This window comes from Chiloscyllium punctatum, chromosome 40 (assembly GCF_047496795.1).
Source record: "Chiloscyllium punctatum isolate Juve2018m chromosome 40, sChiPun1.3, whole genome shotgun sequence".
Taxonomy (NCBI): Eukaryota; Metazoa; Chordata; class Chondrichthyes; order Orectolobiformes; family Hemiscylliidae; genus Chiloscyllium; species Chiloscyllium punctatum.
The window spans coordinates 48,862,671-49,129,781 of NC_092778.1; the positions used below are offsets into that span (position 1 = coordinate 48,862,671).

General features: G+C 40.6%; 1 protein-coding gene across 2 annotated transcripts; it reads right to left on the reverse strand.

Annotated features, from left to right (window-relative positions):
• Window positions 1-9,865: 9,865 nt before the first annotated feature.
• On the reverse strand, window positions 9,866-212,784 carry prkar1b (protein kinase, cAMP-dependent, regulatory, type I, beta). 2 transcript variants are annotated; one of them, XM_072559834.1, is made up of 11 exons: window positions 212,684-212,784; window positions 212,130-212,307; window positions 150,345-150,515; window positions 139,321-139,412; window positions 86,244-86,305; window positions 75,168-75,214; window positions 69,245-69,403; window positions 65,983-66,043; window positions 55,110-55,231; window positions 13,350-13,431; window positions 9,866-10,586 (listed from the first exon to the last, which is right to left on the reverse strand). In XM_072559834.1, exons 2-11 carry the CDS (start codon window positions 212,295-212,297, stop codon window positions 10,414-10,416), a joined length of 1,137 nt encoding a protein of 378 aa, XP_072415935.1. In that variant the 5' UTR covers window positions 212,298-212,307; window positions 212,684-212,784; the 3' UTR covers window positions 9,866-10,413. The 2 variants fall into 2 exon arrangements, with proteins under 2 accessions (XP_072415935.1, XP_072415936.1); XM_072559835.1 differs by lacking the exon at window positions 212,684-212,784 and adding an exon at window positions 212,561-212,677.
• Window positions 212,785-267,111: the final 54,327 nt, after the last annotated feature.

Sequence of the window (267,111 nt, forward strand, 5' to 3'; positions counted from 1 at the left end):
GTATAATATAGCCTGGAACAAAATCTGGTTATGTGTATTTGAATTACAACAGGATCCCGACTGAACATTTACATACAAAAGAATAGAATTAGGATCTTATTACTTCGCAGCCTCTGGAGAATAGTTTCAATGCAGAGTTGTCACCTAATCTGGGCCCAATTTGCTTTAAAAACCCAACAATTGCAACAGATTTGTGCCAGTCATTCGCAAATATCTCTGATAGAAAAATGTGACTCTTGAACATAATAAATCATCCGTATCATTGAGATGTCTTCACAGCATTGACAGGCTCGATCAACTGTAATAATTCCATGCTTTCTCCAATTACCTTTACATTGAGGTGGGGTTAGGGCGAGAATGAAGAGAAAAAGGAACATCTGACATACTCAGGTTACAGGACACAAATTAATCAAGCAAAAGAGCATTTGAAAAGAAAATATAAACACATTGCTCAGAGAATTTATTTACACACACCTTTTTTTCTCAACCATAGAATCACAAAGTAAGTTCCACTCAGCTCCATTTCACTTGATCTCAGGAAAAATGAATAACTCTCACAGAAAGGGATGAAGAAATGTCACCATGACCTTATTGCAACACAACAATAGGGGAGGCCAAGGGCTAACTCACCTACTTTTGGGTATGCCTTGGGGGCAGTTGGGGGAGAAGAAGGAATTTAGTTTGCTGGAAACCTTAAAAAAAGGTAAAACATGGTGATTTACTGGCTTCTTGGATTAAACAACAGATTTTGTAAATTACAATTTTGCTGAAGTCATACACAAATTCACTTAATTTGGTAGCATCTCCATCATTGTTTAAAAAGGCCAAACATTTTTATCTTTTCAAAAAAGTCAAGTAACTAAGTACACAGTATAATGGTAAGTTATGAAACTAAAATATATTTAGTACAAAGTACAATAATTTCTTTAATTCATTAAAGTTTTATTTGATTTTTATTACTTTAATTTTATTCTATACTCAAAAGTAACATGCAAAATAAATTGGAAAATATTCATAGGCCTCAACTACTAACAAATTTATACATATTCTAATGGAAGGGAACAATTAATTTGCAAACACAATACACTTGCATTTTACAGCTTTCAAGACCTTCGGACGTTCCAAAGTATTTTATAAGCAATGAAGTACATTTGATTGGAAGCACAGTAGCAATATGCAAAATGCTTTAGTGAATATTTCTAAGACACAACTACAAAGCAAGATGTGTACAGTCAAATGTAACATCGAAAATGAATCATTCAATACTTCCAAAATGTTTCTGTTACCTTCTTTTCAAAAGTAAATCCATTACTGTTCCTCTGTTCTGGTAACATTCCTTTCCCCATTAAAAAAAACCATTAACACTTTCCTCGGACCTGAAGCTATTGTTTCCAATCCTTGCACCTATCTTCATTCCCTAGCTACCATCTCCATCCTCTCCTTGAAAACAGCTGTTCATAACCTAGGTGTCACATTTGAACCCCAGGTGAGCTTCCACCCTCATAACTGCGTCACTGTTAAAAGCCTTTTATTTTCCCCAGCATAACCCTGCCTGACATCACCTGTTTTCAATTTATTTGCCACTAAAATTCTCATGGATGCCTTTGTTATCTTCAGACTTGACTATTCTAACCACTTCCAGCTAGACTCCCACGGTCTATCCTCTGTAAACATTGTTATAAGGTTTGGTTGTTGCTAGGAAACTACATGAATTCTTCTTGGTGGTCAAGAATCACTTGGATAAAAGGTTGTTGTGTTGGCATGTGCATAGACTTGTGCACTACATTATAAAATCTATCTGCAAAAAAAAGGGTATAAAAATAGATCAATATCAGAGGTCTTTACATTAGTTAGGAATAGCATTTTCCCAGATGACATTTGCATTGTTTTTGCCAGGACAGAAAGTTAGAAGTTAATGGCAGAACTCTTGCTCTTAAGTTAGTATTTGTATATAAATTGTGTACAAGATGTTGGTGACGGTCATCACCCATGGTAATATGACAGAATCCTTTCAGATAAAGACAGAAGTCAACCTTAACTGGTCGAAATCCAAGAAGAAAATGACACTGACCTCACTTGTGGAATTTCAGAATGGTTATGACAACATAATCTGTGCTCTTGGAAGAGAATCTTCAAGCCTCACTTAATGCCTTCATGGAAGCAAGCAAAAGAATTGGTCTCAGCCGCAACGTCAAGAAGACTCAAGACCCTTACCAACCAGTCTGGTTTCCCTGTCAATTAAGATCAATGAAGAAGTCCTCCCAAATGTGGAACATTTCCCTACCTGGGAAGCTACTTCTCATCTAAGGCTGACATTGATGCAGAGATTCAACACTGCATCCAATCCATGAATGTTGCCTTTGAAGACTGGAGGTTGGCAAACGTGGTGCCACTGTTTAAGAAGGGCAGTAAAGACAAGCCAGGGAACTATAGACCAGTGAGCCTGACCTCAATGTTGGGCAAGTTGTTGGAGGGAATCCTGAGGGACAGGATGTACAGGTATTTGGAAAGGCAAGGACTGATTAGGGATAGTCAACATGGCTCTGTGCGTGGGAAATCATGTCTCACAAACTTGACTGAGTTTTTTGAAGAAGTAACAAAGATGATTGATAAGGGCAGAGCAGTAGATGTGATCTATATGGACTTCAGTAAGGCGTTCGACATGGGAGACTGATTAGCAAGGTTAGATCTCATGGAATACAGGGAGAAATAGCCATTTGGATACAGAACTGGCTCAAAGGTAGAAGACAGAGGGTGGTGGTGGAGGGTTGTTTTTCAGACTGGAGGCCTACGACCAGTGGAGTGCCACAAGGATCGGTGCTGGGTCCTCTACTTTTTGTCATTTACATGGATGATTTGGATGCGAGCATAAGAGGTACAGTTAGTAAGTTTGCAGATGACACCAAAATTGGAGGTATCGTGGACAGCGAAGAGAGTTACCTCAGATTACAACAGGATCTGGACCAGATGGGACAACGGGCTGAGAAGTGACAGATGGAGTTTAATTCAGATAAATGCGAGGTGGCTGCATTTTGGGAAAGCAAATCTTAGCAGGACTTATACACTTAATTTAAGGTCCAAGGGAGTGTTGCTGAACAAAGAGATCTCGGAATGCAGGTTTATAGCTCCTTGAAAGTGGAGTCACAGGTAGATAAGATAGTGAAGAAGGCATTTGGTATGCTTTCCTTTGTTGGTCAGAGTATTGAGTACAGGAGTTGGGAGGTCATGTTGCGGCTGTACAGGGCATTGGTTAGGCCACTGTTGGAATATTGCATGCAATTCTGGTCTCCTTCCTATCAGAAAGATGTTGTGAAACTTGAAAGGGTTCAGAAAAGATTTACAAGGATGTTGCCAGGGTTAGAGGATTTGAGCTATAGATTGAGGCTGAACAGGCTGGGGCTGTTTTCCCTGGAGCGTCAGAGGCTGAGGGGTGACCTTATAGAGGTTTACAAAATTATCAGGGGCATGGATAGGCTAAATAGACAAAGTCTTTTTCCTGGGGTCGGGGAGTCCAGAACTAGAGGGCATAAGTTTAGGTGAGAGGGGAAAGATATAAAAGAGACCTAAGGGGCAACCTTTTTACGCAGAGGGTGGTACGTGTATGGAATGAGCTGCCAGAAGAAGTGGTGGAGGCTGGTACAATTGCAACATTTAAGAGGCATTTGGATGGGTATATGAATAGGAAGGGTTTGGAAGGGCCGGGTGCTGGCAGGTGGGACTGGATTGGGTTGGGATATCTGGTCATCATGGACAAGTTGGACCGAAGGTTCTGTTTCCATGCTGTACATCTATATGACTCTATGACCATGACATCTGTAGTAATACTTTGTCCTTCTGACTTTTTTTATTCTGTTCCAAAACCTGGACTACATTTAAATGTTTATTTCAAGGCCCTGGAGATGTACCAACAGAAAATTCTGTTGGTACATCTCTGCATTCATCGAGAAGAAGGGCATACTTGAAAGAACCAACAGCACCAGCATTGGAGCCATGATCACCCGAAATCAAGTCTGTTGAGCTGACCACATGCCTAGGATGCCAGTGTTTCGATTGCAAAAGCAAATCTTCTTTGCTCAGCTCAAGGAAGGCACTCGAGCTGGAGTACCACCAAGAAGGCTTACCTCCAAGAAATGCAGCATAGACATCACTGCCTGGGAGATCCTCACTCAACAAAAACCAACTTAGAAGAACCTCCTGTATAAAAGGTCATAATTCTTCAAGAACAGGATCCAGGATATTGCAGGAAGCAAGGGAGGATATTGCAGGGGCCTTTCCCTATAGCTAAAACCCTCCAGCCCTGGCAACATGCTTGTAAATCTTTTCCAAACCTTTTCAAGTTTCGCAACATCCTTCCTATAGCAGGGAGACCAGAACTGCACACAGTACTCCAAAGGTGGCCTAACCAATATCCTATACAGCCACAACATGACCTCCCAACTCCTATCCTCAAAACACTGACCAATAAAAGCAAACATATCAAAAGCTTTGTTCACTGTACTATGTGCCTGCGACTCCACTTTCAAGGAACTATGAACCTGCATTGCAATGTTTCTTTGTTCAGCAACACCCCCCGGAACCTTACTATTAAGTGCATAAGTCTTGCCCTAATTTGCTTTGCCAAAATGTAGCATTTCACATCTATCTAAACTCCATCTGCAATTCCTTGACCCACTGGCCCATTTGATCAAGACCCCATTATGCTCTAAGGTAACCTTCTTTGCTGTCCACTACATCTCCAGCTTTGCAGTCATCTGCAAGTTTACTAACCATACCACTTATGTTCATATCCAAATCATTTATATAAATGACAAAAACACTGGACCCAGCACCGATCCTTGTGGCACACCACTGGTCACAGGCCTCCAGTCCAAAAGGCAACCCTCCACCACCACCCTGTCTTCTCCCTTTCTTCGAGCCAGTTCAGAATCCAGCTAGTTCTCCCTCTATTCCATGTGATCTAATCTTGCTGACCAGTTTCCCATGAGGAACCTTGTCGAATGCCTTACTGATGTCCATATAGATCACATCCACACTCTGCCCTCATCAACCTTCTTCGTCAGATCTTCAAAAAGCTCAATCAATTTCGTGAGACACAATTTCCCGTACACAGAGCCATGCTGACTATCCCTTATCACTCCTGGCCTTTCCAAATAAATGTAAATCCTGTCCCTCAGCATTCCCTCCAACTAGCGCACCACTGATGTCAACCTTACCAGTCTACAGTTCCCTGACATTGCCTTACCACTTTTCTTAAATAATGGCACATGAGCCAACCTCCGGTCTTCAGGCACCTCACCTCTGGCTATGTTTCAAATATCTTAGCAGGGTTACCAGCAATCACTTCCCTAGCTTCCCACAGGGTTCTAGGATACACCTGATCAGGTCCTGGGGATTTATCTGCCTTTATGCATTTTAAGACACCCAACACCACCTCCTCTGTAATATGGACATTTTTCAAGATGTCGCTATTTACTTCCCCACATTCTTTAACTTGCATATCTTTCTCCACAGTAAACACTGATACAAAGCACTCATTTCATATCCCCGATTCTCTTCCTAGTTACCCTTTCACCCCTAATGTATTTTTAGAATCCCTTTAGATTCTCCTTAACCTTATTTGCCAAAGCTCTCTTTTTGCCCTCCGGATTTTCGTCTTAAGTATATGCCTACTGCTTTTATATTCTTCTAGGGAATCACTACTTCTGCTGTCTATACCTGACATCTGCTTCCTTCTTACTCTTGACTAATGTTTCAAGATTTCTGGTAGGGCTCACTCTTATGAGACACGTCCCAAAACATTTAGCATCCTCTGGTTTTCGAACCAAACATCTTTCTTTATCATCTTCTGACTCTAAATTTCTATGCTACAAGTGAAATTTCAGTGCATTACGAAAGATCACATGATTTATGATACAAACACTTAGCAAGGTGTCAAGTGTAAAGACATACATTATCCACAGAATTTAATCGCAGCATAGTCAAATCCTCATAAATGTAAAACTAAAATTCGCTAGTTGGATCTGATATCAATGAATACATTACAAATAAAGCTACTGCAAGATCTGCCACTCAGATGATTTATCTGATTATCTACAACTAAGCTTTACATCAAAATTATAGGAAGACATTTGTAGGAATTACATGTTTTATACACTCATGAGGAGTGAGCATTGTTAGCAAGGTCAGCATGATTTCATATGCTAAATAGCCCTTGAATAGGTGATGGGAGTCACCTCCTTGAATTGCTGTAGAGAACAAATACAATGTACATACATCTCCTGTTGCTGCTCATGAGGAAGTTGTAGGATTTTGACCAAGACACAAAAAACAAACAATACAACTGAGTTAGGAAACTGTGCGGTTTGAGGGAGAACTTGTGAAGTGTGCCCTTTCCGTGTGCTTGCTGGCCTTGTTCTTCTAGGAGGCTATAAGTCACATTTTAGAAGGTACCGATGAAGGAATCTTAGCAAGCTGCTGCAATGGATCTTGTAGATTGCACCCACTGCTGCCACTATGCACTGGGGGTAGAAGAAGTAACATTTAGTAGTAAATTGGTGCCAAATAAGTGGGCAGCTTTATTGTGGATGGTGTTAAGTTTCTTGTTGAAGCTGTACTCATCCAACTTAAGTGGACAGAATTCCATCAGATTCTTGACTTGTCCTCTTTAGATGCTGGATATGCTTTGGTAAATCGTGAGACAGATTATTACAAAATTCCAAACCTCTGATCTGCTTGCAGCCACAGTATTTATAACGCTAGTACAATTCAGTTTCTGGTCAGTGACAATCCTAAGATGTTGACGGAGGATAATGCTGCTGAAGATTAAGAAGAGAGTATGAGATTCTCATATGGTAGAGACATTCTTTCCTGGCATTTGCACTGTGCAAATCTCACTTGCCATTCATTGGATGAAGCTGGAATGTCTTCCAGGTCTTGCTACATTTGAAAACACACTGCTTCAATATCAGAGGAGTTGCTAAGTGTGGTGCAGTGTATAGTCAGTGAACATCACAATCTTTGACCTTACATTGAGCCGAGAACTATACTGTGGAATGCTTATAGAATGTCCGAGGGCTGAGATGATTGGTCTTCACAACAAATACATGATGGCTCAGTGGTTAGCACTGCTGCCTCACAGCACCATGGCCCCACGTTCGATTCCAGCCTTGGGTGACTGTCTGTGTGGAGTTTGCACATTCTTCTTGTGTCTGCTTGGGTTTTCTCCGGGTGCTCCGGTTTTCTCCCACAGTCCAAAGATATGCAGGTCAGTTGAATTGGCCATGCTAAATTGCCCATAGTGTTAGGTGCATTAGTGAGAGGGAAATGGGACTGGGTGGTTTACTCTTCAGAGAATCGATGTAGTCTTGTTGGGCCAAAGGGCCTGTTTCCACACTGTAGGGAATCTAATCTAAATAAAAATACAACCATCTTCTTTTGTGCTCAGTATGACTCCAACCAGGAGTGCTTTTTTCTCTTGATTCCACAACTTCAATTTTACAAGGGCTCCTTGATACTACCCTGTGCAAATGCTACCTTAATGTCAAGGATTGTCACACCCATGTCATCATGGAATTTAGCTCTTTTGTCAACACTTGGACCAAACAGGTAATAGAATAGGATTGAACACTCTGGCAGCAGGAAACATGTTTCCGCTGATGGGTGAGTGCCGAACCAGAGGACACAGCTTAAAAATACAGAGTAGACCATTTAGGACAGAGATGAGGAGAAACTTCTTCCCCCAGAGAGTGGTGGCTGTGTGGAATGCTCTGCCCCAGTGGGCAGTGGAGGCCCAGTCTCTGGATTCATTTAAGAAAGAGTTGGATAGAGCTCTCAAAGATAGTGGAGTCAAGGGTTATGGAGATAAGGCAGGAAGAGGATACTGATTAGGAATGATCAGCCATGATCATATTGAATGGCAGTGCAGGCTCGAAGGGCTGAATGGCCTACTCCTGCACCTATTGTCTATTGTCTAATCAGGAGTTGAGTAGTCCTTACACATAGAAACTGAGTATCGGTGAGCAAGTTGTCACTGACCAAGTTGCTTACTGGATTAGTGGTGCTGGAAGAGCACAGCAGTTCAGGCAGCATCCAACGAGCAGTGAAATCAACGTTTCGGGCAAAAGCTTACTGACCAAGTTGCTGCTGAGTAAGTGCCATATGATTGCACTGTTGACACCATACCTCACTTTGCTGACAATTGAGACTATGCTACAGGATGCGAACTGTCCAGATGGGATTTGTCTGGCTTCGTGCAGACAGGACATATTAGGTTGATTATCCACATTGTTGGGTAGATGACAGTGTTGAAGCTGGACTAGACCAGCTTGGCTAGGGATGTGGGTAAGTTAGGAGCAACATCTTCTGTATTCCAGCTGGGATGTTGTCAGAATCCTGGATGCAGTGCCTTTAACATTGTAGCTATAACAGATTAATAGTCAAATTATGGATATAAGCATAAAATACTGCTTAGTGTCTGAAAAAGGACAAGAACGAAACAGGAGGAAAAAGGGGAATGGTTCTAAGGCAAAGGAATTTTACACCTAAGAATCAGTTTTATCTGCATTCTATCGTGACAGAAAGCAGAAAAGGAATAATGGGTTTAAATTAACTATAAGTAACTATATACACTCACTTCTACATATTTTGGAAAATACTTCCTCCCTTAAAGATTTACGGATGTATATACAGAAAATTACCTTTGAACTGTATGCCTATTTGACAGACTTGGTACATGCTTCAGCTGTTAGATATGCTAGTAATCATAAACGTCATGTGGATATACAGTAACAATATCAAATGCAATTCAAGAATGCTTATGTGTTTAAACATATGCACACATATACTATTACAATTCACAGATTAACATAAAAGAAAAACAAATGCAAATTGGAGGATTTATTTTTATTGGACTTGTGAAAGCAAATGTATCACATAAAATGATAGAAAATATAATGGTTCTGGTGCTATTTTTCAAATATGAATGACGTTCCAAAATATCTGGGAAAGGCAATGCGGCACAAAAAGCGATATTATGGGATTACTTACTCCTTTGGAGAAACAGACTTTGGTTAAATAAGCTCCGAATAGCACAAGTTTAATAAGATAGCTAACTTTAAAAAGTATACTACACACGGATGAAAAAAACCATTTCGACTGGGACAACACATCTATCCTGGGATAGGCTAAGCAAAGACATGCCAGAGAATTCCTAGCGGCCTGGCACTCCAACCACAACGCCATAAACAAACACATAGATCTAGATACCATCTATCAACCCCTCAGAAAATGAACAGGAAATGACATCACCACAAACCCCAGGACCCCCATCCAGGACAAACATATAAATAAAAAGCAGGAGACAACAGCTTCACTTCACTTGGAGGTCGCCACTGATGATGTTACCTAGCCATGTAATGAAACGTCTGGATATCAAACCTACAGCTCAGTGAGCAAACCTACACCCCTAAAGTATACTTAAAATAGTGCAAAGTAAGACTATACAAAATATTAGAAACCTTAATTGTGAAGTTTGTTTTGGATTTCTTTTAATCACAAAAACTAAGTTTCTAAAACCTGTTCCTATATATTGGATAGTGTATGAGCCCCTGGGAACAGCTGCAACAGACTATAAACTCATCTAGACTGCACTGGTAAACTGAACTGATCGAGGACCCCCCACTTCATACATTAATGATTATACTTCAGTGCATACAATAAAAATGCCTGCCACACCTTACAACTCTTCATTAACAAGACTGAGATTTCTGGCAGAATATACTTGAAACAAAGGATTCATGTTCAAGTAATAAAAAAACGTGACCTCAAGTTTGAAAATATACTAGACAAATAAATAAAAGCCCACAAGTTTGAAGAATATTCCTTTAATTTGGCTTTTCATTTATCCTAGAATGTGCAGTTTTGTCACAATTTCACCTGTTCAGCATGATACACTCATTTTTTAACTTTATGGTCAGAGCATTAGGTACTCAAGGTGGTATGATCAAGTATAACACATTGCAATCCATGAATTACAAACTTGAGAACTTTAAATTATTCACTGTGTGGAAATCACAAGAAACATTGTTTAAAACAATATTGTAAACAAAGAAACAAATTACGTTTAACTAGCAAAATGTATGATCATTCTCAAGTAAATTTATTTCAATGCTGCAGTGACCTGAAGTAGTAGATAAAGCAGTAAACTGGAATCCATTATTAAGTTTCATTGACAAAAAAGCAGCAACGTTTAGAACTTTTGCTCAACAGATTACGAACTCTTCCTGTTGGATTACCTATTTCTGAGGGTCTTTTAAAAATCAGTTGGAAGTCTTACATAAAACGCATTAATACACAACAATACAGATCAAGTTAATTGCACAAAGTAACACAAAGGCAGCAATGGATCCAAAAGTTTTAAACAGTTAAAGAAATGAAACTATTGTATCGTTGAATGTTTCTCTTGAGAATTTCAGAGCATGGACCCAGAACTCGTTCAAAGCGTGGACGATCCAGCTTGACACATTTCAGTGGACCACGTGCAACTACAGTCGCTGCTCGCGGCCGATTCAAGAGAAGGGCAATTTCACCTGAACATGAACAAAATAGTAAGAATCAAAATTTAGACAGTTGTAAATTTTTATTTACTGCTTTTGCTTCCTGTTTTTAAATGAGAAAATCTGAAAAAGAATAACATTAGACAAACTAGTCCAGAAATTTGAAATTATTAAAAGTCTATTTAAGAAATTAGGTCAGACTGTATTGCCTGTAGCTGTGTTCGTGGAGGCACTGGATTTCTTTATGCAACGTTTACTTTAGGTTACTCATTAAACTCTGACAAGGTGATCAGAGATTCCTCCACCACCAACTGTAAATAATACAGACCAATTACTGTTGAGTTTCCTGATTTAGATCAACTATCTAATGTTGAATTGGCTGCACAGTAGGATAGATAATAAGAAAGGCCATTTAAGAATTGGAACACCTGGTTACTTGGTGACATTGAAATTACATTAGCTGCAAAGCTTACAAGCTACTTTAATTAATATCTTAGCAAAGACTGCTGACAAAAATTCACCAGATTGTTTAGCCTTCAACTTCAAAACAAGCAAACATTTGAAGCATATAGGAGTGCAAAAAAGTTGGCAAAGTTGAGAGAGATTAAAAAGATTATCCTTTAGTAAGTTTGACAAACCAGGAAGGGTCCAGGTTTATTTCCTCATCACTTCAAGTCAGCTAATATTATAGTAGAGTCAAGGATAAGTACTACAGTCGCCCTCAGCAATCAGCTCTGGGGGATAGAGAAGGGAGCATGCAAGTAGCCAAGGTCTCTGGCTCCAATTACTACTTAGCACCTCCTGGTGGAAACTGCTGCATTGTAGCCATCCTGGGCCTTTTAAGAAGTAGGAGGCATCACTAAAACTAATGTATTACAGTTTGTTTTGCTATGTATATCTTTTAAAGAACAACTATGTTTATTGCTGAAATATCAAACAGGAGTTCCATTATTACAGCACCGAGGGAATTTGATTTAAATCCTTATTTTGCAAATATAATCTGCAACTTATTTGAAGTTATCCAGTATTCCAGAATCATAGTGTAACATGATAGGAGAAAATGTTAATTCGCAAATATTTTTATGCAAATAAAGGCATTTAAGTTGCTGCCTAGTATTGAATCTAAAGACAGTGACTATCCTGCGACAGAGGCTGAACAAGCAGTCTCAAGAGCTGCCAGTAGGCGTCCCATTCTAAAAGGTAATTTGCATGTTTAAGTAAAATACATTTCCTGGTACGAAGTGGGGATCCTGGTAGGATGTTCAGAACAGTGTACTGCAGAATCAGGGAGTACTTCTGTTTACCCAAATAGAGGGTTTTTTTTTGTTTATTTAAAATGCTACTTGTGTTTGAGAATGCTTAAGTAGGTCATGCTGAGCAAGCCCAATTGGCATTACTTTGCCTCATGAAATATCAGAAAGGAAACCAAAACAGCCCTCTTGCATATACATCAAAGGGTTCTCATGCCTATTTCAGGCAACTGAAAGTCACCAAATTCAACTTTCGGGCAGACAACTCACAAGGATCCTTTGGATGCCTTGCTTCTTAGAACTGGTCCGCATTGTGCCTAGCTTACATCTAGTAAAGCAGAAGTCATAAGACCAATTTTGCCCCCAAGCCACTTTAATTATTAAGAACTTATTTTGTGCAGGGAATGCTAAATATCTTGAACTCATTGCCCACAGGGGTGATGAAGTGGAAACTATCAATGACTTCAAAAGAAAAGTGGTTAGATGCTTGGAAGATATAAACATGAAGAGCTCCAGGGATCAAGCAGAAACTGTCAATAAATGGGTTGCTCCATTGAAACCTAAGATGGACTCAACGAGCCAAGTACCCATTTTCTTTGCCATGAATGATTTGATAGCTGAAAATACATGATCGTCATCAACCAGTAATGGGCCTGAAACATTTAGTTTCAAATAAATAAATACATGTGCAATCCTAAAAAAAGTGACTTAAGAATGACTGATTATTACTTTGTCCATTTAAATTTTTATGTAGCTTTCTGGAAAGCAAATCCATTTCAACCGACTAGTTTAACAGTGAAATTCTGTTGAATTCTTGAATGTCTAATAATTTACTGATGAGTCAATTAATGAAACATGCAGGAGTACCTACCGTGAACTCAGTGTAAAGTATAATCGATTTAGATTAAATATTGTCACATATTTGATTGCAATGTATTCCATGGTTGAACTTCATTCAACAAACATATTTAGGAATTTTTAATAGTTTTCCAATATCCATCATTGGAAACAAATGGATTATTTCAAGGGGAACTGAGAGAATAATATATTTGAATTTAATCACTTAAGAAAGTACTTAATGATTCTGTGTTGGATGTCTTTAATTTCTAATTATGTCAGAAAATGCAACTATTTTCTCTCAGACTTTACATTTTTTGTTACAAATTATTACATCACTATGAGCTGTACAGTCCTCTACTGAGTGAAAATACATAAAATATTGCAGGCTAAAAATTAAAAAAAACTGGAATGTGCCTTTACTTGATAATATGTTACTCATTGTAACTGATTCTGCATTCTTTTCAGTATTTTTATCAAAACTATTTCTAAACTTATAAGAAACATTCAAAATTATGCAGGAGAAGAATAAGCAGTGCAATCAGGATTCATTAGGCATCACACCATTTATTCATTAGAGTTCATCCCTGGTAAATGTGTCGAACATAGTTAAACTGTTTCATAACAATGTTTACTGAAACATCCATGTTAAAGGATAAAGCATCAACACTAATGTTATTTTGAAACTAAATGTGAAATCCAAACTTACCAAAATAGTCTGAAGGTCCTAGTCTTCCAACCTCCACATATTCCTCATTATCTGATCTACGTTGAAGGACTGAAGCAGTGCCCTAATTAAAGAAAAATTACTTGTAAGTGAAAAGCAAGGGCATTTGTTTTATTTGATAAAAAAAAGACTCCAAGTATCAAAACTCGATGCTTTAGCAAGATTCATTTCTTGTATTCTGGATCCTCAAAACATATCCAACATACATACTTGAATATCCATTTCAATTTATTTTCAATTCAGTCATAAAATGTTACACAAAATGTAAAACATTGTTATTTGCTTCAGCAAGTGATTATGAAGACTAAAGACGTGTTGTCTTTATTTCAAGAGGATTTGAACATAAGAGCAACAATGTCTTGCTTCAGATGCGTACACAACCTTGGTGACACTGCACCTGAAATGCTGTATGAAGTTTCACTCTCCTGAACCAAGGAAGGATATATTTTCCATAGAGGCAATGTAACAGAGGTTCATTGAATTAATTTCTTGGATGGCAGGGATAGGCTATATTTCTTGAGAGTTTGTAAAAATGAGAACTGATCTCATTGAAACTTGAAAAATTATTCAAGGCAGATGCAGAAAATATGCTCCCCAGAAGATGTCTGGATTACAAAAAGAGAGGATACATCGGTCTCTAAGATCCAAATTTAATTTCACCTTAATTCTCTTATTATGCAGTCTTCGAACTTTGTAGACCTGTGACTTCCTTTCATTCATTGAAGAAGTGGAGCTTGGAAGTTTCTAGAAATGGGATCCAAAATGGTTTACTGCTTGCAGTAACAGGTTTCTGGTTTCATTCAAGTTGAGGTGCAGGGAAACCCCTGCAGCAAAAATCTCTTCTTGTTCTTCATATGGTAGATAAAGGTTTGCTCCAAGTTTACTGATGGGTCCCAGGCTGGATAATTTCCTTGCTTGTCTGAATCTGTTTGCTCTCTGCCTGTCTGTTCTCAAAATATTTTAGCTCACTACCTCATTGTTTCCAGCTTTGACAAGTGGTTTACACTTAATATATTTAATACAGCTTATTTCTTCAGATAATTGACAAGTTGAACATTTCTAGCATTCTCGACATTATTGCAGGTTTACGCCATGTACTTTTTATTTTGCTGTGTAACAGTTCATTCAGTACCATATCTAATTTAAAAATTCTTCCTGTTACTGTCTGTGGCTCATTAAGCCTCATTAAGTAGCTCAATCATACTTCACTTTCCAATTGTGACAATAGTTCTGCTGCATGCTTTCCTTTGTAAGTAATGGCAGGTCAGCTTTGTTCTTACAGTATTTGCATTTTTCCTTTTTAACTGACTGCTATAAGAATTATACAGAATGTACAACATCTGTTCCCATACTCTTTAACCTCTTGTCCAGGCCTCAAATTTGCTTTAAACTGGCATCACAGAATTTAGTTTGACTCAATGTTCTTGAAAGAAGGAAAAGATTGAGAAGCTAATTTATATCTGCAGCAATTGAAACCACCCATATAAATGTCGCCCTTCTGTGTCAAAAGGCAAGCCTCCCAGTCCATGGATGTAAAACTGATCATATGCTGAACTGGACAAGCAGTGTTTTTACGCACCAAGTACAATGTGGCTTTAGTTAAAAATCAAACAACACCAGGTTATAGTCCAACAGGTTTAGTTGCAAGCACTAGCTTTCAGAGTGCTGTTCCTCGATCAGGTGGTTGTGGAGTATAATATCCTTAGAACGTGGGATGCTGCAAGACATGTCTGACTGTCAACACAGATACCACCATTACACGTGGGGACACCTCTCACCATCTATGTGTCAGGTACTCATGTGACTCAGCCAACATTGCCTGCAGCGTATGAGATAGACAAAGATGCCCTAAGGCATAGTATGTTGGTGAGACAGAGCAGAGGCAACAGAAACGGATGAATGGACATCACATAACAATCAACAGACAGGAGTGTTCCCTCCCAGTCGGAGAACACTTCAGTGGTCCAGGACATTCAACCTCAGAGCTTCAGGTGACCATTCTCCAAGGTGGACTTCGGGACAGACAACAACACAAAGTGGCCGAGCAGAGGCTGTAACCAAGTTCAGTACCCATGGTGATGGCCTCAACACGTACCTTGGGTTCATGTCACACAACAAGTGACCCCACTGCACCACATACACACACACACACTCCTACAGACCCATACATTCATGCAGACCCTCTCTCATATGCTCACACATACACTCCCATACTCACATGCACCCTCTCACAGACGTACACCCCTTTACACTCAGACATACTCACACCCTCTTACAGACACTCACCAATGCCCCCCCGTCACAAACACTCACCAACCAACCACCCCACCCACACACTCACCAATGCCCCCCCCGACCCCCCCACCAAACCCTGCACGTGCGCACACATACATACATACACACACACACACACACACACACACACACACAAATATAAGTTTGTGGGGTGAATTTGTACTTGCAGAATTACATTTTAATTTGCTCAAAAACTGCATGAATCCATGTAAGATTCTGTAAATCCCTTTTTTTAGAAATAGAGTCAGTCTGAACATTGGAGCACAGACGGCCTCACACAGAACACCTCACACCTTCAATGCATTATCGAAGCTGACATGGCACTTGTTGTTAAGGTTCACTTGAGAATGTAACTTTTTAAAAAAACGTTCTGGGATTTATATATGAAAGAGCTGAAACCAATGTGGTCATTCCAAAAGATGAGAGGACTTAACAAACAATCCAGGTATTTTTCAATATATAATTTCAGTTACATTACACTGTAAACCTTTGCTATAAATTCTGCCTTATGATCTTATACTCCACAACCACCTGATGAAGGAGCAGCACTGAGAGCTAGTGTTTCCAAATATACCTGTTGGACTATAACCTGATATTGTGTGATTTTTAACGTTGTACACCCTAGTCCAAAAGCGGCACCTCCAAATGTGGCCTTAGATCTTGCTTACTGCTTCCTAGAACCTTCCTGAATGCCTTCAACTTTATCACCAAGATCTTTTCCAGAAAATCACTCCAAAAAGGTCAAATCAATTGCCAACTATGAAACTTTGAGTGATGTTTACTTGAACAACAGAATGTCTTGAATTGTTACTTTGGCTCCTGGGTTAACAGCATACATTATGGACTATTGAGCAGTTTGGATGATATTACCTAATCACTTTCTCAACACAATACTATAGTATTTTAGAATCAAGTATGATAATGGAACAAATGTAAATAATGAATATAACTGTATATTTATAAACTTCTTCATATACATCTAGAAGTATTCACGGTCTAAATCTAGGAAGGATGCTATTTAAACAAGAGAGAAAGAAAACAAGCTTCTATATCCTAAAATTTTGGATTGTACTAGAAGAAACTCCTGATAAAGCACTATAAAACCAAACTTTATTTTCCTCTGCACAAACGCTTTTTAGAAAAATTAATTGATGAACATGAGTAAAATCTATCTACATTTTAAATCTTCAGTAAACAAATTCACATGCTGCAAAGTTTTATTCCAGGTTCTAGCATTATTCCTGCTTCAGATTATGCCAGGAGGTCAACTCAAACATACTGGCAAAATTTCAAATACGAGAGAAGGGAAATTTCATCACTTAGAGCTACTTATATACTATGTTGAGCCATCGAGTATAACAAAACTAAATATAACCAATTCATTGTACATTATGAGTTTTCAGGTATCAGCAGCCTAATTTGAATCAACATTGTACAGTGTATATGCCCTAAAAATGGGGAGCTATATATAATAGCTATATATTTATAGTCATAATTTAGAACTACTGAGGCAATAATCATAGTTAACACTTTCAGGTGGAAAAGAGGAGGATTCATGATTTTCTGATTTGTTTTCCTGGTTCCTTCCAATTGAAAATGAAACTCAGGATGTTAAACCCCTGAGTCCTGACATTGTTCTATAACACAATAAGATGTAGGAGTTAAAGTCGGCCAATCAGCATATTAAGTCGATTTTGCCATTCAGAGAGATCATGGCTGATCTGATAATCCTCAACTCCACTTTCCTGTTTTTACCCCATAACCTTCGATTCTCCTACAAATTAACATCTGTCCATCTCAGTCCTGAATACACTCAACAACACAGCATGAACAGTCTTCTGTGGTAAAGAATTCAACTGATTCACTACCCTCAATAAAGAAATTCCTCTTTACCTCTGTCTTAAACATGTGATCCTTTATTCTGAAATTATATACTCTGGTATAGAGTCTCCCACAACAGAAGCAATTTCTGCAATGGCCCAGTCAAGTCCCCCAAGAATCCTAAATATTTTAATAAGGTCATCTCTCATTCTTCTAAATTCCAATAATTACAGGCCCTACCTGCGCAACCTCTCCTCATAATACAGTCCTCCATCCTTCTGTTCCAGGTAGGCCCAGTGAACTCTCTTTGGACTGCTTCCATTGCCAGTATTTCTTTCCTTAGGTAGGAGACCCAAAACTGTAGCAGTGATTTGACTAGTGCCTTGCACACTTTAGCAAAATCATCTACTTCTTTATTCCATTCCCTTTGAAATAAATGCCAACATTCCAATTGCCTCCCTAGTACCTGAACTTAGATGCTAACTGTTCGAGATTCATGGACAGGGACTCCCAAATTCCTCTGTTATTATTGTTTAAATATTAATCAATTTCCTCTATTCTTCCTGACAAAATGGATAACCTTACATATTCCATTCCAACTGATACATTTCTATTCCCTCTATATACATAGATCCCTCTGCAGATTATTTGCAACTATCCTGAGCACTTGCCCTCCCATATTTTTTTTGTGTCATCTGCAAACTTGGCTAGAGTACATTCACTTTCCTCATCCAAGTCATTAATGTATATTGCAAATAATTGTGGCCCCAGCACTGATCCCTGTAGCATACCACCTGTTACAAGTTGCCATCCGGAAAATGCCCCCTTTCTCCCAAATCTGCCTCATTTAATTAGCCAATTCTCTATCTATGCTAATATATCATCTCCAACATTATGGGCTCTTATTTTGCCAAATGCCATCTAAAAATCCAAATATGTTATATCCACTGCTTTTCTTTTATCTATCCTACTTGCTACCTCCTCAGGACTCTAGTAAATTTGTCAGGCATGATTTCCCCTTCATGAAGTCATGCTGACTCTGCTTGATTATTCTATGTACTTCTAAATACTCTAAAGAGGTTATCACTTCTTGTAATAAGCTGTAACATTTCCCAAAAGAATTAAGTTAACTGGTCTATAATTACCTGTTTTTTTTGTCTCCCCTTTTTAAATAAGTGTTACATTGACAGCTTTCCAATCCTCTGGGACCTTCCCAGATCTAAGGGTTCCTGAAAGATTGCTACCAGTGCATCCGCTATTTCTGTAGCTAATTCATTCTTACCTAGGATGCATGTCGGTAAAAACAATGACTGCAGATGCTGGAAACCAGATTCTGAATTAGTGGTGCTGGAAGAGCACAGCAGTTCAGGCAGCATCCAAGGAGCAGTAAAATTGACATTTCAGGCCGAGGATACTTATTGGACTTTAGCCCCTTTAGTTTCCCAAGCACTTTTTATCTGTAGATGGTTATGGTATACATTTACTCTCCTTGAATATTTAGTAATTTTGGCATGCTGTTAGTGTCTTCTACTGTGAAGACTGATGCAAAGTATTTATTCAACTTTTCTGCCATTTCCTGGTTCCCCATTATTATTTCCCCAGCCTCAATATCCAAGGACCTTAGGTTAATTTTGGCTTCCCTCTTCCTTTTCATATATTTAAAAGCTCTTGCTATCCGCCTTGACATCAACATGTTTATCCTCTAAGTCTTTCTCGCTATGTTACATTTTCAGTCCTCTTTTTTGGCCATTAAAACTTTCCCCATCCTCTAGCCTACAATTAATCTTTACTACATTTGTATTTTTTTTCACTCATTTCAATGCTGTTCTTCACTTTCTGGTGAACTATGTTAGCTTATTTCCCCTCATTGAATCTTCTTTCTTCACTATATTACATCTTTGCTATGAACCACAAACTATTTTCTTACACATAGGCCATTGTTCCTCAACCATTGCTGCTGCTAAATTCGTTTCCCAGTTCACTCCAATCAGCTCTGGCCTCATTCCTTTGTAATTGCTCTTATTTAATCTCAACACAGTTGTTTCCAACCCAAGCTCCTCAAATTGAATGCTAAATTCTTCCATGTTATGGTCAGTGTTTGAGGGAATCTTTCACACAGAGATCATTTCTTAAACCTGCCTCATTGCGCATCCAAAAAATCCTGATCTCTGGTTGAATGCGTAAGATATTGTTCCAGGAAACTGTTCTGAATATATTTTTATGACTTCCTCTGGCTAGCCCAATCTACATGAAAATAAATGTACTGCCTTTCTTACATGCCATTGTTATCTGCTGACTTATCCTCTGTCCCAACATATAGCTTTGTTAATGGGGCAGTGGTCCTACAAGTGTCTTCTTTCCCTCTTTTATTATTGACATTCATCAAAATGGATTCTGAGTACCAATTCATTTCTTGCTACAGTACTTGCTCCATACCATACACACAATGCTACATTACTGCCCCCACCCTTTCCTTCCTACTTGCCCTTTTGAAAAGTAACATTCCTCTGAATATTTCATTCTCCTTGTAGCCATGATTCCCTAATGGCTATAAGAGCATACTCATTAACCTGTATTTGTGCCGTTACTTCATCTATTTTGTTCTAAATACTATGCACATTCAAGTACAAAGCTATTAAGTCTGCCTTTTTAACCCTTTTTGCTACTGTTTTTCTATGTTTGTATACAATGTCGCTTCCTGCCCCACTCTTGGTATCGTTACACAAATAGCTGACTTCAAATTCTGCCATATCCTCTTGCCTTGTAAACCTGCATTTTCCCTCTCACGAGTCTCCTCCAAATTACTTTAAAACTCAATCTACAGTCCTAGTTATTTGATTTGCCAGGATACTGATCCCAGCACGGCTCAGGTGAACCCACCTGAACCCATCTCATCGAAATAGCTTCCTGCTATCCTATAACATTTCACTCCTTGATTTTATTTACTCTATGCCAACATGGAAAGTTACTACTGGATTCCACTCCAAGTTCTCCTCTATCCCCAGGGAGATGTCCTTAACGCTGGCACCAGGCAGGCAACACAGTCTTTGGATTCTTGCTCACAGCTGCAGACAGCATTATCAAGCCTCTAATTATACTGACATATAATATCATATAACTGCCATGTCAGTTTTCTCATCCTGCCTGCAGTTCAGACTCTTATCAACACAGCTTGCAAGAACCTCAGACCTGTTGCAGGGGCAGAGGCTCCTCAATTTTAATCTCTTGAGTCTGCATACCTGGCTCACCTGCAGTCACACACTCCTGCTGATCACAGACACATTGTGAATTACCTAATCAGAGGGGTTTGACCGCCTTCTGCAGCAAATGCGTCCAGGTAGCTTTCCCCTTCCCTATTATGATAACGTCTGCAGCTCAGAATCCAGCTCCTCAGTTAGGTCCAAAGTCCCTCAAGCTGCAAAGATTTACTAGATGCGTTCATTCTGTATCAAATTAGTGTCTAGCAGCTTCCATGTACAGCAACACATCACCAACCTGCCATCACTACTGTATTTGATTTAACTTGTACATTACTCAAATTCCCTGCTCTTTTACATTTCAGCGTAGTGATGTATTGTTTTTATAAACCAGAATATAGAAAATCACTGGTGTTGGGGCTGCATGGTGGCTTGGTGGTTAGCACTGCTGTCTCACAGCACTAGGTTCGATTCCAGCCTCGGGCTACTGTCTGTGTGGAGTTTGCACATTCTCCCCATGTCTGCGTGGGTTTCCTCCGGGTGCTCTGGTTTCCTCCCACAGTCCAAAGATATGCAGGTCAGGTGATTTGGCCATGACTAAATTGCCCATAGTGTTAGGTGCATTAGTCAGAGGGAAATGGGACTGGGTGGCTTATTCTTCGGAGGGTCAGTATGGACTTGTTGGGCCGAAGGGCCTGTTTCCACACTGTAGGAAATCGAATCGAATACTTAAGCAGTTATTTTAACAAAAAAAACCAAAAACACCGTGGACCAAAATACAAGCTGAACACCTTACTTTTACTTCAAAGACTAGAAATATTCACCAGTCCAACTCATCAATCTACACAAGATACACTACTCCTATTAATTCAATTCTCAGTTTAGCTGTGATTTTTCTTTATTTGCTCATGGGTTGAAGGTGGTGGTGGCCCAGCCAACATTCACTGCCCATCCCAAGCTGACATGGAAAAGGTAGTGGTTAAGCTGCTTTCTTCAACTTCTCCATTCCTTTGGGTGTAGGAATGCCCACAGTCCTATTGAAAAGAGAATTCCAAGATCTTGACCCAGCAACAGTGACGGAATAGAACTACAGTTCCACATCAGGATGGCTTGGAGGGTTATGTGCAGGTGATTGTGTTCACAAACATCCACTGCCTTTGTCCTTCAAGGCCGTGAAGGTTGGGGATTTATAAATCTACTTAAAGGAGGCTTGGTGAGTTACTGCAGTCCATCTTGCAGATGGTGTGTATACACACACACACACACACACACACACACACAGTCGTAAAGGAACTGAATGTTGAAAGTTGTGTCGGGGTACTAATTAAGCAGGCTACTTTGTCCTGGATGGATTCAAGCTTCCTGAGTGCTGCTAAAGTTACACATCTCCAGCAAGTAGGGAGGCATTCCGTTACACTCCTGGCCTGTGCCTTGAAAGCAGTAGCTGAAAATGTGTTGCTGGAAAAGCGCAGCAGGTCAGGCAGCATCCAAGAGCAGGAGAATCGACGTTTCGGGCATGAGCCCTTCTTCAGAAATGAGGAAAGTGTGTCCAGCAGGCTAAGATAAAAGGTAGGGAGAAGGGACTTGGGGGAGGGGCGTTGGAAATGTGATAGGTGGAAGGAGGTCAAGGTGAGGGTGATAGGCCAGAGTGGGGGTGGGGGCAGAGAGGTCAGGAAGAAGATTGCAGGTTAGGAAGGCGGTGCTGAGTTTGAGGGATTTGACTGAGACAAAGTGGGGGGAGGGGAAATGAGGAAACTGGAGAAATCAGAGTTCATCCCTTGTGGTTGGAGAGTTCCTAGGCGGAAGATGAGGTGCTCTTCCTCCAACCGTTGTGTTGCTATGGTCTGGCGATGGAGTAGTCCAAGGAACTGTATGTCCTTGGTGGAGTGGGAGGGGGAGTTGAAGTGTTGAGCCACGGGGTGGTTGGGTTGGTTGGGTGTCCCAGAGGTGTTCTCTGAAACGTTCTGCAAGTAGGCGGCCTGTCTCCCCGATATAGAGGCGGCCCCATCGGGTGCAGTGGATGCAGTAAATGATGTGTGTGGAGGTGCAGGTGAATTTGTGGTGGATATAGAAGGATCCCTTGGGGCCTTGGAGGGAAGTAAGGGGGGAGGTGTGGGCGCAAGTTTTGCATTTCTTGCGGTTGCGGACAGACAGGAAGCAAGGGCCACTCACCACTGTTTTATTAACCTTTGATTTGCTCCTGTACCCACTTGCAATCATATGGCTGGTCCATTCAGCTTCTAATCAATGGTAATCTACAGGATATTGATAGTGGACGAATTGAACAATGGTAGTGCCATTCGATGTCAAGGGATAATATTTCTTACTGGAGATGGTCAGTTTTTGTGCGAATGTTAGCTGCCAAGCCCAAATGTAGTCAAGGCCTTACCAGTTACTTCAATATGTAAAAAGTGGTGAATGGTGCTAAACGTTGTGTAATCACCAGTAAGCACTCCCCTCTCCCCTACCCAGTGGACTTACGATCAAGGAAAGATCATTGATAAGGCAGCTGAAGATGGTTCAGCATAGAACATTATGCTGAGGAACATGTGCAGTGATATCCAGAGGCTGAGATGAACTCTGACAACCACAACCAGCTTTCTTTGTAGTAGCTAAAGAATTTTCCCCTCAATTCCCATTGACTGCAATTTTGTTAAGCTCTTTAATGTGACAGTATTCAAATGTTGCCTTGATGTCAAGGGCTGTCACTGTCATCTCAACTCTGGAGTTCAGCCGTTTTGTCAGTGTTCAGACAAATTGTCATACAGCATGGAAATAGACCCTTCAGTCCAACTTGTCTATGCCGACCACTTATCCTGAACTGATTTAGTCCCATTTGTCAGCATTTGGCCCATATCCCTCTAAATCACTAAGTGTTGTAATCTAGGCAGGAGTTAAGTAATCCTAGTGGAACCCAAACTGATTGCCAATGAGTAGTTTTTTTTTGCAGCTGTAGCTTGACAATACTGTCAAAGACCTACTCCATCACTTTGTTGATGATCAAGAAGAGAACAATAGGTTGGATTTGTCCTGCCTTTTTGGGACATGGCTTACACTGGATAATTTTTCACATTGTCAATGAATGGTGCCCATGTACAACTCAAATTCTATTTAAAAGCCTAGCCATCAGCTTTAAAAAATGCGCACAAACTCTTATCAAAACAAAACTTGCATGGAAAAGCCAACTGATTTTGTCTAGGTTATATCTATTACGGTTTATACAATGACTGGAAGCAACAAGGTCTTACGCCACAGTCTTGTGCCCTACCTGTGTGCCAGAAGGCCTTGATTCAACTCCCAGCTGCTTCAGATATGTGTCACAACATGTCCCAATAGGTTGATTAAAAAATATCTGAGTCAAGATTCCTGCTAAGATCAAAGACAGTTGGCAGAAGGTTCCAACAATCCATATACCAAACTCAAAGTTACCAAATAATTTTGCATGCTTTTGTATCACCTGCATGTTTGTAACTGGTTCAATGAATGGCCTCACTCAGATTATTAATGGTGATGAAGTTCAATGGTCTCAACGTACAACTCTGCAGAATCTACTCATTGCCTTGCCCCATAATCATCTAATTAAACTGATTATAAACTTTGATTTAGAGAATTATATACAGCCAGCTTTTACAACAAAATATCTGAATGCGAGCCATAGACAATGTACTAATTTCAGTAAGAGTCCATGTGTCCTATTACTTATGGTCTTATGAAAATCAAGGCACATAACAATTACTGCAGTACCATCCTACCTGCACTTCTATGTCTTCAGTCTGTCCAAAATCAAAAAAAATACTATCTTCATAAAAACATACGCGTTTACTGCTTGCCCTAAATTTCACTCTTAGAAACAGTGATAACCATATGAAGACTTGACATTTTCCCTTATCCCAACATCAGATTCAAAATGTTTTGGTTATTAATAACCAGGTACTGTCACAGGAATGCATCTAAAAATTCTGACTCAAATTGCTGACTTTGATTATGATATAGTTTCAGATGCAATGAAAAAAATGTACTGTTAATTTAAATGAACAAGAAGCAGTAAACATTTATTTTCTAGGAACCTTAAAAAAGTATAATATTTATTTTTTATGGGCTCAATACAGTATTTCCTGTTTGGTCCTCAGGAGTACCTTTTTCATTCTCATTAATTTATTTATTGGGCGATACGGTCACTTAAAAACAATGCCTTCTATACTTGCATTGACCTATGGGATATTTGGACTCAATAGAATAATTAGAATTTATTAATATCCTCAATTATGACCATCTATTAAATCTGATGCCACAATACACAAGGGAAGCATTAATTTACTATATACCGCAACATTTAAACTGGCACAAAACAGCAGATTTAAGGTAATAAGTTTACACAAAAAAATGTGGACATACACTCTGCACAAAAAAAGCCATCTTAAATGCACCTAATGCATTCCCATCACACATAAAGCTAGATCACTTTAACCTGGTTGTTACTACACTTTTAAGTTTATCTCAGATATCTCACACTTTAACCATTGATATAATGCGTTCATTACAAAAGCATCTACTACCCACATAGCTCTTGAACTTGCATTGCCTCCAGGTTGAGATTTCACATTCATTTGCAAAGAATTGATTATCACCCTAATTTCAAGTTTTCTGTATTTCTTTGTTGTCAGGTTTAAAACTGTTCTTGTTCCTTGCAGTCACCCTTTCTCTCCCATCCCTTGTAGCCTCTTGCCTTCAGCACCGTCTTGCAATCTCATCCTCCTCAACACCTTTTATAGCTTTTCCATCCCTCGACCAACTACAGTTGCCTTCTCCCTCCCCACTACTTTCAACTTTATTCTCCACCGCAACACCCTTGTGCAACCTTCTCTTCAATCCCCAACCCCCCTCCCCACCTCAGAGACTCTCTTCCCAACATCCCCACTTGGTCAGGTCAGACAAAGTTTCACATTCTTCAGAACATATGTAAAATACAAAACCTAAATATGAAAGACAAGATCACATAATTGCAATCTGAAGCTGAGCAAATGGTGAAGCATGCACAGTCCGATGAGCAGCCTCACTAGCTGTCTCGGAAGATAAATATTCAGAACCTCTTGGAGTGAATTTTTGAAGGCCAAGGAGCAGCAGAAATAATCTTGATGTCCTCTCACTAGAGGTAGGCAACCCCTAACAAGGTTGTTTGGCATGCAAGCAGTTAACCCAAGTCAACACCCACTCAATGCGTATCACTCAGATGCGACGTGCATGCATGGCCCAGCACCAGCAGGCCTCGCTTCTGTTTCAAGGCCCATTTTACTCGGTGAATCTGCTCCTCCAGTCAGATTTTTAAAAATTTCACCAAACTGTCACTTATTCTGAAATTCGAAAAATTCTGAATTCCGAAAACCAGCTGGTTCCGAGCATTTCGGATAAAAGATTGTGCACCTGTACACTGAAGTTTGTTGACAGATTAATAGCTAACACACACAATTGCTTGCTTTTACTACTAATCTCCTTGGATGAATTAAGAAAGAGCAATCAGATTGCCACACCCTTGTGTGGTCAGTTACTTGCTACCACTTTTCATCCTTTAGCAACTTGCCAGAATTATACTTATGACCAACCCAAACATGTCTAAGATCACTGATATTATTTCAGACAGGTTTGTTGGTGTTCTGTCAACTTTATGCTCACTTTGGATAAGAGTTAAAACCATACCCTATTGCTCTCGGGAGATCAGTCTTTCAGAGCCTGAAAATAGCCCTGTCAAGAGCATTAGGTTGTGTGAGGCTACTGCTCTACTTACAATCCTACACTAACACCCTTCCAAGGTGGACAAATATGTTTGCTATTTATTTGACAAATAAATTTGCTCTTTAACGATTAAAATTATTGTTTAGGCTAACTTGCAGTTTAAGAAATCAAGATAAACAAATTAATTTAGCAGAAAACTGAAACAATTATGATTTATTTTTGCTGCCAAAAAGCTTTTCCCGTCACTATTTTCTAAGATGTCAAGGGATTTTTTTTAAAAAGGAAGCAATTTACAGTTACTAGCAGAGGCAACAAAAGATAATGAGGACATCAATGGGGCTGAGTCCAGGCAACAAAGAGCATTAGTGCCTAAATATCATCAGATAGTGAGAAGACTCTGGTATTCAAAGTTTGACTAAATATCACAGGTTTAATTTAAAAAAAAGAGTAATATTGCTCAATTAGTATTTACTTAGGCAAACAAGGCATTCTGAAAACATTTCCCAGAAGTTTCAGCTATTTACCATAACATTCTCCCTCCCCTCTCTGAAATGTGCCCATTATCAGAAAGTTGCTTTGGAAAATAGTTCCATGAGTATGGAACTTCACACCCATTGCATATTGAATACATAGAACCTTCTATCAAGTTCCAAAAGCAAGCACAGACTGGTGTGCCTACATACAAATCTTGCCTTGGGCAGATACTCAAACACATTATTTTTGACAACAAGTTTCAAACTAGTTACTGGTTGAAAGGATTATAGAGTTAACAGTATAAATACTATTTTGAAAAGTAAGAATTTGCTCAGCTTAGTTTACAGCTATGCTCATTTCAGATGTCAGAGCTATGTTAATTACTTTGCATACCCGGCCTTGTAGTACGAGCTAATCATCAGCTTCTATGGGAAAACAGTCAAATAAAAGTTCAATCAGAAGCCAAATTTGAAATCATGACAATGCTTGTGCCAAACCCTCTGGAACAATGTCAGCACTACTGTTTTATTCCTCTACAAACAGTCACAAAGAAAGAGTCAAAAACGTTGCACTTCAAAAATCCATTAAAATTTTAATGCTTTTAACCTCAGACAAATTCAACAGGCTGAATTCCAGAGGACATGGGTGACTGCACTTTTTTGTAAGCAGATCTAGTATTTGTTTGACAAACCTTTGGGTATCAGAAATAACCACATTTAGGCCTACCAATTAATTGAAAACCCAAAATTTTAGAATGATTTGGTGTGAAAGGAAAATATGGCTTTGTCAAAGTCTCTCACATGGCAGAGGAAATAAATAAAATATTTACAAGTTAATTCTTACCAAACAAACAAAAAAATCAAGAAACAACTTTGCAACACAAAAAGAACATAAAATAAGCTGTTCTTAATGCTTAATAAATTGGCTATTACATTGGTAAAGGGTCGAGAGTGGTAGTGCCGGAAAAGAAAGCAGGTCAGGCAACATCCGAGGAGCAGGAGAATCAATGTTTCGGGTACAAGCTCTTCATCAGGAAGGGCTTTTCTGACGAAGGGCTTATGCCCGAAACGTTGATTCTCCTGCTCCTCAGGTGCTGCCTGACCTGCTGTGTTTTCCAGCACTACTCTGAACTCCAGCGTTTGCAGTCATCACTTTCTCCGAGTTAATTACACTGGTAAAGCAATTACTGACCTTTTGAGCATAACTACAAAACAACAGGGAAAGTTTCAACCAAAAGCATCTCAGTCAGATATAAAAGCAGGCCAACCATTATGTGCAAAAGCTTACTTTAACGCACCAATACTGATGGTTGCTCCCTTCAGTTCCACCATCTAAATTGGAAGCTGACACTTGCTCACTCATTCTGAACCTTTTCATTGTTGCAACCTGTGGTACCTGATCAAATACTGCCACCATACTTATTGTGCTGCAATTGGCTGGCCATAGGATTGTTGGTGGTGATGCCAAGCTTCAGATTGACTACCTCTAGTGTCTAACTGCAGCAGCAGGTTTTTTAAAATAAGTTAAAACACCATTGAAGTAATGTTTCTTTTCAAATTTTAGTTCTTCAAAGGTGGTTATATAACTGCATTTGCAAATAGTGTACAAAACAAGGTGCCAATTGAACAGGTAATAATAGGAATAATAGGTTATTATGTAGGCAGATGGGTGGGATATACTTGTAGAAAGTATTTAGCATTCCTATCATTATTTCATTGATAGCTACGTCTATGCATTTCAAAAACCTTCTGCTGCTGTTGTACTTGTATGAAAATTAATTACTGGGGCCACTAGTAGTCTAGCAGCTAAAAGTGATTTACGATATCAGAATTAGCTGTTTTGAAATAGAAATATAAAAGAATGCTTCAAAGAATTCTTAATAAAAAGCTGACTTTTGTTGGCCAACACCAGTGATTCTGAAATAGTACAGGAACAGGGAGGTCGAATCAAGCAAATATGCAGGTTGAGACCATTCTGTGGCAGACAATAAGCTAATAACCAAAATCTCACACGAAAGGCCAAAAATTGCAATGATATGAAAGATCATGTTTGTGGCCAGATTAATTGGCCCAGAATTTGCTGAAATGTTATAACTTGAATCAAAACCATTCATTAGACCCCAGTAAAAGCAAAATACTGTCGATGCTGAAATCTAAAACAAATGCAAAAGACTGCTGGAGAACCTCAGCAAGTATGAGGAGAACTCTGAAGAGGAGTTATACTGGACTCAAAACATTAATTCTGTGTTTCTCCCTCTATAGATGCTGCCAGACCTACTGAGTTTCTTCAGCATTCTCTGTGTTTGATGCATTCATTATACTATTTGATACTTTGATCTTCCCACTGCAAAATTTACTCAAACATTCCTACTGTAGTAAACTCTGAACTGTTGGGCCCCGGAGAAGTCCAGAGAGCCAGCAGGTGCATGAAAGAGTTGGATTATGGATTAAGAAAAACCCTGGAGCCATGGGGTCTGGAAGAAGCCATTGATTGTTTAGTGTAGCTGAGAGTGAAGAAAGCCCACAAGTAATATTTGCTTTGTGTGGAGAGCAAAGTTACAGTTCAGAAAAACACAAGGGTCGTAACCAGCTTGGTGAAGCTAGCTGCCCAATAAAGGCTGAAATTGTGCCTGTGAGTAGGTGTCTGAAGAAGGGCTCATGCTCGAAACGTCGATTCTCCTGCTCCTTGGATGCTGCCTGACCTGCTGGGCTCTTCCAGCAATACATTTTCAGCAGTAGGTGCTATGATGCAGTTTACAAAATCTAGCAGAGTATAGTTCTGATAGGGAGAATGAATAATCAGAACACAAGTCATTATCAAGGCAGGCCACAATGGAGTGGTGTTTGAGAGAGTTCTGAAGCTAGATTTGCAACAGTGAAGAATGGGAAGTTCTTGTAAGGCTTAAATGAGATTAACACTGGTGACTGAGTATCAATAATGTCTGGGAAGTTGCTGAGGAAGTGTATTACTGTTCAAATTGCACACAATGACTGATATCTTTTGAAAACCATTTTATTCCCTCAGGAAGTATGAGGAATCTCACACTTTACATCCACTTTTAAAAATGAGTTACTGGTCCCAAGTGAGATCAGAACACAAATTTAGAGATCTGGTCTGGGATTATAACAGATCTTATTTCAACAGATCTTATTTTAACAGACAATCAATTTTTCAATGTATAATTTCAGTTACATCACACTGTAAATTTTTGCTATAAATTCTGTGTTACGATTGAGCCCTCCACTACCACCTGATGAAGGAGCGTTGCTCCGAAAGCTAGTGTGCTTCCAATTAAACCTGATGGACTATAACCTGGTGTTGTGTGATTTTTAACTTTGTACACCCCAGTCCAACACCGGCATCTCTAAATCATTTTTTCAACTGCTTCTTGTATATCAAAGAAATCCAAAAAGGCTAATTTCACAGAGCAATGCTCCATATCCCAAGGCACCTGAAATACACCACGTTACCTTGGTGATTCTCAGACATTGTGGCAGTTTCTTGTCCACCAACCTTTCCTGAGATTTCTAGGAATTTAAGCTTACTCTCCAGAAAACATTCCAGGGAAAAACAAAATTGAATAACAGGGATTCAAAAGGTTTTCCCACTCATTTTATTTGAACACTTTTTATCATCGAAATACTGAAGGTAGAAAAATTGGCTGTTTGTTTGGTTGAAAGAAAGTCACATGATGAAACCTTCCAAATAGAGTCGACAACCCTATCCTCAAGTCTGCATACGTTACTTGTTACGACACAGGTAAGCCCCCCTGCTTAACTTAAACCAGCAACACAGAAAAAAGATTTATCCCGTGCAGTAATCTGTGAAACTTTGAAGTGCCAAGAACTATCCCAAAGGTCACTAGTTAAAATAAAAATTAACAACTATTTATAACTCCTTTCTCGAACCTATCTTTCACCTTGCCCTTCTACAATACTAGTCCAATAAAATCCCTGATTAAGATTTACCAAAAATTCAAATTTCAAAATCAATCAGTTGTCGAATCTTCTCTCTATATCTTCCTCTGTTTTCTTTTCTTCTTCCTAGGGATTAAGTTTCACAGGTCACTGATAATAAAGGTATCTTTAAGAAAGCTATTCTGCAGGCAGTCTGAATGTGTTGGTGGCTTGGCAGTTCTCTCTCAACTGTTCAATTTTTCCTGGGCTTATACCCCCAAAGTATCAGATTGTGTCATTGGCTTTTAATATTGTCAATATACTAAATTCAAACTGGATTGGAATTTGGTATCTATTGGGGTATAATTTAAATTGATTGGCCACATTCAAATTTGTTTTTGTCTCCAGGCAACCAGCTACTCCAGGACTAAAAGGTTACATTGTATCTTGTGAAGAACAATTGGTGCGGTCAGGTAGTTGTGCTAGCTTTTAACTCTCGTGAAATGTACAGTAAACTTCTACACCTTCATAACATAGTGCAATTTTAAAAATCCCTTTTCAAAACTGATTACAAACTGAGCAAATTAAATTTCAGGCAAAGTCTGCTCAATGTTTTCTAGCTCTTTGTGTGGCTTAAACAGTGCTCTTTAGAGGGACCACTCGAAGAGGCTAGAAGATTTTAATTTTTAAATTTATGGACTCCCACAGCAATATGACAGGTCATTGTCCTCTGGTTGTCAGTCCACCCAACCACTTGTTTCCCAGTGCTTACTTGAAGACCAGTCCAAGCACGGCAGTCAGCCAACAAACACCAACAGTTCACCAAAGTTAATCAGATGAATCTGAGGTTAAACCTTCAAGCAGCTTTAGATTTCTGGCTTCTAGCACATATTGAGAGCATGCCAATCATTCAAATATAAAGCAAGACTGTGGGGTCACCCACAGAAGATGTGGCTACTGACTCCAGTGCATTCACCCCAGATTGACGTCAAACATACACGCAAATGTTACTTGTGCAGCCACAAGGGCTGTTGAACAGCCAATTTTTCTCCTGATGGTACATTTCCATTTCCTGGACCATCCAGGAACAGAACTCTTGTAGTGGTTGGATCATGCATATAAGATAGTGATTATATGCTGCACCCTGCAAAAGCTAGCTGAACAAGAAAGGGGGAGAGGATCTGCCATATGACTCCTCGGATGAGGAAGAAGGGGAGTCCGATGGAGACACAGAGAAGCAACATTGATGCTGAAGGGCAATACTAAGACATGGCAGACAGATCTGACAGAACATAACAATAGTGAGGTTTGAATCTGAACAACGTTTGACAAATATATAGCACACTCTGAACTAGGAGCTAACCATGGCTAAGCGGCATGCAGACTTCTTTTTTATTAGATTCCCGACAGTGTGGAAACAGGCCCTTCAGCCCAACAAGTCCACACCGACCTTCTGAAGAGAAGCCCATCCAGACCCAAGTCCCTCTGACTAATGCATGTAACACTATGGGCAATTTAGCATGACCAATTCACCAGACCTGCACATTATTTGGACTGTGGGAGGAAACCGGAGCACCCAGAGGAAACCCACACAGACACAGGGAGAATGTGTGGAGTTTGCATAGTCACCTCAGGCTGGAATTGAAGTCAGGTCCCTGGCACTGAGAGGCAGCAGAGCTAACCACTGAGCCACCATGCTGCCCATAAGGGACTTCATGTCCCTTTGTTTGGCAATACATTATTTCTGTGGCACTGCTTCAATGACCACCTGCATATTTTCTGGGCCAGAGAGGGAGTAGGAACTTATGCAGAAATACATAGAGGCTGAATATGCATTTCTCAAACAGGAGTGAGCAAGGTGCATTCATTAATTGCAAAGAATTAGAAGATTTAAATAATGCTCAATAGCTCAGCAAACTCACATAAGTGCAAGATTGTGTTTTCCAGAGATCATGTTGCTCCCAAAGGGCAGCAGAAACTGGCAACTCCAGTGCTCCAAGCACAGCTCCACCTAATGCACATCAGCATTGATGGTGGCAAGTGCTTTCAAGGTTGACTACAACATAAATAATCAGAAACCTTAACAAATAGAAACTGACCATTTTTAGAACAAAGGGATAAAATACCCATGGTGCTCGGGTTCACAAAACATTAACCTATCAACCCAAGATGATTTCAATTTTTTTTAGTCTTTCTTCTCCTGTCACTACATCTAGGTGCTGCCTCGGATGCTGAAGTTGTCCATGTCCAAATGCAGCAAGACCCAAATGATATCTACGCTTAGACTGACAAGTAGTAACAATTGCACCACACAAATGCCAGGTAATGACCACCTTCAATAAGAGAGAATTTAACTATTGCCCCTTGACATTCAATGGTATTACCATCACTGAATCCCCCACTTCCAACATCCTGAGGATTACCATTGAGCAGAAATTGGAACTGGACAAGCTGTGCAAGTGCTATGCCTACAGCAGCAGATCAGTGTCTAGGAATCATGCAGTGAGTAACTCATGGCTTGAGTACCCAAACTTGTCAACCATCTACAAGGCAGAAGTCAGAAGTGTGATGGAGTACTCTTTGGCCATTCACTGGAAAGAACATAATTTCTCTCTCAGATGTCTGACAGAAGAGCATCTAGTGAGGCGTTTCTGAAGCAGGAGGCTACTTTCTATCAGATCTCTAACATGTCCAGGGGTGAATGGGGGTGATGAAACAGATGTTAAGTGATAGACCTGGCTTGCAGAGTGTGTCGAGGTGCATTTTAAATATGGTGCACAGGAGTTTGAGCCTATAAGGTCCCAGCATGAGTGGGAACTCCCTGTCCACCAGCACCATAAGATTTGATGTGGGCGTTAGTGTTCTAAATTTATCTTTGTCTTTTTTAATTTATTCATCAAATGTGGGTGCCACTTGCTAGTTTAGCATTTATTGCCCATCCTGCAATACCCTTGAGGAGATGGCGAGAACGGTCTTTTGAAACAGTGCAGCCCTTGGAGTATAGGGACAACCACAGTGCTGAAATGAAGCGAGTTCCAGGATGTTCGTCCAGCAGTGAAGAAATGGTGATATAGTTCCAGTGTGATGTGGAAGGGAACTTCTAGGTAATATTCCAATGCATCCATTGGTCATTGGGATTACAGGTCTGGAAGATATTGTCAAAGGAGGCTAACGGAGTCATTGCAATGCATTTTACAAACAAGACATGTTGCAGCACTTTGCATTTTGGAGGTGAAGGGTATAAACATTGATGGTAGTGGATGGGGTGCCAATCAAAAAGGCATTTTTGTTTTTTATGTTATCAAGCTTCTTCAGTATTGTTGGAGCTGCACACTTCAAGGCAAGTGGGGAGTACAGTCAGTTTTGCTTTAACATGGTACATCTGTTCTCATTCTACCCCATGTTATATGAAAATAGCATAGAACATAGAACATTACAGCGCAGTACAGGCCCTTCGGCCCTCGATGTTGCGCCGATCAAAGCACCCCTAACCTACACGAAGCCACTATCCTGCATATACCTATCCAATGCCCACTTAAATACCCATAAAGAGGGAGAGTCCACTACTGCTACTGGCAGGGCATTCCATGAACTTACGACTCGCTGAGTGAAGAACCTACCCCTAACATCAGTCCTATATCTACCCCCCCTTAATTTAAAGCTATGCCCCCTTGTAATAGCTGACTCCATACGTGGAAAAAGGTTCTCACTGTCAATCCGATCTAACCCCCTAATCATCTTGTACACCTCTATCAAATCACCCCTAAACCTTCTTTTCTCCAATGAAAACAACCCCAAGTGCCTCAGCCTTTCCTCATAGGATTTTCCTACCATACCAGGCAACATCCTGGTAAACTTCCTCTGCACCCGTTCCAGTGCCTCCACATCCTTCCTATAGTATGGCGACCAAAACTGCACACAATATTCCAGATGCGGCCGCACCAGAGTCTTATACAACTGCAGCATGACCTCAGGACTCCGGAACTCAATTCCTCTACCAATAAAAGCCAGTACGCCATATGCCTTCTTCACTGCACTATTTACCTGGGTGGCAACTTTCAGAGATCTGTGTACATGGACACCAAGATCCCTCTGCTCTTCCACACTACCAAGTAGTCTACCATTAGCCCAGTAATCCATCTTTTTATTACTCTTACCAAAGTGAATCACTTCACACTTAGCTACATTGAACTCCATTTGCCACCTTTCTGCCCAGCTCTGCAGCTTCTCTATATCCCGCTGTAACCTGCCATATCCTTCCTCACTGTCTACAACTCCTCCGACTTTCGTATCATCCGCAAACTTGCTCACCCAACCTTCTAACCCTTCCTCCAGGTCATTTATAAAAATGACAAACAGCAATGGTCCCAAAACAGATCCTTGCGGAACACCGCTAGTGACGGCACTCCAAGATGAACCTTTGCCATCAACTACCACCCTCTGTCTTCTTCCAGAGAGCCAATTCCTAATCCAAACCTCCAACTCACCTTCAATGCCATATCTCTGTATTTTCTGCAGTAGCCTACCATGGGGGACCTTATCAAACGCCTTACTAAAATCCATATATACCACATCTACCGCTTTCCCCTCATCTACCTCCTTAGTCACCTTCTCAAAGAATTCAATAAGGTTTGTGAGGCACGACCTGCCCTTCACAAAACCATGCTGACTATCCTTGATCACATCACTCTTATCCAGATGTGCATAAATCCTATCCCTTACAATTCTCTCTAAGACTTTGCCCACAACAGAAGTGAGACTCACTGGCCTATAGTTACTAGGATTATCCCTACTCCCCTTCTTGAACAAGGGAACCACGTTTGCTAGCCTCCAGTCCTCTGGCACTACTCCTGTCGACAAAGAGGACACAAAAATCAAGGCCAATGGCTCTGCAATCTCCTCCCTTGCTTCCCAGAGAATCCTAGGATAAATACCATCAGGCCCAGGGGACTTATCTATTTTCACCCTTGCCAGAATTTCCAACACCTCTTCTCTACATATCTCAAAGCCATCCATTCTACTTATTCGTGCCTCAGTATTTATATCGACAACAATGTCCTGTTCCTGAGTGAATACTGACGAAAAGTATTCATTCAGCGCCTCCCCAATCTCTTCAGCCTCCACACGCAACTTCCCATTACTATCCTTGATTGGACCTATTCCTTCCCTAGTCATTCTTTTATTCCTAACATACCTATAGAAAGCCTTAGGGTTTTCCCTAATCCTACCAACTAAGGACCTTTCATGTCCCCTCCTTGTTGCTCTTAGCTCTCTCTTCAGGTCCTTCCGGGCTACCTTATAATAAAAGCTCCATTTAATCTAATGGGGCAGGAATCGTATTATAATCAATACATATTCTTAAAGTTTGCGCTGCAGAAACACAGTGTCCCCAATTTGTCAATCACGTTATAGGGAATTCAAATTAACGAAATGCGCATTATAGCAGAACGACCCTGTACTCAACCACATTCCTGACTTGAGCCTGCAGATTGTGGACAAAGTTTGGAGAGTCAGGAAATGAGATATTTTCAGCAGAGTTCCAAGCCTCTGTCCTGATCTTCCAGCGACAGTATGTATATGGCTGACTGTATCTGGCCTCCAGAATGTTGATCGGGGAGGCTTTGGCAATAGTAATGCCCTTGAACATCAAGCGGCAATGGTAAGATTCCCTCCTATTGGAGGAAAACTTTGAAATAGTTTTGAAAATATTCCTTCCATATGGCATAACACAGTCTTGATGAAAATTTGATTGCATCCTAGAGTCCCCTGATGGCCTCCAATTGAAGGACTTCTTAAGAGGCGACAAAGGGCAAAGAAACAATTTTCAATTTGTTAATTACCAAACCTGAACAGTCTGTAAACTGTTAGTGCACAACTAACAGGCTCAATGTGGGTATTTGCATTTGACAATCTTATCATGGGGTTGTTCTCATCTGGGAAGCTACCTAGGTGTTGACCCTGAATTAAAAACCAAGCCCTAAATACAAAGTGTCAATAGGTAAAAGGAAATACAGTTTGTTCATTCTGATTATTAGTTAACCATGTTAACCATGTCAACCACATGTACCTGTAGCTCATTAACAATGCAACAGAAATATAAACTTCATGGAGAGTTATATATTTTAATATTTTGATAATATAAAGTTTGTCGCTACTACAGAACTTAGACTGCACTTAAACAGCTGTGTATGGCTTTATATGTGAGAATAGAGTTTAAGAAAGCATTTTTCACACATAATGAAAAACTGCCAGTACAAAGGATAATCAAATAGTATTGCGTTGTTGGGAAAAAGATCATGAAATAATTTTAATTAGGTCAGCTGGATGAAATCAATGCAAGGCATTGGTGAACACTTGTATTTTTTTCAAGTGGCATTAAATCAAACATGATACATATCTAAAAGGAGATTTCCGTGATTGAACTGTACGGTTAGGGGATGGCAGCCTCGATCACACTCAAAATTTCACTTGCAATGCTTTCTATTTTGACAGAGTAGGGATGTGACAAGGGACCTGATTTACAGTTGCCTTTTACATATACCAATTCAATTTAGTACAGTATAAGAGTAGTCAATGAACACTGCAGAAAGCACTTCCAACAGTTCAGTTACTTAATTCATATAGGTAAGTCTGGTCTAAAACTAGGGTCATTTTGGTCACATTAACACATTATGGAAATTGGAAGACAATACAATTGGACTCAAATAATAACCAAATAAGCTGCCTTGACTCTTATGAGATTTGCCAAAACATATGGAACCATGAACAGTGAAAGAATTACAAAGCTCAAAACATGAGCAGAAAATTGGTGGTGGGGTAGGGTGATAGTTGAGAACAGAATCTTTAGTCCAACTCGGCCACGCCGACCAGATCTCTTAAATTAATCTGTCCCATTTCTCTCTAAATCCTTCCTATTCATATACACATCTAGATGCCTTTTAAATGCTGTAATTGTACCAGCCTCTACCACTTCCTCTGACAGTAAACAGGTGAGTAACGAGCACTAGCTTTTTGTTTTACACAACTATTGTAGCAAACATTAGGTACGGTTGTAGTAGATTAATTTTAGGTACAATTTACAGGACTTCTACAAATATGTTATGCAAATCATTTAGAATATCACAATGAACAATAAAATAAAGTTGCAATTTTCAAAATGAATCCTTTCAATACATAAATACAACATTTTTACCCATCATATAATCAATAAATTGTCATATCGTCTTCGTGATTATATGTTCTATAAGTCAACCTTGCTTCACAATTATAAATACCTTGTATTTAATCAGCAACTCCAACATAACAAAACACTCCAAAGGAGTAAAACAAAGCAATGTATGAAACCCCAAACAAAAAGGAGATATTACATTTGTTGACAAATATATATTTTGAAAGAAGAAAGGGAGACAGAAATGTGCAGGGAGGAATTTCCAAGGCCCCAGACAACTTGAGGCACAGTCAACTGTGATGAAGCTGGGGATTGGGAAAGCACATGAAGTCAGAATTAGAGGAACACAGATAACTTAGATGGTCAGGGGATTGGAGGAAATTAGAGAGATAGGGAGGAATGAGATCGAATCAGGAGGGTGGTGTGTTAGCTGAAGACAAGGGCCAACAGGGTGGCTCAATGGTTAGCTCTGCTGCCTCACAGTACCAGGACATAGTCACCCGAGGCCGGAATTGAACCTGTCCACGTGGATTTTGCACATTCTCCCCATGTCTGCATGGGTTTCCTCTGGGGGGTCCAGTTTCCTCCCATTGTCCAAAGAAGTGCAGGTTAGGTAGATTGGCCATGCTAAAATTGCCCATTGTGTCCAGGGATGTGCAGGATTGGCGATTTAACCATGGGAAATGCGGGGTTACAGAGATAGGGCAGGGGTTGGGACTGGGTTGAATGCCCTTCAGAGAGTTGGTGTGATTTTGATGGGCCGAATGGCCCAGCTTCCACACTGCAGAGATTCTATGATTCTACGACAAGAATGAGAATTCTGAAATCAGGTCATGGCTTGTCAGGGAACAAAAATAGATCAGCAAGCAGTGGGATGCAAGAGGAATGGGCACTTTAAATCAGCATTAAAGTTTCATTGACATCAAGCTCACAGAGTACAACATGGGAAACAAGTCAGGGGTGCATTGGAATTGTTAAGCCTATTGGTAAAGGGTTCTAGCAAATAAGCCAAGACAAGAATAAAGTTGAACAAAGTCATGGAAGTTGGAATAACCACAAGGTGATACTGTGGTTTGGAATAAAAAGCCTTATTCTCAGGCTGTTGCCAGAGAGAGAATTGTTTGGGAATCAAATTTGGAGCAGGATCCACAAACTGTGGCTTTAGTCTCAGACAATATTTAGTTGAGGAAATTTATGGCAATACAGCAGTGGATGTCAGATATGTAGTTTGACAGTCTAGCAAGTGAAGGTGTCGAGATTGGTGGCGAGGGTGAGTTGGATGTTATCAGACTATGTGTGAACTTATACCTTGCCTTTGGATGATTTTACCAAAGTGGTAGCATGTAAAGGAGAAACAAGAGATGGCCAAGGATCGATCAAGGGGAAAATGCAGGAAATGGTGCAGGAGCAGGAAGAGAAACCATTGCAAATGAGAAGAATAGGACCACGTGAGAGCAGCACCACCAAACTGGTCAACAAAGGAGAGGAGTTGGAGGAGAATGTGTGGTCAGCCATGCCAGAGGTGTAGATATGTTGAGAAGTACAAGAACAGAATGTTTACCTTAAATCACAATTGTGTAGGAATTTGGTTCTTCTTTTTAAAAAAAAGAAATTAATTTATTCGGAAAGCAATTGTACAATTTCTTCGAACTCTCATACAGTACAAGCACTTGAGTAAACATGTTTTGAATCATAAACTGATCAAAATATCTGGCTGGAATATTTCATAAGTAAGTCTAAAGTTCACTCCTAAGATACCAGGACCAGAATGTATCACTACTTTCCGAGTTATACTGTACTCCAGGACTGTAGAGTAGCTAAAAGTGAAACAGAGCACACTACAACAGCTGAAGCCAAATGCTCACTGCATTTAGAAAACAATAATACAATGCAACTTAAACAAAAAGTTTCAATGTCATCATCATTTTAACACTATGCTAACTAGTTTTAGTACGTAATTATCCCAATGTTAGGAAGAAATTTATGACGCTTAGAATAATGTCGTTGAATCATTAAAACCAAATTGAAAGTGATTTATCAATAGATGGAAGCAATGAATACCAAATTTCCGAAATGGATTTTCTATTGTTTCAACCCTAACCCCAATTATGAAAAAAAAATGTTTAAACCAATATACCACTTAATTGCTCTGAAAAACTATTTCTCAAATATTGATGCTTGTATGCAAATATTTTAAAATAAATTTTGCATCTGGTACTAATTAATCACAGACAGTAACTTAAGAGTGACACAAATTTTGACAGTTTCAAATTCTGTTTCAATAAAGAGAAACGAGAAAATCATACACTGACCTGAAACATTAAACTGACAAGCTGCTCCAGCTGTCCTCTGAATAATCTCAGCAGTTACTAAGAAATTAATAATCTTCGAATATCTTTCACCAAGTTCAATTAAGCTCATTGCTTCAGAGTTGACTTTGATTTAGGGCACATAGAGCACCTGAGCGGATCTTACACTAATCCAAAATGCAGCTAAACATCGCAAGGCATGCAGTTTGCCTTAGAGAACATAGCAGTTTGGGCAGCACTACAAAAGATATATGTTCTCTTGACTGTCTTCCTAAAAAAAAATCAAAATGCCTTGCACTCTGAATTAGAATATAAGATACATCTTCATCAAGCAGCATGTACATTTTATAAATTAAAATTTACACTACAAAATAGCTTCAATCTCAAAATTTGTTACGATTTCAACCGCAATATGGTCAAAAATGTGCAGATGTTAAATATTGGATACGGGATCTAATGATATAATCAACAATTCAGCTACATGAAACAATACATCTGTCAGGCTTTCTTATTTGCCATTACATCTTGGTACATAGCATTGATGTCTGAATGGCAATGACAATTCTTCACTCAGATTTCAAATATATCATGTGATATTTCCACAGGCTTGGAACTGAATAGATACATTCCACATCTGTTTGGCTTGGGAAGGTTTAAATTTGTGTTGATACAGTGTGAATAAATGGTGCAGTGAGAAACAAGCATTTTGAAACGTCTGATATTTTAATAACTCAATCTATTAGCTTCAGTAATTTAACTCCTGGCAAGCATATTTTATTGTTACAATGATGAAACCAAAAGAAAGATTTAATAGCAAAAGCATCACCATTTATTATCCCAAGTTACATCCTTAAATGATGAAAAGTAAAGTGTGACTTACATAATACAGCAATGATCTTTAAGCCAGTATGAAAGAAGCTAACAAAGATCCCTTTTTTCAGCAAAGTATATTGAATTGTCAATGTTGAAAACTGCAAGAGTCAAGGTTTCTCTTGTAAGAAGGGTTTTCTTAAGGTAAAGAACATAATTAGTTGGAAAAAAAGATTGTGATATTCACTTTGTGGTGTTATTAATATTAGAATTACTTATTTTGTAAATGTACTTTGTTGTGTTTGAATACATTTGCAAATTTCATTTTAAAAAGGTGTTGGAATTGTTTTTAACAGCAGTTAGTAAAATAAATCCCAAAATAACATCCTGTGCTAATTACAACATGAAGGCTGGCTTAATCATAGAGTCATATAGCACGGAAACAGACCCTTTGGTCTGACCAATCTATGCTGAACATAATCCCAAACTAAACTAGCCCCACCTGCCTGCTCCTGGCCCATAACGCTCAAAGGTCAGAACTAACTTGTTAGCATTGGCTCAGGAGTAGTATTCTCACCTCATAGTCAGAAGATTGTTATTCAAGCCCTATTTTTTTTGGATCTCAGCACAGAATTTAGTTTGATATTTCACTGTATTACTGAGGCTGGATGACATGGTTGGCAATGCCATTGTTGTGATAGGATGTTAAATACCCTGTTTGCCCTCAGGTGGGCTTAAAAGGTATCATGGCACTATGGTACAATTACAGCATTTAAAACACATCTGGACAGGCATTTAAATAGGAAGGGCTTACAGAGATAGAGGCCAAATGGGTCCAGATTTACACAGGATATCTGGTCGGCATGGATGAGTTGGACTGAAGGGTCTGTTTCCATTTTGTATATCTCTACGGCTCTATTCAAAGGAAAATAGATTTATCCTTGCTTTCTGGTCAAGAGTCATCTCTCAAGCAACAACTGAAATAAATAATCTTGCCATTTATTTAATTGGGGTCCTTGCTGCCCACAAATTGTCTGTCTGGTTTCCTAGAATGATTTTTAAGAAGTATTTTCTTAGCTATAAAAGGCTTCCAGACATCCTTATTCAATTGGCACAGCTGTAATTAGTTTCTTTTGGCAACATTCTGCATTCACTCAATGCTATTTCAAATAGCATACTCTTCTGGAGACCCTTGAACAAATGCTAACACAGCTTACTTACATCTGAAGACAAGTACCTTAAACTCCTCTTCCCCTAGCCTTCTGTTTATGGAGCTTTTATTTTACTGAATGAAGCCTCTCAGGACTTCTTTTCCTTTGCCCAGACATTTTGGAAACTGCTAAGCTGCACTATGTTACAAGCTTACCTGGCTGAAAATCAGCTTCTCTCTCTCAAAGAAACCTGTACATTCACCTGACCTTGTGGATGTTTCTATCTTCTGTACGATGCCAGACTCTTGTCAATAGGAAACAGCAGTTTTTCTTACTCATGCACTGAATGAATCACTCTAGGGTTTTAAAGACCCAATTTAAATGCATGTAAACAAAACTGTGTAAGACCACCATATATAAGAGGAAAATTAGGCCATTTGAATTTGGCTGACATATTTCTTAACCCCATTCTCCTGCTTTCTTACCATAACCCTTGATCCCCTTACCGAGGAAGAACCTATCATATCAGAAATATGCAAAATCATATAAAGGAGTCAAAGCTTTCCATCATTATTTATCAGGCATGGGGTGCAAGAAACAGACTAGAAAAAAGGGGTACCAATTTATAGAAGCATGTAAAGATAGCTATAAATTATGTCATCATTGACATGAGATAATCAGTACTCAGACCGGACAAATAGATCCTGAATGCTTGGACTGTTCCAAAGATAATACAGCACAATCTCCACAATCCCTCTTTTTACCATGAAGCAAATTATTTTGCCTATATAAAATAGAGCTTTCTATTAATATATGGAGCTTCTAGGATCATCATACTGTAAGGCGAAAGGGAGGACTGCAGACGCTAGAGATCAGAGTCAAGGTTAGAGTGGTGCTGGAAAAGCACAGCAGGTCAGGCAGCATCCAAGGAGCAGGAAAATCGATGTTTCAGGCAAAAGCCCTTCATCAGGATTCCTAATGAAGGGTTTTTGCCCGAAATGCCGATTTTCCTGCTCCTCAGGTGCTGCCTGACCTGCTGTGCTTTTCCAGCACCACTCTAATCTTGACTCATCATATGATAAGCCCAAATGATAATCTTAAATTGGTTTCAAGTGAACTTTTTCGCACCTTCTGAATAATACTGAATAATAACCAATAGCTGAATTATATCTAATGATGGATATTCTGTTCTGAGCCTTGCAAGTACTCCAACAGATTTACAGCCTGCATAGCTGGCATCACATTGGCACAAACTCATATCACATTAGCCACTTGGATTGTAGTCAAAACATCTTTTTAGCATGTCAGTGGAGCAAACACTCTGGGGTTTCATTGCAAAATAGTGGCAACATACAGCTATTGATCTATTTGAGGCACCTTCCCTTTCCAGGGTAATCTGAGAAAGACATGGCACCATACAGGACCGAAAATGGTGGCCAAAGACACTTTCATCAATTTTGCAAAATACAGCAAGTGATGATTTGATTACAATAACCATTATCATATGAGGGAGTGAGGGGAAGAATGACAAAGGTTACTCTTTTGATTTTACTAAGTTTTCTTTCTTCAATTCCTGGAATTGATTCTTCCTGTGCTACAAGAAGGTAGTCAATTGCTGAGTACCTGTTAAATGATGAAGGCATATTCTATTCTTATATAGTGCAACAAACCATGGCAAGATGAATAAAACATATATTCATATAATTTTTTAATAAGTGAATAAAGTAATTAAGCAGTTAATTTCAAAACATTAAGGGCGGCAGGATGGGTGATCTGAAGGGACTGCAGGATGGTTGAGCTGACAAATGCACCGTGATACAAGAAGCCATTCAAATGTGTGGATGTTGGTAACGGCAATTGACTTAGTGCAATGCCACTAAGGACAATGGATCTGCTCAGTGCTGGTGAGCAACCTGCAATAGGAGGGTAGAATCCTGGCACCATGGTCCATGTGGGTACCAATGACAAAGAATGAGGTTCTTCATGACTACTGTGAGTTGCGAAATTAAGAGACAGAAACTCAAAAATCATGAGAACTGGATTATTATATGAGCCACATGCAAATTGCCATAGGGCAAATCAGATTAGAAATATGAATGTGTGGCTCAAAAGCTAGTATGGAGGATGGCATCAAACAACATTCAGCTGTTTGTGACAGGGGAAAAAAAATACAGATCATTCTCAACCAGTTGCAAAACTCAAAACAGTGTCCAACATTAGATGGAATTCTGTGATGGAACAACATTTGCTGAATAATCCTGAGTAAATCTAACTTTGACGGTGGGGAAGTTGTTTGAAAGAATTCTAAGGGACAGAATATATCTATACTTGGACAGACAGGTATGAATTTGGTATAACCAGCATGGATTGATTAAATGAAGATTGTATTTGACAAGTTTGATTAAAGCTTTTGAACAGGTAACCAACAGCTTTGAAGAGGATAATGCATTTGACGTGCTCACCATGGATTTTAGCAGGGCTTTTGATAAGATTCCTTTTGACAGACTGGCCAAAAAAGTAACAGCCCATGGGATCCAAGTTGAAGTGACATAATTGAATACAAAATTGGCTGAAAGGCAGGATTGGGGTGGCGGGGGGGGGGGGTGGGGGGGTGGGGGGGGAGAAGAGTTCAGATCAGAGTGGCTGGAAAAGCACAACAGGTCAGGCAGCATCCGAGGAGCAGGAAAATCAATGATGTCGAAAGGCAGGATGCACAAGGTGATGGTAGAAGGACTATTGTGACTAGAATCAGTTTCCAGTGGCATTCTACAGGACTTGGTGCTGATGTCCTTGCTATTTGCAGTGTACATCATCAATTTTAATGTAAGGAGTATGATCAAGAAGTTTGTAAATGGCATGAAAATTAGTAGGGTGGTATAAGCTGTAGAGGACAGTCAGAAACTGCAGGAAGATATCAATGGACTGGTCAGTTGGGCACAGCAGGGGCAAATGGAATTCAACCCTGAAAAGTGAGGTAATGAACTTGCAGAGGGCTAACGAGGAAAGGGATTACATTAACAGTAGGACCCTGGAAAGATCATAGTGACCTTAGTGTGCACAGCCACAGGTTTCTGAAGCAGCAGGTCCGGTAGATATGATACTAAGGAGGCACATGGGATTTTTATCCTTATTAGCCAAGGTACAGAATACAAGAGTAGAGAGATTATGTTGGAAATGTATAAAACATTGGTTATGCAACAGCTGGAGTAATGCTTGCAGTTCAAGTCATCTCCTTATATAAAGGATGTTATTGCCACAGGAAACAGTGCAGAGGATAAGGTCTTGGCTGGAGAGTCTGAGATAGAATACAAGACAGATAGGCTGGGGTTATTTTCTATTGAGCAGTAAATTTTGACAGGAGTCCTGATAGAGGTGTATAAGACTGAGGGGCATGGATAGGGTCGATAGGAAAACACTTTTTTCCCCCCATTAAATGAGTCAATAAGCAGGAGGCAGAGATTTAAACTAGAAGATTAAGCGGAGAGTGGAGGAGGATATTTTTCACACAGTGGGAGCCTGGAAAGAGTGGTTGAGTCAGAAACTCTCTTAACATTTAAACAGTAGTTAGATATAAGTTATGGGTCAAGATCTGGACAACAAGATTAGTGCAGTCAGTGTAGTTTTTATTGACCAGCACAGACAAGGTTGGTTATCTTCCTGCTGTGCTGTAAACATCTACAGGTCTACAAGTGTGTTAAGAATTATAACAAGGTCTATGAATGTGCATCTGCAGTCCTCACTTTCTCCCTCTGTAAATGTTAAGAATTACTACACCAATTTAAGATTGCTAGTCAGGCATGCACTGTGACTTTTGCTGGAAGCTACATTTATAATACAATCCAATACAATACAGTACTGCACAGGAACAGGCCCTTCAGCCCACCAAGCCTGTGTCAATCCCTAATCCTTAGGTCAGCTACTTATTGTCCATATACCTTTTCTATTCCTCTGTTCACCTCCTATTCATGTGTCTGTCAAGATACCAGTCAAACACAGGTAACATGCCTGCTTCAACCAACTCCACTGGCAGCACTTTCCAGGCACCAACCATTTTCTGTGTGAACACTTTTCCCTGCACTTCTCCCTTAAACTTCCCCCCTCAACTTGAACTTCTTGTAGTTGACCTTTCCACCCTGGGAAAAAAGCTGATAATCCACCTTATGTTTACCTCGCATAGTTTTGTTGACCTTTATCAGGTCGCCCCTCAGCCTCCGTCATTCCAGTGAAAACAATCAGAGTTTATCTAACCTCTCCTTATAGCTAATTCCCTCCATACCACACAACATGCTGGTAAAACATCTACGTCCTTCTGGTAATGTCGTGACCAGAACTACACGTAATATTCCAAATGTGGCCTAAAGTTTTACACAACTATAACATTTAATATCTTAGCCAATGACAACAATCGTGCTGTATGCTTTCTTGACCACCTTATCCACTTGTGTTACTTTCAGGGCTCTGTGAACTTGCATGCCCAGATCCCTTTGTATGTCAATGCTCCTGAGGGTTCAGCCATTTATATAATAAATTCATACCTGAATTTGATCTTCCAAAATGCATCATCGCGTATTTGTCAGAATTAAACTCCGCCATCTCTCTGTCCAAATCTACAATCTGTCTCTACCCCACTGTACCTTTGACAATCCTCCTCACTATCTGCAATTCCACCAATTTTGGTGTCATCCATAAACTTATGAATCAAATCACCTACACTTTCTTCCAGATCATTTGTATCTATTACATACAAAAAGGATCTCGACACCAAAACCTGTGGAACACTAATAATTACTGATCTCCATTCTGAAAATCACCCTTCCATTGCTACTCTCTGCCTTCTACAATCAACCTGCTTTGTATTCATCTAGCCAGCTCAACCCGGAGCCCATGAGACTCTACCTTTTGAGCCAGTCTGCCATGAGGTACCTTATCAAATGCCTTACTAAAGTCCTTATAGACAACATCCATTGTCCTTCCCTCATCAATCATTCTTGTCACCTCAAATACTCAATCACTGGTGAGAAATGATCTTCCCTGTGCAAATCCATGCTGCTTACCACTAATAAGTCCATCCACTTCCAAATGTGAACAAATTCCTGTCTCTCAGTACCTTCTCCAACAGTTTCTCCACCACTGATGTCAGGCTCACCAGCCTGTTATTACCTGATTATCTCAGTTTCTTTTCTTAAACATAGGAACAACATTGGTCTCAGGAAATTTAAGATATCTACTGAGGCCTCAATAATTTCTTACCTGACCTCCCACAGTATCCTGACATGAATCCCATCTGGCCCTGGGGACTTGTCTACCTTAATGCATTTCAAGATACCCAAACACTTCCTCTTCCATTACACTGACCCACCCAAGAGCATTCACACACCTTTCCCTAACCCCAACATCCCTCATGTCTCTCTTTACTGATGTAAAGTACTCATTAAGGATCTCACCTATTTCCCCTTGTTCCACACATAACCTCCCTCCTTTATCGTTGAATGGGCCTAATCTTTCTCTAACTACTCTCTTGCTCCTAATATATGTATAAAATGCCTTGGGATTGTCCTTACGCTGCTTTCCAAGGGCACTTCATAGCCACTTTTAGCCCACCCTGTTTGAGCTCCTTCCTACTTGCTGTATATTCTTCAAGGACTTTGTTTGTTTATAGTTGCCTGGACCTTATGTATCCTTCCTTTTGTTTTGTGATAAGCTGATAATTTCCTGTCATCCAAGGATTCAGAGTCTTGCCATTCCTATCCTTCATTTTCAAAGAAGCATGTCTGTCCTGCACGCTAATCAACTGACCTTTAAAAGACTCCCACATGTCAAATATGGACTTACCCTCAAACAGCTGCTCCCAATCCATATTCTCCAATTCTTGTCCAAGCAGTTATAGTTGAGCTTCCCTCAATTTAACAACTTCATCCAAGGTTCACTCTTGGTCTTACCCATAAGTATCTGAAAATTAGTGAATTATGGTCACTATTCCCAAAATGCTCCCCCATGAAAACTTTGATCACCTGGTGGAGCTCATTTCCCAATACCAGGTCCAGTATGGCCCTCTCTCTGGTTGGACTATCTACATACTATTTCAAAAAACCCTCCTGGACACACTTAAATTGCTTGCCATCAAAACCTCAGGCACTAGGAGTCCCAGTGAATATGGCTTAAATTAAAATCACTCACCACCCTTCAGAATTTGGCTACATATCGCTTCCTCTGAAGTCCAGTGTGTCACAAAGTTAGTCTTTTTTTTTCCTAAAAGCTGTTCCTTGGCTCAAGGATGCTCTATCCTTGATTTTTCTCAGAGGGGTAATAAACCGGGCCGGGCTCCGATCAGCGTGGTTTGGTACTAAGATGAAAAGCATTTTGAGAGGCCTTTTGCTTATATGTAAACAGATGAGACTTCAGGCCAAAGTGGTCATGTTTTAGAAGTGACCTGTATAACAAAAAGGAGTGGTCAGCTCTCTAGCAGAGCAATTTAATTCTGTACTGAGTTGGTTGGAAGTTTAACAGGGAGCTGTATGGAAATACTCTCTCTCTTCTTTTTCTGTCCTTCAACTTCATCCTGTAAGCATATGTTGCATTTATACTGGTTTTTAAAGGGAGTTTGCTTATTGAGACCATTGTGTATAATCAGAACAGCATAATTAAGTCTAGTTGGATAGGTTGAGTTCTGTAGGGGTTGAGTTATGTAGGCGTTCTTTATTCTGTTCTTAGTGTTTCATTGTGTAATTTTTTGAATAATTTTTTGTTTGTTTTAAAACCGAGTACTCAACCTAGCTAACTTAATCTGGATAAGTTTCACTGTACACTTACTGAAACAAATTGCAAAGTTATGGTCTGAGCTGACTGCTTAAAATTGTTTTGAGTGGTCTGGCTTAGTCTATAACAACTGGCAACTGAGAGATCGATAGTACAATCCCAGCATTGTGACTGCATCCTTCCTATTCCTAAGCTCTACCCATAATGCCTTGCTGTAAGATCCCTCCAGAGTGTCCTACCTTAACACAACTGTGATATGCTCCCTAACCAGAAATACAACTCATCCACTTCTTTTGCTTCCTCCTCCGTCTCATCTAAAACACAGAAATCCTGGAACGCTAAGCTGCCAATCCTGCTCCTCTTTCAACTATTTCTCTGTGATAGCAATAATATCATAATTGCATGCATTAATTCAGACTCTAAAATCATCTGTTTTATCTGTTACATTTCCTGCATTGAAGCAAATATAGTCCAAGCCTTTAGTTTCACTGAGTTCAGCAACCTCTCCTTGACTAATTTTCCTCTTAGCTATGCTGTGTCAGTCTCAAGCTCTTCCCAATCTCTATACTTAGTGACTTACTGCTCTGGCTCCCATCTCCCTGCCACACTAGTTTAATACACAGGGCCCAATGTTTCTAGACAGAAAGACCATGTGCACACTGTGCCCATTTCAACTTAAAAGTAGACAGGTTCATCCCGCAGGCCATTGTCTTGACCAGAATCAACATGCCTAGTTTAAAAAGTTAAAAACATTTTGGCAGTTAACTGTCAGTCATCAATTAACTTGTGCATTCTCCATGGCAGCACCTCTACAAATCAGAATCCACTTGCCTACTAGGCTCTCTTCCACATACTGGCATTGTTGTAAATGTTTTGATGAGTACATGGTGAAAAACTACAATAAAATATTTCTTTCTTTAGCAATAGTTAGATTTATTCATAAAATCTGTCATTTATGTTATGCACTTAGTGAATGAATAAAGAAAACACAAAATAAAACACATACAGAAGAATGTAAGACACAAAGACTCCACTGTAATTAAAGTAAATTCAATTGTTCCATTGATCAATCATTTCTACTGGTCGAGAGGAAGTCTACCAGGATTCTCATTCCAACTGTCAGTTTGGTTCAAAGGATCTTTATTCCTGAATCAAAATTTGCGGATCTCAGTTCCAATCCATGTTTGAGCCTACTCTTTAGGCAGTGCTTAAGGAATTTTAGATTACCATAACGTGATGCTTTAGATGACACAAACTGCTAGTATCATTGGTTCACTTGGACAGAACTTATTACTGCACTCCACAGTAATCAGAAAAGGCAGTGAGTCATCACTATCAATTGAGGAGGTATGTTCAGAATTCACTCAAATCAGAAATCATTTCCATCTTAAATGTGAAGTCACAGCCTCATCAGCCGAGACATGAATAGTCAATGCTGGACTAAATTTGACTTGTAATTCTGATGCCAAAATATCCCAACCATCACATCACAATGGTTTCACAATGTATTCTGCAAAGATTCATGATTCTCTAAAAGCTGAGCCATAAGTTACCAAAATAAAATTTACATCTCAAAGAAGGGGGCATCTTGCCTTCAAATAGTGATGCTGCAAATTGAACTGAAGTAATTTCACACAGTACAAAGCAAGGCATTATTTAAATTGGTACTCAACCAGCTTACCTTTTGGCAGAGGACATATGTGTTATTATCATGATTATTCCCCCGAAGGGGTACATGCTCTGTCCTGAGATCCAAGATGAGACAAAATTGTTTTTGGAATAAACTAGTTTGGCAATTGAAACAATGAAATTTAGGCAATGAAATTTGGACCCTTTGAAAGACTGGGAGGATCTTATGGAGGAATAGGACAGAATCAGCATCGACAATAATCGTAAACAGGATTATCAGTTTGTTGTTTTGGCCAAAGACTAGCAAAACTACAAAGCCAAAAATATCCGATGGCTAGTTGCCATAGAGATGTAACAGGGAAGGAGTGGCACAATTGATCTAGCAAACAAAACTCTTGACCTGAGTGGTGCAATATATCTTAGCTAACGTATTTTTACTGCTGAAGTCCAAAGAAATGTGCATAATGAATCCTCCAAATATCCAAGCTTACAGCCAAGTGGTATACTGAGCAATGAAGGCTCCTGACCCTGAGTCTAAAGCTAAACTATTAAATTTCTGGACTACTTTCATCAAGGATGAAACACAGCACATCTAGAATTATGTTTTTATATCCTGGTCCTGGTTATTCATCTTGGGCAGACTGAGATTTCCACATTTCCACTGGGGAAAAACAACATGCAAGCAGAAGGCTAGGTTGAATCAAGAGTCTTCACCCACTTAAAGACAACACAGGTTAAAACATCTGCCATCTATCTCAGAAACTGGAGTTGAAGGAAGTATATCAAATGGCAGAGAAAATTATTTTCAGCCTTCCAACAGAGAGTAAAGGGCAAAATAGAACCATTTTGATCTTCAGTTTCAGAGCCAGTGATTACATAAGAGACACCAGGTCTCTCAAAACGAAGAAAAATGTGTTTATTAGGACCTTGTTGCAACACAAGTCACTTCTTAAATGTATGTGGAAATATGTCATCTTTTACCACAGAGCATAGCAACTGTATCTGTGAAACAAGATGCAAAGTATGGTTCTGGTGTATAATGAATACAAGACATATTTTGCCCATTATACAAACTGGTCAAATAATGGCAGCGAAGTGAACATCCTTTGCATACAGTACAAACAAGTTGAAGCTGGGTACATCTACAAAGATGACTCAAGAAACTTTCACCTGGATACACATGAAGTTTTGCAAAGCAAATCCTTTTGATAAGACCTTTTGCAGCATGTAGCTGTTTGATATATGCTTCAGGAAAAGTGCACAAGACACTAGTAGTAGCCAGGCTCCAGAGTAAACTTGGAACAGTGCTGTCGTTTCTTCTCTTGTCAATAATTCTAAAGTGCTTTTCAAGTTTTCTGTACTTACAACTGTTCTCAGAAAAAATCTTTAACATATCTTGCGGGGAAGTAAGATGTTCTACTTCAAATGGTAAATGGGGTGGAAAGGTGGGGAAACCAAGTGAATTCTGGGATGGCTTTCACTTAATAGTACTAGAGCGATCATCAAATTGATAATTGACAGCATTAAAGAATATTCCAGCATTGGAGCAGGTCATTTGGCCCGTCAAATCTCACTGTTTTTCGTTCAAGCCACAATAGAAAGAACTAGATTATTAGACTACAGGGATTATCAAAAACAAGCTTAACCTCACTTTCAACTAATATACCTCCAGCAGGGGTCACTAAACATTGATAACAGGGTCATAAATTCTAACACAGAAACAAGTCAGTCTCTTCAAATCTGCACCAGTATTTTTCTCTACATGAATATCTAATCCCATTTTGTCATTTGATTCCTATAAACCTTTTAAAAATAAAGTATGTATTCAAATTCTCTTAAAATATTTTATGCTATTTTCTCTTCAACCTGTTCACAGATGTTATGATATGCCTTTGGAACAGGTGTAACTCGAATCGGGGCTTCTGAGTCAGAGGTTACTGCTGCACTACAAGAGCTCCTCAAATTAATTTATGAAATCCGCTTTAACAATTTGAAGCTGAGAATTCTGCTCACGCATAACAGCAAATACCTTCCTTTTTTTAGTAAATCTGTCCTCATTGTTCATCATCTTGCTATTCTCACTTTTATCATCATTCATAACCTACAAGATCTACATCAGGCCACCTCTTAACCATCTCAGTTCAAATGATAAAGTCTCAATTTTACTGATCTAATTTGAAATCAACCTTGTCACCATATGAACAAAGGACTAAGAAATACATATGTTGCATTACAATATATGCATGTACACAGCAATGAAATATAATAAATTACCTCATAAGTCTTTCAATAAGTTGCTTCAATCCTAAGGTGTTAAATTTGAATAAGGGAAATAATGTAAGCATGACACAAATTGGATGAGTTGGGTTTGGGAAATACTGAGAAGTTATGGCTGTAAGCAGGTAATGGGCAGTCTTTAAATACATATTACATGGTTTACAGCAACTACAGATTCCTTCAAGTGCAAAAACTCAACAAAAAGATCAATGAACTGTGGATGATGAATGAGTTAGGGATTGTATAAAATTAAAAGGATAGGCTTATAAAAGTGACCAGAAACAGTAATGATTCTAAGGATTGGGAAGTTTCTTATGGCAAAGGAGGACAAAGAAAGCAACAAAATATGAATGCAATTGAGCAAAAACACAAAATGGACCTTAAAGACATCTTCAGGTATGTAAAAAGGAGACATCTGGAAGAAAAAAAAGACAACTGAGAGTCCACTAAAAGCAAAGTCAGGAGAAGTTGTGATGGGGAATTGAGAAATAACAGAGAAGCTAAATGATTACTTTGTGTCTGTTTTCACTGAGGGGATAAAAAGAAATCTCTCAGAATTTGAGGTCAAAGTGACAAGGGAAAATGATAATTTGAAGGAAATTAAAATTAGAAAGAAGGTTGTACTGAACAAATAAATGGAGCCAAAAGCTGGTAAGATCCTGCACTTAATAGTCAACGTCCTAGATTGTCGAAGTGGCTATAAAAATAAATTGGCAAACATTCTTTCAAAATACTATTAATTCTGGAATAATTTCTGCAGATTGGAAACTTGCAAGTGACACTCCACAATTTAAGAAAGCAAAGAAAAAAGGGAACAACAGGCACGTCAGTCTTAGATCAGTAATAGGGAAAATGCTAGAATCTATCAAAGGGTGCAATAAATGGACACGTGGAGCATAGTCAGCATGAATTTGCAAATGGAAACAAACTTGTAGGTTTTTTTGAGGATATTATTAACAAAACTTGATAAAGGGGAGTTGATGGATATAATGTATTTTGGATATAATGGATTTTCAGAGGCTTTTGATAATGACCGCCAAGAGGCTGGTTAGCAAAATTGAAGCAGATAGCATACCAAGTAATGAATTGGCATTGGCCAACAAACAAAAAACAGTAAGAATCAAAGGGTCATTCTTGCATTGCAGACTGTGATTACTGGGGTACAGCAAAGATCACTTATTTGGCTCCAGCTGTTCACACTGCATATGAATGATTTGTATGTGGGGACCAAACATAGTTTAATGACATGATACAAAGTTAAGCAGGAATATGTGTTGCAAGGAAGACATAAATCAGATAGAAGATAATGCAGAAAAAGGTGAGGTTATGCACTTGGGCAGGATGTAGAGCATTTCTTAAATGATGCAAGGGCAAAAAGTGTCAATGTGCAAAAGGACTTGGACTCTCCTTTTCAATAAGTCACCAAAGACAAATATACATGTGCAGCATGGAGTCTAATGCAATGTTAGCTTTTACTGCAAGAAGATTTGAGTGGAGGAACAGTGAAGTCTTCCTTCAATTGTACAGGATATTTTGGTGCAGTTTTGTTCTCCTTCTCTCAAGAAAGATATAACTGCTTTAGAATGATTGCAACAAAAATTCAACTTGCTCCAGAGATGATGGGACTGCCCTGTAAATAGGCTTTGGGCCACTGGGCTTATATTTTCCAGAGTTTTGAAGAATTGGAGGTGATCTCATTGAAACCAGAAAAATACTTGAAGGGAGTACAGGATAAATGTAGGTAAGATTTAAAAATGAGGAGAAAATTATTTTACTTACAAGATGATGTATCTTGGGAATTCACTATCCCAAAGAGCTGCTGAAGCTCAGTCTTTGAGTATATTTAAAGTAGAATTTGAGAAGTTTTTGATAATCAATGATGTAATTGGGCATTGGGGTAGGATGGGTAAAAGAGATGATGTGTTCAATCAGCCACAAACATATTAAATGGAAGAACAGACTTGACAGGGTGAATGGCCTACTATTCTTATGTAAACAGAGGAAGGGCTTCCTCAAATTAAAGTATCAAATTCTACCTGAAACCCTTCTGTTTAGTCAGAATGTAAACAAGACTTCAGATAAACAAGATACATTTTCTCGCTATAACAGTTTGCTTTGATACCTTTGGAATTAATAGATATTGTATTCAGAACAAATGCTTACTTCTCAACTATCATAACTGTTGAAGCAACAGTTGCACTCTTTGTGCAGCTTATTCTTAAATATTACCTCTGTGATAATGAAGAAGTCATCGCCTGGTTCACCTTGGACTACAATTTTCTCCCCATCTTCAAACTGAACAGGTTCCAGTGCATCAGCCACAGTTAAACGCTCCCATTTGTCCAAAGATTCTACAAAATGTAAATAAAACCTCGGTCTTATATCGTTAATAAATATAGCTTTCAGATAAAATTCCTACCATTCATTCATTGCAGATTTTTGCAATTTAACTGATTTAAACAGAAAGCAGGTTGTAGAATGGGGACACGATGTTGGAAAAAATGAATTATATCATGTTCAACAAAACTGACATCAAAGAGCTACTGTAACATGTTCAAATCTCTTGAATTATACATTCTCGCTTACATAATCATCCCATTTCAAAGTGCACAACTGATTGTAAAAGTATAAGCAAATTAAAAGATTACAAAAGTATATAAGCAAAAGTATACACCAGTGAAAAGGAATATTCTGTCATGTGTGTCTCATAAGAGAGGCTATCAAATTGAAAGAGAAGGGATATAAAGTGGCCAAGAGCAGTGGGAAACTATTAGATTAGGAAAGTCTTAAAAGGTCAACAGGGAGTCACAAGAAAAGCTATAAAAAAAAGTAAGATAGATTGAAAATAAACTAGCTCAAGACAGATAGCAAAAGTTTCTATAAATATATAAAAATAAAAAGAGTGGTCCTTTAGAAGATGGGAAGGGGGATTTAGCAATGGGATATGAGGAAATGGCTGAGGCATTGAACAGGTATTTTGTGTCAGTCTTCACAGTGGAAGACATGAATAATATGCCAGTAATTGACAAAGAGACGACAGTAGGTGAGGACCTGGAAACAATCATTATCACAAAACAGGTAGTCTTGGGCAAGCTAACGGAGCTAAGGATAGACAGGTTTCCTGGCCCTGATTAAGTGCAACCCAGGATACTAAAAGATGGTGGGAGAAATAGCAAATGCGCTTATAGAAATTTTCCAAAATTCACTGGACTCCTGGAACTAGCCCAGAGATTGGAAAACAGCAAATGTGACACCACTGTTTAAAAAAGGAGGTACACAAAAGTTGGGGAATTAAAGACTGGTTAGCTTAACTTCTGTAGTGGGAAAAATGCTTGAGTGTAATCAAGGAAGAAAGAGCAAGGCACCTGGATAGAAATTGTCCTGTTGGCAGACACAGCATGGGTTCATTAAGGGCAGGTTATGCTTATCTAATCTACTCAAATTCTTTGAAGACTATGAGCACAGTGGACAATGGGGACCCAGTAAATGTGGTGTATCTAGATTTCCAAAAGGTACTTGACAAGTTGCTGCACCAAAAGGCTGCTGCATAAGGTAAAGATGCAAAGTGTTAGGAGCAATGTATTAGCATGGATAGAGGATTGGTTAACTAAGCAAAGAGTGGGGATAAATGAGTGCTTTTCTGCTTGGCAGTGACTACTGATATGCCTCAGGGATCAGTGTTGGGACCGCAATTATTCACAAATTATGTAGATGATTTGGAGTTGGGGACCACATGTAGTACATCAAAGTTTGCGGATGATACTAAGATGAGTGGTGGAGCAAAGTGTCCAGTGGACTGTGAAACTTCGCAAAGGGACATAGATAGTTTAAGTGGGTGGGCAAAGACCTGGCAGATGGTGTACAATGTTAATAAATGTGAAGTCATCCATTTTAGTAGGAATAACAGTAAAAAGGACTATTACTTGAATGGTAAAAAAAATTGCAGCATGCTGCTGTGCAGAGGGACCTGGGTGTCCTTGTGCATGAATCACAGAAGGTTGGTCTACAGGTGCAACAGATAATTAAGGCGGCAAATGGAAGTTTGTCCTTCATTATGAAAGGGATTGAGTTTAAAAGCAGGGAGGTTATGTTGCAGCTGTATAGGGTGCTGGTGAAACCATGCCTTGAGTACAGCATGCAGTTTTGGTCCCCTTTTTGGAGAAAAGATGCACTGGCACTGGAGGGAGTGCAGAGGAGGTTCACTAGGTTGATTCTGGAATTGAGGGGGTTAGCTTATGAGGAGAGATTGAGTAGACTGGAATTATATTCACTGGAATTTAGAAGAATGAGGAGGGATCTTACAGAAACATATAAAATTATGAAGGGAATAGATAAGATAGAAGTAGAGAGGATGTTTCCACTGGCGGGTAAACTAGGATAAGAGGGCGTGGCCTCAAAATTAGGGGAAGCAGATTTAGGACTGAATTGAGACGGAACTTCTTCACCATGAGGTGAAATCTATGGAATTCCCTGCCAATGAAGTAGTTGAGGTTTCCTCGTTAAATTTTTTAAAGCTAAGATAGATAACTATCTGAACAGTAAGGGAATTAAGGGTTTTGGTGAGAGGGCAGGGAAGTGGAGCTGAAGCCACAAAAAGATCAGCCAAGATCTTACTGAATTGCAGAGCAGGCTTTAAGGACCACATGGCCCTTATGTATGTTCTTATAAGTAGCAGCTTGCAACATTACAGAAGCATAATGAGTTATGAAAAAAGTGCGATCTTTCTTCTGATGCACAATGAATAATCAGTGAACCAAGGGCTGGTCCAAGGGTTTTTGGCACCAGAGATGAATTAACACCCCTTCCAAACCAACAAGACCCTGATATTCGACTATATGGCTGTGACAGCCCCAATTATAGCTACTGAAAATGAAATTAACCACTAGAGATCAGTGCTCAAGTCAACCTTGTGTATGAGACGAGTTTTCTGTAACAGACATCATATTTTGCATTTACTCAGCATACAAGTTCATTTTTAGTTACGCAATGCTGTACACCCATCAACAGTAAGCTTTAAGCTTACTCTACATAAATGGATATATTATCGACCAGTATCTTGTAACTGGCTGCAAAAGCATCAATAAGGCAATAGTGTTGAAAAGATGCGGGGGACTTTCAGACATTACCGCACAACATACGAATGCACACCTGTGCCGATAATTCAAAAAGACAAGTCACTTGCATACATCGGTATCCATTAAAATCAACTTTATTTGAGAATGATGTGATTGTACAATATAGATAATTAAATTAATTCATAATTATGCCATCACCTACTTAGCACCAGAATTCCAACTCACTAGTATCACCACTGTAGCAAATTAAATATTTGAAAGCAAAGCCCATTATGAGTAATGAAAACCATTAAAAGCGAGGGAGAGGTAGATAGTGGCATCATACACAACTGAGTGAATTTCCCATCATGAAAACTGCCATGACCACTTTACTTGGGTTTTCTTTTAACAAAGAACCACCACCAGTAAAAACACCCATGTAGCCAAATGAATACTTACAAGCAAAGCCCACTGGGTTTGCTTTAAGTTTTTAAAAACTGCTCAGGTGATGAGTTCCAGTTGGGTGGACCACTGCTTGTTACCAAGAGAAGTCACACTCAACCAGCTCCACCTGGAGATTGATTAATGATTTCTCATGGGCCTTGCACAGATTATCACTTCTCTCCCTCTCCAAGTTCGAGGGTTCACCCATGCTCCTGTGACAATAGGGCTTCTTGAATAATTTTGCTCATAGCCTGATTTCTGTTGCTTTTCGGGTCTGGTACAGGGCATATAACAAGTAGGCAATCATGCCATCCTTGAAGACTGAAAAAGCCATTGCAGAAGGCTGGCCCTTAGTGGCGACCTTCCACTAAGTTTCTGTCATTTTCATTCTCCATCTCAGAGCCTGAACCCTTGTAGTCCTCAGGACTGGCCCTTGAGCTTTTAGTGGGCTGTCTCTCATGACCACAAGGTGTGCAAAGAATGCAGATGGTGGCATGTGCAGTGAAACAACTTCCTCTGTTGAGGGTTCCTGCACATAGAGGTGGTCAATGTGTTTTTTTAAGCAGTCTTCTCCCGGATTTTAACTGTGTACAATGCCGATCCCATTTCTTTTCCTTTAAGGATAACTCTGGGAATCTATGGAGAGCCACCACTAAAGTTCCTTACATGGGCCGTATCTCCCCAAAATCTGTCTAGCCTAGATCAACCGTGGCCTCTTTCCTGGGCTTCTTGTTTTAATTCAAACTTGCCAACCAAATTTGGAAAGCCAGGCTAAGCCTCGCTCAAAGATGTAAGCCCATTAATAGTTCCACCAGAGCAACTCCCCTCATCATATATGGTGTTGTCTCATAGATGAAAAGGAAACATACAAGCTTCATATCCAAAGAACTTCAGTTTGACTTCCTATGCTACTTTTGAAATCCTGGACTGCTGCTCAGCCAACCATTAGAAGAATGATGCTTGGGTGTCGTGTGGAAGTGCCTCACTCGGTTGTCTTCATAAAGGTCTTAAATTCCCCACTGGGAAACGTGCTCCTGTTACTTGTTACAAAGACATCAGGTATATATGCATACTAAAGGATTGGCAGAAAGCTTTATTCCGTTGTAGGAGATGCAAGAGATCATTGGGTGCATTTCAATTCATTTTGAATGGGCATCAATAAGGATTAAGAATGTACAGCCCATAAATGGCCTTGTGAAATCTGCATGTGCTCAACCCAGGATCTCCCTGGTCATCCTTGTGGGTGCAATGAGGCTGCTGATGAAGCCTTTCTGGCCTTCCTAGCAAGTTTGCATTGCTTGATCAGGTTTTCAATATCCATATCTATGTCTGGCTATTAAACATACTTCTTTGTAAGTATTTTCAGTGTAGACATTCCTGTGTGGCCATTGTACAATTCTCCAAAAGCTTCTACTCCCAAATAAATCTGTTGGACTATAACCTGGTGTTGTGTAATTTTTAACTTGTTCATCCCAGTCCAATACTGGCACCTCCACTTCATATAGATCACCAGTACCCATTTTAAAAGTCTGTTATAAATCAAAGTAGATTTTCTGTAGCCATTTCCTTCCCAAAAGGTTGGGAGCTGGCCCTTGCACCACCCTCTGACGAGTTGGATTGTCTGCTGCCTATGCACAACTGGGTTTACAGTGGTCCCAATAATACCTAAGGTCTGAGTGCACATGGCCAATCTAGCCTTGGTGTCTTGCAGGCTTAAAAGCAAGGTGCCCAATAATCAGGCTTTCCTGAGGGTTTGCTCCTCAAGAAAAGATAAAGCAGTACCTGTGTCAACCTCCATGTCTAAGGGGTGGCCATTTACCAGACTTTTATCTCAAATGGGGCCACTTTGAGGCAATAATATAATTTAGCTGTATCAATTCCACATACTCTGGCAGATTTATTGGCAAAGCCCTGTCTTGAGGTGGCTTCGCCCTGAGGCCTAGGTGGTACACATTTTGCCTGTTTCAGTATTCTTGTCTGGATAAAAACTCTTTGACTACAAAGTGTAGCATGGGCAATCTTGCTCCTCACTATGTTGTGGAGAATATTTCTATCCAGTTCTGAAGCCTTGTGGCTTCTGACTCCAAACACACTTCATCGGCAACAAATAGATGCTGAGAGTATTAACTGCTGGGGACTTGGCTCTGCAGTCTGGACTCACCCAAGAGGCAGTCCTGCCAAGGGTCTGTTAGCTCCTGATCCCCTTCTCCACATTTTCATGGGAAAGGGCCAGTTTTATGGCTTACGAGGTCCAGATCAGGTTTGCTTAGTAGCTTCCTTTGCATCTGGATATTATTAATTCCACAAACTAATCGATCCACTCCCTGAAGCTTTGACCTGGATTCACAGAGTATCACCAATTTCCGCACTCTCGTCAAGAATTCAGTAACTGGTTCCCAAGGAAGTCCATCTACAGTGTTAAACCTGTAATGCTGCAATATTACAGATAATTTAGGGCAAAGTGGTCCGCTACCATATCTATCAGTTTGTCAAAGGATCTTAGTCCCAGGGTTGCCGGTTAGGTAAAACTCTTCATGAAGGTGAAAGTCACGTGTAGTTAGGAGGATGATTTAATGTTGGTGACCCCTTCTACTCTTTTTCCTGAAACAGGTATCTTATTCTTTCAGGGTACTAGGACCTATCCTCCACACCAGCATCATAAGGATCCCTAACAGCAGCATTTTAAATGTTTAAATGTTCTTGCTGGGTTCAGTGAAAGGTAAGGCTGTCAAAAACTTTTCTGACTTTTCTTTTCAGGAAGAATAACCCAGGAAGCCCAACTGGAAAGGAACATCACTTACTGTTGAAGACCAAAACAGAGCCACTATGCGGGACAGACAGTTCTGGAGACTATCCTCCCAATGAAATCAGAGAATGTGTTGGAGACATTGCTGGTGTTATTTCTCGAGCATTGTTGTAAAATTGGAGCACAGGTCTCACACTGAAATACCAGGAGTGTGATAACCATTGTTCTTCACACTAAGACTTTTGTTGATTTACAAAGGTATTTATTGTCAAATACATGCTAGCATAGCTTGTAGAAGGATGAGCTGGAGACCTGATTCAGTGCTGGATCTCCTCTTAAATCGTGTCCTTTTGAGAAAGGTGACTACCAAAGTGTGGAAAGTGTTTAACATATTGCACAATCTCTGTTTTAAAAGGTAGAATATTTGACTGACCAGATCTGGATTAATAGTTTTGCTTTAGCAACATTCAAGTACAGTCTAAATTTCTTGTCAGTAGAATTGAAGAGATCAAGAACAGTTTGCAAATCCAGACCAGAGTAGGAAATAGCACTGTAGTCATCGCTTACAGTAGGTCACATATGTCTATGGTGGTCAGTTTACTTTTGGCACGAGAATAACTGAGTTTTAGTTGGAGAATTCTAGGCAGAATTTGATACTTACACCAGAGGACAGTTGATTTTGATGCAGTGAATTACCACTGAGGTAAATTGTAAATAGTATGGTAAATAGTATTACAACCTTATGTGACACCAGTCTAGATTTTAAGCCAACTGTTTCAGATCTCCCACTCAAGACTGTGTGGTCATATCATGAAGCAGTTGCAGGATTGTGACGACATTTGTTTGACATCCAAATCTCTGGAGAACAACCCATACAGCCTTGAAATATGCTGAACAAAATGCTTTTGTCAATTTTCTTTTAAATTTTATTTATTCAAAGGATGTGGGTGTCACTGGCTAGGCCAGCATTTATTACCCATTCCATATTGCCCAGAGGGTTATTCACAGTCTTTGATGTTGCCCGTGGACCTGGAGTTACATGTAAGGAAGACCAGGTAAAGATGGCAGATTTATTTCCCTTAAAGGCATTTGTCAACCAGATGGGGTTTTCTTGCAATCAATAATGGTTTCATGGTCATCTTCAGACTCTTAATTCCAGATTTGTACTGAAATCAAAATCCACAATCTGCCATGGCAAGATTAAAACCCAGGTTCCCAGACAGTACCGAGGTCTCTTGATTAATAGTTTAATGATAATACCACTAAGCTATCACCTCCCCACTTTGCATTCACTTGATGAACACAAGAGTTCTTGGCATTGGATTTGTCTAGTCACAAATATCATGTCAGACATTCCTCATTTAGATCCAAAGACATTTTGGGCTAAATTTGAACAGAAATTGGTGAAGTGATAATTTTAATAAGTTTCATTGAAGGTTTCTGACTGTGCGCCCTAGCAATGGTGCTCATACTATTCTCTGAAATTCATTTTTATCAGCTATGCAACATGCCGCTATGATATCCTGCTCATCTGGTCTGTCCTCTTGCCAAATACGTGCCACTGCCAGGACCTCCCAAGATTCCCAGTGCCATATTTAAACAAAGTTGTGCACCAGGTAAAATGCTGTTTGCCTGGAGCTGCCCTGCACTGTTCCTACGTGTGAAGAATTGCTTCAGAGATAGACCACAACAAAGGCAAGTTAGCATCTCAATTTATAAACAGGGAGTTAGAAGACCAGGAGGATGGAATAGTGCAAAGAAAGCCCACCTTATTCCACTATTCAATTACCTTAACTAGAGGAGACTGTGATTGTTGATGATACCGAAACCTCCATGTCTTAACAATCAAGAAAGAATCACCATCTGTTGCTGTGCTACTTCCTCATTAATGCCTCTGTGAATGTTTCCTTAACATGCCCAAACCTCTTATCCTTGTACATGACACATTCTCTTTTGTCTCCTACACTAGTGGATTCTACACAGTTTCCAACTTGAAGACAGAAGCCCCTTTGGACACCTCTTCCTCCTCCTCAGAGGAAGAAGCCATAGATCTCTCACAGTACACATGTGCAGGACTGCCTCCTGCAGCCTCCACCAAGCTCAGATGCTGACACCTCAGTGGGTATTTCAGCTAGATTATTGTCACATCTCCATAGCTGGTGAAGGGAGAAATACTGCCTATCATAGCACTTGGCTAACTGACAGACACCAGGCTCAGGCAGAAGAGCACCCTAAAAAGTGTTAGGAATTGACACTTTATACAAATGCACATTCAGACACAGGAGCATCAGACAGGTTTTTGGAAGCACGAGGCGAACTGGTTCGAAAGTTGTTAAGACTCCACCAACTATGATGGAAACCTTGGGTTATCAAATTACACCATTTTGCCTGGCATAGTCAATCAGATTTTTCATCAGATGACTGAGGTTAACTTTTGTGCGTTTTCTAAGTGCACTGAACTACCTTTTTCCTCAGTGTTGTCATTTGGTTCAATTCACTTCGATTGAGTGTAGTCCTGGAAAAGGACAAAAGTAAACCAGATAGTCTAAAAAGAGGAAAAGCTGATTTTACTAAGTTTATATGTGATTACCTAAAAGTGTAATGATAGCAGTTATATGAAAGTAAATCATGTTAGATTAATAAGAAGCATTCAAGAAGAAGGTTGTGAAAGTTCACAGCATTCATGTTTCTATGATGAGAAGGGTGAGACTAATAAATCCAGAGCTCCCTGGATATTAAAAGGATTAAAAAAGTAAAGCTTATATTAGATACTCCCCTTCCTGGACCTCTCCATTACCATCTCTGGCGACCGACTAACCATAGACATCTATTACAAGCCCACCAACTCCCACAGCTACCTAGACTACAACTCCCCCCACCCTACCTCCTGTAAAAACGCCATCCCTTAACCCAATGCCTCTGCCGGATCTGTTCCTAGGATAACCAATTCCACCTCAGAAAGTCCCAGATGGCCTCCTTCTTCCAAGATCGCAACTTGCCTTCCCAAGTGGTTGATGATGCCCTCCAACGCATCACCGCCCTTGAACACCCCTGGTCCTCACCTTCCCCACCAAGCTCCGCATACATTGCATCATCCTTCGCCACTTCCACCACCTCCAAATGGACCCCACCACTGAAAATATATTTCCCTCCACACCTCTGTCAGTGTTACAGAGAGACCATTTCCTCCATGACTCCCTCATCAGGTCCACACCCCCCTACCCGAGGGATCTATCCACATCAGTCAGCAGTTTACCTGTCCCTCTACCAATGTCATCTACTGCATCTGTTGCACCTGATGTGGTCTCCTCCACATCAGGGAGACAGGATGCCTTCTTGCAGATAGTCTCAGAGAACGTCTGGGACAACCGCACCCACCAACCCCACCACCCCATGGCTGAACACTTCAACTCCCCCCTCCCACTCCCACTCCATCAAGGACATGCAGTTCCTGGACCTCCTACACCACCAAACTGGTACCACCCGACGCCTGGAGGAAGAATGTCTCATATTCCGCCTTGGGATCCTGCAACCACATTTCCCCTTCCCCCACATTATCCCAGTCCCAAGCCTCCAACTCAGCATCACCCTCCTGACCTGTCCATTACTCTCCCCTCTGACCGATCATCTTCTCCCTCACCTTCATCCACCTATTGCTTTCTCAGCTACCATCTCCCCAACCCATGCCCTCCCTTTTATCTCTCCCCGGGCCACAAGCCTCATTCCTGATGAAGGGCTTATGCCCAAAACATTGATTCTTCTGCTCCTCAGACGCTGCCTGACCAGCAAAACTCTCAACTCCTGGCTCAATATTATAGAAAACCTAGAGGAGGAGTAACATTAATAAAAAGAGGCAAAGAAAGACAAAGAGCATTAAAAAATATTGGCAAGGAAAATCAAGACAAAAAAACACAATCGCAGTACTATCATGTTGCTAAGAACTCAATGATTCGTGACACTGCTTTTTTCCAAATGAAATTTGCCTTCTTCTAATAGCAATTGATCATAGGGATTCCACTTAGTTTTGAAGGACAAGAACATGACCAAATTTCATGGTATCTGAATAATAATTAAGCAAGAAGTTAAAAGGATCTTCAAGAATGCCTGACAAAAATCAGTAAAAGAATAAACTCTGACCCATCCAATTCTTTGTAACTAGCTTGGTTAGTTTATGGAAAAATACACAAGAGGATAACACTACTGTTGTACTGGGAAAAAAAAATTCACTTTGTTATGAAGTGAAATATTCTGAGTCACAGTCTGATTACCATACACAAGCTTTCTTTCCAACTACATATGAAATCATAGAATACTTACATCAAGTCCACACCAATGCTCCAAACAGCATCCCACCCAGACTCAACCCTGTATCCTATCCCTTTGGCCCTGTATTTCCCATGTCTAATCTGCTCAGCCTGTACATCTTTGGGTTACGGAAGGAAACCGGAGCACCCAGAGGAAACCCATGCAGACACGGGGAGAATGTGCAAACTCCATAATGACAGTCACCTGAGGATGGAATTGAACCCGGGTGCCCGGCATTGTGAGGCAGCAGTGCTAACTACTGAGCCACCTCATTGCACGAATACCTATTTGTATTAAAGAACCTGAATCAATTTAAACACCTTGCAGGATAGAGTTCAGACACTAAATTCCACTGACGGTAGTCACTGTTTGAAAAGTTTTCAAACATCAGCCACTTCATGTTTTTGTGTATTATTCTGCAAGGGCTACTTGAGGTCAGCCATAGAATGGTGCTTTTTGGCCCTTGAGTAAAACGCTTAGGCATGAACAAAGACTTATCTCCAGATAAACTATAAGTGCGAAAATATCAGCATTCACACAGTTGACAACTGACCCAAAATGGAGACCTTGCTCAGGAATTCCTCATACATCTTCCGCTTTCTCAGTGTGCTACCCTGATCAAAAAGAAACAATATATGGAAGTTAGTTGATTTGGTTCAGCAGTTGTTACTTATTTGCTTTTTAGCAGTTAAAACTTATCCACGTACTACGTAGAATACAAGCCATGAGCAAAAACTTTGGTAAAACAGACAATGTATATTTTCAAAGATGTCATTTCTCTGGATAAATGCACTTCTAATTTAGTATTATCCAATGTGCTATGTTTCCATTTCATAACGGATTTCATTGAAACATTTCAACAAGAAAATATTCAGTCAATTATTCCTGATCTCTTTTCAATTTACTTTTAAGTTCATTCAGACAAAAATATTAGCATTCATTATGTTCAATTAATACATTTTAGATTATGAATAAAAATTAAAATTCACATTGGTCAATTCAAAACACTTGGTGATTCAAAAGTAAACTGTATGACAGAATGAAAGCTCCTTGCCAAAACCATAATATCCTCAGAAAACTATAGAATAAAACTGAATTTGATTTATTCAGACACTTTAATGGCCCTGATTATCAAGAATAGCAAACCCAATATAAATTATAAATAAACTCTCTTGTTTTTCATTTTCATTCAAAAACAAAAGGATCACTGAACGCAATATTTCAAAACACCTGGAATCCCAAGGGATAAAACAAAATTTGACTTACTTAGCAGCCCTGCTAACCTTTAATTGTATATTTGAACAATTACACTCATTCATACAGGTCAGCAAACCTTCCCTAAACAATAGGGATGAGTGATTGTACAAGGTTCACTTATTCAAAGTCACCTTTACTTACTTAATGCATAAAACAAGGTATGTTATCAGGGCTGCTTCTAAGGCTAAAAGAGATAAAACAGTATACCAAAGGGTCACAGCACTCATGTTTTAAATTTTATGAGACGAGACAGGTTGTACTCATCCTTTGAACCTGATTACCCTAAAGTTATTCTACATACTCTTTTGTGCATATGTGGTTATTAGAAAGGTTTTAGTTTTGTTTTCTGCCCAAGGGAGAGTGGTTGAGGAAAGGTACTCCAAAAACATGGCAGGTAATAATGCTGATCCAAAATTAGATGGCAAAAAGAGATTAATCACGAGATCACAACTTTGATCACTTTTAATAAATTACATGTATTGTGTTTAACAACTCTTTTATTCATGAAGAAAATCTTGGGAATATTTCCCAGGTTTTTTTGTTACTGTGAAAAAAGCTTACATTAAGCATTTAATTATTTTTAGTTTCATACTTAAAGTTCCAAAGAAATTAAAACAACAATTCTTTTTATTTCCACTATTGTATTTTAGTATATCCAACATAATGTACAGAATGTAAGAATACATTTTGTATGGTGTCTAATTATCTCCCTTACCATCTTTTCCTTCCTAGTTTTTAAAGTACACATCATCTAAGCCACAAAATGTTCAGTAAGTACCCTCTCTCTAAAGCCTCCACCACTGCCATCAAGTAGGTAAAAATGGTCCAGCAACAAATTTTTACTCCAATGTTTTCACTCCAAAGCCAGCTAACAACCAGATTGTGAACTTGGTTAAGTTACACAGCAAATTGTCTCTGATAAGATTGCAGCTCTATATCATCGTCACCTCTATCAGTGCCTCATCTGTCTCTGTGGTGGGAGACTCAATTCCTTCAGCTTAATGCTGCTCGGGCTGAATTAGTCACCTCAAATCACGACAGAATCCACTCCTTTACTACGAATTTGATCCCACTCAGTGTCTATCTCAGGCTGAACCAGACTGCTCACAATGGCCTGCAGTTGTGGAAATTGAAATTTGATATCCTCTGTCATAAAGATCACTTAGTTGAACATCTGTAACATTACAAAACTTTATTACTTAGTGTATTAATTACCCCAGAAATCTCCTCACTGGTCTCCAATTTTGTGCCCTCGATACAGTTCAATTTCTCAAAAACTTAAATCCTCTTCTGCACTGGGGCAACACGCTCACCATACCAACCTGTGCTGATCTACATTGATTCCCCAAACCCAATGGCATAAATTTGAAAGCCTTTTGGTTGTCTTTAACTCCCTGCATGGCTTTACCAAAATTTTGTATGTAAAATCCAAATGATTAGATTAGATTACATTACCTACAATGTGGAAACAGGCCCTTCGGCCCAACAAGTCCACACTGACCCTCCAAAGAGTTATTTTCTCTCTTCACTTGAATAAGGATTTGTTTAACTGAGAGGAAGGAAAAGTTAACATATGCCAAAACCTCACTGCCTTTCTGTAATTTTTCTATTAGGAAGTAAAATGAAGCAGTTCAAAATTCTTGCAAATCAATTTTTCCCCCTGTCTCCCTTTGTGCTAAATACCTCACCTTTGTCAGGTGCTCTCCGTTGAAGATAGATCAAGATCCGTAAATTACTGTTTCAAATCTTACAAGCACAAATGAGCATGTAACTAATTAATTGCACGGAAAACTGGTGAACTATCAAACTATCACGGTGGTAATACATCACTAAAAATTATGATTGGTTCACCATTGATATTAGAAAACAATCTCTGTTATGCTTTGGCAGACAAGCTATTCTCTGTACAGAAATGGCCATCAGTACTCATCTATTTCATCTCATATCAATACATTTTGTTTTGATACTTTCCTATTCCTTATGGTCTGCTGGTAGGAAATGGTTGTACAAAACTGAAAAATCTGAAACTACACTGATGACAGGCAAAAGTCAAACCCAAAACAGCAAGAATAAATAGCTCTTCACAGCATGAAAAGTCAGTTGTAATTTGTTTCAGAGTTTATATATAATTTAGAAGGGAGTGACTTCAATTTTTAACAAGAGATACTTACAAAATCAATGTTTCTCACACATTTTTACACGAAACCATGCAAAAAAACGAATTTCCACTTCTTCCTTTATCAGCTTTTTTTTATACTGTGCATTTCTTTCCATTTACGATGCCCCAAGTTAAGGTAATATTGAACACAAGTTTCATATGAGAGACTGGTCAGTTGTTTGTAAATAAATATAAAATAAATCCAAAAACAAGTCCAAAATATTCTGCAGTCACATAAAATTAGAGTTGATTAAAGTTTGTGTTTCAGGAATTAACTGAAAAAAATATTAAAATAGTTATTCACAATAGCTTTCTGCTTCAGACTAAAATGATCTTTCTTAATCGACAATTCCCTGAAACTATAGCAAAATGTAGAATGGCAATGTAATTTAAAACAAACCATTAGAATGCGTCTGTAGCTGTCTCTATCTATTCCCCACAGCTTGAGGTCTGTCTTGGCTTTAACCGTTGCGGCTCTTGGTGTGCCGTAGATTAGAGCAAGCTCTCCAAAACTGCCGCCTTCTCCAATGTTTGTAACCCATTCGCCATTTACATAGACCTATGCAAAAAAAAGCATATGCCAACCAAGTCATGTCTCTTTTCTTCTCTTTCAACCAGATAAAACATGTTGATATTTCCTCTTCCAATATTCTTAGCTGGGGTAAAAAGGGAACAACAGACCCTTAGCTTTGTTTGTAAAGCACAAAAACGAAACATTATGATTTGCATACAGGATTTCAAAATCTGGCTACTTAAACAGGAGGATACAACTTCCTTTTTAGCTTACAAGTTTGCATGGTTTTACAGACCCAGTAACTTTGTATTGCATTTAAAACATGTAGCATCAAAAAACAGAACTAGGCCAAAGTTTTAAATATTACAATTATCAAAATCCATAAATTTGACACTATTTCATCACATTTTAAATAAAAGGTAGTAATAACATGTAAAAGATAGATGGAAACTAAGAGAAATACAATGTTCACATAATGGCACATCATATCATAAAGTCCCTTGCTATTGCCAGGCCCATTCTTGTAGGGATTAGAAAATCTCAAGTAAACTGCTTGAGATTTCTGGTGTCACCTAAATCTTCCCAAGGTTTTATCAGTGGTCCATGGCATCCGGAAGTTCCACACCTTACCCTCATGTGGACATGACTATAATAACAGAAAATACAATGCCCTAAAACGTCCATAAATAAAAACATAAATAATCGTATAAATTAAAATAGAGATACATCTCAACTCCAATGTACTTTTCTGACAACATGTTTTGATCCACAAGACTTTCAAGATGCATACATATGGAAAGATTACTTAATGGGATGTCTCAATTAAATCTGAAATATACAATTAACATACTCTCAATTTTATTAAGCAAACTGTTTCCATCCTGAAGGCAATAACCTGTTGCTTGAAGTGCAATATTGGAGGATTAGTTTAATATAGTTACTAGCCTTGCATTTGATTACAGTGCTGTAGTAGTGAATTCCACAAGCTTACCACTCTGACGAGCCTGAAGAAACTTCTCATCTTAGTCCAAAAAGCTTTACCTCATATCCTTAAACTATGAGCCGTTGTGTGGACCATCCTTCTTGCATCTAACTTGTCGAGACCTGTTCAAATTTTGTCAGTTTCGAGAAGATTTACCCTCATTCGGCTAAACCCCAGTGAATGCAATCCTAACCAATTCAATCTCTCCTCATATTGGAGTCCTGACATCCTAAGAATTAATTTAGTAAACCTTCACTGTACTTCCTCTACAATCAGTGGATCCTTCCCCAGATAAGGAGATCAAAACTGTACACAATTTTCCAGGTGTGGCCTCAGCAACGTCCTGTAGAATTGCACTAAGGCAGCCTTGTTTCTATACTAAAATCCTCACTTTGAAAGCTAACATATAGTTTGCCTTCTTTACTGCCTGCTGTACCTGCACTTCACTTTCAGCAACTGGTGAATGAGGACAGTTCCCCTTTATAATTTATAGTCAGTCAAGCATTAATCCGCCTTTCTAATTTTGCTAACAAACTGGACAACCTCATCCACACTGTACTGCATCTGCTATGCATTTATCCATTCATTCAGCCTGCTCAAATCACACTGCAACATTTCTGTATCCTCCACAAGTTGTACTTCCATCCAGCTTTGGTGTCATCAGCAAATTTTGCAATATTACATTTAGTTCCCTCATCTAAAGGGCGGCACGGTGGCACAGTGGTTAGCACTGCTGCCTCACAGCGCCAGAGACCCGGGTTCATTTCCCGCCTCAGGCAACTGACTGTGTGGAGTTTGCACATTCTCCCCGTGTCTGCGTGGGTTTCCTCTGGGTGCTCCGGTTTCCTCCCACAGTCCAAAGATGTGCAGGTCAGGTGAATTGGCCATGCTAAATTGCCCATAGTGTTAGGTGAAGGGGTAAGTGTAGGGGTATGGGTGGGTTGTGCTTCGGCAGGTCGGTGTGGACTTGTTGGGCCGAAGGGCCTGTTTCCACACTGTAGGTAATCTAATCTAAATCATTAATATATTTTGTGAATAGCTGGCATCCTAGTACTAATCTTACAGTATCCCACTAGTCACTGTCTACTATTCAGTAAAAGATCCTTTTATTCTTACTGTTTCCTGTTTGCTAACCAATTTTGTATCCATCCCAAAACACTACTCCCAATCCCATGCATTTTAATTGAACACATTAATCTCTTATGTGAGACATTGTTGAAAACCTTTTAAAAATCCAAATAAACCACACGCACTAGTTTTCCTTTGATTAACTCTACTAGTTGCATCCTTGAAGTATCCCATTAGATTTGTCAAGCAGGATTTCCTTTTTGTAAACCCATGCTGACTGTATCCGATTCTATTTCCTAAATCTACTGCTACAAAATCCTTGATAATGAACTCTGGCATTTTTCCCACCACCAATTACATAGTCATTGGTCTGTAATTCCATGTCTTCTCTTGACTATCATTTCCAAATAGTGGGATTACATTAGCTACCGTCCAATCTGTAGGAACTTTTAGACTCTGAAGAATCTTGGAAGATGATCACCAATTCTAGGGCCACTTCCTTAAGTATACGAGGAGGTAGATTATTTGGCCCCAGGTGTGTTATCAGCCTTCAATCTCCATCAATTTCGTCAACAGCATTTCTGTATTTGCTTTAGTTCCTCCTCTTACTAAACACAGCGTTCCCTATCATTTCTAGTATACGTGTCCTCCTTTGTGAAGGCAGAGCAAACTGTGAATTTTGTTCATCAAACATTTGTTTGCTCCCCATTATAAATTCCCTCATATCTGACTGCAAGGGACCTATGTTAATTCTAGCAAATCTTTTTCTCTTTACATATCCATGAAAACATTTAGAGTTAGTTCTCATATTCCTTGCAAGCGTATTCTCATACTCCATCTTCCCCTTCTTAATCAACCCCTTGGTCCTTCTTTGCTGATTTCTAAATTGATACCAATCTTCAAGTCTATTGTTCTTTCTTGACAAATAGTATTAGATGCAAAAACACTATACAATCTTTAACGTCCCTCAATAAGCCATGGTTTGGCCACTGTTCCCTGTGCTTGCTGAGAGGAAAATAATTTTTGTAGTTCAGCTATTTGCTGTTTGAATGTTTACCATTATCCACTGTCATTCCTTTCAGTAAGGTTTCCCAGTCTATTGTACCGGTTATGGACCAGGTCAGACCCCTGGCAAAACCAACATAGTATACAAAATCCCATGCAAGGACTGCACAAAACACTACATAGGACAAACAGGAAGACAGCTAACGATCCTCATCCATGAACACCAACTAGCCACGAAACGACTCGACCAGCTATCCTTAGTAGCCACACACACAGATGACAAGCAACATGAATTTGACTGGGACAACACTACTTTTATAGGACAAGCCAAACAGAGAACAGCCAGGGAATTCCTAGAGGCATGGCACTCATCCACAGATTCAATCAATAAGCACATCGACCTGGACCCAATATACCGGCCACTGCAACGGAGAGCTGGAACTGACAACTGGAAGTGGCAGATTCAAACCACTACAAATGCCGGAGGAAAGATCACAGAAGCGCTTCACAGGAGGCTCCCAAGCACTGAGGATGTCACCTAGACAGGGGACGAAACGTTTGCAACATAAATTCCCAGCTCGGCGATCAGAACCACAACAACGAGCACCCGAGCTACAAATCTTCTCCCAAACTTTGGACCCTCAAAACATTTCAAGAAGTTAGCCCAGACCGTAACTTTGCTCACTGCTTTAAGCAGGTGCAAAGTGGATATTCCAGTAGAGATGCCGCTGGTCAAACCATTTAGTTTTAAACAAAACAATTTATTTCCAAGATTACTGAATTAAACACAAACAAAAGAAAACAGAATACAGAATAACAACCTATCTGAAAATCTGACAGATTATCCAAACTTAATGATGCTGTTCCAATACTTGCAACAATCCCCATAAACACCCCTTGGTAAAGGGGAGGGGGAGAGAGAGAGAGAGAGAGAGAGAGAGAGAGAGAGAGAGAGAGAGAGAGAGAGAGAGAGAGAGAGACAGAGAGACAGAGAGACAGAGAGAGAGTGAGGGAGAGAGGGAGAAAAAGAGAGAGAGAAAAAAGAGAGAAAGAGAAGAGAGAGAGAAAAGAGAGAGAGAAAAGAGAGAGAGAAGAGAGAGAGAACTGGCAATAAGTTGAAGTTATTGCAACAATATCCAGTGGAAGCAAGTAAAATGCATGAGACATTGGAATATATTAAAACATTGTGTTAATTGTGTTGCACTGTGTTAATCCCATTCACTTTGTCATTGGTGTAAGTACATTTATAACTGAAGGTTCTTGTTGCCATAGGACAAAAATAATATGGCTGCTACTGAAATGATAAAGAAGACAGCAATTAAAATAAATGAGTGGATGGAAGGATTGGATTATGAGAGCAATTCTGCAAATCTAGCATGTTCTCACTGGAAACGTGACAGAGATAAGGGATATCATTGCTCTTTTCAAGATGCCAAAGGGACAAGATAATCTAAAACATAGGTTGTTTTACCTAGCATAGAAATAACGGAACCAGAGGACACAACCTTTTCTTGAGGTATGGATCGCACTGTTATAAAGCAACAATTGTGTTCCCCTGCAAACCCGCACTATAGAAAATAAAGCTATGGAAAACCGTTACAGAAAATTGCCACACCCGTTCAGTAGAAAGTCTGTGTTATCCAAACAACGTCCACAATTCATCAAACACATTACAGGCAATTTGCGTTAACAAAACGCATATTATAGCAGAACGACCTGTAGGTTAAACTCAAAACAATATACGCAGGAACATTATTTTAGTGGTCAGGCTACGGGACAGAGTCTCAGAGACAGTACTAGTAGAAAGTATTGAATCACTCAAATGCAAGTTAGAGATTTTTTTTTAAGAAAATGTCATGATATATAATCTGAACTATGAGCAGTAGTTTGGTTGGGAAAAATCTGGACTTCAAAATTATAATTACCAAGGTTCTCTGCCACTGGGGTTTTCTTTTTTTCATGTCAGAGTCTACTGTAGACTAATTGGTCAGAATTAGTGCTATGATTAGCCAAGAACAACTTTTCCATATGAGATAGCAGGCAGAAATTTTGATTAACCTTGGTCTTTTTTGTCTAATAATTACAGAATTACATTAAAAATTATTTACTAAAGTTACTGTGTAATAATACTTGAACATTATTGTAGTAATTAGTTGTATGATAAATTGATTCAATAAGTGAATAAAAAGGAGCTGGTAGCACAGTGGTAGCATCCCTACATTTGAATGGGGAGACCTGGGTTCAAGCCTCACCTGCTCTAGAGATGTGTAATAACATCTTAGAACAAGTTGATGAGGGATAAGTAATTATGGCTTCAGCAGATACTGATGTGAGCTAGGTAAAAACAATGACTGCAGATGCTGGAAACCAGATTCTGGATTATTGGTGCTGGAAGAGCACAGCAGTTCAGGCAGCATCCAAGGAGCAGCGAAATCGACGTTTTGGGCAAAAGCCCTTCATCAGGAATAAAGGCAGAGAGCCTGAAGCGTGGAGAGAGCTGATGTGAGCTATAGCAAGTGATATGTTAAATTGTTTCACTGAATCAGGAGTCCATCAATGGATTATACTGAGTCAACGGTGCAGCATGTCGTACAAAGGTCAGTTTCGCAGAGGTCGATATGGTCTGCAAATATTCACCAATGGCATGAAAATACCAATGCATTATCCTACATTTATCCATAAGTATTACTTTTCCTCACCTCAAAATTCACAAATGAAACCACAGGTAGTTAAAAGCAATTTTAAAAAACTTACATCAACTTCACCCTGGTCGATCACATAGAAATTGTCACCCTCATCACCTGAGAACGGAAAGGACAACACACAAAGGTTTCATTTTAAAATATATTTATATATGAAAGCTCACAACACACTACATTTTAGGATATTTTAGGTGCTATGTCAAAAAAGTACATGTATTAACAAGCTAAAGAATTCCTTGACAAGCATTAAAGATATCTTAAGACCTTCTCTTTATCTGAAGCAAAAATTCTCTTTTCTCAAGTTTCAGAAATAAATTATTGTCTTGACATGAAAACCAAAAGAGTCTGAGAAGGCTTAGCAATTCCCTACTCAGGTTCACAGACACTGTGAGCTTTCAAAGGCATAGCTCTATAGTTGTCAGATTTGTTAAGACTTTAGATGTCTAGTTTAATCCACCCTCCACTTAGCCTCATCTTTAATAGCCAATCTTGAAGTACCAATACTTTGTTTAGTGGCAGAATCACAAGGCCTCTTTTCCTTTTCAGTCACCCTCAGACTAAAACTCATGACATCTACTTAACCTTAAATCCCAATATTTCTAAACGGAGTTTAGATTTCCAACACTTAACATTCATGTTTCTGGGCTATTTTTGTTAGCCAAAGATTTGGCTCACATACAAAAGAGAAAACTTTGTAATGTGTCTACTTGTTTAAATAAAGGATAAAAGCCAATTCCTTATTGTCTTAAATTTCTTCCACCAAAGGTTGGTAAAGTTTGTTGAAAAGTGGAAAGATTTTGAAGAAAATTTACATTTTGTATTTTTCAGTGTTGATCTAGTTTTGAACCCATTGAAATGTAAAGTACTATACTATGACAGAAGGTAAAGTATTTGTTAAATATACACAAAATCTCTCACTGGTACGGTAAGTACTTGTATTTGTTCAGTAGCCTTTGTAGGTTACTCATGTTTGCTACAATATGATTCACAAGGCTGTGTAGTCTAATAGCGAGATCAGACAGAGGAATCAATTTTTTGTAGCTTTCAAATTGAAAATATTGAAAAAGTATGATAATGGCTATTGGATGAATAAAGGGAAATTGCCTTTTCTGGGGGTGATGGGCGTGAACTTGTGAAATGCTGATACAAGTCTTGTCAAGCTACTTGTCAAGTTGCACTTGGTAGATGAAATACACCGTAGCTATACTGCAGTGGTGGAGGAGAGAGTGAATGTTTAAGAAAGTGGATGAGGCACTGTTAAAGAAGGCTGTTTCACCCTAGGAAGTATTGAGCTTTGTGTGCTCTCAGAGCTGCATTCATCCACATAAATGGAAATTATTCCATCACACCATTCACATGTGCCTTGGACAATGAGGTAAACAGATGAGTCACTGGTTGCTGAACACTAAATGTCTGACCTGCTCTTATGTGGCAGATCCAGTTGTTTCCGCTCAATAGTGACCTCAGTAGATTAAAAAAAAGATTTTGCAATGATAAAACCACTCAACATCAAGGAAAATTGATAACACTCTCTTGTTGGAGAGATGATCATTGACTGCCTTTTGTGTGGCATGAAAGATTCCCATTGATTTCAACTTTACTGAGGTTTGTTGATGCCACACTTGGTCAAACGCCACTTTTATATCAAGGGCAGTTAATTGTAACTCACCTTGTAACTCATTTCTCCAAAGCCCCATTATGAGGCCTGGAGCTGATTAGCTTTGGTGTAATCCAGACTGAGCTTGGATGGGCAAGTAATTGCTAAATAAACACCACTGAAACAATCATCAACCTCTGATGACAGAAGGTAGACAGATTGATTACACAGTAATTGATCAGATGGTCCTATTCTGTGGATAGGATAAAGTTGGATAATTTAAACATCTTGACTTGAGGCTTGGTTGGTCCTGGTGCTCTCAGGACTACAACTTGGATATTGCCAGGGTTTATGATACTTACTGTATGTAGTGTGCTTCACTGGTTCTCAACATCACATGGATGAATCATGTGAGTTGAACAACAGCTTATACAATGATGAGAATCTCAGGAGGAGGAATCAGATGGACCATGACACTTCTGGCTGAAAACAGTTGTAAATGTTTCAGCTTATTCTTTTATCATAATCTGCTGGACCCCATCATAGTTGAAAATGGGACCATCCACAGAATCAGAACTCCCCATACATTATTGAATTGTCCATTACAGGTACTATATGTAACTGTAGAGTTACTCTCTAATCTGCTAATTACAGAATAGTTTCATCGACAACATGCATGCAGTCCCTTTTAATGGCATGAACAGTTTAACTCCTCACTACCAGTTACTGTCTCTTGACACACCTCATTAAAACAAGGTTAATTGCTTGATCCAATTGCAATGATAGGTGATAAGCTGGGATCAAACCCGGGTCCCTGGTGCTATGAGGCAGCAGTGCCAACCACAGAGTCACCATGGTGTCTTTACATACTGACTGAAATTATTGAGCTGAAGAAGTAATGAAGTTTACGTAAAACCATGTTGATATATAAAAAGAAGAAAGAAAGAGAAGTGTACACTGTTTTTGCTTTTAGCTGATGTTGTTAGTAGCCAGCTGATGTTGTCAGATCCCAGACAAGCATATGGCTTTACTGGTCATATTTAGATTTGTTTAGTTTTATCAAATTGATAAGCACGCAATGTTGCAGATTTTACATTAATGATAAAACAGAAGTTTATTGACAAAAGAAAGGAATATAAATAGAATAAACCAAACATCTACTTGCAATACAAATTCAAATACCTTTAAACACACAGTAAAAAAGTATAATCACAATAAATGCAAAACACTTCTTTACAAATTGAAATAAAAAGAAAACTGAAACAAAAAGAAAATTGAAAGAAGAAACAAAACAAAAAGAACATTTAAAAAAGCTTTTCTGCGGTACCCAAAACACACCCCCAGTACAGTACCCAAACAAAACACAACTTGTACAATACTCACACCAGAGTCCCTGCATCAAATATCTTGGTAGGTTTAAGCTACTTGTGACTGCATCTTTTAGACTGGAACCATAAATATCTTCCCAAAACTAATGTACACTTGCATCAATGCAGTGATGGAGGGCAATATTTCTAGTCTGAAACTAAAGCTTATTCTTTACTCCAAGGTAATCTTGTTCAATCTATCTTTCCCTTCGCAGAAGCACAGGTCTATACAGCCATTTTGTTCCAAGCAATTCACAGGACTGTCAAAAACTCAAAGTAATCTCTCCCTCTAATCGACAAATGTTTCCTTAAGCTTAAAAAAAGTTCCAGAAATCTGTAACAAATCTTGAGTCTTCATTATTGAACTTACTGGGTCACAAAACAATCTAAAATAAACAAAAACCATTAGTGGTTCACACAAATCCATTCAATCTTAAATTAGGCCTCAAACCAATTCTAAAATAAAATCACCAAAGTTGCAGAAATATTTACAAGTTAATAATTACCTTCAGACACACAGAAAACTTGCCAGTTACTAAGTGAACAACCAGAAACCCAAGCATACAATAACTAACATTAATATACACATATAAATCTGAAAGTTTACATCGCAAAATATACTTTCAGAACTTGCAACTGACATTAACTATCAAATCATTCTAAACATTGCACTTAGAGGAAACCACTGTGCCACAATGATCAATACAGATCTTCCCACAGGCTTTACTACTAACAAATCCAAAATTATTTTCTGCAGATCTGCATTTTGTATTAAAAATCATCCCAAAACAACGCAAATTAGCTCTATGGAGATAGTTTAATGGCAAATTTGCCCGCAACTATAATGTTTAGAAGTATCCACTGGGAATGGAAGAGAGGGAATCAAATGTCAACATTTTTCTCATTCTCACCAAATTCTCAATATGACAAATATACTCTCCTTTTGTCAGAAAGGGAAGTACAAGACAACATGGAAACATTCCCCATCTGAGAGCCCACATGTGAGGAGCAAGGGATGTGCACATCACCCAAGCTAAGTGGGTGCAAACAACGAGACAGACTACCAACTTCTGTGCATCATGAACATACACACTGTGTAAATATTAAAATCTTCAAAGAAATCTCGGGTAAAAAACAAGTGTTGAAAATAATTCTCATCTTGTTTTCTTGCTTTGACAAGATCAAGTCTGTGATCAAGAAACACGCACTCAGCTTATTAGATTTGAACCTTGCAGTCACGAAGGCTGATTCAATGAGAATAGTAAAGAAATATGTTAAATTCTGAACTGGTTAAGCTAGCATTCATTATGTGGTGACATCAGTTTACACCACAGGAGACAGTAAAAGTATATTTACAACTCATTTGGGCCCTTGAAGACAGAAATGAGTGAATTTATTATGGGAATAAAGAAATGGCAGAAAAGCTGAATTGGTACTTTAGATCTGTCTTCACTGGGGAAGACACGAGCAATCTCCCAGATGTAATGGTGGCTGAAGGACCTGAACTGAAGGGAATTTATATTAGGCGGGAAATGGTGTTGGAGAGACTGTTAGGTCTGAAGACTGATAAGTCCCCAGAACCTGATGGTCTGCATCCCAGGTACTGAAGGAGGTGGCTCTAGAAATCGTGGTTGATTGGTGATCATTTTCCAATTTTCTATAGATTCAGGATCAGTTCCTGTGGATTGGAGGGTGGCTAATGTTGTCCCACTTTTTAAGAAAGGAGGGAGAGAGAAAACAGAGAATTATAGACCAGTTAGTCTGACCTCAGTGGTGGGAAAAATGCTGGTGTCAAAATTACGACACATCTGGATAGCAGTAACAGGATAGGTCAGAGTCAGCATGGATTTATGAAGGGGAATTCATGCTTGACTAATCTTCTGGAATTTTTTGAGGATGTAACTCTGAAGATGGACAAGGGAGATCCAGTGGATGTAGTATAGCTGGACTTTCAGAAAGCCTTTGATAAAGTCCCACATAGGAGGTTAGTGAGCAAAATTAGGGCACATGGTATTACGGGCAAAATACTGACATGGATTAAAAATTGGTTGGCTGACAGGAAACAGTAGTGATAAACGGCTCCCTTTCGGAATGGCAGACAGTGACCAGTGGTGTACTGTAGGGATCAGTGCTGGGACCGCAGCTTTTTACAATGTACATTAATGATATAGATGAAGGTATTAAAAGTAATATTAGCAAATTTGCTGATGCCAGAAAGCTGGGTGGCAGGGTGAAATGTGAGGAGGATGTTAGGAGAATACAGGGTGACCGGGACAGGCTAGGTGAGTGGACGGATGCATGGCAGATGCAGTTTAATGTGGATAAATGTGTGGTTATCCACTTTGGTGACAAGAACAGGAAGGCAGATTACTACCTAAATGGAGTCAAGCTAGGTAAAGGGGCAGTACAGAGAGATCTGGGTGTTCTTGTATACCAGTCAATGAAAGCAAACATGCAAGTACAGCAGGTAGTGAAGAAAGCTAATAGCATGCTGGCCTTCAGAACAAGAGGAATTGAGTATAGAAGCAAAGAGGTCCTTCTGCAGCTGTACAGGGCCCTGGTGAGACTGAACCTGGAATAGGGTGCGCAGTTTTGGTCTCCAAAGTTGAGGAAAGACATTCTGGCTATTGAGGGAGTGCAGCATAGGTTCATGAGGTCAATTCCCGGAATAGCTGAACTATCCTCTGCTGAAAGTTTGGAGTGACTGGGCTTGAATATGCTGGAGTTTTGAAGGCTGAGAGGGGATCTGATTGAGACGTATAAGATGGTTAAAGGGTTAAAGGACTGGACACTCTGGAGGCAGGAAGCATGTTTCCGCTGATGGGGGAGTCCCGAACCAGAGGACACAGCTTAAAAATAAGGGGTAAGCCACTTAGAACAGAGTTGAGAAACTTCTTCACCCAGAGAGTGGTAGGTGTATGGAATGCTCTGCCCCAGAAGGCTGTGGAGGCCAAGTCTTTGGATACTTTCAAGAAAGAGTTGGATAGAGCTCTTAAGGATAGTGGAATCAAGGGTTATAGGGATAAGGTGGGAACAGGATACTGATTGAGGATGATCAGCCATGATCATAATAAATGATGGTGTTGGCTCGAAGGCAGAATGGCCTACTCCTGCACCTATTGTCTATTATCAATTCCAAAGTGCAGAGAACGCCATTCCAAAGTGTAGAAATCTTTGACTATGACTAATTAAATGCCACTAACAATATGTTAGGTAGTAAAGGCCTATGATATCTAATGCTACACAAATTAGCACGACAGAACTGCCTGTGGAGCCTCGCCTTAAAGATACTGATACACTTCCCAAGGACGATGCAGGCACAGCACCAGGCATAGCTAAAATTGAGGCATCAACCCAGTGAAGCTACCAAACAGGACTACCTGCATACCAAACAGCATAAGCTTCAAATGACAGACAGAACACAGCAAGCCTACAACCAACATTTCAAATTTAAGATCTGCATTCCGACTACATCCAGTCATAAATAGTCATGGACAATTAAATAACACACTGGTCAGAAGAAGCTCCACAAATTTCCCCATCCTCAATAATAGGACAACCCAGCGTATCAGTACAAAAACAAAGGCTGAAACATTTGCAACAATCATCAGCTAGAAGTGCCGAGTGGATGGCCTCCTCCAAATGGTCTTTAGCATCACAGATGCCAGTCACCTGCTAATTCAGTTCAATCCAACTTGCATATTTTTCCAATAGCCTTCAATGCTCTACTTATAATGATACATATCCCCATCCATTAGACTCTTCTAGGAAATATTTGACATTGGTACCTACTTTTGACAGTTGTCCTCAGAGATTAATGGCTTCATGTTGGTCAGTAGACCTGATCTGTTCATTATCAGTTGTGGCAGTATGAGAAATACCTGGCACCTGACTATTTTCCAGAACTCCATAAAATCACAAGACTACAAAAAAAAGTAAGTGCAGAAGTAGGCCACTCAGCCCAATGAGGCAAAGTGAGGACTGCAGATGCTGGAGATTAGAGTCGAGAGTGTGGTGCTGGAAAAGCAAAGCAGGTCAGGCAGCATCCGAGGAGGAGGAAAATTGACATTTTGAATGAAGGGCTTTTGCCAGAAACATCGATTTTCCTGCTACTCAGATGCTGCCTGACATGCTGTGTTTTTCCAGCACCACACTCTCGACCCCATTCAGCCCAATGCGGCTGCTCCACCATTCAATGAGATCATGGTTGTTCTAATAATCCTCAACTCCACTTTTCTGCATTTTACCCCCTTTTCTCTGTGTTAAATATACAATCCTTTATTCGGAGATTATGCCCTCTGATTTCAGACTCTCCCTCAAGGGAATACAACCTTTCCACATCTAACCTGTCAAGTCTCCTCAGAATCTTGCATGCTTAAATGAGGATGCCTCTCATGTTTCTATATTCCAATGAGAACAGGCCCAATCAAATTCAATCTCTCCTCTAAGACATTCAACCTCCATTCCTGGTATCAGCCAAGTGAACTTTCTCTAGACTGCCTTCAATGCCAGTATATCTTTCCTTAACTAAGGGCTTCTTTAGAATCTGCACATCTACAATCCATACCAAACAATGATTCTAATGCTGTACAATTATTTTTCCATTTCTCCCAATAATCTTCCTTGGCCACTCAAATCTTTAAGATTCTTTCTCAAGATAAAAGGGGCAGCACGGTGGCTCAGTGGTTAGCACTGCTGCCTCACAGTGCCAGGGACCTGGGTTCAATTCTCGCCTTGGCCAACTGTGTGTGCGGAGTTTGCATATTCTCCCAGTGTCTGTGTGGGTTTTCTCCCACAGTCCAAAAGCTGTGCATGTTAAGTGAATTGACCATGCTAAATTGCCCATAGTGTTAGGTAGACTAGTCAGGGTTAAAATGTAGAGGAATGGGTCTGGGTGGGTTGCTCTTTGGAGGGTCAGGTTGGGCTGAAGGGCCTGTTTCCACACTGTAGGGAATCTAATCTTAAAAAAAAAACCATTTCTCCCATATCAAAACTGATCTCTGATTAGCCTTACTTTGTGCCTTAAGGCTCACTGAATTCTTTGGGACTTTAGCTTGAATGAAAGCTTTTCTGCTTGCATGCAATCCATTCAAATGCTCTGCAATAGTAGAGCAAATTGTGGCTTAAGTTAGGGGCATTACTGAAGGTATTTTACTTTTTGGTAGGAATCCTAACTGAAAAGCAATATAGGAGAAAGTGAGGACTGCAGATCGATGAAGAGACAGACATAGCTGCGGCCCATCATTCCTGATGAAGGGCTTATGCCTGAAACATAGATTCTCCTGCTCCTCGGATGCTGCATAACCTGCTGTGCTTTTCCAGCACCACACTCTCAACTCTGATAAGGAATATATCCTACCACCATCTACAATGAATATTTAGCATGTAAAGCCCATTGTAGTGCTAATGATCATTTACAATTTGGCTGCTCTACCAAAACTTCACAAACACTTGTCTATTGCTGCATTGCTCCTTTTCCATGCTGCATTGCTAAAAGGAATTTCTGTAGCCACATTCATAAAAACTACATTTATATTCATAGTCTTTTCTCTGAATTCATCAAAAGCAACTCTCTTTCATTAAGAGTGAGGAATTTTGCCACTGATCCAGGTCTAGTGCTTATTCACTTTTCCATTCTTATCCACACTATATATTGCTGCTGACTTACATACATCAATTGTCAATTATGCTAAAAGTAAAAGTAAAAGTGAAAATGCATTTTCATTTATCCCATACCTTTAAATCCATGATCATTACCTCAGTACAATCTTTTGCTACACTTAGAACAGTCGAATGTTCATCAATATTTTTTACAAATCCCATATCTATCACTTACCTTATATATCAGCTTACTATATTCTGAATTCCTTATTCCTGCATCCTTTACTAAATGTTTTAATCATAAGCAAATTGCCCATTTAATTCTAACATGGATATCTTTTTGTCTTTCAAATTTCTACCCCCTGATATCAATAATACATCTTCATTTTCTTTCGCAGAATGGGTGATGTTCCATTTAAGGTATATTTTCTGTCCCGATTGTCTAACTTCACAGATTTTCCAAGTACAATAACTTTGTTGCTCTCCGCATCCAGTTTCAGTTGTGGTTACTTCATCAATGATCTACTTAATAACCACAGTATTTCACTGACAGTATATCCTCTCTAATAACATGGCTGATGCCAGCTACTTTACGAGAAGTATCCACTTTTCCAAAGATTTTACTGTGTTATCCCAAGTCTGAAACTCATGGAACTCTCAAATTCCTTAAATTTGTCCTGATACTTTTCACTTACAGTCAAGGTAGCATTTTAGATAGTCTACTCCATACACAGTAGAGGTGCATCCACTGTCCAACACTGCACAACTGAAAGACTCGGCTACCAATAAAATTCACCACGAGGCTGAAATTTCTTATGGTCAAGATGAGAGCAGTGCTAGAAAAGCATAGTAGGTCAGGCAGCATCCGAGGAGCAGGAAAATCAACGTTTCAGGCAAAAGCCCTTCATCAGGAATCGGGCTTTTTGCCCAAAGCGTCAATTTTCCTGATTTTGCCACTGATCCAGGTCAATTTTGCTGCCTGACCTACTATGCTTTCCCAGTACCACTCTAATCTTGACTCTAATCTCCAGCATCTGCAGTACCCACTTCTGCCTAGCTGAAATTTCTTATGAACAATACAGTCCTCTATGTTTGAAGGGGTTTCTCCAACTCCTTCAAATCCTCTCTTTCAGGATTGGCTTTGAATATTTTACTGTAGTGTTTGGGATAGTTCATGGCATTGTGATCCTTTCAGTCACACATCAAACATCAAGTTATTGTACCCTGAGCATTGCTGGGGTTCATTTGTTTTTGTAAATCCCAAATTCTCTTGATTTCTCAAAATTCTCCATAGCATTTCTATTCTCACTTCTATTACTGACAGTTCTCCTTTCGTAATTTTGCTTGTGATCAAGATGGGTCTTACCAATTTGTAAACATGGTATTCTTCATTTTCTATCACATCACTAATTGCTTAATTGGTATTCAAATGTTTTCTCAAGAATGTTTTAGCACTGCTAACCTTTGTCCCAGTAATATATGTTTAAACTGCAAACTTAACTTCAGCCAAAACTAGATGTCTTTCCATACTTGATATTTCGAGGTAGTCCAATAACATGCACGCCAGATTAGACTGGGGAACTTTGAAAAGAAATTTCTGCAGTCCTGCAGTCCTGCATGCAAACCTACTGAATTCCATTATGCACACTTGAACTGCACTGCCCTCAGTGGCTTTAACTTTGTAAAAATCTGACCATACCAATAGATCATCTTTTTGATCACTTTTATCCATGAAGGTTAACAATCTGTCCAAATCAGCATTCATGTCTGAATTATCAGGCTCCAACTCCAAAAACTAATTGCTTCTATATTGTAACTGAAGTGCTCTGGCCATATCCTGCCTCCTTTTTGGTAAAGAAGTAACCCAGGTCCACATTGTAACTTAATTCTTCCACTGGTCAAAAGGCTCATTTTCAGAAAACGGATGTGGGCAATTGAACCTTGAAACTTTACATTTTAAATCAACCTTGCTCTGAGATCAGTATTATCTACCAAAAGATAAATGTATTTAAACAGAACACACATCCACACTTTCAGGAGAGAGTTTTATTTCAATTGGCCACACTCCATTAAACTCATACCTCTCTGATTACTAGTTTTCCATTTTCCTACAATCTTTTTAATGCAATTAAGTCAATTAATTACAATGACCAGTTCCCTCATTCCATTACGACTTAGGCATTCCTTTAGTCCATATGAGATGATATCAATGACTGAATTACAGTCAAGACTCTGCTCTTCCGCAATGCTGCAGGACCATCTAAAAATTTAGATAGGACCTTGGTTTATTATCTCATCCAACAAAACAGCATTTGCTCAAAGTGATCAAGCCTCTCAAGCAGATTTGACCCATGACCTATTCACAGAGGTGTGAGTGCTACCAAGAGTGTAAAGTTTCCCCGACATCACCTAACCTGAACCAAGAACAGATGCATGAAACACTGTCTGCACTTGATAGAAATCGCTACCTTCAGAAGAAATAAAAAAAGGTGAAAATAAAAATTGACCCAGATAACTGCTGAAGGAAAATAAAAGCCTCCTTCAAAGTCTCGCAGAGCATTACCTTGTTGAATGACGGTTTCTCCTGCAATGTGAGTCACTGGAAACATGGCATCAAAGATGTCACTGCAAGGGAATGAAAACGGAAGAAAATTTGAACAGCTTGAAATCTTCATAATGTAGAATTAAGATTTCCTTGGCAAACTAAACATTGATCATGGAAATAATACTTTCAATTTCTAAAAAAAAGTTTATCACTAGCAAATATAAAAATTTCACCCTACAAAAGCATTATTGACAGAAATATCTCAGTGTATGAATTTCAAATACCAGATCTTATCAACTATACTATTTGGCTCAGCCACATCTCCTGTCACCATCCACATTGTCGAAATATCAGCTATCTCTACCAATTAAGAGTCATTGCTAATAAGTACATACTTCACGAACATAGAGAACTGTTTCAAATCTTGTCTTGCACATATAACTTGCGTTATTTACATAAAGCCAATAACCATCCAAAAATATCACATGACAGGCCTCACTTATTCTTGCAAGAAAAGGTGATGCACAATTGAAGACAGCAAGGACTAACTGGAAAGGGAAAGCACGCTGGCATGTACTAACCTCCATTTGGAAATAATTTTGGTTATTATGAGATTGTTCATTGCTAAATTTGTTGCCAATAGCAAGATGGAAATCATCGAAGATCATGGTATCATTATACTTAAACCAGCATCTCCTATCCCACCTGCTCTTCATCCCACGATCTCTTCTAATTTATATGCTACAGCTGGGACAAGCATGACGTACAGGTTCACCATCCTTTATCCAAAATCCTGAAATCCAAAAAGCTCCAAAATTCTCATGAAGATTTTTTTCTCCATAACAAGGTTGTTTGACATGCAAACAGTTAACCCAATTCACACCCACCCAAACCCTGTCACTCAGATATGATGTGGGGGGACATGACCCAGCACTGACAGGCATGGGTGCGTCTGCTGTTGGGTAAGACTTTTTTAAAAATGTCACCATTAATCTGTCACTTATTCCGAAATTTTTAAAAAATGATGAATTACGAAAACCAGCTGGTCCCGAGGGTTTTGGATAAAGGATTGTGTACTTGTATTAATGATACCTCCCCATTAAATCCTGCTCACTACAACTTACTTTTGGACCTTTTCTTTCAGGTGGTCAGGAAGTGAAGAGCTAGCAAAAAGGTGATGACAAAGATAGAGTCATTTATTTCATTAGGTAACATTGCACATATCTTGGAGAATAAATTAGAACTATGATCTGCAATTGCTGAGACACTGACTAGGAGTGTGCTACATCTCAAGTGAAAGACAAGGATAGTATAGGTTAAAGCTTGCTGGAGACTAAGATCACCAGTTCTGCTGCAGAGGCCTTCCATAGGCAATCTATAGAAGACTGATCACTCGAGATGAAAAAAAATGCTTGATGCATTGGAAAGTTTATTAGAAAACCCTGGATCAGTGTTATGACTGAGATGGTAGAAGTGCATTGTCATCCCACTCCTGGCACAGAGTCTGTCCCTGTTGCTCAAAAGGGAAAGGTAGGGGGAGTGGCGGGGTAGTGGAATGGAAAGAAAAGAGGAGTAGAGCATTAGTCAGTCATTGGGAACTCCATAGTTAGGGGAACAGATAGAAGATTCTGTGAGATCAAGAGAGACTTGCGGTTGGTGTGTTGCCTCCCAGGTTCCAGTGTTGGTGATGTCTTGGATTGTGTTTTTGGGATTCTTAAGGCGGAGGGGGAGCAGCCCCAAGTCATGGTCCACTCAGGCACCAACATAGGTAGGAAAAGGGATGAGGATGTGAGGCAGAAATTCAAGGAGCTAGGGTGGAAGCTTAGATCTAGAACAGAGTTGTTATCTCTGGTTTGTTACGACATGGTTGCGAGGTGAGGAATAGGGAGAGTGAGCAGTTGAAACGTGGTTACAGGGATGGTGCAGGAGGGAGGAATTCAGATACCTGGATAACTGGGGCTCATTCTGGGGAAGGTGGGACCTCGACAAACAGGATGTTGTACACCTGAACCAGAGGGGTACCAACATCCTGGGGGGTGTGGAATTTGCTAATGCTCTTCGAGAGGGTTTAAACTAGTTCAGCAGGGGGATGGTGTTATGAAGATGTGGGCGTATTGTACCTTTAAAAAAGTTAAAAGCTAGCAGAACTACCTGACAGCATCAAGTGTTCTGAATAAGATAAAATGTAACATATGGTCAAGCAGCTAGGGTAGCTGGTTGCCTGGAGACGAAAATAAATTTGAATTCAGCCAGTTTAAATTATACTCCAAAATACCAACCTCCAATCAAGTTGAACTTAGTATATTGACAATATTAAAAATCAATTAAACAACCAGATGCTTTGGGGTATAAGACCAGGGAAAATTGAATAGCTGGGGAGAACTGCCAAAAGACCAACAGATGTCGACTGCTAATCAGAATTGTCTGACCGGTACCTGTCGAGAGAAGGAGTTTGCACATACAGAAACAGAGACACTGACCGAGTGAGCAAATTCTGCAATGAGAAGATTCGACAGCTGGCTGGTTTTGAAATTTGAATTTTTCAGTAAATTTTATCTGGGGTTTTTTCAGACTAGTATTATAGAAGGGAGAGTAAAAGATAGGTTAGAGGAAGGACTTGTAAATAGTTGCTAGTTAATTATTGTCTGTTATACTTCAGGAAATAAAGCTGTTAATTTTTACTTTAAATAGTTCTTGGCCTCTCGAATTTTCACAGATTAGTGCACGAGATAAATCTTTTCTGTGTTGCTGGTTTAAATTAAGCAGGAGAGTTTACTCCATGTCGTAACAATGGGAACCTAAATTGTAGCTCCATGTGTAGAGGCAGTTGAGAGTAGTAAGTTCACAAATAAGGTTTCAAGGTTGCAAGATTATACCAGTAAGCAGGAAGGTGGTTTGAACTATGTTTACCTCAATGCCAGATACATCCGAAAAAGGTGGGTGAACTTGCAGCATGGGTCAGTACCTGGGATTCGATGTTGTAGCTATTTTGGGGACATGGATAGAGCAGGGACAGAAACGGTTGTTGCGGGTTCCAGGGTTTAGATGCTTTAGTAAGAATAGGAATGGTGGTAAAAGAGGAGGAGGTGTGGCATTGTTAGTCAAGTAGGAGAAAGTGAGGACTGCAGATGCTGGAGATCAGAGCTGAAAAATGTGTTGCTGGAAAAGCGCAGCAGGTCAGGCAGCATCCAAGGAGCAGGAGAATCGACGTTTTAGGCATAAGCTTATGCCCGAAACGTCGACTCTCCTGCTCCTTGGATGCTGCCTGACCTGCTGCGCTTTTCCAGCAACACATTTTTCAGCATTGTTAGTCAAGGACAGTATTATGGTGGCAGACAGGACGTTTAATGTGGACTTGTCTACTGAGGTAGGATGGGCGAAAGTTAGAAACAGGAAAGGAGACATCACCCTGTTGGGGGTTTTCCAGACGCCTCCAAAGATGTTTACCAGAGATGTAGAGGAAAGGATAGCAAAGATGATTCTGGACAGGAGCGAAAGTACCAGGGTTGTTGTTATGGGGGACGAGAAATGCTATAGTTGGAGTACTTTAGATGGATAAATTTTTGTCCAACTCGTGCAGGATGATTTCCTGACACAGCATGTCGATAGGCCAATAAGAGGCAAGGCCACATTGGATTTGCTACAGGGCAATGAACCAGGCTACATGTTATATTTGAAGGTCGGTGAGCATTTTGGTGATAGTGACCACGATTCAGTTCTGTTTACTTCAGCAATGGAAAGGTATATGCTGCAGGGCAAGAGTTAAAGTTGGGGGAAAGGCAATTATAATGCAATTAGGCAAGATTTAGGATGTATAGAATGAGGAAGGAAACTGCAGGGGATGGGCACAATTGAAATATGGAGCTTGTTCAAGGAACAGCCACTGTGTGTACTTGATAAGCATGTACCTGTCAGGTAGGGAGAAAGTGGTCGAGCGAGAGAACCATGGTTTACTAAAGAAGTTGAATCTCTTGTCAAGAGGAAGGAGGAGGCTAATGTAAAGATGAGACGTGAAGGGTCAGTTAGGGTGCTTGAGAGTTACAAGTTGGCCAGGAAGGACCGAAAGAGAGCGCAAAGAGGAGCAAAGAGGGGACATGAGAAGTCTTTGGCAGGCAGGATCAAGGAAATCCATGAAGCTTTCTTTATGTATAATCAGGAATGAAAGAATTACTAGAGTAAGATTAGGGCCAGTCAAGGAAATATTGGGAAGTTGTACGTGGAATCAGAGGAGATGGAAATGACGCTAAACGAATATTTTTCGTTAGTATTCACACTAAAAAAAGACAATGTTGTCGAGGAGAATACTGAGATGCAGACTATTAGACGGGATGAGGTTCATAAGGAGGTGTTAGCAGTTCTGCAAAGTGTGTAAATAGTAAGTCGCTTGGGCTGAATGGGATTTAACCTAGGGTTATCTGGGGAGCTAGGGAGAAGATTGCAGAGCCTTTGGCTCTGATCTTTATGTCCTCATTATTTACATGAATAGTGCCAGAAGCCTGGAGGATAGCAAATGTTGTCCTCTTGTTCAAGAAGGAGAGGAGAGACAACCTTGGTAATTATAGACCAGTGAGCCTTACTTTGGTTGTGGATAAAGTGTTGGAAAGGATTATAAGAGATAAGATTTATAATCTAGAAAGAAATAAGCAGATTAGGGATAGTCAACACAGTTTTGTGAAGGGTATGTTATGCCTCACAAACCTTATTGAGTTCTTTGAGAAGGTGACCAAACAGGTGGATGAGGGTGAAGTGGTTGATGTGGTATATATAGATTTCAGTAAAGCGTTTGATAAGGTTCCCCACAGTAGGCCACTGCAGAAAATATAGAAGCATGGGATTGAAGGTGATTTAGTGGTTTGGATCAGAAATTGGCTAGTTGTAACAAGACAGAGGGTGGTAATTGATGGGAAATGTTCATCCTGCAGTTTAGTTAGTATTAGCGTACCAAAAGGATTGGTTTTGGGGCCACTGCCTTTTCTCGTTTTTATAATTGACCTGGAGGAGGCCATAGTGTCATCCACAAATTTACTAACCATCTTTCGAAGGTCAGTGGAATTGTCGACAGTGCAGGAGGATGTTGCAGATTACAGAGGAACACAGATAAGCTGCAGAGTTGGGCTGCAAGTTGTAAAATGGAGTTCAATGCAGAAACGTGCAAGGTGATTCACTTTGGAAGGAGTAACAGGAATAGAGTGTAATGGGCTAATGGTAAGATTCTTGGTAGTGTGGATGAGCAGAGGGATGCACTTGGTGTCCATGTGCATAGATCTCTGAAAATTGTCACCCAGGTTGATAGGTTTGTTAAGAAGGCATACAGTGTGTTGGCTTTTATTGGTAGAGAGATTTAGTTTTGGAGCCGTGAGGTCATGTTATAGCTGTACAAAACTCTGGTGCGGCCGCAGTTGAAGTATTGCGTACAGTTCAGGTTGCCGCATTATAGGAAGGAAGTGGAAACACTGGAAAGGGTGGAGAGGAGATTTACCAGGATGCTGCCTGGTATGGAGGGAAGGTCTTATGAGGAAAAGCTGAGGGACTTGAGGTTGTTTTCGTTAGAGAGAAGGTTGAGAGGTGATTAATAGAGACATACAAGATGATCAGAGGATTAGATAGAGTGGACAGTGACAGTCTTTTTCCTTGGATGGTGATGGCTAGCATGAGGGTACAAAGCTTTAAGTTGAAGGCTGATAGATATAGGACAGATATCAGAGGTAGATTCTTTATTCAGAGTAGTGAGTGTGTGGAATTCCCTGTCTGCAACAATAGCAGACTCACCAACATTAAGGGCATTTAAATGGTCTTTGGATAAACATATGGATCATAATGGAATAGTGCAGGTTAAATGGGCTACAGATTGGTTCCACAGGTTGGCGCAACATTGAGGGCCAAAGGGCCTGTACTGCACTGTAATTATCTATGTTCTATGTACTTTATGGTTCACAACATAACGTTGAGTGTTGCTCAGAAAAGATCCACTTTGTTGAAAGTTTTTGTCTTGTTTTCAGAAGGACGATTTGTAAGAATACCAATTTAAAAGGAAAACCAACATTTCATGTGATAACAGTGTTGATTTGTTAGCAAATAGACTATTAAGTGTGACCATTGAAAATGCAGCAGTTATTACTTGATAGTTAACTGCCAGGTTTTGTTTAAATTTTAAACAGCTAACTTGATTTCTATTGATCAAGTCGCTGTCCTGAGAATTGAAATGAACCATTCAAAACAACACAATGCATCTACATGTTTGCTCTCTGTCTGCAAAGACAGGAGCATTGTATACTGGAATATCTAGTTTCTAGTACATATAATTGCACTAAACTGACAAACCTGAAATGGCTGTTCATGCCATTCTTTATACATGCAGAATTATCCAGCAAATGTCCAAATGCAGAATCACATCTAACATACAGTTTTTTTTTCCAAGTGGGTCTGATCAGTACCTTGTTGTGAATAGCCAAAGTGAAAGTGCTACTGTATGTCACACATACAGTCCTAAGGTTGCTATTTGCGGTACTGAGAAGTGCCCAGTGTACCTCAGATTACTCATAACATATTTCAATAGTTTGAGAAACACGTGAAGCTAGCAGTTTCGGATTACTACTTCACAGTATCAACACAAATGGTGTTTACCATTAACCACACGAAACTGTCAAGCTAAAATGACTTCCTACCGATCATTCTAATAAGTAATGTGCTTACATAAATTTTAGTACTGGTGTAATGTCAGGCATGTGGGCTGAATGTCCCAAAGACTCTGGCAGATCACATCAAACAACATATCCCTTTGGCTGTATGTAAGAAGCAAGATTAGATTAGATTACTTACAGAATGGAAACAGGCCCTTTGGCGCAACAAGTCCACACCGACCCTCTGAAGAACAACCCACCCAGACCCATTCCCCTACATTTACCCCTTCACCTAACACTATGGGCATTTCAGCAATGGCCAATTCACCTAACCTGCACATTTTTGGACTGTGGGAGGAAACCAGAGCACCCGGAGGAAACCCACGCAGACACGGGGAGAATGTGCAAACTCCACACAGACAATTGCCTGAGGTGGGAATTGAACCCGGGTCTCTTGCGCTGTGAGGCAGTAGTGCTAACCACTGTGCCACCATGCCGCCCACACAGTAGTTTCATGGGCTATCCATAATATTTCGTAAAATTTTGACATCTGATTAACCACTGTCCACTCTTAGTTCACAAATATGTAATGAAGTCTTTTTTAAAGGATGTCTTTGTATTGTTAGTACTGACCAGCTTCATGTAATTCACAAAAATGATTTGCATGGGAATTCTGTAATTATCCAAGGAAACTTGGCCTGCCTGTTTAATTTTCTAGATGGAGACTTCAGTTCAGTACCGAACCTCACTCTTTGTGAAATTGTCCTGCTTGAATTCTCAAGATGAACCTCTGGTGTTTTTGATGGAGAAGATTCAGAACTTTGATGAGGCACCTTTCATAAATCAAAGATTTTGCACAATACAGCATAACAGCAAGGACATGGGTCAGTAAATGTGATGCAATGCTGCTTCTGACACAATCATGCAGTTGGCCACAGTCAGAACATACTTGCTGCCTGTTTGCACAAATATTTTCATCAATTGAGGCATCAGAGAGTACATTGCCAATTATGAAATTTGTTCTCCAACTTTGAGAATGATACAAATCAGTGTTTTATCATATTGCACTACACATGCAGTGTCCTGATGCAAGTATAACTTTGATCTTGGAAACTTCAACAGCACAACTACCAATACCAGTTTGGTGTCTTTCAATGGCATTACCAGCACTGAATCCCACATTAATGGCAACTCTGGGATGCTGGTAATCAGAAACTGAGCTGCCTCAGCAGTGATCGATATCATGGACAGATTCAAAACACATGAATCGTATTGATCACCACTTTCAGCATTCACTCCCTCCATCAGCTGACAGCAGTGACTGCAGTCTGCATGACATACAAGACACACTGCAGTAACACACCATAGCTCCTACACCTATACTTTCTGAACCTGTTGCTTCTACTCCCTGGAACAAGGATAAGATCATCACAAGTATGAAAATACTATCACCTACGAGTTGCCCGCCAAGCCCCACACTCTATTTGGAATTATATTGTTGTTCCTTTCCTCTCACTGGGTCAGAATTCAGGAACTCTCTCAAAGCACTGTGGGAGTACTTCCATTGGATGGGCATAAGGGAGAAGTCATGGATGTGGTGTATTTGGATTTTCAGAAGACTTTTGATAAGATAGCCCATAAAAGGTTACTGAGCATTGTTAACACGTGCGGATGATATATTGGCATAAACCAAGAATTGGTTGACAGACAGGAAGTAGAGTCAGAATAAATGGTTCTTTTTCCAAGTGGCAGTCAGTGACTAGGGTGGTATTGCAAGTATAGTGCTTGGGCCTCAGCTATTCATGACACAGGTAAATGACCTGGATGAGGGAACCAAATGCAACATTTCCAAACTTGCTGGCAATACCAAAGTGGGTAAAATTGAGAGTTATGAGAAGGATGTCAGGAGGTTACATGATGACTTTGATGAATTAGTGAACAAACACATAGCACGACTCAATGTAAAAGTTAAACTCTTTGTTGGGGAAAACTGGAAAAGTATTGTTTCAACTGTTAAAAATCTGTATGTCCTTTTATCCCAGTCAATGAAAGTAGATGGGCAGATACAGTATGCAATTAAGGTAAATGCTTTGTTCACCTTCACTGCAAGAGGCTGAGTAGAAGTTTACAACAGTTATACATTGCCATACATGGAGTATTGCATGCAGTTTTGGTTACCCTACCAAAGTAAGGTCATAATAATCATAGATGGAGTGCAGTAGACATTCACAAGGCAGACAACAGGGATAGTAGAACAATCATATGAGCAGTGATTGGTTGAATTGGACCCATGCTTAGTGGTGTTTGGAAACATGACAGAGGATTTTATTGAAACATATAGAATTTAAACCAAGCCAGACGGACTAGACACAAGGATGTTTTTCCAAGTTGGGGAATATAGAAACAGGAGACACACTCTTGAGATAAGTGGTTGACCGTTCAGGAATGAGGTAACAAATTTGTCCCCTCACTGAGTGAACCTGTGGAACTCCCTACTACATAAGGCAATGGAGGCCAAGTCACCAAATATATTCAAAAGAGAGAGATCAATTTTTAGATTTTTAAGGCATTAACAGTTAAGGGGAGAAAGCAGGAATATGGCATTAAACTAGAGTATCAACCATGATCATACTGAATAGTGGAGCAGATTCAAAAGGCTGAATGGTGTCCTCCTGCTCCAAATTTGTATGCTTCTGTGGTGCAGTGGATCAAAAAGGCAGGTCACCACCACCATTCAGGTAGATTTAGTGACGGGAAGCCAATACTGATTACACCCACATCTTGTAAAATAATCTGAAAAAAACAATCTCCAATCTCTCAAACACAAATAGTTTGCCCATGCAAGCCTACTAACAGTGCTACAGATAACAAAAGCGTCAAACATGTCAAACACTTCCAGTGTGCTTTCAAAAATGGAGAATGATTGTTAAAATACAGATGCTAATAAGTTGCAACATCTGAAAGATATGTTCCATGTTTGTGAGAAGTATAGAGATTGTATGAGGCTCACTTCCCCATAACTTTTGCTCTTTTCATAACTATCATGGAGAGATTGTGTGAGCATTTTTCTGAGCTTCTCAATAGAGATTGCCACATTTCAGATTTTCAGCAAATGGAGAAGTTGCTCAGGAAAGAAACCTGGTCTCTTCCTCGTTCCTCTGAAGGAGTGTCAACCTACATCAACCTACACTGTGTAACATTGGATGGAATACTATATAGTGTTGCTAATATATTCAGCTCCAGCCTAGGAGTCAGGTAAGATTAATTCCATCACCATGGTCATGTTTCTCAGCGATGTGGCCACTGCATTACTTGTTGTAGTTGCGGCTGAAGGAATTGACAGAATTTTAATGAGTGAAGTGGAAATTATCTTTCACATTGTTCCTCAAATTCTGGTGGGAGAACTACTCCTGGAACACCTTGTGTAGCTATTTTTAATAGCGTATTGATTGCGTTTAAGTACAGATATTTTCTAATCAACCTGTTTCGACATGTTATTAGACACCTTGGGACTTGAATCTGGGCATAACTGCACTGCAGGGTATTAACTGGGAATTCACTAGAGCACCTTCAAAAAATAAAACACAGACTAAAATTGCAGTTGTTGTGGTCATGGATGTAATTTTGTACTCTGCAACTCTAAATATAAAAATGTTTAAGGATTGGGTCCATTTCATTCTATCTAAAATATAATAAATATTGCCTCCCACAGAAAGATCTTCTTAGTTTCTTCCTCCCTCTTCCACTCCAAAAACAGAGAAGTAGGCCGCAGTAGAACTTAATACTAGATGTATAGGTACACAATCCTTTATCCGAAATCAGAAAGGCTCAGAAATCTTTATTGTGGAGTGTGAAGCGTCATCTTGGCGTGCAAACAGTGACTTAACTCCATACCCACTCAAACCACGTCACTCAGATGTGACATGGTGGCATGGCTCAGCACTGGCAGGTGTAAACTGTGTCTCAGCGCTCATGCTATTCACGCACGTGTCTGCTGTTGGTGAATTTTTTTTAAAAATTACCTGTGAAAATGTCATGTATTCCGAAATCTGAAAAATTCCCAAAAAACAACTGGCCCCCAAGGACTTTGGATAAAAGATTGTGTACCTCCATTAATAGAATGCAAATGTCTGCTTCTTTTGTAACAATCAGGTATCCCAGATATTTCACTTACAAGAGTATCATGTTATTGTACATGTTATTATACTTCTGCAATAAATGGGACTTGAACCCAGAAGTTCTGGCCCAGAATTATGAGCACTACCATTGCACCAGAAGATCCTCAAGTTCATTTTCTAAGTTCTCAATATAGTTAAAATGATTCCTCAATCCATATACACTTAACCTTCTTTCAATTAAATGCTTATCCTGCTCTAGTGGACTGTACACACTCTCCCACTTGAGCATTATTCTCAAGAGAAAGTAACCCAAGTCCAGAAGAAGCTGGCACGTGACAATGGCTTCAAGTCTACAAGAAATATTTCACGTCTATTCCACTGAGACATTTAAAATTTAAAACCACATAAAGCACCAAAAGTGTGCAAAATTGTCGCATCATCCAGAGGAAGCCAACCAGCAACTAAGTAATTGATGATCCATTTAAACAGTACTGGTGGATCTTGCCCACGACTTAAGTTGTAGTCAGTTGTACAAGCTTCACAGAAAGTATAAGCTGGAACACTCATCTTTAAAATGGCAGCAATGGTCAAATTAACATTGCCTGCTGACTGACGATCATGGTTAGAGACAAAAAAATTGTAGATGCTGGAATCCAAGATAGACAAGCAGGAGGCTGGAAGAACACATCAAACCAGACACCATCAGGTCGTGGTGAAGTCAGCATTCTGGATGTAACCCATCTTCAGGGCTGGGGGTTGGTGCAAGAGGAGCTGCAGATAGAGAGGGTGGTGAAGTGGGGATAGGTGAAGATAGGTAGAGAGTACAACCTAGTTGGTCAATGGGAGGAATAAATCCAGTGAGTGGCCATGAGAATTGAAAGAGAGAGGGAGGGGCTCGGAAGAGAGCCAGGGGATGGGAAGAGAGGTTATTTAAAATTGGAGAATTCAATGTTAAGTCCTCTGGGCTATAGGTTGCCCAGGCAGAAGATGAGGTGGTGCTCCTCCAATTTGTGGTTTGGTTCAGTGTGGCAATGAAGGAGGCCAAAGATGATCATGTCGGAAAGGGAGTGAGAAGGGGAATTAAAATGGGCAGTCACTGGGAGGTCCGGCTGAGATGCTTGGCGAACTGTTCCCTCAGTTTATGTTTGGTCTCCTTGATGTAGAGAAGACCACATTGGGAGCATCTGATGCAGTAAACTAGGTTTGAAGAGATGCAGGTGAACCTGTGTCTCACTTACCTATCTTCACTGATTCCCACTTCACCACTCTGCTCTGCCAATACCCTTTATCTGCAGCACTCCTTACACCCACCTGAAGAAGGGTTACACCTGAAACATTGACTTCACCTGATGCTGCCTGGCTTACTGTGTTCTTCCAGCCTCCTGATCATCTATGACTGACAATCGTGGTTTATCTGCTTTAACGTTACCAATACACGTTCACTTTGCAAATGCCAAATCTGTGCTCAGGTGATGCATAGTGCCCATTTGCATCGTAAGTGTTTAACAGACTCTAGCTAACCCATGTTGGTACTTACAACTTTTGCGACATTCATAATTTGTGAATTTGGACTTATTTATGAAAGGGATTTCAATGTCTGTGCACAGGACATTTGGAAAAATCTGCATCAGTGTGCAGAAAGCAGAATTGTGGAAGCCATGATATACCATCATTCAGTGCATTAGATTAATTTACAATTGTATGCTGGCTTACCATTCCGCGAGTTATTTCAAGAAACTTTGGCATAGTTTTTGAATAATTTGCATGAGTACAAAAATGACTCTTGCATTTTCAGGAAACTTAAATCTCAGCCACGTTGACCATTAAATGTTATTACTGTGGCTTATCTAATCGCCACTCATCACTTTGTCATGTTTTCACAAATAATTTGATCAGGTTAAATTGTATTTTCCAGTATTCCCTATTTGCCTTTCTGTAACGTTCAGAAGAACAGCTTGAGACAAACCAGAGGATGCTTTCATTGTGGCAGTGTGTACTTAAACCCTGATCAAACCAGCACAAATGCCTGTCAATAGAAATTTAAAATGAAAAACAGATTAGTCTTGTCTAGCTTTGATTCACAGACTCCTTTGAGTTTAACAGACTTCAGTACTCTGCCTGAAGCAAGCCCAACAGAATTAAACTGAGGGGAAGAGTTAGAGTTTGGGTATATTGATATTTTTGTATATGTCATCATATTTCTGCATCATGTATTTTTTTGGGCATCTGGTTCACTTTGTAAATATAAATAATTGCACATGAAAGGTTTGTCTATGGTTTAGTTTAAAAGTACATGACAAAATAATGTTCGTTATTGGGGAGGTGGTCAGCTTCATGTGGATGTTACAGGAATTAAAAGGTGAGGTAATGGCTTAGTGGTATTATTGCTAGACTATTGATTGTGTTGCCCAGGTCTGAATCCCACAATGACAGATGACGGATATTTGCCATTGTGCAAATTTGTTAAATGATTACATGCAGTATTAAAATAACAAACTGAAAATTTAGGTTAAGATTCAATTAAAATTTAGGAGACCATTCTACATGAAATTTTAGAGAAGGTTTGCAACTCAGGTTGTCCGATTGTTTGATGAGCTGGTGAGTTTGTTCTCAGACATCTTGTTACCATACTAGGTAACATCATCATTGAGTCTCCAATGAAGCGTTGGTATTGGTGCTCTATCCCACTTGCTATTTATGTGACTTTGTTTGCTGTGGTGGGTGATATCATTTCTGGCTTTGTTTCTGAGAGGTTGATAAATAAGGTCCAGATCCATATGTTTGTTAAGGCCTGATATTCAACCCAAAATAAACAAACCAAGACACGTAAATAGCAAGCAGGACAGAACACCAAAGTCTCACCAGAGGCACACTGATGATGTTACCTAGCATGGTGAGGTAACGTCTAAGAACAAACCCACCAGCTCAGCGAGCAAACCGACAATCTGATCATTTCACATGCTATCCCTCCCTGTGCTGATATCAATTAAACACCAACTGGTATCTGACACCTGTCGTATTGTGATGACTGTCCTTAATATGTGCACCTGTCTAAAGGCCTCAAAAATCACCATCCAGGGATAGTGGGGTTATGTTATTAGAAGACACAGGTTCGGCTTCTATCCATTAATTTCAGAAAAATGACAGGCAACTTGATTAAAACATAATATCTGTGGGACTTGATGTTTCCTCCATTTCCTCCTGTCAAAGTGACTAAACTAGGGAACATAGTTTAAAAATAAGGGATCATCCTTTTAAGACAGATGATGAGCAATGTTTTCTCTGCACCGAAGAAAAGTGGAGGCAGAATTATTGAATATATTTAAAGCAGAGGTGGATAATGTTGTCCAAGAGTATAACAATCTGAAAGATTTAATGCTTAGAAATACTTTGTGCACTGCCCACTATGAAATCATATGGGCTTGGCAGCATACAAGTTTAACTCTCAGAAGTAAGACCAACCATCTAAACATTTCTTAGTCTCTGGAACAATATCTATTAAATCAGTGTAACTTGCACATGGTTGCAATCATGCAGTAAACTACATAGAGTTTAAGACTAGAACTTGTTAAACTACTAAGTGGCTTTCCTTCAACACATCAGTCCCAGATAATGGTGTCCCCTGCTACTCTGAAAAAAATGGGTAGCAACAAAATTGCCTAATAGTGAGCAATATTAAGGAGAGTTCACATTTGATGAGCAGCAGTCTGGATCACTCATACAACAGTTTCTTAACTATCATTTTGGGATGCTTTCTCCATACCTTTTTTTAAATGCAGTAATTAATTTCATCACCATATTAATGTGATTACTTTAAAAAACTCCAATGTAAAATTCAACTGAGTAATGTATTATAAACTGGAGGAACACCAAATGTGATGTTTTGGAAGTACACATTACCCATTGTTTTCCTTCTTTTGAGACTCTGATGCCCTAATGGGTAATTTAATTGAAACTGCTGAGGATAATTCACGGGGATCTTGACAACATGCTTTGAACTATATTGACATTCTGAATTAAAGTTCTGTGAATAGGTTCTCCAGATTTCGAAAATCAATATTTCACAAGTACTTTGTAACTAAGGTAAACTACATTCAAATCAAACTCAAGAACTTCCCAAGTAATCTACACCGATAGACATAGAATATGTTGGTTGTGAGCCTAAGCTTACCATTAGCGACACAATATCCAGCCTAAAAGTTGAAAACAAAAGCTGGTCAGGCAACATCCATGGAGAGACAGCAAGCTAGATGATGCTTCAGAGCTGGTGAAGTGTGGAGGTGGCAGCATTTATGATATAGTTTCACGCGGGTTAGGGGGGGTGGTTTGGTGGTGGTGTGGGGTAGTAGGGTATAGAGTGCTGGGGGAGAAAAGGTGTTGATAGATCAGATTAAGTAATCGGAATGTGAGAATGGCAGAAAAGTGGTGTAGACAAACACGAGGCTGGAAGAACACAACAAGCCAAGCAGTACCAGTAAGTGGCAAAAGTCAACGTTTCTATATTAGCCCTTCTTCAGGGCTAGATGTGAGGACAAGGGGAGCTACAGAAAAAAAAGAGGGGGGCGGTCTGGATAGGGTGTGATAGTGATAAGCGGACACAGGTAATGGGTACGACCTGGTTGGTCGACGGAAGAGATGAATCCAGTTAATACGTGGAATGGAAGGGAGGAGGCAGGACTGGAAAGGGAGCTGGGCTATGGGTGGGAAGGTTATTTGAAATGAGAGAACTCAACATTAAGTCCTCTGAGCTGTAAGCTGCTCAGATGGAAAAAAAAGGTGCTGTTCCTTCAATTTGTAGTCTGATTCACTGCAGCAATAGAGGAGGCTGAGGATGGACATGTCAGAGGGAGAATGGGTGGGGAAACTGAAATGTGTGGTGACTGAGAGATCAGACTGGCTGTTTCGGGCCAGGTGAAGATGTTCGGTGAAACAGTCACCTAGTCTATGTTTGGTCTCAACAATGCAAAGACCACATTAGGAGCAAAAGATGTGGTGAACCTCTGACGTAGCTAAAAGGACTGTTTGGGGCCCTGGGCGGAGGTAACGGAAGTGGTGTATGGGTAGGTGTTGCATCTTTTTCAGTTACAGGAGAAGGTATAGGAGGGGGAGGTTGGAGGACTTGGTGGGGAGTGTGGCACAAATCAAGGAGTGGCAAATGGAACTGTCCTTGTGGAAGGCAGGGAGGGGTGGGGACGGGAAGATGTTCTGGGTAGTAGGGTCTAATTGGAGTTGGTGAAAGTGTTTGAACATGTGGAGGCAGAGGCTGGCGGGGTGAAAAGTGAGGATATCTTTATAATGTTTTGGGGGTGTGGTTTAGAGCAGTGGAGGGGGGAATAGAGGTGAGGTGAAGGCTATCTGAATGACAGGGAGCAAAAACATTGTTTGAGGGGGAGGACATCTTGGATGCTTGGGAGTAGAACTTCTCATCACAGCAAATGAGATGGACACAGAGGAATCGGGAAAATGGGATGAGGTTTTAAGCCAGCTCCCTTTGTTTCTCCAGCCTCCTGTTTGCCTATTTTGGATTCCAGCATCTGCAGGTTTTTTTTTAATCTCAGAACAATAGTGTGTCTAACTGCCAGACTTGAAAGAACAGACAATCCCACTGGGGTGGAGAGGGAGGGGACAGAGGATATAGTGACAGAGAATGTAACAAGTAAAACAAGAAGAAATGAGAGTTGATTCACAATTTGAAGGTGTTGAATTCAATATTAAGTCCAGAAGGCTATAAAGTGCCAAATCTGAAGATGAGATATTGTTCCAGCAGTTGTGCTGTGATTTACTGGAACACTGAGGACAGACAAGTGGACATGCAAGCAGGCACTGCTAAAATGACCACAAGGAGGTCAGGACCCTGCTTGCACACAGACTGGAGGTGTACTGCAAAGTGGTCACACAGTCGGTTTACTTTCTCCAATGAAGAGGTACAGGTGAAATGCTTGGAAAGGCCGTTTAGGTCCTTGGATGGTGAACAGGGTGTGAACAGGTGGTGGAGGGGCAGGTGTCACAGGGGTAAGGGTTTGATGGAGTCTTTTGCCAAGGACGTACAAGTGGACAATGGCACAGGTTTGAAAGAGTCTGTGACAATGTTGCTGCAGAGTGGAGTTGAGGAAGCACATATGATGGTGCATGTTGTTGATCTTGGATCACAGGATACAGCAGGAGCAGCAGTCTGAAGAACATTGTATGTCCTGAAGATACTTGTAAGCCTGGGTGGATTCTAAACATGACAGGTGAACCACCCGATGAAGGAGCGGTGCTCCGAAAGCTAGTGTGTTTCCAATTAAACCTATTGGACTATAACATGGTGTTGTGTGGTTTTTAACTTATGACAGGTGAAACTTGAGTTAAAATCCATGTGGAGTAAAAGTTCGAGTTGTCGGCAGTCGCTGAGAAAGGAAATATGGCTGTGGAAGCAAGGTTTGACAAACACTTTGTCGAACACCAGCAGTGAAATGGAAAGCAATAAAGGTGGACAAGGTGAAAGAGGCAGCTAAAATTCCTAGAGCAAAACTTCTTCAGGGTAGGCATCCCTCAAAGAAACATGGCAGTCGATTAAACATAGATCACTTAATCTAAACTATCAACATCCTTTCTCTGCCAGCACTCTATACTGCCCCACTCCATACACACAGCACACTACCCAAGGTAGTGCATAAATACTGCCCCCTCCACAATTTACTTCCACTCTGAGGAAGAGTCATTTCGACTCGAAATGTTAGCTTGCTCTATCCATGGTTGTTGCCTGACCTGCTGTAATCCCCAGTGTTTGTTGTTTTCAGTTGAGATTTCAGCATCTGCACCTAAAAAAGTTGACTGCATCTAATGGCATTACTATTCCTAGTCAGAAAGTATGTGAGGAGGTAATTCTATCTCAGTCACATCAGACGATTACATTTACAAGTGTATTTTGCATGTAATTGTCCTCCTTCAATTACTGTACAATGTTAGAGAAATAAAAGCCTTCGTTCTAACAGTCATTAGAAGTCTCAATGAAGAAATGAAACCAGATGGACCACCTGGCATCAACCTAGGCACCAGAAATGACAACAGCAAAGACAGATCCTGCAAAGTCCTCCTTGCTAACAGCTGGGGGCTAGTGCTAAAATTGGAAATTACCATACATACGAGTCAAGCAGCAGTCTCACATACTCATAAACATGGAATCATACCTTACAGACAATGTTTGAGACACCACCATCAACACCAAGAGTTGGCAGAAATTCAAAAATGAAGTCCAGTCCCAGTTTATTTAAAATGTCATTGTCTGAAGAAATTATGAACACAACTATGATTCATACAGAGGGCTTGCAAAGTCATGATGCAGAATAAAAGTCAAACAACAGTACCCATTTCTGAAGACCTATTTCTTTGTGGTTAAGTGCCAGAAAATGTTAATGACATTGTATCACAACAATATGGGAGCAAACAAGTTATGAGCTAAATGTCAGATGTCAGTGGCTAAAAACCTAAGCAATTCTTACCAACTTGACATCAATTAAGGGCTTAACATGCAGACTTGATCTGATCTATCAGCTATAACATAACAGTAGAAGCAAGTACATTTTTGGGGGAATTTGACAAGGTAAATTCCAGAAGTAGTTTTGAAGTGGAATCCAAAACTTGGGGGTTGGGGGGCATGGTTTAAAAGTAAAAGGGGTTTTGGAATTAAGCAGAAGATATGCAGGAAATTTCTATTCTCAGATTGCTAGTCTTTTCTTATAAGCAGGTGAATGGTTTGGTTGCTTTTTAAAACCCCTCTCAGTTATTCACAACATGTTTTGGTATACAGCTTTATTACACATCAAGTCAGGATATAGTTAACACTATCAAAATGAAGGAATCAATTAAATGCCTTTGAATGAAAGGAGGAAGGACCTTTATGATATGCCAACTCAAAATAAACAAAACATAGATGCACAAACACAGTAAGTCTTAATAAACTTAAAGTCATGATACATACAGGAAGGTAGTTTTGAAACAGTAAACTTTATACACTTTTTAAATGTTTTAAGAGTTCTTGAGGTATTGTCTTGAACCAAGCATCACATTTGTTTAATTGTTAACTGGTATTCACAACAAGGTTCATCAATATATTTGAGTTCTTGGAGAGTTGTGTCTCCCAAAGTTACTTTCTCACCAGGTCCAGTTGTTGAGGGAAACATGATAACAGCGAGACAAAGTGAGGAGATCTTAACGTTCTTGCTTACAAATCCATTTTGAGTCTCTCTGCTTTGTTGGCTTTATTATCTTTCTAAGCTGCAGGTAAACCTTGCATTTTGCAGTATTTCAAATTATCATCCAAGTGCAAATTAAAACAAGAGGTACAGATTGGAGTTTCTTGGCACATGACTCTGGTGCTTGGTTTCATCGTTTTTCAATGAAATAGTCATTTAAGTGCATACAATTTCATTTACTTCATAATAGTCTCCTGGACTTGTCTCAATCGGAGGTCGGGTGATCACGGTAGCCATTTGTCAGTTATGTGTCCTTTTAAAAACCAATTTAGTCTGTGAAATGTTTCAGGTATAACAACCAGAAGTTGGAAACTAAAGTTCTCTAGCTTGTCTTTACACTTCACAATCATGACATTTTAGAATTCTTTTTGCCAAAGGCTGGGTCATTAAATATATTGAAAAATGTGTTGCTGGAAAAGCGCAGCAGGTCAGGCAGCATCCAAGGAGCTTATGCCCGAAACATCGATTCTCCTGCTCCTTGGATGCTGCCTGACCTGCTGTACTTTTCCAGCAACACATTTTTCAGCTCTGATCTCCAGCATCTGCAGTCCTCACTTTCTCTTCATTAAATATATTGAAGTCATAGCTAGGCAGAATTTTGAGTGGCAAAAGGATTTCAAGATTATGGAGGAGCAGACAAGGAAATGGACGTGTCCAAAACATGACATAGCAGGCTTAATGGATCAGATGGTACACTCCTGTTCCCTATTTCTAATGATCGAAAACAGTTCATACTAAAAAGTGAATTGCATTAATTATGCTTGATTCTAGAAACTGGTCAATCACAGCAAATAACAATTGTTCTTATTAAGAATCTATTTAGATTTTCTCACCAAGTGTTAGATTTGCATTTATAAAATATGGAGAACAGCTTTTTCTTGATTTCCCTCCCACAAAATATAATAAGCTCAAATGTCCTGTTTGGAGTTAGTGCTTTGGTGAATGAGAAAAACGGCACCTGTCACGATGGCTCAGAGGAACCATTCCCACATAATCTTCCACTGCGCACTTCATTCAATACACATTCAGATTCTGTGGCACCCTTACGTCTTTTGAGAAGGTTCCACGCAATAGATTAGTGGGCAAAAGCTCATGCTATCAGAGGTACTGTATTGCCATGGATAGAGAACTGGTTGCCAGAACATGAAGCAGAGAGTTGGAATAAACAGGTCATTTTCAGAGTGGCAGGCAGTGATGAGTTGGACACCACAGAGTTTCAGTGCTGCGACCCCAGCTGTTTGCAATATACATGAACAATTTGGACAAAGGAATTGAATGCAATGTCTCCAAGTTTACAAATAACACGAAGCTGGCAGTACGTGCTGCGAGGAGGATGCTGAGAGGCTGCAGGGTGACTGGATATGCTGATTGAGTGGGCAAATGTAATATAATGTAGATAATTGTGAGGTTATCCACTTTGGATGCAAAAACAGGAAGGCAGATTATTATCTGAATGGTGGCAGTTTAGGAAAAGGAGATGCAATGAGACTTGGTGTGTCATGGTGGGACAGTTGCTGAAGATTGGCACACAGATGCAGCTGGCAGTGAGGAAAGCTAATGGCATACTGGCCTTCAGAGCAAAAGGATTTGAGTACAGGAGTAGGGGCTTCTTGCTACCGTTATATAGGAGACAGTGAGGTCTGCAGATGCTGGAGTTCAGGGTTGAGATTGTGTTGCTGGAAAAGCACAGCAGATCAGGCAGCATCCGAGGAGCAGCAGAATTGACATTTCGGGCCGGAGCCCTTCTTCAGGAATAAGGCCACATCTTGAGTCCAGTGTGCAGTTTTGGTCTCCTCGTCTGAGGAAGGATACTGTTGCTATTAAGGGAGTGTGGCAAAGGTTCACCACTGATCCCAGGTATGGCAGGACTGACTGGGCTTGTACTCATTCGAATTTAGTAAAATGGGAAGAGGATCTCATAGAAACATATAATATCTTGATGAAATAGGACAGACTAGATGCAGAAAGAATGTTCCCAATGTAGGGAGAAGTCCAGAACTAAGGGTCACAATCCAAGAATAAGGGACAAGCCGTTCAGGTCTGAGATGAGGAAGAATTTCTTCACTCAGTTGTGAAACTGTGGAATTCTCTCTCATAGAAGGGTGTTGGGGTCAGTTTGTTAGATATATTCAAGAGGGAGCTGGACGTGGCCCTTGTGGCTAAAGGGATCCATGGGGTATGGAGAAAAAGTATGGGTGGGACACTGGAATTGCATGATCAACCATGATCATATTGAATGGCAGTGTAGGCTCGAAGGGCTGAATGGCCTACTCCTGCACCTGTTTTCTATGTTTGTTTCTTGTGGAATCATACACAGGAGAGGTGGAAGTGTTTACCACTGTCAGGGCCTTCCAGCAAACATGCTGTTGGTACCATTTTTAAAATCTAGCTGCAAAGCACTTCATACATTTCAAGTCAGGAACATGTCCTCGTACGGTGGCATTCAACAAATGTAACTGTGGCCACAGCCCAGAAAAGAAAGCCAACACCCCACTTTGCTGTCATGGACCTGCAGATTCTAATATATGGAGTGGAGAAGAGCAGGACAATGTTTTATCCTGTTGACCAAAGGAGGCCACATCACTCAGCCAGTTTGAACTGAGATAGCAGTTGAGATCAACATGGTATGGAAGGTAAAAAAGGAGCACAGCACTACAGAAAGGCGGCGAATCATCATCTGCATGGATAAATGACATCATTTTCGCTCTGCTACCTCACACTCATTGAGAATTCATTCATTCCAACTCTGCCACTGCATATCTCACTCACTAAGACACTCAGACTACAACCGTCATGGTGGAGCTGAAGTTCCTCACTCCAGAGGAGGAGAAAATTATTCATTTAGATGGAGAAGAGCATGACAATTCAATTGAGAACAGGAGTCCTCAGTGTCTAAATAACACAGTAATTTTAATCGTGCTGTGCTACACTGGTTCCTCTCACAATCAGTCCTGAATGAATCTTAAGTTGTACAAGCTTCTATCCCTCTCGGACAAGCAATTCTTTTATTTCTCTAATGCAGATTCCCACAGCACCCAATGAAACAAAACAAAAAGAAAGAAAAATGGAACTTGCCGGAGAAATTCAGCAAGTCTGGCAGCCTCTGTAGACAAGAAAGCAGAGTTAACATTTCAGATCCAGTGACCCTTCTTCAGTATTCTGTTCTGAATCTGAGTTTTTCCAGCAATTTCTGTTTATTTTTCATATTTCCAGCATCCTATAGAGTCATAGAGATGTACAGCATGGAAACAGACCCTTCGGTCCAACCCATCCATGCTGACCAGATATCCCAACCCAATCTAGTCCCACCTGAGAGCACCCGACCCATATCCCTCCAAACCCTTCCTAATCATATACCCATCCAAATGCCTTTTAAATGTTGCAATTGTACCAGCCTCCGCCATTTCCTCTGGCAGCTCATTCCATACACATACCACTGGGCGGCACGGTGGCTCGGTGGTTAGCACTGCTGATCACAGCACCAGGATCCCAGGTTCAATTCCAGCCTTGGGCGACTGTCTGTATGGAGTTTGCACATTCTCCCAGTGTCTACGTGGGTTTCCTCCGGGTGCTCCAGTTTCCTCCCACAGTCCAAAACATGTGCAGGTCACGTAAATTGGCCATGCTAAATTGCCCATACTGTTAGGTGCGTTAGTCAGAGGGAAATGGGTCTGGGTGGGTTACTCTTCGGAAGGTCGGTGTGGACTTGTTGGGCCGAAGGGCCTGTTTCTACACTGTGGGGAATCTAATCATCTAATCTAATCTAACCCTCTGTGTGAAAAAGTTGTCCCGTAGGTCTCTTTTAGATCTTTCCCCTCTCACCCTAAACCTATGCCCTCTAGTTCTGGACTCCCTGACCCTAGGGGAAAGACTTTGCCTATTTAACTTATCCATGCCCCTCATAATTTTGTAAACCTCTATCAGGTCACCCCCCCAGCCTCCGACACTCCAGGGAAAACAGCCCTAGCCTATTCAGCCTCTCCCTATAGTTCAAATCCTCCAACCCTGGCAACATCCTTGTAAATCTTTTCTGAACCCTTTCAAGTTTCACAACATCTTTCCAATAGGAAGGAGACCAGAATTGCATGCAATATTCCAACAGTGGCCAAACCAATGTCCTGTACAGCCACAACATGAGAGATAAGCAGCCTCTTCAGAAATACCAAGGATGAAACAAGTTACAATGATTAAGAACCTGTGACTTCATATGAGCAACTGACTTTTTTTTAATACTAGCAATCTCTGATATCATGAATCACCAACAACTGTTTCTCCCTCTTGAAAGAGGACACACAGATCACACAGATAATTCTCCTTCTCTAAAGACCTTGAGGTTTGGTAGGATTATGGTGACTTCAGTGTTTTTACCCTAAATGTCAATAGGTCATGTCATATGTAAATAACTGAAAGCAGCATCAGCAAAGATACAAGTACAATCAGACAGAGAATAAAACATTTATGCAGCAATAGAAAAATGCAAGATTCCAACAATAACAAAAGGTCCACAGGTCTTTACACTGCTTGCCAAATAATCAATAGAATATTACACAATTAATAGAAGCCAAAGTCAGATTGCTAATCTTGGAAGCAAATTCCAGTTTGCTTCTCACACTCAATAATACATTGCACTATCATTCTCACTTGGACATCCCAATTTTCCAAATATCTTGATCCTCATTCTTGTTTTCACCCTCAGTGGATTCCTGTTTATCTCCCACTTCTTCTACATCCAGGACACCTCTATCTTGTCAACTCCATTTGTGAAGAGCAGAATGCAAGAGTGATAAAGGTGAACCTTTCCAGACTGTATGAGAAGGCTCCATTGGGCTGTCCACACATTTTTTTAAAAATCCAAGCTTCAATATAATTCTGATAGGAACATGAGGAGTGTATACCTTAATTCTGCATAACCTGAGGGTTACAAATATTTGGAGACCATCCATGCGTAGCCTGAGGACCTTGGAAAGAGGCAAGAACCCATTAATTCTCTGGTAGGCAAGTATCATGGCCTCAATGCTCACATATAATTGCAATATTAATGCAATGGAAGCCTCTTTTGTTTACAAACACTGCATGGTTGTAGATAAGAGTTTTCTCAAAGCATTGTGGATGCAGCTAGTAGCACACTGACCTCAGAGAACCAGCAATGACAGTTTGTTGCAAGAGAAGAACATGAACATCTGTGATTTGCAGAAATCTGATGCATCCGTGTCAAGGTTTGGAGATGGCACCCAGATCCCCAATTGTTCCTTTAAACAAGCAACCAGCTCAGAAATTCAGGGCAGCTGTGATATTAATGGACACTACGATGAATGGCTACCTAGTCCTTCTGGGCACAAGTTTTGCTCCAGGAGATGATATAATTCAGTTGTGTGGCCTGGAACATTTTTAAATAGGTACCTATACGTCATTTAGAGAGCTGTAGAAAATGACAGAGAAGCCTGCAAATGCAGAAACTTATCATTCTTCTCCTCCTCCTCCTTAGTGAGCCTTCGCTCACTGTTTCTCCCTCCGCAGATATGTAGCAGCACAAAGATGCTGTTTGCTGGGTTTACTGATGACATTCTAATTGCCCCTTCCTTCAATACAGTCTTCAGAGTTGAATCAAAATTACAAGGACTCTGGCAAATCCTGTGACAAATGTATGAGCACGTGTTCTGTGGGCAATGTCAGAAACTAAACATTTTATTGAGAGCACTTCTGAGCCACAACAATGATAAGAATCTTAAGGTTATGCCCTGACAGTATTGTATTGAGGTTTCTCGAGGAAGTCAATGTCACACCTCCAAGGCAGGTATTTTTCACAACTCAAAATGTTCAAGCTATACTGGAGGAATGGAATTCTGGCCATCATGAAAACTCCACAACTTTACCACCACCACCAAGACCTTGCACACTGCATGTGCATGCATATTTATAGTTATACTTCAGTTTGCAAACGTTACAGCTGTAAAGTTATAACTTCCAATAATTACTATGGTTTGCATTTCAGAAATGTCAAACCTTAGGTTAGTTTGCTTGACTACACTTGCTCAGCTGACATGACAAGGTGGTATTTACACAAAAAGTGCAATGGTCATTGTTGCTAAAGGTCATAATTTGTAACCTACATTCTTGGACAAGGGTAAGTGCAATGTGATGCTCAATGGGTCACAACTGATTCAACAGATACAGATTTAATGCAATTCCTCCACACAGGGCCTCAAATTCAAACAGTTTAACCTTTTCCAAAAGAGATGAACAATAACTTAGTCTGCTAACAGTCCAATGTGGTAGAAATAATTTTGTGCTGTTATTGCGCAGTTGACTTTGGATCAAAGGCAAATTTCCTTCGTCTTCATTACTTGCTGCACTTGCGTGCTAACAGTTTGTATTTCACACAAAAGAACCCCCAGATTCCCACGTGTGACAGTTTTTTGCAGTCTCTCTCCAGTTATTTAAATAAGCCTGCTTTATGATTGTTTCTGCCATTGGAATATTTCGTTATATATTCCACCAGCCAATTGTTTGTCCATTAGCAACTATATACCTTTATATGCTATCTATATATCTTTGCTAATTCCTTACATCATTACCACAACATAACTTCCTATCTACTAATGCATCGGCAGCAAGTTTGGATACACTGCACTCTTCCCCAATCCTTGGTAATATCAGTAGTATGTAATTGAGGCTATTAGGACATATCCTTGTGGCACTCCACTAGTTACATTTTCCCAACTTGAAAAAGACCCATTAATCCTGACTGTCTTCTGCTTTAACCAATTGGCAATCCATGCTAACAAATTACCCAAATCGGTGCGCTCCAAACTTCTGCAGTAACTATTAATGTGACATGAAAGCACAAGAGTGGAGAAGGATAGTATCCACAGAGCACGAAGGAGAAGCTGGAAGAAGACATGGACAAACAAACAACTGCCAAGCTGTAGCGTGGTTTACAAATAAGAAATTTGCGCCATCTCTTACTCGGGAATGCAGAGGAGAATTAAAACTGGCACAGAAACAAGGAGAGTTGGGCTAACATTGAGATGTAAATTCATGGAAATAAGACAGTCATCATTTCACTGGTGATATTCTGAAGTTGCTGTTTAAACCTCAAGGGGAACATCAGAATTTTTTTTCTCATAAATTACCATTTCTTTGTTCTCACTTCAGCTTCCCAATATTTTCACCATTGTCCACACCTTCTCCAGGGTACGAAAAACTCCGGCCATGGTATCCTTGTGACATCTTCCAAATTTATTGCAAGCTATTATTGATGCGGTCTGGTATATCTTGAAAACAGGAGAATAAGGCAACAAAGTGTTTGGGTTAGCATTTCACTATGAAACCATGTCAGCTGAAGAAGCTGACAAGAAAAGGTAGAGTAGAGAAAATAAGATACAAAGGACATTAAACTTTGAGGAGTTACAACACAGAACTGAAAAGTTTTGTAGAAATAGTAAGCAATTGGCATATACAAAAAACATGGAAAATGGACAATTGACTAAAGGCTTGACATGGCCTCTTTGCTGAGCACTTCCAAAATAAGTTCTGGAATCTTTAGTCAATGTCCAAGTTTTGAAATAGTGTTTCTTGAAAAAACAATTCAACTCTCATTAATTGCAAAAGTACTTTTTTCACCTCTATAATCCAAACACATTCGAACAGTTGAGAGTTTAGGCCAAGAATATCTGAATTGAATATACTGTCTTTCGGCTCCTCCAGCCACTAATTTCAACACTGTCCCTTAACAAGCTCATGTGTCTTGTATAAAATTACCAACTTTGCAGAAGGATGTTGGCTTCCTCTGACTAGACAGCAGTTAAATGTTGACTCAGATAATTTAATGCACATGAATTATAATGCTTTGCAACAAACTGCTATTCAAATAGAGTTTTCACTTGTGCCCAACATGCTGGGATACTCTGCATAGTTTTGACTGACTTATTTAGCTTTGTAACTAAGAGCAAGAGAAAAGAGGGCTAATGCAAATAACAAGACCAATACTCTTTGAAGAAAGTGGTCAACTTATTTTTATGAAACACTAAGCCACTTTTACAGCATATACGAGGTGATACAACACCTTGGTTTAGTTATTCGTAGTGCTACTATGAAGAGTAACTTCTGTTTGCTTTGCATAGACTTTATTAGGAAACAGATTCATAAGCAAGGAAAATATTTTTAATGCAGTTCAATATTAGTTATATTTATGTTTAGATACAACCCACAATTTATTGGGCTCAAAACAGACATCCCTGTTTTACCACAAACTGGTATTCTCATTCAGCCAAGCATTACAAACATTAACTCCCTGTATAAACCAAGTAGCACTGAACATCTGTTTTTGTGCCATAACAAGAAACCAAGTCTTGGCTCCATTGGAAATACCCGATAAAAATAACTTGTATTTGTGGAGTGCCTCCCACATTACTTCCATTGACAGTAAAGCAGTTTTGAAGATGGGCTGCCATTAGCAAAAGGCAAGGAACAATAAGCAATGAAAAAAAATTATCAGGCAATGTATTTTGCTGCCATTGATGGAGAAATAAGTGTTGAGTAGACACTGGAAACATTATCCTACTCTACAAATATTACCATGAAATCTTCTACTTCCATTTGAATAAGGTAGTCACTACTAGAGTTCAATGACTCATATGAAAGATGACAGCTCTGACAATGCATCATTCCCATCTAAACAGCGAACAATCACTAACATTTACGCTCTCAACCAAACGGGAGATAATGACCCCATCCCACATTACTTCTTTAAAAATATATATTTAATGATCATGAATATCTGATGTAAACTAATTTTTTACATTAAACTGTACTTTAACCTTAAAATGGCATTGTCAAGCAAATTATGCAACCCAAATTGAGTTGGAAAAAGGAAATTGAAGTTCAGTGATTTCAGTAAAACGGAAATGGTAAATAGATATTCAATAGGAACAGGAGGTTTTGAAACAGATTTTGAATATAATCATCCCAGTCAGCTGCAGAAATTATATAATGACTGCTGACTTTGAGGGTCAAGTGTGAGTGCACATCTGTGACAAAAACCTAGACTGATGGATTAAATTACTGTTCTATTATACAGAAAGAACAAACTCCCCAGAAATGCTAATGAACAATCAAATCAAATTGAATTTATTGACACGCGTACCAAGGCACAGTGAAAAGCTGTGACTTGTGAGCAATATAGGTAGATCACACAGTTAAATAGCATAGATAAGTAAACAATAGGTAAACAGCGGCAAAAGCAAAAACAGGTATAGGCGAATGTTAAGAGTTTCTTAGAATACTGAATGGACTTAAGAGTAGGGTAGAAACTGTTATAAAACCGAGTGGTGTGTGGGGTCAGGCTTCACTACCTAGAGGTTGTAGAGAAACATTGCCAGGGTGGATGGATCTTTGAGAATGCTGGCGGCCTTTCCTTGACAGCAGGCCCAACAGATGGATTCTATAGATGAAAGGATGACCTTTGTGATTGCCCGGGCTGAGTTCACCAATCTCTGTAACAGTCTCTGATCTTGAATGGTACAGTTGCCATACCAGGTAGTGATACATCCAGACAGAATGCTCTCGATGGCACTCGATGTTGATGCCACTCCCAGGAGCTTACCTTCTCCACTCGTTCCACCTCTGTGCTGTTAATGTGTAGGGGGCATTACTAACATCCTGCTGAAAGTCAATAATGAGTTCCTTGGTTTTACCAGCATTGAGAGCTAGGTTGTTCTCAGTGCACCATTTTCCAGGTCTTCCACTTCCCGTCTGTAGTCTGTTTCATTGCAATCTGAGATTCAACTGACTATGGAGGCGTCATGATCAAACTTGTAAATGGTGAAATACTGGTTATTTTAAAAAGAGAAAAAGATTGCATGTAGGTGGCTTCTAATTAACAATTTCCATTTATAAGGTAATTTAGGTTTATCGCAAAATGAACAGGTTATCTGCCGATTTCGTGAAATGAGATTGATTTCCTGGAAGATTAAATTGAGAGTAGAATTTAAAGTAGAATTAAGAACATAAAAAACCACCAAATACCAATTTAAATTGAAGTAGCAAAATATACAAGAACTGTACACAAATGTCTCTCTCTTTTCTCGTTTAGAAAGTTATTCCTGTTGACCTAAAATGGCAGTTTCCTTTTAAAATATTACAAGACTTCTTGTGAAGTAAAATTTAGATTTACGGCCATTTTACAATTAGTCTATTAAAATTGTGCTTAAGATCATTAGAGGGTTGAATTGACCACTTAATCACAATCAATGGGAAGAAACGTAAGTATGAATGTTCAGCTGTGCATAAACATTTGGTTTCACCCAAAACTTGCCTTGACAATTTTCATTTTTCTTTGCAATTTTATTTCCTAAGTTCAGTAAAGCCTTCCTTTGATCACCTTCTGTCATCTCCAAACAACGAGATCCTTATAGTCATCATGCAATCAAAAATGCAAATACTGGAAATTAACAAAATGTAGATGCTGGGAATATACATAGCATGTCGGTCAACACGTAAGACAACAAAGAAAATACTGACATTTAGGTCTTTCAGTTTAGTTTCTTTGTTTCAAAGTACGTTGAGGAAAAAAAAAATCAGTAGTTCTAACAATATCAACATGTAAATTCCTGTTCGCCTTCCTTGCCCAATCACACCAAGTGATAGGAAAGGTGGTTGAGGAATACAAAATAAACATAACGTTACCAAAGTTTTATGCCAGATATCTTGTGATTCCTGGAGTCTATTTTCCACTAATCGTAAAGAACTGAAATTAAGTTTTAGTAACTAAAATAATGTGCATTCTAGGTCTATTTAGTGATGTGTTCCAATATTCTCTATACACTCAGGTTACTTGAGATACAATGCACATGGCCTAAATTGGGACGGAGGCCGGTCTGCATTAACTGCTTGATACTTCTAAGCTCAGCTGATCAGCAAGCAGCCCAAATCAAATCAAAACATGGTCCTTCGAAAGAAAGTGCTATCAACCAATGCTCGACAATACAATACAAATGACTGAGATTACAGCTTAATCTTGAAAAATCCTGACAAATTACAACTTGTCTGCTGAATGCGAGAGACATTTCCTTGCTGTTGGATCCAGGTCATTTTTGCAAATTTTGTAAATTCCATCTGCAGAGTCATACCTCCTCATTCTGATTCAAAATGTTCAAGAGATCCAGCTCTTACTGCAGCAACGTTTGAGCTTTTATTACAAAGCTATAATAACAAAACAAATGAGCATGATGCACAGCAAGTTCTCAATTAAAGTTGCGGTTATGATGAAAGGCGCCTAACATACATTAATGCCATTGTTTGAAATCCAGATTTCTAAAGAGGCAGGTTTTTCTGTCAAAGAAAGGTCAGAGAACCTATCTGGACCAGCGACTTATATCAAATACAGACCAACATGGTGTTAAAGAAAATGTTTTTACACAGTGGGTTTATGACAGCAACATGTGTTGCTCTTTCCAATCCTCCCACTTCCTCCAAACCAAAGGAGTCACCATGGGCACCCGCATGGGCCCCAGCTATGCCTGCCTCTTCGTCGGATATGTGGAACAGTCCATCTTCCGCAGTGATGCTGGAAAAGCGCAGCAGGTCAGGCAGCATCCAAGGAACAGGAGAATCGACGTTTCGGGCATAAGCCCTTCTTCCTGAAGAAGGGCTTATGCCCGAAACATCGATTCTCCTGTTCCTTGAATGCTGCCTGACCTGCTGGGCTTTTCCAGCAACACATTTTCAGCTCTGCTCTCCAGCATCTGTAGTCCTCACTTTCTCCTCGAAGATCTTCCGCAGTGACACTGGCACCAACCCCCACCTTTTCCTCCGCTACATCGATGACTGTATCGGTGCTACCTCGTGCTCACACAAGGAGGTTGAATAGTTCATCCACTTTACCAACACCTTCCACCCCGACCTCAAATTTATCTGGACTGTCTCAGACTCCTCCCTCCCCTTCCTGGACCTCTCCATTTCTATCTCGGGCGACCGACTCAACACAGATATTTACTATAAATCGACCAACTCCCACAGCTACCGAGATTACACCTCCTCCCACCCTGCCCCCTGTAAAAACGCCATCCCATATTCCCAATTCCTTCACCTCCGCCGCATCTGCTCCCAGGAGGACCAATTCCAATACCGAACAAACCAGATGGCCTCCTTCTTCAAAAACCGCAATTTCCCCTCAGACATGGTTGACGATGCTGTCCACCGCATCTCCTCCACTTCCCGCTCCTCCGCCCTTGAACCCTGCCCCTCCAATCACCACCAGGACAGAACTCCACTGGTCCTCACCTACCACCCCACCAAACTGCAGATACATCGTATCATCCTTCATCATTTCCGCCACCTCCAAACAGACCCCACCACCAAGGATATATTTCCCTCCCCTCCCCTAATCAGCATTCCGGAAAGACCACTCCCTCCGCAACTCTCTCATCAGGTCCACACCCCCCACCAACCCAACCTCCACGCCCAGCACCTTCCCCTGCAACCACAAAAAAATGCAAAACTTGCGCCCACACCTCCGCCCTCACTTCCCTCCAAGGCCCCAAGGGATCGTTCCATATCAGTCAGATATTCACCTGCACCTCCACACACATCATTTAATGCATCCGCTGCACCCGATGTGGTCACCTCTACATTGGGGAGACAGGCCGCCGACTTGCGGAATGTTTCAGAGAACACCTCTTGGACTCCCGCACCAACCAACCCAACTACCCCTTGGCTGAACACTTGAACTCCCCCTCCCAGTCCGCCAAGGACATGCAGGTCCTTGGCCTCCTCCATTGCCAGACCATGGCAACACGACGCCTGGAGGAAGAGCGCCTCGTCTGCCGCCTCGGAACCCTCCAACCACAAGGGATGAATGCAGATTTCTCCAGCTTCCTCATTTCCCCTCCCCCCCACCTTATCTCAGTCGCAACCCTCGGACTCAGCATCACCTTCTTAACCTGCAATCTTCTTCTGCCCCCCACCCCCTCTCCGGCCTATCACCCTCACTTTACCATTCTTCCACCTATCGCATTCCCAACACCCCTCCCCCAAGTCCCTCCTCCCTACCTTTTATCTTAGTCTGCTTGGCACACCTTCCTCATTCCTGAAGGGCTTATGCCCGAAACATCAATTCTCCTGTTCCTTGGATGCTGCCTGACCTGCTGCATTTTTCCAGCAACACATTTTCAGCTCTGATCTCCAGCATCTGCAGTCCTCACTTTCTCCTAGGTAGTGTTAACAGGTAAGGCCATTAGCTTTTTCAATTCAGATGAACCTAGGATTGAGTGTTTCTTTGAAAAAAGGTACAGAAAATTTTGGAACGGAGTTCAAAAGCAAGTTCAGCTTTTCTGAGATCATATTCAGGGTAATTCAAGGAAACTGTTATCTCAGTGGAATGGTTTAGCTTGGCAAAGCTTCCAAACCATGAAAATTGAGAAAGATTAGCCCCTCAGATTTGTGAAAATGTTCACTTTGACAAGGCTTACATCAATTTCAAATAAATTATCTCCACAACCCATTGCAAAGAAAAATCTTAAAGAATTGAGAGTGTGGTACAATTTTCCTGGGTTTGAATTTCTGTAATGGATTGTGTAATGGGACTTTAAAACTGCGTCTTGGCAGGTGTTTCAAAATCTGAATTCATCTCAGTGACTAACCATCATATTGCCCAACTGAAAAAAAATCTAGACTTTATTCCAGGATTGGACAAATCCAACCTGGCCAATTACTGCCCCAACAGTCTACTCTCGATCATCAGTCAAGTGATGGAAGGTGTCATCAACAGTGCTACCAAGCAGCACCGGTTTAGCAATAATCTGTTTGCCCAGTTGGGTTCTGCCAGGGCTACTCAGCTCTGGACCTCATTACAGCCTTGGTTCAAATATGTACAAAAGAGCTGAATTCCAGAGGTGAGGTGAGAGTGACAGTCCATGACATCAAGGCTACATTCAACGAAGTGTGGCATCAAGGAACCCTAGGTATTGAGGCAAACTCTCTACCAGTTGGAATCATACTTGACACATAGGAAAATGGCCACAGTTGTTGGAGGTCAGTCATCTCAGTTCCAGGACATCTCTGCAGGAGTTCCTCAGCCCAACCATCTTCAGCTGTTTCATCAATGACCTACCCCCACATCGCAAGATCAGAAGTGGAGATGTTCACTGATGGTTGCACAATGTGCGGTGCCGTTCACAACTCCTCAGGTACTGAAGCATTCATGTTCAAATGCAACAAGATCTGGACAATATTCAGGCTTGGGGTGACATGTAGCAAGTAACACTGACATCACTCACATGCTTAGCTATGACCATCACCAATAAGAGACAACCTAACCACTGCCCATTGGCAATCATCAGTGTTACCATCACTGAAACCACCACTATCAGGATCTTGGGGGCTATCATTGACCAGAATGCAACTCACGTCAGCACACAAACACAGTGGCTACAAGAGCAGGTCAGAAGCTAGGAATATTGTGGTGAGTAATTCGCCTCCTGACTCCTCAAAGCCTGTCCACCATCTAGAAGGCACAAGTCAGGAATATGATGGAATACACCCCACTTGCCTGGATGGGTGCAGCTCCAATAATGTTCAAGAAACATGAGACCATTCAGGACAAAGCAGCATGTTTGATTGACACTACATCCACAAGCAGCCATTCATTTCACCACCAACATTCAACAGGAGCAGTGTGTAATATTCAAAAGATGTCCTGCAGAAATTCAAAAGTTCCTAACAACACCTTCCAAACCCATGACCACTGCCATCTAGGACAAGGGCATTAGATATATGAGAACACCGCCATCTTCAAGTTCCCCTCCAAGCCACTCACCATTCTGACTTGGAAATATATCACTGTGCCTTGATTGTTGCTGAGTCAAAGTCTTGGAATTCCCACCCTAATGGCATTGTGTGTCAACCCAGAGCCAATGGACTGCAGCAATTCAAGAAAACAGCTCACCATCACCTTCTCAGGGGCAACTAGGTATGAGCAATAAATGCTGACCTAGGCAATGATGCCCCACAAGCCACAAAAATGAATAAATAAATCTGACTTGTCCAGTAATCCCAGCAGCTGGTAACATAACAGCTACATTCCTGAAAATCCCAAACTTAACTAAGACAAGCAAAGTGATGAAGAAGCTGGAGATCTGAAATAAAAACAAAGTCACAGAGAAACCTACAGGTCTGGCAGTATCTTTAGAGAGAAAAAAAGTTGACATCAAGAGTCCAATAAGACACTCCTTGGAAATGAAAGGGGCAGGAAAATATCTGCTCTGGAGATTTTTCTATGATCTTGACTAAAGGAGAGTTGGAGCAAGTCGAACAGATGGCAAGAATGCATAGAGGAAAAGGCAAAGAATGAAAATGGTGATCGAGGAGAAATACAACAAAGGCAGACTGGTTGTTAATGGCAATGTTAATAGCAGAAAATAGGGCAGTTCTGCTGAGAGATAGCGAGAACTGCAGATGATGGAGATCAGAGTGGATAAAGAGCAGAGTTAGAAAAAGCACAGCAGGTCAAGCAGCATCAGAGAAGAGGAGGAGTCAACGTTTCAGGTTGTGCTGAGAGTAAACCCATGCAGACAAGAACTGGTAGCATGGGAGGGAGGAGAAGGTATAATCAAAATGGAAGACTGTTCATATTCTGAAGTTATTGAACTCAACGTCGAGTCCTGAAGGTTGCAATGTGCCCAAGTGGAAAATATAATGCTTTTCCTCCAGCTTGCAGTGAGTTTCATTGGAATATAACAACAAGCCTAGGACAGAAACATGAGTGTGAGAACAAGATAGTGCATAAAACTGGCTAACAACTGGAAGGTCATGTAATGCTTACAGATAGAGTGGAGTTGTTTTACAAAGCACTCACCCATCTATATTTGGTCTTGCAAATAGGGAGGAGACAACATTACGAGGAATGAATATAGTGGTTCGTGGGGAGGCAATTGTCGAGTGATATTTTCGCTGTACAGCTAATCCACAAAACCAGGTAATGTTCTGGGGACCTGGATTTGAATCACACCACGGCAAATGGTGAAATCCGAATTTAATAAAAATCTGGAAATAAGAGTCTGACCCTGACCATAAAACCCTTGCTGAGTACTGGAAAAACCCATCTGGTACCCTGCTGTCCTTTCAGGACTGAAACTGCAGTTTTTAACCAGTTCGAGCCAACATATCACTCCAGACCCACAGCAATGTGAGTGACTCTTAACTGCCCTCTAGGCTATTATGGATGGGCAATAAATGCTGGTCTCAGCAGCAACACCCACACCTCTTCAATATAAAAAGACTAGATTGAAAAAAAAAATTGTGCAAATAAATTGCTGCTTCACATGGAAGATGTGTATAGGGCCTTGAACAGTGATGATAGAGAAGGGAAAAGATCAAGTATTATACTTTCTGATTTCCGAAAAGGTGCTATGGAGGTTGAAAACTCGCTTTCAGGCCACATCTCCTTCCTCAGTGACGATCCCAGCTTTGACTTGCCCTACATGGTTTCTAGCCTTCATGTTTGAATCCACCCAGGAAGACAGGCATTTACAGAACAAAATTCCTCTAACAACTGTTCTCGCTCAATTCACATACACAATGTCATGCACACTCTCACTCACTCTCTCCATCAGCACAGTTCCATACTGTTTCAAAGTTTTTCTGGTCTTCTGTTCCATCTCATTTTTTGTTTCATTCAACACCTTAACAAGATAACACCTGAAAGGAATGTCCAGCAAGTCACAGGTATGGGTTCCCTGGATCCTTCCTCTCTTCTCCTTCCCTTCTGACTCATCTCAGCTTCTAACCCCACCTCATTCATGTAGTCACTTTATTGTCTATTTTGCTCTGATGCTAAAATAAGATGTTCAGCAGGAATTCTGTTTTGCCCTTCTACACCCCTACATCCATGAATTTCAGGCATGACATGATGTTACGTTCCTTTTCCATCATTTTTGCTTTCTTGCTCACTTCTTGGGCAAGGATCCTCTTTCTGCTCCACAGTCCATTTCACCATCTCCAGTATTCTCTATCCAGACTCCTCCCTCCACCCTCTTACCTGCACTTGATCTCTTCATCAAGAATTTGTCAACGTAACATTGGCTGCCTTAGGTTCTTCGCTGCCCTTATTACTCTAATGTGTCTCCCTTTGAACGAGTTGTATTCTGTTGCCTCAGGTCTAATCCAGATGTTATCAAACTTGCCAATAAAGATGGTGCGGCTTTTGTCTGGCATGAAAACCTTTATCTTGCCAAGGCTGAGCACCAACTCTCTCATCGGCCCCTGTACCATAACCTCACATTGAACAGCAAACTGGTATTTCAAGGACGGTCACAGAGTACTGTGGAGAAGGACATAGAAGATATAGAATGTGGGACTTAGATGGCAACATCTTGAAAAACGTTGATGTTACAGAGGCAGTGGTGATTGATGTATTGAAATGCATAAAAGTGGATAAATCCCCAGAACCTGACCAGGTGTATCCTAGAAGTCTGTGGGAAGTGAGGGAATTGATTGCTGGACCCCTTGCTGAGATATTTGCATCACTGAGAGTCAGAGGTGAGCTGCCAGAAAACTGGAGGTTGGCTGATGTGACACCACTATCCAATAAAAGGTAAGGAAAAGCCAGGGAACTACAGTCGAGTGAGCCTGACATTGGTGGTGGGCAAGTTGTTGGAGGGAATGCTGAGGGACAGGATGTACATGTATTTGGAAAGGCAAAGACTGATTAGGATAGTCTGCATGGCTTTGTGTGTGGGAAATCATATCTCACAAACTTAACTGAGTTTTTTGAAGTAGTAATAAAGAGGATTGATGAGAGCAGAGCGATAGATTTGATCGATATGGCATTTGACAAGGTTCCTCATGAGACATTGGTTAGCAAGGTTAGATGTCATGGAATACAGGGTGAACTAGCCAGTTGATACAGAACTGGATCAAAAGGTAGAAGAAGGTGGTGGTGGAGGGTTGCTTTTCAGATTGGAGGCCTGTGGCCAGTGTGCCACAAGGATTGGTACTGGATCCACTGCTTCTCATCATTTTTGTAAACAATTTGGATATGATGCTATGGACTAGGTCAGATCATACAAAACATTCTTATGCAGGCAGCCAAGACCATAACTTCGCAATTTGTTTCAGTAAGCGTACAGTGAACATTACCCTAAGTTAGCCAGGTTGACTACCGGGTTTTATAACAGACAAAACTTTATACACAAAATTACGGTATGAAACAGAGGACAGAAAAAAAGAATACCCACAAAGTCAGTCTATCCAAATTAGACTTAATTATGCTAGTCCAAAAATACACAACAGTCCCAATAAAAAAACTTCCTTAAACACAGTAAAAATGAAAGGACGGCTTACAGGTTGAGGTTAGAAGGGCAGAAGGAGACAGAGTATAGCAGCCTATTTCCACACAGCGCACTGCTGAACTGACTCAAACAAAACTTCAACTTTTCGGACTGACCACTCCCCTTTCATTATACACGTCACTTCTAAAACACAAAAGCTTTGGCCTAAAGTCTGACTTATTTACGTATAAACAAAAAGACCCTCAGTAAACCCTTTCATGTCTGTACCAAGCCAGTCAATTCAGAGCTCAGACTGCTTTACGACCCCTCAAAAAAAAACAAAGGACACAGTATCCTTGAGCAAAGGAACAGCTTTTAGGAAAAAAGGGCCAGCCTTGTGACAGTCAACATAGGAGGTCAAGTTAACAAGTTTGCAGATGACACCAAAATTAGAAGTGCCATGGACAGTGAAGGTTACCTCAAGAGTACAATGGGATCAGATGGGCCAATGGGCTGAGGAGAGGCAGATGGAGTTTAATTTAGAAAAATGCAAGGTGCTGCATTTTGGAAAAGCAAATCACAGCAGGACTTATACACTTAATGATAAGGTCCTGGGGAGTGTTGCTGAACAAAGACTTTGGAGTGCAAGTTCACAGATCCTTGAAAGTAGAGTTCAAAGATAGGACAGTGAAGGCGTCTGATATGCTTTCCTTTATTGGTCAGAGCATTGAGTACAGGAGTTGAGAGGGCATGTTGCAGCTGTACAGGACATCGGTTAAGCCACTGTTGGAATATTGCGTGCAATTCTGATCTCCTTCCTATCGGAAAGATGTTGTGAAACTTGAAAGGGTTCAGAAAAGATTTACAAGGTTATTGTCAGGGTTGGAGAATTTGAGATATATGGAGAGGCTGAATAGGCTAGGGCTGTTTTCCCTGGAGCATCGAAGGCTGAGGGGTAACCTTGTAAAATCATGAGGGACATGGATAGGGTATATAGACAAGGTCTTTTTCCTGGGGTCGGGGAGTCCAGAACTAGAGGGAATAGGTTTAGGGTGAGATGAGAAAGATATAAAAGGGACCTAAGGGGCATCTGTTTCACACAGAGGGTGGTACGTGTGTAGAATGAGCTACCAGAGGAAGTAGTGGAGGCTGGTACAGTTACAACATTTAAAAGGCATCTGGTTGGATATATGAATAGGAAGGGTTGAGAGGGGTATGGGCCAAGTGCAAAAAATGGGACTAGATTAGTTTAGCATATCTGGTTGGCATGGACAAGTTAGACCGAAGGGTCTGTTTCCATGCTGTACATCTCTATGACTACCTCTATGACTACCTCTCTGAGAAATCTTCCCTCTACAGTTTCCCACCTCACAGAACTTAACCTCACACACACACTATTTCTACCATTTCCGAAAATCCCAATGACTGCCCTCATCGACCCATTATTTCAGCCTGTCCTGCCTCATTGAACTCATTTTTTCTCATCTGGCCTATTCTTCACTCAGTCTCTTCCTAGTGATTTTCTGATGCTTTACATCAACTCCACAATTTCCAGTTTCCTGACCCCAGCCTCTGCCAAAGTGTGCACGTGCAATACTTCAACAGAACAAATGAGCAGAGGCTGAAGGCTCACCACCTTTTCCTTGAAAGCATGTCTGAACATTCTCCATGCACTGTCATCTTTGCTTAGCACAGGTGGTCGTCTATTGGAACAATTTTCCCTTTAACACTCCAAGTAAAAACGTATGCCTTTGTCTAACTTCATGGGTCCAAGTTATGCCTGCCCTTTCATGCAGTAAGTAGAACACTGCTTGATCCATTTCAACTGGCACTTTGCACACTTTCTTCAGTATATCAAAACACAATTAATTCCTACTGTGTGGAAGCAGGTCATTCAGCCCATTATGTCCACAATGACCCTCCAAATCCCACGCAGACACACTTGCCTTACCCTGCAACTCAACATTTACCCTAACTAATCCATCTCGCCTCTGGTTCCCTGGACACTCTGGGCAACTTGGCATGGCAAATCCACCTAACCTGCATGTCTTCGGACTGTGGGAGTAAACCAGAGCACCCAGAGGAAATGTACGCAGACACAGGAGAATGTCAAACTCCACACACAGTCCCCACCGAAGGTGGAATCAAACCCAGGTCCCTGGCATTGCGAGATAGCAGTGCTAACCAATTCTTTCAACTCATGACTGAAGTTTGATTTTGATGTTTTTGAAATCATTTAGATTAATGAATAGGTTCTCGAACTTCAGTCATTTGGTTGCATAAATTTTAAACCACAGTTAATGGTAAGTGAAGTGTTCAACGTGTTATGTATGGAGTCAAAGAAAGGTACATAATATGTGAAAGCACATTTTGGAGCACGTAGACCTGCAGTGATTTATTTCTCAATTTCAAAGATTTGAAATGCAATGACATCACAGTGAAACTTGCATCTGTCCAGTGTGGTTTAGTTATTGCCCTGGCCTCTGATCCCACTTCACTTCATGGTTTTAATAGTACAAACACAGCAAGTTCTCATCTTGCTATTTTGAGCATCCATGCACTGGAGCATTAAAAGATGTATCCTAAATCAAATAGTCATTTTCAAGGTAGACTGCATCATCTATTCCCATGGCGAAGCATTGCCTTATATTCATTTATTTTGGACAGACTTACTCAGATTCACATCAACACAGGCACGAGCAACAGCCAAGCTGACTGCATTTGTCACAGACGTATTTACACAATAAGTTCCAGAGGAATTGAAAAATTGTCAAGTATAGGCTAACATTCATCAGCAAGCAGCACTTCACCACATCAGTGCTGCTTAATGAATTTTTCAAACTCTAGGTAAAAATATATCAATTTTTGCTTCCAATTTCCAGTCTTCTCTCATCTGATCTCGGACTCTCCTTTTATCTTCCTTGACCTCTGTTTCCATTTCTGGGGATGGGCTGTCATTCAATATCCACTACAATCTTTCTGACTCCCACAGTTACCTTGACTGAACATATTCTCACCTTGGTCCACATCACATTTTCCCAGATTTTACATCTGTTGCATCTGCTTCCATAAAGTCTCCTTCCCACAGAGGGAACATGACTGACTTGTCTTTTTCCTCAACTTGGGGCGGGGGGGGGGGGGGGAATGCCTCAATTGAGAAAAAGTCAGTCATTTTGGAAAAATCCTCAGGACCCTCAGCTGTGTCTGACCCACTTCCCACACTTCTGCACTTCTCATTTCCCATCCCTCCCAGAAAAGTGACAATGTTCCTCTTAGCCTCAATTTCTACCCCAAACACCTCTATATTCTACTTTTCCATTTCTGTCACCTCCAGCAGGATGCCATGACCAAGTCCAACAATCCCTTCTCTTATCAAAGTTTTGCAGGGACTGTGCCTTTTTCAATACCCTGGTCCACTCGTCTGTCACTGAGTATTTTCTTACTACCCCACCCACAATGACTAACCCTTCTCAAGCACGTTTCCATGCAATCTCAGAAGGCGTGATGCTTGCCCTTTTACCTTCTACCTCACTACTCAAGGCTCCAAACACTCTAAGGGGAATCACTTTTACTTCTTTCAAGGTAACCTACTATTATTTATTCACAACGTGGTCTCCTTCATAATGGCTGAAGTGCAGACTGGGTGAACATTTGCTAAAAACCTCTGCTCTGCCCATAAGAAAGACCCCAACCTTCCAAGTGCTTACCATTTCAATACACCACTTGGGTTCTAGGCCAGCTGAATATGATTATCCATTTTAATTACATCCCTTCCTCAGTGTCTTGTTTGCACAGATTTACAAATGGCAGAACAAACCTGTTTTCTGCTTTTAACATCTACCTTGAATTATACTCTGTACTTAAATTTCTCTCCTACCACCATTAGCATTTCCTTTGCCTTTTGCTCTGCATACCTTCAGAATCTCGTTCCCAAGTGCCTTCATCTTTGTCAACAGCATAAAAACCACAATTCTCCAGGCCTCCTCAGTTTCAAAAGGAAAATCACATCTGACTCAAACCATTAACTCGGTTTCTCTCTCTCAACAAGTGTAGTCAGTCCTAAGTTTCTACAGCATTTTCTGACTTTAAGTGAAGCATTGATTCCAAGAGAAGTTAGGTTTCTTAGGGTTTCTCTTAGCAAAATTAAAACACATAATATCTGTACCCTTGAAGGTGAAATACAGTATTTCAAGTGGCTTAAATTTTACACCATTCAATGACACACTGTAAAATGAAATAAATTTTAACACAGAAGAAAATGTTACATGCTATTTACTTAACTGTCATCATGTATCCTCCAAACGTAGAAGCCAAGATATTGTTGCCTGGGGTTTTTTGGGGGGGTGGAGAGTTTGCTCTTTGGGCCTGGGTCATTACTGACCATGTTATGGCTATTGCCTGTGATGTCATGTTGAGGTGTCAAAACAACTTTCTCCGACTGTCTATGGGTTTCAGTGAGGCCACCATTCAGTGAGGCTGCTCTTCTTGGCTGCCTGTAGGGCACTGGCCTTCCATTGCCTCCTTTTGGACAATAACCCAGCCACAACTGACATTCTATGTTAATTTTTCACACTCTCTGGCATGGTAGTCAGGGCTGTAGGGTTCCTGCTGCACATCATGACTCACAGCTGATGCCTGCGCCAATACAGTGGGGTTCATTGACTCTCTGCATTATTCCATCAACTGTGGGTCATGGGTTGTTGTAGGCTTCCACCACTTCATTGACAGCCTTCCTCCCACAATCTCGGTAATGGCAGGTGCACTGCCAGCCAGGGAGTGAAAGGGGTTGCTCTGGTGTGTTGTGGTGGATCCTAGTTTGGTAGACTGCTGTCGGATAACAGTCAACAAGGACCGAAGCTGCAATTCAGAAGGCAGAGCACTGGGAGCAGTCGCAAATCAGAATGTGGGGACGGTCGGATCAAAATAGCACCAAATACAGGTCAGGTTATACAGTGAATAATATCAAAACAAGTCTTGCAGTACTTAGATTTCAGGCCCCAATAGTTTAACAAAGTAAGGGACTAAACTGCCCTCAAAAATTGTGGATTCAATTGACTCACCATTATGGTGTTAGGTTTCACTACTGCTGCCTTGCACTAAAAGAAACTTCAAACGCATCACAATTACATAACATGGGCATTTTGTATCAGTAAAATAAAACTATCAGCCTTAAATTTGCACAATAGCTAATATTGTTAAGAACATTAAGTATATTGACCATGTTTGACTGGAAATTCACTCGATTGCATGTTCAATCAGAATGTAATTATTAACAACAAATAATTGGTTGTTTTTTATATGTTAATTAAAAATAAAGATTGATATGGTGTATTATCACAAGTTCTCAGATGCTTTAACCTGTAGATAGGTCAAATGTTTGCATGTTAGAAACATCCTGTGAGAAAGTATGATAGTTTATTCTGAACCCCCATGTTCAAGATTCCCCACCCAGAGAAACACTGCACAGTCAAGGCCCCACACAACTTTTGTTTCAATTCAATTGTGTCTCATTCTTCTAATGTGCAGACACTATCCCAATTTAACCAGTCTCTCAACATTGAATAGCCTTCTCATTCTGAAGCAACATCCACTGCCCTAATATTTGAACTAACAAAAAAACCAGTAATAATGAAAATATTGGCTTTTGAGCTATAACTCATTCATGAGCATAACAAACACTTATCTACTTACTCCAACAGCCATTTTGTTTGTATATGTGCATTCTATAAATAATGTCTTGGAAAATTCATATTTTAATATGGTGCCAGAGTTTACAGCAACTAAAGCACAAATAATTTTTCGGAAGGGAGGAAATCAAATACATGTTTATAGACAAAACAATATGACATCAAGGCCAACCAATATTTACTATACTTTATTCTTATTACTGCCACTTAAATTCATGCTTCACAACAGAGTCAGAAGTTTCGCATCCTGCAGCTGACAGTGCACGATGTGTCAAATCTTGCAGCTGCTCTCCATCCCTCAAAGGCCATCTTTGTTATTGGAAAATGTAGCAACTGTTGCATCTATTTTTCAAGGCCAGTGATTGACCCAGCTGTTAGCCTGGCAGACATATGAAAGCTTGAGTTTAAAAAAAAATTCACAAGGAAAAAAGGAATATGGTAGTGGTAGCAGAAAGAGACATCTGTTTGCGTTTGTGGAATTCTTATTAAATGTTTGAAAATAGTCAACAGCATATGGCTTCATTAATGAGATAATATCATGGAAACAACTCACAGGTACACCTTTAAAGAAGAAGCAGACCAACAATGAGGGAAGTGCCTTGTTCTACAGCCACATCGTTATTATATACATGGGAATATACAAAGTCCAAAATAAGTACAACCATAAGCACTGGAAGATCAACATTTAAAATGTCACATCATCACTGCTTTCTCTGTCTCCTTCCTTTGAGTCAACAACAAACTCAAGTCACTAGACCATCACCAATACCAAGTACTTAGGCTAAAACTCTATCGTGTAGAAAAAATATCTAATGTCTTTTGGAAGCTCGACCGAAAAAAATCCATAGATGACTCCATAAACTACATCTTAATAACCTCAAAGAATTCAACAAAATGGGTCAACCTTGACCTACTTCTCACAAATTCATGCCAAAACTAATATTCGAGCATCATAATACTTAACTTACTCCGTTACCATGAAGATAACAAGACCTCATTCTCCAGTTGCACCGGATTGTAATGACACATTCCCCTCACCATTTTGTACCTTCACATATTTAAAATAATGTGACTGCTGGCTTTGACATCCCGAGTAAGAATTTCCTCTCAATCCATACCTTTTTATCCTTCTGTGCTATCCCACTCCACTAACTTCCCACTTTTCTTTGCAGTTGTATCTGCCTTCACTTCTGGTTTCTTGATTCGCGAGACAAAGGAGTCAATGGTTATGGGAGCAACAGGAAAGTAGAAAAGAGACTGCAGTCTCAAGATCAGCCATGATCTCATCAAAACTCAGTGAATGACTGAAGAGTCAAATGGCCAACTTCTGTTCCTAAATCCTACCTTGCTCCTGACTACTTAATGACACAAGAGGAGCTGAAGCATTGGTTTAGTTTGCAGATCCAATTCCAAGATAGCACCAAGTTAACCACCTTTCCAATCAAAGTTGATGGTAAAACAACTAAAAGAATCTGCCATCATCCATGTTTACAAGCGTAAAACATTCCAATGGTATTAAAATATGAACTTTTATCATTAACTGTTTTAACCGTGATAACATACAAAGCTGAATTTTAAAAAAAAGCTCAGGACGATTCTGTCATTTATCTCCATCAACCAAATCGGGCGAGAATTAGGGAAGTTGTATTAACAAATTTAATTTGACATTTTAAAGTTCAGTGAATCTGATGCTTCTAAAAACGAATATTTCAAACACTCATTAATTCTTCCTGTTTCCATTGCAGTTGAAACATAATTCATTTTTTAAAATAAATCAAGCCAATTTTTGGATGCTGTTCTTCTTCATCGGAATAAAAATAGCCATCATGAGAAGTAAATGCCATCATTTACAAAAGTGTCATAGAGTCATAGCCATAGAGGACTTAGCATTTAAAATAAATATTTAATTATGCCATACCCTTTTTGAAACCTCATCTCTGTAAAATATTTTGTAAAGATACAGTAATGCAATAGTTAAAAGAGATTTCCAGGAAAAATTCTCTTTTGCTGCTTATAAAACCAGAATTTAATTGAAGGTTACGTTTTTTTTCCAAGGAGCCACAAAAGAAGTAAACTGAAATCAAATAGATAAAAGAAATCCTAGAATAAACAGTGCACGTTATATATTTAAATTTGCTTTTACTTGGTGCCAAACCACAAATCTCCATGAACATCAAATGCCCACAATATTGAAAGGAACAGATTAACTTACGGACATGATAGGCTTTTGGGTGGTTTGTGATCAAAATACAGTACATGAAAAGACCTATAATCTTGTTGGTCAATTTAAAATGAAGCAAAATTAGCAATTAAAGCAAATTTGCAGATCAGTAATAGACTTCGAAGTTGAGAAATAACCAAAATCCCATCATTATATTAATATCAAGAAGAAAATAACATTACACACCCCAAAGTAAAAAAGTTCTCCAATGAGACACTGGTTCTGTGCGACTGAACAGAAAGTTGAAAAATGCACACATTGTTCATGAATTGCCTCTTCATATGACAAGTAACTCACCACAAATTCTGTCATCTATTCTAAGAAACATAAAAATGTAAAGCTAAAACAAATGTACAAGGAACAAAAGAAAAATTTTCCAGACATTGACAGAAATGCAAACCTGACTTCAGTGAAGCAGGAGTTACTATGGAAGACATAATTCTCTTCTTTAGGCCTAATCTAACTAGTTCTGTAAGTAGCATTCCCAAGTAAAATGAGCATAATGAAATCATTTGAAAGGTCATATCAACTGTAGAGACAGGTACTCCATGTGATTATATGTAAGCATCTCCTAAAACTTCTGTGCAACATCCCCATCTGAGATTGCATTCTGAAAAGGAATCAGACCAAAAAAAATTAAACACTTGTAGTTGGCATATGAAGAATCCAAATTTACTACATAGTATTTACTACATAGCATAGAAAAATGTCAAGATAATTTCTGAAAGCTGCACACCTCAGTTTCTAACTTCCTTGATACAAGAGGAAAGGAAAGCCACAACACTTGAAAAGTTCTCATTAATTCAGAGAACTTTAGAGTTTTGGAGTAAAAAGATTAAACAGCAAATGGAGCCATTCAAAATAATCAAAGATCAAATTGTTATGATGGATGAACTGTCAGAATTGTCTATAATACTTGGCTTGAACTTTCACATGTAGAGAATATCAACAATGGCTCTTGAGGATGTGGAATAGCAAAATGACTGGCTTGTAGGGTTAAAAGGTATCAAAAACTACTTCGCACCTCTAGCCTTTTATGTACATCTGCCTTATCTTTTTATTTAATCAATACTATCACTGTCACAGATTCTCTGAATTTCTATTAGCTTGCCACCTAAGTTTTAAAAGATTACCCTACATGCTCTTCCTTTGTCTTGTACAATCTCAAAATAGAAATCAACTCTTCACATTAATGGCTCTAAATGCACTTTTCCTTAGAAATCAAGCTAGAAAATATTTTGCCCTCGTGAGTTTTGAGAAGATTTGCAGTTCAGGTTGATGGTAAGTATCTAAGTTAGCTCACTGAGTTTGAAGGTTTGTTTTCAGACATTTCGTCACCATACTAGGTAACATCAGCAGTGTCTCTGGTGAAGCACTGGTGGTATGTTCCGTCTCTCTATTTATAGATCTTGGTTTCTTAAAGTGGGTGATGTCATTTCTGGTTCGTTTTTTCCCCAAGGGGAGATAGGATCTAAATCGATGTGTTTCTTGATGGAGTGCTGGTTACAGTGCCATGCCTCGAAGAACTCTGGTATGTGTCTTTGTTTGTCGGTATGTATAGAACAAGTGATAGTGGCTTGTGTCTTTTGGTGGCCAGTTGGTGTTTATGTATCCTGGTGGCAAGTTTCCTGCTAGTTTGTTCGATGTTATGTTTTTTTACAATTCTTGCATGGTATCTTGTAGATGATGTTAGTTTTGCTGGTAGTTTCTAAGGGATCCTTTAGGTTCATTAGTCGCTGTTCAAGTGTGTTGGTCGGTTTGTGGGCTACCATGATGCCAAGGGGTCCGGACGCCTCTATATATACATACAGACAAAGAAGGACAACACACATCCTAGGATAGGCAAAACAAAGGCACGCACGAGAATTCTTAGAGGTATAGCACTCTAACCAGAATTCCATCAATAAACACATGGATTTAGATCCTATCTACCTCCCCTTGAAAAAAAGAACCAGAAACAACATCACCCACCTTAAGAAACCAAGACCCATAAATATAGTGGTGGGACATACCACCAGTGCTTCACCAGAGACGCTCACTGATGATGTTACCTCGTCATGAAAATAAATGTTTTGCCCTTTTCAATGTTAATTCTTTCTCTCATCTGAAAGCTTTTAAAATCAAAACTTAATGCAATCTAATCATCATTTCCCGATTTTGTCATCTCTCCAACTCCTTTCAGTTTATGGTGGTTGCCAACGTGAACCCTGATCATTAAAAATAGTTTTTGCAACTTCAACCAGAATTTAAACACTGATTTAGCAATGTGGCATCTTCAAAACTCAGATTCATTAGATAACACTCTTATGCTTCAGTTAGAACAATACAGATTCCAGTCCCAATCCAGGATTTGGGCAGAAAATGCTAAGTGCTGATGACCGAATGCAGTATGGGAAGAGAGGTCTTCCAAATGACACATGAAACAGTGATTTCATTCACCCCATTAAACTGACATAAAACTATGGCCTGATTTCCAAGAAGAACAAGACATTTATCACTGGGACTAAGCTTGCACTTCTTTCTTTATCAACAGTGTGAAAAAAAAACTGATCATAATCACATAACTCTTTGTGGAAACTTGACATTCACAATTGGCCACCCTGTTTAGTGCATTACAACATGACAACACTTGAGAAAGTATTTCATTGGATGCAAAAGTGCTTCAAGACATCTAATGGCTGTGGAAAGTGTAATATAATGCAAGTCTTTCTTTTGGTTCACATGTTGTAAAGCACTTTGTGACACCCGGAGGCCATGAACAGCGCTGTAAAATCCATATCTTTCATGCCCTCTTCGATGATTTTCTTGAGTTAGATTATTGTAATTAATTGCACTCTGAATATTCGGTGCTATCAAAAACCAGTAAACCACAGGTGATATATTCAATGCTCTGCACCTGCTATGATGAAAGATAAATTTCAAGTTTGATTAAAGATAATATCACATTGTTGGAATGAGGTTCTATATACTACATTGCAACAATTCATGATCAGTAGTTGCTTTGTAGCTGCAATATTTTATGTTCAGACACTCTGTAAAATCAAAACAAAGCATCTTACAAATGCAGTCACTGTCCTTGTAGTATCAAATTCAGATATTTGAATATACTTCCATTCCTATTGTCAGTTTTCATGATGGTTTGTTACTGTAGAATACAGTAACAAATAATATGAATAGATGGCATTGCTTCCTACAATTTAAAAATATTGATGCATTCCTCTACCACGATATCTGTTGCACACACTTTCAAGTAAAGCCAGTAAGCTGGTTTTGAGTATCTTGCATAGATAGAACTGGCTCAAGACAGATACAAATTCAACTGAGCTAATGTTCTAGGTCACTCTCTCCAGTGCTCAGGAGACATTTAGACGAAATTCATCTATAACAATGAAAATCTCTCCCAAAGTCTTGGGAATTCAAATAGATAAATTCAGTTAGTTAGAAGATGGCAAGAAGTCATCAGTGTGGGAGAAAAGCTAGCCTACAGTAAAGAGAAAAACTGTAGTCTTTTGCCAATAAACCCCACTGCCCATTTCATGCAAAAGTCTAAATGGATAGGTGACAAATCAATGGGAGAGGGTGGATTTCAATTCTGTAAATATTGCCCATGTCTAAGTCAACCTCCTACTCACTGGTTAATATATGGTCTCAGAAACAACATTTACACACTACACAGCATTACAATTTTTGGTTGCTCCTGAAGCTGTTGATACTCTCTGCAATTTCAAACTTGCTACAAATCATCTACTGCAGGTCTGTCATTGATCAGTATCTTCTCCAAAGTTGTCAGCTCCACTTTATTTAAACTTTTCAGTGTTCATCTTATTTGCTAACTAAAAGTTACTCAAAAAAAGAGCAATTAACTCTTTAAAAACACCAAGCAATAATTGGTTTCCAAACAAACAAACAAACAATTGTTCAAAAGGAGCATGGAAACAGGCAGTCAAAAACACAGTTTCACTAACCCTGTATTCACAGCACAAATTAAAAGTAAATACTCAATGACCCTCAAAATTGCCTCAATTGTTCTTAACCTGACTTTGATTACCAATATCATGTTTATACCTTTAACAAAATAATTAACTATTTATTAATAATGATAGCTTTAGTACAACAAAATTAAACAGGTCAGTTGATTCAGGTCTTTGGTTTCAACCCAATTTTATTTCCTTTCTAGCCCGCACTCGCACAGAGACTGAGACTGAGACAAACCGATAAAGTTAGGAGATAAATCAAAAGAAAAATGAGAGATGGAACTGGCCAGCTCACTTAAGCAATCTCCACGACTTGGAATACTGCAAGCACCTGGGACTTGTATGTTGTCTGGTTTCTGAAGACACCAGTCACAGCAAACAGCTTCCAGTAGATTCCAAGGAATATTAATTTAATTCTTATATTGAGTTTCTTTTCTCCAAACATGTAATAATTAGGGGGCAATCAAACGTCTGAGCTGTAGCTTAGGCAGCAACACTCCTTCTGACAAAAAACAGTTTAAAACCATTCAAACTTTGATTTCTCTTTTTATTTTTTCCAAACATATTTTGATAGAATTACCAGCTCCAAAACTCCCTGCAAAGCCCCTGTTAATGTTTAAATATCTGCCATCTGTTACAGCATAATGCTTCTCTGGAGTTAAAAGATCAACACAGCACTTTGAACAAGAATCAACTAGTAATTCACCTCCAGGCCTGCCTCCTTAAGAAAATCAGCTGGTTTGTTCTCCTTTTATTTTTAAAAGAAGCTGCTGGTCATACTCCAAAGGTCACTTTCACCTTTCCGCTCTCACAATTCACAGCTACAAATCAAAAACAATAAAGGCATGAACATCTCAACAAGTAGCAGGTCATTCAACCTTTAACACATGCCAACAGTAGATCATAATTGATCAGCTACCTCAACACACTTTTCCTGCACAACCCACATGTCCTTTAATGTCAGTAATAAGAAATCTATTGGTCGCCACCTTGAATCTACTTAAATAACTTGGTTTCCGCAGATCCCTTATCCCAAAACATTTACTACCCAATCGGTGAAGAAATTCCTCCTAATTATTGCCTTAAATGGCTTGCCCCTTACCTTGAGATTGCCTTGCCTGATTTGAATATGGTCACAACCAGCAGAAACGTCCTTTCAGCACGTCTACCCTGTGTATCCCACCACGAACTATTAACCTTCTATGATCTGTCTTTTCATTGATGTAAACTCTAGAGAATAGAGAGCCAGCTTCTTCACTTGACAGTCCCACCATCCGAGGAATTAGTCATTTGTACCACTGCCACGCTCCCACTGTTTTAAGTATGTTTCCTTCACAGCCAGTAAGACCATGAAAGAGAGATTGTTCAACACAGGAACAATTATAGGCTGTTCACCCCGCAAGCCTACTCCAACATTCAGTGGCTGATTTGCCACTTAATTCCCACCATCATTGTCCTCATAACCCTTTTTTTATGTAGTCTAACAAATCAAATGTCAATTTTTAGAATTAGCAATTTTTAAGCATTAACCTCCATTTTTGGAAGAGAGTTCAAAAATTCTACTTCGCTGTGGAAGCAGAACAGAATTTCCTAATTTCACTCCTGAAAGATCTGGCTGTAATTTCCAGGCTACAAGCCTTAGTCCCAAATTTCTCAAGCAAAGTTCCTTCTCAGCTGCAAGGCTATATTTCATGGCTCATGCACCCAAACAAAAGCAGCAGAAACAGATGATTTTCTCTTTATATATATCTTGTTTCCCTTAATATCTAAAGATTTCAATCAAATGGGTGGCATGGTGGCTTAGTGGCAAGGACTGCTGCCTCACAGTGGCAGGGACCGAGGTTCATTTCCACCCTTGGGTGACGATCTGTGTAGAATTTGCACAGTCTCCAATGTCTGTGAGTTTGGTCTGGTTTCTTCCCTCAGTCCTAAGATGTGCAGGTTAGGTGGATTGGCCACACTAAATTGCCCATGTTTAGGGATGTGCAGGCTAGGTGGATTAATCATGGGAAATGCTTGGTTACAGGTAGTGGGGTGTGTCTGGGTGGGATGGATCGATGTGCATTCGATGGGTCAAATGGCCTGTCTCCATACTGTAGGGGTTCCATGATTCAAATTTCAACTTAAATCTCCATAAACTCCAGGGAAACAGAAAGCTAGCTTGCGTAATCTTTCATCATATCTGATGGCAAAAGGTTAAAATATAATTTTAATTGAGGTTATTAGTGCAGATTTCTCACCAGTCAGGACATGCATTTTATGCAAGCAGAACCTGAGCTACCGCAGAAAACTAGAATCAGTACATGGCAACAATCTTTTCTGCTTCTAGATCATGATGCATTGATTGTGGTTCTTGCAGAATCCTGATACCTGATTAAGGAGGAAATAACTCAAAGTAACACTGAACACTTGAAGTAGAACATGTTATAATCCTTCCAGGAATTCACAAAATTAATTCTCAACAGTTCAAATTCCATGAAACTGCATTGCTTATTTGTGTAAACTATCAAATGAAATGCACAATTTCAGCTTTCAGACAAATGGTGCAAATAGCAAACATTTCCACAGGCAGTGCCAGCAAATGATGGCTTTATAAAACATTTTGTCCACTGGCACCACTCAAATGAAAAAATACAAGGTGCCTATTTTCCAATCAAGAGTGATTCCAGAGATACCTATATGATTGGTCTTGACAATATCTGAAGTTGTTTCTTTTAAAAATTAAACAAGAAAACATAATATAGATTGAGTTTTGTTAAAGTGGATGCAAAGCCGACACAAGTGATTTCAAACTAGTATAGAAATCAAATCGAACAAGATTATGCATGGAAGGGAAGTGATGGCAAATATAATAGTCGAGACTACAAATCCAAAGACCCAAGTAATGGAGGATGGTAAAATTTTGATTCGATTTTTAAAAAATCTGGATTTAAGTGCCCAATGATGAAAATGAAACTGTTGTCAAATGTTAGAAAAACCAACCTACTTCCTTTGGGGAAGGAAACATGTGACTCCAGAACCACAGCAATTCCTAATTACTCTCTGGGCTACATGATATAATATAAAAAGTACACAAATTGGACACCAACAGAAAACAAAGGTCCACTCAAAATATTTAACAGGATTTTTCAATTTTAAAAACTGATGGAAAAAGATTAAGTAAATCTCATAAATACAAATGGCATTTGGTGAACAATTACTACACTAACACATTGTCAGAATCCTATTATAAAGCTAGAACTTCCATGGTTGACCATAAATTCTATCTACTGTACATCAGCAGCAGGTGCACAGAACATTTTTGGGCATTGCCAGTCAATATTTTTCTGAACACTAAGCCTTTTTGTGCTGGCATAGTATTATCTAAAAATACTTTCAGACAGAAAGTTGATTTAAAAAGGGAGAAGAAAACACACAAGAAATTTTACAGTCTTATTTATATAATTTTGGTTGTACTCATACTCTAATCAACGTTTTCTACATCAAGATCATACTTCATGATCTTAAACATTTCACCAATAGAAATGTGTTTTCTGACCATGTAGGCATTTATGTATTCACACCAGTTGGGTAACCAAATAAAAAATGTCACAGAAGGAATGCACTATACTATACGAACAGTTCAGTGAAGGGTAACAACAAATGTTGCAATAACTTTTAAAGAGTACTTGGATGAGCCCTACTGTGGAGAAATTGGGACTAGGGTTCAGGTAGTAGTGTACTTTTGGCAATACAGATTCAATTGGCTGAAGGACATCTTCTAGACTGTATAATTCCATAATGCATTGACCTTTATTCAATCTGGCTCAAATTAATAGCTGAACGCAAAAGGCCACATTAATGTTAACATTGCCTCTGCCTGAAAACAGGATGCAAGGATGGACGGCACAGTAAAAAGGCAATTAAAACACAGCAAAAGGAATAAATTGTAAATGTGAGCAATAACTGCATCCATGTCATTCATTGACCTACCTTCGTTCATTATCATCAAGATGAGCAAAAAGAACGTTCTTAGAAATAGCTTTTGCAAGTGCAGTCATCGTCTTGTAGTCCTTTGGTATAACCTATGAAACAATACATTAAAATGATGTCAACTGCTGGACACAGTCATCCTACATTCATAAATTAAACTTTCAGCCAATTGAGATACAGTTGATCAAGATTTGAGGATTTCAAGAAATAGAATGCTTATCACCACATAATCCAGTACATTGAGTTAGTCACATAATGGAACATAAAACTAAAAGGAGCAGCCGAGTGAATAACACAATAGTCTAGCACATAACGGTTAACACCTTCAATTACTCACAGTAAATTGCAACGTAATTAAGGACAGATCTACATTTAAAGACACGTGATAAGATCTAGGAGAAGAATTAGGCCATTCTGCCCATCAAGTCTGCTCCACTATGGTTAATATGCTCCTAATTCCCATTTTTCTACCTTCTCCCCATAACCCTTCAATTCATTGTCAACGAAATATCTACCTAACTCCTGCTTAAATTTATTCACTGTCCCAATATCCACCATACTTTGGGGTAGCAAATTCCACACATTCACCACCTTTTGGAAGTAGAAGAAAAAAAAGGTATATTTCAAACAGTCTTTTGATTTAAAAGAAAAATTAAAGGAAATTAAGTTCATTGCTTTGTCCCCTCCGAACACAGCAACAACAGTGATAACAAATTAATTAATTTGCTTCATAATAGTGTAGTATTAAAAAATGATTCCATAACATCTATTTAATCTGGTCAGGTTTATGTTCAAAGCATGCATGAACTGTTCCACATCAGGGCAACACAGTCCAATATTGTTCAATATCAATTTCACCATAAACAACATCTACTATGCAACGGTACAGAATTTCCACCTCTCATCTTAGCCATGCTCATAACTGGTTTGACTCAAAATAATTGAAAACAATTATTTCAAAATTATACAATAGCTCATGACGGATCTCCAAACTCAAACCAATATCCTTCCAAAATACATGCACAAAAAATTCTCAACTCTAATGTTATGGACCAGGCCAACATCCCTCAAATATATCAAGAAGATAGCCTTGTCCCCAACTTTTATCTTATCTAAAGGCAAGTGCAAGGTACTGGGTTCCATACGTAATGAGATTGGTTACACAGCTTTAAGCAAACACACTTTCTTCTAACCCTATAGTTAAATACAAAACAAAACAAGAAATCAGAATAACAACTCCATTGGAAAAGTTAACAGAATAACAGATTATTTAACAACTAAACAGCAACTGTTCCAATACAGTAACATCCCATAAACACACGCTCGGCAAAGGCAAATTCAGTAAAAAAAAATTAACGTGCAATTCTCACAGCAGACAGAACTCTTGCTATTAGTTGTAACAGAGAATAAGAAGTTCCACGTCCAGCTTCAAGGGCCCACAACTACTGAAAGCTAAACTGAAACCCTGGTTCTGTGGGAGCCTGACTCCATTCATTCATGCTGCTTCCATTATTCCAACTTTTAACAAAAAATCCCCAAGGCCACACAAGCTGTTTACTTTATTGACTTGGAATAGATCGTTCTACATCTGTCTCAACCTCTTATTCTTAAAAGAACCAGGACAAAATACACCTCTGAAAGCCAAAGTACAGTCACAAATTAGCTTTTGGTAAGAAACCTGATAACTGGGTTTGATTTAGAGTCAGAGTCATAGAGATGTACAGCATGGACACAGAACCTTCGGTACAACCCGTCCATGCCGACCAGATATCCCAACCTAATCTAGTCTCACCTGCCAGCACCTGGCCCATTTCCCTCCAAACCCTTCCTATTCATATACCCATTCAAATGCCTCTTAAATGTTGCAATTGTACCAGCCTCCACCACTTCCTCTGGCAGCTCATGCCATATACGTACCACCCTCTGCGTGAAAACGTTGCCCCTTAGGTCTCTTTTATATCTTTCCCCTCTCACCCTAAACCTACGCCCTCTAGTTCTGGACTCCCCGACCCTAGGGAAAAGACTTTGTCTATTTACCCTATCCATGCCCCTAATAATTTTATAAACCTCTGTAAAGTCACTCCTCAGCCTCAGACGCTCCAGGGAAAACAGCCCCAGTCTGTTCAGCCTCTCTCCATAGCTCAGATCCTCCAACCCTGGCAACATCCTTGTTAATCTTTTCTGAACCCTTTCAAGGTTCACAACATCTTTCCGATAAGAAGGAGACCAGAATTGCAGAATATTCCAACAGTGACCTAACCAATGTCCTGTACAGCCGCAACATGACCTCCCAACTCCTATACTCAATACTCTGACCAATAAAGGAAAGCATACCAAATGCCTTCTTCACTATCCTATCTACCTGCGACTCCACTTTCAAGGAGCTATGAAGCTGCACTCCAAGGTCTCTTTGTTCAGCAACACTCCCTAGGACCTTACCATTAAGTGTATAAGTCCTGCTAAGATTTGCTTTTCCAAAATGCAGCACCTTGGATTTATCTGAATAAAACTCCATCTGTCACTTCTTAGCCCATTGGCCCAGATCCTGTTGTAATCTGAGGTAGCCCTCTTTGCTGTCCACGACACCTCCAATTTTGGTGTCATCTCTTATGCTCGCATCCAAATCATTTATGTAAATGACAAAAAGTAGAGGGCCAGCACCGATCCTTGTGGCACTCCAATGGTCACAGGCCTCCAGTCTGAAAAATAACCCTCCACCACCACCCTGTCTTCTACCTTTGAGCCAGTTCTGTATCCAAATGGCTAGTTTTCCCTGTATTCCATGAGATCAAACTTGCTAATCAGTCTCCCATGGGGAACCTTGTCGAATGTTTTACTGAAGTCCATATAAATCACATCTACTGCTCTGCCCTCATCAATCTTCTTTGTTACTTCTTCAAAAAACTCAATCAAGTTTGTGAGACATGATTTCCCACGCACAAAGCCATGTTGACTATCCCGAATCAGTCCTTGTCTTTCCAAATACATGAGTATTGTTTTTCTTGCTATTTTGTGGACCAAACAGACTTAATCACTGACATTTACAGCACAGAAGGCATTCAAGCCATTGTGTCAAAGATTTGACTTTATAAATCCTGTTTTTCATCTCTTGACCCGTAGACCTGGATGATACAGAAATGCAAGCGACATGCAACTCTGATAACACCTTTTACGTGTTATCAGAGTTTCTAATTTCACCACCCTTTCAAACAGAGAGCTCCAGATATTCAACCTCCCTAAATGAGTAAGTGCCTCCTCCTAGATTTCTACTTCTTTGCTTAATCTATGCCCCCAGGTTACTGATTCTTCTAATAAATGGAAAAAGTGCCTTCCTATCCAACCAATGCCTCTCCACATTAAACACCTTCATTAGGTCCCTTCTCAAACTTTACTGCTCTAAGGAAAACAACCTCAGCATATCCAATCATTGCTCACTGCTCAGACCTCCAGCCCCTGCAGTATTCTGTTAGATTTCCTCTGCAGCCTCACTCGTGCAATTACATCCTTTCTAGAATGTGGTAACAAGGACTGCATGCATTACTCCAGTTATAGAGTCACAGAGATGTACAGCATGGAAACAGACACTTCAATCCAACTCATCCATGCTGACCACATATTCCAACCCAATCTAGTCCCACCTACCAGCACCTGGCCCATATCTCTCCAAACTCTTCCTATTCACACACCCATCCAAATACCTCTTAAATGCTGCAATTGCACCAACCTTCACCACATCCTCTGGCAGCTCATTCCACATATGTACCACCCTCTGCATGAAAAAGTTGCCCCTTAGGTCTCTTTTATATCTTTCCCCTCTCACCCTAAACCTATGCCCTCTAGTTGTGGACTCCCCGACCCTGGGAAAAGACTTGGCTTATTTCCCCTATCCATGCCCCTCATAATTTTGGAAACATCTATAAGGTCACCCCTCATCCTCCAACAGCAGCCTGTTCATCCTCTCCACATAGCTCAAGTCCTCCAAACCTTTTCCGAAGGGGACCAGAATTGCACGCAATATTCCAACCGTGGCCTAACCAATGTCCAAGACCGTGTTAGGGAACTGGAGCTGGAGTTGAATGAACTGCAGATCATTCGGGAGGCAGAGGTGGTCATAGATCAGAGCTTTAGGGAAGTAGTTACTCCGAAAGTTATAGAGAGATGGGTGACAGTGAGGGGGAGTGGGAGGAAGCAGCCAGTGCAGGGACCCCCTGCGGTCATTCCACTCAAGAACAAGTATACCGTTTTGGATAGTTGTGGGGGGGGATGACTTACCAGGGATAAGCAACGAGGCTCAGGCCTCTGGCACGGAGCCTGTCCCCGTTGCTCAGAAGGGAAGGGTGGAGAAAGGTAGAGCGATAGTTATTGGGGACTCAATAGTGAGGGGCACAGATAGGCGGTTTTGCGGGGGCGATAGAGACTCACGATTGGTATGTTGCCTCCCAGGTGCAAGGGTACGTGATGTCTCTGATCGTGTTTTCCGGGTCCTTAAGGGGGAGGGGGAGCAGCCCCAGATCGTCGTCCACGTTGGCACCAACGACATAGGTAGGAAGAGGGGTGAGGATGTTAGACAGGCTTTCAGGGAGCTAGATTGGAAGCTCAGAGCTAGAACGAACAGAGCTGTTGTCTCTGGTTTGTTACCCGTGCCACGTAATAGAGAGTTGAGGAATAGGAGAGAAGAGTTAAATGCGTGGCTACAGGGGTGGTGCAGGAGGGAGGGATTCCAGTATTTGGATAACTGGGGTTCTTTCTGGGGAAGGTGGGACCTCTATAAACAGGATGGTCTACACCTGAACCTGAGGGGCACCAGTATCCTTGGGGGGAGGTTTGCTAGTGCTCTTTGGGAGGGTTTAAACTAACTCTGCAGAGGCATGGGAACCTGGAGTGTAGCTTTAGGGTACAGGACCTTGAGTGTAGGGAGGTTAGGAACAAAGCATCGATCTCGAAGGAGGGTGCCTGTAAACAGGAAGGTGGCTTGAAGTGTGTATACTTCAATGCCAGAAGTATAAGAAATAAGGTAGGTGAGCTTGCAGCATGGGTTGGTACCTGGGATTTCGATGTTGTGGCCATTACAGAGACGTGGGTAGAACAGGGACAGGAATGGCTGTTGCAGGTTCCAGGGTTTAAATGTTTTAGTAGGGTCAGAGATGGGGGTAAAAGAGGGGGAGGTGTGGCATTGCTTGTCAAGGATAGTATTACAGCAGTAGAAAGGGTGATGAAGGAAGACTTTCCATCTGAGGTAGTTTGGGCGGAGGTTAGAAATAGGAAAGGTGAGGTCACCCTGTTAGGAGTTTTCTACAGGCCTCCTAATAGTCCGAGAGAAGTAGAGGAAAGTATTGCGAGGATGATTCAGGAGAAGAGTGAAAGTAGCAGGGTGGTTGTTATGGGGGACTTTAACTTCCCAGATATTGACTGGGAAAGCTATAGCTCGAGTTCGTTAGATGGGTCGGTGTTTGTCCAATGTGCGCAGGAGGGTTTCCTGACACAATATGTAGACAGGCCAAAAAGAGGTGAGGCTATACTGGATTTGGTTCTAGGTAATGAACCAAGCCAGGTGTTAGACTTGGAGGTAGGTGAGCACTTCGGGGGCAGTGACCACAACTCGGTGACTTTTACTCTAGTGATGGAGAGGGATAAGTGTGCACTGCAGGGCAGGAGTTATAGCTGGGGGCAGGGAAATTATGATGCGGTGAGGCATGACTTAGGATGCGTGGATTGGAAAAATAGGCTTCAAGGGAAGGACACAAATGATATGTGGGGCTTGTTCAAGGAGCAGCTATTGGGTGTCCTTGATAAGTATGTACCAGTCAGGGAGGGAGGAAAGGGTCTTGTGAGGGACCCGTGGTTTAATAAGGAATTGGAATCCCTTGTGAAAGGGAAGAGGGTGGCCTATGTAAAGATGAGGCATGAAGGTTCAGTTGGGGCGATTGAGAGTTATAAGGTAGCCAGGAAGGATCTAAAGAGAGAGCTAAGAGCAGCGAGAAGGGGACATGAAAAGTCCTTGGTTGGTAGGATTAGGGAAAACCCTAAGGCTTTCTCTAGGTATGTCAGGAATAAAAGGATGACTAGGGTAGGTATCGGTCCAGTCAAGGATAGTAGTGGGAAGTTGTGTGTGGAGGCGGAGGAGATCGGTGAGACACTAAATCAATACTTTTCGTCAGTATTCACTCAGGAACAGGACATTGTTGCCGATGTGAATACTGAGTCACAATTAATTAGAATGGACGGCTTTGAGGTATGTAGGGAAGAGGTGTTGGAAATTCTGGAAAGGATGAAAATAGATAAGTCCCCTGGGCCTGATGGCATTTATCCTAGGATTCTCTGGGAAGCTAGGGAGGAGATAGCGGAGCCATTGGCCTTGATTTTTATGTCGTTGTTGTCTACAGGAATAGTGCCAGAAGACTGGAGGATAGCGAATGTGGTCCCCTTGTTCAAGAAGGGGAGCAGGGATAGCCCAAGTAATTATAGGCCAGTGAGTCTCACTTCTGTTGTGGGCAAAGACTTAGAGACAATTGTAAGGGATAGGATTTATGAACATCTGGATAGGAATAATGTGATCAAGGATAGTCAGCATGGTTTTGTGAAGGGCAGGTCATGCCTCACAAACCTTATTGAATTCTTTGAGAAGGTGACCAAGGAGGTGGATGAGGGTAAAGCAGTAGATATGGTGTATATGGATTTTAGCAAGGCGTTCGATAAGGTACCCCATGGCAGGCTAATGCAAAAACTACGGAGGTATGGCATTGAGGGTGTATTAGAGGTTTGGATTAGGAATTGGCTGGCTGGAAGGAGACAGAGGGTAGTAGTTTATGGTATCGGTTCATCTTGGAGCGCAGTTACTAGCGGTGTTCCACAAGGATCTGTTTTGGGACCACTGCTTTGTCATTTTTATAAATGACCTGGAGGAGGGGCTTGAAGGCTGGGTGAGCAAGTTTGCGGATGACACGAAAGTCAGTGGAGTTGTGGACAGCGAAGAAGGATGTGGCAGGTTGCAGTGGGATATAGATAAGTTGCAGAGCTGGGCAGTAAGGTGGCAAATGGAATTCAATGTAGCTAAGTGTGAAGTCATTCACTTTGGTAGGAGTAACAAGAAGATGGATTACTGGGCTAATGGTAGGCTACTTGGTAGTGTGGATGAGCAGAGGGATCTTGGTGTCCATGTACACAGATCTTTGAAAGTTGCCACCCAGGTAAATAGTGCTGTGAAGAAGGCATATGGTGTACTGGCCTTTATTGGTAGAGGAATTGAGTTCCGGAGTCCTGAGGTCATGTTGCAGTTGTATAAGACTCTGGTGCGGCCTTATCTGGAGTATTGGGTGCAGTTTTGGTAGCCATATTATAGGAAGGATGTGGAGGCATTGGAACGAGTGCAGAGGAGGTTTACCAGGATGTTGCCTGGCATGGTAGGAAGATCGTATGAGGAAAGGCTGAGGCACTTGGGGCTTTTCTCATTGGAGAAAAGAAGGTTTAGGGGAGATTTGACAGAGGTGTACAAGATGATTAGGGGTTTAGATAGGGTTGACAGTGAAAACCTTTTTCCGCTAATGAAGTCAGCTGTTACTAGGGGACACAGCTTTAAATTAAGGGGTGGTAGGTATAGGACAGATGTTAGGGGTAGATGTTTACTCAGTGGGTTGAGAGTTCATGGAATGCCCTGCCAGTAGCAGTGGTGGACTCTCCCTCTTTATGGTCATTTAAGCGGGCATTGGACAAGCATATGGAGGTTATTGGGCTAGTGTAGGTTCGGTAGGCTTCGGTCGGCACAACATCGAGGGCCGAAGGGCCTGTACTGCGCTGTATTTTTCTATGTTCTATGTTCTATGTTCAGTACAACCGCAACATGACCTCCCAATTCCTGTACTCAATACTCTGACCAATAAAAGAAAGCATACCAAACGCTGCCTTCACTATCCTAGCCCCCCGCAACTTCACTGTCAAGGAGCTATGAACCTGCATTCCAAAGTCTCTTTGTTCAGCAACACCCCCTCGGACCTTACCATTCAGTGTGGAAGTCCTGCTAAGGTTTGCTTTCCCAAAATGCAGCACCTTGTATTTATCTGAATTAAACTCCATCTGCCACTTCGCAGCCCATTGACCCATCTGATCAAGATCCTGTTGAAATCTGAGATAACCCTCTTCGCTGTCCACTACACCTCCAATTTTGGTGTCATCTGAAAACTTATTAACTGTACCTCTTATGCTCGCATCCAAATCATTTATGTCAATGACAAAAAGTAGAGGACCCAGCATCGATCCTTGTGGCACTCCACTGATCACAGGCCTCCACCACCACCCTATCTTCTACCTTTGAGTCAGTTCTGTATCCAAATGGCTAGTTTTCCTTTTATTCCTTGAGATCTAAAAGTGCTAACCAGTCTCCTATGGAGAACCTTGTCGAACGCCTTACTGAAGCCCATACAGATCATGTCCACCACTCTGCCCTCATCAATCCTCATTGTTACTTCTTCAAAAAAACTCAATCAAGTTTGTGAGACATGATTTCCCATGCACAAAGCCATGTTGACGATCCGGAATCAGTCCTGGCCTTTCCAAATACATGTACATCCTGTCCCTCACGATTCCCTCCAACAGTGGGAATCATTGCCCACCACTGAGGTCAGGCTCACTGGTCTATAGTTCCCTGACTTGTCCTTACTAACCTTCTTAAAAGAGTGGCACCATGTGAGCCAACCTCCAGTTTTCCAGCACCTCACCTGTGACTACCAATGATACAAATACCTCAGCAAGAGGCCCAGCAATCACTTCTCTCGCTTCCATCCCAGTTCCATGTTCCTAAGCATGCCCTGAGTTCATCTGCCTTCCCTGTTAGGCCCCTTGCACTGAAATTTAATTTATTAGTCCTAATTTATTAGTCCTACCTTGTCCCTGCCTGCCCTGACTGTTTGACTCGCTTCTGTTCTCAACTGTACCAGTCTCAGATTGATCTCTTTCCTCACTATCTCCCTGGGTTCCCCCTCCCCCACCCCCACCCCCACCTTCCTAGTTTAAATCCTATCGAGCAGCTCTTGCAAATCTCCCTGCCAGTATATTCGGCCCCTTCCAATTTAGGTGCAAACCATCCTTCTTGTACTTCTACACCAAAACAGATTCCAATGATCCAAAAATGTGAATCCTTCTCCCACACACCAGCTCTTCATCCATGCATTCATCTGCTCTATCCTCCTATTCCTGCCCTCACTAGTTCGTAGCACCAGGAGTAATCCAGATATTACTACCCTCGAGGACCTCCTTTTTAAATTCCTGCCTAACTTTCTGTAATCACCCTTCAGAATTTCAACCTTTTCCCTTCCTCTGTAATTGGTTCCAATGTAGACAATGATCTCTTGCTGGCCCCTCTCCCCTTGCGAACATTCTGCACCCTCTGAGACATTCTTAATCCTGGCACCAGGGAAGCAACACACCATTCTGATTTCTCGCTGCTGGCCACAGAAACATCTCTTGGAACCCGATTTACCCCTCATTGCATTAGAGCCAGTCTCGATACCAGAAACTTAGCTGTTTGTGCTACATTCCCTTGAAAATCCATCACCCCTTACATTTTCCAAAACAGCACATGTGTTTGAAATGGGTATAGCCAGAGAAGGCTCCTGCACTAGCTGCCTACCCCTCTTACCTTTCCTGGACTGTGACTGTATGAGATTTTCCCCCTTCCTATAACTGCCATCCATCACATACTGTTGCTGTTGCAAATTCCTCATTGCTTCTAACTGTTTTTCCAACCGATCCATTTGATCTGATAAGATTTGCGACCAACAGCATTTATTGCAGATGTAATCCACAATAACCCTTAAACTCTCTTTAACCTCCCACATCTAACAAGTAGTACATATCACTCTACTAAAGGGCATTTTTGCTCCTTCACAATCTACAGACCCAGAAAATAACACCGTCTTATTCCTCCACAATACACGGCCCCAGGTTAAATTAATAGTTATGGCCTATATTTTAAGTTTAATCAACAACATATCTCAAACAACATATACTCAAGAAAGAACCCACTCTACTCACTACTGCAGACTTTCTGTAGGTCCCACTTAAAAACAACAATTTACTTATCTGCTTCTGTGCTGTGAACTTCGACCAACAGTTCCTCCAAGATCAGTTGTGAATTTCACTGTTTGTCAATTTTCCCAGACACACTCAGATGTCAAGTGATACATGAATTTCAACAGCAAAGGCAGTAACTGTGCAGGTTCGCTGCTGTGTCAGTTTCTTTCTCTCTCTCTCTCTCCTGCACGGACTTCACCATGTGCTCCCTTTGTTCTTCTCCCTTTTAAAACTGTTATTGTTTTGACTTTTCTTTTTCCAAAGTTCCAAAACAATGCAACAGTAATTGCTGCTCCTGGAATTCGAGGAAATCACTTCCAACAGCTAAAATACCTCAATAAAATGAGCAGCTGTTACAGCCAGAAACTTTTCACGGCCTCCATCTTGGATTATCCAGAATCTTGTTTTGTGGCCCAACCAGCATTTTATATCATTTTAACATAACTTGCTCTTGTATTCCATGTCCCAACTAATAAAGGTAAGTATGCTATATACCTTCTTACCACTTTGTCTATTTACCCTGCTACCGTCAGGGATCCGTGAATACGCACACGATGATATTCACTACATTCCAGCATGCTACCATTCAAAATGTAACCGTTGCCTTGTTAGTCCCTTCTGAGTGCATTACCTCACATTATTCCATTTGCCATATTCTGCTCAACTGACCAGTCTGCTGTTTTCCTCCTGCAGTTTACAGCTATCCTTAGTACTTACAACCCTACCAATTAGTGTGTCACCCAGAAGCTCTTCATCACATGGTCTACATTGAAGCCCAAATTATCAAAAGAAATCGCAAGCTGGAATGGCTCAGCACTAATCCCCACAGAGCTTTCTCCAAGTAAACATTTGAAGAACTGTGTCAAAATATCAAAATATTTCAAAACAGCTCATCTATGAATCAAATTAATAATACTCCATCAACTTTGAGTTGCATTCTCTGATGAAATATATCATACCTTTCGAACATAGGATACTGCATCTTCTTCAGTATATACTTCAGCACTGACACCACCTCTTCTATGTCTTGCTTTTACAACTGGATTTGGAGGTGGTGGTGAGATCTCATCATCATGAGAGTCTGATTGAGAATTGGACTTCTGGCGAGCCAAGATTTGTTTACCTTCTTCCTACAATTAAATGAGAAAAAAAAAAGGTGTTTCCATAAGAAAATCTACTTTATCAAAATAGATCAAAAAGTGGTCCAAAAGGAGTTTCTCATATTCCAAAAAACAGTAAAGACAGAAAATCTTTCATCTAAGATAACAATGAATAAAGCAGTTACTGTGCCATTCAGCAACAAGACAGTCATTCCTTGTCCTTTGTTTTGGTTACCAATTGTGCCTCAATTCACAACCTCTTTCAGCTTTTAGCTTAATTTCTTATTTTTCAACTTATACAAAAAAAAAGTCATGTTTAACTTTTAACTTTTTTTATGCTTTACAAAAAGTAATTGTGATGGTTAACTTTTAACATTGTTCCTTATTTCCTTCCACCTTATACCTAAGTTTTTTTGTGCCTAAGATGGCCCTGTGCTTGGTGACATGGAAAACCTTTCATTGTAATCCCATGCTTTTGTAATTGAGGACAAGTGACAATAAAGTAGAAATCATAAAAATCAATAATGCATTGATTCTTGTTGCCTCTCCAGAAATTATGACAGAAACAGACCTTTCATCCCAACCAATGATTTCAAATACAAGCAGCATTGCTCATGCCTTGCACCTGTCAGTCCTCAAAGCACAAAGTGAGCACACAAAGCTCATCATTTTAAGGTCCCAAAATGCCCACAATGGCACAGTGACTCAGTGGTTAGCAGAATTTGATTCCATGCTTGGGTGACTACGGGGTTTGCACATTCTCTCCACGTCTGTAAGAGTTCCCACTGGTTTCCATCCAAATTTGTGGCGTTAGGTGGATTGGCTACGCTGTGTTGTTCTGCATTGTCCAGGGATGTGCAGGCTAAATGGATTAACCATGATAAATGAGGGGTTATGAAGATAGGGTGGGGCTAGGTCTGAGTGAGATGCTCTTTGGAAGTTCAGTGCAGACTCGACAGGTCAGTGGCCTTTTTCCATACTTTAAAGATTCTGAGATTCTACAATTTGAATAAATCCATCACAGAGTTACCACTTAGAGCAAAGCTGCCCCATTTGTGATTCAAACAGCACCACGGAGGAGGTGTCTCTTTAATTTCAGGTTCACTAATGACAAACAGACAATCGGAAACAAAACTGGAAACTGAAACAGCCTAAAACAGCACTAAGCAGTTTGGAAAGTGAATAGCAGTGATGACTGGATCGCTAGCATGCTGTCAGCAAAGTTTATTAGGAAGGGGTGTTATGCTAGCCAGGGCTGGAGATGCAGTCTACAAGGGGAGGGCAAGGAGACTATAAACTGGGAGGCACAAAAGGCAACTTTAAGCATGTGCAGGGGAATGATGCAGAGGAGAGATGAGTAAAAAGATTGCAAGTTGGAGGAACAAGGAGGATGTAGTGAGAAGGAAAAGACTGACTCAGTAGCCATGAAGTAGCCCTCGAAATAAAATTAATTTGACACCTTGCGCCAATTCCGTTCCAATATTTCTGTACTCTCTTGTTGATGTAACTACATTCTTCTCTTAACAAATTTTTTTGCTTTAAATTGCTAACTCAGGCAGTGCAATCCAGTTTAAGGTCAATCATGTAAAACAGTTCACAATCTGTCTTCAATTATTTCCATTTAGTCTTAAATTCATGTTTACTTTGTTCTAGACTTGTCAAATTATTGAAAACAGTCTGTTCCAAGTACTCTTCTCCATTTGTGTACAATTCTAAAATTGCTATCAAGGCATTCTACATACTCCTACACTCACACATGCAACCTCTCACAGACTTAGACCCCTATACACACACACACCAACAATTTGTACTTGCAGAGTTACATTGTACTTTGCTCAACAACTGCATTAATCCATATAAGACTCTGTTAACTAGGGTGATTAGAATCAATCTAAACATTATGGCACAGACAACATCACACAGGAGGCGAACACCTTCAACACATTATCTGGGCTGACACCAATTGTTACTGTTAACCTGAGAATGTAGCTTTTTTTTAAAAAAGTTTTGCGATTTACATATGAAAGAAGTGAAACTAACATGGTCATTCTAACAGACAAGAGACTCAAACAACCCAGGTCTTTTTCAATGTATAATTTCAGTTACATCACATTGTAAACTTTTGCTCTCAATTGTGTGTCTTGCAAACTTATACTCCACAACCACCTGATGAAGCAGCAGCACTCCGAAAGCTAGTACTTCCAATTAAACCTGTTGGACTATAACCTGGTGTTGTGCGATTTTTTACTTTGTATAATCTTAGCTGCTCTCACCAAAAATCCCACTTTTCAGAATCTTCTTTGCATTTGTATTTTTTCCATACCAGACAACATGTAAAACGAATCTGAACTATACCCTCTCGACTGCATCATTACCCTTTTCATGGCAACAAGCTCCAAACCACATGATTTGAGAGGTTGTACAGACAAAGCAAAGAAAGACTTGGATTTATACAACCTGCTTTCCTCATCTGAGGCTATTATCAATTATTCCATCTATTAAACTGTAGACACTGGCAGCAGCAATTTCCGAAACAACGTGCTGGTTGAGAAATTATTACCCTATTCAACTCTGACAAGTATGAGCCGCTGACTGGTCCTTGGTTAATTACCTCACCCAAAAGGCAATGCCTGATGGCAGTGTTGCATTCCCAAAATAACCCAGATATGTCTGCTAAAAAGACTTAATTCTCAAGGGTTGGAGGCTTTGGGTTATAGGAAGAGGCTGAATAGGCAGCAGTGTCAGAAGCAGAGGGGTGACCTCATAGAGGTTTATGAAGTCATGAGGGGTGTGGATTGGGTAAATAGACAAGGTCTTCTCCCCCAGGGTAGGGGAGTTCAAAACTAGAGGGCATAGGTTTAAACGTGAAAGGGGAAAGATTTAAAAGGGACAACATTTTCATGTAGAGATGGGTGTGTATGCAATGACTTGCCCGAGGAAGTGGTGAATTTCAACATTCAAAAGGCATCTGGATGGGTCTATGAATAGGAAGGGTTTAGAGGGATATGCTGCCAAATTGAATTAGATTAATTTAGGATATCTTGAATCAAAGGGGCAGTTTTCATGCTGTACGGCTCTACGACTCGAAATGGGCTTCAGCACCATAAATCTCCAATTCTCAAACAAAACTGTACAACTGTACCACAGCTAATACCAAGGGCCCAATTTTAACCGTGTAATAGTTTTAAAGTTAGCTAATATCGAAGTAAATTAGATTTAGAATAAAATCTCTTTCAAATCAGTAGTACACAATTGGCTTTGAAAACTGAATCATATTTTTGACTCCTGAATTATTTGTTGAAATCACCAGACCTTGATCTCATTGACATTAGTCACACTGCATTCTCTTGGTCCACAATCTTAGGAGAAACCATACACAAAAAAAGGAGAATAAAATAGCCAAACCACTGAAATGTTACATTCATTATCTATCTAGCAATCAGTCTTAAAAAGAGATAATGCAAAATGGCTTAAGTTAGATTGAACCATCTTAAAGTAGATGCTGAAGAGGAAAGAAATCTCAGCTTAAGTGGGTAGATATTAGTCCTCACCTTATGTGATTGCCTCTACGGAAAATCTGCAGAAGGTTGTACTCTGTATAATAGTGAGAATATGAAATGTTCTTTTTCTGACTAGGTGCCATTATAAGAGTACAACTTATTTTTACAAAGAGAGTAGAACAGTCAGAATTAGACAGATTAGTCCCCGTATGGCTCGAACAGATCAGCACCAGAGTTGGTTGACAGCAGGTCACATTCATTGGACTTCTGCGTTTAAGAGCAGTGCTTCCCCCAATTTTGATATCATTATACTACCCATGACGGTCTTTACGTGTCAATTGGGGATTTAGTTTGAAACAGATATTGCAGCAATGGAAAGATACAAGGGAATAAAAAGCAACAGTGATTTGATGGTTGGGCAATAAAAAAGGCAGTGGTGCATAAAAGTATCTCCGGATCAAAAAAAGAGCTGAGTTATTGAGGATTTTGTGGTGTAGTGGTAGTGTTCCGACTTGTAGGCCGGATGGTACAGGTTCAAGACCCACCTGCTCCGGAGGTGTATCATAATATGTCCAAACAGATTAATTAAAATATCTAAGACCACAGTTCTTTCCTGACTCTGCATTCATCATAATGTTAACTGGGTGTTTTGTTTAATTGGTAGTCGGTTTCTAAAACATAAAGACAAAAAGATAAGCAAAAATAAATGCCAGTCCCTTACAGTCAGAAATGAGCTAAATTATAATAAGCAACAAAGAAATGGCAGAAGAATGAAACGTATGTTTTTTGGAACACAACTTTACCTAGAAATGCAAAGGAACCAAAGGTCTACCGAGAGGGAGGAACGGAAGTAAACCAGTATAAGCACAAGAAAAAAAAATGTACTTATGAGGTTAAAGGCTGACAATTCATTAGGGCCTGACAATCTGCATCACAGAGTACTTAACAAAGTGACCTTGGAAATATTGAATGCATTGCAGGTCATCTTCCAAAAATGTATAGACTATGGAACAGGTTCCACAGATTGGAGAGTGGCAAATGTAATACTCATTACAAAAAAGGAGGGAGAGAAGAAAAAGACCAGTTAGCCTAACATCATGAGTGAGGAAATGCTCAAGTCTATTTTAAAAATCGAGATAACCGATTACTTCCAAAGCATTCCAGAACATATCAAAGTTGAGTTTATGAAACAGAAATCATAATAAATTAATCTATGGAGCTCTGAATATGTTCCCAATAGAATAGATAAGGGAATCCAGTTGATATGTCGTATTTGGCTTTCAGTAAGGCTTTCGGTAAGATCCGATAAAGTAGGCTAGTGGTAAAATTAAAGTACACAAGGTTGGGGCTAATATATTGGCATTCACTGAGAACTGGTTCCCAAACTGAAACAGAATGGGGAAAAAATGCCTTTTCTTCAAGGTGGCAGACAGTGACCAATGCTGTCCCATAGGGTTCAGCTGTTCACAACATTTAGAAATGACGTTGGTGAGGGGTTCAAATGCAATATTTCCAAGTTTGCTGATGACCCAAAATGAGGTAGGATTCAGAGTTTGAGAAGGATGGAAAAAAAATCTTTAGGGCAGAAGAGAAATTCAGTTTGTGGGCTAACACATGGTTGATGCAATAATCTGGATAAATGTGAAGCTATACACTTGACATTTCAGAATGAAAGGTGTAATATTATTTAAATGGTGACAGAATGGGCGATGTGGATGTACAGAAAGATCTGTACGTCCTTGGACACGAATCAATGGAAGTAAAACAGGCAGGTACAGCAAGCAATTAGAAAAGCAAATAATATGTTGGACCTTCATTGCAAGAGGATTTGAGTTCAGAAGTAGGGAAGTCTCACTACACACATACAGCGTCTTGGGAAGGCCACACCTGGAGGACTATTCACAGGTGTGATCTCACTACTCAAGCTAGGATATAATTATTGGAGATGAAGCACAATGAAGGTTCACTAGCCTGATACCAGGGATGGCTAGACTGTCTGATGTGGAAAGATTTGTTTGACTGGGCTTAGGTTGGTTAGAGTTTAGAAGAGTGACAGTGGATTGGATTGAAAATATATAAAATTCCAACTGGCTAGTCAGATTGGATATAGGGAGAATGATTCTCCTTGTCTGCCAATTCTAGAACCAGGGTAAAAAGCAACATATGGAATTTTTTATGACAGAGGGTTGCGCAGGCTAGATAGTGAGTATATACACAAGAAAGAGTCTGACAAACTTTTAGTCATTAAGGACATCAACAGATATGGACAGAAAGTGGGAATATGGCACTGAAACAGATAGCCATGATCACACTGAATAGCACAGCAGGCTGGAAGGGCCAAAAAGTCAATTCTTGCTCCTACCTTGTTTGTAGAATCAAAAAAACAGTTCTTACCCAGGGTGGGTTGGGTTCTGGACAAGGGTCCAGGTGAAAACTGGTGTTTGGACCAGTAACAATAAGAAAATTACAATTAAAAAAAAACTTTTGTAAATTTCTAAATGTCTTCTGCTAATTCAAAAAAAAAGATAGTGTGTAAAATATCACAAAGATTAAAACGATCCAAAAAAATCCACATGATCCGAACATTAGTTGCAAGAAACAGTGGAAGTGACAGGAAAAAAGATGCTAAAAAGAACTGTTTTTGATTACAGGGGTTACAAGTATTAGTAGTCAAACTCTCTCAAACAGAAACAAATGAAATTACTGTTTCCAAAAAGTCAGAATAGTATGTAACTTTATTGCTGATCATATTTCATCTTTGTAAATCCTCAATCATGTGTATTTGCCTTGTTCACAGGGTTGTCACTGTATTTCAAGCATTCGTTGGCAAGAACAAAACTGAGTTTAGCCCATTTCAGTAAAAATTGAAGCTATTGATTTTTTTAAACACAAAAGAACTCCTGGTGCAGGAAACTGGAAACAAAATCAGAAGTTGCTGGAAAAACACAGCAGATCTGGCAGCATCTGTGGCAAGAAATCCGTTGATGTTTCCGGGTCCAGTGATCCTTCCTTAGGACGGTTCTAAAAAAGGGTCACTGGACCGGAAATGTTAACTCTCCTTGCTCTCCACTGATGCTGCAACTCTTCTTGCAATTTTTCTTTTTGCTTCAAATCCAGTGCTCTACTCCCTTCTGTACTGGAAGCAAAATGAATTCTGAAAAAAAAAGTGTCTAAAAAGACACACAAGGAGCCAGAAATGTAATTAACTTGGTATTACAATGGAATAAAGTGAGCAGAAGTCAAGTGAGTGGAAAGAAAATGTAAGGGAAAAATTCTGTGTTCACATATACATTCAAAGCAGTTTTTCTAACATCTCCAAGTCACATTAGTCATGGTGATGCCATTGTTGAAAATTTCCATCCTAAGATTTTATTGCAATTGATACAAAATTATGATGCAATATGAGCATGGATTTATTCACATATATGTATAATTTGTTTTTGTCCAACTATCTTTCAGAATAATCAGTGTTCAGATCAGCCTTGGTTAAATGCAGTCTTTGTTGTTCCACATTCATGTAATTTTATACTTTTGAAGAAGAGTGCCACATTTAACTGACTAAAATTGACTTGCAACGCCGGTGATGAGGAAGAGGAAAATGGTCTGACTCAGCATGACGACTACTTAGAAATTTATCCTGAGTGTGCTAACAGCTGCAATGATAATTTATAATCATACATGGAGATTGTAACAAAGCTCATTCATTTTTGATAGCAAAAGAAACTTCATAGATAGGGACTGGTTGTCTGCAAAGAAGCTTGACACTTTTTTTAAAGTGACCATCATCCCAGTGCAAAAGATAAATCATGCAACATGCCTCAATGACTACCACACACCCAGTGGCTCTAACATCGTTATGACATGCTTGAGGAGGTTGGTCATGACTCACATCAACTCCAGCCTCCCAGATTGCCTTGATCCCTCACACGTCAATTGTTGGCACAACAGGTCCATGGTAGACACCATCTCCCTGGCTCTGCATTCATCCCTGGAATATCTGGACAACAAAGATATCTGCATCAGGCTCCTACATATCGATTACAGCTCCACCTTCGACACCATCATTCCAAACAAACTCATCTTCAAATTCTAGGACCTCAGTCTCTGCTCTCCATTCTGTAACTGGATTCTTGACTTCCTGACCAACAGACCAAAGTCAATTAAGGATAGGCAACAATACCTCCTCAGTGATAATACGCATACTTAGGTGTGCGATCCTGCATACTTAGCCCGCTACTATACTTCCTTATACACTCACAACTATGCGGCCAAATTCTGCACCAACTCCATTTAGAAAATTTGCTGATGACACCACCATTGTCAGGTCAGATCAATGAGACAGAATACAGGAAGGAGATAGATGGGCTTACGGCATGGTGAAAAGCCAAGAATCTCACTATGTCAGCTAAATAAAAAGGAGCTGCTCGTTGACCAGGAAGTGGAGTGGAGGGCACGCCATTATATGCGTCAATGATGTTAAAAGTGCTGATGGCCGAGGTTTTACTTAATTTAAATTATTGCAATCATGTGTACCTAAGTACAGTGAAAAGCTTTGTTTGTGAGCAGTACAGCACATCATAGCAAACAAAGACATATAGATCATAGGGTGCTTAGGCAGAGTGAGGCGTACAGATTACAACTGCACAGGAGGTATGCAGATCAAGATCAACAGGATTTGAAGTTAGAGTCTATTCATTAGTCTAACAACAACTGAAAAGAAGCAGTTCTTGAAGCTGTTGGTGCATGTATTTAAGCTTCTGAATCTTCTGACTGACAGAAGAGGTTGCAAGGGAGCATTATCCGGACGATATGATTCTTCGGTGACATTGGCTGACTTTGTGCTGCAACGAGGAGTGTAAATGGAGTCCATGGATGGGAGATTGGCTTCCATAATAGTCTGAGCTCTGCACACAATATTCTGCAGTTTCTTCTGGTCATGGGCAGAGCAGTTGCCATACCAGGCTGTATGAATTCTATGATGTATCTGCAGAGGGTCCTTATGAACATGCCAAATTTCCTAAGCCACCCGAGGAAGAAGGGGCATTGTTGCACCTTCTGGAGCATCACATCTGCTTGTTAACTCCAGGTCAAATTGTCAGTTATCGTTACTCCCAGAAACTGCATGTTCTCGACTCTCTCCATCCTCAGCTATGGTGATGTAGATGGGGGCATGTTTCCATTCTTCTTTTCTCCTGAAGTCAATGATCAGTTCTTTTGTTTTGCCAACATTAAGCGTGTACCACAATACCAAGCTCTCTATTTGTGCCCTGTATTCTGACTCATCGTTGTTTGACATCAGGTGTTGACAGCAAACTTGTAGATGGTGTTCATTCAGAATTTGGCTACACAGGTGTGGATGTACAGGGAGTACAGTAGGATACTGAGAATGCATTGGGGGTGGCGGGGTGGGGATCCAGTTGCAGAGGATACAGCTCAGTCTTGGAGTTTCGAGATTAATCTGGAGGGCACTATATGGTGTTGAAGGTGGAGCTGTAGTCGATGAGTAGGAGTCTGACTTGGAAGTCCTTGTTATCCAGGGATGAGTGCATGGCTCGGGAAATGGTGAGTGTTAAGTTCTTGAGAATGATGATCATGAACAATCTGTGCTGATCCTCCCAGTTTGACACTACAGTCAGGAAAGTGCAGCAATACCTTTAAGGAAACTCAGCATGTCAATAAGGACTCTAACATACTTTTTATAGATTCACACAGAAAGCATCCCATGGCAACTGGTCTTCCCAAGACCACAAGAAACTACACAGTTGTGAACAGAGCCCTGTCCATCACGCAACCAGCCTGCTATCCATTACTTCATCTAGACTGTCCACTGCATTGGGAAAGCAACCAACATAATCAAAGACCAACACCCTGGTTATATTCTCTTCTACCCTCTTCCATCAAGCAGAAGATATCAAAGTTTGTATTGTTGGCCAGGGACTGCTCACACAAAGTCAGCAACTTATGAAGGAACTCAAGCCCCAGCTGCTGGCTTGGGCTGGTTAAAACTAGATCAGCTCAGAGGAAGACAAGGGATGTGACATAAGATCTTAATCCGTATTTGTTGGAAGAGTAATAAGGTAATACTACTGGCCAAAGGGCACTGGAACCTATAACAAAAGGACACAGGCTCGGCAGATGAGTCAGAACTAACAATAGCAAGGCACCACAGTTTGGGATGATCCAGAAAAAAAGATAAAAATGAAGGATTTAGGGCAGACAGCCAGTGTAAATTCCAGAGATCAACGTTCACTGAAGTGGAGGACCTTAGGTTGGAAGTGTAGAGACGACATTGAGGACTTGAAGGATTCTTTCCAGCATGAACTACTATTTCTGGGTACTAACCTTAGTTTTCAGTGACTATTCAGGGAATGTCAGAGAAACCTACTGAGTGTGCGCATAGATTTTAATCTTGCGCCAATTGCATGTCTGCTTTTAACCTTTCCTTAACCAAACATGGGAATGGTGGGTCTGCTTTAACTGAACTAGTAAATTATTTGCACCTACCATTTCCCATATGCATTGTCCATAATGAATGTTATCACTTTCAAACAAAATTGGACATTCCAGTGTCCCCCACTTCTGTCTGTCATTGAACAAGTCAGTGTCTTTGTCTAAGAGCTGATGTTGACAATTTGGCTGGCATGTGCTACTTGCTGGAATTAATGTTCCTTCTCTGAGAAATGCCTCACTTTGCTACCATTTTGGATGAAAATGCAACTGGTTGCCTTGTAGCAGGACTGTTGCTCTAATTCCTGTCTCACGAGCATATTATGGATGACTTCATTGCTAACTTTGTGATATCCGGTGTTGTTGTTATCACAACTCACTTGATGCGAGTGAAAGCTTGCTATTATTCCAGGTCCTAATACCAATGATTATCCTTTGCAGTGAGCACGCAGAGAAATTCACACTCTTCACAAATTAGGCAAAAATCTTTCCAGGTACTTCACAAAATCAACAAATACTTGCACTACTTTCATGTCTGCTGGTTGTTACAGCGCTACTTCAGCTCCCATTTCATCAGGACTACGGAGACATCCTTTGCTGTTAGTACATATGCTTGACTTCAGTCATCTTTAATTTCTTTTTTCTTGCTCAGTTTCATCTGGCAAGCTCTCTCTATCCTAGTTCCACTACATTCTGATCATGGTCAATGATGGGTTATTCTACTATATTCATAGACTAACAAATCATCCACAAGTGCTTCCACCCAAATAAGATCACTGACTATCTGATGCTGTTCTGTGGAAAAAAGTACTTTCAGAGTCAAAGAAATGTCAAACAATACTTTTTAAAAAAACATTTGATCACACAATGAAGGCATCATTGGTTAAGCTAGCATTTATTGCATGTCCCTTATTGCCCTGAAGGCATTTAAGAGTCAATCACATTACTGACAGCCTGGAGTAACGTGCAGCCAAAGATTAGGAGGGCAGTTTCCTTCACTAAAAAAAAAGGACACCAGTGAACCAGATGGGTTTTTCCAACAACCAGTAATGGTCATCGTTCAAATCCCATACCAGATTGCACTGAATTCAAATTCCACCATCTGCCACAGGAGGATTTAAACCTGGTTCCCCAAAACATGACCGGTGCCTCTGGATTAACAGTCTAATGATAATAGCTCTTTACCACCCATATATACATTTATTACGCCAAAATGGCATCCAAACTCAAAACTGCTGTTTTTAAATCAAACTTCACCAAACCATGGAATTGTTACAGGATAGGAGAATGCTATGCAGTATAATGTCAGCTCCAGCTATCGAAAGTTAAAAATCTCACAACAGGTTTACTGGGAAGCACTAGCTTTCAGAGCACTGCTCCTTCATCAAGTGTTTGCGCAATATAAGACCGTAAGAGACAGAATTTATAGCAAATGTTTACAATGTGATGTAACAAATTATATATTGAAAAAAAAACTGTATCATTTGTTAAGTCTCTCATCTTTCAGAATGAACATGTTGGTTTCAGTTCTTTAATATGTATATCGCAGAACTTTGTTAAAAAGTTATATCCTCAAGTGAACTTTAACAATTGATGTCATGTCAGCCCAGGTAATGCATTTAAGGTGTGAGCTGCCCTGTGTGAGACCATCTGTGCCACAATGGTCAGACTAATGCTAATCTTAAAAACGGATTTACAGATGTACCCACCAGAGAAGGTGCAAAAGTGCAGGTAACGGAGGTGTCAGTGGGGGGAGCATTTTGGAGCCAGCAACCATAATTCTATTAGTTTTAAAATAGCGATGGAAAAGGACACGTAGGATCTAAAAGTTGAAGTTCTAAATTGGAGGAAGGCCAATTTTTACGGTATTAGGCTTTCAAAAGCTGATTGGGGTAGATGTTCGCAGGTAAAGGGATGGCTGAAAAATAGAAGGTCTTCAGAAGTGAGATAGCGAGAGTCCAGAGACAGTAAGTTACTGTTAGGGTGAAAGGAAAGGCTGGTAGGTGCAGAGAATGCTGGATGACTAGAGAAATTGAGGTTTTGGGTAAGAAAACGACAGAGACGTATGTCATGCATAGACAGCAGAGATTGAGTGACTCTTTAGAAGAGTATAAAGCCAGTAGGAGTATACTTAGGAGGGAAATCAGGAGAACAAAAACGGGACATGAGATAGCTTTGGCAAATAGGGTTAAGGAGAATCCAAAGGGTTTTTATAAATACCATTAAGGACATGCGGGTAACTAGGGAGAGAATAGGACCCCACAAAGATCAGCAAAGTAGCCCATGTGCGGAACCGCAGGAGATGGGGAAGATACTAAATGGAGTATTTTGCATCAGTGTTTACTGTAGATAAGGACATGGAAGACATGGAATGTGGGTAAATAGATGGAGGTATCTTGAAAAATGCCCATATTACAGATGAGGTGGCGCTGAATGCACAAAGGTGGATAAGTCCCTAGGATCTGATCAGGTGTAACCTAGAACTCTGTGGGAAGCCAGGGATGCTGTTGCTGGTCCCTTTCTGAGGTACTTGTATCATCGATAGTCACAGGTGAGGTGCTGGAAGACTGGAAGTTGGCTAATGTGGTGCCACTATTTAAGAAGGGTGGTAAGGAAAAGCAACTATAGACTTTTGAGCCTGACATCGGTGGAGGGCAAGTTGTTGGAGGTAAATCCTGTCCCTCAGGATTCCATGTATTTAGATCGGCTAGAACTGATTTGGGATAGTCAATGTGGCTCTGCATGTGGGAAATCATGTCTCACTCACCTGATTGAGTTTTTTTTTCCAAGAAAGAATGAAGAGAATTGATGAGGGCAGAGTAGTGGACTCGATCTATATGGGCTCCACCAAGGCGTTTGACAAGGATCCTCACAGTCAACTGGTTAACAAGGTTAGATCACATAGAATGTAGGGAGAGTCCCTGCCCTTCAGGTGTTGCTGTCTGTCACAGGGTCCTCACCACTCCATCTTTGTATTAACTTCAATTCCCTCACAAATTAACTATATCTTGGTCCTGAAATATGTTATTTGCATTGTTTTTAATGTTTATTTACAAAACTTATTTTCTCTCATTCAGTATGCATTTCTTTACGTAAAACCGTGAGAACTAGGAGTAGGCCTTCTGGCCCTTTCAGCCTGCTCTGCCATTCAATAAAATCATGGCTGATCATTTTGTGGCCTCAGCTCCACTTCACCACTCTTTCACCATAACCCTTAATTCCATAACGGTTCAAAAATTGTCTATCTTAGCCTTAAAACCATTCAATGAGAAAGCCTCAACTACTTCACTGGGTAGGAAACTCTCTGGGTGAAGAAGTTCCTCCTCAATTCAGTCCTAAATCTGCTCCCACGAATTCTGAGGCTCTGCCCTCTTATTCCAGTTTCACCCACCAGTGGAACCATCCTCTCTACATCTATCTTATTTATTACCTTCATAATTTTAGATGTTTAAGACTCCCCCGTCATTCTTCTGAATTCCAATCAATATAATCCCAGTCTAGTCGGTCTCTCTCATAAACCAACCCCGTCAACTCCAGAATAAACTAGAATGTTTTCCCCAAGGGGAAATCTCAGTTTATGTCTGAACAATAGATTCTCCAAACACCGTGATCGCTCCATTATTTCTTGGCTGTGAGATGAGAAAAGGTAATCCATCTGTTCTAGGTCCCTTCTCAGTCAGTGAAATTCATTCAGCGTTCCCCCCCCCATTTTTATCATCAATATTTTCTGGACATTTCCTATAATTAGCTAAAACCAGATTATGTTATGGTTATTGTTAGCAGATAACCAATAATAACACACTCTGAAGTGCCATGCTTAATTTGCCAGAACCAAACCAAACTCTGCTTTTTTTAAACTCATCGTATTGGGAACATATACTTGAAAAAATACTTTACTTCCAAGTCTATTTTAAGATGATGAAATTCTAAAATCAAATTCAACCCCACACTGCCACTTGATTTCAGGAGTGAACTGTGTGCTCCATGCAACAAGTGGACTTCCGAATTTGTTCATAGTTTTACTTGATTAGGAACTGTGACAAAGACATTGACCACACCTGAAATCAATTAATATATATCATGTTATTAATTCTTAATTTGTTTGGGAAAAGTTCTCTGGCGTCATTATGGAATTTTCATTGATCTTGTTAACAACTGATCATTTATGTTAATTTTGGGGGACAAGAATGGAAATAAATTTCCTTTATAATTCTAATATTTTGCTTCTTCAAAAAGGATTGTTAATAACACTTCTAAAAGTGCATCAAGTACCTGTTTGCGTTCATCTGATCTCTTCTGTACATTATCTGTAGAGTTTCTAAAGCTTTCTGTAGAATTCAGGTTATCAGCTGTAGTAGCTTATCAATATTTCTTCAATCTGTGCTAAAAGAAAGACAGACCTTACATTTTTGTAGCACCTCTTGTGATCTCAGATTGTCTTATAAATGCTTTTACAGCCAATTCAGTATTTTTGAAATGCTGACATTGTTGCAGTGCAGAGAATGCAGCAATCAATTTGCATATGATCAAAAAACTGCAGATGCCGAAATTCAAGTGACTTGCTGTGTCCTTCCAGCCTCCTGCTTGTCTACCTTCAATTGTTATGCAAAGTCCCACTGAAGGTATTACAACTGACCATGTCATCTGCTTTTGTAATATCAACTCTCATCTGAAAGGTTGCACTGTAAACAAAACACATATTTCCTCAGCACCATACTGGAAACCACATATTTCTGCCTCTAGGATAATACTTCAGACTTTTTGTTGAAATGGACTTGAAGTGGTTTGAAGTCGAAGTCTGACATGTCCGTTTTGCCTATTCATCATCTCATATCTGGGAGAGGTAGTCTTGATGGCTCCAGCAACAGGACTGTCAAATGACACAACCTTTGGAAAAGGGGAAGGGAGGGGAAGCTAAAATCAACCAATCAACCTGGCGAACCTTCCTGAGACTACCGCCAATGCCTCAGCTTTTAATACACATTGATGCAGCCTTGATTCCACAGATTCAGAACCCTCACAAGAAATTACTCTTTATCTCAGTCCTAACATTTGGGGGGGCTCTTTCTCTTGGATTTTGCCCTCTCGTCCTAAACACTCCCACAAGGAAGTACACCCTCTGTGCATATATTGTCAAGCCCCGTAAGAATCTTAGTTCCTACAATTCAGATCTTCTGTCATTCTGCTCAACTCTAATGTATAAGCCTAAACCTTTTCTCAGGAAAAAAATCCCTCCATACCAATAACTAACAGCCTGGTGAACCTTCCTGAGACTACTGCTAATGCCAATTCTTTCGATAAAGGGGACCAAAACTGTTTGTTGCATTTTCACGGTAATATGACCGATGCTTTGCATAGTCTTAGTAAGAACTCCCAATTTTCTCTCCCTCGATTTTCTTTGAAATAAAAGGCCAACATTCCATTTGCCATCCCTTTTTGTGATTCATACACAGGGGCCCCCAAACCCCTTTGTGTTGCAGCTTTCTGCAAACTTATGCCATTCAAATAATATTCATCTCTTCTATTCTTCCTTCCAAAATACATAACCTCACAACCGTCCACATTATATTCGACCTGCCAAGATTTTGCTCACTGACTTAACCTATCCACTCTGTACATTCCTCGTGTCATCCTCACTGTTTGCTTTTCCATCTACTTTTGTCATTTGCAAACATAGTGATAATACATTCAATTGTATTATCTTCCTGATAATAACTTGTCATCCAAATCATCAATATAACTTGAAAATAATTGTGTCCCCATCACAGATCCCTGTGGCATTCCAAGAGTTACAGGTTAACTCACACCCTGAACTAACTACAACGCATCTACATCCTTTCTTAAACAAGGAAACTAAAACAGGACACAGTAGTTAGCACTGCTGCCTCACAGCGCCAGAGACCCAGGTTCAATTCCGCCTCAGGCAACTCTGTGTGGAGTTTGCACGTTCTCCCAGTGTCTGCGTGGGTTTCCTCCGGGTGCTCCGGTTTCCTCCCACAGTCCAAAAAATGTGCAGCTTAGGTGAATTGGCCAAGTTAAATTACCCGTAATGTTAGGTGAAGGGGTAAATGTAGGGGAATGGGTCTTGGTGGGTTTCGCTTCGGCGGGTCGGTGTGGATTTGTTGGGCTGAAGGGCCTGTTTCCACACTAAGTAATCTAATCTATTTGAGATGTGGTCACACCAATGCGCTATTTAAATAAAGCATCGTTACTTTTACGTTCAATTCCTTTCATAATAAAGGAGAGCATCCAATTACCTTGTTTAGCACTTCTTGTATCTGCATACAAACATTTTGTGACTCATGCATTAGAACACCTAGATCTCTGTGCAGTTCTGAGGTTGTTCCCTATTTTAGGTCATCTGTTTTGTTTCATTCTTCATACAAAAGAGATCAAGTTTGTATTTTCCCATATTGTACCAGAATTACCAGATTCTTGTCCACTCACAATCTGTCTCCAAGCTCAGGTATTTTTCACAACATACTTTTGACTTAGAACATAGCACACGAACAGGCCCTTCAGTCCGCGATGTTGTCCCAAACATAACACCAAATTAAACTAACCCCTTCTGCTTGTTCATGGTCCATATCCCTCCAATCCTTACATATTCATGTGCTTATTTAAAAGTCCTTTAAATGCCCCATATTGTACCTGCCTCCACCACTCCTGGCAGCGCATTCCAGACTCCCATCACTTTCTGTGTAAAATCCTTGCCTGTCATATTTCCTTTGAACTTTCCCCATCTCTCCTTAAATCCATGGCTCCAGTATTAGACATTTCAACTCTGGGAAAACAATTCTGACTGTCAACCCCATCTATGCATCTCATAATTTTATCGACTTCTATCGAGTTTTCCCTCAGCCTCTGCTGCTCCACAGAAAACAATCCATTTTTTTAATCTCTCCTTCTATCTCTTCCCTGTAATCCAGGAAGCATCCTGGCAAACATCTTCTGCACCCTTTCCAAAGCCTCCATATATCTTTCCTTTCATGTGGTGAATGGAATAGAACAAAGTACTCTAAGCAGAGGCAAACCAAAGTCTTATAAAGCTACAACATGACATCCTGACTCTGGTACTCAGTACCCCAACCAATATAGGCAATCATGCTATATTCCCTCTTTACCACCCTGTCTACATGCATGACCACTTTCAGGGAGCTATGGACTTGAACCCCAAGATCCTTCTGCACATCTGATTTATCTTGGTGCTGTCTGCAAATTTAGCGGTAACATGTTTGCTCTCCTCAAAGTTATTAAAATAAATTGTTAAAACACATGAGACCCCAGCACAGACCGCTGCAAGACTCCACATCCTGCCAATTCCTCCATTTATCAATATGGCTTTCTGTTAAGCAACCAACCAGCCAGCTTTTCATCCATATTAAACATGTTACCCTCTAGACAAGTAGCTTTCATTTTGCACAATAATCTTTGATGCAGCCCCTTATCAAATACCTTCTGGAAATCTAAATACAGTGCATCCACAGGCTTCCCCTTACCCACAGCACACATTACTTTCTCATAACTAATAAATTAGTCAAATACAATTTTGCTTTAACAAATACCATGCTGACCCTTCCCATTTACTTGAAATGTTTTTGAATAATCCAGCTATAAGCACTAATGATCTATTCTAACACTTCCCCTCAACAGACTGTCAAACTAACTGGCCTATAGTTTCCAGTTTTCTGTCAGCCTCCCTTCTTGAAGGGTGGGGTTATATTTACTACTTTCCAGTCAGAAAAAACTTTTCCAAAAAAATCAGGCAAATTTTGGAAAATCCACTCTGACCCATCTACTATTTCATGAGCCACATGAAGTCCATCTGAACCTGCAGTTTTATCAGCCTGCAGCATCATCAATTTGCTTTGAAAGACTATGATCACAAGGGAGAAACAGTAAGTTCTTCTCTCCCTTTCACCTCCCAATCTACAGCTATTTTCAGATTTTTTGTGTCCTCTACCATGCTGATAGAAGCAAAATATTTATTCCATTCAACATGTCTTTATTAACTACCACTTACATTCCGTTCACTCCGCCAAAGCAATCCAGTTTTAGTTATGCTTATCTTGCTTAAATGGATATCAACAGCCCATGCTTGAACAGGTGTTAATGTACAACTTAAATTTGTCTATTTCTGTTTCATTAAACATCTCATCGATAGGATGTTCGGGTCTAATACACAAAGTGGCTATAACACAATTGATGAGTGTTTGGATAACATGAACTTTCTACAGAGTAGATATGGTGACTTTCTACAGCGATCTTCTACACAGCGATTTGCCATAGCACAGGGTGGCAGAGGAATGCAACTGCCATGTTATAGCAAAACAACCTATATTACTATTTGATTATTTTCACACTCCATGACGAAAGAGACTTTCTGCTGTTGTGTTCATGATGACAATGTTGATATTTTCACACATATCTCTAAATTCATCACTGACAAACTCCATAATCCTGAACAGCGGGTACTTTATCAACTTTCACTCTGCTCAATATGTTATTACAGAATGACTAAACTTATTTACTATTCTTGCAAAATGCAAGATCAGTGTTTTCGCCCCTTATCCCAGACCTCCCCATTGCTTTGTGAAGTCTCTTGCTAATGAAAGACCCTTTAATGGCAATGAGCAAAACTAACATCATTTACAAAATACTGTGCAAGGACTATAACAAACACTATATTGAACAAACAGGCAGAAAACTAGCCACCAGAATACATGAACACCAACTAGCCACAAAAAGACATGACCCTCTCTCACTAATATCCTCACATATGGATGAGGAAGGACACCACTTCGACTGGGACAATACATCTATCCTAGGACAAGCTAAACAAAGACACGCACGAGAATTCCGAGAAACATGGCATTCCAACTGGAACTCTATCAACAAACATCGAGTTAGACCCCATCTACCACCTCCTGAGAAAAGGAACAAGAAGCAACTTCACCACAGGAAATGAGATCACCAACCAAAAGAAACCCAAACATAATAAATAGAAAGCAGGAATTTTCAGCATTGCTTCGCATGAGGCCCACTGAAGATGTTACCTAGTAGGGTAACGAAACATCTGGAAATGAACCTTTCAGCTCAGCGAGCAAACCTACATCCAAAACCTCAACCTGAGCTACAAGTCTTCTTAAAACACGACAAGATACTCACTATAGGTAATGATGGAGTCCTTCAATTTTTTTTTTTACTTTACTCACAGTTATGTCAGCTATAAATTTCGTGTACTCGTTGTTCCTTCCTTCAACAACCTTTGGTTGGATTTTTAACTTGCTAGAAGATGGATGGGCAAAGTGCCAATGTAAATTTAAGATAATTAGCTTTGTTTCACATTAAGCTCCAGCTCCTGATGTCAACAGCATGAAATTAATATTCTGATTAGAAACGTTAGGACTGGCTCTTGTATTCTTTTAACATCTAGATTGTGTAAATTGTAAATTGATAGACTTCCCAAAAAGTCACATCTCGTCATGTTGCATGCCTAGCTCCCTGTGAGCCTTTTTTATATTTGGTTTGCTCAGTGAAGGAATTTCATTGAACACTGTGAATAAAATGGTTCACCCCAACGTTTTTCTAAATGGGGAATCACCACTCTACTAATTTCTACATTAGCGGTCAACAAATCTGAAGTAGGTACAATTCCCAAATTCCTTGACGTTACTTCACTCTTTACTATTCAGAAAAGTCAGGTAACGTTTAGCCAAGTTACTCCCCATAGGGTGGACATGCATGAGTGTGATTGAATGCATTTACGCACATGATGAGATGAAGCTTCCTTTAATTATCTATGATAAAAAACATGTTTTTTTTCTTACAATCTGACTCTAGTTGATACTCAGAGTCTAATGTTCAACAACTTAGATAATCCAATAATTTAAAAGCAAGTACTCAATTATGAATTTCAAAGTATAATTTCTGCAATCTTGCATATAGAGTCATAGGGATGTACAACACGGAAACAGACCCTTCAGTCCAACCTGCCAAGCCGACCAGACATCCCGACCCAATTTAGTCCCACTTGCCAGCACCCGGCCCAAATCCTCCAAACCCGTCATGTTCATATACCCATCCAGATGCATCTTAAAATGTTGCAATTGTACCAGCCTCCACCACTTCCTCTGGCAGTTCATTCCATACACACACTACCCTCTGTGTGAAAACGTTGCTCCTTAGGTCCCCTTTATATCTTTCTCCTCTCACCTAAACCTATGTCCTCTAGTTCTGGACTCCCCTACCCCAGGGAAGAGACTGTCTATTTATCCTATCCATGCCCCTCATGAGTAATCGATGGGGCAAGAGTAATTATAATGCAATTAGGCAAGAATTAGGATGCATAGAATGGGGTAGCAAAATGCAGGGGATGCAGACAGTGGAAATATGGAGCTGGTTTAAGGAACAGATATTGAGTGTCCTTGATAGTTATGTCCCTGTCAGGCAGGGAAGAAGTGATAAGGTAAGGGAACAGTGGTTTACTACAGAAATTGCATCTCTTGTTAAGAAGAAGAAGAAGGAGGCTTGTGTGTTGATGAGGCAAGATGGTTCAGATGAGGCGATGAAAATTTACAGATCAGCTAGGAAGGATTTAAAGAGAGAGTTAAGGAGACCAAAGAGAGGACACGAGCAGTCTTTAGCAAATAGAATAAAGGAGAACCCCAAAGCTATCTATAGGTATGTGAGGAATTAAAGATAATTGGGGAGGAATAGGGCCAGTCGAAGACAGAAGTGGGAAGTGGAGTGTGGACCCTGTGGAGATCGGAGAGGTGTTAAACAAACATTTCTCATCAGTTTTCACTCAGGAAAAGGAGAATATTGTAGAGGAGAAGAATGGGGTACGAGATATTAGATAGAAAGGATCGAGGTTAGTTACAAACAGGTGTTATCAATTCGAGAAGGAGTGAAAGTAGACAAGTCCCCTTGGCCGGATGCGATTTATCCAAGGATTCTCTGGGAAGCTCGGGAGGAGATAGCAAAGCCTTTGGCTTTGATATTTGAGTCGGCATTGTTTACAGGCTTAGTACCAGAGGATTGGAGGATTGCAAATGTTGTGCTCTTGTTCAAGAAGGACAGTAGAGATAACTCAGGTAATTATAGACCAGTGAGCCTTACTTCTGTTGTTAGAAAGGATTATAAGAGATAAGATTTATAATCATCTAGCAAGCAACAATTTGATTTCAGATAGTCAACATGGTTTCGTCAAGGGCAGGTCGTGTCTCACAAACCTCATTGAGTTTTTTGAGAAAATGACCAAGCATGTAGATGAGGGTAGAGCAGTTGACGTGGTATACATGGACTTCAATAAAGCCTTTGATAAGATTCCATATGGTAGGCTATTGGAGAAATTGCAGAAGCATGAAATTGAGGGTGATTTAGCAGTTTGGATTAGAAACTGGCTTTCTGAAAGAAGGCAGTCCGGTTACTAGTGGTCTGCCACAAGGATCTGTTTTGGGACCACTGCTGTTTGTCATTTTTATAAATGACTTAGATGCAGGTATAGGTGGATGGATTCGTAAATTTGCAGACGACACTAAAGTCAGTGGAGTAGTGGACAGCTTGGAAGAATGTTACAGGTTGTAGGGGGACTTGGATAAACTGCAGAATTGGGTTGAGGGGTGGCAAATAGAGTTCAATGCAGCTAAACGTGAGGTGATGCACTTTGGGAAGAATAACAAGAAGGCCAAGTACTGAGTCAATGGAAAGATTCTTAGTAGTGTGGATGTACAGAGGGATCTTGGAGTCCATGTACATAAATCCCTCAAAGTTGCAACCCAGGTGGATAGTGCTGTTAAGAAGGCATGCGGTGTGTTAGGTTTCATTCGTAGAGGGATTGAGTTCCAGTGCCGCAATATACATGCTGCAACTATACAAAACGCTACTGCGACCACACTTGGAATATTGTGTACAGTTCTGGTCCCCATATTTTGGAAAGGATGTGGAAACATTGGAAAAGGTGCAGAGGAGATTTACCAGGATGTTGCCTGGTCTGGAGGGAGGGTCTTATGAGTAAAGGCTGAGAGACATGAACCTGTTCTCAATGGAAAGAAGGCAGCTAAGAGGGGATTTGATAAAGACATACAAGTTGATCAGAGGATTAGACAGGGTAGACAGTGAAAGGCTTTTTCCTAGGATGATGATGTCAGCTTGTACGAGGGGTCATAATTACAAATTGAGGGGTGATAGATTTAAGACAGATGTCAGAGGCAGGTTTTATTTATGCAGAGAGTGGTAAGGGCATGGAATGCCCTACCTGCTAATGTAGTCAACTCAGCCACATTAGGGAGATTTAAACAATCCTTAGTTAAGCACATGGATAATGATAGGATAGTGTAGGGAGACAAGCTGAGAATAGTTCACAGGTTGGCACAACATCGAGAGCCAATGGGCCTGTTCTGCGCTGTGTTGTTCTGTGTTCTATGTAAACCTCTATAAGGTCACCCACAGCCTCGGACACTCCAGGGACAACAGCCCCAGCCTGTTCAGCCTCTCCCTACAGCTCCAATCCTCCAACCCTGGCAACATCCTTGTAAATCTTTTCTCAACCCTTTCAAGTTTCACAACATCTTTCCGATAGGAAGAACAGAATTGCACGCAATATTTCAATAGTGGCCTAACCAATGTCCTGTACAGCCGCAATATGATACTCTGACCAATAAAGGAAAGCATACCAAACGCCTTCTTCACTATCTACCTGCAACTCCATTTTCAAGGAGCTATGAACCCACATTCCAAGGTCTCTTGTTACACTTCATGGAGCTAACACACGAAAAATCAAGCCCTATATATGGTCTGTTAAATTCCACACCATTTCTTCTATTGAAAATGCATCCTGCTTTTTAAACTTTAAGTCTGACCACTACTCATATGCATTTAGTAGATCATTCAATTCAGTAGAATTTTCAATGTTATCTTTCAATTTCAATGTAATTACCAAACTTCCCTCAGCATCCAAATGATGAGCAAATATTTCACATCTGATCTTGCTCTAATAGAAATTGGCAGTATCAATGCCACACATTGTCTTTTTATTGGCAAAGATGTCTGTATCCACTCCAATTTTCCACTGATTATAGGGTTCACCTTAACAAAGCAAAGCATCAATTGCTGTTAAAATGTATTTGAATCTAAGCTGACTGGTGGGATAGAGACTGAGACCAACTTTCTTGGTGCATAGAAGTTATTAACTTAGTTACATTCTAACACACACCAGTCTTGTTTCGCCCTTTTTAAAAACGTTATTCAGTCCCTAGTAGTCATAAAGGTGGAATTTGAACCTGACCTTCTGGCGAAGAGATGGGCACACTCATATTGCACCCAAGACCATTTATCTTACCTTTCGCTGTGAATTCTGTCATTAACTTGTTAGCCTCAATGACATCACTTCCTCAAACAGTGAAACTCAAAAGGAAATGCAAGCCAAGTTAATTAAACTAGTACTCATTTTAACTTTTGAAAGTGTGCTGATCTGTCTATTCAGTTGCTTAAGCCCCAGGTTCTAAACTTGCCACCACGAATAAAAGACTTCAACTTTTTTGGTTTATATTTCATTTAAAAAGATTTGCTCTAATCCACGGTTTAAATTGTCAAACTCATCTAAATTTAAGCAAAGATATACATGCAACTCAGTACTTAAGAACTGTTTAACTCAGTTTATTATGCAACTCATCTGAAATTACTTTTTCTGGAGTGGAAAGGGATGGGGGCTGAAATGAAATACACCAAATAATTAGATATATTTCAGTTTGACAAAACAGGATGTTGGTACAATGTGGTGAGTAAGAGAAAGAGATGCTCATTTTCTTTGCTTCTTCAACCTCTTGGCCCTTCAATAATTTGTTCCCACTGCATCACAGTGCAAAAAGCAATGAAGTTACACCCAGAAAACAGAAGGAAGGTTTGGCGAGAAGTTATGTCCAGTGGCCAGGATTGGATGCTGACAGACATGTTGATGAAACAGTGCCCAGCGTGCAAACAAGGGCAAACATTTCTGGCAGTTTTTTTTAATTTCAAAAATATACTTTATTCATAAATGATTTGATGGTCTGTACATTTGGTCATGCCATACATATGTCCACATTTACAAACACAGATTCGAATTTATCATTTATACAGGTCTGTGCATTTCTCAGTCATATGCATATATTTGGCTGAGGCATCAGCAGAGCCCAAAAAACGTCTGCATGGGCCCCCTGTTCTTCTTTAGGCAGGTCGATCTTACACGGTGGTCTTTCCCCACCGCGCCTTGGCGGCAGCTGCCCCAAGCTTCAGCGCGTCCCTCAACACGTAGTCTTGGACCTTGGAATGTGCCAGTTTGCAGCACTCAGTCAGGGTCAACTCCTTCAGCTGGAAGATCAACAGGTTTCGGACCGCCCAGAGAGCATCCTTCACCAAGTTGATGATCCTCCAGGCGCAGTTAATGTTCGTCTCGGTGAGAGTCCCGGGGAACAGGCCGTAGAACACGGAGTCCCGCGTCACGGCGCTGCTCGGGACGAACCTCGACAAGCACCTCTGCATTCCTCTCCAGACTTCCTCTGCATAGGCACATTCCAGAAGGAGGTGTGTGACAGACTCATCCCCCCCGCAGCCGCTTCGAGGGCAGTGTGCGGTGCGGCAGAGAGTTCGGGCGTGCATGAAGGATCTCACAGGCAAAGTCCTTCTCACCACCAGCCAAGCCACGTCTTGGTGCTTGTTGGAAAGTTCTGGCGATGAGGCATTCTGCCAAATGGCTTTGACAGTCTGCTCAGGGAACCGCTCGACAGGATCCGCCCTCTCCTTTTCCCAAAGGGTCTCAAGGACACTACGTGCTGACCACTTCCTGATGGACTTGTGGTCAAAGGTGTTTTTTCTCATAAATTTCTCCACGAAGGACAGGTGATACGGAATGGTCCAACTACTCAGAGCGTTCCGCGGCAGCGAAGCCAGGCCCATCCTTCGCAACATCGGGGATAGGTAGAACCTCAGTACGTAGTGACACTTGGTGTTTGCGTACCGGGGATCCACGCACAGCTTGATGCAGCCACACACAAAGGTGGCCATCAGGGTGAGGGTGGCATTGGGCGTGTTTTTTCCCCCATTGCACCGGTCTTTGTACATTGTGTCTCTTTGGACCCGGTCCATCTTTGATCTCCAAATGAATTGGAAGATGGCCCGGGTGACTGCGGCGGCACAGGTCCTGGGGATAGGCCAGACCTGTGCCACATATAGCAATACTGAAAGTACCTCACACCTGATGACCAGGTTTTTTCCCCGCGATGGAGAGCGACCGTTGCCCCCATCTGCATAGTTTCTGTCTCATCTTCCTGATCCGCTCCTCCCAGGTCTTCGCGCACGCCCCAGCCCCCCCGAACCAAATACCCAGCACCTTCAGGTGGTCAGTCCTGACGGTGAAGGGGATAGAGGATTGGTCGGCCCAGTTCCCGAAGAGCATGGCCTCACTCTTGCCTCGGTTTACCTTGGCCCCCGAGGCCCGTTCGAACTGGTCACAGATGCACACGAGTCTGTGCACGGACAGCGGATCCGAGCAGAAAACAGCGACGTCATCCATGTACAGGGAGGCCTTAACCTGCAGGCCCCCGCTGCCAGGAATAGTCACCCCTCTCAGGCTCGCATCCTTCCTGATGGATTCGGCAAATGGCTCTATGCAACACACAAACAAGGCGGGTGAGAGGGGGCATCCCTGCCTGACTCCAGATCTTACAGGGAAGCTATCTGATTCCCACCCATTGATTGAGACTGCACTGAATGTTGGTGTAGAGCAGTCTGATCCAATTTCCGATTCCCTCCCCAAAGCCCATTTTGGAGAGGACATCCCTCATATATGTATGCGATATCCTGTCAAAGGCTTTCTCCTGGTCCAGGCTGATGAGGCAGGTGTCCACCCCCCTGTCCTGCACGTAGGCGATCGTATCCCTTGAGGAGTGCGAGACTCTCAGAGATCTTCCTGCCCGGTACAGCATAGGTTTGGTCCGGGTGGATCACCGATCCCAGAGCAGACCTGACCCGGTTGGCGATGACCTTTGACAAGATTTTGTAGTCTGCATTTAACAGTGAGATCGGTCTCCAATTTCTAATTTCCTCCCTCTCCCCCTTCCGCTTGTAGATGAGGGTGATGATGCCTTTTCTCATGGATTCACTCATGGTACCTGCCCGAAGCATACTGACATACACCTCCAGCAGGTCCTGGCCGATCAAGTCCCAAAGAGCGGAATAAACCTCGACCGGTAAGCTGTCGCTTCCGGGAGTTTTATTCTTTTCGAAGGACTCGGGCAAACATTTCTGGCAGTTACTCCTCCATGTGGGAATAGCTGGGTAAACCTTGGACTCAGTTACAGAGCGACTACACCGGCCCTATTGTGGGCTCTACATTTTTAGTCATTGTGGATGCCCAAAGTGGTTGGATGCACATCGAGTTCATTTGTCAAACACAGGGACAATTGAAAAGTTGAGAGTATCTTTTGCAATTTCCAGACTCCCGCATCATTTACCAGCAGGAAGTCAAGTATTTCCTCAAGTCCAGTGGCATTTGGCATGCAAGGATGTCTCCATACCATCCATCATCCAATGGTCTGACACAAAAAAAACTGTTCAAACAATGAAAGCAGGCTTCAAGAAACAGCCTACAGCTTAATTTGATGCCAAACTGTCCTAGTTCCTGTTTGATTACAGGACCACCCTTTGTGCAACTACAGGGACAACTCCAGAGTTGCTGCTGGGGGGAGAAGATTTCACAACAGGTTGTGATGAAATGACATTATGAACACCAATGCCAGACACAACACTCTGTGAGCAGGAAAGGCAGTCTACTTCATGGGAATAAAGTTTTGTGTCAAAACCCACAGTAAAGGCCTGGCATGGTTCAGAGGTGAGGTCAGGTCCCATGTTGCACAAAAGTTTGAATAGAAGAGTCATACAGTCAGAGATATACAGCATGGAAACAAATCCTTCGGTCCAATTCATCCATGCCGATCAGATATTCTAACCAGGCAGTCTTGAAAAGCTTGTGGACCACATGAAAGCTGCAACCTTGGAAACAGAGCAAGAGCAAAATATCAGAAAATACCCAACCATCAGAACATCTGGCAAGACTATCAGAACACGTTGGATTCCCGTCTTCTGCCCAGTGAAGAAGCCCCTGACGACGATATGCACATGACAGATGTCACGGCCTCAAAGCCATTACTGTCTGATAAAGACGAACTTCAGCCTAGATGTTCTGGGCACAAGAGGCAGTCTATAATCCGGGACATGAGAAGAGTATCCAACTAATATTGCTTTTTCTCCTCTCCCCATCATATAGCATAATTATTAAATATGCAAAAAGAGTGTAATACCAACAATGTATCTGCTTCAGGGTTTTAAAAAATATAATTTGACTATATAGGAACATCTCGAACTAAGAAGATCAAAAACAAACCAAAACCCTCATATGAAAATCTAACTTTTCATTTATCCTCAAGGTTTGGAACCCCACCCTTTACCAGTCTGGGCATTTCTGCAATTCATGTGTTAAGGCAGAAATGGCCCTTCCCAAACATTTCCATGACGAGTTATACTACTCTACATTCACACTTTGTACAACTTTCAGTCAGCAAATTATAATTTTACAAGTATATTTCAAATAGATTTTAACAATTGGCCATTACAATGTGGAATAAATATCAAAGCCTATCAAAGCTGTTTCATTATGGACAGTTAAGACCAGGGATGGATTACCTTCCAGTAACAACACACTGAAGATAAAAAACAGTTTTCAAGACAAGAAACAGCAATTTTGAGAATAATCTCTAAAACTCATGACTTTTGACATCACTGAGTAAGAGTTATTATTCTGGAGCCAATTTCTGAATTGAATGAATGAATATCATTCACTATTTAGAAAACTAAGCAATCACACCCAAGGATGAGAACCCAAGGAGACGTTGAGTTAGCTAAGGTGAATGAGGGCTTCAGGACAAAGAAATCATGATGGTAAATAGAAAGCAAGAAGCAGCTGAGCAGTGTAGCACGAAAGATGATTGGAAACCAGGCAGGAACAAAACAAAGACTGTGTAAAAACAAAGCTTCTTCTGGCAGAGGTATTGGGATTCAAAATGAAGGTACAAAAACTAGCATAAGGACACTTTCCATGAATGCTCATAGCATTAATGAGTTGTCCACACTAATCATCACGAATGGGTATGATTTAGTGGTCACCACAGACACAGGGTTGCAGGTGGTCATAACTGGGACTTAAATATCCAGGGGTATCAGGCTATTCATAAAGAAGACGACAAAATAAAGGGAGATGATGTAGCTCTGATATTTACAAATGACATCAAGGGGGTAGTGAGAGATAACACTGAGTCAATCTTTTTCTCCACAGAACCTTTGTGGGTGGAAATTGGAAATAGTAAGGGAAGAAAAGTCATTGATAGGCATAGTCTATAGGCCACCAAATAATAACATCATGGTGGGGTGGTCAATAAACCAAGAAATAACTGATGCAGATAAAAATGGTACAGCAATAATCATGGGAGATTTTAATCTACATATTGACTAGTCAAACCAAGTTGGTCAACGCAGCCTCAAGGCGTTCATAAACCGTATCTGCAATGGTTTCCTCGAACAGTATGTAATGGAATCCACAAGAGAATAATGTCCTAGAGCTCTGCCCTCATGTTCCACCTTGAAACCCTCCAACCACACTAGAATAATGTGAATTTCACCAGTTTCCTCATTTACCCTCCCCCACCTTATGCGAGATCCAAACTTCCAACTCGGCACCACCCTCATGACTTGTCCATCTTCCTTCCCACCTATCACCATTACCCCCACCTTCATACACGTATTGTATTCTCAGCTATCTTGCCCCCAGCCATCTCCCATTTATTCGCCCCCTTGACTCACAGGCCTCATTCTTGAAGGGCTTTTGCGCACAACGTTGATCCTCCTGCTTCTCGAATGCTGCCTGAACTGCTGTGCTTTTCCAACACCACACACTCAACTCTAACTTCCAACATCTGCAGTCTTCACCTTCTCTTATCCTAGCTCTGGTCCTGTGTCATGAGACAGGAATAATTAATAAGGGATCACGGTGTGGTTGAATGTAAAATACAGGATGGAGGGTGAGAAAGTAAAATCCAATACCCTTGTCTTGTGCTTAAACAAAGGAGACTACAATGGGATGAGGGAAGAGTTGGCTCATGTTGACTGGGAGCAAAGACAATGTTGTGGGATAACTGAAGAATAGCGAAGGCCTTTCAATGTGATTTTTCACAGTGCTCAGCAAAAGTATGTACCAGTGAAAAGGAAGGACAATTGTTAAAGAGATAATCAGACACGGATGAAAAAAATGAAATAAAGGAGTACATTAAATTGAAGTCAAATGCAACAAAGATTATTGGGAAACTGCAAGATTGGGAAATCTTCAAAGGTCAAGAGAAAGCCAGGAGGAAAGCTATAAAGAAAGTCAATACAGATTATGAGAGTAACTAGCTCAGAATTTACAAACAGAGAGCAAAAGTTTCTACAGATATATAAAATGAAAGAGATTGGCTAAAGTAAACATGCAGGATGCTGGAAGAACACAGCAAGCCAGGCAGCATCAGGAGGTGGATATTGGTCCTTGAGATTCTAAAAAGGGGGAATTTAATAATGGGAAGTGAGGAAATGCCTGATGCGTTGAACAGGTATTGTGTGTCAGTCTTCAGAATGAAATTCAGAAATAACATGCCAATAATTGATGGCAGGTAAGGACTTAGAAACAATCATCACGAAAGAGGTAGTGTTGGGTAAGCCAATGGGGCTAAACTATAGACAAGTCTCCTGGCCCTGATGGAATACATCTGAGGCTAAGAAATGAAATGGCAAGGGAAATAACAAAAGCACTTGTGGTAATTTACCAAAATTCACAAGACCCGGAGTAGCACCGACAGACTGGAAAATAGTGATGCCAGTGTATAAAAGAAAGGAGGTAGACAAAGGCAGGAAACTACAGGCCTCATAGCTTAACTTCGACAGTGGGGAAAATGCTTGAATCGATTATGAAAGAAATAGCAAAACATCTGGATAGAAATTGTCCCATTGGGCTGATGCAACATGGCCTCATGAAAGGCAAATTATGTTTAACCGATTTACTGGAATTCTTTGAGGACGTTACAAGTACATAGACAAAAGGGGGACCGGTGAATGTGCTGTACCTGGATTTCCAGAACTTTTTGACAAGGTGTCACACAAAAGGTTGCTGCAAAAGATAAAGTTGCACAGCATTGTAAGTAATGCATTAATATGGATAGAGGATTTGTTACCCAGCAGAAAGCAAAGGGTGGGGATAAATAGGTGTTTTTCTGGTGATCAGTGGCTTGTGGTGTGCCCCAGGGCTCAGTGTTGGGACATTTGTTGACAATTCACGTTGATGAGTTGTGGGGGCAAGTGCAATGTGTCAAAGTTCACAGATGGCATTAAGAGGAGCAGTAGAGCAAATCACGCAGAGGACACAATGTTTGCAGAGGGATAAAGAAAGGTTAAGTGACTGGGCAAGGATCTGCCAGATCGAGTATAATGATAGTAAATGTGAGGTCATCAATGTTGTTCAGAATAACAGCAAAATGGACTATCATTAAAAAATTGTAGCATGCTGCTGTGCAGAGGATGTCCTTGTGCATCGATCACCAAAAGTTGCTTTGCAAATGCAACAGGCAATAAACAAGGCAAATGGAATATTGCCCTTCATTGCTACAGGAATGGAGTTTAAAAATAGGGAAGTTATGTTGCAGCTGCAGAGGGTGCTGGTGCTGGTGAGGTGCACAGTTTTGACCTTCTTACAGGGGAAAAGATATACTGGCAGCAGAGGGGCTGCAGAGGAGATTTACAAGGTTGATTCCAAAGTTGAAAGGATTGGCTTATGAGGAGAGATCGAGTAGTCTGGCACACATTGGCATTAGGAAATAGGTAAGATGGAAACAGAAAGGTTGCTTCCACTTAGAGGTGAAACAACAACTAGGGGGCATAGCCTCAAAATAAGGGGATTTAAGACTGAGTTGGAGGAGGAACATTTTCACCCAAAAGGGTTGCGAATCCATGGAATTGCCAGACAGTTGAGGCTACCTCATTGAATGTTTTTAAGGCAAAGATAGACAGATTTTTGAACAGTAAAGGAATTAAGGGTTATGATGAGCAGGCATCTAAGTGGAGCTGAGGCCACACACAGAAAAAACATTATCTTATTCAGAGTAGGCTCAAGGGGGTAGATGACCTAGTCCTGTTATTTCCTATGTTATGCTCACATGCCAGACCAACTATCAAAATAGTCCCATCTCATTATGATGTGCACAGTTTTCCCAAATGTTCCTTTTCTCTCCTCCAGTTACACAGATGCAAGCTGTGCTATGCTATCCCATTCAAGTGACTAAACTTCAAAGCGTTAGGTAATTTGAAAGGGTTCAGAAAAGATTTACAAGGGTGTTGCCAGGATTGGAGGGTTGGAGCTATAGGGAGAGGCTGAACAGGCTGGGACTGTTTTCCCTGGAGTGTTGGAGGCTGAGGGGTGACCTTATAGAGGTTTACAAAATTATGAGGGGTATGGATAGGGTAAATAAGCAAAGTCTTTTCCCCTGGTGTCGGGAAGTCCAGAACTAGAGGGCATAGTTTTAGGGTGAGAGGGGAAAGATATAAAAGAGACCTAATGGGACAACTCTTTCATGCAGAGGATGGTACGTGTATGGAATGAGCTGCCAGAGGAAGTGGTGGAGGCTGGTACAATTGCAACATTTAAGAGGCATTTGGATGGGTATATGAATAGGAAGGGTTTGGAGGGATATGGGCCAGGTGCTGGCAGGTGGGACGAGATTGGGTTGGGATATCTGGTCACATGGATGGGTTGGACCAAAGGGTCTATTTCCATGCTGTACATTTCTATGACTCTAGGAATGCATGTTAATGTCAACTAATAACTTCGCATTCAAAGTTCTAATGAACCATGATTTTGAAAATAAAATCTATAATATACTGACTGAAGCAAGTTAATGTCACAAGATCAAAGGGTTAGAGACACAAGCACCACTCCAGAAGGTCAACAGATCATTAAGACAACGACTTCTAAGGCACTGATGGGGAGGTAGTGCCACACGGTTGAAAGTGCATCATTTGATTCTACATTAACTAGTCATACAGTCATCGTGGAAACAGACCCTTCCGTTCAACCAGTCCAGCCAACTTTAATCCGAAACTAAACTAGTCCAACCTGCTTGCGCTTGGTGCATATCCCTTTAAATATTTTTTATTCATGAAACAAATGTGTCTTTTAAATATTATACCGGAACTTGCATTCACCAGTCCCTCTGTAAATCATACCACATATAAACCTCACTTTTTTTTTTTAAGTCTTATGTCTGAAAGATATTGTCCCTCGTCTTGAAATCTCCTACACTAAAACACCTGCCACTCACCTTATTTATAACCCTCATGATTTTTTCCATCTATACTCAGGTCATGCCTCAACCTCGAACGCTCCAGTGAAAAAAAGTCTCAGTTTATCCAGCCTCCTCCAAATCCTCAATTTCAAGCAACATCCTGGTAAATCTCTTCTAAACCTTCGCCAGCTTAATGCTTTTGTTTGTTTTATAAAAATGCAATATATTTGCATTTATCCAAATTAAACTCCATCTGGGTTGAAAAGTGGCATTGACCCATTTGATCACGATCTCATTGTAATCTTAGATAACCCTCTTCACTGCCAACTATACCACCAATCTTGGCATCATCTGCAAATTTACTAACCATGCTTTCTATATTCTCAAAATCATTTACATAAATGACACAAGTTGTCAATGTCAAATATCCAACGGCACAACAATAAACTTTGGAACTGAAATAACTTGAATTTTGTCTTTTTTGATTGTTAGATGAAACTTGATTTAAAAACTGTATCATCACTGAGCTCCATGAAGTAGAATTATTCACTGTAGGTAAAAATCTAGAACAAAGTTTTTATAGTTTGAAAGGAACTTTTCTAAACATGAAATGTTAAATAATGAGGCATTTAATTTAAAGTGTCTTAATTCCCATGTTGCATTTTGCAAATCTTTTTCATGAATTTTATATTTAAGCAGGTTGTACTTTCAATAAATCTGTTTGAGATTTTCCACCTATTTACTGCACATCTATATTCACAAGATCACACGTAATAAAAGGTTGAAAGGTAAGGAATGGAATGAATTGTACATTCAGAGAGAATTATACATAATTGCCCATATTCCTAATTTAACCAGCAAACAGATAAACTCATAATTTGTGTGCGCTACTGATAAGTTAGTATGATGTACAGAAAATAGTTGATATGTTTACCAACACAATTGTGCTTTACAATAATTCTTGATGCTTTCAGTGATTTCTGAGCAAAGTATGACATAAATTTCTTTCTTTCTAACCTGAAGAGGATTAAATCAATTACAGTACTTGAGCCATAGCCCCAAATGAGGTCAGGTAATTGAATTCCGGCCATAATGCTAATTTAAGAACCCACTGTCCATATGGCTCAAATGAACACCTTCACTTTTTTTTTGCATTTTAAGATATAACTTTTACGTATAACCAGGCAGCAGATTAGATCAGATCATCTAACTCCACAAACGTAATACCATCCAGTCAATTGGTCTGGATATTTTAATCTATATAAAGGGCAAGCATCTGATATACATTGAGATTGCAATAACAAACAAAATTGAAAACAGTTCATGAAGAGAAAGATTAAGAGTTTTCCCAGGAACATTTTGTACAGTGGTCTTTCCTAACTCATTCTGTGAAAGGTACTTTCATCCTGACTTTGTTCTTATGATAGACTTCATACACTGAAAGGACATGGCAGTATTTTAAAGATACATATTGAGTTTGATTCTATGGTTATTCATTTAAGTAGATGAAAAGATAATGGACACCACATATTTAATTTCTAACACGCAGAGTACAAAGTGAGTAAATTGCTTCTTTCGGCACACAAGAGATACCTGCCTTGTTCATCTAACAACCTGTTAAACCAAGAGATGCACAATTCATTGCATTCTTGACCTTTCAATCTTCGTTCCATGTGATTATGGTGGATAGTCACATGCAGTTAGTAGCTGGAAAATCTCAAACAGATTCATTGAAAGCTGAAATATAAAATGCATCCTCAACAGAACATGTGAATTAAGACATTTTAAAATTAAATGCCTCATCACTCTAAGTTCCACGTTGAGAAAAATTCCTTTCAAACTATAAAATATTTCATTTTGCTGAAAAAAAATTCTAGATTTTTATCAACCTCTGAACAATTATTCAATACAGCTAAATAACGACAGTTTTTAAATGAAGTTTCATTAATTAATTTAAAAAACCAAATGATTCCAGTTCATCCAGTTCCAAAAGTTTATATCCATTGAAATGTCAAACCAGGAGCTACTTTTGTCCTTGTAATCATTAGCGCTTTTTTATTTTCTAAATTTAAATTATGAAATGCTCACTCAATTCAAGTTATTGATTTTAACTAAACTGTGAATTGAAATGGGTTATCTCTATTCCCGGGTAGACAAGTTAAGCTGGCTGCCTGCATGTCCACCTTTCTCCCCTTTCAAGGTGCTCATTAATCTTGACCTACCTGTTTGTCCAAGCTGGTAGTCATCAATTCTAATATTTCATTCTTAAACTCAGTGCCAATTTTTGTTTCATTAGGTTCTGGGGAGTGCTTCATGAGGTTTCTCTGATGATAGTTGTTGCTGACCTCGTAAAATAATAGTAACCAGATTTCATGCAAGTCACTCAATCAGCACAAGTTTGCTTTTTGTTCTAAAATATATATTGCACATTTCATTGTGAAGAGATATCAACTGACTTGCTCGAATTAAAAGATACTTTACACATATTTAACTTGTTGTTCCTGATGCATTTTCTGATCTTTTTCACACTGGCAGCAGGGTAAAATAATAAAACATTGTGGCTCGTACAAGAATGATAACTTATCAATCTTGCAAATGACGTGTCAACATCTTTCTCAAACAAAAGGGTAGGCCATTTAAGATGGTGGTGAAGGGTGGTGAATCTTTAAAATGTTCGACCCCAGAGGCCTATGGATGTTCAATCAGAATATGTAAATTCAGAAACCTGGCTTCTAGATTTTTTAGAAATTAACGTCATCAAGAAATATGCAGACAGCATGGACAAGTGGTGTTGGGGTCAATGATCGGCCACGATCCATTCAAATTGTGGCGTAGGATTAATGGACAGAAGTGGTTACTCCTGTTCTTTTGTTCTTACAGGGCACTCTTGTCCCTTTAATGATAGCCAAGTTGTTAAAAAGCTAACAGATAACAGGTTGGTTTACTTACTTAGCAACATTCTTGACTCCAGCCAGTTAAAAACACTTCAGAATTGATAAAATTACAAAACTGCTGCATGATGGAAACCACCATCAAATCTTTGAGCAAATATGTCCAAATGCTGGCTAGGTTTGGCTATATCTTATGGAATAGGCAGTCAGATGAATGGTTGTATGAGAGATTTGCATTTACATTGACAGGGTTGTTATTAATGGTAGCGTTCTGAAAGGAGATGGCCACAGACTTGATGCTAATTGCATTATTAGTTGGGGACTCACACACAATGTTACGTTGATGTGTGGAAACTCCAAAGTACTAAGGATATTTTGAAACTTTATAAAAATAACACATTTTGGAATTAAAGAAGATTACTAGAGACAGAATGTTCTCTGGCACAATACTCCAGGCACAAATTCACTTGCCAACTGGCAAAAGTTTGTATTGGACCGATGAGATGCAATATCCAAAAGTAATTTCAAACAGACTGAATCATGATATCTTGTGACAACATCCACTGTGAATTATGATGCAAAAACTGCAGACACGTTTTGCATATTTCCCTTTGAACTACCCCAGTTAAACTCTAAGGTGTTTGCTCGTGCAACTGAACTTTCTTATAGGTACCAATCTGCATTTGAAGTTCACAGCACGCTAATATCAAATGTTGAAGAGCTATTCCCTGTGTACCCCTGAAAAACTCCTCTCATTCTAGCATGATAGAAATGAATGAGCTAGCACCTAGACAAGAAAAACAGGACAACTAAAGGACTCTCTTTCTCACCCTCAATGTTGGAATTCAGTCATTCAATTCAAAAGAAATTATAACTGCACAGTAGCTCAACCAAATCTGCACAAATTAAGGAACATAAAATTGATCTTTCAAATACCAATGACATGCTACCAGTAACCTCCAGTTCCATAAACACACATTCAACGATCTGTTCTTCACAACAATTCAGTGACTAATCTGCATGATTACTCTTTTCAACTTTGTTTGAGACCTTTTATGGTGTAGGCATCTCTGTGTGCATGGTAATTAATAAACTCGCTCCTTCTAAATTGAAAGCTTAACTAAATTGGCTCCTTTTAAAAGCACAAATTAGTTTAGCCTAGAATGTTAGTACAAGGGAAGGGATCCCTATTGAATTAATTTCTTTGCAACTAATCTCTCCTTACGTGAATAAGGAGAGTGAATTCATCCTTCACCTGGGAGTTTAACAGTTTAGAGTATCTTCTGGGACCATAACAGATTGGGAAAGCTCACTCAGGGTCTATTCATAACCATACTCTGAATGAGCAACTCAAAAGGAGTTTTGCTGGATTTGCATGGCATCCACGGTATCTCTGTAAATTAAAACTCAGCTCTAGCATATCTTTCACCACCGATCAAGGATAGCAGAAATGAAGTGCTTATCACAGGTATGTCACCTACGTAAATTTGACAGTACACGTATCCTGCTACTTTCCTCCATAAATCCTCAACGTTCTTCTGTTGAAAGTGCAAGACCAACAATGCTTTCAAATCTTTCAGAAAGCAGCAACTAATTTATAGTTACTTCGCCATTGTTTATCTGGTCTGAAGTGTAAGTGAACCACAATGTTTTTCAAATAAATAGTAAGAGGCTCAAACATAATTTAATTAAATGCACTCAAGATCCAACTCTTATTCTGAACTTATCACTCAGCCTGTTGCACTAAATTCTGAGCTACACCTCCTGAAGGCTATCCTTCCTAAATCTGTTTATTTCAACTGCTAAAATATCACCCAACTTTATCTTTTTCTCATACATTGAGTATTTTTCATTAATCTATGTCCATTACCTGATTTTGCTTTAAAGCAAACATATGAACTTTATCAAAATGAACTTTTTTGAATTGAAGAAATCATAGTACAACCGAATAACCTTAAGTACATTGAAAACAAAACGAGAAATTTCCTTTTTTTTTCCCTGCAATGTACTCTATTTTACATGCTAATGGGGATTTTAAGTTATTGTCAACCTTTATTTTAAACTTTTCAAATCACAATTAAAGGAATCCAAATATAATATAGTCATTGCACAAATTACTGTAATATTAATTCAATTAACCTTTCATCAACCCACATGGTTCAACTCCTTAAATCACTCCAGTCAGAAATTTGTGTTTGCACAATAGTGACTAACCAAGTTAAGATATGCCAGATTGGTCAATGCTGATTCCTTCTGAGATTTTCACTCTGATCAGGAAGACATTTAATCCAATGCCCTCTTCCAGACCAGTGGTTTAGAGCGAACAATACCACTTAAGGATTACTAAACAAAGAGACCTTGGAAAGTGGAGTCACACATCGATAGGATAGTGAAGGCGGCATTTGGTATGCTTTTCTTTATTAGTCAGAGCATTGAGTACAGGAGTTAGGAGGTCACGTTGCAGCTATACAGGACATTGGTTTGGCCACTGTTGGAATGTTGCGTGCATTTCTGGTCTCCTTCCTATCAGAAAGATGTTGTGAAACTTGAAAGGGTTCAGAAAAGATTTACAAGGTTGTTGCCAGGGTTGGAGGATTTGAGCTCCAGGGAGAGGTTGAATAGGCTGGGGCCCTTTTCCCTGGAGCATCGGAGGCTGAGCACTGTCCTTATAGAGGTTTATAAAATCATGAGGGGTTGGATAAGATAAATAGACAAATTCTTTTCCCTGGGATGAGTCCAGAACTAGAGGGCATAGGTTTAGGGTGAGAGGGGAAAGATAACAAAGAGACCTAAGAGGCAACTTTTTCACACAGAGGGTGGTACACTTATGGAATGAGCTGCCAGAGGAAATGGTGGAGGCTAGTATGATTGCAACATTTAAAAAGGCATCTGGATGGGTATATAAAGAGGAAGGGTTTGGTGGGATATGGGCCAAGTGCTGGCAGGTGGGACTAGGTTGGGTTAGGATATCTGGTCAGCACAGACAAGTTGGACTGAAAGGCCTGTTTCCATGCTGTACATCCCTATGACTCTATAAATTATGCAGCATATTCGCAAAGAAACATATACAGTGATGGTATATGGAGGAATCCTTTGCTTTCACTGAAAGATCTTGCCTTGAAGATATAATCAATTTGCAATTTTGATATCCCACAAAGTAATGGTTATCTAATTTTTGTACAAAATTATTTTTAGAGTCATAGAGTCATTGACCAGATATCCCAACCCAATCTAGTCCCACCTGCCAGCACCCAGCCCATTTCCCTCCAAACCCTTCCTATTCATATACCCATCCAAATGCCTCTTAAATGTTGCAATTGTACCAGCCTCCACCACTTCCTCTGGCAGCTCATTCCATACACGTACCACCCTCTGCGTGAAAGAGTTGTCCCATTAGGTCTCTTTTATATGATAGATTTAGATAGATTACTTACAGTGTGGAAACAGGCCCTTCGGCCCAACAAGTCCACACCGCCCCGCCGAAGCGTAACCCACCCATACCCCTACATCTACATCTACCCCTTACCTAACACTACAGGCAATTTAGCATGGCCAAATTCACCTGACCTGCACATCTTTGGACTGTGGGAGGAAACCGGAGCACCCGGAGGAAACCCACGCAGACACGGGGAGAACGTGCAAACTCCACACAGTCAGTCGCCTGAGGCGGGAATTGAACCCGGGTCTCCGGCGCTGTGAGGCAGCAGTGCTAACCACTGTGCCACCGTGCCGCCCACACTAAACCTCACTCTCACTCTAAACCTATGCCCTCCAGTTCTGGACTCTCCGACCCCAAGTCTATTTATCCTATCCATGCCCCTCATAATTTTGTAAACCTCTATAAGGTCACCCCTCAGCCTCCGATGCTCAAGGGAAAACAGCCCCAGCATGTTCAGCCTCTCCCTGTAGCTCAGATCCTCCAACCCTGGCAACATCCTTGTAAATCTTTTCTGAACCCTTTCAAGTTTCACAACATCTTTCCAATTGCAAACATGGGCTACAGAAAACAGTAAGAGTGTTCACTCATCGTTTGAAGCAAGCCACAATTTGACAGATCATAATTAAGCACAATGCCACTTAAAAACTGGAAGAAATGGTCTTAATACATAACAATGGCAAAAGAGACAATAAAAGCATTGTCCATTGTGAAAGTAGAACTGCATGATAACTGCTTCTAGAAAAAGAATTAAATATCAGTTGAAAACTAATCACTACAGATGCTGGCAATACTGAAAATGCTGCAAAATATCAGCAGATCATGCAACACCTATGATGAGAAACATGGATTTTCTTTTTCAATTTTATCACTTTATCTCATTGCACATTACCAATTTCTAACTCTCACAAAAGGTCACTAACCTGAAACACGTAATCTATTTATCTCTCCAAGAACACTACCTAACCTGATGAACAGTAGTTTTGCTCAAAAGAATTGAGGATTCTTGGAACTCTTTCCTCAAAAGGTGATAGAAGTAGAGTTTTTAAATTTTATTTTTAAGGCAGAGGCAGATAGATTGATCAGGAAGAGGATCAAACATTAAGCGTCAGCAGGAATATGGAGTAATTAGATCTGCCATGTCTTACTGAATGGCAGAGCAGGCTGAAGGAAATCATCTACTTCTAATTTATATCATTGTGAAATAGTTTTAAAAATTACACAAACCCTGAAAAGAGTTCACCTACTCAAGTCGTAGTTGATCTGTATAGAGATCTTCCAAAATGTTAAAGTCTTTTCCAACCTCCAGAATCAGAAATGCATTTTTATCAACTAACTGACTTTACTTTTAATCCACTTATAGTATTCCTGTGATATCATTTTTCTCCCTTCTCCAAAGCTCAAAATTTTTCCTGGTTGACCAACTCAAAATCATGCAATTTTGAGACATGTCTCAATTGGCAAATGGCTCATTGAGTACCAGCTAAACAGAAATGTTCTGCACCCTGCCATAAATTCTCTGCACATAATCAAGATTTCCATCCCAAAGAAAACACAAAATGTAACATCTCATCAATTGGACATGCTGAGCTGTCAAAAGAAAGAGCAGACATTCCTATTTGCAATTTTTTTCAACCTTCCTCCATGAAGTTTTATTTCCTTGAAACACGAGAATTTTAAACATATAAAACTCTGGAAAAATCAAGGTGTTTATCTCTGACTCACTGTATACTCAATTTCCATGTCCCCCAAAGACAGAAGGTTTCAAAAAACATTTTTTTTAAAAAACCATCCTTCAAATTACCTTTGTCAGAAACATTATTTATTCAAGTGATTACCAAATTTGACTGATCTAATAATACAGCAAGGGGGATCTAAGATGGCGGCGATCTGAGAAGATCACACTGCAGAGCTTCGCATCGCAGCAGGAGCAGGACGGTCCTTTAACCCACCCAACCCAGGTCATCAGGATTTCTTGGGGCGTTGGAAAGATTGTGGAGCCCCAAGAAACATTTAAAAATTGACTTACCTGTATTTTCAGCTGTCCAGAAATGCCTAAAAAAGGGAGGAGGAGCATCTGAGGCCAGGCCTGCAGTTCAGAGCCGATTACTCTCCAGGACCTGGTGAACCAGCTCTAGAAATCTCGCAAGATGTTGGGGAAACATATTGGAGAGAAGCTGGCTCCAGTCTCTCTCGTGCTGCAGAAGCATGAGCAGCAGCTGGGAGACCTGGAGAAGAGGATGGATGAGGTGGAGCACAGGGTCACAGTGGTGGAAGCTGATGCCAGTTCATTCAAGGAAGAGATCCAAGCCCCGAAGACGCAGGCTCGTAATTTGCATGACCAAGTGGATGATCTTGAAAACAGGGCTAGGAGAAAAAACATTCGGATCATCAGTCTGCCTAAGGGTAAGGAAGGTGAGAGGCCTGCGGAATTTGTTGAAGATTGGCTTCCGAAATTCCTTGACTTAGAGACTGGCATGAGGGGACTGAAGATAGAGAGGGCTCACCATGTCGCAGCACAGAGGTTGGGTCTGGGTCAACGCCCTCATCCTTTCCTGGTGCAGTTCCATCATTACCGGGATAAGGAGAGAGTCATAGAGGCTTCCAGACTCCAGGGAAAGGATCCAAAGGCCCTAATTTACGAGGGGTCTAAGATCCTGTTTTTTCAGGACTTTTCAGTGGCGGTGATCCAGAAATCAAATCTGTGAAGAGAAAATTGAAGGAGCTTGGGATTCAGTACTCCCCGAGATATCTGGCAGTGCTTCAGATCACCTTAGATGTATCCATGCATCTCTTTGACACGTCGGAGAAGGCAAGAGACTTTGTGGACAAACTAACCTAATTTAAACAATTGTAGTATGTATAAATATTGTTGCTTGGGTATGCGTTTATCATTCTGTAAAAGAAATGGAGGAAATCCGTTTGGAGCTTTGTTTTTCCCCTTTTTTTCCCCTCTATTGATAATAATTTGGTTCAAACTATGTCTGGCGGTGGTTAAGATGTACATTTTAAATTTCTAAGTTAGGACATACCAAAGGGTGGGTGGGGTATTTATTCCCCTTTTTTTAAAAAAAGTAAAAGAATTTTTTTTAATTATATTGATATTCTATGCAGGGTGTTTATTCTTTTTAGCTTGTGCTTGCGATGTGGCTCTAGCTGGGAGACGTGAAGGTGGCTGAGAGGGTTAGATGCCTATTTATGGGCAGTTCGGGATGGGTAGTTGCCCCCTCCGGGCAGGGGGTGAGTTCCCCTACTCAGCGCTACTGGTGCTTTATATGTTGGTTTGTTTTCTGGTTTTTGTTGTTTTTTATTTTTAATAATTTTGTATGTTTGTTAAATGTAGCGGTTTTAGTTTATGTAGATTTTATATTTGGTGGACCATGCGACTCTCCACGCTTCAGGCTCACTGCCTTTATTCCTGATGAAGGGCTTTTGCCCGAAACGTCGATTTTGCTGCTTGTTGGATGCTGCCTGAACTGCTGTGCTCTTCCAGCACCACTAATCCATGCGACACTAAGGCTCAGCACTTTGTGGTTCGGGCTCCTCCTCTCTGGAATTTAAATGTAAGTGCAGAGATTATGGCTAATGATTTAATTAAATGGTGTACCTAGAATATCAAGGGAAGTCACTCACAAATTAAGAGGAAGAAGGTACTCTTGAGACTTAGAAAGGAGAAGGTGGATATTGCTTTGTTACAGGAGACACACTTGGATGACAAGGAGCATCTGAAATTACAGCAGAATGGCTTTGACCGAGTTTATTTTTCATAATTTAATACCAGAAGGAGGGGAGTGACTATATTGGTAAGGAAAAATCTCTCATTTAAATTGTTGGAATGTGTTAAAGACACATACGGGAGGTTTGTAATTCTTAAAGCCTTGATAAATCGGGAAGAATATGGCATTTTAAATGTTTATTGTCCCCAGCTCATCCTCTTAAATTCTTAGTAGATGCTTTTTCTAAACTGATAAGTCTCAAGTCTCGGCACATCATTATAGGGGGAGATTTTAACTGTCTCATGGACCCCACAGTAGACAGGTTGCCTAAAGATCCCTCGATACCCTCTGCACAAACTAAACAGTTATTGGGTCTGTGTGGGGAATTAGGGTTGGTGGATGTCTGGAGGTGTCCCAACCCTACAGGTAGGGATTTCACGTTTTTCTCCAATCCGCATAGATGTCACACGAGGATTGATTTTTTTTTCTGACCCCTGCGGTAATCCAGGATCTGGTGGCAACCTGTAAGATTGGTAATATTGCTATTTCTGATCATGCTCCTGTGTACATCATGGTTAAAATTAAGGATGTTACAGTGGATTTAAGGTACTGGCGAATGGAGCCCTTTCTTCTCATGGACAGCACGTCTGTGGAGTATTTCTGTAGGGAATTTCGGGCATTCCTAGACATCAACATAGACTCGGTTGATAGCTCATCTGTTCTCTGGGAAACTGCCAAAGCTTAAGCTAGAGGGTTAGTTATTTCATATTCCACAAGTAGGAAGCGGCAGAAGGGTGAGCTGCAATGTCTCCTTGAAGCACAGTTGAAGGCAGCAGAGAAGGCCTATTTTGACAGATTCTCGTTGGTCAAACTACAGAGGATTATGGCACTGCGGTCTGCACTAAATTCCGTGCTCACGCAGACGGCAAAGAATGAGCTGGCTTTTGCAAAGCAAAGGTTATACGAGCATGGTAACAAGCCAGGCAAATACTTAGCATATCTTGCCAGAAAGAGAAGTGCCCCACAAACCATTACAGCGATTAGGGAAGGGTCTGGGAACCTAACATGTAATTCTAAAAAGATTAATGTGGCGTCCCAGAGATTCTACTCTAAGTTATATCAGTCTGAGAATTGTGAGGAGGGGCAGGCCAAAATGGAATCCTTTTTTAGATATCTGAAGCTCCCGGGTGTAACTCCCAAACAACAGTCCTTTCTCAATGCCCCATTATCAGAGCAAGAAGCGCAGGAAGCCGTGAGGCAGCTTCAGAGCGGAAAGGCGCCCGGTCCTGATGGACTTCCTAGTGAATTCTATAAGGAATTTATAAGTATACTGTCAGGCCCAATGCTGAATATGTTTAATGATTCATACAGTCATGTTTGTCTCCCACCATCTCGGAGAGAGGCCAATATTTCACTTATCCTTAAAAAAGGGAAGGATCTGGAAGACTGTGCTTCATACAGGCCCAACTGCTCTTAAAAGTGGCTTCCGAAATTCCTTGACTTATCTCTCAGGCTCTTGTGTTAAGGCTGGAGACCTTGTTATCCTCTATTATTAAAAAGGATCAGACGGGCTTCATAAAAAGTGGCAAATCCTCCAATAACATTAGGAGGCTGCTTAACGTAATTCAAGCATGCCAACAGCAGTCAACACAGGGATTGGTGATTTCTTTAGATGCAGAAAAGGCATTTGACCAGAGTTGAGTGGCCGTATCTTTTCTGTACTCTAGACCAGTTTGGTCTGGGCGAAGTTTTCAGAAGATGGATAAAGGTTCTCGACAGTGTACCTCTCTCTGCAGTCATTACCAACGGGGTACAATCAAGCAATTTTAATATTTCTCGGGGGAGCCAGCAGGGCTGTCCCCTTTCACCATTACTTTTTACGTTGGTGATTTAACAGTTGACAGAGGCCATTCGTGGGGATCTCAATATATCAGCTCCAGAAGTGGGGTCAAAATTACATAAGATCTCGCTGTATGCAGATGATTTTCTAAGTTTCTTGACAAATCCAGCAGTCTCAGTGCCTTGCCTGATAAAATGCATTCACGCGTTTGCTGCTTTTTCAGGGTATAAGATTAATTTTGCTAAATCCGAGGCTATTCCTATGGGTGGTCTTACGAAAGAGTTGGGTCTTGAGTGACTATAGATTCCAATTTAGGTGGTCACAGGGGGGTTTTGTGTATTTGGGCATATTCATTACTCCAGTTCTGAACTGGCTGTTCAAAGCCAATTTTACTCAATTATTTGAAAAACTTAAACAAGATCTCCAAAGATGGGAGGCACTTCCAGTCTCATAGTTGGGTCGGATAGCGCTTATTAAAATAAATATTCTCCCTTGTTTGCGATACTCTATACAGATGCTCCCCCTGATTTTCAATAAATAAACACTCAGGATACTGAACAGTTGGTTCAGCTCTTTTGTCTGGCACCGTAAACAGCCCCTCATTAAATTAGCCAAACTGCAGTTGCCTCACAGATTGGGGGGAGTAGACCTTCCGGACATTAAAAATTTCCAACTAAACTTGCTTTTGACCTACGTAAGTGGTTGGGTTTGTGGGGACCCTCTTTCAATATGGCTAGATATTGAAGTCTCCCAGGCAAGGTGCCCCCTCAACAGTTTGCTGTTTTTGGTCAAAGTGAGAACAGTTAGGGAATATTGCCATCAATACTGTTAAAGCATGGAGGGCAATTCAGCAGAGGGAAGGTAATATTGGCAAAACATCTTTGTTTCCACCTTTAGTGGGAATGCTGAGTTTTCAACCAGGTATGATAGATTCAGGATTTAAATGTTGGGCAGCTAGGGGTGCATGGGAGATTTATTTGAGGGAGATGTAATGATGTCTTTCGATCAGTTAGTACTGAAGTACGAGTTACCTAATAGAGACCTCTTTCGTTTTTTTTTCCAAGTTAGGGATTTTATTCAAAAGGAGGACCACATTTTTTAATGATCCCGACAAATCTGACATAGAAAGAGTACACTCTCTGTCAGTACTCTATATCACCAATTGGAGGGTGCCACCTCAGATGAGTCTGATCGACTCTGCAAGATGTGGGAAAGAGAGCTGGGTGTTGAAGTCTCTTCAGAGGCATGGGAGGATATTTGGGAGAATGCAAGGAAGATATCAATTTGCAATAAGACCCATGCTTTACAGTTGAAGATTCTCCACAGGTCCACTTAGCCCCAGACCGTTTGTCAAAATTTAAACCGGGGTATCTTCAGCATGTCCCAAGTGCAAGGTCTGTACGGGTACTCTTGTCTTTGGTTTTGTGACAGGCTTAAAACATACTGGAGCGCAAGGTGGGTGCAATGGAGAGGATTTTAGGTGTAGGGGTGGAGAAGGAGCCAATTCGCTCCTTTTGGGCCTACCCATTGTATTTCCTGCAGGCTCACATAAGGAAAAGCTTTTCAATATTCTTACATTCTGTGCAAAGAAGAACATCTTGCTAGGTTGGATATCAGAAAACCCCCCCAGGCCTGTCGGGTTGGCGGAAGATTGCTATGGAGCATATTCCCCTGGATTTTCTCACAAATACGGTACACCACAAAACTGAGAATTTTTACAAAACATGGCAACCCTTTTTGAAATACCTGGACACAGATTTATCTGCCACACTAACAAGGGCTTTTATATAGCCGTAATGATTGTGCTTCATGAGTCCAATATCCAGAGAGGAGGAACTGTGAATGTATGAGTGTTTTGTTTGGCTGGGCTGAGTTATTACTATTTATTTGTTTGTTGTAAGGTATTTATTTAGTTAGTTAAATAGCTAGTTTAGGTTTTTTTTTAATTTTATACTCCTCTATATATGTTTATACATTCGGATAGGAGGGGGGGTTGGGGAATGTTTTTTATTATTTGGGTTTAGTTTTGTACTATTTTTGTACTGTTTTGAATTGCATTGTTTTGTATTTGTTGTAATATTTTTAAATCTTTTTTTTTAAATAAAAATAAATTATAAAAAAATAAGAAAAATTTTAAAAAATACAGCAAGTTTCCCAGGACACTCAGTCATAATTAGTCATTGGGTTATCAAACACAGAAGAAATTGGCTCCCAGTAACAGTTGGGAAATACAGTTTTATCAATAAAATTTGTTGTGATGACAAGAGGACTGGAGAGCAGTTATGCAAGTTAACAGCAAGTGGCACAAGCAGTTGTGGACAAGTTTCAGCAACTGCGAGACAGGTATGTTTTTCATCGAGAGGATCAATCTAGCAGATCTCAAAGACAAGTATGAGTGCATTTGGGATGCTGAAATACCACAGAGCCAAGGTTTTAAAAAAAAACTAACAGTAATGCATTTATTAGATAACATAGCCAATAGGAAATAAACAGAATTTTAACAGGTTTATGCTGTACTCAAAATACTCAACTACTTTCAGTCTAGATGATTGATCAACATTATTTCCAATTTGAAATAGTATCTAATCTTAGAAAACTAAGGTTTGTATTTCACCAGCCGTCCTCACCTTAGTGGTTTATGCATTATTTTTCAAGGGAAATAAATCTACAAAAGCCTAAAAAGAGTTTACAACAGACACAGGTAAGGAAGTGTACAGACAACTTAAGTGCTCTCAATTCATAAGCAATTAGTTTTCTGTTTTGATTCCAGTCACCAATCTGATATACACATTGTGATCAAACACAATTACACATTTTTAACCAATACATACACTTTGGCAACATAATTTATTTGTGTCTTGGTAGGTTTGTTATGACATTCAACACAAATGTCATGTTATACATTTTCGTCAGAAGAATAGGCTGGTCATTTTGTTCTTGGAAGGCACATGTGTAGGTGAAGCCAACAAACAACAAAACTGCTAAATGCAAATACACCAATCTTAAAAATTGCAGTTCAGCTTAGCAAGTCAAATGTTTTTAATTGTAAACCAAACAACAGGTTGTATGTCTAGGGAGATTGAACTGAAAAAGTAGGAAAATGATGCTCAACTTGTATCAAATCTTGCTTAGAACATATTTGAAATCTTACATGCATTTCCAGTAACCATATAATGTAAGACTACACAGGCAATGAAAAAGGTGCACAAAAGAATATCAATATTTTTGGTCTTCAGAAGTACAATATCAGAAAGCCATTAGGTATAGACATTAGGAAATAATGACAATACTGGATCTTACTTCTTTTGAAAAAAGAAAATTGAGGGTGACCTAATAAGGGTCTTTAAAATAATTGAAGTTTTAACAGAGTGCAAACATTTTGTCTTGAGGGGGAACACCATAACTAAGTCACCAAGAAACACAATGGAGAATCTTTTTTTGGTCTTATGTGTGGTTAGAAGTTAGAGCAGTAAGACAATTATGAGGGGGAAGATAATACACAGTAACATGGTAGACTTAGGTGAGCAAAGATGGTTGGAGGCTCAAGTGTAGCACAAATACTGCATTGGACTGGTTTGGTCAAATGGCTTTTTGCTATGCAATAATTCTTGATTAATTTATTCTTTTACAGAATCTGGGGGGTGGCAAGGATGTACAGAATTTCCCCACAGAAGTGTGATGAGGTGCCTACTCAGAATTTGCTGAATGTTGAGAGCTTGGACATAAACTTCACATCCTTTCAGACTCTCATCTTCCTCCACATTGGAAAATACTTCATAAGATCATAAGATACAGGAGCAGAACTAGGCCATTTGGCCCATCAAGTCTGGTCTGTTATTCAATCATGGTTGATATGCTCCTCGCTCCCATTTTTCTGCCTTCTGCCCATAACCCTTCAACCCACTGCCAACTAAAAATCTACCTAACTCCTGCTTAAATGTATTCACTGTCCCAGCATCCATCACACTTTGGGGTAGCAAATTCTACAGATTCACAACCCTTTGGGAGAAGGAGAAAAAAAAACATTTCAAATAGCCTTTTGATTTAAGAAAGAAAATTACAGAAAATTAAGTGAATTGCTTAATCCCCTCCTCACACAATATCCTCACTCCTCACTCCATCCCGTCGACACTGCGCTGGCCTAGTCCCTTCCTCAAGCCCCCAGCTGCAGCCTCCAGGTTATTGTCCATTGCAAATTTCCCTTCAGGAGATGTGATGAGCTGCGCTGCCAATTTGGGCTGCTATAATTCCTGGTGGGTAGGCACACCCACATTGCTGTAATTAAGGGAAGGCCTTTATTTTGACCCAGTGAAGTAACAGCGAAATAGTTCCAAGTCAAAGAGTGTTGGAGACATACAGCACAGAAACAGACCCTGCCATCCTACTTGTCCATGCTGACCAATATCCTAAATTAATAGAGTCCTGTTTGCCAGCATTTGGCTCATATCCCTCCAAATCCTTCCAATTCATATACTCATCCAGATGCCTTTTAAAAAGCAGCAATTGTACCAGCCTCCACTACTTCCTCTGGCAGCTCATCCCATACATGTACCACGCTCTGCGTGAAAAAGTTGCCCCTTAGGTCTCTTTTATATCTTTCCTCCCTCACCCTAAACCTATGCCCTCTAGTTATGGACTCCCCCACCTCAGGCAAAAAGACTTTGTCTATCCTATCCATGCCCTCATGATTTTACAAACCCCTATAAGGTCACCCCTCAGCCTCTGATTCTCCAGGGAAAAACAGCTCCAGTCTGTATAGCCTTGTCCTATAACTCAAACTGACGTTTTGGGCAAAAGCCCTTCGTCAGGAAACACTGCCCAAAACGTCGATTTTCTTGCTCCTCGGATGCTGCCTGACCTGCTGTGCTTTTCCAGCATCACTCTAATCTTGACTCTGGTTTCCAGCATTAGCAGTCCTCACTTTTGCCGATAAATCAAACCCTCCAACCCTGGCAACATCCTTGTAAATCTTTTCTGAACCATTTCAAGTTTCACACATCCTTCCAAGAGGAGGGAGTACAGAATTGCATACAATATTCCAAACGTGGTCACACCTGTATGTCCTGTACAGCTGCAACATGACCTGCCAGTTCCTATGTGTTGAGAGTGTGTTGCTGGAAAAGCACAGCAGGTCAAGCAGCATCCAAGGAGCAGGAAAATTGACGTTTTGGGCCGGAGCCCTTCATCATTCCTGGTCCTGGTCTGACTTGCCTTTCCAAAATGCAGCACCCCACATTTATCAAATTTAATTTCCAGCAGCTGATTGGCCCTACTGATCAAGATCCTATTGTACGCTGACATAACTTTCTTTGCTGTCCATTGCACATCCAATTTTGGGGCCATTTGCAAACTTACGAACTATATCTCCGATGTTCACATCCAAATCGAATCCAAAGTAAATGATGAAGAGCAGTGGACCCAGCACATATTCTTGTGGTACACCATTAGTCACAGGTCTACAGTCTGAAAAGCAACCCTCCACCATCACTTCTCCCAGTCTTCTACCTTTGAGCCAGTGCTGTATCCAAATGGCTAGTTCTCTCTGTATTCCATGTAATCTAACCTTGCTAACCAGTCGACTATGAGGAGGAACCTTGTCAAACACCTTAGTGAAGTCCATATAGATCATGCTCACCATTCTGCCCTCATCAATCCTTTTCATTTCTACTTTAAAAAAACTCAATCAAGTTAGTGAGACACGATTTCCTACAGACAGAGCCATGTTGACTATCCCAATCAGTCCTTGCATATCCAAATACATGTAAATCTTGTCCCTCAGGATTTACCTACAACTTGCCCACCACCAATGTCAGGCTCACCTGTCTATAGTTCCCTGGCTTTTCCTTACCACTTTTCTTAAATAGTGGCACGACGTCAGTCCACCTCCAGTCTTCCAGCACTTCATATGTGACTATCAATGATCCAAATATCTCAGCAAAGGACCCAGCAGTCACTTCCCTGGCTTCCCACAAGGTTCTAGCGTACACCTGATCAGGTTCTGGGGATTTATTCACCTTTATGCGTTTTCAGGCATCCAGTGTCTCCTCATCTGTAAGGTGACATCTTGAAAAATTCTCACAATCTATTTACCCACATTCTATATCCTCCATGTCCTTATCCACGGTAAACACTGATGCAAAATACTCATTTAGTATCTCCCCCTTCTCCTGCAATTCCACACATAGGCTGTCTTGCTGATCTTGGTTGGGTCCTATTCTCTCCCCAGTTACCTTTAATGTATTTATAAAAACCCTTTTGATTTTCCTTAACCCTATTTGCCAAAGCTAGCTCACGTCCCCTTTGTGCCCTCCTGATTTCCCTCCTAAGTATACTTCTACTGCCTTTATACTCTAAGAATTCACTCAATCTCTGCTGTCTATACCTAACATATGTTTCCTTCTTTATGAACCAAACCTTCAATTTCTCCAGTCATCCAGCATTGCCTATATCTACCAGCCTTCCCTTTCACCCTAACAGGAACATATTGTCTCTGGACTCAAGTTATCTCATTTCTGAAGGCTTCTCATTTTCTAATCACGCATTTACCTGCAAACATCCGCCCACAATAAACTTTGAATGTTTTCACCTAATATCATCAATTTTGAACTTTAACTTTTAGATCCTGTCTATCTGCTTCTAACACTATTTTAAATCGAATAGAATTATGGTGGCTGGCCGCAAAGTGCTCCCCCACTGACACCTCAGTCACCTGCCCTACCATATTTCCCAAGAGTACGTCAATTTTTGCACCTTCTCTAGTAGGTACATCACATACTGAATCAGAAAATTATCTTGTACACAATTAAGAAATTCCTCTCCATCTAAACCCTTAACACTATGGCATTCCCAGTCAATGTTTGGAAAGTTAAAATCCCCTACCACTACCATCCTTTGATCCTGACAGATAACGGAGAGTTCCTTATAAATTTGCTTTTCAATTTCCCACTCAATCCTGGAGGGTCTGTAGTACAATCCCAACAAGGTGATCACCCCTTTCTTATTTCTCAGTTCCACTCAAACAACTTCACTGGATGTATTCCCCAGTATATCCTCCCTCAGTACAGCATTAATCTTACCCTGAATGAAAAATGCCACTCCCCTTTCTCTGTTGCCCCACTTTCTATCCTTCCTATAGCATTTCTACCCTGGAATATTGAGTTGCCAGTCCTGTCCATCTCTGAGCCATGTCTCTGTCATAGCCATGATATCCCAGTCTTATGTTCCCAACCATGCTCTGAGCTCATTTGCCTTGCCTGTCAGGCCTCTTGCATTGAAATAAATGCAGTGTATTTACAAGCCCAATCACATCCTCTGCTTTGCTCCTGCCAACCTCAATTTGCTCCTTTTCCCAACTGCAGCCTCAGACTGATATTTTTGCCTCACTAACTCCCAGGGAGAACCCCCTCCCCCTATCCCCAATTCCAATTTCTCATCTAAATCCTCTTTCGTGGCTTGAGCAAATCTCCCCGCTAATATATTAGGCCTCTTGCAATTCAGTTGCAACCCATCCTTCTTATTCAGGTCACTAATGTATGGCTTCACAGGAAACTTCTAAGTGCTGCTAATCCCATATCGTTTTTGCCCATGGCCTTCTAGATAGGAGGGGTTGTGGATTTAGAAGATCCTTTCCAAGTTGACTTTCTGAATTGCTGCACTGCGTTAGCAGTGAAGGGAGAGATTATTTGATCTACTTGCTATGTATCTACTGCAATTGCCAAGTTTAGTTTGACATCTAACTTATCCTTTTAATTGTAAGTCTTCCATTCAGCTAGAATTGAGTTTCCTATAGCAGTGAAGTCCAATCAGTCAACATTTCCTCTATTTCATTGACAACTAGAAACAAACCTACTTGTTTGCAGACAATCTTTACTGAAAGATTTTTTTAAAAAAGGAGATCCATGGGAAATAATGCTTAGGAAATGTGGACAGTGTTTTGTAGAGGAATAAGAGAGGAATAATGGGTCTGTAGATTGTGAAGGAGCAAAAATGGCTTTTGCAGAGATATGTACTTCTTGTCAGATGTGGGAGTTTAAAGAGAGTTTAAAGGTTACTGCGGGTTATATCTGCCATAAATGGTGTTGAGTGAGAATCTTATCAGATTGAGTGGATTGGTTGGAGAGACAGATAGAAGCGATGAGGAATTTGCAACAGCAACAGTATGTGATGGATGGCATTTATAGGAAGGGGGGAAAGTCTCAGATACAGTCACATGGACGGGTTAACTCCAGGAAGGGGAAGAGTTCCTGATGAAGGGCTTTTGCCCGAAACATCGATTTCGCTGCTCGTTGGATGCTGCCTGAACTGCTGTGCTCTTCCAGCACCACTAATACAGTATTTGCTTTCCAGCATCTGCAGTCATTGTTTTTACCTCTTAAGAGAGGTCGGCACCTAGGGCAGGAGTCTTTTGTGGCTATACCCATTTCAAACAGATATGCTGTTTTGGAAAAGTAGGGGGTGATGGATTCTCAGGGGAACGTAGCAGGAACAGCCAGGTTTCTGGTATCGAGACTGGCTCTAATGCAACGAGGGGTACATCGGGTTCTAAGAGATCAACTGTGTTCAGGGATTCTGTAGTCCGAGGTACAGACAGATGTTTCTGTGGCCAGCAGAGAAAAAGCAGAATGGTGTGTTGTTTCCCTGGTGCCAGGATCAAGGATGTCCCAGGGAGGGTGCAGAACGTTCTCACGGGGGAGAGGAGCCAGCAAGAGGTCATTGTCCACAATGGAACCAACAATATAGGAATGGAAAAGGTTGAGATTCTGAAGGGTGATTATAGAGAGTTAGGTAGGAATTTAAAAAGGAGGTCCTCAAGGATAGTAATATCTGGATCACTCCCAGTGCTACGAGCTAGTGAGGGCTGGAGTAGCAGCATAGAGCAGCAGGTGTATGGGAGAAGGATTCACATTTTTGGATCATTGGAATTTCTTTTAGGGTAGAACTGACCTGTACAAGAAGGACAGATTGCACCTAAATTGGAAGGGGACTAATATAGTGGCAGGGAAATTTGCTGGAACTGCTCAGGAGGATTTAAACAAGTTAGGTTGTGGCGGGGGGAAGCGTGGGACCCAGGGAGATAGTGAGGAAAGAGATCGATCTGAGACTGGTACAGTTGAGAACAGAAGCGAGTCAAACAGTCAGGGCAGGCAGAGACAAGGTAGAACTAATAAATTAAATTTCAATGCAAGGGGCCTAACAGGGAAGGCAGAGGAACTCAGGGCATGGTCAGGAACATGGGACTGGGATATCATAGCAATTACAGATACGTGGCTTAGGGATGGGCAGGACTGGCAGCTTAATGTTCCAGGATACAAATGCAACAGGAAGGATAGAAAGGGAGGCAACAGAGAAGGGGGAGTGGTGTTTTTGATAAGGGATAGCATTACAGCTGTGCTGCGGGAGGATATTCCCGGAAATACATCCAGGGAAGCTATTTGGGTCGAACTGAGAAATAAGAAAGGGATGATCACCTTATTGGGAATGTATTATAGACCCCCCCCAGTAGTAGAGGGAAATTGAGAAACAAACTTGTAAGGAGATCTCAGCTATCTGTAAGAATAATAGAGTAGTTATGGTCAGGGATTTTAACTTTCTAAACATCGACTGGGACTGCCATAGTGTTCAAGGCTTAGATGGAGAGGAATTTCTGAAGTGTGTACAAGACAATTTTCTGATTCAGTATGTGGATGTACCTACAAGAGAAGGTGCAAAACTTGACCTACTCTGAGGAAATAAGGCAGGGCAGGTGACTGAGGTCAGTGGGGGAGCACTTTGAGGCCATAATTCTATTCGTTTTAAAATCATGATGGAAAAGAATAGACCAGTTCTAAAAGTTGAAGTTCTAAATTTGAGAAGGGCCAAGTTTGACGGTATTAGTCAAGAACTTCTGAAAGCTGATTGGATACAGATGTTCACAGGTAAAGGGACGGCTAGAAAATGGGAAGCATTCAGAAATGAGATAACGAGAATCCAGAGAAAGTATATTCCTGTCAGGGTGAAAGGGAAGGCTGGTAGGTATAGGGAATGCTGGATGACTAAAGAAACTGAGGGTTTGGTTAAGAAAAAGAAGGAAGCATATGCCAGGTATAGACAGGATAGATTGAGTGAATCCTTAGAAGAGTATAAAGGAAGTAGGAGTATACTTAAGAGGGAAATCAGGAGGGCAAAAAGGGGACATGAAATAGCGTTGGCAAATAGGACGAAGGAGAAGGGTTTTTACAAATACATTAAGGACAAAAGGGTAACTAGGGAGAGAATTGTCCTACCTGCCTATCTTCTTTTCCACCTATTCACTCCACCCTCTCCTCCTTGACCTATCACCTTCATCTCCTCCCCCACTCACCCATTGTACTCTATGCTACTTTCTCCCCACCCCCACCCTCCTCTAGCTTATCTCTCCATGCTTCAGGCTCACTGCCTTTATTCCTGATGAAGGGCTTTTGCCCAAAACTTTGATTTCGCTGCTCGTTGGATGCTGCCTGAACTGCTGTGCTCTTCCAGCACCACTAATCCAGTATTTGATTTTCAGCATCTGCAGTCATTGTTTTTACCTTGTTGATTTTAACCCTACTGCGAATCCTCTTGCAAGGATGCCTGCCTTGAAGAAGTTTTCCTCCTCTCTCGACAAGATTCTCAGGGAGTCCCTCTCCCACTGCAACTCCCAGGTCATTTCCTCTGCTCTGAAGCTCTTCAACCATGTCGTGAAACAAACTCGGTACCACAGCCACATTTGCTTCCTCAGTGCATGCCTCCGTAACCAACTCATCCCACACGGACTCCAGACCACCTTTAAACCAGCAGAGTTCGGACCCGAACAGGAGAAACAGTACCGACTACAGATTCAAAAACACCAGCAACAGTTCTCCTTCAGGATCCTCCGCTCCACGCTTGCAGCAATGCGCCGTCACCTAACCTCTCTCCAGTCATCCCTGCCTCAGCTGAGGGCCACACTCTCTCAGAATTGCAAAGGACCCACTCTGTACTACATCCTCAGGAGAATTCATACTCTCAACAAACAGTATTTCAATTCCATCTCAAACATCAAAAACTGTAAGTACAACAAACTTTTATCCACCCACCTCCATAACCAGCGCTCCTCAAACATTCCAGAAGATTCCCCTGGCCTCGGAAACGCCATTAGCCAAGCGGCTGACGCAGCTACCACCCCCACGCTGAGTGATGATGTCACTTCCGCCCACATCATGGCCACTCCCACAGCCACTTCCGGCCCTCACATCATCGCTGATGCCACATGCTCAGTGACCTCCACCACCCCTACTGCCATGATCACCACCACTTCCACCCCCACCAGCGCCACTCACCTGCATTCTGCTGACACGGCCCCCACAGACCCCCGTCACTATACCCACACCCCAGAACCCCGAGGGCAACATTACCCCTGCTCATGCCTCCACCCCCATTCCCCCCACCATCACACCCACTCCAGGTACTGGCTCCGACCCCACTCCCAGCTCCACACCCACACCAGATCCCAGCCCTGCCGAGTTTTCACCATCCCTCCAGACCTCCCACTCACTGAGGACGAACGATCAGTCCTCAGCAAAGGACTCACCTTCATCCTCCTCCGTCCACGCATCAATGAATTTAATACACGACGTGACATCGAACAATTCTTCCGTCGCCTCCGCCTCCGAGCTTACTTTCACAATCAGGACTCCCGCCCACCTTCCGAGGACCCCTTCGCCCACCTCCAACACACTGCATCCACCTGGACACCCCGCGCTGGCCTATTACCTGCCCTCGACCTCTTCATTTCCAACTGCCGCCGGGACATTAACCGCCTCAACCTGTCGTCCCCCCTCCCCCACTCCAACCTCTCACCCTCACAACGCGCAACCCTCCAATCCCTCTGCTCCAATCCCAACCTCACCATCAAGCCAGCGGATAAAGGGGGCACAGTGGTAGTCTGGCGCACTGACCTCTACACCGCTGAAGCCAAACGCCAACTCGAGGACACCTCTTCCTACTGCTCCCTCGACCATGACCCCACCCCCCATCACCAAACCATCATCTCCCAGACCATACAGAACCTCATCACCTCAGGAGATCTCCCACCCACAGCTTCCAACCTCATAGTCCGGGAACCCCGCACTGCCCGGTTCTACCTCCTTCCCAAGATCCACAAGCCTGACCACCCTGGCTGACCCATTGTCTCAGCATGCTCCTGCCCCACTGAACTCATCTCTACCTACCTTGACACTGTCCTATCCCCCCCTTGTCCAGGAACTTCCCACATACGTTCGAGACACCACCCACACCCTCCACCTCCTCCAAGACTTCAGTTTCCCTGGCCCCCAACGCCTTATCTTCACCATGGATATCCAATCCCTCTACACCTCCATTCGCCATGACCAGGGCCTCCAAGCCCTCCATTTTTTCCTCTCCAGACGTCCCCAACAGTACCCTTCCACTGACACTCTCATTCGTTTGGCCGAACTGGTCCTCACCCTTAACAATTTCTCCTTTGAATCCTCCCACTTCCTCCAGACCAAAGGTGTAGCCATGGGCACACGTATGGGCCCCAGCTATGCCTGTCTCTTTGTTGGCTACGTAGAGCAGTTGATCTTCCGTAATTACACCGGCACCACTCCCCACCTCTTCCTCCGCTACATTGATAACTGCATTGGCGCCACCTCGTGCTCCCGTGAGGAGGTTGAGCAATTCATCAACTTCACCAACACATTCCACCCTGACCTGAAGTTTACCTGGACTATCTCTGACACCTCGCTCCCCTTCCTGGACCTCTCCATCTCCATTAGTGACGACCGACTTGACACTGACATTTTTTACAAATCCACTGACTCCCATAGCTACCTGGATTACACCTCTTCCCACCCTATCTCTTGCAAAAATGCCATCCCATATTCCCAATTTCTCCGCCTCCGCCGTATCTGCTCCCAGGAGGACAAGTTCCAGCATAGGACACACCAGATGGCCTCCTTCTTTCGAGACCGCAATTTCCCTTCCCACGTGGTTAAAGATGCCCTCCAACACATCTCGTCCACATCCCGCACCTCCGCCCTCAGACCCCACCCCTCCAACCGTAACAAGGACAGAACGCCCCTGGTGCTCACCTTCCACCCTACAAACCTTCGCATCAACCAAATCATCCGCCGACATTACCGCCACCTCCAAAAAGACCCCACCACCAGGGATATATTTCCCTCCCCACCCCTTTCCACCTTCCGCAAAGACCGTTCCCTCCGTGACTACCTGGTCAGGTCCACACCCCCCTATGACCCACCCTCCCATTCTGGCACTTTCCCCTGCCACCGCAGGAACTGTAAAACCTGTGCCCACACCTCCTCCCTCACCTCTATCCAAGGCCCTAAAGGAGCCTTCCACATCCATCAAAGTTTCACCTGCACATCCACCAATATCATTTATTGTATCCGTTGCTCCTCTACACTGGGGAGACTGGACGCCTCCTAGCAGAGCGCTTTAGGGAACATCTCCGAGACACCCGCACCAATCAACCAAACCGCCCCGTGGCCCAACATTTCAACTCCCCCTCCCACTCTGCCGAAGACATGGAGGTCCTGGGCCTCCTTCACCGCCGCTCCCTCACCACCCGACGCCTGGAGGAAGAACGCCTCATCTTCCGCCTTGGTACACTTCAACCCCAGGGCATCAATGTGGACTTCAACAGCTTCCTCATTTCCCCTTCCCCCACCTCATCCTAGTTTCAAACTTGCAGCTCAGTTACTGTCTCCTTGACTTGTCCTACCTGCCTATCTTCTTTTCCACCTATTCACTCCACCCTCTCCTCCTTGACCTATCACCTTCATCTCCTCCCCCACTCACCCATTGTACTCTATGCTACTCTCTCCCCACCCCCACCCTCCTCTAGCTTATCTCTCCATGCTTCAGGCTCACTGCCTTTATTCCTGATGAAGGGCTTTTTGCCCGAAACGTTGATTTCGCTGCTCGTTGGATGCTGCCTGAACTGCTGTGCTCTTCCAGCACCACTAATCCAGTATTTGATTTTCAGCATCTGCAGTCATTGTTTTTACCCTTAGAGAATAGGGCCCCTCAAAGATCAGCAAGGCGGCCTTTGTGTGGAGCCACAGAAAATAGGGGAGATACTAAATGAGTATTTTGCATCAGTATTGACTGTGGAAAAGGATATGGAAGATATAGACTGTAGGGAAATAGATGGTGACATCTTGCAAATTGTCCAGATTACAGAGGAGGAAGTGCTGGGTGTCTTGAAACGGTAAAGGGTGGATAAATCCCCAGGACCTGATCAGGAGTACCTGAGAACTCTGTGAGAAGCTAGAGAAGTAATTGCTGGGCCTCTTGCTGAGATATTTATATCATCAATAGTCACAGGTGAGGTGCCAGAAGACTGCAGGTTGGCAAACGTGGTGCCACTGTTTAAGAAGGGCAGTAAAGACAAGCCAGGGAACTATAGACCGGTGAGCCTGACCTCAGTGGTGGGCAAGTTGTTTTAGGGAATCCTGAGGGACAGGATGTACATGTATTTGGAAAGGCAGGGACTGATTAGGGATAGTCAACATGGCTTTGTGCATGGAAACTCATGTCTCACAAACTTGATTGAGTTTTTTGAAGAAGTAACAAAGAAGATTGATGAGGGCAGAGCAGTAGATGCGATCTATATGGACTTCTGTAAGGCGTTCGACAAGGTTCCTCATGGGAGACTGATTAGCAAGGTTAGATCTCATGGAATAAAGGGAGAACTAGCCATTTGGATATATAACTGGCACAAAGGTGATGGAGGGTTGTGTTTCAGACTGGAGGCCTATGACCAGTGGAGTGCTACAAGGATCGGTGCTGGGTCCTCTACTTTTTTGTCATTTACATAAATGATTTGGATGCCAGCATAAGGAGGTACAGTTAGTTTGCAGATGACATCAAAATTGGAAGTGTCGTGGACAGCAAAGAGGGTTACCTCAGATTACAACAGGATCTGGACCAGATGGGCCAATCGGCTAAGAAGTGGCATATGGAGTTTAATTCCGATAAATGCAAGGTGCTACATTTTGGGAAAGCAAATCTTAGCAGGATTTATACACCTAATGGTAAGGTCCTAGGAAGTGTTGCTGAACAAAGAGACCTTGGAGTGCAGGTTCATAACTCCTTGAAAGTGGACTTGCAGGTAGATTGGATAGTGAAGGCGGCGTTTGGTATGCTTTCCTTTATTGGTCAGGGTACTGAGTACAGAGGTTGGGAGGTCATGTTGCAGCTGTACAGGACATTGATTAGGCCACTGTTGGAATATTGCATGCAATTCTGGTCTCCTTCCTATTGGAAAGATGTTGCGAAATTTGAAAGAGTTCAGAAAAGATTCACAAGGATGTTGCCAGGGTTGGAGGATCTGAGGTATAGGGAGAGGTTGAACAGGCTGGGGCTGTTTTCCCTGGAGAGTCGGAGGCTGAGGGGTGACCTTATGGAGTTTTACAAAATTATGAGGGGCATGGATAGGATAAATAGACAAAGTCTTTTCCATGGGGCCGTGGAGTCCAGAACTAGAGGGCATAGTTTTAGGTTGAGAGGGGAAAGATATAAAAGAGACTTAAGGGGCAACTTTTTCACACAGAGGGTGGTACGTATATGGAATGAGCTGCCAGAGGATGTGGTGGAGGCTGGTACAATTGCAACATTTAAGAGGCATTCGGATGGGTATATGAATGGGAAGGGTTTGGAGGGATATGGGCCGGGTGCTGGAAGGTGGGACGAGATTGGGTTGGGATATCTGATCGGCGTGGACAGGTTGGACCAAAGGATCTGTTTCTATACTGTACATCTTAATGACTCTAAATGGTCGACGTTCTAAAGTAATCACAAAGTTATAAATAAACGTTAATCATTCAGATCGTTTGCTAAATATTACAAAAATCTAAACATAAAAACACATGATTTTTTTTTGTCCAGGAGGCCATGCAGCATTCAGATCCCAGATCAGTAGTTGTACAGTTTTGCTGAAGTTAAGTTAGCTTCAACTTACGTAATTATATCATTGAAAGTTAACTAAATTTCCAAGTAATTCAGAAATCTGTGTGATACTGCATGAACTGGCCTGAGGTCGCATTTCTGTTGCAAAGGGAATATACACAACTTCTCATGGGATTACAGAATTAAGGTTTTGGGCAAGCGATACCGAAACAATGCAAGGACTTTTTTTTAATATATATAGGCAAGTGGTAAGGAGTTGCTCCCTATTAGGGTGGATGAAACAGAGACAGTCGATGTTTTCACAAGGAAATTTAAGCATTTACAGAAAATAAATTTCAAGGGTATGCAAATAGAGAGCAGGGTGCATGAGACTCACTGGGTTACTCTACAGAGTTGGCATGAGCTATCAATTAGGCACTTTATGTTATAAACATGAAAAACTTAGAATAAAGTACATGTAGACAATAAGGCAAGGGAGCAGCTTTCAGATAGATTAGACAGAATAGAATTAAATTAGCAAAGTGTAAGAGTGTAATAAAATACAGATCATAATCTCACAGTTAACAGTTTTGAGTTTTTCCTTTAAAATATCTTTCTAGCCAACCTGTTCAGAGATATTATCACACACTTCTTGAGAAGATGGAACTTCAACCCAGGCCTCCAGCTCCACGGGTTGGGATATTAATACTGCACCATTCAAGTTCAGCAGACAACTCTTGATATGTAACATAACAGGTTCTGGTAACATATCCACATGCCAGTTACGATCTGTATTTGAATAGTGGGGCTGAGGAATAAAATTTTAATTATGGAATAACCAAGAACTTAGACAATGTAGCATCTTAATCAGAGTAAAACATCCCAGGGAATTTCACAGATGCACTGTCAAATAAAAATTTTCACAGACCAAATAAAGAGATATTTAGTATGGTGACCAAAGGTTTGACCAAAAGGAGTTAAGTTTTAAAGAGTGACCCAAGGGAGGAGAGAAGAGAGGCTGAAACATTCAGGAGTTACAATCAGCAACCAGATGAAAGGAGTTTTACTATACTGCAAAATACAGTAATGCACAATTTTTCTACTAATAATTCATTCAATATGCAAAAAAATTGACCATCTACTTCATTTAATAAGAGATCATAACACAGTCAAGTAACCATAGCATGAAGCAGAATTTTCCACCCAGACTGATCAAATTAAGCACTTGAACATTCAACTTGGAGGTCACAGCCACTGACCAGTTATTTGGTTTTGTCTCCTTCTGGTTTGCAAAGATGTCAAAAGATTTGCTGACATCAGAAGTCACTACATCTAACATTCATGTTTACAAGACCAAAAGGTGCCAATAGCCAAGGTGACATCACTTAAGAATCAACAGTTATTTTCAGCATCGCATGCATTGGAAAAATAACCAAAGATTTTCCATTCTTCCCCAAGTAAAGACTAAAATGTAAACGAAGACACTTTTTTTCTTTGACCTTTACCTTTTCCAGTTTATCAAAGTATTCTTTCAAGAATTTCATTGGTCGATCAGGTTTGGCAATGCAGAGGCTAACAATACATTCCTTCAGGATTTGCTGGATGTTGTGTTTTTGGACGTAAACTTCACACCCTTTCAGGCTCTCATCTTCCTCCATATTCGAAGACGCCATGTTTCAACAGCTTTTTGATACATAAAGAAAATTACAGGAAATTTGGTTCATTGCGTTGTCCCCTCCTCACACAGCAACAATAGTAATAACAAATTAATGAATGCGTGCAAGGGATAGGGGAGGTGCCAGTGTAATGCCAGCCATGGCAATGGCGGGTATTGATTGGGAGGGATGGTTGACGCCGTTTCGCCAGCGGCGGTTGTTGGTGAGGGTCGCGAGGCGGTTCAAACCCGAACACAATTCGGGAAAGGTCTCGACCTCACCTGGGCGCCTCGCTGGAGGCTGGCCCCGCCCACTCCCTCCAGGTGATGCTGCCGCTGTCTCCCCACACACCCTCCGCGAGAACACCCCCCGCCGCCGCGAGCCCAGCTGCAGCCTCCACTCACTCTGTCCGAGTCCCCCGTACGCTTCTTCGCCAACCTTCGCCCGCTCCCTTCCTCGTGCACGCGCAGACACGCAACCGATGCCGATCGCCTTTTTTTTTCATGCGCGCGCGCGCGCACTCGCACCGCATCTCGCGAGTGAGCTTGCGCATCTCTCCCGTCTGTCAATCAAAATCTTGCTCAGGGCAAAAAAAAACGGAGAACTGCGGACGCTGGAAACCAGAAATTGCTGCAAAATCTCAGCAGTTTTGCTAGCATCTGTGGGGTGAAAGCAGATTTAACGTATCGGGTCCAGTGACTCTTCCTCGGAATCAAAATCTTCCCTCTCGTCCCACTTGCTGAGGTATGCCGTCTACCTTGCCAAATACAATTCTCTTGGACCACGTCGCTGAACATTCTTCGTTGAGGCAACACAGGAAACAGAAATATGCACAATAATATGGAGAGTGCAAATCAAAAATAAAAGCTGATCGTTTCATGGAAAATATATTCAGTAAATTCGGAAGAAAGAGAAAAGCAAGTGTTTATGTTTCAGGTACCTCAGGTGTCAGTAAATCAATATAGGTAAATGTGCGTGTACGATTTAATTAACTTTGCAATGGATGAAATTCCATTTGATCAAAAAAACTCTAAACATTTCATCTAAATTAATAGCTGTCACTCTCACTGGAGTTAAATACATCGCAATCCAAAATCTCCTTTTAGTAATTGTCCAGACTTTCACTGCCAACACTTTGACTTCGTCCTCCGATTTTACCAAGTATTCTACAGTTAACGAATCATTAATGTCAACGAGCAAACTTAGCAATGCACACAAATTTCTGCGGTGTGATTCCAGAAGGCAAAATTCAATGCCCAGATTGTGAATTGATGAAATTATATTTTATGTTTTAATATTTTGTCAACAGCATCTCCCTTTAAGACAATAATACAAATACATCATTAAGTCTTGCCCTGCAAGTCTAAGACACAGACAGATTTGAAACAAGCCCTCATGCCTAAAAAGCATTGTCTGACCTTAGGTGTCACCTTTATACTGATAAAACCTTACACTATCTTGGGACAGTGACTTGAAAGAAATTCTGGGATTTACATATTAATCAATTGAAATTTGTACCTCCATTTTAATTTCAAAGTTTGTGAAAAGATTTGTAGCTCAGGTGCTTGTTGTTGTGGTTCTGTTCGCCTGAGCTGGGAATTTGTGTTGCAGACGTTTCGTCCCCTGTCTAGGGGACATCCTCAGTGCTTGGGAGCCTCCTGTGAAGCGCTTCTGTGATCTTTCCTCCGGCATTTGTCGTGGTTTGAATCTGCCGCTTCCGGTTGTCAGTTCCAGCTGTCCGTTGCAGTGGCCGGTATATTGGGTCCAGGTCAATGTGCTTATTGATTGAATCTGTGGATGAGTGTCATGCCTCGAGGAATTCCCTGGCTGTACTCTGTTTGGCTTGTCCTATAATAGTAGTGTTGTCCCAGTCGAATTCATGTTGCTTGTCATCTGCGTGTGTGGCTACTAAGGATAGCTGGTCGTGTCGTTTCTTGGCTAGTTGGTGTTCATGGATGTGGATCATTAGCTGTCTTCCTGATTGTCCTATGTAGTGTTTTGTGCAGTCCTTGCATGGGATTTTGTACACTACATTGGTTTTGCTCATGCTAGGTATAGGGTCCTTCGTTCTGGTGAGTTGTTGTCTGAGAGTGGCTGTTGGTTTGTGTGCTGTTATGAATCCTAGTGGTCGCAGTAGTCTGGCTGTCAGTTCGGGCTCACCCATCTCTGGACTCATAACAGAAGCAGTAATGCAAAGATTAGAACAAACAGTCTTACTGCAAATTCAACCCAAACTCTGGGTCAGATATGTGGATGACACCTTTGTAATCATTAAAAACACAGAAATAGAGAACACACACTGGATCATCAACGCCACACTCACAGGAATCCAATTCACTAGAGAGGAAGAAAAGGACAACCAACTCCCATTCCTAGACGTGATGGTACAGATAACACCTAACGGAGAATTCACCACAAAGATATACAGGAAAGCCACACACACAGACCAAGTCCTGAACTACGAAAGCAACCACCCCAACACACACAAAAGAATTTGCATCAAGACACTATTCAAAAGGGCCACAACACACTGCAGTACACCAGTACTGCAAAAAGGAAGAACACCTATACAATGTATTCGCCAAAAAACGGATACCCGCGCAATTTCATCAACAGATGCCTAAGGGAAAGACAACGTAACGAGGGCATGCCACAAGCCAAAGGACTAGCCACACTACATCAAGAGCATTTCCAAACTGACAGCCAGACTACTGCGACTACTAAGACTCATAACAGCACACAAACCAACAGCCACTCTCAGACAACAACTCACCAGAACGAAGGACCCGATACCCAGCATGAGGAAAACCAATGTAGTGTACAAAATCCCATGCAAGGACTGCACAAAACACTACATAGGACAAACAAGAAGACAGCTAATGATCCGCATCCATGAACACCAACTCGCCACGAAACGACACGACCAGCCATCCTTAGTAGCCACACACGCAGATGACAAGCAACATGAATTCGACTGGGACAACACTACTATTATAGGACAAGCCAAATAGAGAACAGCCAGGGAATTCCTAGAGGCATGGCACTCATCCACAGATTCAATCAATAAGCACATCGACATGGACCCAATATACCGGCCACTGCAACGGACTAATGGAACTGACAACCGGAAGCGGCAGATTCAAACCACTACAAATGCCAGAGCAAAGATCACAGAAGCGCTTCACAGGAGGCTCCCAAGCACTGAGGATGTCACCTAGACAGGGGACAAAACTTCTGCAACACAAATTCCCAGCTCGGCGAACAGAACCACAACTCCATTCTAATTGATGAAAGACTCAATAGCCATTTAGGTTTCTTCAGTACATTCGCATCAGTTGTATGACCGTTTGATCTTTTCAGTATAAGTTCTGTGTCTGATGTATTCTGTCTCAGTAGCCACATGAAGAAGGAGCGGGGCTCCAAAATCTTGTGATTCCAAATAAATCTGTTGGACTATAAACTGGTGTTGTGTGATTTTTGACTTTGTCCACCCCAGTCCAACACTGGCACCTTCACATCACATCCAAATATAGATCACCCTCTTGTCCATAATAGACTGCACCATCTTTTAATACCTGCTTACTATAGACATGCCAGTAGAAATGTTTTAAAAGACCATAAGACAGACAAGTAGGAGTATTCAGCCAATCAAGTCTGCTCCAAATTTCGATGAGATCATAGCTGATCTGATAATTGTCAACTCCACTTTTCTGCCTTTTCCCATAATTCTTGACTCTACTGCTGATTAAAAATACCTGTCTCAGCCTTGAATATATTTAATGACCTAGTCTCAACGATCCTTTGTTGTAAAGAATTCCACATATTCACAACCCTCTGAGAAAAAAATTCCTCCTCATCTCTGCCTTAAACATATGACCCCTTATTCTGAGATTATGCCCTCATGTCCTAGACTATTCCTTTTCTATTTCTGCCCTGTCAAGCTTCCTAAGAATCTTGTAAGTTTCAAAATGATGCCTCTCATACTTCTGCATTCCAACAAGTACTGGCCCAATCTATATAATGTGTCCTCTTAAGTCAGTTCCTCCATACCTGTTATCAGCTGAGTAAACCTTCTCTGGACTGCATCCAATGTCATCATACCTTTCCTCACATACAGGGCCCAGAACCATTCACAGTAGTCTAGCTGTTGTCTGACTAGTCCTTGTAGAATAACCTCCCTACTTACATATTTTGTTCCCTTTGAAATAATGACCAACATTTCTTTGCCTTCCCTATTCACTGAACTTGGATGCTATTTTGTGATTCATGGACAAGGACTCCCATAGCTTTCTGCAGGCTTTCTCCATTTAAATAATGTTCAGATCCGCTATTTCTCCTGTCGAAGTGGATAACCTCACGCTTCCACACCTTATATTCCTTCTGCCAAGCTTTTTCCCACTTGCTAAACCTGTCTCTATCTCTCTGCAGACTCATTGTGCTATTCTTGCCATTTGCCTTCCCACTTATTTTTCTGTCATCCACAAATTTGGCTATAGCACATACTCTTCTCCCATTCAAGTGATTAATATATACAGTATTGTAAATAACTGTGGCCCTAGCAAGATTGCTGTGGCACATCAGTAGTTACAGGTTACCATTTTGAAAATGCCCCCAAATATCAATGTCTTCTATTAGTTAGCCCATCCTCCAACTGTCCTAATCTATATTAACTGTTATTTTATTCTGTTATTCTTTCCTTGCCAATTATAAAATTTCATCCATTGGGCCATTAAATTTTTTGCTGCCCACCTTTAGTTCTGTTTGTCATTTAGGGATTAAATCCCCTTTCATTCCATTAAGGTTTGCCCTCCCTCCTCTTTTTTGCTTTGAAATTCTGCTTTAGAGTGTTCCACGCCCTTCTTGGTCAGAAATGTTGAAATTGGCTAACAATTGGAATGCCATCCATAGACTGTTTTGCCTGTTTATCTGCTTTTCCTCCCTTGTGGACAGGTTGATTTTAAGCACACTTACTAACAGTCTCAACTTTCATTAGCCACGATTTTTAACTTTCTCGTATTATCATGAAGTCCACATAAATTAAAAGTAATTTCCAGAACAATCCAGGAAAATCAGAGAGGCACCAATCAGAGAGATTTTGTTTTAGCTCTTTCATTTGTTAGTTAGAACATAGAACATAGAAAAATACAGCGCAGTACAGGCCCTTCGGCCCTCGATGTTGCGCCGACTGAAGCCTACCTAACCTACACTCGCCCAATAACCTCCATATGCTTATCCAATGCCCGCTTGAATGACCATAAAGAGGGAGAGTCCACCATTGATACTGGCAGGGCATTCCATGAACTCACAACCCGCTGAGTAAAAGATCTACCCCTAACATCTGTCCTATACCAACCTCCCCTTAATTTAAAGCTGTGTCCCCTAGTAACAGCTGACTCCATACGCGGAAAAAGGTTCTCACTGTCAACCCTATCTAAACCCCTAATCATCTTGTACACCTCTATCAAATCTCCCCTAAACCTTCTTTTCTCCAATGAGAACAGCCCCAAGTGCCTCAGCCTTTCCTCATACGATCTTCCTACCATGCCAGGCAACATCCTGGTAAACCTCCTCTGCACCTGTTCCAGTGCCTCCACATCCTTCCTATAGTATGGCGACCAGAACTGTACACAATACTCCAGATAAGGCCGCACCAGAGTCTTATACAACTGCAACATGACCTCAGGACTCCAGAACTCAATTCCTCTACCAATAAAGCCCAGTATGCCATATGCCTTCTTCACAGCACTATTTACCTGGGTGGCAACTTTCAAAGATCTGTGTACATGGACACCAAGATCCCTCTGCTCATCCACACTACCAAGTAGCCTACCATTAGCCCAGTAATCCATCTTCTTATTACTCCTACCAAAGTGAATGACTTCACACTTAGCTACATTGAACTCCATTTGCCACCTTTCTGCCCAGCTCTGCAACTTATCTGTATCCCACTGCAACCTGCCACATCATTCTTCGCTGTCCACCACTCCACCGACTTTCGTATCATCCGCAAACTTGCTCACCCAGCCGTCAAGCCCCTCCTCCAGGTCATTTATAAAAATGACAAACAGCAATGGTCCCAAAATAGATCCTTGTGGAACACCGCTAGTAACTGCACTCCAAGATGAACCTTTACCATCAACTACTACCCTCTGTCTCCTTCCAGCCAGCCAATTCCTAATCCAAACCTCTAATGCACCCTCAATGCCATACCTCCGTAATTTTTGCAGTAGCCTACCATGGGGTACCTTATCGAATGCCTTGCTAAAATCCATATACACCACATCTACTGCTTTACCCTCATCCACCTCCTTGGTCACCTTCTCGAAGGACTCAATAAGGTTTTTGTGGCACGACCTGCCCTTCACAAAACCATGCTGACTATCCTTGATCACATTATTCCTATCCAGATGTTCATAAATCTTATCCCTTACAATTCTCTCTAAGACTTTGCCCACAACAGAAGTGAGACTCACTGGCCTATAGTTACTAGGGCTGTCCCTACTCCCCTTCTTAAACAAGGGGACCACATTCGCTATCCTCCAGTCTTCTGGCACTATTCCTGTAGACAACGACGACATAAAAATCAAGGCCAATGGCTCCGCTATCTCCTCCCTAGCTTCCCAGAGAATCCTAGGATAAATGCCATCAGGCCCAGGGGACTTATCTATTTTCACCCTTTCCAGTATTCCCCGGACCTCTTCCCTCCATACCTCAAAGCCATCTATTCTAATCACTCGTGACTCAATATTCACATCAGCAACAATGTCCTGTTCCTGAGTGAATACTGATGAAAAGTATTGATTTAGTGTCTCTCCAATCTCCTCTGCCTCCATGCACAACTTCCCACTACTATCCTTGACTGGACTGATACCTACCCTAGTCATCCTTGTACTCCTGACATACCTATAGAAAGCCTTAGGGTTTTCCCTAATCCTACCAACCAAGGACTTTTCATGTCCCCTTCTCGCTGCTCTTAGCTCTCTCTTTAGTTCCTTCCTGGCTACCTTATAACTCTCAAACGCCCCAACTGAACCTTCATGCCTCATCTTTACATAGGCCACCCTCTTCCCTTTTACAAGGGATTCTAATTCCTTATTAAACCACGGGTCCCTCACAAGACCCTTTCCTCCCTGCCTGACTGGTACATACTTATCAAGGACACCCAATAGCTGCTCCTTGAACAAGCCCCACATATCATTTGTGTCCTTCCCTTGAAGCCTATTTTTCCAATCCACGCATCCTACGTCATGCCTCACCACATCATAATTTCCCTGCCCCCAGCTATAACTCCTGCCCTGCAGTGCACACTTATCCCTTTCCATCACTAGAGTAAAAGTCACCGAGTTGTGGTCACTGTCCCCGAAGTGCTCACCTACCTCCAAGTCTAACACCTGGCCTGGTTCATTACCTAGAACCAATTCCAGTATGACCTCACCTCTTGTTGGCCTGTCTACATATTGTGTCAGGAAACCCTCCTGCACACATTGGACAAATACCGACCCATCTAACGAACTCGAGCTATAGCTTTCCCAGTCAATATCTGGGAAGTTAAAGTCCCCCATAACAACCACCCTACTACTTTCACTCTTCTCCTGAATCATCCTCGCAATACTTTCCTCTACGTCTCTCGGACTATTAGGAGGCCTGTAGAAAACTTCTAACAGGGTGACCTCACCTTTCCTATTTCTAACCTCAGCCCAAACTACCTCAGATGGCAAGTCTTCCTCCATCGTCCTTTCCACCACTGTAATACTATCCTTGACAAGCAATGCCACACCTCCCCCTCTTTTACCCCCATCTCTGACCCTACTAAAACATTTAAACCCTGGAACCTGCAACAGCCATTCCTGTCCCTGTTCTACCCACGTCTCTGTAATGGCCACAACATCGAAGTCCCAGGTACCAACCCACACTGCAAGTTCACCTACCTTATTTCTTATACTTCTGGCATTGAAGTATACACACTTCAAGCCACCATCGTGTTTACCGGCACCCTCCTTCGAGATCGATGCCTTGTTCCTAACCTCCCTACACTCAAGGTCCTGTACCCTAAAGCTACACTCCAGGTTCCCATGCCCTTGCACAGTTAGTTTAAACCCTCCCAAAGAGCACTAGCAAACCTCCCCCCAAGGATGCTGGTGCCCCTCAGGTTCAGGTGGAGATCATCCTGTTTATAGAGGTCCCACCTTCCCCAGAAAGAACCCCAGTTGTCCAGAAACCGGAATCCCTCCCTCCTGCACCATCCCTGTAGCCACGCATTTAACTGTTCTCTCTCCCTATTCCTCAACTCTTTATCACGTGGCACGGGAACAGACCAGAGACAACAACTCTGTTCGTTCTAGCTCTGAGCTTCCAACCTAGCTCCCTGAAAGCCTGCCTTACACCCTCACTCCTCTTCCTACCTATGTCATTAGTGCCAACGTGGACCACAACCTGGGGCTGCTCCCCCTCCCCCTGAAGGACCCGGCAAACACGATCAGAGACATCACGCACCCTTGCACCTGGGAGGCTACATACCAAACGTGAGTCTCTGTCGCCCCCGCAAAACCGCCTATCTGTGCCCCTCGCTATTGAGTCCCCAATAACTATCGCTCTACCTTTCTCCGCCCTTCCCTTCTGAGCAACAGGGACAGGCTCCGTGCCAGAGGCCTGAACCTCGTTGCTTACTCCTGGTTGTGAAATTATTTATGATGGAGTGGAAAATACAGCAGTGAATATAATCTAATTAGGATGCAAAAAGGCAGTTCCTTTTTCAATTAGTTGTGGGAAAGCACTGCAATTAGTAGAAGAAGTGGATGAGCCAATCACAGGAATGTGATAGCAAGGTGGTTCAATGAGGGAAGTCAAGAGATGAAACTTCGAGGAGCTTTGGCACCTGCATCAGTCAAAGCATTCAGTGGGATGTCAGCTATAAAAGATATTTTAAGCTTCAAAAACAAAATAAAGAGCTTTTGGCAAGAATCAAAACTTTGCAGGCTTTTGCAATACGCAAATGCGAATATATAGAGATCAACAGGGGAGGTTTTTGATGAGTCCCAGTCATGTATCTCTCAAACAAAATCTACTCAAAATTAGATTATCTGGTCATGTGCACATTGTTTGTGGATTGCACAAATTGGCTATTACAAAAGCGACAATACTTCAAAACTACTCCATCTGGCTGTAAATCACTTTGAGATGTGCCAGGGTTGTGAAAAGCAACATAGAATTCCAAGTTTTTTTTGCTTTAGAAAGCAAAGTGAATAATTTGAAATAAGTATTGACATGAGTGAATTTGGATATTTTTCTCACAATGGTTTGTTCATGGGAATTCATCCTTCAGAATAGAGAATTAAAGTGCACATTTCAGGTCACTTTGGGCTCTGCGCTAGTTTAGTTTAAATGTATTCATAATGACAACCCTGTGGTGAGATAAGAATACAATCAACAACTGAAGTAGAGACAGACCACACAGAGTGGCAGAGCTGTCTGCCACTGGATTCGGTGATTTGGATCAAACTTGTGTTTGAAATGCCACTCTATTAGCAATGGTTCCCTGCCCAAAAAAAAACAAGCTTTGACATATTTTAAAATGCTGCTGGAAATAAATTGCATGGCATTCATTAATAGACGGCCATGACTTTTCTCAGTCAGTCACAATGCCCAGTTAAGGAAAACACAGTTATAAAACAGAAGTTGCTGGAAAAGCTCAGCAGATCCGGTTGCATCTGTGCAGAGAAATCAAATTAACACATCGGGTCTGTAGACCTTTCCTCAGAACTGTTCACCTGTGGCTTGCTTATTTACTTTGTCCTCAGTTTAATACTGAAATACATTTTCAAACATTTTGTTAAATCTCTCCAAGGCCTGATCTTCACTATATCTGTGACTTACTCAAGCTGTCTGAACCCTTGAGATCTCAGCTTCCTTTTATTTTGGTCTTTTGTGTCGCCAATTTTCATTAGGTTATACCTTCAGCTCTCCAGACCCTAAATTTTGGAAATTCCTCCCTGAACCTCTCTCCCTACTTCTCTCTCATCCATCAGGAAGTTTCTTAAAAGCCCCATCTTTAACAAAGTTATCATTCATCTGCCCTAACATCTCCCACTGTGGCCTAGTATCAAATTTCATTTGATTATATCTTTCTGAAGTGTTTACTACAATACAGATGTGACAAGAATTGATATAAATATACTGTGAATCTACAGTCAAAGTGAATGAAAAATTTAAGTTATCTGGTTGTTAAAATAATTGCTTGATGGTACAGAACATAAGCATTGATAAAAGTAGACATGATGTTAAAGCTTTATATCTTGTGCTGAGCACAAGAAACCAGATTTGGAAAAGGATCACTAATTTATACAAAATGAGGAAAGGGTACTGAGCCATCATTCACATAGATATGCAGCACAAACAGGTAACTGTCAATCTTAGCTCTCAAAAGAGGTAAATTAACTCTCATTTGTCTCATTCAGGAGAGATTGGTAATCTCCATGATCTCTTTTCCAATAAAAAAAGTGCAATGTATGTAAGAATTCCTTTTGCATACGTAAAATAGGATTCTTGTATTATTGTATGTGGCTTCAAGCATGGATAAGTTCATTGTAACGTGAGACCTACTGATAACCTTAAATTAGTTTCTCATGTTACCATCAGTATAGACCAGATTATTTAGTTAATGTCCGATAGGAGAATCACTTCTAATGTTGGACATAGTAATCTGATGCTTGCATGCAAGGGCTGGTTTAGCGTGATTGGTACACAGCTAACAGGAAATGCTATTTATTATGGACCATTTTTCGGGACATACAGTCTCCATAACTGGCATCACACTGGCACTGAAATACATATATCACATTACCCATTTGCATTAGACAAAATAATGTTTTAGTTTGACAGCAGCATCCTGTTGCGTTTGCCATTGCAATACTCTGACCAATCAGTATCAACCTCCTTCCAGAGTCTGAGAACTGAGATTGCTAAGTAACTAGTTGTGCTATATTGTATGGGAGTGATGGTTCAACCAATCAGCATCCTCTTCTCTTGCTCTATAAATTGGTGTTGCATTTCCAAGTCAGGTTTCTTGCATTCTGGTCCTGATGATTGCAAGATGAAAAGCTTTCATTTAGTGTCTTGTTTTAACAATTCAATTAATAATTAACCCATTGTGTAAAATGTTAACCAGATATAAGTTTATACAATAAGTACTAAATCACTGACTTTGGTTCCAGGTGGTTTTCCTTACATTTACCAGACATCCTACTGCCAGTGACATCAGATTGGCATCGACGCTAGCCTGACAGATGGAGACAAGTAAGTGACATTGTACATGGCTCCTCTAACATCAAATAGGTTGTCGACTCCGTTATATTTCACAAAACTCCTACCATCACTATAGCATTTAAGTACTTTGCTTTGACTATGAGATCGTTGTAACATTGGTATATTTTCATAATTTAATATTTCAGTCTTTCTATTTTGTAAGCAATGATAAAAGCAAAGTGTTATGCTGACCTTAATTGGAGAATGATTTGAGGATAATTGTAAGGAGGTTTTGCTGTAATTATAAAGGGGGTTGTTGATGAGACCACATATGTATTAGAGCTGAAAATGTGTTGCTTGAAAAGCGCAGCAGGTCAGGCAGCATCCAATGAGCAGGAGAATCGACGTTTTGGGCATAAGCCCTTCTTCAGGAATCATTCCTGAAGAAGGGCTTATGCCCAAAACGTCGATTCTCCTGCTCCTTGGATGCTGCCTGACCTGCTGCACTTTTCCAGCAACAAATTTTCAGCTCTGATCTCCAGCATCTGCAGTCCTCACTTTCTCCTCACACACGTATTAGCCTTTTTACCCAAGGAAAGATATACTTTCCTTAGTGGGTGTGTAAAGAAGATTGGCTGGATTGATTTCTAGGATAAGAAAAAAATTACTCCATCAGAAATCTGTGCATCTTTGGAATGTTTATGCCAGAGGGCAATGGATACTCAGTCACTGAATATATTCCAGGCTGAGCTTGATAGATTTTTGGTGATTAGGAGAATCTAAGCATTTGGGGATCAGAGGGGAAAGTGAACTTGAGAGTGGAAATCAACTGTGATCTTGTTGAATTGTGGTGCTGGCTTGGTGGGGGAGGAGTGGTGTCATGTCATCTACTCCTGCTTCAAGTTCTATTTCCTATGTCTTATGATCTTTTCTGCATAAGGCATCATGTTTCTAACAATGCAAAAGAAACTAATCATTGGAGGAGTGCAGTGTTTGGTCAATTCCTTAAAGATATGGACGTATTCCAACTTCAATATTCCAAATCTGAGGCTGGCTGTTTAACCTTGTTCTTGATAATCATTGCATCTAAATCTCACTCAATGTCTTTGAAACCTGAATTTATTCTGATACTAATTGCAGAAAAGATCTGTGCTCTTTTTCCACAAAAGGCCACAATGTGAAATCAGGAAAACTTAAAAATTATGAAGCAATTTAATGTAAAGAACATGTTTTCACTTGTGGAAAGGCTTGAAAAGTGGCAAAACAAAAACAGTCACTAATAAATTCAGAGAGGAAATCAGGAAAATCTTCTTTATACACAATGTGGTCAGAATCTGGAATTCACTACCACAGGGAGTAATTTAGGCAAATAGCGTAGATGAATTTAAGGGGAAGCTAGATAACATATAAAGATGAAAGGAATAAAAGAATAAGTTGATCGGGTGAAATGGTTAGGAGAAGACTCATGTGACGCATAAAAACACCAGCATTGGCCAATTGAACCAAATAGTGTACTTTTGTGTTGCAATGCTGCTTAATAATCTTGAGGTATTATTATTTGATACAAATAAACCTGTCCTGTTGTAAAATCCAGAACCAAGTAACTTTTATAAATTTAAATAACAATCAGTATGGTTGTAGGGATATATTTTCCTGTTCTTACACCTGGAATGTTTGACCATTTGCCAAGGAGGTAAATGAGGCAGTGGTCGCATATACCTCCATTTCCATCACTACACAAAAGGACATAGATAGGAACATTTTGTAGAGAGTCATAGATAGAAACAGACCCTTCACAATGTCGATGCTGACCAACAAATACTAAACTACACTAATCCTATTTACCTGCACTTGGTCAATTGCCAACTATGCCCAGACATTCTAAGTTCTCGTCAAGATGCACCTTAAATGTTGCAAGACTACTTGCCTCCCCACCCTCTGAGGCAGCACGTTCCATATTTGTACCATCCTCTGGGTCAAAATTATTTTCCACTGAACCACACACTCCTCACCTTGAACTTATGCTGTCTGGTCTTGGACATGTTAGTTATGGGTAAAGATTCTCATGATCTACCTGATCTATGCTTCTCATAATTCTGCATACCTCAGTCAAATCACTCCCACACTCCTCCCCCTTCTCTGCCTTCCCTACTCCAGAGAAAACAAACCCAACCCATCCAGCCTCTCCTCATAATTTTCATCCCATGCCACGTCCTGGTGAATCTCTTGCCTCCTAATCTTGGAAATAATACTTGGGTTTTAAGTTGGCTCATTGGCTAGCTCTTTGATCTCTAAGTTAAAACCTTTTTTTACACTTGTGAGGTGCAAACTTCAATGGCAAGGCTAGACTTTATTGCCCATCCTTAATTATCTTTAAAAAGCTGCCTTCTTGACCTACTGCAGTGTGTAAGATATAGCTACTACCACTGTGTTGTAAGGTAAGGACATCCAAAAGTCTTACCTAATGTTGGTGAATGAACAGACAATATAGTTCCATATCTGGATGGTGTGTGACTTGGAGGGGAACATTCAGGTGGTGGTGTTCCCAAACTGACCATTTGTGAACTGATGATTGATAATTGCTGTTTGATAGCAAGAACACCTTCCATCATTTTGCTGATGTTTGATAGTGAACTAGTTGGGTGGAATGGATTGGATTGGATTTTTCCTGCTTTTTGGCATACTGATACTTTCTTTCCAATTTATGGAAATGCTCCTTTGTTAGATGTACTGTCTTTTGGACAAGGTATTAAACAAAGGAAGTATTTAAGAGTTCAGGAGATTATCCAGGATTCCATGGTGTGATTTAGGAAATTCCAGGAGTCTTCTGATGATCTGGCCCAGTTTCCACCCTCAAACAATATTACCAAAAAATAGCAACATTCCAGTTTTTTGATGACCAGTGAGCTCAGATTAAAACTAACAATGTGAGTTTGAATCCCACTATCCCACTCCAGTTGAAGTGGACTTGAAACTGGTGTCCTTGCACAATTTTGAAGGCAACAGCAAATCACTGCTCACAGAACAAATGACAGAAAAAAAACGGCTCAGGATGAAGTATCAGCAGGCAATGAGCCAAGGACTTGCCTTCGCACACTCACTTATGAAATGTTCCACTATTAACCAGTAACACATGTGACTCAGCTTATGGAGTTTCACTGCTTGCAAACTGACTGCTGGACTTATTACACATGTAACAACATGAGTACAAAAACAACTTGAATGTAAAACATCCTGAGGTGATTTACGAGAGCTTTTATCAAAAGAATTGATACCATGCTATAAAAGGAGACATTAGGATAGGTGACCAAACGTTTAGTCAAAAAGACAGGTTGTAAGAAGCATCTCAAAAGGGAGGAGGTGGAAAGGTTTAGCACATAAAATTCCAGAGTTTAGGATTATGCATTCTTTCATTTGCCATTGACACAAAAAATCTGCTACAAAATAAGGGGGCTATAATTTGTAATAGAAACCAGGAAAGTTCTTTTCTTTCAGAAAGTCATGAGTCTGTGGAATTCTCCTCCCTGGAGTGTGGTGAAATGGATATTCATTATTATTACGGTAGAGGTAGATAGATTCTTATCTAACAAGGGAGCCACTGATTATCGGGGAGACACAATTGTGGAATTGAGGTTACAATTGGATCAATCACAATCTTATTGAATGGGGGAGAAAGTGAGGACTGCAGATGCTGGAGATCAGAGCTGAAAATGTGTTGCTGGAAAAGCGCAGCAGGTCAGGCAGCTTCCAAGGAGCAGGAGAATCGACGTTTCGGGCATAAGTCCTTCTTCAGGAATGATTCCAGCAATCTTATTGAATGGGCGGCATGGTGGCACAGTGGTTAGCACTGCTGCCTCACAGCGCCAGAGACCTGGGTTCAATTCCCACCTCAGGTGACTGACTGTGTGGAGTTTGCACATTCTCCCCGTGTCTGCGTGGGTTTCCTCCGGGTGCTCCGGTTTCCTCCCACAGTCCAAAGATGTGCAGGTTAGGTGAATTGGCCATGCTAAATTGCCCGTAGTGTTAGGTAAGGGGTAGATGTAGGGGTATGGGTGGGTTGCGCTTCGGTGGGTCGGTGTGGACTTGTTGGGCTGAAGGGCCTGTTTCCACACTGTAAGTAATCTAAAAAAAAAAGCATTCATGTTCAGCTGAATGGCCAATTCCTACCCCTATTTCTCATGTTCTTCTGTTTTATTGTGTTCCAATTCTTGCTTTCTTTTTGTTACAGCAAACAAATATCAGGCTGGACAAAGTGGCTCAGTGGTTACTCAGTGGCACTGTTGCCTCACAGCACTAGGGACCCAGGTTCAATTCAGCCTTGGGTGACTGTCTGTTTGGAGTTTGCACATTCTGCCCGTGTCTGCATGGGTGTCCTCAGGGTGCTCCGGCTTCGTCCCACAATCCAAAGATGTGCAGGTTAGGTGAATTGGCCATGCTACATTACCCATGGTATTTAGGGATGTGTTAGTTAGGGGTAAATGTAGAGCAATAGGGTACGGGAATCGGTTGGGTGGGATGGTCTTTGGAGGGCCAGTGTGGACTTGTTGGGCCAAAGGGCCTGTTTCCACACTGTAAGGGTTATATCTATGAATCTTTTTCATATTCCTGAAATTGCTTTGAACAAAACAATAATGACCTCTGGGCCACAAATATCCTGCGATAGTGTAATGGACCACATGATTAGACAAACGCATAAGCTGCTGTGTCTATCTTTCTCCTACCAATATTTTTTTGTTGTTATCATCAGCCACTATTGTGATAAATTAAAGCAAATTGTTCTGGCAAATTTACAGAAAGTAACCTGAACTGTCATAAAACCTTTCCACCTAATGAATTTCAACATCCAGGTGGTTCTTGGCTGGATGAAATACTAAATATGAAAAGAATGTAACTTTGGTTAGCTTTGGAATCAAGTTTCACAAGTAAAGTTTTGACCATTCAGCTCACAAAATTAATACTGCACACTGGTTAACAGAGTTCACACAAAAAGGTATATTGTTTTCTGTCATGCATACCCTTTTTAACAGTTGTGTGTTGAGATCAATGAACTTGCAAAAACACTTAAATCTGGTTTGGCTCATGCTTCAACAGTTATCTGATAGTTCTGAAATAAGGTATCATGTCATCCATTACAGCAAATCAAGGATTTTGATAAACGACATCTCTCATCTGAACGTCACAGAGATCAAATAAATCCATTGGAATGTTACATTAGAAAAAACTATATTGTACTCCAGGTCATGTCTGTTGTCAATGATGAATGGGAAGTGCATGCCTCAACAATCACATAACACAACTGTAGTTTGTTCTTCATACATAAAACAACATTGTCTTTATACAAAGCATGCATACAACACAACAGACTGTCTATATCTTTAGAACAATTCAGGCAGCAAATAAAACAAAGAAAAAGTTTTGGGGGTCTAGTGAGTTAACAATCCAAAATATCCAAATACCATAAATTGATAATATAGTTCCTCCTGGATTAATCAAGTGTTAGCTCAGTTTAGTAGGTAGCACTCTCACCTCTGGGTCAGCAGATTGTTGATCTCAAAGGCTACATAATACAGACTGATGTTCAATTCAGTACTATTGGTCCTGTTGGTTGAGTCATTTGAATTGGTTCATGTCTGTTTTTATTCTGCAAACGTCTGCTAATGATCATACAGCATTATTTGAAGAACTGGCAGTTAACCATCAATCTGTTAACCAAACATCCTGCCACAAGTAATACCATCAAAATTTAGATTTGGCTAGTACAGAATGTTTTCCAACATAACAACAGTTGCTGGACTCCGGAGGTAATTCAATGTGTCAAATACTTTGAGACATTGTCACGTGACAAGCTGCTACATCAGTATAAGTATAATTTATTATTTGGTCTGAACAAACCAAAAATTGGAAATTATGACAGCACATATTGATCTGTGATCTAGAGCTAAAGAAGAATTCTGACAAATGAAAGTCTTTACATAGCATCTACTTATAGATGGCATAAATACAGCGATAGCACGCTCAAAGTGTCCTGTCATATTCTGGAAGAGCACTTCACTGAGTAGGTTTAATATCCAACTTGTGGTACACCATCTCCAGGAAACTACAATTTTTGGAAGTCTTATGAACAGGATATGTGAGGCTTACTACACCTCTTAACTTCACTCACTTCAGGCCTAAAATTGGCTCCAAATCAAAACTTTTGGTCTTTTCCGTCTGTTCATTATTTCAGTCATCCTTGCCCCACATAAAAACACCACTGGGATGTCCTGCTTTGACCCAAAGGAGTTGGATTGCGAATTAGTCATCCACTTAAAGTGCTAGGGTTTTCATTTGCTTTATTACAGTGATTTGACTTGACTGCAATTGCATTGCTCACTGCTTTTATTTCCCAGGGCAGAATTTCTTTTTCAAACCTTTTTATTCCACTGCTGTTAACCATTGATATTCCACAAGCAATAAGCATAGTGCATGACATCAGAATCCCATGGGCAGTGGTGGATTGGAGACTTATTACAAGGCAAAATCGAACATTGGTAATTTGGAAGGAGGTGATGGCGTCACAAAAAATGCAATGAAAGCCTTTGTACCCATAGTTAAAAATCACACAACACCAGGTTATAGTCCAACAGGTTTAATTGGAAGCACACTAGCTTTCGGAGCGACGCTTCTTCATCAGGTGATTGTGGAGGGCTGGATCGTAACACAGAATTTATAGCAAAAATTTGCAGTGTGATGTAACTGAAATACATTGAAGAATTGATTGTATGTTAAGCCTTTCATCTGTTAGAATACAGTGATAGTTTCACTTCTTTAATGTGTAAATCACAAAACCCTTTCTTTTAGGTTGCATTCTCGGGTTAGCTGTTAACAATGGTAATAGCTAGACAATATGTTGAAGGTGTTAGCCCCCTGTGTTCTCTGTCTATGACCTGATGTTTAGATTGATTCTAATCCCTGATTAATCTATTCTTTTTCAAGTAAGAGATAATCCTATCTCTCAATATTGATTCTAGGAAGTTTCTCACCATCTTGGTTAATTTTACTGGTCTTTAATTCTTTTGCCTATCCTTTGCACCCTTTTTGAACAATGCTTGTAGACATTCAATCCTTTGGTACCTCACCTGTATCTAATGCAGATTGGAAAATGTTTGTCAGATCATCGATTATTTCTTCCCTGATTTCCCTCATCAGCCGAGGTGACAATTCACCTGACCCTGGTGTTTTATCTGCCTCTGAAGCCAGTACATCCATTATTTCTCTTCTCATTGTACTTATTTAATCTAATATTTCACAATTCTCTTCTTTAAATTGAAAGTTTACATCATCCCTCTCCTTTGTGAAGACAGACAAAATAATAATTTAGAAGCCGGCCCACATCTTCCCACAAATGACCATGTGCATCTCTGACAGGCTTAACCCTTCCTTTAGTCATCCTCTTGCTCTTAATGTACTGATAAAACACCTTTAGATTTCCCTCAATTTTACTGATTAATTTTTAAATTTCCTGTCTTTGCTTTCCTAATTTCACTCCTTTCTTCACTCCTGGACTTCTAAGTTTCCAAAAGTAAGACTTTTTAGAGATTGCCCTAATCGCTATCTTTCTATTTTGTCTTACTCTGTTCACTTCTGGTCAACCAGAGGATTCTAGAATCACTCTTTTCTTTGTGAAGACTTGGCTACACTGTACCCATAGAATCTCACTTTTGAATGCTTTCTTGCTAACTTGGCCCTGACTTTCCTTCAAGAGGCTGTCAACAGTCCACTTTTGTCAGATCATCTCTTGGCTTTGTAAAGTTTACCTAACACCCAATTCATAACCTGTACTTGTATCTTTGTCTTTTCCATAATTATGCTAAATCTATCTCCAAAATGGTCCTCATTGCTACTTCATCCACCCAGCTTCATTTCCCTAAAACTAAATCTAGAATTGTGCCCTCTGTCATTGGGCTTTTTATGTGATTACTTCAAAAGTTCTTTTGAATAGTGTTAAAGAATTTCCTACCTCTGTGCCTTCCACATTACTTAAATCTCAGCTGATATTTGAGTAGTTAAAGTCCCTGACTTTTAAGGCCCTCAGGAATCTGCTGTCATATTGGTTCCTTCAACTCTCTCCCATTATTTGGGATCAATTCCATGACAACCTCCCTGATGAAGCACAGAATGTGAAAACACAGACATGCACTGTTTTTCAGTCTCGATCTGTATTGGTCTATGAGATTTAATTTCAGTTATCAACCATTCTTATTGTGGCACTTTCCCAGGCTTCAGAATTTTCCTTCATATGCTCCAAGGATCTATGAACGTAGAGTCATATAAATGTACAGCATGGAAACAGACCCTTCAGTGCAACTCGTCCATGCTGATCAGATATCCTAAATAAATCTAGTCCCATTTTCCAGCATATGGCCCATATTGCTCTAAACCCTTCCTATTCATGTACACATCCAGGTGCTTTTTAAATGTAATGGCCTCCACCACTTCCTCTGGCAGGTCATTCCTTACATGCACCACCCTCTGTGTGAAAAAGTTGCCCTGAGGTCCCTTTTAAATCTTTCTCCTCTCATCTAAATCTATGCCCTCTAGTATTGGATTTCCCTTCCCTGGGGAAAAGACCTTGACCATGCCAATCATGATTATAAAAACCTCTGTAAGCTGACCTGTTAGCCTCAAATGCTCCAGGGAAAATAGCCCCAGTCTATTCAGCCTCTCCCGACAGCTCAAGTACTCCAGCCCTGGCAATATCCTTGTAAATCTTTTCTGAACTCTTTCAAGTTTCAAAACATCCTTCCTATAGGAGGGAGACCAGAATTGCACACAGTATTCCAAAAGTGGCCTGACCAGTATCTTTACAGCCACATCATGACCTTCCAATACACTGACCAATAAAGGCATGCATATCAAATGCCTCCTTCACTATCCTATCTACCAGCGACTTCACTTTCAATGAACTATGAACCTGCACTCCAAGGTCTCTTTGTTCAGCAACACTCCCCAGAATCTTACCATTAAGTGTGTAAGTCCTGCCCTGATTTGCTTTTCCAAAATTCAGTACCTCACATTTATCTAAATTTAATTCCATCTGCCATTCCTCGGCCAACTGGCCCATCCAATCAAGATCCTGTTGTACTCTGAGGTAACCTTCTTCACTGTTCACTGCACCTCCAATTTTGGTGTCATCTGCAAACTTACTAACCGTGTCTCCTATGTTCACATCCAACAGATTTATACAAATGATGAAAAGCAGTGGACCCAGCACTGATCCTTGTGGCCACCGCTGGTCACAGGCCTCCAATCGGAAAAGCAACTTTCCACCACCACCTTCTATCTTCTACTTTCAAGCTAGTTATTTATTGAAATGGCTAGTTCTCTCTGCATTCCATGGAGGCAATGTTCACTTTGTATTGTTACCCTTTCTGGATACTAATTATTTTGGCAGTGTTATGGAAGAGTTACTCTCAAATTTGTCACAAAAGAGCAGGACAGCCTGCCTGACAGCGTCAAAAAGAAGTGCTTATTTTGCCCAATGTGGTGTTCAAAAGAGATGTGGTAGGAAGGTGTGCTATGACATTCCATTCCTGTCAATCCACAAACCAAGTGGGATTTTTTTTTCATTCATGATATTGGATGTCATTGGCAAGGCTTGTATTTTTGCCCATTCCTAATTGCCCTTGAGGAGGTGGTGCTGAGCATTTTTTCCTGAATCACAGCATGGACTGCAAAGTGTGGTGTAGGTACTTGACAGGAGGAAGCTTGGTGGCTATAACCACAAACAGAATGACTGGAGATTTTTTAGAAGACCTCAAGAAAATCATAAAGGGAAAGACGTGAGGCAACTAGCAGGTTAAGAGAAAAGATCTGATGGAAAAATAAACTATTTCGAGAACTGAATGTGTTCCAGCTGCGCAGCCAAAAAATATAGAGGACACCACAGATGAGTCTAGCTTAGCACCAGCAAGTATTATTCTCTTGGTGTGTTCTTCATGCTTATTCTAATACTGTATTGGGATTCACAAAGAGGACATTGGAGCCAATGTTAAAGAGCTGTATCACACTGCTGATATCACAAAAAAGAGCCATCTTTAACCATAAGCATTCAAAAGTAGACCAAAACTATGTCTATAAATATGAGGTTGTCACTGCTAAGTCAACAAGTATGGATGTATTTAAAGGATATTAAATAGGAAGGCCAAATGCCATGTTAGCATTATTTTCAAGAGGGTGAGAATACAGGAGCAGAGATGTCCTGCTAAGGCTGTATAAGGCTCTGGTCAGTCCTCATTTGGAATATTGTGACTAGGTTTGGGCCATGTATCTAAGGAAGGATTGGCTGGTGTTGGAGAAGGTCTGGAGGACATTTACTAAAATGATATCTGGAATGAAGGGCTTGTTATATAAGGAGCAGTTGAGGACTTTGGGTCTGTACTCGATGAGGTTTAGAAGAGTGAGGGGGTATCTCAATGCAACTTACAGAATACTTTTGAGGCCTGAAGAAGATGTTTCCAATATTAGGAGAGACTGCGACCCAAGGGCACAGCCTCAGAGTGAAGGGACCACCTGGAGAATTAATGCAGAACAGTTTCTTCAGCAAGATGGTAGGGAATCTGTGCAACTCATTGTCATAGAAGGCTGTGGAGGCCAAGTCATCATTTAAGACAGAGATAAACAAGTTCTTGACCAATGAAGGATTAGAGGGAGAAGGCAAGAAAATGGGGATGAGCAATACATCAGCCATGCTCAAATGGTGGAGCAGACTCAATGGGCCAAATGGCCTAATTCTGCTCCTGTATCTTCTGATTGAATAAACTCCTGAGGAAGAAAAAACATTAAAGGAAATATTGATTGGGTTAGATGCAGAAGGTTGGGAAGAGATTGAAGTGGTGTTTAAACATCAGCATGAGATATTAGGCTGAATGTCCTACCTTTGTGCTAAAAATACAATGTAATAATATCTCTTCCGACACGTAAACAGGTCACAATTATTAACGTGCTATACTGTTCATGTCCACACATAGTGAAACGTTTGGATAAATCAACGTCTTTACTTATTACCATGAATACTCACCTAATATGCTGGACAGAATATCATTAAATAATGCCAACTTGCATTTATACAGTGTTTTAATGTCATAAAATATCCAAAGACATGTATCATGAGTATTGTCAGAAGAACTATCACAGGAATACAGGTCAGCAAAAACTTGGACAAATAAGATTTTATGGAATGCTTTAAAGGACAGGGGAAGAAAGATGGGAAGTTAATGGAGGATATTCTACAACTTGGTGCCTCACCTGCTGAAGGCACAGCCACTAATAGGGAAGTAATTAAACTCTGGAGTGCATGAAAGGCCAGAATTGGAGGACTACAGAGATCATGGAGAATTCTGGGATGAAAATAAATTACAGAGATAGCTTATGTGAATTTGGAGAAGCTCAGAAAGTTGGTAGAGCCAGGACAACGAAAGAGCAGAAATAAGGGAAGGAAGGAAGTCAATGGGCCAAGTTTTAAAATAAGAAATTAATGTGTCCTTCTTTATTCAAAGGTATAATATGGGTCCATTCTTCATTGATTTTGAACTGTATGGTCAGGTAATGGATCATTTAGCACACCACCAGGAATTGGCTTTCCTTTGAGATGGCTTGGCTATGATGCTCCTTAGACCTGAATAACTCATTGATGTTCATTATCTAGACTCATGCATGAACACAGACTCCTTGGATAAAGTACAGAGGGCACAAAGCCAAAACTCAGCATGTCAGTGCTTCCAGGAAAGGATATATTTTTAAAAAAGCAAAAAGCTACCTATGATTGATTCTCCAGTGTATCAATGTACAACAAGCTGACCAACTCCTTTTCTCACCACCGCCAATAGTTTCCATGAAAACTTACAATTGCCTAATGTTGACATTTAGGCCTTCCTCAGCAGCATGACAATTTTATCATTCTCTTGTTGACTGTCAGTGAGAAAGATCAAAAGCTGGCCGCAGAAAATTTACTTCCCACTTGTTCAAACGTAGCTCCTAATAGTGAATCAGTGAGCATGAACTTAATGTGTGAATGGGTAGTATTTCTGGGTGAGAAGTCAACTGTAGACATAAATGTGGAAGAATTAAAACAGGGTAGGAAATATGAATGCATTGAGTTCCACCTAACAAGGCTAATCATGAAGGTGGAGTGCAAATGAAGGAAGGGAGGAAGAATAAAGTATTGTAACAAAATGAATGATAATTGTTTAAGTCAGATGACCTGAAATGTTTCTTTGTAATAAATTATAAACACTGATAGTTTGGCAAGATAGAAAAGGAAAGAAAAAGCAACAATAAGATTAGTATTTCTTCCTGTTTTCAAATGAAGCAACCTTACAAAGCATGGAGTCTGCTGTTTTTCCTGTTCAATGTCAGATACGAACATCTTACATCAGACCATATGCTGCAGTTTTAAATTGGGTTAAAAGACAAAGGGCTAGGTACCATTGAGCCTTTCATCTAACAAAATAATTTTAAAAATATTCAAGAATTTAAGAAAAAACTTTCAAATGCAGCAAGAGATGGCTGCTCTTCAAATCTAGGCAATATATGTTAGATACTTTCGGGATTTGGCAAGGAAATAAGATATATAATTGCCAAACCTTGGTTGCCAAGCAACTGGTGCTATCCTTGCTATTCACTATTTTCACTGTATTCATACTTGACAGCTTCACTGTAATAAAAATTACTTTCATAAACTGTTCTATCAAAGGTCAAAGAAGACCATGTATAATTAAAAATTACTTTCTCCCTTACTGTCAGGGTGACTAAAACTTTGCTAATGGGCACTTTGTTATCTATCAAAGAGTTTGGGGGTTGGGATGCCAGCTTTTGAAGAGCTTTATCAACATCAAAACAGGATAAAACATGATTTTTCTGTAGCAACTTAAGGATATTGCCAAATTTGTGAAGGTTTCGCTGTCAGAAATGATTAAGCAGGCTGGAGCTATTTTCCCTGGGTAGGGGATTTAAAGGAGGCAATAGACAAAATGCAGGTAAATGGAATTAGTATAGTTTGGTTTTTGTTGGTCAACATAAACATGAGGCTGAAGGGCCTGTTTCTCTGGTGTTTGATTCTATGACTCTGACTTGACTGGGTGTTTTTAAAATGATTATACCACAAACATAAAGAAGCAAGAGGGATAAATACAATATCGACAAAAACAGATAAAATAATGCTTAAAAGAAACTTCTCCACCCAGGCAAACAAAAGTGGTGAGAATATGGAACTTGCTGGCAATGGAGTAGTTGAAGCAGATAACACTAATACATTGAAGTTGGGGTGCAGTGTACATGATAGAAAGGGACAAGATTGTTATAGGGGTAGAAGGGAAGAGGTAGAAGGGAGGAGTTTCATGCAGAATATTAACTCGTTGGTTTTATGTCCAGTTTGTATGTTTTAAATTTTGTACAATCCTACCTAACTATTCTGAACCAAACGTTGCATATAGGATTCCAAACTCTTTTTGGAAGTATTTCTGGAGCTTGAAAATACTGAAACCAAAAATAGAGATTCTGAATTGTTGGTGGCAGACTCCCCCATAATACCACACAGAGTTGAAACCACTATAGTGTGTGATCAGCCATGCACAGGCAGTCTTCTGGCTGGCTGCGGTGACAGCTGCACCGGGTATGGGTGTGTACTTGAATGGAAGGAAGTGACTAGTGGTGTCCCATAAAGATCTGTGACCTCAAGTATTCCCTATATTTATTAAGGGTTTGGATATCACAATAAAGAGCCACATATCCAAGTTTTCCGATTACATTAAGATTGGTGTCAAAGTACCTAGTGCAGATGGGTGAATAAAATTACATCAGGATGTTGATAATAAAATTATATTTATTTATTCGTTCATAGGATATGGGCATAGCTGGCTCAGCAATCATTTATTGCCGCTCCTTGTTCTCCATGAGAAGCTGGTGGTGAGCTGCCTTTTCAAAGCACAGAAGTACATGCGTTGTTCATGGGCCCACAATGCCATGAGGGACAGTACAAAGTTAAAAATCACACAATTCCAGGTTATAGTCCAACAGGTTTAATTGGAAGCACTAGCCTTCAGAGCACTGCTCCTTCATCAGGTGGTTTGGAGCACTGCTCCTTCATCAACCACCTGATGAAGGAGCAGTGCTCTGAAAGCTAGTGCTTCCAATTAAACCTGTTGGACTATAACCTGGAGTTGTGTGATTTTTAACTTTGTACACCCCAGTCCAACACTGGCATCTCCAAATCATGAGGGACGGTGTTCTACTATTTTCATCGACTGACATTGATGCAATGGCGATATATTTCCATGTCAGAATGGTTGGAGGGAAGCTTGCAGATGATGGTATGCTCATGTATGTGCTGCCCCTATCCTTCAAGATAGTGATAGCCATAAGTTTGGAAGGTACTGTCTAAGGAATATTGGTAAATTTCTGCAGTGCATCTTGAAGATGATACATACTGCTGCTCCTTTGTGTCATTGGTAGAGGGAGTGAACATTTGTGGGTGTGATTCCAATCAGGCAGGCTGCTTTGACCTGGACGATGTAAAATTTCTGAAGTGTTATTGAATCTGCATTCATCCATGTAAGTGGGGAGTATTCCATCACATTCCAGATTTGCAGTTTGCTGGGGGTGAACAAGCTTTGGGGCATTAGGAAGTGAGTTATCCACTGGAGGATTCCTACGCTCTGACTCACTCTTGTAGCCACAGTATTTATATGGCTAGACTAGTTCAGTTTCTGGATTAGTGGTGTTGGAAGAGCACAGCAGTTCAGGCAGCATCCGAGAAGCTTCGAAATCGACGTTTCGGGCAAAAGCCCTTCATCAGGAATAAAGGCAGTGGCCAATTGTAATCCAGAGGATAGGTTGATAGTAGGAGGTTCAATGATGGTAATGCTTTTGAATGTCAAGGGGCTATGCTTAGATTCACTCATGCAAACTACTTGGGGCATGAATGTTATTTGCTACTTGTCGATCCAAGTCCAGGATATTGTCCAGGTCTTCAGTATTCGGTGCTGAGCATTGTGCAATCATCACTGAATATTCCACTTCTGACCATATGATGAAGGGAAAATTATTAATCAAGCAGTTGGAGATGGTCGGGTCATAGGTCATGGGTTAAGGACAGTACCCTGCGAAACTCCTGCAGACATGTTCTGGAGCTGAGATAACCAACCTGCAACAACCACACCCACCTTTCTTACTGCCAGGTATGACTCCAGCCAGCAGAGAGCTTTCCCCCAATTCCCATTGACTTTAGTTTTTCTCAGGCTCCTTGATGTCACACTCAGGAAAAATATGGCCTCGATGTCAAGGGCATTCACTCTCACCTCGCCTCTGGAATTTAGCTTTGTCCATGTTTAAACCAAGGCTGTAATGAGGTCAGGGGTTGAGTGGCCTGGCAGAACCAAAACTGAGTATCAGTGAGCAGGTTATTATTAAGAAAGTGCTGCTTGATAGCATTCTAATCCATCACTTTAAGATGACCGAGAGTAGATTAATGAGCAGTAATTGGCTGGGTTAGATTTACCTTGCTTGCTGAATGTGCAACATACTTCTGCAAATTTTCCATGCTGCTGTATAGATGCCAGCATTGCAGCTAGAACATAGATTGACAAGTGGCACAGCAAGGTCTGAAGCACACATCCTCAATATTATTACTGGAATGATGTCGGGGTACATAGCCTTTTCAGTAACAAATGCCTTCAGCCATTTCCTGACATTGCATGGAATTAGTCAAATTGGCTGAAGATTAGCATTTGTGATGCTGGGAACATCCTGAGAAGGGTGAGTTTGGCACTTCTAGGTAAAGATTTCAAAAAAATCAGTCTTTATCTTTTGGGTATTGGACCAAGGAATGGTGGATGAATTCTAATGCAGTTAAGTGTGAAGTCATTCATTCAACTAAAGATGATAGAATTGAGCATTTCTGAAATGTAAAATGTGTAATAAAAGCCTGGCCATTAGGAAACACAAAGAGTGGTAGAAGTGTCGAATCCTCCCACATAAAGCTGGAGGCACTTGTTCGATGAATCATTTTTGAATTTTAGGTTGATATTTTCCAAGCTTGGTGTATGAAGGGATATGAAGCCAGACGGACAGGATGAATGGAGGAACAAATTACTGAGATTCTAGAATCTGTACTGAAAACAACAAATGCTAGAGATCACAATGGGTCAGACAGCATCCATGGAGAGAAAGCAAGCTAATATTTTGAGTCGAAATGACTCTTCATCAGAGCTGAAGTGAAGGATGGAGGGGATAGCATTTATGCTATAGTTTGGGAGAGGTGAGGGTGGATGTGGTGGCTGTCCTGTGCTGACAGAGAAAAGATGTTGATAGTTCTGCCAGACTTGAAATGACAGTAAGTGGAATGAGGGGAGGGGAGGGGAGGCATGATAACAAGGTAAAAGGGAAGAAGTGGGAGTTGGTTTACAATTTAAAGGTGTTAACCTCAACATTAAGTCCAGAAGGCTGTAAAGTGCTGAGTCTGAAGATGAAATGTTGTTCTTCCAGTTTGCGCTGTGATTCACTGGAACACTGCAGCATGTCAAAGACAGACATGTGGGCATGTGAGCAGGATGCTGTGTTAAAATGATTGGCTACAGGAAGGTCCTGCTTGCAAACAGACTGGAGGTGTTCTGCAAAGCAGTCACCCAGTCTGTGTTTGGTTTCTCCAATATAGAATAGGCCACATTGGGTGCAATGAGTACAGTACACAAGATTGGAGGAGGTACAGGTGAAATGCTGCGTCACCTGTTTAGAACCTTGGATGGTGAGCAGGGAGGAGGTGAAGGGTCAGGTGTTGCACCTTCTGCGGTTACATGGAAAGGTGCTCTGGAGTTGGGTCGTGATGTTGATGTTTGTGGAATGGGCTAGGATGTCCAGGAGGGAACAATCCCTGTGAAATGCAGACAGGGGGAGTGATGTTTGGTGATGGTGATCTGCTGGCGTTGTGAGACAGGGTGAGTGGAGTTGAGACACAGAGCAGACAGAATCTCACTGGATGTTGGAGAAATTTAAGGAACTGAATGGGCTCCACCCTGTTCCTACCTCCCTCTGAATGGGAAATAAATGATTGCAGGCATAGCAGGGCAATCACCAGGTGAGCTTTGAATTCTTAATCTGCATTGTTTGTGGATCAAACTGCCAATGCTAGGGCTTTTCAACCAGCAAAGCTTTTGCATAGCCATCAATAATTGTGTGATTCCCACTCTTTTCTGATTGCTAATTTTCTGTTATCCCATTTAGAGATACATGATACACACCTACTAATATAAGATCTCTTTTTAAAATGAACTGTCTAATGCCCCTACTCTACATCAGCCCTATCTCGGGCGTATTTTCTTATTTTCTCATTTAACATGAAAGTAATTCTGACCCTTTCCTCATCTTTTCTATGCCTCCCAAATTTATTGTATTTTAGATGTTTACTTTTCCAATTTCATACATTTTGAAGCTTAACGTTTATACAGGCTATGAATTTCCTCCCTAATGGCATTGTGGGTCTAGCAACAGCACAGGGACTGCAGCCGTTCAAGAAGGCAGTTCACCACCACCTTCTCAAGGGCAACTAGGAATGGCCAATAAATGCTGATCAAGACAGTCACGCCCGTGGCATATAAGTGAATTTTTTAAAATTTCAGTTCCATATGTTTATCTATTTTCTCTGACTGGCAGACACCTCAGAATGCAACAATGTTACTATTTTGTTGCTGCAAATTAGAGTCATAAGGTCATACAGAATGGAAACAGGCCTTTCAGTCCAACTCATCCATACCAACCAAATTTCCTCAACTAAACTTGTCCCATTTGCCCCTTTTTGGCCATATCCTTTTAAACCTTTCTTATTCATGTATTTGTCCAACTGTCTTGTAAATGTTGTCACCAAACCTGCATCTACCACTTCCTCTGGTAGTTCATTCCACTATTGAATCACCCTCTGTGTGAAAAAGTTGCCCCTCACATCCCTCTTAAATCTTTCTTCTTCACCTTAAAGTTATGCTCTCTAGCAATGAACTCCCCAATGTTAGGGAAAGGACTTTTGCTATTCACCTTATTGATGCCCGTCCTGATTTTATAAACATTTATCAATTCACCCATCAGTCTCCAAACTCCTTCCAATTTTGTTGGAATGGGATTTTGTTATTATAGTTTAAGAATCTTCCAGTTTAATTGGCTATTTGTTAAAGTATTAAAGCGGTGCTGTCCAAAAAGTGCATTTGAGAAAGTGAAAGATAATGTGCCAGAATTATTGAAAATTATGAAGGATTTTGATTGGGGAAATTAAAAAGAATCTGCTTTCAATGTCATGAGAGTTAGTAACCAGAGGACAGAGATTTAATGTAACTGGCAAAAGAATCGTAGGGAATGGTGCATGTGTATATTAAACAACGAGTTACAGTTGTTTAGAATGCCTTGCGTGAAAAGAATGGTAAAACCAGATTCAACAGAATTACCAAAAGAGAATTACTTAAGTATTTAAGTCATACTAAAATATTAGCTATGGGGTCAGAATGGTGAAGGGTGTCTAAATTTCTCCTAGCCTTATCCTATAATATTCACAGCACTGGAACAAGCCCACATGAGTATCCTTGTTAGAGTTGATGCTCTACATTAGCTGACTCATACATTTTCTCATTTAACACCAACAGCATATGTTTTTATTTCTTTCTCCATCATGTGTTTATCCAATTTCCCTTAAATGTATCTATTCCAAACCCCTGTCTACGGAAGATTTTATAAATTCATTGCTGGTTAAAACACAGAAGGAAAACAATGGCCCATTGAGCCTTTGTCAACTTTCTTCAAGAGCAACATAGCCAATTCAATTTCCCATACTGTCGCTGTAGTCCTGCCAGCTGCTTTTTTTTCCAGGTGGTTCTCCAAATCCCCATTGAAAGCCACAACTGAATCTTCTGCCACCACCCTCTCATGCACTGTGCTGCAGATGTTATCCACTTGCTGCTTAAAAAAGATTTTGCCCATGTTAGCATCAGTATTTTGTCAAATATCTTAAATCAGTGTGCTTTGACACTTCCAGTAATAGGAACACAGTCTCCTTCCAGCCAGACTCTCTGTATCTCTACCTGGAACCCTTCAGGATCTTGAAAGTGTTGTGGGTAAATTACCACACGCTACCTTTAATTCAGCTGCTTTGAAGAAACCTCAGAGACGATCAAATACTGAAAGTTATTTAAACTTTATTGATTCCAATGAACAGCATCTGTCTGTAGATGTCCAGGGTTTGATCCTTATGCAGTTGTTCTTCAGGATTGCTCCGCAGCAGAATTTTGGAGTAGAATTCTTACACAACTTTCTCTCTTTCATGTTTGTGGTATGACATTATTGATGGTCTTTTAGATATTTTCATCCAAAATACTGACCACTCCTCTCGAACTATCAAGTAGGCAGTTTGCCTCTTTACCAGAAGTACATTTCCTGTTTCTTGTTACATTTGGCACTATCTGTTTGAAGATACAAGTTTCCTGTGATTTAACTCCTTAAATTCTTCTGCAGGGCAATCACTGTGCTTGTACCAAGCAGGTGTTAAAACAGTTTTGTTTATGTAACTTAGACTCCTTCTTTTCCCAGGCATGGCTAACTGCTTTCATTTCCTGTATAAGTTTGTCCTTGACCCTTAACAGTTTATTCCAGACAGAGTTATTGCTGTTTCTTTCAATCCATGAGCAGCTTTTAAAATTCTGAAGGTTATACTATCACAAAAGTGTCCAATGAGTTTCCTCTCAACCAGTTCTGCCTGAAGGAGAACAATCTCAGCTGCTTCTGCCTTTAACATAACTGTTCTGGAATGCTTGTTCCTGGAAACTTGCTCAAATGTTTTCTGTACCCTCTTTGAAGCTTTTACATCATTCCTAAATACAGTGCCTAGAAATGGGCACAATACTGCAGTTTAGGCTGAACCAGTGCTTTATAAAGATTTGTCAGAAATTCCTTGCTTCTTAAATTTTATTATATTGGATGTACTAAGTCACAGCATAAAAGATACAAAGAGATATTGCTAGACTAGGTAAATGGGCAAAACTGTGACAGGGTATGTTCAATGTAAGCAAGTGTGAGGTTATCCATTTTGGACTAAAAAAGAATATATCAGGATTGTGAGATATTATATCATGATTTGTTTTACCAACTGACTCACAAGCGCACCATGTTTATCACTCAGTCACAACTCTTTACTAATTCACTCACCAGCATGCTATGTTTACTATACCACATTTCCATTCATTAATAAAACTGCATTTTTGTAGTAAATTTTAAATTTACAAGATAAATTAAATTAAAACATCCCTTCCAACCTATTACAGCTTCTTTACACCTTTCAATTCTTATCAACCCCATGTTGCAAACAATGTTTAGACCTGTCTCTGTATCAGGCTATACCTGAATAAGTGTTAATACTGTAACCTACTCAGGACAATGCCAACCCCACTATTGTGTGTCCATGAGTCACTCAAAAAGATGAAAAGATTATAACATTAATCAGCCCTTAATGACCGTTTCTCAGGATCTGAATAGATTGCAGAACATCAAACAGTTTCCTCCACAAGCATGCACCTTGTAAATTCATACTGAATGGAGCCATTATCCCCCTTAAGAAACTTACTGTCAAACCAGAGCTTCTGTGAAATTGCAATGAATGAGTCTGGAAGAATTGTCAGAACCGGCAATAGTAAATTAACTCTCATGACCCAGCTGCGGGAGTTCAGTTTAATATCCTCTATCCTTTTATATAGTACATGTATCATTTCTCACTTACTTAGATCATATAGATCTAACATTTTTAATAACATTACTAACTTTAAATACAAAAGGACGAACACCTCTTAATTATGCAAGCGCCAATCAGACGGACATCCTAAATCACAGCAGAAATAAGAGCCAGCATTTAAAAAGTGCTCAAACCATGTCCTGCTTCCCCAGGACAGATGTCATGCAAATGCTTATGTACAATAGATTCAACTATGTAACACCATAGTGCTAAACTTTTAATGTATTTAAGAACTGTGTATAAAGAGGCTACTGTAAAAACTGTACTTCGGATTCCATCGCTGCCTTGAACTGTGCCATTGCAATTGCTCAATAAAGAGCCTATTTTCGCCACTCACTGATTTTGGTTGTTATTGAACATGACCCTACAGGTGCTTTCTGGATGCGATGTGAAATAACTCCATGAAAGCTGGTGCCCCATCACCAATACACCCTTTATTTACATGTGCATAGTAGATGACACTGACCCGGCTAGCACAGAGCCGGCTCCTAGAATGAGCAGAACTCCTGACACTCCTGTTCATATTTGGCAACCAGGGCTCCCTGATTGCTCCAGGTTAACAGCTGCAATCACAGAACTCATATTCTGAGACCCACCTGGCTAACAATGTTCCAATCATTACATTCCTCCCCCTTTTAGTCCTGGGACATAGTCCCATCCTGGGATGTTTTTGCACCAGGTAGAGTTCCTCTGACTCTGCCTCAGATATGGACAGTGTGTACCAGACTGTAGCCCAACTCTTGCATCTTGGCTGAAACTCATCTTCAGGCAGCAATGATGTCAAGGTGCAACATCTGTCATGTTCATCTCGTCCTGAGAGGTTTCTTTGATGCTAGTTAGAGGGGGAAAACCAATGGGTTCTCACAGCATTGCCGGGTGCTCTGAGGGGCCAGATATATTTTGTTGCAGCTTTCATGTGATCCACATGCTTGTTCAGGACTGCCACACCTACCCAAACTTTGTATGTCACAGGACTTGACCTCACATTGGCTTTTAACCTACACCAAACTTTGTCCCCTAAAGTAAACTGCCTCTCTCGCTTCGAGAAATCTTGTGAACATTTTTGGCATTCCTGATGCCGTTTCATCCTCCCACCAGGTCCAGAAAGATCATATTTAACCTTGTGGGGAGCCTTCTCCCCAATAGCAACCCTGCTGTCCTGTAGTTACATGAGGGGTGGTCCTATAACCAAGCAGGAACTGGAACATTTGGTATTGAGTAAAGCTGTAGGCTGTTTTTAAGTCCACCTTCAATGTTTAGACTGCTCTTTCTGCCAGACCATTGGATGGTATGGAGTTATCCTTACATGCTGAATGCCGTTCAACTTTAGGAAATATTCAAATTCACTGTTGGTAAATGATGGCCAGTTGTCTGGAGCCAACACTTTAGTGAGTCCATGTATTGCGAAAAATTTACAACCAGCGTCCCTTTATTTGACGAATAAACTCTAACCACTTCAAATGGGAATCCACAATGACTAAAAATATAAAGCCCATGAAAGGACGAATGCAGTCAATGTATAACTGAGTCCAGGGTCTATCCGGTCATTCCCAAGAATGTCGGGTAGCTACTGGCAGTAATTTTTGTCCTTGTGGACACTCTGAGCACTGTCCAATTAATGCGGATATGTCATTATTCAATCCAAGCCGAGGCACCAGACATAATTTCTCATCAACATCTTTATTTTAGAAACTCCTGAATGACCCGGGTGGAGTTCAGCCAATACCTGGTTACTCTTGCTACTCATAATAATACACTGTCCTCTGTGGTGGCCTCACTAGATCCAGAAAGATTTCAATTCTGGCTGTGATAGCTCCTTTGTTTCCCCAGTCACCATCGGTGGTTTTAGTTTTGCCAGGATGGGATTATTTTGTGTCCACAATCTGGTATTGTCAGCAGTGATTGCAAGGATGTACAGAAATTTTAAAACCAGATCAAACTCGTTCAGTGGTGGCACTAACAATGAAGTATCCGCCAATGGGAGGTGGTTCAAGGCATCCACATTTGCCACTTGGCCTCCTGGATTGAAGTTCCAACTTGTAATTGCAGGCACTCAGAATAAGATTGCACTGCTGAATTTGATTCAAAGCTCTGGGAGGTATGACCCCCATCCTTTTTAAGTAATCAGAGTAGGGCTTTGTGATGTGTTACTATTACAAATTTTCATCCATAAAGATATTGGCGGAAACTTCTCACCTAAAGATGGCGACTAAGCCATCCTTCTCTAACTAGGCATATCATTGTTTGGCATTAGCCAAAGTCCAGGAAGCTTACACTCTTGGGTGTTCCTCTCTGCTGGGCCAACACTACTCTGATACCATTTGGGGAGACATCACATGTCAGTACCATCTCGCTTGGGATCGTAGTGTGCCAACATCTGAGACGATGATAACTGCTTCTTCACTTAAGAAGCTTCTTCCCGAAAGGCTACGAGGCCATTTCCAAGGCTGACCCTTTTTCAATAACAAATGTAAGGGTGCCAGGATGAACGCCAATTTACGTATAAATTTTCCACAATAATTCACCAACCCAAGGAAAGCCCTAAGCTCCGGTACAGACATGAGAGCTGGGACACCTTTGATTGCCTTCTCTTTATTTTCCAACGGGTCTGACCTGGCTTGTTGATACTGTAGCTCAGGTAGGTCACTTGGGGTGCCTGGAACACACAATTTTCCCTCCTAAGGGATATGCCTACCTTGGAGAAATTTTTAAGCACTATATCCAAATATCTAAATGCTTATTATTAATCTTCCCAGTTATTAGCATGCCATCCAGATAAATGACAACTTCAGGTAGAACTTGTAAAATGTTCTCCATCATCTGCCGGAAAACAACACAGGCTGATAATATCCCAAGTTGCAGTATATTGGTATAAACCCTTATGGGTATTAATAGTAGCACACCTCTGGAAATCCTCATCACAACTTCAGGTATGCATGTCTGGTGTTCAGCTTCGTGAAGGACAGCCCTCCCGCTAGTATTTGCATATATGTCCTTTATGCGAGGCAATGAGTATTTATCCAGCTACAAAAAACGGTTTACCAATTGTTTGCAATCCTCACAAAAGCAAACTAACCCATCAGGCTTCACAATTGTTAAGACCAATGCTGTCCATTCCACAAACCGAACTGGTTTGATGGTTCCCTCGCTTTCCAGCCTCCTGATTTCTGCCTTTGCTTTTACAAGGAAGGCAAATGGCACTGGGCGGGGCTTTGCAGCATCAGGGAATTGTTTCTTGGTTAACATGCAAGATAGCCTTGGCTCCTTTGATAGTCCCTAGATCTTACTGGAAAACTTCAAGATATTTAATTTGGATTTCACTCAGGCAGCCATTTTCTAATTGAAAAATATTGAGCAAATCAAATTGAATCTTTCCAACCAATTTCACCTCATCAAGCTTGGGTCTGAGCCTTTTATTACATTCAGTGATAACTGAATCAGCTGCTTCTCATAAAAGAACAGAACTGGAGTTGTACCCTTAATCTGTTATGGTTCCCCAGTACAGGTTCTTATCCTAGCCGAGGTCTTATACAAACTTAAGGACTGGAGTCCAGAGCAAATTTTGGTAAAGGCTGGTTCTGTATTCATTGATATAGCCATGCCAGTATAGACCTCCATTAGAATTGGGTGACCATTTAACCAGACTTTATTTTGATTGGTTCTGATTTGGATGTTGCTAAGCAATTTAGCAATGTCGCAAACCAGCTGTAGATGGACTTCCAGGTGCACACTCTCCCAGATACCAGCCTACCAGTTCTCTTACTCAGTTCAAGCCTAGTGGGACTCTTTGCTGTCTCAAATCTGCAAGTCAGCAGCAAATACAAGGGACCATCAAGGAAATTTTAACCATTTGGCTGATTCTTAGCTTTGTTTTGGGATTTTCCTGTGGGCTAACCTAGTGTCTCTCTGTTGAAAATATGACCTGAGAGAGTCTTTGCAATTGCCTTCACTCAAATAGTGTTTTCCAACTTCAGTTGGTCCACTTCCTCTGGCAAACCCTCTATTGCATAAGCTCTACTTGCAGATTTTCTAATGACAAGCCAGTTGTAGTGCCTGTTTGAAGTCAGTTAGGCTTCAGCTAATAGGTCCTTTGCATGGTCATATCATTAATCCCACATATGAAATGCTCTCTCAGTATCTCACTTAGGCTTAAACCGAAATCATATGGCTCCACCAGTTGTCTTAACCTTGTCAAAAATCCTGATATGAATTCCCCTGCTTCTCAAACTGTCGAGTAAAACTGATACCTTCTCAGAATTAGAGGAGGCTTAGGGTCATAATATTCCTTAGCTAAATCCATCAACTCTTGAAAAGTTTTAACACCTGGTGTAGCCCAGAGAGTAAGGCTTCTCATAACCAAAGAAGCTGCGTATCCACATTCTGTCAGAAGAATTACTTGTTGGTTTTCATCTGCCCCAATATAATTTGCTCAGAAACAATAACGCATTCTTTTCACATACTGGGCCCAGTCTTCAACAGAAGGATCAAACAAGTCAAGCTTTCCAAACAGTGGCATGATGCCAGAAATATTTACCCCAATTCAAAGACGACTGTTGTGAGCAAATCTCTTCAGAGAATGAGATCCACCTGGCTGACCCTATTCCAATCACTACAACATGAAGTGAAATACAGTAGATGTCCAAAGAGACTGGGGCGGGTGGGGGGTACTCCAGGTGCATAGATTTTTAAAATGCCATGAAGAGGCGCAGAATACAGTCAAGAAAGCTCGTGGAATGCTGGTCTCGTATATCTCAAGGACAGGGAAATAAAGAAGCCAAGCTGCAATTATACAAAATCCTAGTTAGCCCCCACTTGGAATATTGTGAGCAGATCTGAGCACCACTCCTTAAGAAAGGTATATATTGGTCTTGAAAGGAGTAAAAGAATGATACCTGGAGTTCAGGGGTAAGTTATGAGGAGATATTACAACATTTAGGCCTGTTTTCTCTAGAATTTGTTAGTTAGTTTAAGGAATAATCTGATCGAAGATAATAGCAGGAAAAGACAGGCTAGATAATGATAAATCACTTCCACTGGTTGGGGATTCTAGAACTAGGGGGCATAGTCAGAGAATTAGGGCCAGAGCGATGTTAGGAAGCACTTCTACACATAAAGGGTAGTAAATGTTTAGATCTTGTTTCCATAAACAACAGACGATGTTGGATCAGTCATTAATTTTAAATCTGATATCAATAATTTTTTGTTAAGCAAAGGACCAAAGGCTGGTATATGGAGTTCATCCACAGATCAGCCATTATCTCATTGAATGGCAGTACAGACTCAAGGGCCTGACTGGCCTATTCCTGCTCTTATGTCTCCTATCTTCCTTTGTGTGTACCATTGGTAAAGCCAGAATTTGTTGTCCATCCCTAATTGTCCTGAACTGCATGGCTCATTCTAGCCATTTCAGGTTGTAGTAAAAAGATAGTTAAGAGTCAAGCATATTGCTGTCGGTCTGAAGTCACATGTAGGATAGACCAGATAAGTATGGCAGATTTCCTTCCTTGACGGTCATTAATTAACCAGGTGGGATTTGGAAAAGAAATTTTGTGGTCACTATTATTGAGCTTTATATTTCAAGTTTAGCAATTAAATTTCCACCAGCTGCCCTGATTAGATTTGAACTTTTATCCCTTGAGCTTTGGCCCCTCGATTACTAGCCCAGTGATGTGCCATCATCTCTCCTTTATGTTGAAACAAATCCTGTTTTTGCAGCTTTCTTCAATGTCTACACACCTTCAACAATTTGCACAGAAACATTCCAAGGCCCCTCTGTTCCTGCATGCCTTTTTTGAATTGTATGCTTAGTATTTGCCTTCCTTGTTTGTAGGATCTAAGACCATAAGGCAAAAGAGCAGAATTAGGCCATTCAGCGCATTCAGTCTATTCTGCCATTCATGAAGATTATCAACTCCATTCTACTGCTTTTTTCCCCAGAACCCTTGAATTACGTTCCAGTTAAAATTCTGTCAATCTTAGTCTTGAACAAACTGAATGAGTCAGCCTCTACAGCTCTTTGCAGAAAAGTATTCCATAGATTTACGAGACTCAGAAGAAATCCCTCCTCATCTCCATCTTAAACGTGCACCCCATGGTTCTGAAATTTTGCCCTCTGGTCTTGGAGTCTCCCAGGACAGAAAACAAGCTTTCTGCATATGTTTTAACAAAATCACCTCTCATTCCTCTCAATGCCAATGAGTACAGGCCTAACCTACTAAACCTCTCCTCATAACACTGTCCCTCCATACCCGGTATCTCCCAAGTAAACCTTCTCTGGACAGCCTTTGAGGTTTCTATATTTTTCTTTAGAAAAGAGGTTCTAAACTATTCATAATATTCCAGTTGTAGTCTGACTAGCTGTATAGGTTTAGCAAAACCAGTCTATTTTCATATTGTATTCCCTCTGGGGAAAAAAAAGGCAATCATTTCATTTGTCTTTCCTATCATCTTTGGATGCTGGCTTTTTGTGATTCAGAGATGAGGATTCCCAAATCCTTCTGTTCTGTAGCTTTCTGCAGTCTATCTCCAATTAAATAATATTCTGTTCCTCTTTTCATCATGCCAAAGCGCATACCTCACATTTGTCTACATTATATTCCTTCTAGGAGAAAGTGAGGACTGCAGATGCTGGAGATCAGAGCTTAAAAATGTGTTGCTGGAAAAGCGCAGCAGGTCAGGCAGCATCAAAGGAGCAGGAGAATCGACGTTTCGGGCATAAGCCCTTCTGCTAAGCTTTTGCCCATTTGCTTAACCTGTATATATCCTTCTGCAGACTCTGTCATTTTTAGCACATGCCTTCCCACCTACTTTTGTGTCATCACTAATTTCACTATAGTACATTCACTTTCCCCATTGAATTCATGAATATATATATTGTCAATAATTGTGGTCCCAACACTGACCCCTGTGGCATTTCATAAGTTACAGATTGCCACCCTGAAAGTGCAACATTATTTCAACTGTCTGGATTCTATGATTATCCAATCCTCTATCCATGTAAATATACCAGCTCCAACACATGGACTCTTATCATATTAAGTAGCCTAATGTGTGGTACCTAATCAAATGCCTTCTGGAAATCCAAATCTATTACATCCACAGCCTCCCTTTATCTATCCTGCTTGTTACCTCCTCCAAGAATTCTAGTACCTTTGTCAAGCATGATTTCTCCATTGTGAAGCCATTCTTACCTGCTTAATCATATTATGTATTTCTAAATGCTCGGTCATTGCAATCTTCATCATACTCCAACATTTTCCAAGTAATAGGCATTAATCTAACTGGTCTCCCATGAACTGTTTTGTTGTCTCCTTCAGTTGTTAAATAAAGGTATAACATTTACAGTTTTCCCATCCTCAGACTTTCCAGAATCTAAGGATTCCTGCAAAATCACTGTCAATGCATTCATTTCACTTTGTTTATTTCTTTAATATCCTACTATGGTCCAAAGCAGTGATTGGTTTTCAGCTACATTAGCTTCCCTCACACCTCAGAGGTAGGGATGCTACTTCTGTTCTGCAATAGCCCCCTGGGTCTGCTTTATCTTTTTTTTAAAATCAGCCTGTTCAGGAATGTTGTGACTCAACTGTGGAGCAAGTGGAAATTACACCCAGGCCTTCTGACTCAGAAGGCGGGAAACAAACACTGCATCATAAGAGCGACCTGGGTGTGTTTTACAAAGGATTTAGGCGGCGAGTTCTAGCAGGGCAGGCCATTGTCTGTTGCCAAGGGAAGTCATACTCAACGAGCTCCACAAGGAGACAAGAGAATGCCCATGGGCTTGTCGGGGTTGTCACAGTCACGAAGGACTAATGTACAACCTTTCTTAGGTGCCCTCATTATTTCCTGATTTATTCTCTGTGCCATCATATATCTAATGTTATGCAGCCTGCAAAGTACTCATGCCAGAGTCCTCCTCCCCTCTTTATTTCTTACCTTCATATGGATTCTACATTTTCCTGTCCAAGTCCTGTCTCGATATTGTATGTATTCCATCCCATGCCAAAAACGGTGGACAGAGAATAGTGTGGATCTTGCAGCTGCTCCTGAGTTGCAGACTTTTTTGAAGACTTCTTATATATCAGAAGCATTTTTGAATCTTTTGGAACTTTTAAAGTCCAAAATAAATTATACAAAAAAAAAGCGAAGGAGAGAGTTTTTTTCCAACTGAGTTTGTGTGGGAGAGGCCGCCATGAGTTTAAAAACAATGACTGCAGATGCTGGAAACCAGATTATGGATTAGTGGTGCTGGAAGAGCACAGCAGTTCAGGCAGCATCAAAGGAGCTTCGAAATCGACGTTTCGGGCAAAAGCCTTTTATTCCTGACAAAGGGCTTTTGCCCGAAACGTCGATTTCGAAGCTCCTTGGATGCAGCCTCCATGAGTTTGTTGAGTGTTGATCTGGGAAGGGTTTTTTTTCAAACTTTTATTCTTCAACACAAATGCACAATAAAAAATTTACAAAGGAGATACTATTTTGCATCGTGAAGAAGGTGTTTTTTTTCAACTGGAGCTTGTGTGGGAGCGGACTCCAAGTGTTTGTTGAGTTTCTATCTGGAGAAGAATTTTTTAATCTTTTAAACTTTATACTTGAAAAAAGACCTGCACAAAAATTGCAAGAAGAAGGAGAGATTATTTTATACATGGAGCTTGTGGACAGGCCTACACATGGACGGCTCTGGAGAAAGATTTTTTTAAATCCAGAGATTGAAAGCTGACAGTTGGAGGACTTGAGGAGGAGGCTTTTTTTTTATTGTTTCAGCTGAGCGTTGAGTTTTAAAAAGATTTATGTTAATTTTTTAATATTTTGCATAATTAAGATTAAAATCGTGGGTACGGAAGGATAGTTCATTTTTATATATATAAAGGTACTATTGAGAGCTTTTTTTTAGGTTTAATGTCACTGAGGGCATTCAACAGACAGAGAGTGAGATGATGAGTAGATTTATAGAAGTGATTCCATAGCATGATCAGTCAGATCGATGGGTGACTGTGAGAAAACGTAAGAAGGTAGTTGAGAAGTCTCCTCTGGCAATTCGTCTCTCAAACAGATATTCTGTTTTGGGGACTGTTGAAAGGGATAGTCTTAGATGAAAATAGAAGTGGCAGTCAGATCTTGGGTGCTAAGAATGAATCTTATTTTAAGCAGGGTTTGTCAAGATTTAAAAGAATAATTGTTATAGGGGACTATCCTGTCAGTGGCACTGACAGGAGATTCTGTGGCAGTGAGCATGAATCTAGGATCGTATGTTGCTATCCTGGTGCCAGGGTTAGGAATCTCAAAACATTTGAAGCACATTGTCAAAGAAGCTAGAAGTTGTTGTACACATTAGCAGGAATGACATAGTCAGGGAAAGGGTTAAGGCTTTGTAGAGTGAAGGCAAGAAGTTAGGCAGAAGGTTAAAAAAACAGAACCTCAAAGGTAGTAAACTCTGGTTTACTTCCAGTGCCAAGTTCTTATGAGGGAAAGAATAAAAGATTGGGCAGATAAATCAAAGGCTGAGGAGGTGATAGTGCAATGTGCAGGGATTCAGATTCTTGGAGCATTGGGGTCTCTTCTGGGGTTGGAACAGTATGGGTTTCATCTGAACTGGAAAGGGACCAATATCCTGGTGGGGAGATTTGCTTGTTCTATTTTGGGAGCCTGTAAAATATTAGAGAAGGCGATTGTGGGGTTCTTAAGTCGCAGTGAAAATAGAAAGACAGAGGAGGATAGTTCTGAATCAGAAAAGAACAAGTTAATTCAAAAGGACAGAGAAGAGTAAGTCAGAGAATGAGGTAACTCTGAAGAATTAAATTGCATTTACTTCAATGCAAGGGATCTTACAAATAAGGCTGATGAACCGCGGGCATGTATTGAAACACAGAAATATAGCTATTACAGAAATTTGGCCAAGGGATAGTCAGGACTGGCAGCCCAATGTTCTGAGGTTTAGATGCTTGTAGGAAGGATAGAAAGGGAGGAAACAGAGGAGGGGAAGTGGCATTTTTAATCAAGGAAAACATTACTATGGTAATTAGAGAGGATACTTCTTAAGGAATATCCAGTGAAAATATGTGTTGAAATTAGAAATAAGAAAGAGATGATCACCTTGATGGGATTGTCCTGCTGTTCCCCCAGCAGTCAGAGGGGCATTGAGGAGCAAATATGTAAAGAGATCTCAAATATGTGTCAGAATCAAGTTTAATTTTCCAAACATTGACTGGGACTGCCATAGTGCTAAAGGTATGGATGGTGAGGAATTTGTTAAATGTGTTCAAGAAAACTTTCTTTATCAGTATGTATATGCTCCTACTACAAGAGGAGCAAACTCTGATCTTCTTTTGGGAAATAAGACAGGGCAAGTGACTTAAGTGTTAAGCAGAGGACAATTGGGACTAGTTTTAAAATAGTTATGGAAAAGGATAAGCCTTCCATAAAAGTTAAAGATTTTAATTTAGGTAAGGCAAATTTTAATAGTATGAGACAAGAATTTTCAAAAGTTGATTGGAGAGACTGTTCGCAGGTAAGGGGTTGACTGACAAGTGTGATAACGAGAATTCAGAGGCATTATATTCCTGTAGAGTGAAAGGTAAGGCTTGTAAGATTAGGGAACAGTGGAGAAATAAACATATAGAGGTTCTAGTCAAGAGTAAAATAAATTGTGTATTAGATATTGACAATGGGATCAAATGAATCTCTTGAAGAATACAAAGAGTGTAAGGGTTTTATTAAGAGGGAATTCAGGAAGGCAAAGATGAGATATGAGATAGTCTTGGCTGATAAGGCTGTTAGGATAATCCAACAACTACATTTCAAGCAAAAGATTAACTAGAGAGAGAGTAGGGTCTCTTAAAGATCAACAAGGTGATCTTTGTGTTTAACCTCAGGAGAAGGGAGAGATAATAAATTAACATTCACATCAGTTTTTAGTGTGGAGAAAGAAATGGGTATTAGAGAATTCAGGGAAATAAATATAACGTTATGAAAACATTTCACATTACAGAAGAGGAAGTGCTAGAGGTCTTAGAACACAAAGGTGGATAAATCTCCAGGACCTGATCAAGTGTACCCCAGGACATTGTGTGAAGTTAGGGAGGAAATTCCAGGGCCCCTAGCAGAAATATTTGCATCATCTGTAACCGTGGGTGAGATGCTCAAGGACTGGAGGGTGGAATTGTTGTTTAATGTTATTTAAGAAAGGCTGAAAGGAGAACCCTGGGAATTACAGACCTGTGAGTCTAACATTGGTGGCGGGTAAGTTGTTGGAGATGATTCTGAAAGATAGGAATTATATGTATTTGGAGAGGCCAGGAATGATTCAGGATAGTCAGCATGGTTTTGTGCAAAGGAAATTATGTCTCACAAACTTGATAGAGTTTTTTGAGGAAATAACCGAAAAGCTTGGTAAAGGCAGAGTAGTAGATGTTGTTTATTTGAACTTTAGTAAAGCCTTTGATCAGGTTCCTCATAGTAGACTAATTAATAAAATTAGATCAGGTGGGATTCATGGCGAGCTTGCCAATTGGATACAAAATTGGCTTTACAGTTGGAACATATGAAGGTGTTTTTTCTGGACTAAACACCTATGACCAGTGGTGTTCCACAGTGATTGTTTGTCATTTATACAAATGATTTGGATGAGAAAAGGAAGCATGGTTAGTAGGTTTGCAGATAGAACCAAAATTGCTGGTGTAAAGGAAGTGAAAGTTATCTAAGATGAAAAAAAATTGATCAATTGGGTCAATTGGCTGAGGAGTGGCAGATGAGTTTAATTTGGATAAATGTAAGATATTGTGTTTTGGTAAAGCAAACAAGGGCAGGACTTTTACAATTAATAGTAGGGCCCTGCATAGTATTTTGGAACAGGGAGACCTCGGCGTTCAGGTACAGGGAGACAGGGTGGTTAAGAAGGCATTTAATCACGCTTGCCTTCATTGCACAGACCTTTGAGTACAGGAGTTCGGATGATGTGCTGAGGTTGTATAGGACATTAGTAACGCCTCTTCTGGAGTACTATCACCCCGTTATACAAAGGATATGATTAAACTGGAGAGAGTTCAGAAAAAAATTACCAGACTGTTGCTGGGATAGCGGATTTGTGTCACAAAAAAATTGGCTGAGACTTTTTTCATTGGTGTGTGGGAGGTTGATGGCAGAGCTTATAGAGGTTCATAAAATCATGAAGCATTTACACCAGGTGAATAGCAAAGGTCTTTTCCCTAAGGTAGAGTTCAAAACTAGGCAGAATATTTTTAAGGTGAGAGGAGAAAGATTTAAAAAGGACATGGGGGCAACTTTTTTTTAAAAAGAGTGGTTCATGTGTGGAATGCACTGCCATAGGAAGTAGTGGATTCAGGTACAGTTACACCATTTAAAAGACATCTGGATCAGTATCATGAATAGGGAAGATTTAGAGGGATACAGGCCAAATATAGGCAGGTGGAACTAGTTTAGTTTGGGAACATGTCAGTGTGGACTGATGGGACCAAAGGGTCTGTTTCTATGCTGTATGACACTCTTTCCATTCAGCCTGGTCTTTTGAAAAGTCTGATATCCCTGAATTTTAATTCTCAGCTTTAAATCTTTGTTTAGTTCAGTTAACTGGAAAACTCGTGGAATTTCAATTCCTGCCCTGACTGAGGTAGGCATGGAACTTCTTACGTCACTTTGCTGCATGCTTGATGTATATTGGTCAAGTGAATAACAAATTGTCTCTTTCTCTAATTAGAAATCTATGGTGACTTGTGGACTATAGCCAATTATTCATCTACTTCCCTCATTCTTCCCATAATAATGAATACACAACACACTTGAATTCCAGCAGCACTTGCCCATCCAATTGAAAACTATCACCAACCTCAATAGTTTCTGTCATCTGCCCACCTCTCTACATTTTAAAACGTTACAATGAAAAAGTTCACCTTTGATAACCTGTCCCAAATTTCAGAATTAAATAACCTGTTGTGTATCTAAGTACCTTGCAGCATATGTGCCTAAAGGACAGCTCTTGAGGGATTTCCCTATTTTAGTGTTCAAGTCCCACCTGTTCCGAAGGTGTGTTAGAGCACAATCTGTGATGTGGAGGTGCTGGTGTTGGACTGGGCTAGACAAAGTTAAAAATCACACAACACCAGGCTACAGTCTAACAGTGCAACTTTCAGAGCATTGCTCCTTCATCAGGTAACACATTTGAACAGATTGTCTGAAAGTGTAAATACTGATTTTACGATTTGGAAATGCTGGTGTTGGACTGGGGTGTACAAAGTTAGAAATCACACAAAAATCACACACCAGAATCAGGAGGAAGAGGCTGGAATGTTACCAGTGCATCATAGCAGCCCCCAAAAATCAGAGTTAAAAATCACACAACACCAGGTTATAGTCCAATAGGTTTAATTGGAAGCACTGGCTTTTGGAGCGCTCCCACTTCATCCGGTGGTTGTCGACTACACAATTGTAAGACACAGAATTAAGAGCAAAAGTTTATAGTGTGATGTAACTGAAATTATATATTTAAAAATACCTGGATTGTTTGTTAAGTCTCTCATCTGTTAGAATGACCATGATAGTTTTACTTCTTTCAGATATAAATCACAAAACGTTTTTTAAAAGTTACATTCTCAGATTAACTGTAACAATTGGTCATGATTTGGAGATGCCGGTGTTGGACTGGGGTGTACAAAGTTAAAAATCACACAACACCAGGTTATAGTCTAACAGGTTTAATCGGAAGCATTAGCTTTCGGAGCGCTGCTCCTTCATCAGGTGATCTTCATCAGGTTGACAATCACCTGATGAAGGAGTGATGCTCCGAAAGCTAGTGCTTCCAATTAAACCTGTTGGACTATAACCTGGTGTTGTGTGATTTTTAACTTTGTAACAATTGGTAATAGCGCAGATAAGATGTTGAGATGTTGAAGGTGTTAGCCCCCTTTGTTTCCTGTCTGTGCCATAATGAAAAGTTTTGTGATTTACATATGAAAGAAGTAAAACAATCATGGTCATTCTAACAGATGAGAGACTTAACAAATGTGGGATATAGGTAAATTAATGTTACTTCTGCAATTCCATTTTACAAAGTAATGTGGAGGAAATATATAATTGTTTTTGTATTAGCTAAAATTGTATGTCAGAATGGAACGTGGCAGCAAAACAGTGGTAGATATTACGGGCAAATAGATAAGATGTTGTGAGGGGGTGAAGTTAAGCTAGATACGCCTGTACAAACAGTAGGTATAAACATCTGTTTCCCACTTTTACAGAGACAGAGGAACAAACCCCAATTAGAAGGGTCATAGGGATCAGAACGGCCTCGGGAAAGGCACAGATGAAGGGGGTAGATAATGATGAAGAAAGAATATGCCTAACAATGACCTACAGCAGGATGAGGTCAAACGGCCTTGTGAGGCCAGAAATAAGCATTTTGTCACAGACAAGGCCGGATAAGGCAAGAGATAAACAGGAGTAATGGGTGCCGGACTTAGGGAAGTGGAGGATGTAAACATGGGAGGAGCAATGTAAAACAATAGAAATCAAATCATATAAATGTTGTGTATGAATTGAATTTGGTGTGTATGTCCTCTACTTTATAGGCACTGGACATCTCACCCACTTGCAAGTGTAAAATAAAGGACACTGCTGATTCAGATTTTGTCTCGGACTGCAATTATTGAGGTGTGTGAGCTTTGTTTCTCACAATTGGGGGCTCGTCCGGGATTTTCGTCCATCACCGGGGGAGTGGCTGGCCTTGGACACTGGGAAGACGCGTCCCGTTCCCCATTGAGGAGCGGTCTCGTGTCCTGGTTTGGTCTGCTCCCTTGGGAGACTGGTACGAATCCCACAAGAGAGACATCTGAATCAGACAGTGAGAGGAGCTCGATAGACAATACAGCACAAAGGGGCCAGGCAACTCTGTGCACAGACCAAGGTAAGAAACCTGACTTTTAAGTATTGCCTTGGTGGCCGGGATTGAGTTTTAGTAGTTAATAAGGGACTAACGAAGGAACTCAATATGGGTTGTGCCGTGGGTAAGGAAAAAGCCTCCGGGAAAACAAAAGAAGGAAAAGGCAATGGAAATGGAGGCGGGGTCCCTTACAACATACCTCCAAAAAGTCCTTTGGGCAGGATGTTGTGGAATTGGCAAAATAATACGAGTACAAGGGAAAAAGATGATTAAATATTGTTGGTTTGAATGGACTAAGGAATCCATTCTTCGTCCTGCCTCTTCTGGTCAAAATACAGGTTGGACAAAGACTGGGTTTGTAAGTATCTGAATTTATTTGTCAATGAGTGAGTGAGAGAGAATGAAAAGAGCTGTACAGCTGGTAGAAAGTTTAACCCTTTGTGATTTGGTTTGAATGCACATTTGTTTGTTGGTGATTGAATGTTTGTGTTTTATTCCCTGAAGCTTGAGTTCTGGGACTGTTTTGAATCTGATTTTTATTATGAAAACTTAACATGATTTCTTTTAAGGTTAAGGATTCTATAGAGATTATGAAAAAAAAGATTGATAACTCCTGTTCTTCTTACAGGTCATGACTGCCTTACTATCAGTTTCTAACTAATCTCTTTTATCTTTATATAAAAGCGATTTATGGAGGACAGTTGAAGTTTCAGTTCAACATTAGATTGTAGTAAAAACAAGATCCTATGGTTAATATCTGTGACCTTGGATTCGGCCATTGTTCATGCATTAGAAGTTTATTTTTAACTTGAGTAGACAAATTCTTTTAAGGCAGCTCTGATTATTTCAAGACCTATAGTATTGTAATTGAGCAATGATTGGTCAGGACTACTTAAGAAAAAACTAATTTTGGATTTAAATTAAGGGACTAAAACTGGGTGATTACAGTGGATTTCAAAATTGAGAACTGTATACATTTTACATTTTGAATATTAAATCCTGAATAAATGAACGTAAATATATAAATATATTTACAAGTTTGGAACAGGCTTTAAAGTTAGTCAAGCATGAATTGATGAATTGGTGTTTGAAGTTATGGGGAGCGAGAAATATTACAATATTTCTTTAAAACAAAAAGAAAAAGGGGAAGAACGTAATGACTTATCCCCTTCGGGACAAATAGGGATTGGGTTTGTAAGTGTCCCCCTCAGCAGTGGGGAGATCAGAACATTTAAAAAAAGAAATGAAGGTCCTGGTTGAGGATCCGGTAGGGTTGTCTGAACAAATTGATCAATTTTTGGGGCCCAGTCTGTATACCTGGGCTGAGTTAATGTCTATTTTGAATATATTATTTACTGGGGAAGAAAGGGGACTTATACGTGGAGCAGCCATTAAATATGGGACAGGGAACACCCCATTGGAGATGGGGATGCTGGACAGGGAGAGACGAAGTTTCCCCTCAGAGACCACCAGTGGGAAGATCAAAACCCAGAGTATTAAGAAGGAATGAGGGAATTGAAAGACCTGGTTCTAAAAGGAATAAGAGAGGCAGTTCCGAAGTCACAGAATTTGACTAAAGCCTTTGAAGTTAGACAGGAGAAAGATGAGACTCCTTCAGCTTTTTTTTGCAGAGATTAAGAGACTCAATGTGGAAATATTTTGGAATGAACCCTGAGAACCCAGAGGTTAGGGGTCTTTTGAAAGTACATTTTTGTGACAAAGGCATGGCCAGACATACAGAGAAAGATACAGAAGATGGAGTGGAGTGAAAAGCCATTAGATGATTTGTTAAGAGAGGCACAGAAAGTGTTTGTAAAGAGAGAGGATGAGAGACAAAAACAGAAGGTGAAAATGATGGTAGCTACGGTTGATGAGGTAGTTAAGAAAAGAATGGAACCAATAGTGAGCAATCGGAGCAGCGGGTGGCAGCATGTCGGACAGAGAGGGAGAGGGAGAGGACAAGGGGGAGCATTTGATAGAGGGTTCGAGCGACAGGGGCAGAGATGGAGGTCTCCACAGGCAGGATGCTATTATTGCGGAAAGATAGGGCACTTTAAGCGGGAGTGTCCTGCTCTGAAAAGGGAAGAGAGGGCAATTCCGCTTATGAATTTTGATGAAGAATAGGGGTGTCAGGGGTTCCTGCCCTCGGGGGCCCACCAGGAACCCTTGATAAACCTGAAGGTGGGACCCTGCAGGGAAGAGGTAGTCTTCCTAGTAGATACTGGGGCAGCACGGTCATCACTGAATTTTAAACCAAAGAAAGTAGAAATGTCGACACGGTCAATTACTGTTTCAGGGGTAAAAGGGGAAGGATTTACTGTTCCAGTATTTGAACCTATGATGATAGAAGGTCCTAAGGATAGGGTCACAGGGGAACTGTTGTATATCATTGATATAGGAAGTAACTTATTCGGGAGAGATTTAATTATCCTCTTGGGACTGGGGATTGGCATTCAGGAAAAAGAATTAGTTGTACAAATGGCAATGTTGGCAGAGGATGTGGAGAGAGAGATAGACCCTATTGTATGGGCTAGAGAAGGGAATCGTGGAAAACTACAGATCCCTCCCCTTGAAGTAAATTTTAAAAAAAGGAAAAGGGGACGTTGTCTGTGAGTGACAATATCCCATTTCCATAGAAGGTAAACGAGGACTGCAGCCAGTAATTGAAGGATTGATAAGAGATGGACTGTTGGAGCCATGTATGTCTCCTTATAATACCCCAATACTACCAGTGCGGAAATCCGATGGAACTTATCGATTGGTGCAGGATTTGAGAACATTAAATCGAACAGTACAGATCAGGCACCCAGTGGTGCCAAACCCCTATACCTTATTAAGTGAGATCCCTCATGACCACAAATGGTTTAGTGTGATAGATTTAAAGGATGCCTTTTGGGCTTGTCCCTTGGTGGAGGAAAGTAGGAATTTGTTTGCCTTTGAGTGGGAAGACCCTAAAACAGGACAGAAACAGCAATACCGGTGTACTGTGCTCCCCCATGGGTTTACGGAATCCCCGGATTTATTTGGACAGATGTTAGAACAAATATTGGAGAAATTTAGCAGCCCCAAGGGGACTACCCTGTTGCAGTATGTAGACGACCTCTTAGTAACAGGAAAAAGAAGAGAAAGAGTAGTAGAAGCCACTAACAAATTATTGAATTTCCTGGGCCAGCAAGGACTGAGGGTATCTAAAAACAAACCACAATATGTGGAGCAAGAAGTGAAATACTTGGGACATTTAGTTAGTGAGGGAAAGCGAAAGATAAGCCCGGAACGGATAGAGGGAATAGTGGGAATGCCGCTGCCCAGCACTAAACGGGAGTTACACAACTTTTTGTGTCTCACAGGTTATTGCAGATTGTGGATTGATTCCTATGCACAGAAGACTAAGAAATTATATCTCAAACTATTAGAGGGGAACCAAAATGTCTAAGTTGGGATGATGAGGCAAAAGAACTAGTTGAGAAACTCAAAAGAGATCTGATCCATGCCCCCGTGTTAGCCTTACCTTCCCTAGATAAACCTTTCCACCTCTTTGCTACCGTAGATAAGGGAGCGGTTTTGGGAGTATTAACCCAGACGGGAAGGGGAAGGAATTAGTACATGAAGAATTGATTAAACGGGTCTTGGAACCCCTATTACTCCCCCGAGAAATAGCAGCAGTGCATGTAAATGGTCATCAGAAAGGAAATGAACCAGAGGTTAGGGGAAATAGATTAGCCGATGAAGTGGCGAGTGAAGCCGCCCTGAACCCACAAGAAGTGGTAATTCATTCCCTAATACCTATTGTCCCAGGTCCTCGGGAAGCTCCTATATTTACTGAAAGCGAAGAAAAAGAATTGAGAGATTCAGGGGCTGTAAAAACAGCAGACGGGCATTGGATGTTACCTGATGGAAGGAGAATGTTAAACAAAATGATGATGTGAGAGATTATGGCTGTCCTACACCAAGGCAGCCACTGGGGAGTACAAGCAATGTGTGATTTGGTTCTTAGGGAATATGGATGTTAAGGAATATATACAATTCCTAAACAAATATGTGAGGGATGTATCATATGCAAAAAGGTAAATAAGAAAGTCTCGAGAAAACAAACCCTGGGAGGAAGAGACCCAGGATTGAGACCTTTCCAGAGTATACAAGTAGATTATACTGAACTCCCCAGGGTAGGGAGACTAAAATATATGCCAGTCATAGTAGATCATTTATCTGGTTGGGTTGAGGCATACCCCCTAGCTACTGCCACTACGAGTGGAGTGTCTAAAACAATATTGGAGCACATAATTCCCCGATGTGGGCTAGTGAATTGTATAGATTCCGACCAAGGAACTCACTTTACCTCTAAAAGTGTTACAGGGGGTAATGAAAGGGTTGGGAATTTCCTGGGAGTTCCATACTCCATGGCACCCGCCATCATCGGGAAGGGTTGAGAGAATGAACCAAACACTCAAATGACAGTTCTCTAAATTGATCATAGAAACCAGACTCCCTTGGATCAAATGTTTACCTGTAGCTCTCTTGCGAGTATGAACAGCCCCAAGGAAAGATTTGGGACTATCCCCCTATGAAATCTTATTTGGATTACCTTACTTGGGAACGAATGGAGAATTACCAATTCCCGAAACTAAAGATTTGTTTTTAAAGAAGTATATACTGGGCTTGTCCTCCTCTTTGTTTTTCCTCAGGAAACAGAGTTTATTGGCACAGACTCCACCCCTTGAATTCACCGTTCATCCCATCCGGCCGGGCGATTGAATCTTAGTAAAATCATGGACAGAGACTAAATTGCAGCCGGACTGGGAAGGGCGGTATCAGGCTCTTTTGACGACCAAAACGGCAATAAGGACAGCGGAGAAAGGCTGGACTCACTACACTCGGATCAAAGGGCCAGTGGACCCTCCCGTGGAGGAAGAAGTCTGGACAGCCGAATCAACGCAAGATCCACTGAAACTCAGACTAAAGAGACTTTGAGTAACTAATTATACAGTGGCGACGCAAGCGCGGGATTATTTCTGTAAGATTGTATATTAAGTCGGTTTTTTTTAGATTAGATTACTTTAGATTACTTTACAGTGTGGAAACAGGCCCTTCGGCCCAACAAGTCCACACCGACCCGCCGAAGCGTAACCCACCCATACCCCTACATTTACCCCTTACCTAACACTACGGGCAATTTAGCATGGCCAATTCACCTGACCTGCACATCTTTGGACTGTGGGAGGAAACCGGAGCACCTGGAGGAAACCCACGCAGACACGGGGAGAACGTGCAAACTCCACACAGGCAGTCGCCTGAGGCGGGAATCGAACCCAGGTCTCTGGCGCTGTGAGGCAGCAGTGTTAACCACTGTGCCACCGTGCTTCAGCATGATGTTTAGAATACTGGGAATGCTGCTAGAGATATGATGCTAGCCCTCTTAGTATTGGGATTTTGTCAAATATCATTTTCATATGTATTATTAACGGTTCCTGAATCTGATAATCCACAAGTAATAGACGCCGATGTATGCAGCTTAGTAAATTGTGGGGACGTAGATAATCAGGGACAGTACCGCAGCTTTGAGATACATCTTAAGTCCGATGGGGATGGCCTTGGGGATGGTACTTAGTATAATGGTCTCGTCACAGTACACCTGACCCCCTTCCAACCAGCTCGCCAATGTCCCGATAAAAAGTGTAACCCAATATACCGAACAATAAGGAAAACCACATGGCACGAAACAATCCTGGGGGGGGGGGGGCACCTATGAGATACAATGAAATGAAACGTTTGGGATAGAAATGAAAGCAAATGGGAAGGATTTCTTGGGCTATTGTTTTCAAATTAGCGTAGGACGGGGAAAACGGGTAGAACTACTGGGTACTAAGATACAATCTTTCACCCCTCCCGATGATCCTAAAGTTGTAAAATTTATAGAGGTAAAGGACTAGAAACAGACCATTGAAATAGAAACTGGGTACGGGAATGCAAATGCCTGGGTTTAATGGGTAAAGTATACTGTAAAAAGTCTGAACAAAAGCAATTGCTATGCATGTGCCTCCAGGCGGCCAGTGGTCCAGGTGGTTCCCTTTCCTCTCGGGTGGAAGCGAGACAGGAAGGGCATGAAATGTATGATAGCCCTGTACCAGGATGAGACTGCGTGGAATGATAGGAACTGCACATTCCTATCTCTGATGTTCCCTCCCTTGGAGAAGAAAGATGCAAAAGTTCCCCCCATATTTTCCGTCGCAGTTGGAAATCACACATCGTGTGTGGGTAGACGAGGTACAAGTCGGTCGAAAGATTTGGGGGAGCTGAAATTATGTACAGAGATTAAGAATGTTACCGAAACGGAGAAGGGAGGGAACTACTCAGCACTAAAGGTTCCCTGAGTGGATCTGTGGTGGGACTGTGGAGGCAAAATATTGAGACCCACGCAACCTCCAGATTGGAGAGGGATATGTGCAACTGTACAATTGGCAATTCCATTTACCCTGGCATTTGAGAAGGAAAAGATAGGAGGGAAAAAGGGAAGGAGTAAGAGATTACTGTTAGACACTTCTTTCGATGACAGCATTTATCTCGATTCGGTAGGAGTCCCTAGGGGGGGTACCTGATGAGTTCAAGGCTCGTAACCAGATTGCAGCAGGCTTTGAGTCAGCTCTCTTCTGGTGGGTAACAATTAATAAAAATGTAGATTACATTTTCTATAATTACATTTTCTATAATCAACAGCGATTTATAAATTATACAAGAGATGCGGTTAAAGGAATATCAGACCAGCTTGATGTGACAAGTAGGATGGCATGGGAAAACAGAATGGCTCTTGATATGATTTTAGCATGAAAAGGGTGTGTGTGTGTGATGTTAGGATGAAGCTGGTGTACCTTTATTCCTAATAACACTGTGCCTGATGGTTCAATTACTCGGGCCTTAAGGGGATTGACTACCTCAGCAAAGGAACTGGCTGAGAATCCAGGAGTAGACACATCTCTCGTGGGATGGCTTGAGTCCTGGTTTGGAAGGTAGAAGGGGGTGGTGGTTTCTATCCTTACTTCTCTGATAGTAGTAGTCGGGGTATTGGTGGCCATTGGCTGTTGTCTCATACCCTGTATACGAGGGCTCACCCAAAGACTGATTAAAACAGCCTTGATGAAACAGGTGCCCCTAAAAGAAAAATGCAGAAGATAACAAATGGTAATTAAAGAAAAGGGGGAAATTGTGGGATATAGGTAAATTAATGTTACTTCTGCAATTCCATTTTACAAAGTAAAATGAACTCACACCAGTGTGTAATTGTTTTAGCCAAGAGCTGAGTCAACAAGAATGGAAACAATGTGGAGGAAATATATAATTGTTTTTGTATTAGCTAAAATTGTATGTCAGAATGGGACATGACAGCAAAACAGTGGTAGATATTACGGGCAAATAGATAAGATGTTGTGAGGGGATGAAGTTAAGCTGGATACGCCTGTACAAACAGTAGGTATAAACATCTGTTTCCCACTTTTACAGAGACACAGGAACAAACCCCAATTAAAAGGGTCATAGGGATCAGAACGGCCTCGGAAAAGGCACAGATGAAGGGGGTAGATAATGATGAAGAAAGAATATGCCTAACAATGACCTACAGCAGGATGAGGTCAAACGGCCTTGTGAGGCCAGAAATAAGCATTTTGTCACGGACAAGGCCGGATAAGGCAAGAGATAAACAGGGGTAATGGGGGCCGGACTTAGGGAAGTGGATGATGTAAACAGGAGAGGAGCAATGTAAAACAATAGAAATCAAATCATATAAATGTTGTGTATGAATTGAATTTGGTGTGTATGTCCTCTACCTTATAGGCACTGGACATCTCACCCACTTGCAAGTGTAAAATAAAGGACACTGCTGATTCAGATTTTGTCTCGGACTGCAATTATTGAGGCGTGTGAGC

What these genes read in the sequence shown, in the direction of transcription:
- prkar1b (XM_072559834.1), bottom strand. Translation starts at nt 212,297, where the DNA reads ATGGCGTCTTCGAATATGGAGGAAGATGAGAGCCTGAAAGGGTGTGAA. An exon ending in CAGTATCCTATGTTCGAAAG is followed by an intron (nt 139,413 to 150,344) that starts GTATGATATATT and finishes ATTGTTTCATAG; the next exon opens with GTTATACCAAAGGACTACAA. An exon ending in GAGCAAGGTCTCCATTTTGG is followed by an intron (nt 55,232 to 65,982) that starts GTCAGTTGTCAA and finishes TACATTTTGTAG; the next exon opens with AATCTTTGGACAAATGGGAG.